At 48.9% G+C, this 244686-nt stretch overlaps 3 protein-coding genes, 2 long non-coding RNA genes and 2 other non-coding genes across 22 annotated transcripts; 5 read left to right on the plus strand and 2 right to left on the minus strand.

Annotated features, from left to right (window-relative positions):
- The first annotated feature begins 5791 nt into the window (after positions 1-5791).
- Positions 5792-125416, plus strand: INPP5D (inositol polyphosphate-5-phosphatase D). The gene is made up of 27 exons (XM_025463479.3): positions 5792-6004; positions 20878-20941; positions 55790-55940; positions 58434-58605; positions 61581-61721; positions 71155-71242; positions 75765-75845; positions 76010-76081; positions 77106-77229; positions 84860-84966; positions 87121-87223; positions 89294-89490; positions 89950-90067; positions 93482-93578; positions 94314-94452; positions 95722-95830; positions 96001-96089; positions 99864-99945; positions 104539-104628; positions 106854-106967; positions 108285-108367; positions 111004-111091; positions 113546-113695; positions 115549-115645; positions 117626-117892; positions 122321-122924; positions 124267-125416. Exons 1-27 carry the CDS (start codon positions 5871-5873, stop codon positions 124267-124269), a joined length of 3564 nt encoding a protein of 1187 aa, XP_025319264.1. The 5' UTR covers positions 5792-5870; the 3' UTR covers positions 124270-125416.
- Positions 91726-96234, minus strand: LOC118355314 (uncharacterized). The gene is made up of 4 exons (XR_007405857.1): positions 96147-96234; positions 95583-95927; positions 92829-95422; positions 91726-92313 (listed from the first exon to the last, which is right to left on the minus strand). It is a non-coding gene; the product is annotated as an uncharacterized LOC118355314 (long non-coding RNA).
- Positions 125417-142559: 17143 nt separating the features above from the next.
- LOC112669922 (uncharacterized) lies at positions 142560-154899 on the minus strand. Of its 8 annotated transcripts, none has more exons than XR_007405770.1 (5): positions 151161-154899; positions 149684-149838; positions 149053-149164; positions 146031-146115; positions 142560-145815 (listed from the first exon to the last, which is right to left on the minus strand). It is a non-coding gene; the product is annotated as an uncharacterized LOC112669922 (long non-coding RNA). The 8 variants fall into 8 exon arrangements; XR_007405769.1 differs by having other exon boundaries at positions 149053-149556; XR_007405772.1 differs by lacking the exon at positions 146031-146115.
- Positions 154900-154912: 13 nt separating this feature from the next.
- Positions 154913-194346, plus strand: ATG16L1 (autophagy related 16 like 1). Of its 6 annotated transcripts, XM_025463480.3 has the most exons (19): positions 154913-155198; positions 158935-159028; positions 163521-163626; positions 164418-164491; positions 165594-165845; positions 170380-170445; positions 172953-173039; positions 173680-173736; positions 173957-174004; positions 174647-174749; positions 177657-177762; positions 182123-182193; positions 182883-182954; positions 188500-188620; positions 188893-188998; positions 191288-191437; positions 191593-191640; positions 191954-192055; positions 192817-194346. In XM_025463480.3, exons 1-19 carry the CDS (start codon positions 155084-155086, stop codon positions 192908-192910), a joined length of 1872 nt encoding a protein of 623 aa, XP_025319265.2. In that variant the 5' UTR covers positions 154913-155083; the 3' UTR covers positions 192911-194346. The 6 variants fall into 6 exon arrangements, with proteins under 6 accessions (XP_025319265.2, XP_025319266.2, XP_035575050.2 ...); XM_025463481.3 differs by lacking the exon at positions 173957-174004; XM_035719157.2 differs by lacking the exon at positions 170380-170445.
- Positions 175495-175768, plus strand: LOC112670211 (small Cajal body-specific RNA 6). Its single transcript, XR_003142811.1, has one exon. It is a non-coding gene; the product is annotated as a small Cajal body-specific RNA 6 (non-coding RNA).
- On the plus strand, positions 187724-187948 carry LOC112670210 (small Cajal body-specific RNA 6). The gene has a single exon (XR_003142810.1). It is a non-coding gene; the product is annotated as a small Cajal body-specific RNA 6 (non-coding RNA).
- Positions 194347-194846: 500 nt separating the features above from the next.
- SAG (S-antigen visual arrestin) lies at positions 194847-237510 on the plus strand. 4 transcript variants are annotated; one of them, XM_049100966.1, is made up of 17 exons: positions 194847-194974; positions 198731-198880; positions 207416-207547; positions 212374-212434; positions 215345-215389; positions 217106-217299; positions 218933-218992; positions 220867-220943; positions 221903-222038; positions 222934-223018; positions 225685-225757; positions 227760-227897; positions 230897-230974; positions 231882-231905; positions 233352-233407; positions 236832-236847; positions 237273-237510. In XM_049100966.1, the coding sequence occupies exons 3-17, from the start codon at positions 207473-207475 to the stop codon at positions 237370-237372; spliced, it is 1218 nt and encodes a 405-aa protein (XP_048956923.1). In that variant the 5' UTR covers positions 194847-194974; positions 198731-198880; positions 207416-207472; the 3' UTR covers positions 237373-237510. The 4 variants fall into 4 exon arrangements, with proteins under 4 accessions (XP_048956923.1, XP_048956924.1, XP_048956925.1 ...); XM_049100967.1 differs by lacking the exon at positions 236832-236847; XM_049100968.1 differs by lacking the exons at positions 231882-231905; positions 236832-236847.
- Positions 237511-244686: the final 7176 nt, after the last annotated feature.

Here is a 244686-nt window from a genome sequence, read left to right on the forward strand (position 1 = left end):
CTGGCAGAAACGCTGACTCTGGTCTGTAAGAGCAAACGTTGGAAACAATCTCAGTGTCCACCAGTAGGAGATTGGCGCAATGCGTGATGCTATGGCACGTAATAGCAGGCTGACTTTTAAAAGAATGTGGTAGATAGACACAAGCTCCCCGAAAAGGTCAGAAATATTGTGAAGTGAAAAAAGTAAGCTGTACAGCAAGGTTTTAAAAAAAAATGAGGCCTTGCAAAATTATGCTTGCACAAGCATAGAAAGTTTTGCAAGAATATAAAGATGCTGGCCCTGGGGCAATGGGTCTGGGGGTCTGGCAGGAACACTTACTTTCGTTGAATTTTTTGACTACATGTAATATTATTTTTTCCCTGAAAAAAAGAAAAGATTAAAGAAAAAATCCATCTCTTCCTTATGAATCCAGAGGGCTGGGTGCCAGAGGAGGGATCTCCTGGGATGTAACCAGCCCTCCAAATAGAGCCAGGCTGTCCTGAAAGATTTCACCCGCATCTTCTGGGACTCCAGTTGTCTTTTTGCTTATTTAATTTTTATTCCATAAAAGTAGTGTGTGGCCATAAAGGAAATCCGGGAAAGTAGAAGGAGGAAAAAGATTGCTCGTGGACATGCTATCTAACTCAGCACTCTCCGTTATTTGGTGATTTCCCAGGATAACTTTTTTTTTTCCATAGTTGGATTCATACTGTAGCCTCAAATTGGTTTCCTGATGTTAGTCTTTCTTTTTTTTTCTAATTTACCACTGTATTTTGAATATGTTCCAGCGTCCTTCACAATCTTAGCAAAAGACCCAAGTCATTTTTGTGGATGTGATTTTCTTCTTTACCCAATTCTTCCCCCAGTCGAGCCCCATGCTCCTGGTTGCAGTTCGGGTCTATTTGATTTCCTGGCAAGGGGAGGGCTGCGCGCTGCCAGGCCTCGGTGTTGGAGGGAAATCCTCGAGCGCAGTGATGGACCCGGGAGCCCTCCGGCCCTTGGGAAATCGCCTCCATCCCTGATGGCACCGTTGCCATGGGAACGGGAAAGTGACAGCCTCTGCACAGAGTCACACGGGAACCCAAGGATAGAGGCAAGAGTTGGAGGCTCCCCCTGGTGGTGGGGAGTCACAAGGCTCCCAATCTGACCCATTTTAGGTTATTTTTAGTTGTAGGTGAGGAGCACTTTTATAGAATCCTGTCCTCTTTCAGACCAGGCCTGTTAAACCAAAGGCCAGTGTCACTGACGTTTGGCCGCTGCCTGGAGCCCACGGAGGCTCTGTGGTCCGGGCGCAGGTCAGGAGGGCCACCTCGGGGACCCGCCTCATCAGAGAGCACCCACCCCACACCAGAGAGTTCAGTAACTTCACAAACACTCTTTGGCCCCGTTCGCAGAGATGCAAACTGAACATCGGACGCTAGCTCTTGGGGCAGAGCTGGGCCTCAGGCCCGGTCTGGCTCCCGTGCGTGTGACTCGGGGTGTGCCCCCAAGCTCTGCAACCAGAGATTGGAGGGCTAAGGGTGTGTGTGTGCGTGTGCTGCGAACCCTGCCTCCCCACCCTCTGCGGTGCTCCAGGCTCCAGGAGGCTCAGGCCCACTCGGAGGACTGCTGAGCCGAATCTGTGTCTGCAGAGGTCTGGGGAGACGGTCTCGAAAGGGAGCCTGAAGATGCCAGAGCAGAAGTGGAGCTGGGCCTCCCTGTGTGAAGGCAGGTGGGGGGGGGGGGGGTTGCAGGCATCCTGACAGCACTCGAAAATCCACAGGGGTGAGGCTGGGCAGGAGGGGCTGAAGCAGGAGGGAGCCGACCCTCCCTTCCCGGTGGAGGGCTGGGGGTGTGATGCTCCTCACTATGTGTGGAGGTGTCCCAGCTCTCAGGAGATCTCCGCTGGGTGGTCTGCTTTCCTCCTGGTCACAGAGTGGGCCCCTTCCCCACCTCAATAATAAGTGTTCTTGACCTTAGATTTGGGAAGGGCCACTGGGGGGGCAGGTGAGTTCTCAGGACAGAAGAGATGGGGGCCGACCCACCTGCCCTGGGCTCGGGCCTCCTGGTCCCTCCCCGGTTCTCTGTGAGCCGCCCCTCCATCCCCTTCTTCAGGCCAAGATGCCCTTTTATCAGCTCTGGGGGCAGGGGACGTTCTCTCCTGATGACACCAGCCAGCGAGCGGCTTTCGAACATTTCCTTCTGTGTTAGTCGGGGTCCTCCAGAGGAACAGTGCCGACAGGATGTGTGTACGTGTGTGTATGTGTGAGAGGTTTATTTTGTACGGAATTGTCTCATGTGATCGTGGAAACTGACAAGTCCAAAACCGGCAGGGTGGGCTGGTGGCAGGCTGGAGACCCAGGGAGGCGCTGAGGCTGCAGTCCAAGCTGAAGGCAGTCCGATGACAAAATTCCCTCTTCTGGGGGCACCTATGTCTTTCCTTTTCTTTTTTTTTTTTTTTTTAAGATCTTATTTGTTTATTCATGAGAGACAGAGCGAGGCAGAGACACAGGCAGAGGGAGAAGCAGGCTCCCCCAGGGGAGCCCAACCAATGTGGGACTTGCTCCCAGAACCCCAGGATCACGACCTAAGCAGAAGGCAGATGCTCAACCACTGAGCCACCCAGGTGCCCGCACCTCCGTCTTTTCTATCATGGCCTTCAACTAATTGTATGAGGCCCACCTGCAATATGGATAATAATCTGCTTTACTCAGAGTTTACTGATTTAAATACTAATCTCATCTAAAAATAGGGGCAACCTGGGTGGCTCAGTGGTTTAGTGCCACCTTCAGCCCAGGGTGTGATCCTGGAGACCTGGGATCGAGTCCCATGTCAGGCTCCCTGCATGGAGCCTGCTTTCCCCCTCTGCCTGTATCTGTGCCTCTCTCTCTCTCTGTCTCTCATGAATAAATAAATAAAATCTTTAAAAAATAAAAATGTCTCCACAGGGACATCTAGAATAATGTTTAACCAAATATCTATGTACTGTGGCCTAGCCAAGTTGCACAGAAAACTATCACAGCCCCCTTTCCTTTGGTAACTCAGTGAGTAAACACTTGCCCTCCCTCATCCTCCAATAGGAATCAGTGAGTGAGGGACGCCTGGGTGGCTCAGCGGTTGAGGGTCTGCCTTTGGCTAAGGGTATGATCCTGGGGTACCGGGACCGAGTCCCACATTGGGCTCCCTGTGAGGAGCCCGCTTTTCCCTCTGCCTGTGTCTCTGCCTCTCTTTCTCTTTGTCTCTCTCTCTGTCTCTCTGTCTCTCATGAATGAATAAATAAAATCTTAAAAAAAAAAAAAAAGGAATCAGTGGGTGACACCTATCTATCTGCCCAGGCTGGTGGGCCATGGGAAGCCCTGGGGTACAGCAGCAAGGGCTTCCATGAACATAAGACAATAAAAAACGGGATCTGAACCAGAAGCAAGAGCCTGGACATCACGAAGACTCTTCCAGTGCACTGATTGGACACTGAACATATTCATAATTACTCTTGTCTATCCATTATTCTAATCTTCACTGATAGATCCCCATACCTCACACGGGTCCGTGAATTTTATAATATAAATTTTAGTACATTGTGCATGTAGACAGGGGCCCTACAAAAAATGTTTACCCAGGTCCCACCCATCCACCATAAGGACAGTCCTGATCTAAATGTTGCAATTTTCCAGGGTTCCCTGGGGGGCTCAGTTGTTTAACCTTCTTGATCTCAGCCTGGGTCTTGATCTTAGGGTGGTGAGAATGAACACTGCATAGGGCTCTGTGCTCAGCATGGAGTCTGCCTAGGACTCTCTCTCTCTCTCAAATAAATTAATAAATCTGAAAAAAATTGCCATTTTCCAAACATGGGGAGAAGAAGAGTGGGGGACCAGGAAGCTGACCATGTCAGATGGCTCAGGCAACCAGGTTAGATGGAAGTAGAGATGGGATGGGCCCTAACAGTTAGGGAAATGTGTGTGTCATATATGTGTCGTGTGTGTCCAAGGGAAGTCACGGTGGAGTCAAAGGGCGAGGGCAGTCCCACTGGCCACCCAACTCTGCTGAGAAGCAGGACTTGGTGGGGATAGAGGCCTGAAAGAGGGAGGGTGGGAAGCAGGAGAGTGTGGCAGGAAGGCAGTTATAAGAGCAAGAGTCTTGGACGTGGTGGAGGGTCTCTAGGGATGAGCTGGTCAAGGTACTAAGGGGCCAGAGTTGCAGATGGATCCTCCTGACGGGCCCCAGAGAGACCAGGGTCTTGGACGCTGAGACCAATGAGGAGGTTAGCGGAGGTCAGCAGGGAGGCGAGAAGGGTACTAAGTGGGTGACGGGAGCATCCAGCTGGCTTCCGGAAGGCTGGAGTGTGGAGGCCAGCTCTTGTCCCCATCATTTCCCCATGTCTAGCTCAGGGCCGGCCCAGAGGACCCTCACTTCCTACACTTCCTATGTTCTGAGGGTTTGGGAGTTGAGTCACTGGTCCAGTAGGAGGAGTGGGGGAGGGGCAGTGGTCAGGGGAGAGGAAGCACAGGGTGGCTTGGGGAGGTGGGAGTGAGGACTGCGGGGGAGTTCACTGTTTCTGAAACGTCCAGAAGGAACTTCACTTGGAGCCCAGGGGCCACACTCTGGGCCTCAGAATCAGGATGTGCTTGTTCAGAATCACCTGCTGCGTGTGTGTGTGTGTGTGTGTGTGTGTGTCCCAGCAGGTGGGAGGTGCTGCGGGCTCCTCAGCACACGTGAGCTCCCTTAAGGTCTACGTTCTTCAAGGTAGAGAAGAGGAACCCGGGGCTCAGAGAGAGAAGCCTGGTCAGCTCCTGCAGCTCAGATGTAGATGAAGAGCTGTGGGATTCAGATGGAGGCTCACCGAGCTGGGCCTCTGGAGGGAGGTCTCTTGTCAGGTCTTGGGGCGCGAGGCCTGGGTGTGGGATTGGGGGCCACCACCCCTTGTGCAGTAGGTCAGCAGTGCTCCCGTCACCCTGGTGGGCCTGACCCAAGAACTGGGTGCACTCCAAGAGTGGGTATCCTCTTCGGAGCCCTCAGAACCTGCCGGTCCGGGATGGTGGCCCCATGGAGGCAGCTGTCCTTTGAGCCACTGACAAGTGCAGCCACGCCGGGCCTGGTAAGGGCTGCAGCCCTGCTGGCCGCCCCAAACCCGTTGAGACAGAGGACACTGAAGACAACGCTCTTTATCCTCGACCGGGTGGCCAGCCTGTGTCTGGGAAAGACCCAGAGGTGAAAACCCAGCCTGCATTCCCCCTGTGCCATGTCCCTGTCCCCAGCCCTCCACACCCTTCCGGTGTCACGCAGCTGGGCTGCCATGGAGAGCAGGGCTCCTTCACCCACAGGCCCCGGGGTGCAGGGAGGGGGGAGGATGAGTGTAAAGGTGTCATGCCACAGAGGTGTCACCTGGGTCCTCGTCACCCTGAGCCCTCAGGCGGTGTCACGCAAGGTCTCCCAGCACCCAGGGCTGTGTGGTGCCCCGGAGCCTCTCACATGGGGAGGGGACTGGACTGGACGGTGCCCCCCGCCCCCAATTTTGCAGGGCTCCGTGGCGGGCGGGCCGTGGCCCAGCGAGAAGCCCAGGGCGAGGGTAGGCCCGACGGAGCGGGGACCAGGGTGGGGGGACCGTGTCGCCGGGCCTCCTGCGCCCCTGTCACCTGCGGGCGTCCTGGGCCCGCCCCCCCGCCCCCCCGCGCGGCGACGCCCCCGGGAGGCCCGGGGCGGGGTGGGAAGGTGGAGCAGCCTCCCCGCGCTCTCGCAAGGAGGAAGTTCTCGGGGCCGCCGGCTTCCTCTCCCTCGCCGAGCTCCCGAGCAGGAAGTGGCCGGGCGGGCCGGGCTGCAGCGGGCGGCGGGGGGCGCGGCGCGGGGTGCGGCGCGGGGGCCTCGGCTCCCCTCGGAGGCGCGGGCGCGGGGCGCGGGGAGGCCCCCCGAGGCCCGCCATGGTCCCCTGCTGGAACCACGGCAACATCACCCGCTCCAAGGCCGAGGAGCTGCTGTCCAGGACGGGCAAGGACGGGAGCTTCCTCGTGCGCGCCAGCGAGTCCATCTCCAGGGCCTACGCGCTGTGTGTGCTGTAAGTGCCGGGCCCTGGGGGGGGGGGGGGGCAGCCTGTCCTGTGTCCTGGGAGGCGTGGACCCCTCTGGCGTGTCCCCCAGATTTGCCCGGGGGTCCGGCCGAGCCCCGCGATGGGCCTGCTGGGCCTCGGAGCTCTCCTGTTCCAGCCCCGGGAGCTCCCCCAGGGCCGCCGAGGCCTGCTCCCCGGTTGGGGCTGCCCCCCGGGATCGGTGGGGCCAGGGGCCAGGAGGAGGCGGCCCTCCAGGGCAGAAGCTCGGGGCTCCCATTGGTCAGCTCAGGTGCGGGACAAGGATGCCCAGCTTGGAAACCCTCCTGGGAGAACAGATGTGGCAAGAGCGGACACTTCCAGAGCCGTAGGCGAGGGCTTTTTGGAAGCCCTCATTCAGGGAGCCAGGATATGGGGTGTGTTCGCTCAAGAAAGAGCTCTCTGTTCACCCAGAAGTTGCACTGCGGGCCCTGAGAGCAGAGAAAGTGACCATCACCTACAGGGACAGCTTCTTCTCTCCCCACCTCAGCACTGCGTGGCGTCCCCCACCCATGGTGGCCTCTCTGCCACCATCAACCCTCCACCGCCCTCCCAGCTCTGGGATATTGCTCAATGCCCCAGTTGTCTTAACAACCGGGGAACCAGCCACTTGCTGAAGGCTCTTTTTTAAAACAGACTTCTTGACCTTGTCTGAAGAAGGCCGTCACCCTGCAGGCCTGCTGTCTAACAGGGCAGTGCCAGGGCACAGCGGGGGACAGGTTGTCCCCCTGCATCTCCCAGGTAGCATCCGTAGATGCTTGCAGAAAGTTCCCTCGGACCAGGCAAGAGGGGAAGTAGGTCACGGAACACGGACCTGTCTTGAGCATTGAGTGTAGGCGTTGGTCTTGGTGTTATCCCATTTCATCCTCGCGGCAACCTGAACTACAGGTCCCGTATTACTCCCCATTGCAGATGAGGAAACTGAGGCTCAGATAGGTTACAAGACCAACGGTGGTTGAAGCCAGGGCCACTGCCCAGAGGCTGCACCCAGACAACCAGACTCTTGCCACCCGCTCCTAACCATGGCAAGCCAAGTGTGAGCATAGGTTCCAGGGGGACAGCAAGAGAAGACAGGGTGCTAACAAGGACACAGCTGGCCAACGGGCCCGAGCACTGACTGCACCAGAGACCCCCCTCCCGAGGCCAGCTTCCCTCACTCCCCCATTCTCACACTCCAGGGAAGGGACCCAGGACTTCCCCACAAGCGCTGCCCCCATGGGCACCCGCCAACTGGGTCTTAAAAGGATGGGAAGACTCTAAACTGACTCCACTGGGCCTACACGGATGTCTCTCCTGCCTCCCTGGACCCGAGTGGAAGGCCGATGCTGTTGGGTGTTGGCTGTGTGCTAGGCCTCTGCGGAGAGCTTCCAGGGCCATAGTTCACTAACCCCTACAGTGGCCCTTTGGTCAGGGAGTGCGGGTTGTGTGCAGGTTACGGACGCAGTCTCTGACTCCACACTGGCAGCACACTGGCAAGCCAGAGCCCGGACAGGGCCTGGAGGCCCTTGGGAACCTGTGCTCCCACGACCCCTGCCTGCGGGTGGGGGAAAGCGCCTGGAGAGGGCCAGGCCTCTGGCTGGTGGCAGGCTGGGGTCCAGGCCTGGTTTCCCGTATCCCTTCCTCCACCTCTCTTGCCCTCCCCTTGTCTGCACCGAATTACTGTCAGAGCTGCAGCAGGTGTACAGGGTCCGCCTCTCAGGACAGGTGCCTGTGATGCCCACAGGTGTCCTCTCTCCTCTTAGCCGAGGCCTGGATGCCTTATCAGTCTCCTGTCCTCAAAGCCCTTTTAGGTCTAGGCCCCAGGGCTTGGATTCCTCCCTGGGGGCCCTGCTCTCTGGCCATGCCCAGGGCTCTCTTTTCCGCTCTGTTCTTTGAGGGAAGCCACCCTTCTTCCTGCAGGGTCAGAAGCCACCAAACTTTCCCCAAACCAGGGACACATCATCCCTTCACCATCTTGAATTTTGCCAATTAAGGAGATTTAAGAAGGAAAACCTGAATAACATCTAACTGCCACCTTCCAAAGGCTTATTTTGTGGGAGAAAGCATCCTTGAACATCAAAAAAGCAGAAAAAGTGTCCTTTTTAAAAAGAAAGAGCGAGAGAGAAAGAAGGAAAAAAAGAGGGAGCCAGTCCTTTCAATCAAATTAGAGTTAACTTTCGGGCAGCCCCGGTGGCACAGTGGTTTAGCGCTGCCTGCAGCCCAGGGTGTGATCCTGGAGACCCGGGATCGAGTCCCACATCAGGCTTCCTGTAAGGAGCCCGCTTCTCCCTCTGCCTGTGTCTGCCCCTCTCTCTCTCTCTGTCTCTATGAATAAATAAAATCTTAAAAAAAAACAAAAAAACAAATTAGCGTTAACTTTCCCTGTGGCCTGGTACAGACCTGGCCCCACACCGTCTGGGTCCACAGCCTAGTGCTGGGAACCCCGACGGGGCGAAAAGCAACTGGGCTTTCCTCAGTTTCATAAGTGACAGGCTTCGCCCCATCTGCTGTCTCTCTGGAAGTCGGCTGTGAGTGCCGGGCCCCGGGGGGTGCGGCTGTGGGGTCAGGGCTCTCACAGTGAGCCAGGGCTGCAGAAGGAAGCCACCGTGGAGGAGGACCTCCTGCCCTGGCCCAGTGGCCAGAGCTTCTCCCCTGTGCCCTCTGGTGAGTGAGGAGACAGCAGGGAACCTCCCAACTGCTGCTTTAGGGGCAGCTGTGTGTGGAGCACCAGGAACTGAGGACAGCTTCCCCCCCAGTGGCCTTGTTGCCCAGATTTGACTATTTAAATGAAACGAGGGAGGGGGTGAGGGAGACACCCAAAGACAAGGCTGCAATTCAGGGCCGCCCACGTGATGAGAGCGTACATTCACCCCAGGCCTCGCGAACCCACATTTCCTCTCGAGAGGTCAGCCCTACCACTGCTGCTGGGCAGGAAAGCTCAGCCCTCTCCTCAGCAGCTCAGAGAGCCCCGCTTCAGGGAGACTCTGGAGGCCCATCTTGGGCCCAGAGAGGTGGAAGGGGACGACCCCAGGCAGCTGGCCATATGGTTTGAGTCCGTCTTGTGGCAAGGGGCCCTCAAAAGCCCGAGCGACAGGGGGCTCTTCCAGATAGGAACTGTGTCATCCTCACCTGACCTGACTCAAACCACCACGGGTACCTGGAGGGGGCGTCCGGCCCATCTTGGATGGGATGCTGAGAGGCAGTCAAGGTCGTGCCCTCCTCTCCTGCTGGGATGGCACCTCCACGTGGGGCCAGGGTGCCCATCGGGTGCATCTCCTTGGGGGATGGGGGTCCCTCAGTGGAAGGGGCCAGGGCTCAGCGGGGCTGGCCTCTCTTTGCTCAGGCTGCACAGCCACACCTGGAACGATGGTCCAGCACTGTTGGGAATAGAAGCTGCCCGGTTGGGTGGCCTTCCCACCAAAGCATGCCGGGGACAGTTGGCTTCCCTCCTGGGGGAGGGGCAGGCCTTCGGTTCAGGAACCAGTGCCTCGTCCAGCTGGCCAGGCAGGGAAGTAGTCTTGGTTTCCTCAGCGCGCAGCCTCCCGCAAGCTGCCCAGGCGCACCACAGTCGCCTTCCCAGGGACAGCGTACCAGGCAGCCGGGACTCTGGCCGCAGCACAGCCCCAAAGATGAAGAGGCCCAAGAAGGACATTGAGCCACCCAAAGTTCTCTCAAGAAGGCATCCTTCTTGTTGGGAAGCTCGAGTGTGATAGGGCCACTTGCGGTAGAGCAAGCCCGAAGCCTCCCTCCCCTAACAAAGGGTGGTTACTAACCAGTTCTGTCCAAACTGCAAAAGGCTTGCGGAGGCCTCTGGTGTGCCGGGCTCCGTTCTAGGCTCTCTGCATGTATTCAGTCACTGTCCTCAATGGCCTTTGGAGGAAGGACTGTCATTATCCCTGCTTTACAGATGAGGAAGCTGAGGCCCAGAGAGGTTAGCTGACATGCCACATTTACAGGACTGATAAACGGCAGGGCCTGGACTTGAACTTGGGCTGTTCTTGGGAAGCAGAGAGACGGGAGCCAGCAAGCCTGGGTGTGTGTGGGGTCAGGGAGGCCTGGAAAGGGGAGCCACAGAGAAGGGACTTGGGAGGGCAGCAATGTCCAGGAGAGGTGTAAAGCCATTGCCCATGGTGTGAACGTGTGGCTATAACCCCACTTCCTCCAACCCCCTTCCAGGGTCTGAGTCAGGTTTGCACGCTCATTGATTATTCTTGTGGCAATGCAAAGAAATACTGGTTTTCGTATCTGGCATTGACAGAAAGCAGGGATAAACTCTGGCAGAGGCAGTAGCCAGCAGCCAGAGCTGGAGGACCATGGGCTCTTGAAATCCAGTTGACATGAGTTTGTCCAAGGGCGGCTCTTCTGTGTTTTCTGTCTGCGTGCAAGACAGGAGGGAGTGGCGTGCCCTGAAGGCCTGTGTGTTTAACAGATCACTGGCATCTTCTATGTGAAGTGAATCTGAACAACCTGAGTGTCTCCAGCCTTCGGTGCCCATGCCCAGCACTCCAGGGCAACCCTTCGAGAACCAGCGCAGGCTCTGGCTCTGGCATGTTTTGCAAGCTTACCATCTCTGGGTTAAATTCCCCTGTGTGCAGATGTAGTAGCTTCTCCGTTGAATGGTCCCCTTTCCTGGAGCGTGAGCCCAAGCATGGTGAAGAAATGGCAGTGGTGCTCCTAGCTAGGCCTTCCTTCCCCACCCCAGCGATGGAGGGAGAGGAGGCCTGCCTTTCCTGCCCTAATCCATGCTGTGCCACACAGTCCTTGGGGGTGAGCCCTCTGTGGTTAGCTACATCTGATATGGGTTCCAACACTGGCCAGACACCAACCTCCCTGTGCCCTCCCAGCATCCTCACTGGTGAGATGCCCAGTTCTTGGGTTAATTTTTTATAAATTTATATATTTTATATAATTTGTATAAGGTTTTTTTTGTATAAGTTTTTTAATATAATTTGTATAATTTATATAATTTGTATATTATATAATTTGTATAAGTCACATCCCATAAAATCACCCGTTGTACAGTATACAATTCAGTGGTGTTTGGGACATTCATCATGTTGTATTTCATATTAGCAGAATCATAGAATATGTGGCTTTTTTCACCTAGTGTGATGTTTTTGAGGATCATCTATGCTGTAGCCTGGGGGTTCCTTTTTGGCTAAATAATTGTCTGTTGTGTGGATAGACCACATTTTATGTATCCATTCATCAGTTAATGGACATGTGGGTTGTTTCCACTTTCTGGCTATTATGAATAATGCTGGTGTGAATGTTCATGGGCAAGTTTTTGTGTGAACGTGTGTTTTCCAGTGGTCTTGGGTGGAATTGCTGAGCCCTACAGTAATTCTAGCTTTCTGTGGGATTTGTTACACTGTTTTCCACAGAAGCTGCACCATTTAAATCCCCATCAGCCACATGTGAGGGCTCTGATTTTCCCACAGCTTCACCAAGCCTTGCTGTTATCTTTCTGGTAATTATCCCAGTGGGTGCAAAGTGGCATCTTATTGTCACCTTGAGTTGTGTTTCCATAATGAATAATGGTGCTGAGTTTCTTTTCTTTTCATGTGTTTATTGGCTGTTTCTCTATCTTATTTGGAGAAATGTGTATTCAGATCCTCTGCCCACTTAAAAAATTGGGTTATTTGTCTACCTCTTGCTGTCATTGGATTATTGAGAGGATAAAATGGGAGAATGTGGGCAACTTGTGTGACCCAAGGCCAGGCACACAGTAAGCACCCACTGAACACTGGCTATTATTTTGAACAAGTCATAGAGTGAGTAGTGACATCTCAGATGCAGGGGAGTATGGGCCCATCTGTGAAGCAAATTCCACAGCAGAAGGAAAGAGGAGAGCGCAGGCAGAGTGTCACTTCTAGAACTTCCTGGAGGCCTGTAAAAGCCTCCAGGAGACAGTGAGCTGTCATGTGGGGCCTCCTCAGAGGAAGTGCTCAAAGAGATAAGACAGGAAGAGCACTTGAATGGTGCATGAGTGTCCAGTGGCCGCTGGGGCCGGGGTCGAGTGCCCGGAAGCCTGAGGGAGAGAGGGGTCTGAGCTGTGGATGCCAGGAAAAACTACCAGGTAGATTGAAGATAAAGTCAAGAAGGAATGGTGGCCATCTTAAGATTGATTAACTATCTCCCATTTAGGAGGGAGATGCTGAAGAGACAAAAGTCCTAGGGCTCTGAAGAGGGAGCCCAGCATGTGGACAGGATGAGGATCAGTGCTGGTAGCTGCAGCATGGAAGAAAGGAAAGATCTGGCCCCCAGAATGGCAGGCTTGTTCTCCCCATTTCCTTTCTCCCATGCTCACTTCACACCCTCTTTGTCCATTAATTAGAAAAACATCGTGTTGACAAGGACCAGCACCCAAACAATTTGGATTCAGTGACTTTTCTAAAATAACCCCAGACAGGGCTGGCTCCCGAAGGGTCAGCTGGTCCAGCCCTCTCACTTGCCAACCAGGAACCTGGCCTCCAGAGAGGAAAGGCTTGTGAGGCCATCACAGGCGTTGGTGGCAATGTAGAACTAGATCTTCTGATAAACACCGCAGTGTTCTTTCAAGTAACTTAAAAAAAAAAAAATACAGTATTAAGTATAATGTACAAAGAGTACCAAATGTAAAGAAGGAAAATAATCACCCAATTGCCGAGAGATTAACATAAATACTGTTAATTTGTAGGTGTATCTTCTCACCCTCTCTTTGTTCCTCTTTCTCCATAGATATATAAATCTCTGTAATATATATATAGCTATAACCATGTATTTTGGTCTGTGTTTTCTAGCAACATTAACATTTCCCTGTTAGTTAAAATTTTTTTTCCTAAATACCATATTTAACGAGTGCCAAGATTCTGTTACATAATGTGCTGCAATTTATGAAGCGACTCTGGTATTGTCAGACGTTTAAGTTACCAGTAGTGTTTTGTTGTTATAAACATGATGATGATGAAGGTCTTTTTGCAGAAATGTGACATTTCTGGTTATAGATTCCCAGGGGCGGAATTACTGGATCAAAGGATAGAAATGTTTTTAGGCTCTTGATACAGAATGACAAATTGCTTTCCAGAAATTTTGTTCCATTTTATGCTCTGGTTGGCTGTACAAGAGACTGCCCACTTGATTCCAGTCTCCCTATTCTGAATATTTGCACTTAAAAAAAAAAATTAAGTTTCAAAGTGAAAGGTGTTTAATTTCCGTTCATTTTTCTTTGCATTTCTTGATTGCAATCATAGTAAACTTGTTTGATAGGACTGTTGACCTTCATAATTCCTCTTTGGTGAATGATCTGTCCATTCTCTTTGCCATTTTTCTTTTGAAGCTGTGGTTTTTCTGTTATGTTTTTGCATGAAGTCTTTATATCACTTTTGTTGCAAATATTTTCCCTGTGGTTTTTGCCTTTAAACTTTGTGATTTCTTTGACGTTCAAAGATTGTAAATTTTCATGAAGCCTATCAGTCTTTTTCCTTTGTGATTTTTTTTCTCCTTTGCTTTTCAATGTAAAGAGTCCCTCTGCATATGGATATTCTGGGGGTTTTTTCCAGTGGGAGGCGGGAGGGTTAGGACAGGACCCATGGGACTTGATAGACTCGGGCTAAGGATGATTTTCCCTGCCCAATCTCCAGCGATTCTGTGGGGCTTTGGTTTCCTCATCTGAAAATCAAGGCTAAGAATACTTATGTAGTAGTGTCAGTGGGTGGATTGAACAAATGTGTAATCATGTGGAAGGCATTTGGCAAAAACAGATAGAGAAATGATAAGTTTTTTCGGTTTTATTCTGTTTTGCTTTTTCACATTGAACAATTTGATCCCTCCGGAATTAATTCATTGAAGGCTGTAAGACAAAGGTGTATGTGTATTTTTTTGAGTAACCAGTCATCTTTCTCAAAAAGTTTTCTGGAATGATTTACTCCTTTTCCTTTTCTGATTCTTCTTTCACTGTATATTAAGTCTTATATATCTCTTTCTTGCCTGCTTACCCTGTTCCACGTATGTCTGGTGTTCTTACACTGATATCATACCAAATGCATCACCATGATATTATAAACGATTTTGCAGCTGCTGAGGAGTGCGGTTGGTGATTTGCATATCTATTATTTTCTAGTATTTTTCCAAGTGAACCAGCTAATAATTTTGTCAAGTTGAAAAATAAGTATAGCTTCCCCTCTTTAAAATTTTGTAATTTGGGGGGGCATAGATCCTTCCTATTTCTTGTTATAATTACTTCTGATTACTTTATAATTGTGTTACTTTTGTAAATGATACCTTTTCCCTCCAGTCACCCTTTTGTGGTAACTGATAACATAAAGGGAAGTTCTAGGTTTTATAAATTCATCTTTTATTCTGTCACTTTACTTACTCCTCATTATTTCAAATTGTTTTTCATTTGCTTCTCTTGGATTTTCTTGATAGATAATCATGTTATGTATAAATTATGATCATTTTGTGGTCTCCTTTCCAGACACTTATAACTCTGATTTAGATTTCATAGTTTGTTACATTGGCCAGTATTTCTAAAACTCTGAAGTGGAGAATATTGGGAAGAGAACATATCCACCTCAAAGTTCTGTGAGAGTCAAACATGACAGTGCCTGGGAAGGACTTGATACAATATCCCAAGGATGTTAGCACTTGATAAAAGTTAGTTGTTGCTCTTTGTCATGTCAAACAAGGACCCATCTTTTCGTAGTTTTATAAAGTTTTGAATGATTAAATAGTGAATTTTATCAAATGCCTTTTAAATATCTATTGAGATGATTATGTTGTTTCCCTTATTTCATTTATGGGTATAAATAGCTTTATTTTATAAATTCCCTAACATTAACCACTTTTGCATGATTTAAATGAGCTGTTCTTGATTATGTAAATTTTTTACTGTACTCTGAATTTTATTTAGGATTTTTGTATATATGCTCATAGGTGAGATTGATTTATATGATATTGGTCAAGTTACAGTTAAGAGTCATGTAAATTTTATAAAATATGTAGACATTTATGTGGAATCATCATCATCTGATTTTTTTAAAATATTAAGAAAAATTCAGCAGAGGTGCTTTTCCTCAGGGCTACTTAAAGATAATTTTTATTTATTTTATTTATTTTTTTAAACTTTATTTTTAAGTAATCTCCACACCCAACGTGGGGCCCTAACTCATAACCCCAAGATCAAGAGTTGCACGCTTCACCGACTGAACCAGCCAGGCATCCCAGGGATCATTTTTATATATTTGCTTCAGTTTCTTCTTTGGTGTTGATTTATTCTTGCTTTCTATCTCTTGTTTCACTTTTGATAAGTTATCTATATTTTTCAGAAAACAGTCCATTTGTTGAGCTTTTCAAATTTGCTAGCACACAATTATGTATCGTTTTCTGTAATTTTGAGGTTTCTCTTTTATTAGTGTTCTTTCTTCTTTTCCCCTTTTTGATTTTGTTTCCTCCTTGTGCTGGCCAGGCTCCCAGCAGGGAATAGATGGCATAATTCAAAAGGGTGACAGGCATAGGGAAGGCCACACAGCCTGGAGCCAGCAACCAAGGGAAGCCATTCCCACTCCTGAAGAGCCAGGGGACAGGCTGTCCCCAAGCCTTCCGACTGGAGCTGTGGCCTCTGCCAGAGGCAGGATGGGGTCAGGGGACCGAATGCCTCCCCCCCATGCTCCTCTCTGTCTGTGCCAGATCTGGATGAGGCAGCCTGCACAGGTCTGTCTCTCAGACACAGGGCAGGTGAAGGATGGAGCCCCTCTAGATGCTGGCTAGGAGGAGGGTGAAGCATTTTTTCTTTCCTTTATTCAATTTACCAAAGGGTTGGACATTTAATTTTCTGCTCTTAGATTTATTACCTGTTCTTGTTCTGCTTTTTCTTTTTATTTAAAAAAATTATCTGTGCTTTCAGAAACCCCTACTTATGTATGTATGAGGACAGAGACCTGTCTTCTCTATTTATCCTGTTCCCTTCCGGTCTTTTCTTTCTGTTTTTTCTTGAGTTTTTCATCCTCTTTAGCATTCTCCAGGACACGAGCTGCTGTGTATTGTCCCTCTCGCGGGGTTTAGTTCTGAGTTGTGAATTCCTGGGTTTTCCCATCTGATCATTTTTCCTTGTCTCACCCTGCTCACTCTTTACAATTGACCTTTCTCATGCCAGAGATGCAATGGTGTACTGAGTTCACAAGTCAGACCTCGCTAGAATGTCTTTTATTCTCTTTTGCAGTGATTCTATGAAACATGGAAGTAACATCTTTGAGTCCTTAGGAAAATGATGCCCTTCTTTCAAGTGGTGATATATTTTCATGGGTCTGGTGATTTTTTTTTTTCTGACAAAGACCTGTCAGGAAAAGTTGGAACAGATTCTTTTGGAGATCAGAGTGGGTTTCTTTTTTTTTTTTTTTTTTTTTTTTTTTTTTCAGAGTGGGTTTCTGCCCAGATCCTCTTCCCAGACAAAAAAGGACCAGCAGGGGTGGGGGTGGGAGCCCCGATCTGAGACCCAGCCGATGGGGGTAAGTGATGAGGGGTGACATAGCTCATGGAAAGGTGGGCTTCCTCCCAGGGGTCTCATACAAGGAACAATGTGCTGGGCCCCTGGGCTACAGGGGCAGGGCACTCAGCAGACCCCCACCAGTACTCTGGCTGCCTCCCCACCACCTTTCACTTGGCCACCTGGCTTCTTCTCACCTTCTTTCTTCTGAACTAATGGCCTCTTGTAATTTCTCCATTTTCTTAGTCTCTCCGCCTGGATTCTTTGAGGTTTTGGTTGTGAACAATGAATACCCTTGGTCCCTGGGGCTAATATACATTTTACCCTTGTTTCTATATTGGTCCAAGTGGCTTTTCTGAATGCAGGGCTTTCACCTGAATTCTCCCACTCCATCTTCTTGAGAAATCTACAATATTTGAGCAAGAAAAAAAAATGTACAAACGACATTAGAAATTAGAACTGATCTATAATAAGAATGACAAAGGAGCTTAAAAACAATTATAGAGCACACTCAATCAATTGGCAGAGGGAGACAGAGATGCTAATAAGGTTCTTGGATTTTAGTTTGATGTTTTTTTCCTCCCCCACTACGCCCCCCCCCCCCCCCCACTGCCGCCATGGGGCTCACCATGGTAAAGGATGTTTCTGGGCATGCTTGTCAGTGTTCATTTGGCTAAGAGTAGTCATACAGAAATAGCAATATTTATCCAAGAGACTAAAAATGCCATAGCATTTTCTTTTTACTTCCATTTGCTTGTCCTCTTGCATTCATGTAAAACTTCCCAAGCCATATTAGGATTGATCTGGAAAAGCCCTTCCCAGAGGAAGCATCTTCCCACTCAGAACAGGGTGGGTACCTGCTGTCACCTGGCAACTGTTCAGGGTCACGTGGGAAGTTTACTCTAAGTCCCAGTTCATTTGAGAATGAGACAACCTCCCACATACCCAGCCCAGCACCATCTAACCTGGGCCTCCAGTGGGACTATTCCTAACACGATTGTCCTGAAATGCAACCCAGTCCCTGGAAGGAGTAGCAGCTGAGGACCAGTGTCAGCACCCTAAATTGTTACTAAATCCCCACAAGGGGCCGGGAAGGGCTGGACGAGACGTTGTCTGGATTATGTTCTGGTGCAGTTGCTCTCAAAGAGGATTTAGTGGTGGGATCTTCACTAAACATTTCATGTGTAAGATGGTGTGTGCAAATATGTGTATATGTGTAGGTTATGCGTCTGTATGTAGGCACGTGTGTGTATGTATACACATGTGTGTTCTCTGTGTGTTTGTACACATTTATGCATCTGGGACCAGAGTGGGGTGCAGCCACTGAGGAGTGGGGTTGGCCCAAGAGCGCCCCCTTCCATCTGCCTGCAGAGCCCCCAGTGCCCCGTGGCATGCAGTCTGGAACCACTGGTCTCCTGTGGCTGGGTGTGACAGCGGTGGCAGTGGTGGTGACATTGTAGTTTTCCCTCAAAGACATGAAGGGACCCAGCTCCAGGGACAGCGTTGTGGCTGCTGGGTGTCACTGTCTAAGGGGAAGTGTCCTGTCTTCCTATTGTACTAGCTTTTGAATTGTGATCTGAGTAACGTGGAACCGCTTCTGTGTTTCAGTGTTCCTAGAACATCTTTGAAAAAGCCAGAAAGGCTTGTCTGCCACCCTAGATTAATTAAAAGGGCTTCCTGTTCTGCGCAGCTGCTCTGCCCCTCTCCCTGTGACCCTGTTCTTTACAGGCTGATGTTTTGAGCCTGCACAACTTCTTCCACAAATTAGCTGCCCTCAGCCAAATAAGACAGGTCTGGCCCTGGTCTCATTTGCATATCTCCGGGAGGAAGTGTCATGAGAACAAGCAGTGAAAGATAAGAGCACAGCAGGGGTGGAGCTACCCTCTGGCATTGGTGGCAGGCCCTGCAGAGGGGCCCCAGGCTGGTGGGGTTAGGGATGGGGGAGTGGGGTACGGGGCCTGGGGCGGTTCTCCGTTTCTGGGACATCTCCGGGAGGTGAGGTGACAGTGGCCTAGAGAGTCCTCCGTGCCATCTCTGAAATAAGCCAGTTGTGCTGTCAGCCCTTGCTCTGGAGAGACGGACCCGGTGCAGGGAAATGAGCACTCAGAGATGACAGAAAGACAGGAAAAGAAACTTCCCTGTGACAAACGAAGAGCCAGGGCCCAGTGGAAGTGAAATTACCTAAACCTGCTCTCCAAAACTTTCTTGAAACATCCATTGGTTCAAAAGCCAAAAAAAGATTGTAAAATTGACCACATAAAATCATAAAACCTCTACACAGCTAAAAAAATAAGATAATAATAATCTAAAATTTTTCCATAAGCACTGTCAACCATAAGTAACTCCCAAGATATATTGTGGCATGTATCAAAGTCTTACAAATGCATAAGCAAAAGATGATTTAAAAGAAAAAAAAAAAAGTAAGCCAAACACATGAAAAGAAATTCGCAGAAAAAGAAAGACAAATAGTGAAACATGGGAACGTGTTCAACCTTTCTCATAAAGAAAGGCAGATTAAAGTGAGTACTCATTTTTCTTTAACCTCTCAGATTTGCAAAGATGAAAATGTCTGATAGCAGCCTGTTGGCAGGGTGTGGGGAAATAGACACATCCGGTTAGTGGGAGGCTCATCAATCTCTCAAAGTATAAAGCCCGAGGTGCGGCTCTTCTCCTGGTGGTGATCTCCCCGCAGCCACTCCCCAGGTCAGCACATGAGCGTGCTCCGGGCACTATTCTAAATGCTCTTCCTACATTAACTCACTCAGTTGACACAGCAACAGGTGGCTGGTGTTATGGTCCCCATCGTGCTAGTGGGGAGGCTGACCCTGTGACTTCGCGGGTTACAAGGGGTAGGCACAGAGATGCTCCCTGCAGCACCGTTAGGAAAGTACAGAGCTAAAAATAACTACCCCTCCGGCCTCGGCCTCGAGGGTCTGTCAGACAACTGATCGCACTACCACGTGGTGGAACATGAGCAGGGAAGACCTCTAAGATCTGTTTTTTTTTGGTGAGAAGAGCAAATTTCAGAACAACATATATATTGTGATGCTATTTGCATTTAAAAAGATAGGTACTGGGGGATCCCTGGGTGGCGCAGCGGTTTGGCGCCTGCCTTTGGCCCAGGGCGCGATCCTGGAGACCCGGGATCGAATCCCACATCGGGCTCCCGGTGCATGGAGCCTGCTTCTCCCTCTGCCTGTGTCTCTGCCTCTCTCTCTCTCTCTGTGACTCTCATAAATAAATAAAAATTAAAAAAAATTAAAAAAAAAAAGATAGGTACTGTCTGTTTCTGTGTGCACTTGAGAGTTCTGGAATGATTGACAAAAAGGAGAAGTCAATCTAAGAAGCAGGGCTCAAGAGGAGGGGAAGGAGGAGAAATTTCTTTTTCATCTTTTATCTTTCTTTATGGTTTTAAATTGTTTAAACTAGTATATAATTTTTTAATTTTTAAAAAGATTTTATTTATTTATTTGAGTGAGAGAGAGAGCAAGAGCAAGAGCAAGCATGAGTTGGGGGAGAAGCAGAGGGAGAGGGAGAAGCAGATTCCCCACTGAGCAGGGAGCCGGATGCAGGACTCCATCCCAGGACCCTGGGATCAGGACCTGAGCCAAAGGCAAACACTTAACCAACTGAGCCACCCAGGCATCCCCTAAACTAGTGTATCATTTTGGTTTTGTTTGTTTGTTTTGTTTTATTTATTCGTGAGAGACACAGAGAGAGAGGCAGAGATACAGGCAGAGGGAGAAGCAGGCTCCATGCAGGGAGCCTGATGTGGGACTCGATCTCGGGACTCCAGGATCACACCCTGGGCCAAAGGCAGGCACTAAACTGCTGAGCCACCCAGGGTTCCCCACTAGTGTATAATTTTGAAATCTAGTTAAACAGGAGTGCCTGGGTGGCTCTATTCATTAAACATCAGACTCGCCCTCGGCTCAGGTCTTGATCTCAAGGTTATGAGTTCAAGCCCCTTGTTAGGCTCCATGCTGGGCGTGGAGTCTACTTTAAAAAGTAATAATACTAAAATAAAATCTAGCTAAACAATACATACAAAAGTTGAGTGAAGTGCCAGGCACCTGGGAGGAGCTAAATTCTCTTATGATGAAGCTGTGTCTTGAGGGTGAATGCCTTTAAATCAGACCACATAGCTGTCAATGTAAATCATGCCCAGAAGATACCACGTGCCTTTTCCTGGAGCTCCTTGAGTGTGGAGGGGGCAGGGGAGGGGGCTCAGTCCTGGACTGCTTGATGTCAAGGCGGATCTCCACCTCGGAATGGTCAGCCCCAAAGTTCAGAGACGTCATGCCCAGGTCCCTCGAGCCATGTCAGGAATTCCTGTCTTTTCAGTTCCCAGAGACATGAATTCTCTTGCATGGGTTCTAATGGAGTCTTTGGTCTGTTTCAGGTACCGGAATTGTGTTTACACATACAGGATTTTGCCCAATGAAGACGATAAATTCACTGTCCAGGTAAGCCCTCTATCAACCCGGCCATCTGGCCTTGAGTAGAGCGGGTGAGAGAAAATGACAAAGACAAGGCAGAGAGGAAAGTATGTGCCCCAAACAGCCTGGACATGAGGGCCTGGCTGAGCCTCTTTCTCCCCAGAAGTCCATGGGTGGGGGTGGCTTGGTCGGTAAGCTGAGACCCTGCTCTGGTGAGGAAGGATGCCCAGAGACAACGGGAAGGGATTGTAGCTTGTTGATTATTTGCTTCAGTGAGCCCAGCTGAGTGAGGCTCAGTGGGCTAGGAAGGAGACAAGGGGAACTCACAGGAGAACAGAGTATTTTTTCTGAGGGACTAGATGATCACCCAACAGGTTAGCACAAAACAGTACCTTCCAGTTTGTAGACACCTGTTCTGCCAGAGGCTGATGCTCATGGCACCTGGTTGCACCATGGAGAGGCCAAGTATGTAAACTTGCCATTAAATGTTAACAAAGAACCAACTGCAGCAAGTCTTTCCAAGTCCAAGTCTGGAAAGACCACCCCTCCCACACACGGAGTTTGCATGACGAGCACACAGGCTGTGTGTGACCACAAGGCATGACAACCCAGTGATGTGGAAGCCAGGGGAGCTATTTTTATCTGGCTGCATTAAGAGAGCATAGGGGTGGCCAGAACAAAGGAGGTGACGTTCTCAGTGTCCTTGGTGGGGCCAGAGGAGTCATGCTCAGTTCTCGGGGGGACCATAGTAAGAGGCACTAACATGGGATACCTGGATGGCTCATTTGGTTAAGTGCCACCTTTGGCTCAGGTCATGACCTTAGGATCCTGGGATCGAGTCCTGCATTGGGCTCCCTGCTGCAGCAGGAAGTCTGCTTCTCCCTCTCCTTCTACCACTCCTCACTATTGTTCTCTCTCTCTCTCTCTCTCTCTCTCTCTCTGTCAAGTAAATAAATAAAATCTTAAAAAACAACAAAAAAAAAAGAGGCACCAACAAATGGAGCACACCCAGGTGCGGGGCAGAGAGGAGGGATAGACCGGGGTTGGGACTCCATGTCAGTGTAGGAGCAGCAACAGGGTCTGTGGGGTTTAGTTGAAAAGAAAGTAAGGGTGGAGGAGAGGTGGAGCATGATCACTGATTCCAGAACATGAAGGGAACGGTGCCTTTCATCCACAGCTAGGATGCGGTTGAGGGCAGGACACCAGGCAGGTTCAGGGGGCGGGGGGAGGGCATTGGTCACCAGAAATGTGTCCAGTGGGAGAAGCCGTGCGGAGTGGAACACCTCTGGAAAGATGATGGGGTCAAAGGAGTCACTTCAAGGAGCCCTTTGGGTCAGAGAGTGAGGGTGAGGAGGTGCTTGGCCCAGCCCAGGGGGTCTCAAAGCCGCCTTCCCAGGCAGCTGGGGCTCTTTGATGCAGGGGCTTCTGGGAGATCCAAGTTTGGGCTCCTTTGGAATCGCTCCACCCGACTGAGGTCAGGCTGAGCTGCCTCGGGCTTCTTCATCCTTCCATATGTGCATCTGCACCAGTATCTAAAGAATATTCTTTCGAATGACTGCAGCTGGTCTAGGGTGCCCAAGCATCGCGGCCTGGTCACCAGGGATGTGTTGTGGCACCCCGCATATCACACTGGCCTTTCAAGTGCTTGGCAGCTGCTCATCATCGGTACGACGGTCCCTCCCAAGGGGAGGCTGTGTGGGGCAGGCAGGGGGCCTCGGCGGCCCCCACCGTGTTTTGTCAGTCTATGACGGTGTGAACTCTCCTGGCCGGGTTGGCATCCCTGATGGGTGGTTTGCTGAAAGGAGTCTACACTCTCTTAAGTTAAAAGTTGGTCAATGCTTTTGATCTTTTTTCTCCTTGTGGTTTCTTCTATTCCTTCAAAGTGAAGAAGACTTCAAGTATGACTAGGCCTTACGCTGGAAAAGACGCCTCTGTGGCTTCTTGTACACAGCTGTACCCACGGCCCGCAAACACGCGGAGACTGTGGTCTAGCACGCCCCCCTCCCCTCTGCGGCCTCGCTGCCCTGGCCCCGCGTGGTCCTGTGAACTGCGGCCTGTCCTGGGGCAGTTTCAGGGTCCGGGGGCCTCATCAGGCTTTGGGGGTGGCAAAGAATAGAGAGTCGCTCTGGCTAACTCGTGTGAGGAGTGGGCGGCCTGTGTGGCCGTGCACAGGGCGCCGGGGGAGGAGGCCTGCGCTGGGCACAGCCTGCCACGCCTCAGCCCTTCTCTGCCTGTCTGCTCTTCTTCCCGTGACAGGTGCACTTTTCAGTTTCCAGTCCCCAGAGGGACCCAGGGTGGCTCAACCACCAACAGCTTTCTCTGCACGGGCCATCAGGGGCCACAGGCCAGGGTGTCAACCAGCTGTCTGAGCAACGGCCTGCCCCACAGTCAGAAGTGTGAGGACAGAGCTGGTCACTTGAGGCCACACGCTGCCAGGGTGACAGGTGGGCGGGCTTCGTAGAAAAGCTGGTGCCCTGCTGGACATGTGGGCTCCAGACCCCAGGGCCTGTGACCCCTTCAGTGGCCCACAGCAGGTAGCCAGGGTGCAGGGATCTGTGCGGCCCGGGTGGTCTGCAGAAGTTTCCACTCCGAAGGCTACACCTTCCTGTAAAAACACAACACCTTACTGAGATAACAAGAGTCGATGGCTCCTGCCCAGCAGGTTGAAGCACGTGTGCAAGGAGGTGAAATCAGAGATCCGACTGGGTCTCAGTCCTTGCCAATTGCTGCTTATTTTAGCTCTGGTTCCTCTTTTCATGTCGAGGCAAAACCTCATACTCTTTTCTGAGCTGAGCCACAGTTTCTAAATAACTCACTCCTTACACCTGAGCCTGCTTAGTGCCACCAGAATGTGAGGCTCCTAAAATAAGAATCTGGCGTGAAAATCTTGGCCAAGTGAACCACCAAAGGCTTTACTCACTTTCTTATTTTAGTTCCCCCCACTCTTCTGTCTTTTTGGACAAAACCAAAGGGCCACTCTGCCCCCGTTCTTTGCAGAGGGACCTCATGCGGTGGGTATGGGCATCACGGCCCACAACCACCCCCTTTGGGTCAGGAAGAGGAGCGATCCTGACACTCTGTGACCTTGGCCTCTCTCCACCTTTCTCAGCCTCCCAGAAAATCAGAGAGAGAAAGGAAGGATGTAAACTGTAACTTCATTCAACCCCCTCCCCTGTGTATGAATGTAGCTGAGGCCTGCAGAAGGTGGAGCTTATACCCGCATCTCCAGAAAGTGTGGTCCAGACCAGCTGGATGTTGGACCCCTGGGAAGGGTAGACTTTGGCCCTAGGAGGATGCAGAGGCAAGGCGGATAACCTCTCAGAGAAAGAGAGAGAGAGACCTGTTATCCTTCCAACAGTTGTCAATGGCATTTGATCATAAATGGTATCTGGCCCTTATGCTAAGTCAACGAGGTACCCGGAATGAAGGCAGGAAAGCATACAACGTGTAAATCTCCCACCCCAGTGAGTGGCTGGCATGGGGGAGCCAACACCTCCACCACCGCCATCTTTCTTTGCTGGGAGGGAACAGACATCAAACAGAACAACTGCATCTGCTAACCCACAGAAGGCAGCCTACCTCATACTCAAGTGAGAGAGAGAAGGAGAAATGGAGGACAGTGAGGTGGCGAGAAGGGGAGGAAGACAATGGGGAGAATGGCGAGCAGGAAAGAGAAATGAACAAGAAGAGAAAGAGGAAGGAGAGAGGAGTAGAGCTGGGTAAGGGTGTGGGGGCAGTATTCTAGAAGGTTCTAGGCAGTGCCTAGGTGTGGCAGGAAGGGGGCAGGTGTCATGATCAGTCTCTCTCAGCTTTGCCTCTTGGGCTGTGGATTTCTGTGCCTCGGTTACCTCAGGAGCCCGTAGAATTGTTGTGGGGTGGTTCAGCAGCCTCTCTGCCCACCCCCATCCTGAGAACCTTCTGGTCCTGGGGGAGGGGGGCGGGAGGCAGGGCTCCGAGCCCTGTGTGAGGCCAGAGGAAGGCAGGTCAGCTCCACCCCCTCAGGCCTGATTTCCCATGTCCAGAGCCGGGTTTCTTGTAAAGCCCCAAACTCCCTTTCTGACTTGGAAAGGGAAGTGACCCTCCTCTGAGGAGGCCTGACTCCCGAAAGAGCTGTTGGGCTTCTGTGCCTTTCGAAATGCGCCCCCTTCCCCCCCCGGGGAGACCGAGGACCCGTTTGAGGCAGCAGGAGCAGCCTGATGGGCCAGTCGGGGAGCGAGAAGGGGAGGCAGGAGGCCCCTGAGCCGGGCCGCGGCCTTCAGGCCTTCAGACGCGGTGCATAACTGGCTGCCCCGGAGCCAGCGCCACAGCCCACGTCACCAGCGCCACGGCCCACGTCACCAGGGCCCTTGGGCTCTAGTCCTACAACCCCTCCACCCTTGCTCCCTTTCTGACATCCTTCCTACCTAGAAAAACAAAGCAGAAAATACACACTGTCCCTGGTCCCCGTCACGTCCTGTCCTTCCTCGCGGCTCAGATCACATCCAAGATACTGGCCGTGGAAGAGGGCGCAGGGGACACGCACACATTCTAGGGCCAAACGGGGCGCCCTTGGCCTCGGCGACCCCCGGTGTTCTTTCCGCGTTTAGAAGAGAAGCCCCGGGGATCCCTGGGTGGCGCAGCGGTTCGGCGCCTGCCTTTGGCCCAGGGCACAATCCTGGAGACCCGGGATCGAATCCCACGTCGGGCTCCCGGGGCATGGAGCCTGCTTCTCCCTCTGCCTGTGTCTCTGCCTCTCTCCCTCTCTCTGTGACTATCATAAATAAATAAAAATTTTAAAAAAACTTAAAAAAAAAATAGAAGAGAAGGCTCGGGGCTCCAGGGGCTCGAGACTCAGTTCCCTCCCCACGGTGGCCGTCCTGTCGCCCGGGCCGGGGTGGACGGTGGGGCTCTCGGGAAGCAGAAAACAAAACAACTTTCTAAAAGCCGCTGTCACCAGCAGCCCGGAGGGTAAACGGTTGAGCCGTTGTCGTTACGCGCAGGAAGAGGGCGGCCGCGGGCATTGTTCCGAGAGGTCGGCGGAGAAGTGAGGATCCCGTCGCGCCGCGGCCAAGGATGTGGCTCTCGCACGCGCTTCCTGACGTTGCACAAGGGCCGGCCGAGGGGGCGCAGGCCCAGGGGGCCCCCCGCGACCCGCAGACCCTTCAGGCCTCCACGGCCACGTTCCAGAAGCCTGCATTGTGAAGAATTATTTTATTTTTATTTTATCTTATTTTTATTTTTATTTTTTTGAATTTTGTCTGCTGTCTGCTGTTGAGCACAGGCCGCTCAGAGCATCCCCCAGTTGCTTTAGGTTCCAAAAGGGAATTTGAGGGCGCCTGGGTGGCTCAGGGGTTGAGTGTCTGCCTTCAGCTCAGCCCTGGGGTCCGGGATCGATCTCGATCTCGCATCGGGCTCCCCGCAGGGAGCCTGCCTCTCCCTCTGCCTCTCTCTCTGTGTCTCTCATGAATAAATAAGTAAAAGCTTTTTTTTTCTTAAGGTGGGGGAGGAGAATTGGATGGAGAAAAAAAAAACTTTTGAGGACCAGGTTTTTTTCTCAAGATTCCGTAGACGCTTTGTTCCAAGCCTTCAGAAACGTGGAATTGCAAACAGCCCCAGATACAAGATCCAAGGCCAACCTGTGCTGGTTCCAGTACAGGGAACCAGGTTTTTTCTCTTTCTGCCTTGAAGCTGGTGGGAGGTTTTTTTTCTACCCTTATCATTTTCCTTTTGTCAGTAGTTCCTAAAATGTGTTCAGCCTGTTTTATCTGCAATTTTGGGTTCTTCTTCGGCTCAGACTTGTCTTCTGCTCGGTCTTTGAATGCAGTTTTCATTCCAGCTCTTCCGACTTACATTTGTCATGTCTACCTTCAGATGACTGTCCTTGCTTCCTCCGGCCTTCCCTCCCCACCCCGTCCACTCGCATCTTGTCCCTGCCTCTCGGTCTTCTGGTCCATCTTGCCCCCACCGCTTCCCGACACGGATCATTTCCTCTTAGCTGCCCAAAGCAGAGCTCACAGGGGGCCCACCCCGACACCCGCTGCAGTTGGTGGGCTTGGGCTCAGGAATAAGATGCAATTGTAACGAAGAGGATGTGAGGGGAAGCATTGTGCAGGGCTTCTGGGCAAGGTTTATTTGTCTTAGAAAGAGATACAGGGACGAAGTGGTCCCTTTTCTACCTTTGGAAGGTGTCATAATGTGTAATCGCTGGGGCTGCTGCTCCCGCCTTACAAGCAAGAGGGGATATGAGGCCAATAAGCAGAGGGCGGGGCCTGAACCCAGGCCCCCCATGATGCCATTGAGTTAACTGAAGAGAATTAACCAGCCTGGTGGCCACCCTACCTCTAGTCTGAGGCTCTGTTCAAGTAACTGAATTAGGGGGACACCTGGGTGGCTCAGTGGTTGAGCGTCTGCCTTCTACTCAGGGTGTGATTCTGGAGTCCCGGGATCAAGTCCCGCATCAGGCTTCTTGCGAGGAGCCTGCTTCTCCCTCTGCCTGTGTCTCTGCCTCTCTTTCTCTCTGTCTCTCATGAATAAATAAATAAAATCTTTAAAAAAAAAAAAAGAAAGAAAGAAAGAGAAAGAGAAAGAAAGAGAGAGAGAGAGAGAGAGAGGCAGAGACACAGGCAGAGGGAGAAGCAGGCTCCTCGCAAGGAGCCTGACATGGGACTCGATCCCAAGACTCCAGAATCACACCCTGGGCCAAGGGCAGGCACCAAACCGCTGAGCCACCCAGAGATCCCCTCTCTGTGTGTCTCTCATGAGTAAATAAGTAAAATCTTTAAAAGAAAAAAAAAGTAACTGAATTAGGTTTTCTGTCACCTGCAGCTGAAAATATCCTAACCTGCAAAGGTTTCAGCTGTCCTAGGGGAATTTCAAGGCAGAAAATGAAAAAATTTTAATTGAACATTAGGTTTCACTGCCCCCAAAGCTCTCAAGCCAAGATCTGACCCCTGCGGTCTCTGACTCTCCCCCTCTGGGTGGCATCGGGCTGCACCATATTGTTGGACCCACTCTTGCCCCCAGCCCGCCCCCAACATTCCCTGTGCCTCGCGTCTCTGTGCCAAACATCCTGGGGTTCAGTATCCCTTTCTTGAACTGTAACCACAAGAAAGCACAAAAACCAATCTGTATCTTAGCAATTTCTGTCCTGGGAAGGCACGTCGATCACTTGCTTACTATAGATGGTTTAGCCTCTCCTGTTGGCTTTGCCTTTCAACATGAGGTCTGGGTCCAGCTTTCACATTTGCAAGAGGCCACTTAAAGCCACCCAAAAGAAGGGAGTCTTTCCTCTAAGAAAATATGCACCCCGAGAAGCCTTCCCTGATTATGCCATAAAAATGTCTCTTGGCCCCCACCTGTCACCCGCACCCCCACATCCTGCTTTATCTTGCCTGTGGCACCTGTCACTAGCTGACTTCACTGCATTTATTGTCTATCCTGGAACCGTGCCTGGCATATAGAGGCCACTTAGTAAATATTTATCGAACAACTGATTTCTGCTGCCACCCTTACATGTATAGAGCGAGCTGCGTGTTCCCGTTACAATGGTGACTGGTTTAGGGCTTGCCACACTTAGCAGCCCCAAACTGGGTGTCCACGGGCCCCACCTGATTGTTTTTCATGCCCTGGCCAGTTTCCTCTGCATTCTGGGCAGTGTCCTCTGCTCCACAGTCTCGGTTCTGCTCTCACCCCGCTCTGATGTGGATTTGAATTTCACCACTGAGGTTTTCATTCAGCTGCAAGCTTGCCTTACTGGCTGGTCTCCCTCCTTAACTGGCCCTGCTGTCTGTTCGCCTTTCCCGTTCCCTTTTCTTGCAGGTTTTCACTAACCAGCTCTTCAAGGCCTTGCCTTCTACACGCGTGTGCGGACATCAGATGCTTCCCACAGTGTTTTCCTACTTCCTGCAGCAGCAGCTCCCACCGGGTCTTATTCCGTCTACCCTCTGTTTCCTCTTCTGAAATATTGGGATCAAGGCAGTCCTTCCCTCATAGACATGTTTCCAGGACGGAAGGCGATGGTTTATGTGAAGCACACAGCGCAGGGCCGGACATATGTGTGACTCAGAGAACAATTGTTTTTTGCAACAACAAGTAGCAGGGGAGAGAAGCACGGAGGCCAGTTAGCTTTGCAACACCCAGACAGAAGCCCAGGCCTGCCAACGGTTGGGGATGCCAGGTGCAGGGGAGGCAGAAAGTCCTGAAATAGGGACGCCAAAGACTCAGGAGTCCTGGGATTGGTACCAGACAGTCTGAGGGGCTGGGAAAGAAGGATGAACAACCAGATTACTGCCCAGGAGCAAAGAGGAAAAGGAGGTGCCAAGTCTGGGCTTCTCTGTCCTTTCTGGATGGGGACCCTTCATGGTCCAGTGCCTGCTCATTGGGCGTATGTCACCCCAGCTTTGGAGAAATGGGAAGACAGACAGAGGGGGTCAGGGGAGGGGCGGGTGGCTGGGATCCCACTAGGCAGCAGTAGAAGAGCCTTGGGGATACCGGAGGGGTCAGAGGGAGGGTCCTCTAACTCCCCGGGGGCCCTACCTCCTTGTCCCTTCTCATCATTGTCTGCATTTATTGAGCTCTTCCTGGAGCCAGCCACCTGATCTATGTTTTTAATTGAATCCTGGAAGGGAGTGTCATTATCTTTATTCCCATTTGAAATGCAAGGAAACTAAGGAGCTGACACTTTTTGCTTGGTTCATACAACTAGTCAGGGACAGGATAGGGGTGTTATTTGATCTGCCATGCTCTGGCTTAAGGGCCATGCCACCCTCCCTCTCCTCGGCTTGGCTCTTGCTCACCAAGGCGCCCTGCAGCCTGGGCCTCTGGCTGGAAGGCCAGATTGAGTCTGACGCTGTCACCATGTTTGGCTACTGACCTTTGCTTGGCTGGACACCAAAGGTTGGCCTTGGCAATGGAACCAGTGGTGAGTTGTATGGCATTTAAACCTTTAACCTTCTTCAACGAGGCTCAAGATGACCCCATTCCTAGGTTGAATCTAGTCAGCACTATAGCTGTATCTCCTGGCCATATTCCTTAATGACTTGTCATTCCAGAATGTCTTAGCTCAGAGATTCCCCATTCGTTCATCTGCTTCTTCATTCTGCAGATTTTGTTTGGGCCCTGGGGGTATAGTAGTTAGTCAACCTTGTAGACATAGTCCTTGTTCTTATGGGATGGATGTTCAGTTCAGAGACTGTTGGCGGGCATTTATCAAGATTATCTCCTGGGTCCAGATTTGTGTATCTTGAAGTAGAGGTGTTTCAGGTGTTTCCATGGCAAAAGGAGCTCTCCTCCAGTGGGAGGATATGAATGACCCAACCAATCCTTCTAAAAAAAATCATCGCTCCCTCTTCTGTACTCCCATGGCATTCCCCCTCTTCCCACTACAGTGCCCTTCCCATGTGGGTGGTCCTCCACTCTCCCGCTCCACCCCTGTGAGCTGTAGGTGCCGCAGGAACACCAGGGAGAGCTCATTTGCTTCTGGGTCTGCCCTAGAGCCTGACACAGGACAGAGAAGTCATAACCATTCACTGAACGAAAGGCCCAATTGGACTTGGCTTGGAGATGGTACTTCTGTTTATGACTTGGTGCTCGCAGAACCTTTTGAGGTTAGCCTTAATCTCCCTGTTCTTGGCAGAAGTGTGCCCCACTTTGAACCCCAAGATGGAAAAATCCAAATTTCTTCCCAAGTATTGAATGAATTAGTAGGTACTCTATTAGTCATTTGTACAAAGAGATTCACCATAAGAGAATAGGAAGTTCTCAGAGTCCCTTTGTTTCAGCTCCTCCTGACTGTCCAAGTCAAGAGACCCTGGGAGGCTGCTGGCCGTCCATCTGAGTGCCCACCTGTCTCTCCACCACGTTTATGCTCCTTCATGACTTAGAGGAAAAGGTTCTGAAGTTTGGAAATGAAGAAATGTGTTTTCCAAAATCCAATATCTCTGGCAAATAAACACTCTTAAGACCCTGAGAAGAGGCCATAGCAGCTCATACTGGGACAAGGAAAAAACACAAGGACATAGTCCTGGGCTTTAAAGAGGGAAGCCAGACATTCGCAACAAGTAGATTTTAATGTAACTCAGAAGTCTGCAAGAAAAACTGTTGACGGCTCAGGGAAGCCATCGAGGAGGTTGCTACTCCTGCCAACACCAAGCTCCTCCCTGCCCCAGGATCTTTGCACTTGCCCTGCCCTCTGCCTGGGACTCTCTTCCCTTAGATTACCATGTAGCTAACTGCCCCAAAGTTACTCCCAGGTCTCCCCATCTAACGTCATGCCCTGCCCTGACAGTCATTCTGTTACGTCCCTGTTTTATTTTTCTTCTTAGTTCTTATCACTGTCAGCAGCCATGTTAGTTTTCTTTTGCTGCTGTAACAAGTTACTGCAAATATAGTGATTTAAAAACAACACAGATGTGGGGCGCCTGACTGGCCCAGTTGGTAGAGCATGTGACTCTTGATCTCAGGGTTGTAAATTCGAGCCCCATGTTGGGTATAGAGATTACTTAAAAATAAGTCTTTTTAAGAAAACCCCCACAAATGTATTATCTTATAGTTTGGGGGATTAGTAGTCTGAAATGGGTCTCACTTGGCTAAAATCCAGGTGTTTGGGCAGCCTGGGAGGCTCAGCGGTTTAGCGCCGCCTTCAGCCCAGGATGTGATCCTGGAGTCCTGGGATAGAATCCCACGTCGTCGGGCTCCCTGCATGGAGCCTGCTTCTCCCTCTGCCTGTGTCTCTGCCTCTCTCTCTCTCTCTCTCTCTCTCTCTGTCTCTCATGGATAAATAAATAAAATCTTTAAAAATAAATAATTAGAATAAAATCCAGGTGTTGGCAGAACTGTAGTCCTTTCTGGAGACTTGAGGAGGGACATCTGTCTTCTTGCTTTTTCCAGTTTCTAAGGGCAACCTGCATTTCCCACCTTCAGAGGCAGCGACGGCCAGTCAAGGCTTTCTCCCCATGTCATGTCTCTGGTCCCGACTCTCCTACTTCTCTCTTTCCCTTACGAGGACCCTCAGGATTTGACTGGGCTCACCTGAATAATTCAGAACAATCCCTATCTCAAGCTGAGCATGTTAGCAACCTTAATTCCTTCTACATCTTAATCCCCGCCACACCATGCAACAAAACACATCCGTGGGATTCAGAGATCAGGCCATAGACTTCTTTGAAGGGGCTCTACCCTCCACAGTGACTCTCTGTTATTTATTGACTCACTTGTTTGTCATCTGTCTCCACTATGAGGATGTGAAACCCAGGGGAGCAAAGACCTCCTCCTTCTTGCTCCCCACTTTGTCTGCAGCTCTTAGAAGAGCACGTTGCACATAGGACCTTCTCAATAAATATTTGCTAACCGGGTGAACGAAGGGGTACATTTGTAATATGAGTGAGAGGGGAAAGGCCTCCCATGTCTTTACCTCTACAAGGAGGGGGATGTGGAGTAGAGACCTCCAGAGACCTCTCTGCTCTAAAATTCTAAGATTCTTTCCATAGCAATGGCATCAACAAACGTTTGGGAGAGGGGGGTGCTCAGAGCAGCTCTTCTGGAATCTGCTCCACGCGTGGCAGCGGAGGGGCGCAGCTAGAGCAGTAAGACCTGGGCCTGGGATGAAGGAAAGGCAACAGGGGAGTTTGGGGGCGAGCTGCAGAGTTAATCAGGGAGCTGCCCCAGGCTGCATCTCCCTGAGGTAGCTCTGCTCCAGGCTGAGGACACAGAGCCTGTCTGCCAGCTGTCATTCCTGGCTCCCACTGAGTACCTCGAGAGTTGTTCACAAAGAGAAATGAAGCAAGCTGGAAAGAAAAGCATCTCAGGGAATGTAATTAAGGATAAAAATATCCTCCCAGGCTCCTGGCCATGGGGACCTAGAGGATGCCCCTGATCTGGGGACCAGGGGAACCATGATGGGTTTTGAAAGATAATGACTGGTACAGGTTTTTAGTATGGGTAAGTTTGCACAATTAGAAACACCCTCTATATGCAAGCAGGGCCGAAAGACAGGGAGGAGTTCAAAGCATGCAGTGTGTTAAATACAGAACCTTTGCAGGGGGTGGGGGGAGAAAAGGGGAAACAGACACAGAGAAGGAGAAGATGGGCTTCCTTCTTTGCATGTATCAGGAGGAAATGACAATTCTGGAGGCAAATTGTTGAATACTGGAAGTGGAGGAGGACTTAGAGGCTCCTCACAGCACCCCCCTGCCCCCCATCTCCCCTCCCTCCAGTCCTGAGCCGGACTGAGCCAGGACACAGAGCCCCACACCTGTCTCACCCTCCTACCCACCCCCCCGTACGCCCTCTCCTGCCCCCCATCCCAGCCTTCTGCACCCCTCAGCCCCACCCCATGCATCCCACCTAAACGATGTACTCCGGCTGTTAGGTGTGAACGCATTTCGACCCCGTGGTGAAGATGGTTACACAGGAAACAACAGAAAGATAAGTCACAAGCACAGCCTGAGGAGGAGGGTAAATAACCAGCCCAGCCTCTCCACCTGAGTGCAGCCTGAGGCTTACAAAGCTGCTTACACAGCCTGGCTTGGACCCCTCAACTCACTCTTGACCAACTTCTCTTCTCTTCTTTCTCTTCTCTTCTCTTCTCTTCTTTCTCTTCTCTTCTCTTCTCTTCTCTTCTTCTTTCTCCTTTCTTTTTTCTTTTTTGCGTGTGTGCATTAAGAAGGATTACTGCAGGGGCACCTGGGTGGCTCAGTTGGTTAAGTGACTGCCTTCAGCTCAGGTCATGATCCCAGGAGCCTGGGATGGAGCCCCACATCCAGGCTCTCTGCTCAGTGGAGACTCTGCTTCTCCCTCTCCCTCTGCCTCTCCCCCTGCTCATGCTCATTCTCTCTCTCAAATAAAACTTTATTTCAAAAAATAAAGTGAAATATCCAGAATAGGGAAATGTATAGAGACAAAAATTAGAAGGTAAGGATTGCCTAGAGTTAAAATGTATTAAAAAAAAAAAAAAAAAGATGGGCACCTGGGGGGCTCAGTGGTTGAGTGCCTGCCTTCGGCCCAGGGTGTGATCCTGGGGTCCTGGGATCGAGTCCCATATCAGGCTCCTCACAGGGAGCCTGCTTCTCCCTCTGCTCGTGTCTCTGCCTCTCTCACCCTCTTATGAATAAATAAAATCTTTAAAAAAAAAAGGATTACTGCAGATCAGTATTTGTTATCTCTACTTTTCCTCTTAGCAAGGTAGTAAGTGAGGGTGAGGAAGTTTAAATTGAAAATATTGAGCAGAGATAAAAATCCCCTGCAACCGAGACATGCCTTGCTTCTTGGGAAACTGTCCATGTAAATATGTTTCTCTAAAATTTAACTTTAGAACCCATAAAATATTTGCCATCTCAAAAATAGCCTTAAAGACTTCATGGGAAGTACTTTGAGTACTCATTAAGGCATTCTTGAAATGTTGACTCTGATATTTGGGGGAGAGATTTGCAGAAATTCTGCAACAGTAGTACCATGCCTGGTCTGCTAGAGCAAACTGCACGATCTTCAGTGTGCTGTGGTTCGCTTTAAAAGTGAAAGTGGTCAAAAGCTACACACTTCTACTTATAAAATAAATAAGTCCTGGGGACATAATGTCCAGCACAGTAGCTGTAGTTAATGATATGATATTGTACGTTTGAAAGTTGCTAAAAGAGTAAGTAGATTGCAAAAGCTCTGAGTACCAGAAAAAATAATTTGTAACTGCCTGGTGATGGACGTTAACTAGACACCTTGCCGTGATCATTTTGTGGTATATATATGCCTATATCAAATCATTATATTGTACACTGGAAGCTAATATAATGTTATGTGTCAGTTATATCTCAATTATTTTTAAAAAATTTATTTCAAAGACTCAGTCCAAAAGAAGAAAAGAAAAGAATGTAATACTTTCTTTTTCTCATAATAATTTTCATTGCACATTGAACTCCTACTATTTTGGCTGTTTTAGGTTAAATAAAATATATACATCAATTTAATCTTACCTGATTTTTTAAAACTTTTTTTTTTTTTAAGTAATCTCTCTGCCCAGCATGAGGCTTGAACTCACGACCCTGATATTAAGAGTCGCATGCACCACCAGCCAGGTGCCCCTCAACGCTCTTTTTAATGTGACTACTAGGAAATTTAAAATCATGTATGAGGCTCACGTTATATTTTTGCGGGAGAACCTTGCTACACAAAGTGTGGGCCCCAAAACAGCAGCACGAGCGTCACCTAGGAGCTTGTGAGAAATGCAGAGAACCAGGCAGGCCCAGAGCTACTGATTTAGAGTTAGCATTTACACAAGATCCTCAAGTGATTGGTGTGCACAGTCAAGTTTGAAGAGTGTGGAGGTCGAGGGAGCGTGACAATAGATCCCACACATGACAAGAGGGAGGAGAAACCAAGGCAAAGGCTCTGTCCAGAGGGCTAATCTCCAGTATCCAAGATGTTCCAATACCCAAGAACATCAGGAGTGCCAGGGCCTGTGAGGATGGCCCTGCCACCAAGAATGTGTCTGACAGGTCACCTGGGCAAAGATGTGTACAAGGAGGTTCACAGCAGCAGTACTTGAAATAGGAGACTGAGGAGAGCCAACAAGCAACCTAGCTGGTGATTTTTTTTTTAAGATTTTATTTATTTATTCATGAGAGACACAGAGAGGCAGAGACACAGGCAGAGGGAGAAGCAGGCTCCCTGGGAGGAGCCTGATGTGGCACCTGATCCCAGGATCCTGGGATCAGGATCTGAGCCAAAGGCAGATGCTCAACCACTGAGCCACCCAGGTGCCCCCCCAACTGTGGTTAATAGGGAGTGTTCATAAATTGTGGCCTGGCCCGTGGAAGATGATGCTGTTGTTGGACGAATTAAGGCAGAGCAATGTGTAAGAAGTCGGAAATCACTCCAAAATGTGAAAGAAGTTACAGGATGATGCTGTATGTAGGAGAGCTTTGTTCGGGGATAGACTATATGCACCAGGTTGTACATTGATCACAGCAACAGGAAGAAGATCTGAGAGACTGTTCGCAGCGGGGCAGGAATGAGGGTTTTCAGGCCATTGGGGCAGGGGGTGGTTACCAACAAGAGACAGGGGCTCCTTTCTACTTTACACACTTTGGTCCTGTTTTAGTTGTTTTCACCGTGGCCAAGGTGTCACTTTGATAAGAATTATTTTCCTTTGAAATACTTCACTTCTTGCCTTTGTTTAAAAATGATTGCTACAGGAAATGGGATGGCCTCTGAAAATCTGGGGCTCAGAAATACTGTAGCGTCGGGTACCACGCGGGAGGCCCTGCAGAGACTGGGGAAAGGAAGCCTCAGACCTGACTGAGGAAGGGCTAGACGCTGGGCCGGGGTGTTCGGAGACTGTTCTGCAGGCAGCAGGGAGCCATGGAGGGTTGTTTGTGTGGAACACAAAATGAACTGTTTTTAGATAAACGATTCTGTGGCATCTCGTATGTTCACAATGTTACGTGACCACCACCTCTGTGTAGTTCCCAGACATTGTGATCATTCCAACTTCAAACCTCAGATGCATATATTATTATTATTATATTTTATATAAATTTATAAAATATTAATTATAATTGCTGGTTTGTTTTTTTTAAGATTTTATTTATTTATTTGACAGAGAGAGAGAGAGAGAGCATGTGATTGGGGGGCAGGGAGAGAGAGAGAGAGAGGGAGAAGCAGACTCCGTGATGAGCAGGGAGCCCAATCCCAGGACCCTGGGATCATGACCTGAGCTGAAGGTAGATACTTAACCAACTGAGCCACCAAGCCCTTGCCCCTTTTAAAATTACCTTTTATTCCTTATGGCCCTTTCCCGGGGCATTGAGACCTGTGTAGAGAGTTGCTCTCCTCTTCTCTCCTCTTCCCTTTCTTTCTTGTTTTCCTGTCTTTTTCTTTCCTTTTTTTCTTTTTCAACCCAAGTGAAATATGAGTATGCCTCTCAAAAGTGCTCCAACACAACAGAAGCACAGAGAGTAGAAAGCAAAAGTCTGCCCTCAGCACTCCCCTCACCCCTCTCTCCTTGGTGGGAGCAGCCACTGCCAGCAGTGTGGCCTTTGCCCTTTGGGTGTGCATTTATACAGAGATGTGAGCTTGTGCGGAGATAGAGGGTTTTTTATTTTTATTTTTTATTTTTTTTTATTTCATTTTTTTTGATAGAGGGTTTTTTTAAAATAAATGGGATTATGGGCACCAGGGTGGCTCAGTCCGTTAAGTGACTGCCTTTGGCTCTGGTCGTGATCCTGAAGTCCCAGGATTGAGTCCTGAGATCGAGTCCAGGGATCAAGTCCCACATCCAGCTCCCTGCTCAGTGGGAAGTCTGCTTCTCCCTCCCCCTACTCCTTCTCTCTCTCTCTTGCTCTCTCTCTCTCTCTCCCCTAAATAAATAAATAAAATCTTTTTTTTTAAATGGGATTGTGCTGGATGTATGTTCCACATTTTGGTTTCTTCTCTTAGCAGTTTGTCTTTGAGATCTATCCACGTCAGTTCACATACCTCTGTACTTCTCAACTCTTTTACCATACAGTCCCTCCTCCTGTGGCTAGTTGTTTAGACCGAGTCCTTGCCGTTATTAATACCAAAAGCAACCACCGCAATCAGCAGGCTTGTGCAGGCCTCTGTGCACACGTGCAAGCTTTCTTCCAGATGGTACCAGTAGGGTGAAGGCATGCACGTTCCTGTAGACATGGCCTCTTCATCCTGCCAAAAACCCCTTCCAAGTGGCCTCCCACCCAATGTCACTCGGTGCCAGCCAACCATGTCCCCACATCCTCTCAATACTAGACATCAAAAAAAAAAAAAATACTAGACATCATCGGGGTCTATAATTTCCACCAAGCAGAGGAGAGAAACATGCAATCTTAATGTTTTACTTTGCATTTCCTTCATTATAAACATTTTTTCCTATGTTCCCTGGCCCTTTGTTTTTCTTTTCCTGTGAATTGCCATGTAGAGTCTTTGTCGGTTTTTTTCCCTTTTGAAAAAAACCTTTCTGATTAAAAAAAAAAAAAAAAAAAAAAAAAACCTCTTTATATGTTTTGTGTATTAATTTTGGGGGGTTAGCTAGTTATGATGTAAATATTTTCTCCCAACCTGTCATGGTTTAAAAACTTTGTTTATGGTTCGTTTGTCATGTGAAATTTTTTTTTACAGATTTTATTTATTTATTTGACAGAGAGAAAGAGTGTGTGCAAGCAGGGGGAGCAGCAGACAGAGAGGGAGAAACAGGCTGCCCGCTGAGCAGGGAGCCCAACTCAGGGCTTGATCCCAGGACCCCAGGATCATGACCTGAGCTGAAGGCAGATGCTCAACTGAGCCACCCAGGCGCCCCCACATTTGTGTCTGTTTTATGCTGTCTTTTATATTTTCTCAGTGTAGTTCTTATATCTTACATTCTTATATGTGATGGAGTTTAGTTACCTTGGCAGACAGAATGTCTTTTCCATGACATTTTCTGATTGGGCTTTGTTGACGTCCAGGCAAGTAGTGGTGTTTGTAGGCTGCTCTGACCTATGTTTCTGAATTATCTCGTGAGTTTTCATTGTTCCTTTGATGACTCCCTTGGCCTCTAGAAAGGAACACAATTGGAGTGCAGGATCTTCTTGTCTGCAAATAGTGATAGAGCCTCTCTTTTCAACAGGACTAATTGCAGGGAGGGGAGTCGTTTCGACGGTTTTCGGCTGGCAGAGCAGGGTCATGATGCCCATCGCGGCAATGACGCTTGTTGTCTTGCTTCTGATTTCCAATGATGTTTCCGCTCTGGATGGAGGATGCAAATCAAAGACAAGGAATAAAATGGGAATGCCAAGAGGAGGGTATCTGCCAAGCAGTGCCCAAACTGAAACAGCAGAGCAGATGCTCAGCTGAGTAAAGCCAGGTGGTCAGTGCCCAGTGGGCCTTCCATCTGACCCACTCTGCCCCAGATCATTGAGCTCTGCTTGCACCCGCTTGTGTCCGGCACCCAGCATAACTGAGATGCCTGCTAGCTTGGAGGGAGCCACACACACGCTGGTGAGCTCACTGCCTGGATCCTAATCTGAATCCCTGGTGTAAATGAGGGGGAGAGCCCAGCAGCACCAGAGGCCACATCCAGGTTGACTCACAGCGGTATACTCTCCTCCTAAGCCATAGTCCTCCATGTAGTTCTTGACAAAAAATTATCACAAATGCTTTATTGAAAGTATATATATGATATCAAAGATCACAGACTGGCATCACCGCCCCCACCCCAAATCCCCCCCCACCGCCGCCACTGTGTTGGATATAGTGTTTCTTTGCCTGACATATGTTTTTAAAAATTATGAACCAGCTGAAATCATTTTTAGAAATTCTGAGATTTTAAAAAACATTCTGAATTTTTGGTGTTCCTTGAAGAATTTGAAGACCTGATAAGCTTAGACCTGCAGTACCAGGGTAGGCTTCCCCCTTTCAGTGTGGCATTTCTCTTTAATGGGACACAGTCCCCACCTCTCCCTATTGCCTCACCCCCAACCTGCTCCTCTTATTTACACCATCTGCCTGGCCTCCATAGGCGGCTGAGCTATAATCTCTATTGGATACGACAAATGATATAACTCATCAGACTAGCAACCGTATATTGGTCTTCTAGGTAAATAAAATAAGGAAAGCAGGTTCACCTGACTTGGTCTGCTCCGCATAAACTGCTGGTTCCCAGGATCTCTGCTTGCTTTGGCACATCTTACAAACCCTGCTGCTAACAATCTGATGTAGAATCTTTCTCAAAATTGACACAAAGCTCACTAAGCTGTAAACTAAGGAAGAAGACGCCCGACCCATTGTGAAAATCACAGCTTGCCTGGCAGGCCCACAGGCATCTGGGCTTCCCCTCTGCTCTTCCCTCCAGCCAGTCAGCATGGTTGAGTTCCCACCCAGAGTGCTCTTCCTCCTCTGGAGGAGGCTTGGATTCTGTACAAAAAGGTATGGCTGGATTCCCCCTTTCTGTCTGGGGCTTTGGACCCATAATGTAGGGGGCTTCTGTCGGTTCCTCAGAGCAGAAGGAATCTGCAAACGGCGACTTTCAGTTCCCCTGCAGAGTGTGGCGTTTACCCCGAGCTGTCTACCTAAGCTGTCTTTATTAGGGACGCCTGTGGCTTGTTAGGGGTTGGCCAGATTGACAATCACGTCTGCTTTACCTAGAGCCCCTTTAATCCCCAAACCCTTATTTATAAGTTTTACCCATTCCTTTTTTATCACATCTGGGGAAGATATTTTTTTTCTATCTTATTTTTCTACTTAATGCTCCATTCTTCTGACCTTCATTCAGTTTACTCAGCTGACACATAGGAGTTGATAATATATCTACATATTCAACACATGGCGGGTGCACCATGATGATAAGAGCTCTATGGGCAGAGCTGTGCCCTGGACTTGTATTAACTCATTTCAATGCCTAGCTGAGGAGATCTCAGAATCTTCATCTATGGACAAGGAAATTGGCCTAGATTGGAAAGTTAAATGCCATATCCCAGGTCATGCAACTATTTGGTGGAGGAGCTGAGGTTTGAATTGGGGGCTGACATGCTGTTTTAAAAAATTAGTTGCAAGCATTTAAAAAAAAAAAATAACTGAGGCTTCATCCAAGAGTCTGGATTTTTAATCTTCCCTTGAATGTTCTGAAGTTATGGCAACTTTAGGGCTATGCTACCCCATGGGGATATAATTGGATGCAAGTGAAGCGGATCCTTTCAAAGGGACATTCTTCCAATATGCCACAGTCCCCACCTCTCCCTCGGGTCTCCCACCCTGCCTGCTTCACTCACATTAGGCTTCAAGATTTTGTGCTTTTACTTAGAGGCCACATTGCTTTCTAACTGTTACTTCCCCTTGCCACTTCTTCCTCTCTGTTTGACCAAGAGAAAAACTGAGACACAGATGATTGGGGGTAATTAATTCAGGTCAAATCAGAGAGGCCACACCACACAGCGAAGAGCCCACCTTTCGAGGTCAGGCTACATGATCAAAACCACAGTGCATTCTCACTATAAAGTAACAAGTACCAAACTGTTTTCGTCCCTAGTAGCCCTTTATGCACTTGCATACCCTTCCTTTTAATAGGCAACCACTTGAGTGGGTGTCTTTCTATTTGGATATGTTCTTACAAAATGCATATTGTTGCTCATGTGCAATTTTAATTTGCTGAAATGATATCATAGCTCTCAATCTATTTTCTACTTTCTTCACCAAAGGATCTTTTTAAGATCCTTCCGTGTTGCTTCTTCCTCTTCTAGTCTTTGCTTCTGGGTGCTGCATGCCACACTGTCTGCACTTCAACTGCACGTCACCTGTCCACTCCCCCAGATCTCTATCACCTTGAAGTTTGAAGGCCATCCAAAGAGGTGGCCAGATGTGAGCCTTAGGGCATATGCCCAGGGGTGAAAATGCTGAGTCACAGATGCCACACATGTCTACTCTGTCTAAATTGTGTCTGATGCTTCTCCACAAGGGCTCCACGGTCTACTTAGATCCTTTATATAACACAGATGTTGAAGGAGGATTGGAGGGAGAGAGGGCTTTTATTTTTTATTATTTTTTTATTTTTTTAAAAGATTTTATTTATTTATTTATTCATAGACACAGAGAGAGAGGCAGAGACACAGGAGAGAGGGCTTTTAGATATACACTATTCATTAGTGATTAAGGTCTTTTGTTTTTGTTGTTGTTTTAGATTTTATTTATTTATTCATGAGAGACACACAGAGAGACAGAGGCAGAGGCAGGCTCCATGTGGGGATCCCAATGAGGGACTCGATCCCAGAACCCCGGGGTCAAACCCTGAGCCAAAGGCAGGCACCCAACTGCTGTGCCACCCAGGCATTCCTAATTAAGGTCTTTTCGATGGAGTTCAACACAGACTTGCCTCCTGCCAAAGGTTGCAGAACAAACAGGCAGAAAAATTGGAGGACAGCCCCTTCTCAGAGTCCAAGAGTACAGAACCAGGGTAAGGGACCCGACACCTGGTTCAAGTCCCGTGCTGTGCCACTTATGGGGCAAGTCATTTGGCGCCTTTGAGTCTTGTTCTTTTCCTCTGTAAAATGGGAAGACCAACAGAAACTCCAGGAAGGTTGTTTGGGCACTAGAAACGTATGTCCTTCTTTCCTTCCTTCCTTCTCAGCACTGAGGTATACATGATGTGTTTTGTCACCTAAAGTCTGCTCAGTCTCATTAAGACATTTAGTCTAGCTGGCGCAGGGACTCACAGGACCAGAGGCCCAGCTACCCGAGTGGGTTTTGAACTAGCCTGAGCAGAAGGTGAGGCAGGTTGTGCACCAAGAGTGTGCTGAGCCCGGAGGAGACGAGGGAGGGAGCAGAGAGGGTGGTAGTGGTCCTCATGGGCAGCCGTCGGGGGGGGGGGGGGGGGGGGGTGCGGAGAGGAAGCTAAGAGCTTCAAGTCTGATCAGCTCCTCCATAAAGTGAGGGGTGTATGTGCCAGATTCTTTGCTGTTTGTGAAGGGCATGGGTAGAGAGCCTGAGGGAGAGTCCTTGGATCAGCTGTTGAGGGGAGGCTCAAGATGAACAAAGACCAGTTTGGGGGGAGTTGAACATCCTAGGTCTAGATCTTCCAGAAGCTGACCCTGAGCTTAATACCAGCAGTTACTCAAGAAAAGCTCCCAGGAGAAGCTTGTAAGGGGACAGGAGATGCAGGCCTGGGAAGGGTGAAGCCAAGCAAGAGTGCAGCACAGGTCAACTCTCAGATCCAGCCTGATCCTAAGAGGAGCTCTGGAGCCTGAATTACACCTCAGGGTTTGTCCCACATGGAAGCAAAGAGCTAGGCTTTTGCACACACACACTCCAGGCACACGTTGGCACCTTTGGTGGGGTGGGCACAGGGAACCTAGAGCTCCGCAGTCTCTCCTGAATCTCTGTATGAGTGAGGCGGCTCCAGTGCCCGAGGAGAATCAGGTGAGGTTGCAAGCAAAGCACAGGGCCCCCAGAAGAGCAGGGATGGGAGCCATAGAGTGGTGAAGGGATCCTAGGAGAACTGGGCAGGACACCAGCAGTATCCCACGTAAGGACCTAGCTGTGATTTGAAACTATAATTTATATGAATGCTGGTACTTTGTGTAAGCAGCTCCTCCTGCATGCCGTGATGCTTCCCTCTCCTCGCCTGATCAACTGCTGTCCATCCTTGGCACCTCAGCTGAAAATGTTGCTTCTTTGACAAAGAATTCCTGGCCCGCTGAAGTCTCTTTATAAGACCCTCCCAGGGCACTGTCTTCCCCTTACTGCCTCTGTACCTTGGAATTATCTACTTAATTGTTTACTGTATCTCACTTCTTTGCTAGACTGGCCAGGCCCTGGATGGGGCGCATGGGAAGAGACCAGTAAATTTGTGTGGGCTGCCTGCTGGCTCGATGAGCTTCCTGGCTTCCTGGTCTGCTCCAGCCCTGCTCAGATGCAGAAGGTGGTTGGGAGCTGGGCCTGGACAGTGGCTTGCCTGGGCAGGGCCTGCAGCAGTGCACGGCAGGGGTGGGGTGGGGTGGTCCCATGGAGGTAGGAGCTCTGGGGGCCATGGAGGGGTTTAGGCTTGTTGGAAAGATGGTGGGACCCAGAGGGACCCGAAGGCCTCACACAGAGGACAAGCTGGGAGGCCAGAGAGGAGACATAGTGGGAACGAGAGCACAAACTGAAGGCATTTGTTCCCTGTAGCAGATCCTCGTGTTAAAACAAGTTGTGTTTTCTCAGCTTCCTCATGGATAAGTGGAGATAATTCTTGTCATGAAATTGCAGTAAGAGGAAGGCTCTCAGAAAAAGTTCATACTTCCCTTCAAACTTGTATCTGTCAGTGTTTGCTGCATAACAAGCTCAAAAATCTAAGTGGTTCACAACAACAAACATTTCATTTCCTATAGGTCGGCTAGTTGGCTGATGTAGGCTGGGTTCTTCCGGACTCTGCTAGGCTGGGCTGGAATCCACATTTCTGGTCAGGGCCGGGTCTGCTCCTCATGCCTATATTCTTGGCCCACTTTGAAGGGCCACAGGCTCCCTGGAGCATCTCTTCTCATGGCAGATGGCAGGGGTCCAGGAGGGGCAAGCAGACCCCCACATTGTCCATTAAGCCCTGAGCTTAGAACTGGCACATTTGCCCACATTGCGTTGGTCGAAGCAAGTCATGTGGCCAAACCCAACATCATTGGGCAAAGAAGTAAACTCTTCACACTCTAGTGCAAGATGTTGTAAGGTGCCACGATGAGGGGCGTCGCTGTGGAACTCCATAGCAGCGAAGGGCCACTCAGCCACAGCCCTCCTTCCCCGTAGTCTGAAGTCTGGGCTGCTCTTGGTGTGAGGTGTTGGAGAAAGCGTGCAACCTTTCCCGTAGTACCTGCCAATCTCACTGGGATGCTGGGTGCGATGCATAGTTTCTAGCTGTCATCTGTGACCATTGACAAAGGACCCATCCTGCCCCAGGGTCTTCACTGTGGGCATGCGGTCGCCAGATGGGGACTCCACCATCCAAACACCCAAACCGCATGCTGGCAGATAGAGCACTGTCTCGGCCTGACCCCCGGCTCCGACTGTGGTGGCACCAATAGAGACCTCAGACGATGCCTCCAGAGCTGTCATTTCAGTACCAACCAGAGGTGTCAATGTCTCCCTCCTCTAGCCGGCAGCTCCTTTGATGTGAGAGGTTCAAAGCCCTCTCTAAGCTGTTCAAGTCTGTGAGGAGAGCGCGGGGCACCCTCCCACTGCACAGATACCAGAGAGCGAAAGGTAGCGATTTGGGACCTCGTGATCTCAAATCCCAGTGGGGCTCCCAGCTCACAAGTGATAAAGCCAAACAAGCTGTGGAATGCCCCCGGGGTTGACCTGGCATCTGAGGCTTCCCCCGCAGGAGAGTGCGGGAGGCACGGCTGCTGGTTCTGGGGTCGAGGCTGCAGGGCAGCCTGGGAGGAGTTGCCACAGGAGCAGGAACTGGAAGCTGGACAGGGGGAGGTTTGCAAGCCTGGGGAAGGGGCATGGGTTGAGAAATGGAGACGTTGCCTCTGAGCATCGGGGAGGGATGTGGATTTAGAAGTTAAGTGCAGACTGGCAGTGAGCAGAACCCATGCCAAGTCGTTCTGGGAAGTCTGCCCAAAACAAGGCAAGAGAAAAAGCCAAAGAACCCAGCTTCAGGAAGCAGGGACTGGTTAGAACAAGGTAGATGGGAGATCCCAGCCTGCTGGCTGGGAGTAAGATAGAGCACCGCCCCTCCCCCCAACCGGGTCCAGGCCCACCTGACCCGCTGGGCAGCCTGGTGCTCACCAGGGAGCTGGGGGTGAGCGTGGCGGAGCGTGCTGTGAGCGGGGGGCACTGATGGCCTGCTGGCTACAGCTGGTGGGTGGGGCTGGGACGGCTTGGCAGGCCCCACTTTTCTTCCTTTGAGCCTCATGCCTCCTCCCATAGCTGCCACATCATCCCCTTCTGCACATGTGAGACTCTGAACGAGCCTCGTGTCGGCTTTCATGGCTTCTGCGCCCTCAAACATGTGATTTGGGGGACCCTGCCATGGGGCAGGCCAGAGGAGACAGGACGGTGCCCACAGATAACACATGCCAGCCTCCCCACGCCCCCGTCACCGCCCACCGCAGCTCGGAGGGCAGGCCCGCTGCCACCCAGGATACGAGCTTCTCCCGCAAGCCGGGTTTCACACCACCCAACCCACCCACTGAGCCGCTGGAGGCTGAAGTCTGCCGGAGAATCTCCAACCACCTGGTTCCACCCCGAGTTGGCAGCTCCCCGCGTCTGGTATCCTCCCTCCTGTCTAGCTAGAAAGTCCGTGGGTCCCCACCCACCGCCTCCCATCCTCTCTTATCTGGAAGGCTTGGGCGCTGCTCTTCTGACAGTGTCGCTGACCACCCATGCAAGTTGCTTAACCACTCCGAGACGCCGTTTTCTCAACTGTGAAATGGGGCACTGGCACCCACCTGTGACATTACATACACCATAAATTAGATCGCATACCCAGCATACCTGGCCCAGCTCAATTTCTTCCATTTGGGGAGTGGAGTCATCACCTAGGAAGAGCCAGAGAGGTTCTGGGCGACCCCTCCTCAGAGGGACCCTGCCCCTGTCCTGGCTCAGGACGCACAGCGGGGAGCCGTGTTCTTGCCACTTCAAACCTATCTTCTGTCCCTGGGAGTTCTGTGGGGGACTGTTCACTGCTGGAAAACAAGGAGCAGTCCCAGGACCTGGAGAGCCCATGGTCCCCGTCTGCTCCCTCCCCACCATTCACAGCTCATGGCTCTCCAGCCCCTAGAACCCACAACACCAGGCTGTTTACAGCACATGGCAGCTCCAGCTTCCTGCAGCCTGATTGCCAGAAAGTGGCCCCTCCAAAAGCTCCCACAAATAGTCTGGGACATCTTGGAAGACCCCTCAGTGTGCCTCCGCCAGCACTGAGCCTTTTTCTCCTTTGTCACCTCCCACTTGTGAGGCGCTGTGTCAGGGGAGACCCTTGAAGAAGGTTTGTGCTGCCCTCTGAGCACCCCGAGGTCACCAGGGTCCCTGCCCCTGCCTCCGTCCACTTGTGCCATGTCACCCTCTGGTTATCTTGCTATTCTCGGTACGTCAGGATCATCACAGTCATCTGAGCATCAAAGATGTTTCCAAGATGTAGTTTTTGTGCAGAAACCGACAGAAGCCTAGAGACCAGGAATGTTTTTATACCCATTTTTTAAATATCTGGCTCGCTCAGACAAGTTGCCTCGTAAGCCCATCTCCTGTGTGTGTGTGTGTGTGTGTGTGTGTGTGTGTGTGTGCTGGTGTGTACGTGTGCATGTTAAGTAGATGGGTTAGGTTGCATAAACTCATTTTTTAAAAGGATTTTATTTATTTATTCATGAGAGACAGAGAGAGAGGCAGCGACACAGGCAGAGGGAGAAGCAGGCTCCCTGCGGGGAGGCCGATGCAGGACTCGATCCCGGGACTCCAGGATCACTCCCTGGGCTGCAGGCAGGTGCTCAAGCACTAAGCCACCCAGACGCCCTCATAAACTCATTTTTAAAACTTTTTCATTGCTGTGTAGAGCTCAAAAAAAGTGTTTACATGTAGCCACCATGCAGATTAAGGTAAATTAACCTTAAACTGTAAAGTTACCATCTTGCCCTTTAAAATTACTATTTTGTGGGGAGACATTTTGAGACACGTGGACACCCCCCTCCTCCTTGTCCTCCCCTCCCTCCTCCCCCTCCTCCTCCACCCAGCTGGTGTCCACACCTGAAGCCTCTGTCCGTGCTCACCTGGATCCGTCATCGCCCTGGCGGTTGGCAAACAGTGACAATTGCTGTCATTCCTTCGACGGGTTTCTTTGGCGTTCTCCCGTGAGGAAGAGCATTCTCTTCTCATTTGTTTTCATCAGAGTAGACTCATCAGTTGCTCGTTTATTCCGTGAATTATAATTATTGTTGTCATTCCCTTTGATGCTCAAATGGTGCTCACATAAAGCGCATCATCTTCTGGACATTTCCTTACTTTCTGGGGCAACGGATGATCCAGGCCTACCGGCTGCCTTTCCCAACGGGCCCTAGAACCAGCCTCCTCTCCCAGAAACCTGGATTTTTCAGCGCTCAGTGGTATTAAGCAACTGAGACCTGAGCTCTACCTGTACTTTGGCAACCGGGGCATCTGTGGCTGCTCCCAGGCCGTGCCTGCAGACAGCTAGGACACCGTGGGCACATGCATGCACACACGCACGTGCATCAGGATTCACCTGTATACAGGTGAACGTACCTTGAGTTCACCCTAATATCCCCCTCCAATATGACACTGCAGAAAGTTCACTGTAGCCTGACTGCTCTCACCGTGAGAAGCCCGGCTCCCGTTTTTCCTAATTTCTCAGTATTTGCATGTTTCCCTGTATGTAGCCAAGTCTCCCCCTCTGCTGCCCCTTGGCCCCACCCAGGCCTCCTCGGAAGGTCCTGGCCGCTTCCTTGCCCCACCTGTGTCCCCTGCCTGCTGATCACCTCCTTGGCCCCAACCCCCAAAGCCCTGGCCCACTCAGAGGAAGAGCAGGGAAAGGAAGCAAACCGGTAAATATGTTTTAAAGAGAAAAGGAGAAGGGGAAGGAAGGACTGATTGGTTTTGAGGAGACACATCCTGGGGTCCCTCCCAGGCCATATAGCTGAAGAGGGACTTCTAGATCTCAAGCGGGTCTCCAAAACTCTTCCCAAACCTGCCTGTCCCCTGCTGTTCCCTTCATTAACTGAGTTACTAAACCCAGAGATTTAAAGTGTCCTTCCTGGCCTTTTGTCCTTGCCCCCCCACCCCGTACTGTTCCGGTTGCGGCTCTGGCCCCATCCTGGCCCCTCTCCCTCCACTGCACCTCCCCAGCTCAAGCACCAGGAGCACCAGAGTGAGGGTGGCTTTATGCCTTTAGTGGCTCCAAGTCACTCTTAGAACAAAATCCAAACTCTACAAGCCCTCAAAGGCCCAAGAGACCCATGATCTGGCCTCTCCTCTTCTCCTTTCTTCACCCAAGTTGGAGTCTGCAATTCTTAGGAAGAGGTTTTGGAGGGAGAAGGTGGTAAAGGATTGAGAACAACGCCGAGAGCAGAAGGGAAGCCAAGAAAAGCTGGCAGGGGCTGGCAGGGAGAGGGGAGGGCTGATGCAGGAGGGAAGGAAGTGGGTCCCAGCAGACAAGAGGGGGTGGCATCCAGCCCCTGCTGAGCTGGTGTCTGAGTGGAGGGAGCAGTGCTAGACCTCAGGAGCTTCAGAGCCTCTGGGGGCAGGAGGGGAGGTTCCAGAACAGAGGGCCTGGGCCTGGACATCACCCCTCATGCTGCTCCATCAACACCATGCCTCGGTGCCTGTGTGGGAGCCCCAGGCCTGGGGGCCTCCGAGGCCTGAGCTGACTCCAGCTCTGCCTCCACCACCACCTCTGAGGCCTTGGACGCCTCTCCGCCCTCCACGGGAAGATGGAAAAAGTGACAGCAGCCACCCCGCTGCCCTCCCGGCCATTTCTTCACAGCAGCCAAATGCTATCGTCACCGGCTCACCCCGCTGAAGACCTTCGGGTGATTTTCTCATTGAACTTACATGAAATGCTTTGCCCTAGTGGGTTAGGAGCACCATTTGCATTTGTTTTGTTTCCACTTCTTAATACTTTTTCACCATTCCTAAAATTTCCACAATGATTGTATCCGCTTGTTCATTTAAAACAAAGGTGGGGGACACCTGGGTGGCTCAGCGGTTGAGCGTCTGCCTTCGGCTCAGGGAGTGATTCCGGGATCCGGGATCGAGTCCCACAACGGGCTCCTTGCATGGAGCCTGCTTCTCCCTCTGCCTGTGTCTCTCTCTCATTGTCTCTCATGAATAAATAAATCTTTAAAAAATAATTAAAAAATAATAAAACAAGGGTGGGCAGAAGCTTGGGGGCGGCGGGGGGGTGTGCCTTGCAGCAGGGCTTCCTGGCACCCCGCCCCCAGCTCCCACTCGGGCTCCCCCTCTGCTCCCCGGGTCGGCTTCCTCCTGGGTGCTAGACCTCTTTCAGTTCCCCATTTAGAGATCCCAGACGGGGCCGACGTTAGAGTTACCCCCTGGGAAAGTTGAGCCTGTCCAGCGCTCTGGCCTCCCTGCCCTGCTCGCCCTTCCTCTGGACGGTGTCTGAGAGTCACAGCTATTTCTGGAAACACCGCGTTTCTCAACGTGCATCGCCCTGAGCCTCCAATACACTGGACATCCAGCGGCCCCTTTGTCGTAAAGACTGTGGTGGTGGTGCCTTCCTGAACCCTGGGGCGGGGCTGGCTCTCCCCCCTTGCGCTCACCCCCCCCCCAGGAGTCCTGTGCCTGGGTAAGCTCGGGGGCCAGCCATCCGGGGAAGGGGCCTTCCCTGCAGGGCCCGGCTGCATAATCTATAATTCCGTTCCCCCAACCCTTCTAACGTGAGGCCTGTCGTGTGCAGTGTGCACGTCTCCGGGAGCGGTGGCGGGGCCGGTCACGACCCTTGAAGGGGCCCCACGGACGGTGGAGGCTGAGCCACGCAGCGTCCCTTTCCTTCTGGGACTTGGAAACCTGCGCAAGGCCAGCACCGCTGGGAGAGGCGGGCAGGGCTTCGTGGAAATGGTAGTGCTGGAAAGCGCCTGGAACTTTCCATAGACCCGGAGATTTTAATGGAGACCTGGAAGAGAGCAGTTTTTGCTTCACCACCTGACCTACCCCCTATCATGTATTTTTTTTCTTCTGCGCGACTTTTGGATGGCACAAACCCCAAAAGGCCGTGTGCTCTGTGCCCACCTGTGAGTGACAGGCTGACTGCACAGAGGGGACGCTGCTCTTTTCCAAAATCACGCTGTCTGTGGGGTGCTCCGGGTGTCTGCTAAGGGAGAAGGACCCCCTCCATCAGGGTAGGCCAGGGGCCACAGAGCAGAAATGCCTCCTTCCGCAGGCCCTGCCCTGGGGGGGTCTCTGATCGCGGGGGGCTCACGTTCGCGGCACCAGCCTAATGTGGGGCTGCAGGGTTTCTCTGTTTCAAAATGACTTGATAAATCTCTTCAGGAAGGCAGTGGCTGCGGAATGAGGAACAAAGTCTGGAGGCCCCAACCGTCAAGGATGGAGGGCAGCCCCCCCTTCCCCGGAAGCTTGGCCTCAGGGCGCAGAGCACACAGGCCTGCTCCCTCTGCTCCTGTGGGTCCCTCGTCGCCACCGCCCCGATGCCCTGAGGGTCTCCCGTTAGGGTCCACCTTCCCTCACCCCCTGCCCTCGTCTCCAGCCGGGTTTGGCAGATGCGAGGCACAGCGGGGATGAGAGTGGGGAGGAGGTGAGGGTGCAGGACCTCCCGCCCTGACCACAGGAGGCCACGGCTCCTGCCAGACAGTGCTCCTGGGTTCTTGTGCCTGCTCCTCCCCCGTGGGTGCTCCCAGGGTGGTGACTGGTCTCCTGTTTCGGCTCTGGAACCCTGCTCCCTTCTTACCGGTGTCCCTTCACCCTGTCCACTCAATTCTCCCCAAATCCCCTGGTTGAATGTGATATCTGGTTCCTGCCAGGACCTGGCTGTACAGGTAACAATCTTCTCGTCAACACTTTGCATTTGAACGTTGTTGAAAAGGCACCACTTTTGAGGGCTGTGGGTCCGGGGTGGTAGGAGGAGGAGTCCCCCTACTGCCAATGCCCCGCCACACCGTTTCTTTGCGTCTTCCGTCCCAGACCTACATAGGGTCCTCTCTGACCATCTCTCCTGGCTCCAAATATGTGACTCACATCCTGACCCCACAACAGTGGGTCCATCCAGCCATTAATTGCCGAGCACCTCCAGTTGTCAGGCCCTGCAGCAGCCCCATTTGGGGATATAGCAATAGCAGAGCTGGCCCCTGACCATAGGGTCCGTAGTAATGTGGATGTGGACTTGACCAGGCCCCTACCCCCAAGGGACCTCAGTGTTCCTGCTGGCCCATGGTCAATGCCCTGTTCACTTGACTCCCTACTCCTGGCATTGACTTGGCCCAGTTTGTTGGGTCACTGCCAAATCTGGCTGCCCTTTGAGCAGACTTACCCCCTTGTTGGCCACCCCATCTTGCCTTCTTGGCCACCCTACCTTAACCGAGAGACTCTCTAGGTCCAGCTTAGGAATGAGAACACCACAACTGGGCTATTCCTTTCTGTGCTGGCCAGGTGGGACCTCCTGCCACCTGTCTGAACATCCCTTGCCCCCTCCCCTGACCCCAAACCTGGGCCAGCTCAAGAGCTTATATAATCCTAGGCACTCCAACCTTTTTCTCTTCCTGTTTCTGTTCTAGAATGTACTTTAAACATTATTTTTTATTTTTTATTTTTTTAAACATAATTTTTTAAAGGAATCTCTGTGAACCCCTTCAAATCTCAGTGCCAAGAGCAGCAAATGCTTATGAGAACAGCTCCTCCAAAGAGACCCTAAGTTTGGGTCTCTAATTGGCACCCTGTCTCTCTCATTTCCTCTGTGTCTGTATGTCTGTGCTGCCTATTGAGACAGGCTGCTCCCTGTTGACCCATGTATGTACAGTGAGTCTTTGCTCCGAGTGGGATCTGCCAATGTAGACCTGCCTTCTGGAGAGCACCCCATGCTTTTACACGGTCCTTCCCTCTCCTGAGCTATTGGGGAGGTGCAGGCAGGCATCCCCCCCAAACAGTGCCTTTCAGTAGCTAGCCATTCGTTGGCTTGCCCGCCTGTCCCCCAAGACAGGCTACACCATCATCCTTGAGGTTTGGACACAGGAAGGTCCAGGAAGGGACCCTGGACCACCTGGGCTGCCAGAAGCCTTGGTTTGCCAGGCCCTCACTCCCTGGCCTCCATGAACAGTCCAAGCACAAGCAGAGTCCAGCAGGTTTGCCTTGCCAATAGCACCCAGCACCTGCTGCTGGCTCACAGGCCCTCCCTCCCACCTCCTACCTCAATGAATCTATAGGGATTAGATTAATATTCAAGTGTCCCGTTCCTCTGCATGCTTAAGACACTGCATATTTCATCAGTCCGAAGATGCTTATTTTTTCACACTTAATATCTCTGAAATAAAATGTGTCTACACCTAATGGCATATCATAGTTTATGCTTTAACTTTTCAGGACTGCATATTGGTAACATGTGTCTTAGCATCTTAAATCCCCACATCCAGTAAGCCCTCTCCAACACACATTCCCGGCTGAGAACCCCCTTCCAGATTCACACATGAGCTGGTTCACTTTGACTTTCTTTGATGGTTTTATATCCTTTTCCCATATGCCTAATGGCTTGTCATCCTTAGGCGTAAATTCTTTGACAAGCTGACACTTCTATCACGGCTGCTTTAACAGAGTTGAGTTCATCGATCTTGCGTCACGTCAAATCATTTTTGTTGTTCTGCTCACTTTTGGTTTTGAACCTATTCTGGTTACTTTTTAGAAGGCCTAGCTGCTGTTGCTCAGATATTTCTGGTTCAATAATGCTTGGAAGGGATTGCTTAACCTGGGGCTTTGTGACAACAGGGAACTTATTGGAAAGAATTAAAAAAAAACCAACCTGTACATTTATTAAATAGCTTAAACCACACAAACACAAATACATAGCCTCATGTACAGATTTATAAGTGTGCAGTGCACAGGTGTACGCAGACATGCTGGGAGAGATGAGAGGCCCAGTGGAGAGCCCTGAGTCAAGGTAAAAGTCAGGTGGATTCTTGTTGAGGGCAAATGCATCCTCACTAAACAACTGGGGGTTAACCTCCAGGAACAGGGGCTCAGGGGCAGGTCTGAGTCCTGGTCTGCTCCCAGATGTCCGGGTCTGTCCCAGTCTGGGTCCTCTTGCCTCATTTGCTGTCCCGATCTCACTTACCCGTAGCCCTGAAGACCCCTGGACCAAGGCACCACCCCAGCCTCCTCCGTTGGTCCTAACTATGCTGGAGCAATAGGTGCCTGACTTGAAGGTGGGCAAGTCAGGATGGTCCAGCCACCCTAAGCCGGACCCAATGAATTCACCAACCTGGTAGACTTTCCAAACCCCATACTCCTTGCCTATTGGCCATCTCTCCCACAAATGATCAGTTCCAGCGCCTTCAGCAAGAAGGCAGCTGGCAGCCCCCGGGTGAGCAGTTGGACCTCTGATTTACAACTCTGACGATGGCACCTTCTCAACTCATTGTAAAATTACATGACTCCCAGGGTGCCCAGCTGGCTCAGTTGGTGGAGCATGCGGCTCTTGATCTTGAGGTTGTGAGTTCCAGCCCTGTGATGGAGGTAGAGATCACTTTTAAAAACGAAGAAAATAAAAAATAAAATTACAGGGACGCCTGGGTGGTTCAGCAGTTGAGCATCTGCCTTTGGCTCAGGTCCTGATCACGGGGTCTCGCATAGGGCTCCCTGCATGGAGCCTGCTTCTCCCTCTGTCTATATCTCTGCCTCTCTCTCTGTGTGTGTCTCTCATGAATAAATAAAATCTTTAAAAATCTTTAAAAATGAATAAATAAATAAATAAAATTATAAGACCGCCATTGACGAGATGGTTGTTATGATAATGCAGGTGAATCACAGGCACTTAGTGTGAGGACTAGGATTGCTGCACTCTGAGGTCAGGGAAGCCCCCTCCAAAAGGGGGGAGTCGTTTTGTATCATCCCTGTACCCACCAGCAGCCTGGTCCCTTTCTCCTGTCTAGCTGCTCCTCGCCGGAGCCCAGCTACATCTTCCTCCTCCACCCAGGGCTGCACCCCCACTCAGCCTCTTCTTGGCTGGATCCAGAGCACCCTGCCTCCCACTGTCCATCTTTGCCTTCTGTGCCAGAGGGAGGGAGGAGTCCAAGATGCCTCTGGGTTTCTGCCTAGGCCAGTGAGGATATGATGGTGCCATTCCTTGAGACAGGGAACATGAGGAGACGCAGGCAAGGAACTAGACAGGGAGGATGGACAGGACTTTGAGGCATGTTGGGTTCGAAGCTGTAGGGTACAGAATTAATGAGGTCAGTCTCCTCCTTGCAGTTCTCCCATCCAGCCCTAGGGGTTGGTACCTCCCAGGTGTGGGCAGGGCCTCCGTGGGTGGGACCTCCATGGGCAGGCCTGACTGCCAGGGCCCACCTTGAATTTCTTGCTGGAGCCAATGCACAGGGTGAAGGAGACCTGGTCCCAGGGCAGTTGAACAGCACTGCACGATTACCTGCAGGCTCCTCTGTCATCAGCAACAGAGATACATATCAGGGAAAAATATTGTGCTGCCTCACCATTTTCTGAGTTTTGATGAAACAGAATTTTAAGAAATGGAAAAAAAAAAAAGCAAAACAATTGCTAGAATAGATTTCCTTGTGTTTAAAAATAAATTATCTTGGGGAGTGAGGAGAAATAAAAATAATTACCTCATGACACACACACTGATTTTAGAAAAACTGATTCTTTTATATTAAAAAAGGTTTTTGGGGTTTGGGACTTCAGGTACATTTTTTTTAATTCTTTATTTTTAAATTTTGCCATGATGAAAACGTGTAACTTGTAAAACAAAATGCTTTTTAAAATAAAAGTTTAGGGGCACCTGGGTGGCTCAGTCAATTAAGCATCTTAAGACTTTGGCTCAGGTCATGATCTCAGGGTTCTGGGATGGAGCCCCACATCAACCTCTCTGCTCACTGGGGAGTCTGCTTCTCCCTCTCCCCTTGCCCCTCCCCTTGCTTGTGTGCTCGCACTCTGTCTCTGTGTCAAATAAATAAATAAAATCTTTAGAAAATAAGTAAGCAAATAAACAAATTAAATTAAATTAAAATTAAAAATGGGTTGCATGGGTGGTTCAGTTGGTTTAGCATCTGATTCTTGGTTTCAGCTTAGGTCATAATCAAGCCCTGAGTCAAGCTCTGTGCTCAGCAGGGAGTCTCCCTCACCCTCTCCTCCTGCCCCTCCCCTTGTTTGTGTGCTCGCATTCACGCTCTCTCTCTCTCTCAAATAAATAAAATCTTTAAAAAATAAATAAGTAAGCAAATAAATAAAATAAAATAAAATAAAAGTTAAAATGGGGCACCTGGTGCTCATTTGGTTAAGCATCTAACTCTTGGTTTCAGCTCAGGTCTTGATCTCAGTCAGGGTGTTGGGATTAAGCCCCAGGTTGGGCTCCACACTCCTTAAGGAGTTTGCTTGAGATTCTCTCTCCCTGTGTGCCACCCCCCACCTTTTTTATGCATGCTTTCTCTCTCCCTCTGCCCCTCCACCCACTCCCATACTCTTTCTCTCTAAAATAAATAAATCTTTAAAAAATAAAAATAAAAGTAAAAAAAAACAAAGAAAAAGAATTGTTAAAACTGTCCTATTTGTATATTTTGCAGACTGGCCCTTGGGGGCTGCTGGCTACAGAATGTGAGGGTGTGGGTGTGGTGGACAGACACTGCATAGGAGCCCAGGGCTTTCTGGATCAAGGTCACTCCCTCAGCCTTGTTGGTCTCCACTGCAGATGGCCCTTGTAGTTAGGTGGTGTCCTAGCCAGTTCAAATGCACTTCTGTTTGGGATTTTGTCCTCAGGCGTCCGAAGGTGTCCCCATGAGGTTCTTCACCAAGCTGGACCAGCTCATCGAGTTTTACAAGAAAGAAAACATGGGTCTGGTGACCCACCTGCAATATCCAGTGCCCCTGGAGGAGGAGGATGCAGGTGATGAGCCAGAGGAGGAGACAGGTAGGAAGGGATGGAAGGGAAGGGTGGGGGGGATGTGTAATGGGGAAGTCCAGGGGTATTTCTTTCACCACAAATGCTCGTAGATTAGGTGGGTCTGGTTATCAGAGGGAGAGAGGGTGACATGGTAACCAAGGACGAGTTAGGAAAGCAGGCTCCAGGGTCAGACAGACCTAAGTCAGACTTCCTGCCTGCCAGCTTCTTAGCTGTGTGACCTGAGTAAATTGCTTCCCCTCTCTGAATCACAGACTTCTCTTAAACAGTAAAAATAATATCTACCTGTCAGGGTGTCATCACATGAATCAGTGAATGTGGGGCCTAGAGCCTAGCACACCATAAGCACTCAATAAACGCAGCTGCCGACCTCATCAAAACAATCAGCTGCATTTCGCTATAAAGAGAATGAAGAAGGGGCAGCCCGGGTGGCTCAGCGGTTTAGCCCCACCTTTGGCCCAGGGCATGATCCTGGAGACCCAAGATCGAGTCCCACGTCGGGTCGGGTTCCCTGCATGGAGCCTGCTTCTCCCTCTGCCTGTGTCTCTGCTTCTCTCTGTGTCTCTCATGAATAAATAAATAAAATCTTTAAAAAAAAAAAAAAGAGAGAGAGAGAGAGAATGAAGGAGGAAATACTTGTATCTAACTGGAAAGAGAGAGGTGTTTCTTTATATCATCTTTAAAAGTCAAAGAAAGTTATAGCCCCTGGGAAGTATGTGAGAGGCAGGCCTCCCCCTAAAACAGCAGAGGGCCACAGAGCAATCAAACAGGAGTCCCGCAGAGAGGACACTGCGGCTTGGAAGCGCACCTGGATGGCGCACTCTTTTCCCCTGAGAGTTCACTGCCTAACAGAAAACATGACATATGTCATTGAGCCCATCACCCGATCCAGGCTCCCCCTAAATCCCAAGGCCTGGAAACAATCAGGTCCCTCCCAGGTCACCCCCAGAGCCGCTGAGGTCCCTGGGCTGGCTCCTGCTTGTCCCTGCGGGCTGCTGCCAGCCAGGTGCTGGGCACCCTTCACCCCACGCCCGCGGGCTGCCTTGGGGACCCCTCGCCCACCTTCCTCCCACCTCCCTGGGGACCCGCTCTGAGTGGCTGCACAGCTCATTGGCTGCCTGGGCAGAGGATGGACTCCGAGGCCAGGGTTCTCCGTGGAGGAGGTGGGGGCCAGGCAGAGTGTTTCCAAAGGACCGCAGCTCCGAGGACCGAGGCAGCCCGTGCCCCCTTCTCACCTCCCTCGACTAAGTTACAGGTGCCCTCATCAGAAAGAGCTGGAGCTGCCGCATGCCCGTGTGAGTCCGGGTCACTCCCCTGCTCTGCGCCATGGCCGCATGTCCCCAGCTGCCCCCAGGTGCCCAAGCCTCGGCCTCGATGCCGAGGACCCGTCCTACAGAGATGCCCGTCACACACTGGGGGCCTCAGCTCCCTCAGGCCCGCGGGCCTGGCCACTGCCTTTCTGGGTGGCCATCTGGAGGAGGACCCCGACACCTTCTGTCACGGCTGGGAAGAGAAACCCAGTCTTGTGACTGCTGGCTTCGCTTCCCCAAAGGAGGCACAGTGGCAGGCTTGAACCCGAGCAGTGTGACAGTCACCCCCACGCCCCCTGGATCCAGGGGGCCCGATCTGGCTCAGGTCTTCTCAAGGTGCTGCCGGGCACCACAGGGCTCAAAACACACTTGTACCATGGAAAGAACCTCAGGCCAGGGGCGGATGTGAAGAGCTTGTCCTCTAAAGGGAGCATCCCCGGGCAGCCCTTGGCGGGGGCCCTGGCATAGCCATTTGGTGCGGGAAGAGGCTCGGGTAGGAGGCTCAGCCCCTTTGCCCATTGGTGGTGTGCGCGGGAAGGAAGTTCCCCCGAAGGCCAATAGGCAGGAGCCCCTTCTCCCAGGCCGAAGTCAAGTTGTTTTACTTTTCAGTTCCCTGCATGAAGGGGGCCCTTCGCTTCCTTATATTTGCCTCCTAGGGTCTGGCAGGGAGAGAAGAAGAGCAGAGGCTGGAGGGAAAGCAGAGGAAAGGCAGGCCGAGGTGGGAGACAGAGGAAGAGTGTGGTTGGGCCCACCTGCTCCCACCCTGGCTCCCCTGCCCTGGGAACTGGGCCTCTGCCCCCTCCAGGGCCCCTGCCTCAGCCCCACAAGTTGGCCATCCTTCCAGGGCTGCTGGCTCCACCTGTCCAAGGCCAACAGCCTGCCCAGCCCGGCCATTTGACCCCAGCTGGCAGGTGTTTGCTGAGCACCTCCATGGGACAAAACAAACCCCAGGACCAGAGACCACAAAGACCAGATTCCTGCCATTGGCAGGCTCCCCATCTAGTCAGAGAGCCAAGACGGGAGGGACAGTGCATGCACAGATGGGGTCTATACCCGGGCACAGTGGCCGGGATGCGGGATGCGCCTCGCGTGTGGGGAGGGCCCACTACACAAGAGAGCCCTCTGTAGGTGGGTGACTCTGGGAGAAGCTAGTGCTCGGACCAGATGGTGTTACTGCTCTTCTCTTGTGTAGAAGGTGTCCTGTCTCCCCCTGAGCTGCCACCGAGAAACATCCCTTTATCTGCCGGGCTGTGTGAGGCCAAGGAGGTCCCTCTTTTGAGCGAGAATCTGAGAGCCACCGAGGTCAGCAGGCCGAGCTTTTCCGAAACATTGTTTCAGCGACTGCAGAGCATGGACACTAGTGGGTGAGTTCCCGGCTGGCAGGCCTCTCAGAGGGCCAGGCTTGGGTGCCACTACACCCAGGCAGCTCACCCTGTGCTCACTCCCGAGAGTGCCACTTCCACTCTAGGACAGCTTGCTGTGGAGCACCCCGCCCTCCCCACCTCCCAGCGGCAGGTGTGAGGAAGCCCAGGTCACCCCTCTGCTGCCTGGACACCCCCTCCCCACCTCCCAGCAGCAGGTGGGAGGGAGCCCAGGTCACCCCTCTGCTGCCTGGCTCCTGCTCTTCCATGGCCATGGGGTCCTGCAGCCTCTTTGCCACGTACTCCTGTTTCTCTCCCCGCGGGCCCAACACTTCCCTGGCTGGATGCTGCAGGTGGGAGGATCACCCGGGAGGGCTGTCAGTTGTCCTGCCAAACCACAGGCCCTGACTGCGAGACTGGCCAGGGGGTGGCCGCAACCGGAAGGAAGCTCCGGGAGCAGAACTGCATCCCAGTGCCCAGCTGGGCCTAAAGTAGGCACCCCCAGATGTGTGTTGAATGAATTGCAAAGTTAGTACACAGTGAATTCCATGCATTAAACATTTAAAAAGAATTTTTTGTTTCTTTGTGAGAAAAAGGGCCCCCAACAAAGAAAATGCTAATGGCAGGGCTCAAGCCATCTCCCCAGCTTTAAGGATCAGTTTGAGGGCTTCCTTCCTACCATCCTACTTGGCAAAATACAAAGGAAATCCCTGAAGGTGCACACAAGCCCCCCCCCCCGGTTGCTAAGATACCTGGTGTTTTTTTTTAGTTCCACTTTGAATCTCCTTTGATTCTGCTCTAGGCCCACCAGGTTATATTCTCTGCACACTCCTTGCATTACTTGTGTTATTTATCAAATAGCTAAGTATCCAGTGTTTTGAATACAGGTATGTTATCAGGATTACCCCACACACATGTGTAAATAACAAATATACTTGCTCAGCTATTCTGCGTAGAGTTTGTTGTTCAGTTTCCTTGAGTTTCTACCTCTCTCCAGGGTAGATGCTGGATAGAGAGAGCTCCTTGGGGAAATAAGTAAGGATGCCCAAATGGTGCCACCATCTGCCCCCTGCCCCCAACTCCCTGGCATCTCCTCGTCAGCCCCTCCTCTCTAGGGACAGGTGTTCTCTTGGGCCTCCAGTGGCCCAGTGGGGCAGGGACGAGGCGTGCAGCCAAGGCTCTGTGCAGCCTCCTGAGAGGGGCAGGGCGGGGGGCGGCTGGGGGCTCGTGGGCTCTCTCTGGTTTTGCTCTTCAGCTAACACATGGCAGTGGAGCCCTCCTAAACCCTCTGCTTGGAGCTGGGGATGAGTGAATAGAGCATGGTGATGGGACAGTGCTCGTCCTCAGGGCTCTTCTGGGTCACGACAAACCGAGATCCGGCCTTGTACTTGAAAGTCAGTCTATTTTGTACACAACATAGCTTTCCACACGGAGGACTGCCTTTAGATTTTTCTTAATTATAAGACAACCTGCACAGTCTTTTGTGCAAGTTGATTAGATCTAATCAGTTAGGCTGTCGTTAGGACGTTGGAGTGAAATCAGGCTTCTCTGATGAGGAGCGTTCACATCTTTATGTTCACACTCTCCTACAAGGAACATCTTAACAAAGACCACTTCCTATGACGAGCGCTCGTGGTCTCAGAGTTATGAGTCAATAATCATTAGAACCGTTAAAATATGTATATTAAAACCATGGGAGTGGTTTTATCTTTTTTAGAAACAGACTTGGGCAGAAACTGGATTTTTATGACATCAAGACCCAGAATGAGCGTAGATTAACCTTCAGTGTTAGGGTGACAGGCATGTGAATAGTTTTCAATCTCAGTAAGTCAAAATGGCCAATGGCCCTTCTAGCCTCAAGAGCAAGAGCTTTGCATTCTTTCAAAGATCTTGCAGGAAAAAAACCTGTGCCCTCTCGTGCCAACTTGATTGTATGTCAAGGTTGGAACAAAGCTTTTTAAAGCTTGTAACAATTTTTTCACCCAGGTAAATCCAATAACCTTTCCTCTCAGTTTGCTCCTTTGTAAAATAGGAATAATTATAACAAGTACCTCCTCACGTTGATTAGAGGACTAAAGGGGAAATGGGCATTGAGTGCTTGGCACAGCGAGTGCAGTGTTATGCCCAGGAAATATTGGCTGTGGTTCTGATTTTAATCATGATAGGAACTAAAGACTCACAGCTTACCCAGGAAAAAACAAACAAACAAACAAACAAAAATGGTGCTGGACAAAAGAATGTAAAGGGAAAAAAAAAAAAAAAAAAGAATGTAGAGGGACTCTCAGACCTCCAAGACAGCTCTGGTGCCATGCAGCCTGGGCTCTGCCCCTGCAGGGCCACTGGGCACAGTGCGCTTGCCGGGCCTGCGTGTGCCTCACCCACCCGGTTACTGAAGGGAATGAGCCAGACCCGAGAGGGTGGGAGGGAGAGGGCAGGGCACCTGGGCCACTGCCTTATTCCCAGCCCATCACTCAACACACAGACTTCCCCGTGGAGCCCAGGACAGCTCAGAACGTCCTCAGCACAGAGCTCCAGGTAGCCTTCAGCTGTGAACTTGGAGTTGATATGTGAGGTAGGGCCGTTTGCCATCTCTCCCCTATGCATCCCTCGGCCCTCAAATGCCATCTTTAGAAGCAGATGAGATAGGGAAATAAATCTGCTGTACGTTTTCCAAGTTGTTTTGTCTTCTTTATAAAGGATAAGCATTTCCAGCCAGTATCCCTTCCAAATATGGGCTTGGGAAATACCTTTATGGGTGGGTTAAGAGGCATTCCCCCCTCCCCAGATCCTTCAGTCTTGCTCAGACCTACTTCTCTGCCCCTTCAGTAAGACCAAGGGAACCATCCAGGAGCGTGCACATATTCTCCTAAAGGACAGTGTCCAGCCAGAGACTCCAAGAATCAAGATTTCTTCTTTTACCATTGGCGTTTGTGGCCAAAGGAACAGAAGAAGCATGTTTCTCTTTCTATTATTTTCAGGCTTCCAGAAGAGCATCTTAAAGCCATCCAAGATTATTTAAGCACTCAGCTCGCCCTGGATTCTGACTTTGTGAAGACGGGCTCCAGCAGCCTCCCTCATCTGAAGAAACTGACTATGGTCCTCTGCAAGGATCTCTATGGGTAATGGCTGTGTGGGGAAGGCACATCCCCCCCCCCTCCAACCAGGGGCCGAGGGGACAGTCCTCTGAGAGAATCAGCTCATTAGAGTGACCCCTACCCTCCGTCTGGCTGTCCAGATACCTCTGCTGTACTCAGAATAATTGGGCAGTTGGCAGGGTTTAGAAATCCTTGTGGTTGTTTCAAGGTTTTGTTTTCATGGTATTTGAAATGTGGCTTTTTTTTTTTTTTAAACTAAAGTTAATTTGAGGCCAGTTGCTGTGGGAAGGGGTGAGTGGGAGGGACACTGCTGGCCCTTTCACACTTGCTCAGGATCCAGCAGTAAGACTTTTGCTGTTAATCTTCCTTCTTGCTGCAGCCGACACAATGCACAGGCACAGAAGGGCTCCAAGAGGAAATAAATTAAAGTCAGCCTGTTTTCTGCATGGGTGCTGATGGCCGAGGGTGGGCCAGTGATGGCAGTTTGTTAAAAGCGGGCCAGTTCACCAAAACTTTCGTTTTCCGATATTTTTCCGATACTGAATTCATTGAATGACCAATTGGTAAAAATTCCTATTTCTTTTAGATTTTTGGAATTTTGCATTTTTAACTTAATTAGTGCTAAAATGAATTTCAAGTTTAATTACATCTTAATTGATAGAAGTGCAAACTTAAGGCTGCAGTGTGATCTGAACAAATGACTACTTTAAAATGCTTGAAAAAATAGAAAGCACCATTCAGAAGCGTCTGAGAGAAATCATAAGGAGCCAAAACAATCCCATCAGAGATGAAAGGTCAACATTTTGGTTGGAAAAACAGCATTTTATGCGGGTGAGGCGTTCTTGGACTATACCGTGTCGTATTTTATTATAAACATACAGCAGCTTCAGAGCTCTCTTGTCTATTTTCCTGGTGCCGTATCCATCTTGGCTTAGTTAATATGCAAAAAAGAATCTTTCCTCATCAGTAATAAAATTGAACTTTCCTCTTAAAGGCTCTTAAGAGCACAATCAGTACATTTGGTAAATTTAACAAGTACTTTCCTTGACAAATGGAGCACGCATCAAATTGGCCAGTCAGGTCTCATTTCAGTGAATTGGCTTTCAACTAATGTAGTTTCAGCCAATTGGACCTAGAGCCATCATTTTTATATATTTCCTTGGAGAGCTATTTTTCCATTTGATGCTGTTGTTATAAATCATTTATCACTAGGGAAAACACACACACACACACACACACACACACACACACGGCACTTTCTTTTTAAGAGACACAGTTGCATGATGACTGGTAATAAGCTATTTCTGTTCCAGTGGAGGTCCTGTTGTTTGCCGCTTCCTTGTCCAGGAGGAAACACCCCTCTCAGTTTCTCCCCTGGCCTCCCCCAGGCACTGGGTGCTTTTTCAGCCCTGGCCCTGCCTGCACTTTCCTGGATCTGGGTCACCTCACTTTATGGACACAGCTGCTTCCCCAGCATGCTTACTTCTCTGTGTTCCTGGGAAGAGCTTCCTTTGGCTTGCAGCTCTTCCGCATCTTTATTTACTGAATAGTTAACTGCTAGTAGAATTAGGGACACTGTAATGTCCCCTACACACCTGTCTTCACCCTCATAGGCAAAAGCATAGCCGGGCTTGGAGACTTGGTTAATTGGAGGCTGAAATTTTAGAAGATCTTACATAGATGCAGTTATGTTTCCCAATCCTTAACTATGAACTTGCAGTTTTCAAACCATTCTGTTTGGAACAGGTATTCAGTTCATTTATTTGTTGGGTGTGCCATTCATTTCCTTGACAAATATGTATGGAGGGCCTCCTCTGTACTCTGTTCTGGGTATAGGATACAGAATGCACAAGATTTCTGCTCTTTTAGACCTTGTTGGAGCTGATGTCTTAGTGAAGAGCACAATAATAGATTGTCTGTAAATAAAGATAATTTTAATAAGCATTATGACAAAATAAAACAGGCAAAAATGACAGAGACGTTGGGTGGGAGGATACTAGCATCCCTTGTGGGTTAAGAAGGCCTATCTGAGGTGGTAATGGAGCTAGGACAGTGGTGGTAAGGGGGAGCTAGCCATCCAGCAATTTAGCAGACAGATGTCAAGAAGAAAGGTCCTGAAGCAGGAATGAGGCCAGCCTACAAGGAATAGAAAGTCTATGTAGCTAGAGTGTAATGAGGGAAGGAAAATGTTAGGAACAGAGGTCAGGGAGAGGCAGGAATATAGGGTGGACCAGGCACAAGATGAATTTTAGTTCAATCTGAATTTTAGACAAATCACAAATACTTTTTATTTTATTTTATTTTATTTATTTATTTTTTTACAAATACTTTTTTAGTATAAGTATATACTATGCAATGGTGGAATATACTTATACTAGTAGATTACCCATCATTTATCTGAAATTCAAATTCAACTGGCTGTCCTGTGTTTTATCTGGCAATGTTAGGCAGGAGCCATGGCATGTATACATCCCAAGACTCTGTAGAGATTTTAGAGGATCGTGCCATGATCCAACTTCTGTGGAGAATGGATCTCAGGAGATTGACCCAAAGCAGAAGAGGAGTTCAGAGCTCAGGGGTTGTAATGTGTGGGCGGCTCTAGAGAAGGGAAGGCAGGGATCTGTGTGTGTTCTGCTCCCTGCTGAGTCCCAGGTTTGGGGACAATGCCTGGTGCAGGGGAATGGCTCTGTAGGTATTAGTTAAAGATGATGACCCAAGGGCATGGAGGCATGAGAGTGGTGTGACCTAGGACAAGTGTGGATGGAAGAGCTCACACATTTTGCTGCCTGTTTGGATGCAGGATCAGGGAAAGAGGAATGGAGGGTGACCCCTAGGTCCATTTGGTGTGAGCAGCTGAGTGGATGATGATGCCAGTTACTGCAAAAGTAGAAGCCAGGAAGAGGGTATGGAGCTGTGGGGAGATCTTTCTCTGAGCTCTTAGGCAACCCACAGCTGAACCGCCAATCATGACATTATGCTAGAAGTCTGAGCCCTGGAGACCTCAGAGCTAGGTCTGCATTTGGGACTCAGCAGCATGCAATTGGTACTTAAAGATGAGAGACAAGTGGGGTGAGGTCACCGCAGTGGGGAGTGAAAGGAGAAGGAGGCCCAGGCTGGATGTGTAGGTGTGGGGTGCAGGAGAAGCTGGAAGAAGGGCTGAGGATGGCACCAAAGGTGACTGGATCCATCCACTCAGACCCCCTGGCCCAGTAAGAATGTTCCTTAGTGTGAAGGTCACAGAGAACTAAGGAGTGAGACACAATGCAAGAGCCTCCCCTACAAAATGTCATGCCAGGTGTATCTGAATGTCAGCAGCACAAAGGCTCAAGGAGGATTTGGAAACCCAAGTTAGATTCTCTAGAACCAGACAGAAACTTTTGCAGAGAAAAAAGAATAGAGAACAAAGTCACTAGAGTCTGGAAATATTTGGTAACCTTTGAAATGGAGAAATGAGAAGAACTTCAAGTGGAATTTTAAAGTAAAATGTCCAAGTATAGAAGAGGGTACTTTATTAATGAGAGTGGGGTTATGATTTTTTTTTTCTTAGAAATAGAGAACACTTGCATGCGAGGGGTGGGGGTAGGCAAGGGGAGAGAGAGAGAATCCCAAGCAGGTTCCCCACCCAGCATGGGGCCAATGCAGGACTTGATCTCATGAGATCAGAACCTGAGCTAAAACTAAGAGTTGGACACTTAACCAACTTAGTCACCCAGGTGCCCCATGCTTAAAGTTTTAATCAACAAACCCAAAACAAAAATACTTTACCAGCATTATAACTGTTTCATGAGAACATAGCTTTCAAATCAAATCTGAAAATTAAATCACAAAACAGAGCAGAATGTCAGGGATGTATATATAGAAAACACAGGAAACCTAACTAAGGATAGGTGAAGAGCATGTGTTTAAAAAAATTGTTATTTTTTGGAAAGAGGACATAGAGATTCAACCCAGATCTGATAGTGTGGGCTCTTGAAGAAGCAGGAAAAAAATGACATAATTAATGGTAAATATATATAAAAGAAAATATTTTTCCCACACTTATAAAGGACCTAAATCCAGGTATTGAGAAGCCTCAGAAGGATCCAATTAGCAGAATAACCAAATAGCACCATCTAAGTCTCTTCTTACAAAGTTCTTAAATCACAAGGGAAGGTGAATTCAGAAAGTGAGTAATTATGAACAGCACCACTTCTCTGAAAAATTGCAATATTTAATATTATTCACATTGCCTGATATAAATTCTGAAGCAGGAATCTCCAAGGAGAAGACTACTGATCTAGGATTAACTGACCCTAGACGTCACTCAAGAGCACAGGGAGTCTTTGCAGATTTTTAAACAATTGTGAAAATGTCCTAATTGTGTGGGTTTACTTGAATAAGGATCCAAGAATTTTTTTGCCTGAAATCTTAGAGCACTGGTGATCTTAAAAATAAGAACCCAGCAGCTTACTGAGCAGCTGGATATGAATACACCCAAAGCGAAAGTGTTCATTCTATGCTCCCAGAACACAATGTGATGAAAATAGAAATAAAGAAGACAACTCGCCACAACCACGCAACCACCTGGACACTTTTAGACCGCCTCCTAAATCACAGCTGAATTAAAGAAACTGACACAAGGAAAACCTACATGGGGTAGGTGTGGGCGCCACGGAGAAATCAAACTGCCTCAGTAAGAACTCTGTGTGACGCAGCCAAAGCACAAGTTGGAGGAAAAGCCATAGCCTTAAATGCTCTGTTATGGAAAAGGGAGTACGAGAATGAGTCAGACAAACTGAATCCAGACCATGAGACTCTTGAAGGCATCATAGGTCAAGTCCTAATCGCCTTGATATTTCCCACTTCTAGCAAAGTATCTGAAACATTTGCTTACTCAGTATCCATGCACAGAGATTGAATGTGTGCAGGATTCGTGCCCGCACTATTTTAGGGGCCGGAGATATTGCAGTGAACAAAACGGAGTCTTTAAGAAATCTCTGTTGAGTAAATAAACAATCACAAGAACTGGCAAGGAAGAGAGCAGGGTAGGGGTGGGAAGGTAGGGAGAATGGTAAAAATAAAACCAGAAATAAATTAGCAAAAAAGGCAATTACAATTTTATTGGTATTTATTAGGTATTAATTTTATTTTATTTTATTTTAAAGATTTATTGATTTATTTTAGAAAGAGGAAGAGTGTGTGCAAGCAGGAGGAGGGGCAGAGGGAGAGAGGGAAGCAAACTCCACTCTGTGCAGGGAGCCTGAGGTGGGGCTCAATCTCACAACCTTAGATCACAACCTGATTCAAAACCGAGAATCAGATGCTTAACTAACTGAGCCACCCAAGCACCCATACAATTTAAAATATTAGAACATAAGAGATTTAATAGTCTGCATTAAAGATTTGCAAAACAAAGACAGTGCACAGGGCTACAAATCTTCAAATTATAGTTGAACAGATATTTTACATACAACATAAAAATTACCATGAGTGCCCTCCTTTGAAGTTTCAAGAAACAAATAATGACCATACTCTGTAAATTATTCCTGAATGACAAAAATCACCTAATTCAGTCTTCAAGAAAAATACAGTTCAAATCCAAAAGCCTAATCAAGATAATAGCCTGAAATAAAACTGTATCCACTTTCATTTGTTAATATCAGTGTTTAATATTTTAATAATGTTTTAATAAATATAATTTAGTAATATGAAAAATGGAGGCTTAGGGCACCTGGGTAGCTTGATCAAGCGTCTGACTTTTTGATCTCAGGGCAGGTCTTGATCACAGGGTCCTGAGTTCAAGTTCCACACTGGGCTCCATCCTGGGTGTGAAACCTACTTGAAAGAAAGAAAGAAAGAAAGAAAGAAAGAAAGAAAGAAAGAAAGAAAGAAAGAAAGAAAGAAAGAAGAAGAAAGAAAGAAAGAAAGAAAGAAAGAAAGAAAGAAAGAAAGAAGAAAGAAAGAAAGAAAGAAAGAAAGAGAAAGGAAGGAAGGAAGGAAGGAAGGAAGAAAGAAAGAAAGAAAGAAAGAAAGAAAGAAAGAAAGAAAGAAAGAAAGAAAAATGGAGGCTTTATCTAAGAAGTCACTTCAAAGAAGAGTCAATGTAAAGAAAACACGATTACAACATGAAAGAGTCATTTGCATAGGTGTCCTAACAGACCTGTGAATTAAAAAGGAAAGTGATTTAATTTTTTTAGTGGGGGAGAGACAGTCTGAAGGCCAATGTGGGGCTCTGTCTTACAATCCTGAGATCATGACAGGAGCTGAAATCAAGAATCGGATGCTTAACTGACTGAACCACCCAGAGGCACCCCCCAAAAGAGTCATTTCTAATTTTTAAAAAAGCGTTTTTTTAAAAAAAGGATAGATTGTTACTAATGCAGTCAGTGTCAGTGTAAAACCAGTTCCACCTGACAGAGAAACAATACAATTATTCCTTTAAACATTTTAACAAAAGAAAAAGAGATGCCCTTTATCACCTGCTTTCTCACTGTATGGGAATTAATTTTTTTTTATTTTTTATTTTATTTTTATTTTTTTTGCCAAAGGAAGCAAAGAATAGAGACAGCAAAAGTTAAGAAAACAGCAAGGCATCAGAGCGTCCCTTCCGAGCCTGGAGTTCTGGGTTGGACCACACTGGATGTGCTGGCTGGATACCTGATGGGAACCTTGGGGCAATGAACCAGCTTGCTGAGAACAAGGCAGAGGTCGTGCTCCCTCTGGGAGGGCTCAGGCAGGGGGTCTGAGCCCCTAATTAGCTGTCTCTAAGGGTCTGACTTACCCCAGGACTGCAGCCCACTCTGGCTTTGTCCCCTGACTTCCCTTGAGCTGGTGACCTGACGCTGGACAAGCTTTCCAGAGACCCTGCCAGTGGTTGTGATGCCCCCCCGACAAATCCCTTCTGTATGATGATGCCAGTTTTTTTTTTTTTTTAAGATTTTATTTATTTATTCATGAGAGAGAGAGAGAGGCAGAGACACAGGCAGAGGGAGAAGCAGGCTCCGTGCAGGAGCCTGATGTGGAACTCGATCCGGATCCCGGGACTCCAGGATCACGCCCTGCCCCGAAGGCAGGCGCTAAACCGCTGAGCCACCCAGGGATCCCCTGAGCCACCCAGGGATCCCCGATGATGTCAGTTTTTAAGGCTTCCAGCTGAAGTCTCAATGTGTCATTTGTCATTCGGACCCTAACCAACACTTCCAGACACACCCGGGAGCCAGTCAGGTGCCTCAAAATTTTAAATTTTTTACAAAGTTTAAAAATACAAGGAAAAGCAGTGTCATTCTTAGAAAGACCTACAGATTCAGCTTGTGTCTGTGTATTTGTGTTTTTAGGATATCATTTTGAAAAAGGACAATGAGAGAGTTCTATTTGATGTTAAAGCATGTTCATAATTAGTGCCTTGGAATTTTTTTTTTTAACCCAGAATTCTTTTCTGACAATGACCATTTAAATGAATATCACTGCATGAACAGATGCAGGAGCTCTGGCAGAGGGGGTGGGGAAACCCAGAACCCAGTCTGCCCAGCACTCCCCCTACCCTGCAAATCAGCTTTTTCCACTCCACCCTTGGTCCCCTGAAGGTAGTCACAAGTGACCCCTAGGGCTGTAACACCATCCCCCTCCCCAAACCGTGACTTTGTAAATCTGAGATCCCAGCTATACTGGGAGCTCTCTGGATTTTTTATCCGGTTGAATGAATGGTATGGAGACTGCAAACAAATCCTACCATATTTAAAAAGAGCTCGTGCAATGGACTAGCTCAAGGGAAAGATGGAAGAGAGAGCACGTGCTGTTGAGACTGAATAGCAATACGGAGAAAGATGAACTTAATTCCACCACTCATTAAAAAAAAAATTCTAGATGAGGAATTAAGAATGTGTAATATCAACAAGAAAAACCTATATATAACTCTTAAAACAGTGAGAAACCAATTTTAAATGAGCAAATAATTGCGTACTAGTAAAGACTGATTGATAAATTTTTAACTAAGGCAAGCAAAGAATTACCAAGGAAAAGATGAAAAATAGAACAATTAGAATGTATACAGTGCCTTACAATGAAATCCAACCTACCTAGGATGACAATAACAGAATGGAAAAAAAAAAATCCTTACAACACCTGGACTGAATAAAAAGCAAAGCGATGTGTGAAGAGTTTATACCAATGTCTAAAAAGTCTAACAAAATCCCCAGCAGGTTATTTGGGAATAATTGTGCGGTATAGATAACAGAAAGGTCTGGGATTGGACATCCATGTACTTTACAGAATATCTTAATAAAAGAACTTTTATTCAAAAAAAAAATCCCCATCAGGAAACTGACAAAGGACACTAACAGTTTATACAAAGAGAAATACAGTAGAAACCAACCTTGCAGGAAAATATTTAATGACATTGAATTAAAGACACGCAAGCAGTGCATCAATAGTGAAATGCAACCCAAAAAAAAAAAAAATAGTGAAATGCAGTGTTATACCCACTAAAGGAGAGAGGAAAAGAAGATCGTACAACAAATGCAGAAAGCACCTCCAAGGAGCGGGCTCGAACAGTGCCTGTGGCCCGTGAGGGGCACCATCACTCAAAGGCTGGGCAATATTGATCAAGAGCCACAATCTCTGCTTACCATAAAATTGTCATTGAAAATAAGAAAAGCTATAGGAACAAAGTTGTTCGGAGCAGCCTGTATTTGTAATGGCCATGATCTCAGAATAACCCAAATAAAAAAAATAATAACCCAAATATCCAGCAATTCATTTTGGCACATTTACCCGATAGACTATTTTGAAACTATCCGAATGTTAAACATATAAAAACATGAAGTTTGGGGTGAAGTAATGAGTGAAAAAGAGAACTCAAAACCGTCTGCCGCTGTGATTGAAACAATGTGAAAACAATAAAGACAGAAGGGAGCAAAGAATGGGTGAAGCTCCGCTGTAGGAGTTGTCAATGGGTCAGACAAAGCAAAATCTCTCCAGGCGTCAACCTCAGCAGTGAGGAGGGGATTTGAACCAGAATGCTCAGGCCTTCAGCCCCGGAAGCCCCTGGGGCACACATTTAAAATGCAGATTCCAGACCAAATCAGGTTGGGGCCCAGAAATTTGCATTTTTAACACTCCGGTGTGTTTGCGATTCTTATAAACACGAGGTTGGGAACCGTGGATCCCTGAGTGATTTCAAAGTAGTTTTGTAATTCTGTGTCCCAGTTATCTACAGGCTCCGAGTCTGGCTGACCAGAGGGAACTCAGGTCTGCGCATCACGACTCCAGTTTGGGTGGGGGAACGAGAAGACGTGGGGGTCCGGGGGGGGGGTGGCGGTGAGCCAGCCCTGGCAGGCCTGGATCTTCGCCCGGGCTTGTTCTTCTGGGAAGGATCCCTGCCTTTGCCAGACCGGGTGTGACCGTCCCTCCAGCTGAAGCCTGCCGTGCCTCATCCGGCTCCTCACTAATCCTTGACCTTCACCTTGTCCCCTGCTCCTAGCGAAGTCATTCGGACCCTCCCCTCTCTGGAGTCTCTGCAAAGGTTGTTTGACCAGCAGCTCTCCCCTGGCCTCCGTCCACGGCCTCAGGTAAAGCCTTTGGGGTTGGAAAGACGAGATTGATAAACCAGGGTTTATCAATGGGGGTGAGGGGTGGTGAGGGGTGAGGGGGCGAGGGGTGGAGGATAAGGTTGCAGAGTTTCAAGGGCTCAGAAGGGAGCCCTCCCCGCAACACTCCTGCCCTAAGTTGGCTAGACCACCAGAGCTTGGGATGGGGGGGGGGGGGGCCTCCGGACTCTGTTCTCCCAGTTAGGCATTTCCCCACTGCCTGATTTTGATTTAAGGAATAAAGATGTCAAATTACGCACCCATCAGCAGAACTACTTGTTAGTGCTGAATAGGGAAACAAGGCAGGGCCTTTTTTTTTTTTTTAATCGTTGCTCACTGGAAACTATTAGAAGAATGTGAAGTGCCTAAATGCTTGATCCTGCAGTCTTGCCCCAAAAAAGCAAAGCGAAGGTGGTCCCCATCCCCCCACACGCTGGCTCCCAGTTTGGCAGGAGCCAAGGCCAAGTCATCCACTGAGCAAAGATCTATGTATTGAAAGGTGTCAGCAGCAAAGGTCAAAAGCAGAACCAGCCTCTCCAGAGAAAGTACTTGCAACAAATATAAGGGACAAAGGATTAATATGTTAACAAAAAACCTCCTCCAAATAATTAAGGAAAAACAAACCCAATTTTTAAAATAGGGAGACGTTATAAAGAAAGGCTGTCTTCAACCTTATCTCATGAGTAACTGGAAAATGAGATTCGTAACAGGGAAATCTCTTTGCCTATCAGATGGGCAAAAAGTTGGTTGATGGAATCAGGGCTTGGTTTGGGTTTTTGGGGTCAGGGACTCACATGGGGTTCACTGCTCTGCTGTGCGGTTGGGAGTGGAAATGACTTTTCTGAAGGGCAGTTTATCCACCTGCAACATCAATGTTAAATGCACACATCCTTCAAGCAAGCAGTTTGATACGTAGGCAGCCGTCTTAGGGACAGAGATGTTTATTGCTTATTGTGGCTTTATCTCTAAAAACAAAAACAGTGGAAACCACCCAAACGTAGAGCTGCAGAATTCTAGTCTAAGGGGGGGTGCACTGTTGTGGACATACTACCCACAGCATATTGTTGGGCGGAAAAAGGCAACGGCATGTGAACTCTGAGGTCCATGTGGAAATCCGACCAGAAGGATTCCTATCCCGAAGTCTACCTCTGGTCACCGCGCGTGGGGATGGGACGAGGGAGAAGGGGCTAGGCCATCGGGGACTTGGGGCTCGACCAGACTGTTTGCTGGAGGGTGTTTTTTACTGAGAAGATGTATATGTGCTATTTGTACCACTTAAGAAATTTCACCCAAAATTTAAAAGGCAATGAAAGCAAATGATGAGACATTAATCTCTGGGAGAGTAAAAGCAAATCTAGGCAAAACAGGGGCCCTGCCAGACTCTTAACATTTAAATAATTAGAACAGAAGACCACACACCCACATCTTTGAAATAGAGAAGAGGGCGAGGCCCCCAGAGAGTCAGGCCGCCACCGTCAAGCTGGGGCTACTGCCTGGCCGGCCAGCTGGTGTTCCCTTTCTGGATGGAGGGTGGCATCAGACGTGGATGGGGAGAAAGGGTCCTCGGTCCCACTCTCCCTTATTAGAACTGACTCATAATGAAAACGCAGGGAGGATGTCCTAGATGCCTTCAGAAATTCACAGATCCAGGAGGAAGTTCCAGGGCTGCTGCCTGAGGTAGAGGAAAGAACACTCCCCGCTAGATCGGAAACCTCCGAGCCCAGTCTCTGACCCGCCCCCACTGGTCCTTGTTTTCCTCAGCTGTGAAATGGGCAGAGCACGTCTGACACTGCAGGGTTCTGTGAAGGACTAAGTGAAATTGCATGTGTGAGACACTGACTGCCGTACCCTGCTGACACAGGGCCCTTCCCCTCGGGTCAGTGAGCCAGGCTGGGGCCCCTCACCCCGGGGACCCCCCACATGTGGAATTTATTCATTCGAGATGGGAGGTGCAAAATGCAACGTAATCACAATGAGTGCGGAGCTCAGGACTAGGAGAGACCTGGCTCTGCCCCATGTGAGAAAGAGTCGTTAACCTTGGAACCCACATCCTCCCTTTAAAGGGCAACTAAAAAGCAAAGTAAAATAACTGGGCCAGTTTATGGGAACTCACAGTGTCACTCAGGCCAATTTGCTCACTTCTAGGCTAAGCTGTGAATTAGGTCCTCAGCCTTGACGTTAGTGACCTTTGGGGCCAGATTATTCTCGGTCGTGGGGGACTGTCCTGTGCATTGTGGGATGTCAACACCTCCCTGTCTCTTCTGGCTAGATGCCACTAGCATCCCCCAGTTGTGGCAACCCACAATGTCTCCAGATGTTGGCAAATGCCTTTTGGTGGGTAAAATCGCCATCAGCCGAGAATCACTGGGCTAGACCTACATGCAAGTCTCAGGTCTACACTAGCTGTGTGTGACGTTGGACACGCTGACTCACCATTCTGACTCAATTTCCCATCCGCAAAACAAGGGTTAGAAGAATCCGTTCATGCGGGGATTTGATGAATGGACGCGTTTATTTTTTATTTTTTTAAAGATTTTATTTATTTATTCTTGAGAGACCCAGAGAAAGAGAGAGAGAGAGAGAGGCAGAGACACAGGCAGAGGGAGAAGCAGGCCCCATGCAGGGAGCCCAATGCAGGACTCGATCCTGGATCTCCAGGATCAGGCCCCGGGCCTAGGGCAGTGCTAAACCGCTGAGCCACCTAGGCTGCCTTTTTTTTTTTTTTTTTTTTTTTTTAATGGATGCGTTTAAAATGTGCTTGGCCTCATGGACGAATTCATGCCCTTCTCCTCTGTGTTCCGCCTGCTGGGAGGCCTAAGTGGAGGCCGAGCTCCCGCATTATGCTAACACCTTTTGTTCCAAGAACCAACTCCAGGTTTGTCAATAACTTGGTTTACACTTGGTAAGTTTTTGCCAAACCTGCCTCCTCAGACACAGATTCAAAGGAAAAGGGGGAGACACCAACCTAAAACTGCTAGGTGACTGCCCCAGGTAGCAAGCAGGTCTTCGTTCCAAGTCCCTGAGAGAGAAAAGGAAGAAGGTTGAATCTGTTATCTTTTCAATTCTTTATGAGATAAACAACCCAAAACAAATTACTCCACCACTGACCTGCTGGTCTGCTCCACCCCCTCCACCCCCCACCCCCGCCCCCAGAGTCTTCCCTCCATCTCCTCATCTCCAGGCTTTCCGCTCCTCGATGATAAGCATGGGCTTAATTGGGAGCTTTGTTAAGGAACAGGGCAAAAATAAACCAGAGAAAGTATTGACAAAGCTAAGATGGTTGTGGGGGGTGATGGGGTGATGGGTGGGGGGGTGTCGCCGTGGCGATGCTGCTGGCAGGCAAGGGGGCAGAAATTTGAGGTCAAAAGCGAGTGTAGCCTGGCTGACTTACTAAGCAAGGGGTGGGGTAAAGGGACTTCACCTGGTTGGCGATAACCCTCATTCCATTCCATACACGCGTCTGATTTTATCATCCAACTTCTGGAAGGCAGGCATGGTACCATTAATTCCACGTGTGTGACCGCACGTCTAGCACAGAGCAGGTGCCTTGTAAATACTGGTTCTGGGAATAAACACTTGAGACAGTGGCCTGGGTCTCAGGACGGTCGTGGATGCGAGTCCTGCCCTGCCATCCACTGGCTGTGTGACTTCAATCAAGTAACTTGAGCTCCCTGGGCCTCCCGTGGGCGTTGAACAACTTTACTGAGCGTCGTCTGTGGCCAGACACTAGTCCAAGCTCCAAGGTCACGGCGCCCAACCGTACTCACAGTCCCAGTTCTCACAGAGCTCGCGTTCTAGCAGGGAAGACACAATGAACGAATAAGTGACCAAGGTGATTGACAAGCAGCAAAGCAGGGTGATTTGATAGAGATGTCCTGGTGCTTTAGCTGGCATGGCCCGGGAACACCTCTTTGTGGATCTGAGACCCGAGTAGCAAGCTGGTGGCCTCCCCTGGTGACCTCCATGTCTCTGGGAATTCCTCAGGGAAAGTAGCTCAAAGGCCACGGGCAGGTCGGAGGTGAGCATGGGTTGGCTGGGGGTGAGGGGTCAGCATACAGAGTCTCAGAGGGCTGGGTAAAGAATAGGATAGTTTTCTCCTAGCAATGGGATCTCCGTAGTGAGATGGCTGCATTTTGGAAGTAGAAGAGCACCACTGGCGTAGACGTAGGGGGAAGCAAAGGTAATAATCAAGGCTGATCCTAGAATTCTGTTTAAGCGACTGGGTGGATAAGGTAGGAAGCAGTTGGAGAAACAGTTTAAGAGGGGAGAGGAAATGAAGGTTTGTATTTTGGAAAAAAAAAAAAAAAAAAAAAAAAAAAAAAAAGGTTTGTATTTTGGCCATGATAATTTTGGGGTGACTACAGATAGCTCTGATTTTCTGCCTGCAAAGGGGAATGAATAATCATAGTACTTCGAGGGGCCATCGGGGGGTGAAATGAGGAAGAAAGGGTCCAGTGGAATTCCTCTGACACTCTGACTACTGTCCTTCCTTGCTCTTTGTCAGGTGCCTGGTGAGGCCAATCCGATCAACATGGTGGCCAAGCTCAGCCAACTGACAAGTCTGCTGTCCTCCATTGAAGATAAGGTATTGGGGGATCCTGCAGCTTCCCCGGGCTCCTCTTTGGTCCTCTCTTTGCTTAGGGAATGCTGGGGTATGCAGGCTTTGTGCTCCCTTTGACCCCGTCCCCGAAGGAGGCTGTCTTCCCTGCACCTCCCAGCCTAAAGGCCCCTGTGCTCATACGCCCACAGGTCAAGGCCTTGCTGCACGAAGGCCCCGAGTCACCCCACCGGCGTTCCCTCATCCCTCCGGTCACCTTTGAGGTAAGTGGCTGTGCCCTCAGATGCCACTGATGGAGGCTGGAGGCCCTAATGGTCTCTGTGGGGGGGCAGTGTTTGGCTCAGCCGAACAAGGGCAAGGATCCCTACGAACAAGGGCAAGGATCCCTATGCGAGAGTGGTGGTTGGCAGAGCCACCCATGGAGATGATAAGGAGGTCAGAATGGGCACCAGACAGGTCTGTGGAGCCTCCTTCTGGAGAGACTCCCCAGGGAAGAGTGCCCCAGGCCAAGATGCCATAAACTGTGTCCTTCTCCAAATGAGTGCAGTGAGTGACAATCATACAGGGACACCACTACCACCCCTTGCCCCCAAACTAGCTGCAAAGTAGTGCCTCGAGGGAGGAGTAGGAAAAAAATATAATTCCCATGACTTCCCGGAGAGTGACGGAGATAGAACCTCCATGCTCAGGCCCAGAAATCTCTTTTTCTACATGATCCACAGAAATCCTGCTGCAGCCAGCCCAGTCCAGCCCCTGGTCCCACATTCAGAAACACAGGACAAGACGCCCCTGCCTCCCACATAAAGGCTGCTCGGGCCCTGATGATAGCGTTGTGTGTAGATCTCCAGCCTCTGAGCATGCCTAGGCAATTGTCTCCTTCCTAAGTATCATCAGTAAATGTTCAGTTGCTGGTTGTGACCAGGCCCAGGAGTCTCAGTCTGTTTTCAGCATCCTTTCTGGGAGTGGTGGCACAGCAGATTGAGGAGTGTCTCCCCGTGAAGCCGTGAATGAATCCTTCTCTGGTGGTTCACCTGCTGCCTCCACCAAACCTGTTGGCAGAACCGCTGACGTGCACAGGACACACAGCCGGGTTCTTTCTCACATTTTAGCAGTTCTCAGGGGCTGCCCGAGGAAGCGTGGACTTGGGGCTCTGGGGCGAGGGAAGCACGGAGTTAGAAGCCCGATGGCACCACATGGGACACCAGGGCTGGATGGCCAGGGCTGGCAGCCAAAGCCTCTGCAGAGAGAGGATGATCACGTCTCCCCTCCTCCCTCCCCTCCTCACAGGTAAAGTCAGAGTCTCTGGGGATTCCTCAGAAATTGCAGCTCAAAGTCGATGTTGAGTCTGGGAAACTGATAATTAAGAAGTCCAAGGATGGTTCTGAGGACAAGTTCTACACTCACAATAAAAGTAAGCCCCCCTCCCACCCACGACGCTCTCATTCTGCAGGTGCCCGGTTTTGCATGACGTGACCGGTCTGTAGCAGGCGGCCGGAAAAGGAGTCCTGCCAGGCACGTCTGCCCCTGTGCCAGGATCCGCGTGGCCCCCTCCCCCTGCCCGTGGGACCCCCTGCCGGCTCCAAGGCTCACCTCACAGGTCCCTCCTTTACCAGGCCTTCCCTGTACGGTCCGCCTCCTTCCAGCAAACCCTGGGGAGGTGAGGTAAACGCTCGACCCCGGGGGGGCAGTTCTTTGTGAATGTGTCCTTCCCCACTAGGAGCCAGATTGACCAAATGGTCACCTCGCGTCCCCGTACAGAGCCCTGCGCACCTAAGGCCTGCTGGCCCAGTCAGGGAGTGTCTTGAGCGTAGCGGGGACTGAGCCAGTTTAGCATGGTGCTCAAGTATGTGGGTTCAGGAACTAAACTGTCTAAATTCATATCCTAGCTCTGCCACTTAGTGGCTGTGTGACCCTGGACACGTTGCTTAACCGCTCTGGGCCTCAGAGTAGGCACCAGCAGGGATGGCAGATGGCAGCGCCTCACGGCATGTCTCCCGTGGGCCCGAGGCACGAGCTGCAGCCTTAACCCCATCAAGAACACTCCCCTGAGCTGTCTTTTCTGATGGCAGATATTTGGCTTGACAGCCAAGACCTACAAATAACATCTACTACCCATGGAATCCCTACGGTTGGACCTCCAGAGGGGCGGGAGGGGAGATTATATATATTCAGAGCCGGCTTGGTGCCAGACACTGTGCTGGGCACGGTGGGGTGGGGATGAGCGTGCAGCCAGACCATGGGGCTAACCTGCCCCAGTTCAGATGGAGGCTGTGCCACTCGCTGGCAGTATCCTGTGGGCCTGCTTACTTAAGCTCTCTGTGCCTCATTTTCCTCATCTCTGAAATGGGCATCATCATCATCATCATCATGGATTCCTAGGCTTGTCATGAAAGAGGAGGAGCTAGTATATACAAGAGCAGCCCATCTGTGCCCAGCAGCAGCACCGGGCCCTGGCCGAGTGCCCAGGCAGAGGCCAGGGAAGAGAGCTACCCCACGTGGGCCTGCCCCGTCCTGCAAGCTCCTGCTCCCAAATCCCATCTGTGCTGTGGCACCAAGGTCCAAGGGATGGTCTCAAGGCAGGGGGGGAGGGAGTCTGGGGACCAGCCCCATGCAGGAGGTGGGGCACAGTGAGGGAAAGGGCATAGTTAGCACAGGGAAAGGCGGTCAGAGCCCAACCTTGAATCCCAGCTTGGTCACTTGTGACCCTGGGCTAGAGTCCTCTCTCCAATCCTCTGTACTTCTCTAAAAGGGTGTACATCCCGTAGGGCTGCCACGGGTCTTAAATCCACCACAGTAGGTAGTAAGTGCTCAACAAAACCCCCTCACCATTGTGATTATCCTTCCAAAGTGAGGCAGAAGATGAGGAAGGCAAAATAGAGCAGTGAGGAAAGACCAGGAAATGAAGGCCCTAGATGCTGAAGTGTGACAGGCTGTCCCATTCTTGCAGAGTTGAGGTCACAGTGTTGAGGCAGGCTGCTCTGTCTCCTGCCAAGTTGGGCCGGAGACGTAGGCTGTATGAGGGCTTGAGCAGGATTGGGCTGTGTCAAAAGTGATCCACTTAGAGCCATGCTTTCCTCTCACCTGTCAGAACGATTTACAGCTGAAAGGCGTGGACCCAGCTGAAGAGGAAACCAAAGCTTGTAAGACAAGGGGAGAGAGTGTCAGAGTGCCTGACTGCTCTAAAAAACTCCAGGCTCCTGGACTGCAAGAAATACCTCCCAGGGTTCTGGGAAACACTGTGAACACTTGTCAGTTTATTAATTCAATGGACATTTTTCTTTGGAATGTTTTCCATGCATCAACCCCAGGTTGTAGCCCTCCTTCAAAGATGTAGCAGCGTAGAAGGGAAAGTCGACCTGTGAGCAAGTGTTAGAATGTGTGTCAGATGCAAGGTTAGCCCAGGAGGGTTGATTAGCTTTGTTGTGGGGTGTGCAGGGAGGGGTCACACCACAAATGGCTCTGTCTAGGGCTTTGAAGGATGACTAGGAGTTCGCCAAGCATAAGGTAGGGGAGGGCACTAGAACTGAGAATGGCATGTGTTAGGGAAATCCCATGTTACTTGTGGCCCTAAAGGGAGGAGCAGCAGGGCATGGGGCCCCGGATGTGGACAGGGCCCTGAATGCCCAAGTAAAAGCTGGAAATGGACTGTGAAATGGAGATCACTGATGGGTTGGTCACCTAAAGGGGTGAATATACTCCTTTGTGGCATTCTGGACGGTGTAAATGTTGCCATCAGATCAGGGACGTGTAGAAGAGCAGCCCTGAGAAAACCCAGCTCGAGTCAAGATACACCATTACAGTGGGGATTCACAAGCCTTTAAAAAGAGAAGTGAGGACGCCCGGAGCCTGCCAGCCCAGACTCTGTGGGCCATACCCACCTGCTTCCTGTCCTCCCTCCAGGCCATGGAGCCCAGCTCACCCTCTGTCGTAGTATCTGTCACGTCAGGACACGATTACTTGTTAACAAGTTCCCTCCCCCACGTGGGCCAGGTCTGGATCTTCCACCTCTGAAATCTGTAGGCCCAGCTCAGGACCTGGTATTCAGCAGGTGCATACTCAGGGATTGCGGATTGACTAAGGTGCTTGCAGTGTTGCTCATAAATCCCCAACTCCCCTCCACCCCCACCCAAAAAAATGTGGCCTCCACAGAGGCCAGGAAATAAGTTTTTTTTGTTCACAGCCAAATCCCCAGAGTCGAGAACAGCACTTGGGCAGAGTAAGTGATCTCAGTACATACTGAGTGAATCCATGAATGAATGAATGAACAAATGAATTCGAGGCCAGTGCAGTATCACAGTTCATGTGGCAACATGTCTAGGTGACCTCTTTATAATTGGCACTGGAAGCAGTGTGCTTGAGAGATGAGGGGCTCTGGGTAAACTGGACTCCTACTGGCTTCACATCCTCGCTTCACAGCTTCATAATGGTGTGACCTTAGGTCAGTAACTTGGCCTACTCAAAGCGTCCATGTCCACATCCCTAAAACAGATTCCTATAGGGTCATCGTGAGCACTGGTGACACAAGGCAGGTCTTTAGGTACTCCTGGCACAATAGGTTTCCAATCATGGTTATTGTAAAGTGCTGATCATTTAGGGGAAATCTTTTTTTTCTTTCTTTTTAAGGTTTCATTTATTTATTCACGAGAGAGAAAGAGAGGCAGAGAGGAAAACAGGCTCCCCGTGGGGTGCCTGCTGTGGGACTTGATCCCAGAACTCCAGGATCATGCCAAAGGCAGACGCTCAATCACTGAGCCAACCAGGTGCCTTGGAGGAAATCTTTGATTGCGGGTGTGGGCATTCCCTTGCCCTGCTCCGGTCCCCGTGTTCATGAGTAGCTTTGGCATTGAGGTCTTCTACGCATAGGAAAAGCCAGTTGCTGTATGAGGAAATCGTAACGTATTCACTCAGTGAGCAGTTATGATGAACCAGGCTCTGGGGATGCAAAGAGTGAACAAGCCAGAAGTCTTAGTTCTAAGGGAGATTCCATGCAAGTAAGAGTCCAGGAGAAAATAACCAAGTATACAAATATGTAAACCAGGAAAATGTCAGGGAGTGATAAACTCTAGGCTGGGAATGCAAATCAGATGCTATGACAATAATGGAAGAGTGCCATTTGAGCTGGCACTTGAGTGTCCGGAAGATGCTGGCCATGCAAAAACCACAGAAAGAAAAACCCTTGGGCAGAGGTTCCAAGATGGGAGCAGACTTGTCGTGTGAGAAGCATGGAATGGCTGGAGCACCGGTGGTGCAGAGATTGGGCACCTGTCCTGGGCTTGGTGAGCCAGATGGTGTATGTTTTAAGGGCATTGAGCCACTAGGAGATTTTAAGCAAGGGAGTGGTAATGAACTCTGGCTATCATGCTGAGAATAAATGATGGCAGGAGACAGACCAATTAGGAGCCTTGACAGTCACCAGGCAAGAGATGGTGATGGCTTGAGATGGGGAAAGAGAGACACTGGGGATGTTTTGAAGGTAGAACTGCTCATACCTGTTCATGAATGAGATGTAGAGTATCAAGGAAAAGAACCACTAAGAGCTTCTAGTTTATTTAACTAGGTGTGGGGACAAGTGGGCCACTTACCAGCTCGGGTAAAATACTAATCCTGATCAAGCAAGATATCACATCCTGGAAGCAGCCACACAGTCCTGCAAATGGGTGTCAAGGAAAAACCAGAAGTTCAGAAGGAAGGAGACATGGACTCAGTAGCAGATTAGGAAAAGTGTCAGGGTGTCCCAGCTGGCAGCAGGAGGAATTACACATGGGATCTCTACGGCTGCTGGCAAGGGTGATGGGATTTCTGAGCACACAGGACATCCACAATTTCCCTTGGGTAAGATTTCCGGTCAAGATGGAGGTCAAACATACGCATTTGCCAGTTCCCTTCCTAAAAGCAAAAGTCACAGGGACAAAGAGACTGAGATGATAACAAAATTCTAAGTGCTGAAAAGCAGATGGATAATGATAACCAGCTTGAACCAGAAAGACTCAATTTTCAGCATGCAGTAGGAAAAACTGAGACACCTAACTCCTACCACAGAACCCACAAAGGGTACAGGAATTGATACTGTCAGGGGCCCCTAGAAGTGATGAAGGTGAGGTTATAAACATCAGGATTGGATGAAAATCTCTTAAAAGAGACCCACCATCTCTTGCTCCTCACACCCTCCCCTCTGCTTCCCCTCACTTATTAGACACAAGACTGGATGTTCTCTGGAGAAGGTAAAGGGCTAGAGGGACACCAGGCCTGGTAAGGACTGAGGAACCCACTGGGAACAGGACTAATGGTTACTTCTGAATGTTCCCCTTCATCACTGCCCGTAAGGCCCACACCCTGCAGGCAGGAGTTTGGAAGAGTCTCTGGAGCATGTGACCAGCCCAGGGGCAAAAACCAGCCCTTGGTTTTCCCCCATGAGACCACTCAGTGCAGAAGCCTTGCTTGACAGACCCCCACCACACACACACATACACACACACACACACACACACACACACACACACACGGTCACTGTTGGAACACAGCCAAAGATCACCAGAAATTAAAAGGAAACCTGGGAGGCAAGGCAAAAATAAGCAAAAAGACCAAACATTTGGAGGGAGGGAGCAATTTATCAAGGTGAAAAGAAATTGGACCATGAAACAAGAACAGGATGCTATTTTAAAGGGAGCATTCAGAGAACAAAATGAGGAGGAAGGAAGGGGAAGATAGGGAAGGGGAAATTAAAACATTACAGCAGAAATTTTTAGAAGTCAAAACAGAATGGAAGGGTGATAAGATAAAGTTGAGGAAGGTGCTCCCAGAAGGTTGAACAAAAGGATAAAGTGAGGGAAAATAGAAGAGATTATTTAAAATTCGAAGACCAGTCTAAGACACCCAATACCAAAATAAGGCAGTAAGAGAAAATGGAAACAATGAGAGAAACTGTCAGAACAAAACCATACCAGTTTTCCAAATCGCAAATGGCCCACACAGTGCCCAGCAGGACAAGAAAATTGTTGCACCCTGAGGCACTCAAACACTGGAAAGTCTTAAAACACTGGTGTCAAAGAAAAGATCCTAAAATCTTCAAAAGATAGATTACAGACGGAGTCAGGGCTCCCCAAGACTATCAGCGATTCACCAGGACTCGGCATAAAGTCCTACAGCTTTGATGTATTACAGTGAAAGAATACAAAGCAAAATCCAAAAAAGGAAAAGTCACATGGGAAGAATTCCATGGGGGAAATGAAGCACAGGCTTCCAGAAGTCCTCTTCCAATGCAGTCACAGGGGGCATGCTTAATTGCTGCTCCAATGAGTTGTGACAGCACATGTGAAGTGTTCACCAGGGAAGCTCATTAGAGAGCAGCACCCAGGGGTTTTACTGGGGCCTGGCACACGGGCACTCTCTGCCTGGCGCATACCCAAATTTTAGACTTCCAGGAGGAAAGCAGGTGATCAGCATAAACCATACTATTTGAACAGTTTAGGGGTAATGAGTTCCCCTTACCAGTTCAGGAGATGGTAGGGACCCTCCCCACAGCCAAGTTCCCAGATGCCAACCAACGGCCACCTAGCAAGCATCCTTTCCAGGGATGGCAGTCAGACTTCCCAGGTTAACTCTTCTGCAGGCAGGTGAATCAAAATGACATTGAGTTTCTCAGCAGCACTGCCAAAGACTAGAGATGATGGGGCAAGTTTTCCTAAGGGAGAGAGCATTATTCCAAACTGTCAGTGAAATATGAGGGTAGGATTTTCAGATATGCAAGGCCTCCCAAAGTTTGTTATCCCTTCCTTTTTCTTGGAAAACTCCTAGAGATATTGCACTACCAAAATTTGGGCATAAAAGAAGAAAGAAGAGGTGATAACAGAAATTGGCTCCAGTCTGATCGATGATTCCTAAATGACGGAGAGGGAAGGCCTTAGGGTGATGGCTGTACAGGAGACCTAGAGGTCACCAGTCCAGAGAAGAGAGGGCCCAGAGGATGGTAAAAATGATGAATGTGCTCCATTACAGGGGAAAGAACATTATAAACTAAGAGTTGGGCTGATGAAAAAACATGGCAATTATTAATTCCAGGAAAAATCAAAAAGTTGTATAGGAAAAGGGACACAATTGAGGCTTTTCTGTCAGTAGCATTTCTATGGTCATAATAACACAATGAATACTCACTTGACAAAAATGATATTACTGGAAGATGATGGGACTGAAATACATTGGTAAGGGAAAGGAGTGATGAGAGGGGGGAAGAAGTTGTACATGTGTGAAAGAAGTCTAAACCTTCACCTTACGTAATAGGAAACCAAAATGTAATAGGAAATACCTAACACTGGAACACCGGGAAGACGTAATGAAGCATGCTTTTTGGAGACACAGTAAAATTCCCAAAGAATCCATTAAAGGAGTTGAATGTAGTTGCCTGTAGGTAGAAGGGACGTTGGAGAGAGGTGGGTTTGGGGAGATACTGTTGTTTGTTAAAAGTCTTGTAGAACAGTTTGCATCTTTGTTGATAGAAGTAAAAACTTTTGGGGCGCCTGGGTAGCTCAGTTGGTTAAGCTTCTGCCTTCTGTTCAGTTCATGATCCCAGGGTCCTGGGATCCAGCCCCATGTCAGGCTCCCTGCTCAGCGGGGGAATCGGCTCCTCCCTGACCCTCTACCTCTCCCCCTCCAACTTGTGCATGTGTGCGCATACTCTCAAATAAATAAAACTTTTTTTAAAAAAAAATCAAAATTTTTGATTTAGATAAAATTAAAAGCAAAGCAAAAGAAGGAAGAGAAAGAAATGGAGGTAGGGAGAGGGAGGAAGATGAAAAGGTGACAGTTCACACTGTCTCTGGCCAGGTCACCTCTTGTTCCAGACACCACCCTTCCCGAGCATGAACCCCTCTCTGGAAGTACAGCCGGAACAAAGGGATCTAGGAGACGAGGCACAAATTGGGTGCTCACCTGGGGATGGGAAGTTAGGATTGTTAATGACCAGGTGTCAGAATGTAGCATAGATTCCACATATTGGGTGATAGGTGGATGAATGAATGAATAAATGAACTTGCATTTCTTTTAAGTCTTACAGCTCATCAAGTCTCAAAAGTTTCTGAACAAGTTGGTGATTTTGGTGGAAACCGAAAAGGAGAAGACCCTGCGGAAGGAATATGTTTTTGCTGACTCCAAAGTAAGTGAGGACAAACTACCTAGATGAGTCAGGAGGGGAGTGAGAGGAACATATGTGTTTTGAAGCTTGCTTGTGCCTGGAAATTTGCTCACTCGGTTCTCACGATGCATTTCTCACCTGGGAAAACCAGCCCCAGGGAAGTTAGGGGACATGGGTTCCAGGTCAGTGGGGGTTTGAACAGCTACAGGTCCATCCTTCCCTCTGCCACATTGCCTGTCCCCGAGAGGGTGCATTATTTATCACTTGTGTCTTATCCAGCCCTGGTCCCCACTGGGAGACTTTTCAGCTTGTCTGGGCTGGACTCAGAAGACCTCTGGGGCACTTCAGATTTGAATCTGAGTACCAACCAGTGCTCTGTGTCTACATTTTGGCCCGCTCTGCAGAAGTGAGATGCCCCACCAGGACTGGCTCCTGGACCAGGAGGTGGTGTGGGCTGATGGAAATACTCGAGGTCTTTGGGCAAGGCAGTGGGTCTCCTTATAGCCAGAGGCAGTGTTCTCTGTGACCTGATCACTCCCCTCTGATGTGCCAACCAGGGCCTGAAGCCCTCCATCTTGGCCTTACTGTTTATCCTTTAGTACATGGCTCACATAAGCAGGGCACAAAAGGCTCTATCACGCCAGTTATTGGGTGACCAGGTGCTAGCACCCTGCCAAGGCTGAGGGACAGGGGCTCCCAGCTCAGGCTTACAAGGACAACCCCTACTGAGTGCCAGAACCTTCCTTCTTTGACCCACCCTTTGGATGGCTTGGTGGTGGCAGGGAGGGGTGGCTGGTGGGAGGCCAGCAGCAGACCAAGGGGTGCTGGAACCAGCTGAGAGGGTGGGAAGAACTCAGAGGGATGACAGAGAAGGGGCCGGGAGAAACAAAGATGCGGGGGCCAGACAGGAGGGGGAGGTAGAGACAAGGAACGTCTGGCTGGACATCATTCTGGGAACACGGGCACCAATTCTGCCCATTGCTGCAAGCTCAGAAGGGTTGAGACGCAGCGGTAAACTGAGGCACCCAAATCTGAGCCATCCCTGACCAAAGGCAGGTCTCTATAAGGACAGTCATTTTAACCCCTGAGAGCAAGTTTCTTCAGAGGGGATTAACTGAGATGTATGCTTTTTTAGGTTGAATCGTATGAAATTGCCATCTCTTGTAGGTGCGAAACTTTGGTAATTTCATATGGTACAACCGAAAATGTGCGCACATGCTTGCGCCGTCAGCCTGCCCTCGGCTGTGCGCTCCGCCGGTCTGCTCGGCCTCGTGCCCCACTGTATGCCCGGGTCCCCGGGTCCCCCGTGGAGACTACTGGGGAGACTCTGACAGCCTTCATGTATTCTCTTCCCTTTAGTTTCTTGGATCTAAATTTTCTTTCACTAAATAAGCAGTCTGTTCTCATTGGTGAAAACGTAACAGCTACAAATATGCAAAAAGTCTAAAATGGAAACACCCATATGCCACCAGGAAACTTTGGACTCTCTTTCAGGATGTCTTTTTTGCATTGTTTTGTTTTGTTTAAAGATTTTATTTATTTGAGAGTGAGACAGAGAGAGCACGAGCCGGGCGGGAGGGACAGAGGGAGAGGGAGAAGCAGACTCCCCGCTGAGCAGGGAGCCCCAACACGGGACTTGATCCCAGGACCCCGAGATCATGACCTGAGCTGAAGTCAGATGCTTAACCAACTGAGCCACCCAGGCGCCCCTTGGTTGTGTTTTTAATGAAAATGCAATGATGTTACGGATACTGTTTTGTCAATTGGCTTTTTGTACCCCACGAGATAGTTTGGGCATCTAGCCTTATAAACCCTATGATATTCTAGCCTGTGGATGACCCATAATACAAGGATTAATTTGCTCCCTAGGGTTGGACTTTAAGGTTGTTTCTAGTTTTTTCTGTATCGAAATGCAGGCTACAGTCCCCGTGGTATGATTGGGTCTTTATACGGTTCGTGGGGATTCTTAAGAGTCCGGTCCTTGCAAGAGGCATGGCAGGGGCAAAGCGAAGCCACTTCCTTAAGACTTCGGACCCGTATTTCCAGATTGCTCTCCTGCCAGTTCGTACTGATTTGCGCTCCTCTCAGTTTTCCTGAAGCTGACCGAGCCCTTTGAAAGTGTAATGTGCAGGGAGACAGAGGCCATTCTGAGTCTGTCTGCCCTTCAATCCCTAGAAGAGAGAAGGCTTTTGCCAGCTTCTCCAGCAGATGAAGAATAAGCACTCGGAGCAGCCGGAGCCAGACATGATCACCATCTTCATCGGTACCTGGAATATGGGTAGGTCCACGTGCCCCCATCCCCCCACCACTCCCCCGTCCCCACTCCCTCCCACCACCTCCGCTTGGGTTCAGCTTTGCTGCCTCAGACATCGACACATGGGTAGGAGGGCACCTGTCTTCCTCCCAGTCCCCTCCCCAGCCTATCTGCACAGCCTCCTTCCTAAGGAATTCCACACTTTTCCTGAGACAGTGGATACGACAAATGAGCTCTGGGATTCTCCTATCCCAGTAGCAGCTGGGCTGGGTTACTTTACATGTCTAAACTGGAGTGTTTTAGGTACAGTGTGAATATGTAGGTGAAGGGGCTCATGGGCACCTGCCAGCCTTAAGCAGCTCTCCAGGGGGCCTCAGGCCTGGAAGAAACCCCCCCACCCCACCCTGCCAAGCGGGGTTGCTCAATTTATTGAGAGAGAGAAAGAAATGATGCCCAATAACATTTGAATTTCATGTAAACAGCAAAGTTTTTTAGTATTGATATCTAGCTAGAAATGATTATGCTAAATATATAGTACATATATTTACATACTAATATCTATCATATGCTAATATGCATTGTACTGAATATAAGTCGTACCAAATAGTGTAACTATTCAGCTAGAAATAAGCACTAAATATACATCAAATACCATGTCCTATATACTTACATACTAATATACAGGTAGATACTAGATAAATGTAGAATATAAGTTAAACTAAATAATGATTGAGTGGAAGTATTCAGCTAGAAAAAAACTAAGTAGATACAGGATGTCTAGTTAATTTGAATTTTAGTTAAACGGATATACTTTTTCTAACAGTTCTCTGTCATTTATCTGAAACTTGAATTTAACTGGGTGTCCCTCTTGCTCACATTATCCAGAGCAGAGGCAGGCTCACCCACCTCCTGACAAGCAGATAGTCACCCGGCAGGGAAGAAGCGGGTGAGCAGGAGCCTTTCAAGGAGGGGCAGGGAATGACCTGGAAATGAGAACATAATTTGCTACTTCTGGCCTGTTAGCTGAGTGGAGGGCAGGCCAAGCTTCTGGGAGAGAGGTTAGGAGAGCACCTGAGCCTGATCCACACTCCACCAGCCCTCCCCAGGCATTCATGCCCAGATATTCCAAGGGCCACTGCAGCTCTGAGCTCTGGCCCATGCCTGGGGTCCTGTGTCCTCTTCTGTCCTCTCTAGTGGACACCTGATTTCATCAAGTCTCACTCTCAGAGGTTCATGCACGTGGGTACACTGTCCCTTTCCGTTTTTCCCTGTGTGAGCATGGCAGTCTCAGATTTGGCTGGAAATGACTGAGTCCATCCTGGAGGGGGATGTCTTCATGGAGAAGACAGTGTGGAAGGAGGTGGCTGGGTGGGTGGGAGGGTCTCCCCAAGCAGAGACCACTGGCCCCCAGGGCTTACGCTCCCACTGTGAACAATAGCAAGGAGCAGAACAGCTACTGTCAAGTTACTTGGGTTCTTGGCCTCTTGGCCTCTTGGCACTTGTGAGCCAAGAAGGTTATCACTCTGGGAGGAAAGTTTACTCAACCTTGAAAGGATGTTTCGAGGCAAAATAAATCTTTCATCGTGTCTTCATTAAGCTACTTTGACTCATTTTTTGAAATGAGAATGGAGGAGGTGGTCTCCACACTCTTCCTGTCTCTTCGGCTCTCAGTTGGTAGCTGAGATCTGTCTGTTTTGCAAGGAAGTCCCTATTGGCTCCCAAACCTCTCATCCTGCTGGATGTTCTTGCCAATGGAACATAAATTGCTCAAGGACTGTCTCAGTTACTAAATCAGCCCCTAAGGCTAGGAGAGTGACCTCTCATGCAACTAGTTTTAAGTCACCATATGGAATCTTTGGATATTTCTGGTCTCCAAAACTTCATGTTCTCTTGACAAAGAAACTGAACTGTGCTCTGACCCTACCTGCCATCCTAGGGGAAATAATTAATTGTCCATCTACGGCATTTCATTGGGTGGCCTGAATGGTTTTCAGTGACTGTGTGAACCTCCTGCCCCGCATACTTCCCCCACCTGTGTTTTGCATTCTCCTGATGAACCTTTGACTCACTTGGTGTTGGGTTTTGCTGTTGAAGGTAACGCCCCCCCTCCCAAGAAGATCACGTCCTGGTTTCTCTCCAAGGGGCAGGGAAAGACGCGGGATGATTCTGCTGATTACATCCCCCATGACATCTACGTGATCGGCACCCAGGAGGACCCCCTGGGAGAGAAGGAGTGGCTGGAGATACTCAAACACTCCCTGCAAGAAATCACCAGCATGACTTTTAAAACAGTGAGCAGCTGGCCAGGGCTCTGGGTGGGCCTCCAGGGCAGTGGGCTTTGTCAGGCTGGCCAGGAGTGTCTCAGAGGCCAGGGTGGGCTCAGCCTGTGAGATCTCAACTTCAAAAGATGCCTGGGTGCTCAGTGGTCATTGCCCACCACCACCACTATCTTCCAGGCCCAGACTGGAGCTCATGTATTTTGAAATTGGTGGGGTCCAGGGGCATTGCTGAAGATCATGGGGGCCCTCCCTCTTCCCTGCCCCTTCTCCCTCACTGAAATTTTGCCAGTCCTGGCTCTCATCTTTAAGATTCTTGGTTTCATCTGCAGAGCATCCTTAGGCGCTCCCCTGAAGTTTAGGGGTTATAGACAGGGTCCCCCACCTCAGGGATCAGGGCTGAGTGGGAATCTCTTGCCCTGTGGTCAAGCACCATGCCCTGGCCAAGGGTCACCATGTTGTCCTCCCCACCAGATTGCCATCCACACCCTCTGGAACATCCGAATTGTGGTGCTGGCCAAGCCGGAGCATGAGAACCGCATTAGTCACATCTGTACTGATAACGTGAAGACCGGCATCGCCAACACGCTGGGTGAGCAGGGAAGGGGCTGCGCTCACATGTCCATCCCGTCCAAGCCGACTGGGACATCCCTGAGCCAAAAAACTGTGTCTCGCTTCTTGGGGTCCCCTCAGGCCTGGGTGACCAGACTGGTTGGTTTCCCCAGCCCAGACCCAGCCCGGGTCTACACCAGTGCTACTGGGATCTGGCTAGAGTGAGGGTTCTGACTCCGCAGGTTTCCAGCTAGCTCGCAGCTGGTGTCATGCTGCTGGCCCGCAGACCCCACCTTGAGAATCAAGGACCAAGAACAAAAGTTAACAGACTCTCTGGAAAGTGCCAGTCAATTTTTCAGGCTCTGTGGGCCACGGGCAGCTCCTCATCCTGGCTACCACAACACAAAAGAAATAGCAGATGGCGTGAACGTGAGGGGAGTAGCTGTGTTCCAGAAAGCTTAGCTTCCACATACAGGTGGGGGCTCGATTTGGCCCGCGGGCTATGTGTTGTCAACCCCTGGTGTAGATCTAGAAGGACTCTGGTTGGATGTGGAAACGTTGGTATTAGCGGTGAGCTGGGGGGACCAGTCAGGGCCCCTCAGAGGATGAATTAAGAGCAGAGGATTGCAGGAGCGCATCTGTGAGTGTGAGTCTGTGGATGTGTGTGTGTGTCTGCACGTGCAAATCCAAGTACATCTGTGTCTGAGTGTCCCTGCAGGTCTCTAGGCGTGAGCCTGTCTGGGCGTGAGTGAGCATGTGAGCCTGTGTGCAGGCTGTCTGTAAGTGCACGTGTGGGTCTGTGGGTGAGTGTGCGTGGGCAGGTGCACGCACATGGGCCGTGGGCGAGGTTGGGGGCGAGGCCAGTGGTTTCTGGTGGTTGGAGTCGGGGACAGGACAGAGTCCCAGAGACAACAGGAAACAGAAGAGTTGCTGCAATCGAATGTGAACTCTCTCAGCTTTTCTGCTGACAAACCGCAAACTGCCCGTGTCCACACCCACTTGCCCCCTTCCTTCCTGTCTCGGTAGCTGCCCTGTCAAAGCCCCCGCCTTTCTGCTGCCCAGGAACCTCTGGTTGTCCTCGCTGCAGCCTGCCTGGGCTGCCCACCCCTCTCCCACCAGCCCCTTCCCTGTAGCATGTGAGGTACCCAGACCTCGCCCCCCGCTGCTGCGCCGGCTCTCATTCATCGGGACAGAGCCAGCTGTGTCCCCCCGGCACGGTGCTAGGTGCTGGGCACGTGACTCTGCAGATAGCAGCCTGCTCGCGTGGGGAGACGGTTTCCAGGAGTGAGCACGCTCGCAAAGCGGCGCACGGTGCACAGGGCAGTGAGGCCCCGGTACTACTTGAGATGGGGGTGGGCCCCAGGGTCTCTGAAAAGGAGCACTGGGACCCAGGTCCCAGGGGTGAGGAAGGGTCAGTGTGGGAAGAGTGTTCCAGGCGGCAGGAACAGTGAAGCCAAGGCCCTCAGGGCTGCAGCTCTAGTGGGTGTTGGGGGCAAGGCCAGAAAGGGAGACAGGAGTTCTGGGCAGAGTCTGAGCTTTATGGCCAAGAGGCCCCTCTGCACCTGTTCCTTTCTGCCTCCCAACCCCACCTTGGGGCTGGCCTCTTCCAGGCCCTCTCCTCTTCCCAAATGGCTCCTAGCCGTGGTTAACATGGCACAGGGCTCTGTGAATGCTGGTGGACATCATCCCTAGAAGAGCAAACACCTTTCTGAGAACCTACATGTGCACAGCCGAGAGCTAAATGCTTCATGAGGATTATCCCATTTACTATAAACGCCCCGTGGAGGCAAGGACTGTTATTGGCCCCATTCACAGACATGAGACTGGAGGCTACCATGATGTTCCTTTTTCTTTTTTCTTTTTTTTAAGGTTTTATTTATTCATTCATGAGAGACAGAGACAGAGAGAGAGAGAGGCAGAGACACAGGCAGAGGGAGACGCAGGCTCCATGCAGGGAGCCTGATGCGGGACTCGATCCCAGGTCTCCAGGATCACACCCTGGACTGAAGGCGGCGCTAAGCCGCTGAGCCACCCAGGCTGCCCCAACCATGATGTTCCTTAACCTGTCCCAAGCGCAGTGGCAGGAAACTGGAAGGCAGGGATTTAAACTCAGGTCACACTGCAGGATGGGGAGAAAGCTGGAAAGGAGAGGCCTCCTGGGCGCAGCGGAGCAGGGCCACCCATTGGGGAGGCAGGTGGATGATCCTTGAGGTCCTTCCACTTAGGCTCCATGCAGTGCTGTCCAGCCCAGACAGATTGAGAGCTGCATCGGTGGTTACGAATTTTCTAGGAGCCACATTCAGGAAAGAGGAAACCGAGAAGTCGGTTTTCATAAGATTTAATCGAACATCGTTCACTCAAAATATTACCATTTCAATAGGTATTCGATATAAAAATGATTCAATATTTCACATTCTGTTTTTCTTGCTGAGACTCACAATGCTGATGCATCTGTACACTCACAGCCGTCCTTCGGTGGGACCTGCCACTTTTCAAGCACCCGATACGTACGGCTCAAGCTAATGTGTTGACCAGAGCGGGTTCTCAGACTTCTGCATGTGTCAGAATGCCCGAGAGCAGGAGTTGGCAAATCTTGTCTCTAAAAGGCCAGCCAGGATATATTTCGGCTCTGCAGGTCATGCAGCCTCTCTTGCAACTACTCAACCGTGTGGGCGTAGCTGTGTTCCAATAAAATCTTATTTATGGACTCCTATTTGAATTTCATATCACTTTAATGTGCCACAAAACCTTATTTTGATTTTTTTCCCCCAACTATTTAAAAACATAAAAATCATTTTCACCTGGCATGGGGCCGGCGTTTGCCTACCCCTGACTCCGAGGGCTTGTTTCACCCAGATTCCTGGGCCCCGCCTCTAGAATTCCTGATTCGCAGCTCCAGGGTGGGGCCTGAGAATTTGCACTTCCAACAACTCCCAGGAGATGCTGCTGCTGTTTGGGGAACATGTTTTGAGAACCCCGAGTCTAGGATAGATTGAAAGTCAGAAGAAAAAAAGGGGTCTCAGTGAGGCATTTGGTCCCACCAGGAACCTGGTTAGCTGGGGTGGGGGAGGATGGCAGCGCGCCCAGCCCCGGGCTCCTTTGTCTAAATCTTCCCCAGACTTCTGGCTGCTTCTGATGGTGTTGTCTGCCAGGCCCGCGGGGTGACCGATGAGTCCCCAGGGGTGGGGGTGGGGGTCATCCTAGCAGGATGGCCAACCAGCAGCCTCCTCCCTCCACCCCTCTGAGGATCCCAAGGCTGCAGGCCATTCGGCTGGAACCCAGCTTTCCTCTGGTGGTGGAGGGGTGCCCCCCTCGGCCCCGGTCCTGCCACTGCCGAGTCTCCCACTCCAGACGAAGCCGTTCTGCTTTTCTCCATCTCCGCTTTATGGATCACATTGCGCCACCTGCCAAGGGTGCCCGTTGTGCTCATGTCTTCCTTCTCCTCTCCCTTTAGGGAACAAAGGAGCCGTCGGGGTGTCATTTATGTTCAATGGAACCTCCTTGGGATTTGTTAACAGCCACCTGACGTCGGGAAGTGAAAAGAAACTCAGGTAATGGAGCTCGCTTCCCGAGAGCTCTGTCACGGGGTGACCTCCCCAGGCCGACCCCACGTCCCCGAACACCGAACACCGCAGCTACTGTGCAGCCCTCGGCTTTCCCCATGGCCGTGGCGCAAGAGTGACCGGTCGTGTGGGTGGATCTCCTGGGGCGGGGGTACAGGACACGCGTTTCCTTACGTCGGCAATCTCATAGACGCCTAAATACCACTCTGCTTCCAAGGGAAAGGACCTGCGCTGGGCACCCTTAGAGATCAAAGCCCTTTGGGCCCAAGTCATGAAGTCCTCTACCTAGAATAATCACAATTCTGGTTCCCTGCAGAAAGGAAGGCTTGGGGACCCCTGCCCTGTGCTCCCATTTCTGCCTGAAAGGCCCTTTGCATTGTGGCTGTGCCTACCTGCGTGGAGGTGGTTTGCTGCAGCCGGGGCCCCCGAGTCAAGTCTCTGTCCCCCCTGAGCTCCCTCTGCCTTCCTGCCATGGTGGTGACATAGGGAACCAGTGACCCTATGCAAGATGGCTACTTTTTCTTTTTTTTTTCTAAAGATTTTATTTATTTATTCATGAGCAACACAGAGAGAGAGGCAGAGACACAGGCAGAGGGAGAAGCAGGCTCCATGCAGGGACCCCGATGTGGGACTCGATCCCAGGTCCCCAGGATCACGCCCTGGGCTGAAGGCAGCACTAAACCGCTGAGCCACCCGGGCTGCCCTACTTTTTCTTTTATATAGGCGAAACCAGAACTACATGAGCATTCTCCGATTTCTGGCCCTCGGGGACAAGAAACTGAGCCCTTTTAACATCACTCACCGCTTCACCCACCTCTTCTGGCTTGGGGACCTGAACTACCGCGTGGAGCTGCCCACCTGGGTAAGGGGCTGCCCACCCGGGGTGGGGGGCTGCGTGGCACAGGGGCTCCCTTGAGTTAGCTCGGGGAACAGGGCTGTGGAGGCTCAGACCCAGCTGGGCCAAGGCAGCAACCCGCTCCGGGACCCGCTGTGGTTCTCTTGTGCAACCCCTGCCTTCACAGTTCACCTCTGCTCACGCTCAGTTCCCACATAACTGTCCTGGCTGTGCCCAGGTCCCCAGGAAAGGCTAGTGTCCGAGGAGACTGGCATGATTTTCTGCCTAGATCGCAGGTCACTGGCCAGCTAAGGAAGATGTTGCTTGCGTTGGACGCCCAGGCATGGTCCACTGAGAGCAGGTGGCACAGACATGGCCTTGCTCACTCAGGGGGAGCCAAGTGTTCCGGGAAGGGGGTGGGGAGGCCTGGAGCAGAGCCATGTGGTCTGTGTAGAGACCTGGGTTACAGCTTGAACGTCCCTAACTGAGGGGTGTAGAACCTTCACATTATATCATGTGAGGGGAGAGTGGAGGACGGCAGAAACTAAGGGCTGAGAACCCTGGGGTGCAGAAAGGCCCAGAAGTAGCCTGGGGTCGCTTGCAGGTCACTGACCATTGGGCTTGAACCCAGACCTTCTCACTCTCCTTCCCACCTGTTTCCCCAAGTACCCTGCCCCTCCCCTTGCTGCCCCAGCCACTCTGCGGAGACTGAGGAATTGCTTAGGGCTCGTGTGTGCCACCTCACCTGCCTCCCTAGAGGCTCCCCGCAGCGGCTGGGAGAGGGCTGGGCAGGGACCCCACAAATCCTGACCCTTCACCATCAGAGGGGCTGTTGTGGCCGATCCCTCACCAGGAGGTTGGCCAAGGGCATTTGCCGGAGCAGAGGTAACAGTCTCAGGAGGGAGGACCGCTGGATTCCAGGCGGCTGGTGCTCCTGCCGATGCCCACAGAGTCAGGGAGCTGGGATTTCGGCTCCTTCCATGGCCCCAAAACAAACCTGCCCATAAAAATAATATTAGAAGTCAGAGTGAGAGAGTAAAATGTTAAAACATCCCTCTGCAAATCTGAAACTGCCAAAACCTGTGTTATCAGGTTGACATTTCACTACTTTTGCACAGTTTTCCTTGTAAAACAGTTAAGTGCCAAGAAGCTCCAACCTGGCAGCCCTGGGACCAGGCTCTGGTGTGGCCTCGGGGGTTCCAGGTCCTGGGTGGTGTGGGCAGGCAGGTGGTAACGGGCCTCATGTTGGCAAAGCGGGGATGTCTCACTGGAGGCCTGGCTGTGTCCCTGCTCCAGGAGGCAGAAACCATTGTCCAGAAAATCAAGCAGCAGCAGTATGCAGACCTCCTGTCCCACGACCAGCTGCTCATGGAGAGGAAGGAGCAGAAGGTCTTTCTACACTTTGGTAAGAACCATGGCCCTTGGCTCCTAGGCCCTCTCAAGCCATCGCTGTCTTCTCTTTTCCCGGAATATCCTCAGGAATTGGGGGGCAAGGACTGTACCTGCGGAAGAAGGAAATGGACCTGTGTAATGTGGGGAATCAAGGCAGAAACCACGGTTTTGTTTGGTTTTCAGAGGAGGAAGAAATCACGTTCGCACCCACCTACCGTTTTGAAAGACTGACTCGGGACAAGTACGCCTACACTAAGCAGAAAGCCACGGGGGTAAGTTCTCTGCGTAGCCATCACCCTGCCCCCGCCCCCGTCTCCACCCCCCTGCACCTCTCAGCTCTCTTGTGTCCATCCCCACAGAGGCAAGCAGGAAGTGAAAGAGTGTCTTCATCCACTAGGCAACAGGAAGAAAAGAAGCAAAATTAGAGATCACGTGTTGATTTGCGTCACTGAGCAAAAACCTCTTCTAAGGAGAGGCTGGGCAACCACACTGTCACATTAATTGCAAGAAACTAGATTCATGACACAGGATTTACCCTGTCCAGAGAGTCTAAGAGTCTGAAAGGATTTAAAATATTTCTTTAATTTAGTTCTCAAGTTCTTCTTTTTTTTTTATGTCCTACGATGCAATCTATTTCCTAATCTGCCAAGTGAGTCATCATTAAATAAGCTGCTTTTTTTTTTGTTTTTGGCTGCAGGATTTATCAGAGCCTTTATAGGTTTCTGAACATTATGGTTTTCCATAAGGAAATTTCTGTGCCAAATTCATTTGGTCATGGAATACCAATTATTATTTTATGAGGTCCCTTGTGTTCCAAGGAACAGTGTTTAGGGAAGGCTATAATAAAGCTTTCATTCATTCTTGTTCAACAGGTATTTACTGATGACCTGTGATGGGCTAAACATTCTTCTAGGTAGTAGGAAATCAAAGATGAGCCCAGTGTTTGCCCCCAAGGAGTTTATGGAAGGAAAGATGAGACAAACACATTTGCCAAATATACCAAAGAGCCGTCAGAGAAGGACATGACCTTTCAGGCAAGGAAAGATCAGGAGAGGCTTCTCAAAGAGGGCCCATTTGTGGTACTCTGAGGGACAGCTTGGCTGTCAGCAAGAGGATGGGACAAGGGATGAGGGAGGCTGATCCATTTCCAGTTGGAAGACTTGCTGGAACAGATAAGGAGATAGGAAGTTCTGGCATAGTCACCTCCTGGGCCCCAGCCTGGAGAAGCCAGGCCCTGAGGCTTAGAGGTGTGGCATGGCGCTGCTGGAGGCCTCCGGTTTGGAGTGGAGAACCGTTCAGAATGTTTCCTGAGGGCTCAGGGCAAGCAGAGAAGTGCAAAAGGAAAGGCCAGGCCACACCTGGGTAGATGCTAGAAGAAAGCAGGAGTTAATAGGAAGAAAACAGGCAGAGAAGGAGAGAAGATCCAGGTCTGCTGTGAAGGAATGAGGCTGAGACAAGAAACCTGCCTGGGAGGTGTCCACTGGTGGCTGTGTAGCGCTGGTCCTCTGGCACCGTCGGGGCAGGCCGTTGGGGACATGTGGGGACAGTGAGGGCATGTCCAGGTTGACTCGAGTGTCAGGAGAAATTAGCAGGGGCTGAGAGCTGAGGGGAGAGAGGTCCTAGATACTAGGTTAAGGTTTTAACCTGTTGGACGGGCATCGGGAAGCCCCTGGAAGTTCTGCTGGGGGCTGGCAGCATGGCAGAGATACACAGAGAAGGCCGGTCTAGGTCTGTGTAGAGGATGAGGAAGATGTAGAGGACCGCAGAGGCCGTGTGGTGGGTCCAGCTGAGAAACTGGGGCCCGAGTCAGACGTGGGAATAAACGATGAAAGCAGAAGCCAAGAAGAGCAGGACATGTTGGTAGACATGATGGCCATTGATAAAAACGAAAATCAGAAGGCAGAGGTGGCTTGGGGGAGAGAATAGAGCTTGTCTTCAGACTTGCTGTATAATATTGATGGAAGATAGTGGAAACATCCAAAAGGCAATTGAAGATCCTAGGTGATGCTAGAGAGAGAGAGACATCAGGGCTGGGTCATGTGTTTGGGAGTTGTGCAGGCAGACAGAGAACACAGGCACACCCATGAGGTAGGTGAAGTTGTCAGGGGAAGAGGCAAAACGAGCTGCGGGCAGATTTGGGGGCCATCCACATTCAGAGGCCAGAGGAGGATGAGCAGATACAATGGAGGAGACGGGAAATGAGTGCTCACGTAGGTGGTGGGTGGACCAACCAGGTGCTGTGCATCACAGAAGCCGGGGGTGAGAGACTGTCAGGATGAGTAGTCTCCGGTGTGGAATGTGAGTCTAGGAGAACATGCACCTGGCATGTGAATCCTGCACAAGGAGCTGGGTTTGGGGTCCAGAAGGTTTGGTGGACTTTGAAAGAGCAGTTCACGTAGTCTTGGGGGTGAAATCCAGCCAGCAGGAGGATGAGAATGGCTTTTTACCAACATGTGCAGATGAGTCTGGTGAAACTTTCCAGAAACACAGATGTCTGGGCCTCATCCCCAGAGGCACTAATGAAGGAGACCTGGGGTAGGCCCCACTTTCTGTATCTTTGTAAAGTTCTGATGGTAATTCTTGGGGGCAGCTGGTGCTGAGAACTAGAGTGGTAAGAGTAACAGTTTGGCAGCATCTATGCAACTAAATGTTCACCTACCCTATGATCCAGTAACTCCACTGTGGGGTAGCCCCAGAGAAATGAGCACATTTGTTCACCCAAAAGGGAGATACAAGAGTGTTTATTGCAGCTTTGCGCACAACGTCCAAAAACTGGGAAGAGCCCTACTTCTGTCAACAGTAGAATAGATTAATGCGGTTTATACATGCAGTGGAATACAACCACAGCAGTAGAGTAAAAGGACACTTCTGCAGGCAACAACATGGGTGAAAGAAGCCAGACCTCAGACAATATATACCGAGGGAGTCCATTCATAAGCTCAAGGTTGGGCAAAATGAATTAGTAGAGGCTTTGGTCATGATCATGTTCACCTCTACAAGGCGGTAGTATGGACACAGGAACAGGAGGGAACCTTTGGAGATGAGGGAGATTTTCTATATCTTGATCTGGGTTAAATGAGTGTGTACAAATCTAAAAATTCCTCAAGCTGTTTACATACTTACACTGTATGTAAGTTGCATCTCAAGTTTAAAAAATGAAATGGGTGGTCCAAAAGTAGAGGCAATGAAAATAGAACATTCTTGAAAGAAAATGGGTAAAAAGAGAAAAGTAATTGAAGGAGATGATAGGGGTAGGCTATTTTAGGGTGAGTACCTTTACATTTATAGGGAGGAGAGAAAGAGCTAGAACTTAAAGGGATAGAAGATGTTGCCTGTTTGCCTTCTCTATCACACCCTGTGGGCATCTTGCTCGCCAGTATAGCCTGGAGAGGGCTTGTTTTAACATATATTGTTGGAGTGATTGGATGGGCAGATGGATGTGCAAACAGGTGGATGGATATGTGGATGGATGGATGGGTGGATGGGGGATGGATGGATGGATGGATGGATGGGTGTATGGATGATGAATGGTGGGCAGGTAGGTGGGTGAATAAGTAGATGGCTGCCCGGCTGGATCAGAAGATAGGTAGACGGCTGTGTAAATGGGAGTGAGTGGCTGGAGTGTTGTTATTAAGCAAGTAGCTGGAAAAGAGAAGCAGAGACTGGGTTGAAAGTACAAGTTGTGGGGTTCATTTGAGTCAGAAAAAAAAGTATGAGAATGGAAGAACAAGAAATTCAGAAATAGTGAGGAGGATAGGTATGGGCCCATAGCCAGGTGAGTCGATCTTCCAAAGCGGAAGAAAAGGGGGTGCACGTGGCAGTGGACTCGGGATTTAAGGCAAATGAAAAGGGTTGAAGGCCACCTGTGGAGCAAATCTATAAAGACCGCACGGCACATGAATTCAAGGATTAGAGTTCACGAGTTAATCTTTTCTTTTACTGATATATATATATAATAATAATAATATATATTATTATTATATATATATAATATGTATATATTACATTAGCAGGCATTTTACAAAGCTCATGACTTTGATTCACAGATGAAGTACAACCTGCCTTCCTGGTGTGACCGAGTCCTCTGGAAATCCTACCCGCTCGTGCATGTGGTGTGTCAGTCCTACGGTGAGTGGCAGCTTGTGAGGTTCACGCGCCCGGGACTGATAGGCTCCAGTCTGTCTATCTGTAAAATGGGAGAAGTCCCAGCAGCCCTGGTCAGGTGACCTGGAGGCATTGATGCATCATCCTCTCCTGTCTGAGGCTGCAGCATGATAAGTGTCTCTGCATTGGGAAACAATGGAACTATAGAGCCCTTTTAAAAAGAAATCCAGACTTGGTTTTGTTTGTTTGTTTGGTTTTTGTTTGTTTGGTTTTTTTTTTTGTAAGATTTTATTTATTTGACAGAGAGAGCACAAGCAGGGGGAGCTGCAGGCAGAGGGAGAAGCAGGCAGGCAGACACTGAGCAAGGAGCCCGACATGGGCTAAATGTAGATGCTCAACCAACTAAGCCACCCAGGCATCCTTAAGAGTTATTTCTTTCAAAAACAGGTTTGAACCACATAAAAGTAGTATTTTCACAGGTCAAATATAGCCCGATATTGGAAATTCATATGGGTAAACATTACCCATATGATGAGTACACACACACGTATTTATGAAGATTTAAAGATAAATTGAAGATGTAAAGATAGAGATTAACTAAGCATCGGTCTCTTGATTTCGGCTCAGGTCATGATATTGGGGTCCCAAGATTGAGCCCCATGTTGGGCTTCGTGCTCAGTGCAATCTGCTTGTCTCTCTCCTTCTGCTCTTGTCTTTCTCTCTCTCAAATGAATAAATAAAGTCTTTTTTAAAAAATAAAAATAATAAATTGAATTAAGTTGCTGAAAAAGCCATAATATGCATTATTAAAATAAATAATTATGGAAAAATTTGTCAAACAACTAAATAATGATTGACCCTAGAAGTTTTAAAATCTCTTGAAGGAATTCTTAATTGCTTGAGTGCTTTTTTTTTTTTAAGATTTCATTTATTTATTCATGAGCAATACAGAGAGAGAGAGAGAACCAGAGGCACAGTCAGAGGGAGAAGCAGGCTCCATGCAGGGAGCCTGACGTGGGACTCGATCCCGGGTCTCTGAAGGTGGCGCTAAACTGCTGAGCCACCTGGGCTGCCCTTGAATGCATATTCTTAAAAGCTACTTCTTATTTTCCCATATTTTTGGAACTATTCTGTACTGTGTAGTTAAAAGTTCAGAGCAAAATTACCTTGAACACACTTTACTGACCGAGAATTGTGATATTATTTTGAAAACATTGCAAACACCCAGACAATGACACCTGAAGGAGGCCCATCCTTGTTCCCATCGTATCCCTCATGTGACCCAAGTCACAGGCCCAGAACCCCTGCTGGACTGTCCTTGACCTCAGCCCTGCCCCACCCACTCAAAGGGGGGACTTGCTGCTGCCCAGTGACCACCTTTGTGGCTCCCATCCTCTCTCTGGGGACTGACAAATCTCCATATTTAACTCAGGTCCCATCAGGGTGAACTGATATACATTCCTTTCTTTTTTTTCTTTAATGATTTTATTTATTTTATTTCAGACAGAGAGAGAACATGAGTGGGGAGGAGGGGCAGAGGGAGAAGCAGACTCCTTGCTGAGCAGGGAGCCTGATGTGGGGCTCCATCCCAGGACCCTGGGACCATGACTCTGAGCCAAAGGCAGATAGATGCTCAACTGACTGAGCCACCCAGGTGCCCCTATGCATGCCTCCTGCTTCCCAGAAGGGACCAGAACAAGTGCTCTGGGAAGGCGTGCACCCTGCACTCCCCTAGCACCTGAGCTCTGTCTCCCAGAAGTAATTTCACAAGACAAACTTTGCACCTTTAGATGTGTGGAAAGGCATCCCACCCCCGTAGCCACAGCCCAGGAATCGTCCCGCCTTCCAGACCTCAGAAGGCCCATCTTTCCTGTTAATCATCCCATTTCTCAGCGCTGCCTCTCTTCCCACATCTGCAACTCCATGAGTCCTGCCAATTCTCATCTCTAGGAAGATGCCACCGTCTGTTTCTGCAACAGAGATTCAGGGGAATGTGCTGGCTGGTAGCATTTCTGCTTTTTTTTTTTTTTAAGATTTTATTTATTTATTCATAAGAGACACAGGCAGAGGAAGAAGCAGGCTCCCTGTGAGGAGCCAGATGTGGGACTCAACCACTGAGCCCCCCAGGTGTCCCACATTTCTGCTCTTTGAACCTGAACTTGGCATTCAGAACAGCTCCATAGTGGAGGTTTTTAGGGAAACAAAGGGAGATTGCCCTGGAAGTGGCATGGCCCTGGGGCAGGGAGGACACACCTTCCCACTCTCCCCACGTATGAGGGAGGGAGCAGAGAATCAGCCCTCCCTTAAGAGGCTGCAATATCTTCCAGAAAGGACCAGGTATAGAACATGAAAGGAAAGTTGAAAATGTAGGGAATTTTACTGTTATTTCACTGAATTCTGGAGGGTGCAGCGTGGAAGGGTTTAATGAGTTGAAGGTGAGCAAGAAATTGGGAAAGAAAAAATGAATGTCTCGAGCTCAGGAAATGGGGTCAGCTGGAAGCTTGAGTCTAATGGTGGTTGATTGGCACAAATAGGATGTATCAGTTACCTAATGCTGTGTAACAAAGCACCTTGAAAATTTGCAAGCTTGATTTGCTGGGCCAAACTTGGGTCTGTTCATCTCTGCTCTGTTTGGTGTTGGCTGGGCACGCTCAGGCCAGGAGCTCCCCCACACCCTGGATTGGGGGTTGGCCGGCTGGTTGGCTGGCTGTCAGCAGGGGCAATGCTGGTAACTCAGCCTTGTTGTTAATCATCCCACAGACCAGTCCAGGCTTCTTCCGGGTCCCAGGGACCCCATATCTGCAAGTCCCAGATGTGGAAGAGCTTTTTAGGTCTCTGCTTGCCTCACTTTAGCTCATGTCCTGCTGGTCAAAAGAAGTCACATAGCTAAGCCCAGACTCAGTTGTGGGAGGAGGACAGTACAGAGTGTGGTTACAGAGAGGCCACTGAGGTCACTGTCACCTTCCCAGTTTCTAGGGCACAGGCACCGTAGTGCTAATGACGTGCATTCAATACATACACAAAATAGGGTTAAGAACATTTTGAGGGGCACCTGGGTGGCTCAGTCAGTTAAGAGTCTGCCTTTGGCTCAGGTCATGATCCCAGGTCCCAGGATCGAGCCCTGCTTCGGGCTCCCTGCTCTGCCTCTCCCTCTCCCTTGTCCCTTCCTCCGCCTTGTGCTCTCTCTCAAATAAATCAATAAAATCTTTTTTTAAAAAAAGAAAATTTTTATTTTAAAGATTGATTTATTTATTCATGAGAGACACAGAGAGAGAGAGAAGCAGAGACACAGACATAGGGAAAAGCAGACTCCCTCCAGGGAGCCCAATACGGGACTCGATCCCAGATCCTGGGATCACGACCCAAGCTGAAGGCAGCCGCCTAACTGCTGAGCCACCCAGGTGTCCAAAAATAGAATATTTTTAAAACCCTGCTTGTCTTCCCATTAACTTCTCGCTGGAACACCCCCTCTTCTGCTGCTCCCCACGCTCAGCCTGACTCCCCACCCCAGCCCAGTCTCCCGCTTCACACAGCACTGGACCCTCCCTGACCTCTACCCACATCCAAGCGTGACTTAGGCTGGCGCCCCTCCTACCTATGCCTTCCTGTCTCAGAGGAGGGGTGTCCTCCTCCTCCCCTGGCTAACCTCACCTGGGCCCCCTAGTCCAGCCCTCCAGTACCAGTGCCCCCACTTTGCTCCGTCTGACTGTTCTTCCTTCTGTCTTGTTGTTTCAATCATCTTTCCCTTGGTCTGGAGCACGTGAGCATTTTTGTCCATGTTTCTTAGCCATCTGTTTTTTGTTTGGAATTTTCTGCCTATACCCTCTGGTTAGTTGAAGGGTAGGATGTTTACCTTTTGCTGATCTGTAAGAACTTTCTGGAAGATGATGTTAATTGTCTTAATGCCTTCTTGGTCTCCTGTGCTGCTTCTTTTTGCACATTACTGGCCAGTGTGGCCTGGACTTGCATCTTGTTGCCTCCCCTGAGGAGCCCAGAAATCCTCATGGCTTCTGCTTCCACCTAACATCGCTCCAAACCTAAAGATAAATCTCCAGCCCTGAGGACCCAGCCAGACATCTTCATGTGGCTCTATTATAAGCACTTAGACCTCAGTATCTCTAGAACTGTGTTCTTTCCCTTACGTCCTCCAAACATGCCCTGCTCCCTGAGCCCCTGTTCCTTAAAAGAGGTGTATACACTTCATCACCTACTACTCTCTCCCAGTACTATGAGGCACTGTGGGATGGGGGAAGGTGCCATCTCTGTCACCAGGAGACCCTGACCTAAACCCCCCTCCCACTCTGGGCCATGAGCTCAGTAATGTGACAAAGTACTGAGACCAGATAAGTCTCCACAGTTCACACCCCATGATGTATTTAAAAACTCATGTGTCTCTAGCACAGGCACATTTTTGCCATGGAGGACAGAGTGTCACACACTTCCACTGAGACTTTCGAGCATGGTGGTGGAAGTTCATTGGAAACAACAGGTGCAAGAGCGTGAAACTTCTGGAGGCTTCCATAAATATAAGTTGATTTCTGCTGTGGGTTTGCCATCCTTGATTTGACTGGAAGGGTTTTTCCTTCCCTGCTTAGAAATGCCATCCCTCCCCTGCAGGCAGCACCAGTGACATCATGACCAGTGACCACAGCCCTGTTTTTGCCACATTTGAGGCAGGAGTCACCTCGCAGTTTGTCTCCAAGAACGGTAAGTGGCAGGCGATGTCCATCCCTCTGTCCTCCACAAAGACAGGAGGCCTTGGGCCCTCATCTTTTGGTTGTAGCAATCCATTGTCTGCAGTAGATGAGGCTCATCCTTCCAGGCAAGTCGACGCTCCATCCAAGGGGACTCCTCACATCTAAGCCGGATCGCGATTTCAGGGCAGAGCATATTCTTGCTCTCTTTGGCAAATATGTCAGCTTGTTAAGCCTCGGGTTTTTTTCAGTCTTTACATTTGAGTAAATGAATGTTTGTCCAAGGTGTGTCCAAAAACAATCCTGGGTGTGACATGGATGAACAATGATCAGTAACACACTTGTTGTAAGATGTTTTACTTTTGTCTCCTCTGTGTAAGGCAAACATCACTGGGTTTCCATTTAGTCATGTGGTATACTTGTTTAAATACATTTACTTAAGTTTAAAAAGTGAGTCTATTTAAAGAAAATATTAAGACAGTATTCACAGGGGGTGGGGTGCCTGGTAGGTGGAGATGGTAAACATTGTAAGGATGCGATGTGATGACTGGGCTTGGGAAACGCAAGAGTAAATAATACTTAGATTTGTAGCTAAGTTTTCAAATCATGTAGCTCAGCCGTGCTCACTAGGCCACCCTCGTCCCAGCCTGGGCCTGAGTGACTGGGGAGCTATGCTCACCCCCAGCTCCTGTGGTCAGCAGACAGTCCAGGCTAATTTAGGAATTAGCCTGTGGCGGGCGGGGGTGGGGGGAGGGGGCTCACTTGAGGCAGGAGGAGCCTGTATGGCTCTGTGTCCTTCATGCCTGAGGATTATAAGGGAGGCTGGGATACTGTCTTCTGGGCCACTCTTCTCCACGCTGTTGGGTCTAACATCTGCTCTAGCAGGATGACCTCCCATCTCCACACAACTCTTACTCTACCATCCTGTCTCTCTCCTAGCTCTAGAACCTTCCATCCAGCCTCCCTGGGCTCCCACCCATCTATGCTGTCTCTGAGTTCCTACAGCGTTGACGGGGTGGCTCATGCCATCACACCCTCAGTGAGGACCCTCAGCACATCCTCGGTGTCAGGCTTGCCTTCCCTCCACCGGGACTCAGCGCACAGTTGATGCTCACATATACCCATTACCTGGATTGAGTGTTGGTTGAATGTCTCCCTCAGCAGAGCCCGGCCTTGCTGTGGGGTTTAAGGAAATGAAGGAAAGCTGAGTGAAGCAAGCCAGACAAAAAAATACCATAGGTGTGTGGTATCACACCTACATGTGGGGTCTTGGAAAAAATTGCCAATTTCGTAGAAACAGAATAGAGTGGCAGTTGCCAGGGGCTGGGGGAGGGGGTAGCGGGAAATGGGGTAGGTCAAAGGGTACAAACTTTCAGTTATCAGATGAATCAGTTCTGGGGATCTAACAGTCTGTATGATGACCACAGCTAATAATAGAGTATCGTACGCTTGAGATTCGCTAGAAGCAGATCTTACGTGTTCTCACCACACGAAAGAAAGAAAGAAAGAAAGAAAGAAAGAAAGAAAGAAAGAAAGAAAGAAAGAAAGAAAGAAGCCAGTTAATTATGTGGGTGATGGATGTGTTAATTATCTTGATCTTGGTAAGCATTTCACAGTGTACGTGTGTATCAAGTCCTCACGTTGTACACTTTAAATATGCACAATTACATTTGCCAGTTATTCCTCAATAAAGCCGGGATGAGAGGGGGGAGAAAGGAAAGAAGGAAGGCTGGGTGGGCTAGAGGACGGGAATGTCTGCCCTTGCTCTCAGGTGGCCCAGAATTTACAGGGAAGGACGGAACGTGTCCTCAACCAGCCTGAGGATGCTCGCAAACGCTTCACGTCGGTGAATACCGCGGCGGGCCAGCCCCTAGGGTGGGAACGGGGGTAAATAAGGAGCGGAGGGAAGTCAACCTGTGGAAGGATGAGCAAGTAGCCCTCGTTACCTGAACTTCGAAACGAGACAGATTTGGGTATCGAGCCACTGAGCCTTTATACAAGCTCTCTCTGCCAGAACAAACGGGGACACTGAGGCACAGAAGTGAAAGGCGTTGCCAGGGCCACAGTTTCAGTGGCAAAGCTGAGAGTCGGCGGGCTCTGGGATTCAGGGGGAACCTCGCCATCACCTGGACCTCACCTTCCCTGGACACTGAGAAGGAGCCCGGTGGTGGGGGCTGATTCAAAACGCTCCATCTCTGGCCACGTCGTGGAGCCAAATCTCTTTCTCCCCTGTTCCAGGCCCCGGGACTGTCGACAGCCAAGGGCAGATCGAGTTCCTCAGGTGCTTCGCCACCCTGAAGACCAAGTCCCAGACCAAGTTCTACCTGGAGTTCCACTCGAGCTGCCTGGAGAGTAAGTGGGTGTTGAGCCACCTTCGGCCGGGCAGGCAGGACTCTTTCTCATAAGTGCCTTTTCATCGACGGCGCTCTGCCCCGCTTCTCTCTCTGGGAAGGATTCACAGGTGGACTTCAAGGGGACCGCGGGAGGAGCGGTCAGGGGCAGTGGCTGTGGGGGCGTCCCCCAGTGGCCCGTGATGCTGCCGTCCCAGCCTCAGAGACCGGAGCAGCCACTGAGGCAGAGACCTGTCAGTCCCTGTAGGTGACGGGGCCACTGGCTCCTCTCCGGGCCCCTCAGGGCAATGCATAAGCCACTCAGGGGTCCCCCGCCACAGGCTGGGGCTCGTACTCAACCAGGGGGTCCTGGGCAAAGGCCCAGGGCTCGCGGAGGCCAGCGCGGGCCTGGGCAGCGGCCGGTGGCTGCCACTCCTCCCCCCGGGCCTCCGCTCTTTGCTACAGGCCGGCCGGCTTCTCGGGTGGTCCGGAGCAATTGCCGAACAAGCCAGGGACGGACAGCCTCCTCCCAGCCAGCAGCCGTTAGCACAAACTGTGTTTAGCAAACACCCTTTCTGGGTGACATTTCTAGGCATATTGTCTAAAGCTGTTCCATGGCGAGATCTGTGTGGTTTCCAGCTCCTTCGCTGAGATGGTCTAGAGGTGGGGGTGCAGGGCAGAAACGACTCCACCCAGGGAGGCGTTCTGCGATGAGATGACGGCTCCTTCCAGAAATCCAGATGTGTCACCCCCGCTATCCCCCTTCCTTCTCCCACTTGGCCCCGGGCTCAGGCTTGGTAACAGACCCACCTTCTCCATGAAGTTTCCAGAGCCCGGGTCACCAAGCCAGGGGAAAGGCACTTCTAAAAATGATGAGGATTTTCGTGCGGCTGTTTTTAATAAACTATCGAGACATTTGCATACATTTCTATGGAAACAGCATATTAGGAAGCTCAAATTAGCATTTCAAAAGGCTGCTATCTTGAGTGGCGTGGGATGAGCTGTCATGTTTCCTAATCTCCTTGCCTGTGATGTGATGATTTCTTTGTTGCTTGGTTTGTTCCAAAAAAAAAAAAAAAAAGCTGGAAAGGAGGGGAATCTCTTTGATTTTCCTAAAAATAATTCAACCATATTGGCAAATGACCATCCCCTGCACCAAAACAGAATCCCCCACAAGCCTGACTCCTGAATGGCGCTGTGGCCCCTACATAGAGAAGATGGAGAATATTTTCATTGGTCCGGGTGGGGTGACCCTGGGAGTCTTTTTTTTTTTTTTTTTTTTTTTTTCTGTCTGGCTCTTGTTCTGTTTTCTGAAAACCAGCCTCTTGTCCTCTGACAGGTTTCGTCAAGAGTCAGGAAGGAGAAAACGAAGAAGGAAGCGAAGGGGAGTTGGTGGTGAAGTTTGGCGAGACCCTTCCGAAGGTAAATTAGGAATAGGACGTACCAGGGACAACTTGGCATTTGCCAGCCCCAGTGGCTCCAATGTTCCTAAATGGATTTCGGTTCCTATAATGGATCATGGAAGAGATCCAGAGATGGGCTTGTCTGACCACGTGACTTTACAAAGAAGGAGACTGAGGCAGGTCTCAGAGAGGTTGGCTCACAGTCCCACAGCTGCAGTGACAGCCCCAGGCCCCAGGCCCCAGGCCCTGATCCCTCTGCACTGCCCTTTCACCTGCTCGGGCCCAGCTCAGAGGATCAAATGAAGGGGCAGAGGGGGGAATCCTGTGGCTCTCACTTGAACACTGGATCTGAGAATATGACGTGTCCATAACCTCACGAGAGCAGAGGGTGAAATTGAAAACACATAGGCAGACCTTAGTGAGAACACGTTTGTCTTTCTCATAGAGTAAAAAAAAAAAAAAAATGGTTTTCTACCTGGGACCCAGAACAGCTTTTGTGATAGTGAACTGATGGTGGGCACATCGGATTGTTCATGCTGAAAGCACAACGCAGTAGGACCTATGTCTGTCACGTAAGGAGAGAAGGGCACGCAGCGGCAAGTCCAGGGCCAGGCAGATCTGTCACACACGGCGGGGGTCCCCGGGGCTCTCTTGGGAGGGAGGTTCCCTCAGAGGGGACCCCCAAGGTGAACTTTAAAAGATGGCCTTAAACAGGTAGAAGAACCCCTCCTCTCCTCAGGCTGGGGTGGGACATAGGCAGGCTGGGGGGGCCATGCTACCCACACCGGCACCTACCGTTGATTGGAACCCACTCTTGGGCCACACACAAGAAAGCCACATCACCTCTAGAGCAGAGGTGGGTACCCACATCACAGCGTCTCCTAATTTGGGAACACTTCTGGCTGGGGTGCTCCACAAGGCCAGTGTAGCTGTCAGAAGTCCCCAACCTGGGGCTCTTTTCAGATACCTGAATCCTGGTGGCTTTGGGCTCCGAGGTGACATCCCGCCTCACCAGCCCACCCTACCCTTCTGTTCCTTCTCTCCCGCTGCCCACACAGCAACCAAACAGCTTGTTTCCTCCTCAGGTCAAGTTGGGAAACATGCCAGCATCCTAGTGCACATAGCACATGTACTCTAGTCTGGTCCAGGAGACCCTAGGGTTCCCCTGACCCACGTCCTCACTGCTGCCAAGCCCTGCTATTCCCTCCTGCCACTGTCCCTCCTCTCTGCCCCCCGCTAACCTCCAGGGGTCTCCATCCCACCTGCCTTCTTGCTGAGGCATCCTGAAGCCTGATGGATCTTCCTAGAATACCCATCTGATCCTGGCATCCCCCTCTTTATCTGGTCGACACCATGGTAACCCTGGTGTTCCCATGAAACAAGCCCAAGCTCCCCAGCGTGGCTCCCAGGCCCCCTCCTCACTCTCCCGCTGCATGTGCTGCCCCCACCCCCAGTACCTGAGGGACCTTCACTCCTGCTCCCAATCTTCCATGCAACTCTGTCACCTGATGGCACCCTCTCTGTACCCTCTATAGTCCCACCAAGGCACCCTGACATAGGCTCCCATCCCTCTACCCTTACTCCCACCATGGTGATCGTGTCCCTCACAGACATTTTCTGTTCAGATCACCACCCCACTCCCACTGCTGCCCGAGAAGGCAGGGTGTTCCTGCATCTGCAGCGCCCTGCCCGGGTCTAACTTTGAGTCAGTCATCACTACAAGTCAGTGAACTGAGTATTTGGTGCTGCTCTGGACCCCAAGAGCACCCTTGAGCACCTGCTGTGATTTCCAGTCATTTGTTCTGGAACTTTTGTTGTTGTTGTTCTAGAACTTTCTGAATGGAGATAGGGTCGGTCAACATGGCACCAGAGGCTTGCACAAGGGGTCTTTCAGCATCTGGATGGGCAGGAAGGGGGCACCCTGGAGCAGCATATGGTGTCTTTCTTAGGCCCCCTCTGGGTTGGTGTCAGTGTGAGGAACAGCCTTAGGAGCTACTGCACACACAAAGCTCCTCCCTGCACTTGCACGGATGCAGCCCTACAGTGGTGAGGTTCAGGGTCTCCCAACGTGCAAAGCCTGACACAAACGTGCCCTGAGCCAGACCAGCAGGGCTGCTGGAGGCCAGCAGCAGGAAGAGGGGGACAGGGCTGCTAGCAGGATCTGAGCCGCCCTCCAACAGCCTGCAGGACACTCCAGGGGGCTCCTCCGCAGGTAGATCCTGTCCAGATGGAGGGCAGGCCTTGTGTGCCACCTGCAATGCCACCTGCTGGGAGAGGCCTGGCATGGCGAGTGAGGTGCATTTTGACCTGGTTCTTGGTCCCGTTAGACTTTTCTATCACCTTCTCCCACCCCCATGATACTGGGATCTGCAAGGGAGGGGTAGGGAGGTAGGCAATGGGGAGCACACTTGGGGTCAAGCTCTCTCCTGGGGGCTGGGATGCAGTGTGACGGGGGGATACAGGGAAAGAAGTTAGCTCTGCGTGCCAGGTAGGGTGTATGTGTGGCTCCCTCCTACTGACAGGAAAAGCAGATGTTCAGATTTGGTTACTAAGAACACCTACAGTCCTGTTTTCTCAGGGGTGCCCCACGTCTAGGCTGACAAGCCACCTCACCTGCCCCAGCGGGCAGCTCTGACCCCGTGCCCTTCTCTGCAGCTGAAGCCCATCATCTCTGACCCCGAGTACCTGCTGGACCAGCACATCCTGATCAGCATCAAGTCTTCCGACAGTGACGAATCCTATGGTAAGGGTCCCAGGACAGGTGCCATGTGTGCTGTGCCTGTTCTTAGCGGGTGGCCTATGATGTAAGGCAGGCGATGGCATCGCCATCGTGGGAAGTCCACCCTCCTGCTCTCGTGCCACTCCTTTCTCGCTCTCAGGGCTGCCAGGGGGATAGATGCTGGTAAATCATCCATCCCGCCCTGGTGGGCTTCTGGGAGGAAGAGCCAGCAGCCACACCACCTCATTTATTGAGTCTTTCTCGTGTCAGATTCTATGTCAGGTGCTTTGCAAGAATTATTTGATCCTGACAAGATCTTATAAAGCACATACTATTCTCCCAATCAGCAGGTGAGTAAACTGAGGATCAGAGAGGATAAGGGACTTGTCCAAGTCACCGGGAGTAACTAGCTGAGCCCTAATTTGAACCCAGGTCTGCCTGGCATTGCTCGGGGCTCATACTGGGCAGTCAGACACTAACTGTCCTACTAGAGAGAACGTCATTTTCTGTGACACTGCCTTCAGCCAGTCAGTGGCTTCAGCCCAGTGTCGGGTTCATCCTAGAACTTGATACGTACAATGTGGCTAGAACACCGGGGTGAGAGGGGCTGGAGGCAGGAGCCAGATCGAGCAGCTCCTTGTGTGAGACAGGCAAGAATGTGAATCTGCATCCGGGGAGGGTGTTTGTTTTCAGTGGAAAGATTCTGAATGTGCTTGATGCTGATCCAGGGAAGCCAGGTCAGGGAGAGAGGCCGTGGACACAAGAGGTGGCCGTGTATGTCGGTTGCCCACTGTTTAGGCTCCGCCAAAAGCCCTGGGATATAGGTACAACTGCTACACTCTTCGCAGAGATGAGGAAATGAGGTGACTTGTCTAAGGTCACATGGCAGCGGAGTGACCAGCTACTATGTGACCTTGGACCAGAACCCAGGCCACCCAGCTCCAGAATAGAACACGGTCTTCTATGAGCCTGAGCCCGGGCACAGGATTATACTGGCCCTGGGAGTGGCGGGGAGATCCTGTCCCTCGTGATGGGGCAAAGAGATGGGATGCATGTGGAGTCACAATGTTTAAAGCTTTGATGGTAGGACACAGACACATAGGAAGGATGGTTCCATTTTCTTGTTCAAATACTGTCTTCCTCCTCTGTTTCTTTGTCTTGGTATCCATACAAACAGCCTATCATCATAATAATAGGGAAAAAAAGCCAACCCACAGTCTCATTCCCAGCTACTGTAACCATTTTTATTTTGGTTTCATGCTTCCTTTCTAATACATAGGCAGAAAAAATAATAATAATACATAGGCAGACATAGATTTCTATATTTATAATCGTCACAGGGATACCATTTTCTTTTTTCTTTTTTTTTTATTTTTTTATTTATTTTTTTTGGGGGGGATACCATTTTCTATTCTGCTTTCTTCACCTGGTGAGAGACATGTTAGGTGATACAAATTTTCCAGGATCCTCCTCCTACACCACCTTCATGATTGCTGCCTTTGATGGCTTCCTCATAGTCCATGGATTGGCCTCCAGTTACTTATATTAGTGTTACCGTCATGCTGAGACGGGTCTCTTTGTGAACACTTTTTATTTTCCTTCAGCTACGTTTTTACTCCTTGAGATCATCTGTTTAGGATAAGTTCCCATGTGTGCTGGGTCACAGGGTAGAAGTAGGTTGGTGACTCTCTTTTGACACTTGTTATCAAGCTGGTTGCTGTAAAGGCTCTGTCCTACCATGTTGACCTTGTCACGTCCAAGTGAACAGGTTTCCCCAGATGCTTGGCTGGCACTGGGTGTTCTTTTACTTCCTTCCATTTTGTGCTAATTCCCTGTGAGAGAGTCCCTGAGTGCTGCCTTAATTTGCATTTTTGATGGCTCTGAAGGCTGAACTACTTTCCATTTATTGAAATCAACCAGTTAAACTTCTTTTTTGTGTGAAATATCTGCTTGGGTTACATGCCCAGTTATCTGCCGGGATTTGATTCCGAGGGGTTCCTCGTGGGGTTTAGATAAAATACCCCCTTTGTGAAGCTGTCAATCTCTCACGTTTTCCTTTCTTCCTCTGTGCAGAAGTTTTAAGCTTTCACATCCTCTTAGCTGTCGGTGTGTTTTGTCATTTCTTACATTGCTTCGAACCCTGGGAAGTTGTCATTCCCGCCCGCAATCAGATTAGTAGTTAAGTCTGCTTTTCTGCTGGATTTTCTATGATTTAATTTCTTTCTTTTTTTCTTTTCTTTTCTTTTCTTTCTTTCTTTCTTTTTTTTTTTACATCAACTAATCCAATGTAGTTCATTTCACTGTACGGTTTGAAATGTTTCCCCCGAGTTGTTCCAAAAGGTTTATTCAATGATCCCTGCCTTGGACCTTGTTTCCAAGGATAGTCTCCGGGTGGGGGAGCTAAACCTCACAGGAGCAGCGTCTCTCCTGTGAAATGGCAGGCTCTTGACGTGACCGTTGTTCCCCTCACCTCCGCAGGCGAGGGCTGTATTGCTCTACGGTTAGAGGCCACAGAAACCCAGCTCCCCATCTATACGCCCCTCACCCACCACGGAGAGATGACAGGCCACTTCCGGGGGGAGATTAAACTGCAGACTTCCCAAGGCAAGATGAGGGAGAAACTCTACGGTAAGTGGGCACGACCACCCCCACCCCCGGCTCCCTCCTCAGTGCTGCTGGGTAAGGAACAGGGATGAGGTTTCTCTCAGCCCGGCCATGGAATATTCTCCATGCTGTGGCCTCAGAACAGAAATCTTCCATGGGAAGGGAGATGAGAGACAATCTGACCCAATTCTGGGTTGATTCAGGAACTTCCCTATGGAACCACAAGACATCCACGGTTACACATCACCATTCCCTGACCCCAGTCACCTTCCATCTGTTAGGATGTGAAGCTTGTGAATTTTCCAGGTACTCTGCTCTTGTCTTGTATTAGGCCCTTAGGCCTTGTCACTCCCTGTTAGCACTTCCACCAAAGGGACCAAGACACAAGAAACCTGCCTCATCCTGAACAGCTCTTTCCAAAGGATAGGCGAAGGCACTGAAGCCATGGCTGCAGTAGAGATTTAGAATTTCCAGAACTTCCTGTGTGATCCCAGTTCTACCTCGTGGCCACATGGTGTGCAGCTCACACATACATACATACATACGTATCCACACCCTGCCCTCATGGTACCTTCTGGACTGCTTCCACACACCGTATACACCAACAGGCCGCCCATCCTCATTCTTAGCACATGTCTTTGGCTTTTCACTACCTAGCCCCAGCCACCATCCAAAAGAGCAGCATCTTGTGGTCTTCTCTTCCCTGGCACAGTGCCCCAGCATCTCTCCCAACCTGACCTCAGATCTTTGTATCCTGCAAAATAACACTTGCTTGCTTCTGCTAGCCATTGGGAGGACACGTTTGTCGTGGTTCTCAGAAATGACATCAGGGCAGCCACGCTTGGGGACCAATGCTTATTAGAGGTGTTTCCTAACCCCGAGTGAAACCTCAGCCTTGGGGAGTCATCTCCAATCTGTCCCCAAAGCAGACCCTGCTGATTCCCAGTAGGCAGTTGCAGACACCTTATCTCTTAGATCAGGACTGTCACTACTCCTCTGGGGAATATTGAAACACGGCCAGGAGACTCTGCAAGTCTGGAACGTGAAGAAGTATTTAGACTCCCATCTTTAATTTTCTCAGAATCCTGCCCTAATTGTAAAACTTGGAAGTGAACATGTAGTCTTTCCTACATGTAGTCCAGGTTTTGCAGACCCTGGACCCAGAAGAGGCTGAGTGGAGTGCAGAGAATCCAAGGGCTGGGAGGGAATGAAAGCTCTGGCCCAGGAGAGGCGCTGTCCCGCTGCCCATTCTGGGAAGGTGGGTGTGCCTGTGTGAGGCCTGGGAGACGGGTCCATGTCGGAAAGCAGTTCAAGGGGCCCCAAGGAGCTCAGCTGATTGAGCATCTGACTCTTGATTTCGATTCAGGTCATAATCTCAGGGTCATGAGATCGAAATGAACATGTAGTCTTCAGTCCTGTTAATCACATTAAAACCTTTCTGCTCCAGGGGTGCCTGGGTGGCTCAGTCGGTTAAGCATCCATCTGACTCTTGGTTTCAGGTCAGGTCATGATCTCATGGTTGTCATGAGATCAAGCCCCATGTCAGGCTCCATGCTCTGTGAGGAATCTGCTCAAGATTCTTTCCCCTCCCTTTAAATTAGGTTGACTTTGTTGTCAAATGCTCTTGTGGAGCCTCGTTATACTGGTTTTATTCGGATCTGCCAAGAAATACTTGCCTGTCCCTTGTGACACCAACAAGTTGGAAATGTCACATGAAATAATCACTCTGGATCACACATGCCAACTGTCCTCCCTCTGGAGCCATGGCAGGCACAAGAAGTCAATCACTGAACTCGTGTGAGGCCTCAGAATCTACGCCATCCTGACCCACACTGGACACCGGGCCTCACATGCTCCTTCCTGCTCTTTCCTTGCAGACTTTGTGAAGACTGAGCGAGATGAGTCCAGCGGGACCAAGTCCCTGAAGAGCCTCACCAGCCACGACCCCATGAAGCAGTGGGAACCTGCCAACAGGTAGAGCAGGGGGGTTGCCAGGGCTTCCCCACAAACTAGCATGGTTTTGCAGACCCTGGACCCAGAAGAGGCTGAGTGAAGTGCAGAGAATCCAAGGGCTGGGAGGGAATGAAAGCTCTGGCCCAGGAGAGGCACTGTCCCGCTGCCCATTCCAGGGAGGTGGGTATGCCTGTGTGAGGCCTGGGAGACGCGTCCATGTCGAAAAGCAGTTCAAGGGGCCCCAAGGAGCTCAGTTGATTGAGCGCCCAACTCTTGATTTTGGCTCAGGTCATAACCTCAAGGTCATGAGATGGAGCTCCTTGTCAGGCTCTGTGCTGGGCATGGAGTCTACTTGAGATTCTCTTTTTCCGCTCGTTCCCTGCTCTCTCTCTCTCTCTCTCCCTTTTAAAAAAAAAAAGAAAAGAAAAGAAAGCAGTTCAGTTCACTGACATTGGCTGCTCACTTGGTATGTGTCAGATTCTAGAGAAACCAAAGCAAAGTAGGTGCAGCCCCTGACGTAGGAACTCTCAGCCCAGGGGGAAGGCGCTGCAGAGAATGGCTCCTGTGTCTCCTGGGGAGTGGACACAGCAGCAGGCATGGCTCTGTGATCATCAAACCCCGTCCTATTACTTAAGGGAAAAATCGTTAAGGAAAATGCGCACACAGGTTGCTCTTGGCAAAGCCTGGACTGGGAATGATGCAGACATTACAGTCTCTGACTAGGCAACAGCAGTCCCCAACCACAGGTCACCTCGGCTCACCAATGTGGTCCCAAAGTTCCAGAATCAAGCCAGGTGGCTTACCTGCCTGCTGGGGCGGGGGGAGCAGAGCGGTGCCAGTTGACCAAAGCGAAATCCCACACACTGTCGCAGAGCCCAGCCTCCTCGCCTTCTCTGGGTACCCCCAGACCACCTGTCCGGCTAGCCCCCACCCTCATGCCTGCCTACCTCTTGCACCCGAACCCCCATCTCCAGCCAATCTCTGGCCCACTTCCAACTTCTGACTCTCATCGCCATAAAATGTTCTTCCATTCTCACCCCGTCACTGAGTGCATCCTAACTCAAATGTTTGCTTGGTTCTGGAATCAGGATTAGTGAATTTGGCTAGTATTAGAACTAATGCTTCTTAAACCGGCAGGGACAGGTGGGGGCAAGATATGCTCAGGTTGGCGGAGCAAATGGGAGCCAGGGAGGGCTGGTCAGAACCCCTGTGCTCAGAACTCCACCAGTTGGGTCCCATCAGAGCACTCGCTCACAAAGGATGGCACTTCTCTCAGAGGGATAGCACAGTGTATGGGTCTCCTAGGGTCCCCTCAGCCGGAGCCGGGCCATCCCCTCCACAGCTGACTCTCCCACATTTGAGGCTCCAGCCTTGACTTCTGTGGCCTCCCACTCAAGCTTTCCAAATGCCTGCATGGCCGTCTCCATTGTGATGCCTCACACAGATGTGCAAGCCAACGCATCCCACATGGAGCCCTTCATTGACCGCCCAGCCCTGCCCTCCCCGCACCCACTCACCCTGGCCACGCCAGCCTCTCATCCATCCTCCCCACTTGGCACAGGCCTTCAGATGGTCCTGAAGCAGCTCAAGCCCTTCCACAGGGCCTTTGCACAGCCTCACCCGTCTCCCTTCCCTTCCTTATCTGCCTCCTCGGATAGGCCTTCTCTGGCCACCCCGTGCCCCGTTGGTCCCACCCCTCCTGCTGGCCCGTCTCTGCCTCCTTTGCTACTCGCAGACTTCGGCACGGTGCGAGCACTGTGTTTCTTAGTTGCTGTTTTGCTTTCTCTCCTATCAGATGTAGGTTCCATGAAAACGGGGACCAGGACTGTTTTGTTTATGCCCATGTTCCCTTCTGACATCAATCAATTGTCCAAAACAAGACAGAGTAGCAGAGGGCCTAGGGGCCCCAAGAGATCTCAGAGGACACTGTCCTCATGGGGCGCTGTCCTAGAGGAGGGAAGGGAGCCCTGGGATGTGACTTCAGGTGTCTCTCCCCTCCAGGGTCCCTCCATGCAGTGGCACCAACATCACTGAAATCATCAACCCCAACTACATGGGGGTGGTGCCCTTCGGGCACATGAAGCAGTCCCTGTCCCCCGACCAGCAGCCCACAGCCTGGAGCTATGACCAGCCGCTCAAGGACTCCTCCCTGGGGCCCGGAAGGGGAGAGAGCCCCCCGACACCACCCTCCCAGCCACCCGTATCCCCAAAGAAGTTTTCATCCTCGACAGCCACGCGGGGCCCCTGCCCCAGGACACAGGAGTCAAGGTGAGCGTCCTCCTCATCAGGTTCTCTCCCTTCCCTGGGTTTTCACCACCAGGAAAACCGAGCCTGGAACCGAGCCTCCATGAGCATGGGGTTGTGTGCCCACTTTGGTCATTGGCTCATCCTCAGGGCCAGGAACACAGAAGGCACTAGAGGAAATACCTATGGAATCTCCCTGTCCTGCCCTATTGGTATACATTTGAAAGACTTTTTTAAAAAAATAGAAAATGTTAAAGATACTGCCTCCCAAAACAGCTTCCTGTAACAACTACATTCATTGGAACATAGGTTTCTAGAACTAGTGGACCTTCAGGTAATCTCTCAAGGAACAGGTGGGGATTTCCTCCTTCCCCAGCTCTGAGTTCCCCTGCCTTTTCAGCCATGAGGTTCCCCTTCCCATCCACAACCTTCTGTCCCTCCTTTGGAGGCCAGTCAGAAAGTGCAGCAGCTATGGGGGAGTGGGAAGGGGGGGCAGCTGGTCTGCAGGAGGAGGCCTTTGGCCCAGAAACTTTGGGAAAGGCAAGGCAAGGAGCCCAGAGAAAGCTGACTCGCTTCTAGACCTGGCCCAGGCAGCACGGGCCAAGAGGATGGAGCTGGGGTGGGGGGTCCGGCCGGGCAGCCAAAGCCACAGCCACCTCTCCCGTGTGCCACTTCACAAGTGAACCCATTCCTGTTCGCCCCGTGGAAATGCCAGACGGGGAGCCCTGTGAGTTTTCCAGCAAGCATAGCGTGACAGGGAAATTGGAAGTGCAGGTGCCAATTTGCAGGGATTGGAGAGGTGCAAAATACCATGAGCATCGACTTTCCTTGGTGGCTGTTTTTCGAGTGACTGCAGGGGGCTGCTCTGGACTCCTCCCTTCCGTGGGGTCAGTGTGTCCCCGGGGGGTGGTGTCCATCCCATACAAGGAGCCAGGGGAGGGAGCGTCGTCACACATCATGCGTACCTCCTTCCACCCCCGACCTTTGCACGCCTGGCCTGGCTGGAGTCTCCTCCAGATTGAGGAGTTGGTGTCTAAGACAAGCGGATAGATGGACGGAGGGGAGGAGGACGTGGTAGGGCGGGGTGGATGACGAGGCCTGCCCGCGAGCTCCATCCTGTCCTCTCTGCCACTAGCCTTCCAGAGTTTGTTGATAGTACTTTTGTGCTCCAGTCACTCCATAAGAAGCTCGGGAGAGGAGGAAACACCTCAGTTTCCTCCCTCTGGGGAAATGAGGACAAAAGCCACCATATGGCGGGTGCCGAGGTGCCTCTTTGGCAGCCCCGGGAGATGGAGCCATAATCAAGCACAGGCTGCAAGGAGGTTCTTTAAGTGAAATGTTTTCAGCCTCCTAGAGTCAGAGTATCTTTGTGCTGAACGACTTGCACACGGCATGCAGCGTGGCACTGGGTGGGGACGTGTCCCCTCTGGTTCCTCAGGTGACAGCTTCGGAGCAGGGACATCCGCCGGCCAGCGGCCCCCCAGGATCGGGTCCTAAGCTCACTTCTCATGCATTAGGGGATTAGAGACGAGGAGCCAGCACCTCCCACTCATGTGGGCGGCCCTCCCTGCTGCTCGGACCCCCGGCTCAGTTGGAGCGGACCCAGCACCTGCCACCGCTGCCCTGCACCTTGGCCCGTGATCAGCCACTTCACTTTGCCCACAACTGTCCCCATTTCAGTGCCAGAGCCCCATGTCCCAGAGACTCTGGAATCCCAGGCAAGCGGGGACAGGTCTCTAGGCTGAAGTCATGTGGGGAAGAAGGGGGCTCTTCTCAGACCCTGCTCGGTGGTGCTGCACTTCTTGAGAAAAAGGAAGGCTCTGGAATCTGAGCAGTGGGTTATTTTCCCAGAGGAATTAGTGAACTCTGTGCCCTGGATACTGGTGCACTTGTTTCACAGGCATGGCCCCTCCTGTGGGACTTGGTTTCTTGTTACCTGCGGTCAGGGACTTTTTTGACTGTGGTTTTCCCCAGTCTCTCCCTCTGCCCCAAGACTTCCCCTCTCTAGGAGCAACAGAAGTCCCCTCTCAGAAGAGGTAACTTGCCTCCATCTCCCCATGCTTCTCCCAGGGAAGGAGTTCTGGAATCCCCAAAATGCGTGCACCAGGGGCCTCTTTCTGGTGCTGCCCCAATCCTCCTGTCTCAGTCAGTGGGCTGCCAGGAATCAGGCCATGCATTTTTCTTTTCTACTATTTGACTCTTCCTCAGAAACTCAGTGTTGCTTGGACCTTCTTGCACCTTCTTCCCTGCACTAATTCATAGCAAAGATCTTTTTGAGGATCCAGGCGGGCGTGTAGAGGGTGGCCTAAGGTGGAGGGGCAGCTTTCCAAAGTCTTTGTTCAAGGCCTTAACATTTCTGGTTAGACAGCTGCTTCTAGATCTTTCTAAAGAGTGATGAGCAGAAAAGCGAGTCCACAGTCAGGCCCCCTTTGGCAAGTCCCAGAGGCTCACCTCCCCATACCCTCATGTCCTCTCGCCCTGCTGGCACCTGTGCGACAATGACATCTCGCCTGTGTCCCCTGAGCGCACACCTGTCCCCTAAGGAGTCCCTCGGCCTTGGCTGGCCAGCACCTCGCAGCAGTGGGCCAGCGCCCCTTCCCGCAGTAAGCGGCGGCCCGGCCCAACACTTCAGTGGGTTCCAAGGAGCCCGCTTCCCTTTTTTTACCTAAAGCAGAACCCAGAACATTCCCCGAGGAGACTGTGCTGTCAGCCAGAAAGTAAAACATGTTCCCATTCCTGGTTATAATTCGCTCAGCAGGAAACCCCCTCACGTCAGAGTAATTCAGGAGCCACAAAGGCCGCTCTTCCTCCTCCCCCACGCCTCTGCCCTGGTGCGGGCGCAGGCCTCCAGCTCCCTCGGGTTCTCCAACCCGCGTGGCCGCGTTTTCTCTCCCGCTGTGAGTGAGGACACGTAGGAAAGCACACTCACCAGGAGGACTGTGGTTGCGGAGAACACCTGTGAATCGGGAGCGCAGACACCGGCTGGTTTGAGGCCCCCACCTGTCCCTGGGGCAGCGTCACACACTGCGGGGCCCCCACGTGTCCTCCTTGAGCTGAAGCCCTCACACAGCCCAGGCGGTCACTGAGGGGGGGTCTGGTCCCCTGCAGGCTTCTGTTCTCCCGAGGGTCAGGATAGAATTTGCTAGAGACACAGAGAGGCTGTGAGGGACAGGGGCCGTGGAGGGCGGCCTTCTCTGCCAAGGACGGAACAGGTGGTTTTGATACCGGGCGTGCCGTGTAAGTGAGCTCCTTCTTGCCCTCCTACGAAACCTTCTGTGAAGTCCACCTTGCTCACTAGCGCTCCAGTGTGAACACTTTTACGGTGGACATGGTGTGGGGCAAGAAGGGAGCTCACCTGTGAGGTCACCAACCTATGAGCAACACACTACCGGCTCCTCTAATAGTGTGTGTGTGTGTGTAATTGAAGTGTAAGTCCCATAACAAAGGTGAAGAAATATTTTCTTTTTTTTTTAAATATCTACTTTTTTTTTAAGGATTTTATTTATTTATTCATGAGAGAACACAGAGGGGAGAGAGAGAGAGGCAGAGACACCGGCAGAGGGAGAAGCAGGCTCCATGCAGGGAGCGCAACGTGGGACTCGATCCCGGGTCTCCAGAATCAGGCCCTGGGCTGAAGGCGGCGCTAAACCGCTGAGCCACCCAGGCTGCCCGAAGGAAATATTTTCTATGAAACTCCAGGAAAATCACTGTTAGATGTTTCTTTTTCTTTTTTTCAAATTTTTATTTCAATTCTGGTTAGTTACTAATGTATCATGTAATATTGGTTTCAGGAGTAGAATTTTTTTTAAGATTTTTATTTATTCATAAGAGAACACAGAGAGAGAGAGAGGCAGAGACATAGGCAGAGGGAGAAGCAGGCTCCATGCAGGGAGCCCGACGTGGGACTCGATCCCAGGCCTCCAGGATCATGCCCTGGGCCAAAGGCAGGTGTTAAACCGCTGAGCCATCCAGGCTGCCCACAGGAGTAGAATTTAGTGATTCATCACTTACCTATAACACCCAGGGCTCCTCACAAGGGCCCTCCTTCATACCCATCACCCATCTAGCCCATTCCCCAAATAAACCATTTTAGATTTTTTTTTTTTAAGATTTTATTTATTCATGAGTGACACAGAGAGAGAGAGGGGGGCAGAGGGAGAAGCAGGCTCCACGCAGGGAACCCGATGTGGGACTCAATCCCGGGTCTCCAGGATCACACCCTGGGCTGAAGTCAGGTGCCAAACCACTGAGCCATCCAGGGATCCCCAAATGAACTTTTTTTTTTTTTTTTTCAAATGAACTATTTTAAAGGGAACAGTTGGATGGTGCTCAGTACAGTCACAAAGATGGGCAGTCACCACCTGTCTGGCACCTTTTGATCACCTCATCAGGAGGAAGCAACCACTTGTCAAATGCAATTTTTCTCTGTCTCCCCTCTCTGCCACCCTCCAGGCCCTGCGACCTGGGCAAGAGCACCCCAGAATCTTCCCCCCAGGAGGACGTGCAGCTCACCAAGCCCGAGATGTTTGAGAACCCGCTGTATGGCTCTGTGAGCTCTTTCCCTAAGCTGCTGCCCAGGAAAGAGCAGGAATCGCCCAAAATGCTGAGGAAGGATCCCCCGCCCTGCCCGGACCCAGGAATCTTGTCGCCCGGCATCCTGCTCCCCAAAGCCCAGGAGGCCGAGGGCACCAAGGGGACAGGCAAGGCGGCGGCGGCCGCGCCCTTCCTGAGCCCCACGCCCCGGCTGCGCTCCTACACCTGCTCGTCCTCCGCCGAGGGCCGGCCGGCGGCCGCGGACAAGAGCCAGGGGAAGGCCAAGGCCGCCGCGGGCCTCCAGGCCCAGGTGCCCGCCAAGAGGCCCATCAAGCCCTCCAGGTCGGAACTGAGCCAGCAGCCCCCGCCCCCGCCGGCGCAGCGGCCGCCGCTCCCGGTCAAGAGCCCGGCCGTCCTGCACCTGCAGCACTCCAAGGGCCGCGACTACCGGGAGAACGCCGAGCTGCCCCACCACGGCAAGCTGCGGGCTGAGGACGCGCCGCTCGGCCGCGCGTCCATGCAGGTGCGCTGGGGCCCGGCGTGTGCAGGGGAGCCCCCGCCCCAGGGCCTGAGACCCCCGCTGGCTCTGGGGGCAAGTGCGTGTGTGCGCGGGAGACCCCCCCGCTGGCTGAGGGTGCCCCGGGTGCAAGTGAGTGTGTGCACAGTAGACCCCTGCTGGCTCAGGGGTGCCCCAGGGGCAAGTGCGTGTGTGCGGGAGAGGACCCCCGCCTCCGCTAGCTCGGGGGTGCCCTGGGGGCAAGTGCGTGTGTGCATGGGAGACCCCTGCTGGCTCTGGAGTCCACTGGGGGCAAGTGCGTGTGTGTGCGAGTGAGCAGGAGACCCCCACTGGCCCGGGGGTCCGCTGGGGGCAAGTGTGTGTGTGCGGGTGAGACCCCCGTTGGCTCAGGGGTGCACTAGGGGCAAGTGCGTGTGATACAACACCCAGGCCCCCATTCAGATCGCAGGATTTGAACCCAGTCCTGTCTGTCCCGGAAGGCTCTGTTCCTACACCGAAAGCATTAAATGAGGTTCTGGGGATAAATTCTCTGAGCCTTCCTGGGTCAGCCCTATAGGAACTCAGGTGCCGTAACTAAAAAAAAAAAAAAAAAACCTAGATCATTTACATTTCTTTATCACCATCCTTAGTGTTAGTACTTAAAATCTTCCCAATATTTTATTTAGTTATTTATTTTTAAGATTTTATTTATTCACTCATGAGAGACACAGAGAGAGAGAGAGGCAGAGACTTAGGCAGACGGAGAAGCAGGCTCCACATAGGGAGCCCGATGTGGGACTCGATCCTGGGTCTCCAGGATCACACCCCGATCTGAAGGCAGGCGCCCAGCCTCTGAGCCATCCAGGCGTCCCTCTTCCCAATGTTTTAGAGACTTCAGACACACTGCCGTCCCCTTCCTTCCTATAAAATGGATTTCTTTTCGAGCAAAACTAGTAGTAGTAAAGAACTTCCTGGGGAGCCACACTGTCTTGGGTCTGAATCCTAGCTCTCGCACTTCCTGGCTCTGTGCCTTGAGCCTCAGTTTACTCATCTGTAAAGAGGGAGCTACTGATGGAATCTGCCTCATAGGTTTATAGGGAGGATTAAATTTTATTATATATCATTACTGTTATAATTTATACTGCATACTGTTTCTTCCATATCCTGTAATTGCCACATATGCATATAATGTACGTGCACATATATTGCTTAGATATCTAAGTACGTGCTTAAGCAGTGCGTTGGCTCTCCTGCACCGTGTTAAAGGAAGCTTGCCCTAGCCCACTGTGTGTAGGGACGAGGGCACCTTTAGTTTAATCTGGCCTGCTAGAGACTTTAGCACTGACGCTGTTCTGTTCTTGTCCCACAGTAAAGCCCCTGGCGAGCTGGCAGCAAGACAGGAGCCCCGAGGAACAGCGTGAAGCCACTCGGACCTTCTCCCAGGACCCCCTGTTGGCTCCTCCTACCTAGCTTCCTATGCAGGGCTTCCTACTTTTCAGGAGAGGGCCTAGCTTCTGTGTGGTCAGCAGAGTGCTCTGGCTGCCAAACTTGGCACCAAGTGCTAAGGGTAGAAGGGAAAGTGTACCTGGGACCCCAGCATGATCTTGGTACTTGGAACCCATGAGCCTTGTTCCGGTCATCATTTTGAAGAAAGGAACTAAAGCGCTGATTTGTAGGTGGAGATATAAAATAATAATAATAATATTATTAATAATAATAATTGCTACATGTATAGAGCACTCACCACATGCCAGGTACTGTGCTAAGTGCTCCACAAACATGAGTTGAGTCTTTTTCAGCCAAACACAACCACATTCCAGACGCCCGGTTCAGGACAGTGTGTTCTGAGCAGTTTGGACAAAGCATTAAAAATTAAGGCCGGTGCCTTCCTGGAGTGAGACAGGGCTTGAGCTTTAGGGAGATGAAGAGTAAGTGGTTAATTTAGGGTACAACAAACCTGGCCTCGCCTGGCTTCAGGGATGCCACTGCTTTAGCTAAAGCCCGGGGGCTCCAGCAGAGCTGCTGCAGAGAGAGGGGATCTCTCCACATCTCAGTTCTTGAGTCGAAAGGAGAGGGAAAATCAATACCTAGTCCAGTAGAGAGATCCGGCTTCAGCTTGTGCTAGAGAAGCCCAGGCCGTCCTCGAGCTGGGCAGCCAGCACCAGGCCATGGTTTGAGCCGAAGCCCCCCAACACTTATCTCATCGTGCTCATAGAAGGGTCTCTGCTGTCGCTCCTGAAAGCCAAGCTGTGCTGCCTGGCTGCCAGGGAGGTGAGCCTCTCGGTTCCGGCTGTCAGAACAATGCAGTCATTTCTTTCCAAACTCTGTGGCTCTTGGCCCTGCTTCCTTGGTTACTACGAGAGTAGATTGGTGAGTCTTTTCTTTTGTGTTGCTTTTTGACATACAGAATTAGTGTAGGAAACCAAATCCAGAGGTGTGAGTGCAGGAGAATGGGTACGCACCCCACGTCCCCGTGTGTGTCTGTCCGCATGACCAATAAATTGTGCCTTTCTCACTCAGCTCCCATCCGTGTGGCTTTTTTTTTTCCTGACATTCAGCCGCAGACGTGCTTCTAGGCTGTTGGGGCCGCCGAGCCGCAGGCAAGGCAGGAGAGGTCGTTGAGGTTCAAGGGAGGAGAGGTCTTTGAGGTTCGTGGTGGTGATGGGCTGACTAGTCCCCTGACTGGAGGGGACTTCGTAGAAACAGTTTGAAGTTGGGCGTAGACCAGGAACAGCAGTAGATGTTCCGCAGCTTCATGGACTCCAGGCACCGTGTGGCCAGCCAGTGTCGTCACCCTCTGCGCGCACATACCACCGCCACCACCTGCCATCCTGCAGCCACAGGTTCCTCCTCCTTCTATTAAGTGTTCATTGCTAAGCTCCAGAGACAATAAACACATGTAAACAATAGCCAGGTTGTGGGCCTCCAGCTCCTTGCATTCAGGAGCAACTCGTAGGCCCTGTGGGTGCCGGAGCAGCCCCCACCCAGAGGCCCATTGTCAGGGCCTGGCCCTGGGCCAGGGCACAGCTGCTTGGCCCCGACTGCTGCTCCCACCACCTCAGGCTACTCAGGCTCTGCTCTGGGTCACACGCCAGACCCGGACTCTACGCAGAGCGTGAGGGACTGGTGTTCTTAGCATCCTCGGAGCGCACCATTCCCTGCCCTGCAGCAGTGGCCTGTGGACACGCAGGGTCAAGGCTGAAAGCCTGCTGTGACTGCAGCTCCTCACCACACTCAGGTGGGACCCCCTCACCCTGCAGGCTCACTTGCTGCTCCTCACACAGAAATCCCTGAGTCCCCAGATCCGAGCCTTTTGACTCAGTAGGCCACGGGCCAGCGTGGAAGGATGGCTAGAGACTCCCAGACAGCCTTTTGGTCCACCCTGCTATAGCCATCACCCCATGACTAAAGACCTGGGCATGATCCCCAGGGCTCCTGGGGAACCCACTGCCTGCCAGGAGGGGGTGGCCTTCTGGGAGCTGCCTGTAGCAGACTACACACAGGAAGAGTATAGAGCTGGAGCTTCCACCCCCACCTAGAATGGACTTCCAGGCCCTCCCCGCCATTTCTGAGAGTTCCCAGGAGAAGTGAGTTGAGGACCAGCACCGTGAGGTGCACCTTGGACTCCCCATCATCTTTTGCTGTGAGTTCTAGTGGGCCTGAGCAAGTGCCCCTCATGGTGGCCTTTCCCCCAGGCACCACCCCAGGCTGTGTGTGTGCCAAACAGGCTCTGTCCCTTGATGGGTAACAGCCTAGAATGTACCTGGAATGTACGACCATCCTCTCGGCCGCTCCCCCCTCCCCAGAGGTCCCTGACTACCTTCTCCCTGGGCTCTGGGCTGCCACCACTCGGGGCCGCTCCAGACACACACACACACACACACACACACACAATCCAATGGCAGGATGACCTGGGGACCTCGAAATCCCCACCTCTTTATCACTTCGGTAATTTACCTCTTTTGTTTCAGCCAGTCTTCCCCAGGCTCCCTAATGAGACGGATGGATTAACCACGCTTTCCTGCTAAAGTGCCCCCTGCCCTGAAGATCAATTCCGTTACCCTCTAAGATGACAGAAACTGCCACAGCCATTTTTTTCTTTAGTAAATGTTTCCTTCTTTGCATGATTACATGGAAGCTGGTTGAAAGAGCAGATGTTACGCGGATGGGAAGGTACAATCGTGGTGGATGTTCCCTAAGGGGAGGTTCACCCCCAGCAGCTCCACCCCCAGCGCGGCCCCCTGGGGGGCACCTGCTGCTGCCACCTGCCACCCTGCCACCCCGCCACCCCCGTGCCATTCCCCCAGGGAGGGGGTTGGCCATTCCCCCAGGGAGGGAGTCGGCCTTGCCGCTACTCCTTTTTCCTGGGTTTCCGGTTTTTTTTGCCATGCCATTTTTTTCCCACCTCAATAGGAGGGAAGTTAGTGAGTCATTCAGAAAAGCTCTCTCCCACAGCTACCTTCCCTAACCCCAACCTACAGGTTCTCATCTCTGCTTGTCCTTAAAATAGCTCCTTTCTCTCTGCAAACCAATTTCCATGGAGATCCAGCCATCTGAAGGCCTAGAAGCTTTCTGCAAGGCAGCTCCCAGCCTGCACTCCAGTGGAAAGAGACCTTTATAATGCAAATGCCTGGTCTCACCCCCACAGACGCCCCCACCCACAGTCCCAAGAAGGACATCTCCCACCCAGAAAGGTCCCATTTTGGGAAATCCACCCTGCTCCGGAACAGTGCTGGCAGGTTGCTTCCTGTTCTTTGCTGATTAGGTGGCTGGTTTCCACCAACCCCTTGTCTCAGGTCACTGCAGACCAGTCCCGTGGGCTCGGCTGTGTTTTCATACCAAGGGTGCACAGCTCCAGTGCTTCCCCCCACCACATAGGTGCTGATGGCATGTGCTGGGCCTTGGGGGTCAGCACACCTAGTATGGGGGACCTCGATGGGGAGAGGTGGCATATTCTGGGCCATGGGGTTCAGACGGAATGGTATTTAAATGTGTCTCTCATTTCCTAAAACTATAATTTCATACTGGGCACTTAGTTTTTCTGAACCTCCATCTTGTCTCTAAAATGTGGAGAAGGATGCCCTCTGCGTGCCATTGGTTGAGCAGATTTGTGAGCTCATCTTACAGAGAGTCAGCGCCTGGCCAGGTGTAGGCTTCCCTGAACATTAACATTCACCTCCCTCTCTCTGGGAGACCAGATGGGGTGGGAGGGCCCTGGGGATCACCCTGAGGAAGCAGGAGGAGAAAGGTCCAGGCTGGGATAAGTGAGTTGCTGACTTGGGCCTTCTGTAGAACGTCCTAGAAGGTGCAGGTAAAGACTCCCAGGTGCAGGCAAGAGAATGAGCAAACAAAGCTGGAAACCCAGGGCCAGGTGGAAGATGGGAAACCCCTCCAAAGGGGGGGTCTGGCTGAGGCCAGCTGGGCTAGAGGAAGCTAAGGAAGGGCTAGTTGAGACCAAGAGGACTAGTGGAGTCTGGGGGGAGAGGGGATTAGTTGAGGCAGAGGAACTAGATGAGGCTGCGGGGAATTCGTTGAGGCCAGGGATCTAGTGGGACTGCTTCAGCTGCACAGACCAGAGCCACTCCGACTGCCTAAGCCCGTGGAGCCGGCCTCAAGGACACGAGGAAGCCCTGTGCGGGCACCCAGCTGGCCAGCCTTCCTTTCCATCTGGGACACGTTGGCACTAGCAGTCACCACAGAGCAGCCGGGGCCCCACGGCAGCTCCGGATCACCCTGTCCAATGTAAGACTCAGCAACAGCACTTCTGTTTCATCCCCCCATTGGTTTCTTTCTCCTTCCCTAACCAAGTAAAATGACTCACAGCCTATGTTTCCTTCTGCAGGCACGGGGCTGGAGGAGGTGGCCACAGGGACTCAAGCAGACAGTGACATGTGCTCGCCTGTCTAGGCGGGTCAAGAATACAGTAGGGCGAGTGAGGCACCTGGGAGCAAATGGTAAAGGCCATTCGCTCTCAGGAGCCCAACTGACCTTACCCCAACGGAATGGAGGACCCGGTGCCTCCTTTGCCTCTCCGTGGGCCCAGCCTGCAGAGCAAGGGTAGCATGCGGAGGTGTGAGCCCTACCACTAGATGCCAGGAGGAATGACAGTCGGCAGTGCTCGCAACTGCAGCCCTGGCGGGGTCCCTGGAAAAAAAGGAAGGGGTGGAGGGGGGCGTCCCTGGAATTAGGTGGAGTCATGTTTTAGCACATGGGATGTTAGTAGAATTTTCATGTCTAATTTTGAGCATATCCTCAGAAATGCTTTGTCTTGCTTCGGTTATTTTAAAATAGTTTCAGAAAAAAATAAATTAAATTAAATTAAATTATAAAATAAAATATATAAAATAAAATAAAATAGCTTCAGTATGGGCAGTAGCGAAGAGCACAGACTCTGCGGCCACAGTGCCTGAGCGGGCCAAACACAGGCCAAGCTCCACACCAGCCTGTGAGGCCCCCTGAAGAGTAAGGCAACGCTCCCAGCTCCCAGAGAAGAGTCAGCCCTGGCTAACGGCTCTATTGCCCGGGGTGGGGGGTGGGGGGTGAGCAGTGTGTGGCCCACAAACCTGTGCGATGAATCTCCTTCAGGAGTCAGCTGGGGAAACATTTTATGACAGCATTTTGAAAGGCCATTACATGCTGGTGAGGATCTCGGGCTCTGGGGTCAGACTGCTTGGGTTTAGCCCCCGTCCCCCTGCTGACCCACCGTAAGACCTTGAGTAAGCAAGACAAAGCGTCAAGGGACAAAGAGGTGGGGGTCACCTCAGGGGATGGGGTCTGTCACCAAGGTGTCTGGGAAGTGAGGAAATCTCACGGCTGTGCAGTGGGGAAAGGGGAACAGCAGCCCCTCGGCAGTCAGGGTCCACCCCCACCTGAGCCCAGGTCCAGCCCTGGGACCCCCATCTGAAGACGCAGTCAGATGCCAGCCACCGTGCTCACCTCCGCTGCTTCCTGTCTCTGCTCAGCCCACAGCCCGAGCTCTTGCTCAGTATGTTCTACATTTAAAACTTCCAGGGGAAATAAATAAATAAATAAATAAATAAATAATAAATAAATAAATAAATAAATAAAAATAAAACTTCCAGGGGTCAGTTCAAGTTGGGGCCAGCTGATCTCCACCTGTCTTAGTAGCTTGGGTTTCCCAAAAGCAAGCTCTGTGACACAGTAGAGAATTGAGACAAGAGGAGAAGGAAGCCAATAAAGGGTGCTCCAGGGGCAGGTAGCCACTGTGTCAACTGTCTCCAAAGAGGAGAGAGCTGGGCGCTTGCACACTGGCTCCCATGAGCCACAGCGAAGGGCTGCCTCTGGGGGGTGTTCGTTCCACAGCTCTGGGGCGCCTGGGTGGCTTAGTGGTTGGGCGCCTGCCTTCGGCTCAGGTCATGATCCTGGAACCCCGGGATCCAGTCCCACATCAGGATCCCTGTGCCTCTGCACAGGCACATCCCTCTGCCTGTGCCTCTGCCTCTCTCTGTGTCTCCCATGAATAAATAAATAAAATCTTAAAAAAATAATAATTCCCCAGTTCTTCTTGCCTATCGGCAAAGACAACTCTGACGGCCAGAGAAAGCATGACAAGGGTGGGGCACCGATGTGTCATTCCAGCAGCTGGTAGGGACAGCACCGCCGGGCAAAGGGGCGGAACTCAGCCCACCTGGCGGCCAATGGCCCCTCCAGTTTTCTACCTGTGCTTTCGGGCTGACTTTCCTGGGTGCTCAGAGACCTCCAAAAAGGTACTCCTTGTAAGTATGCCCCAAATAATACAATGAGAGATTGAATATACAAACAGATGGTGGTCAGACCACATACAGAAATAGAACTCTGACCCACAACCTGCCAGGAAACCAAGCCCTCATCCCCAGTAACCGGCCCAGGAAGGCAGCCTGCTGTCTATTGCGACCATCCAGGCAGCCAAACAACCACCTCTGTTCCAACCGGCCCCAAACATCCAGGATTTGATTAATAACTGATAGCTTCCCCAATTTTTGTCCCTGCTTCTAACTTAGGACCGACCAGAGAGCACCAAATATGTCCCCCCAACCAGTCACATAGACACCCCACTTCTGGTTAGCCTGTCTCCAGCTTCCCCCAGCCGCAGGCTCCCATCAGGGCTTGCCTGAAACCTCCCCATTTTCACCATAAGCTCCCCCACTCCTCTGCCTGCCTCTGAGGCTCTGCTTAAACATGAGTGACAGCTGGCTCAAGCTGACCAGATAGCCCTGGCTTTTATCATTCGCTCTGTCGTCACTTAGATCTATAGTAAGTCTGTCTCAAATAATTTACGCTAAAAATTTGTGGGTTTTCAAAATCTGATCTTAAAATTTAACAGGGTGTCCTGAATATTATCTGGCAATCGTAAGGCTGCTCTATCTATCCAAGGACCCAAATTGAGACTCCATGCCCTGGAGCAGGAGAACTGCCACGCTGCCACAGCTGGAAGGAGCCACTTCAAATCTCTAAGGTACAAGCCTGTAGCAAGCAAAGAGCAGTGCTAGCAAATAATGCCCACTGCAGACTGGACTGTAGGTTCTGGTTTCCCATCAAAGAGAACCAAGTCGAAACTAAGGGAGTCCTTGTTTTAGGGTAGAAGTCTTGAGCACAGATGAAAATTTAGAGAAGTAAAATATCTCTTGTCAAAGCTATATTTTGCTCTCTCTCTCTCTCTTTTAAATATTTTGCTCTTAAGGTATCTAAAGGTAGCTACCTGTTAGCTGCATTACCTTGGCCAAGCTAATCAACACCTCTGGAGGGACAGAATTTGCAGTTTGACTTACCCACACCACCTGCCCTCAAAACAAACTAACCCAAACAGCCCTACTCCTTGGAGGAACAGAATAGAACTCTGAGAATCCACAGTTTCTCACTCACTATCTCCAGGGTACATCATTCACAGTGTTCAGGATGCTTTCCAAAATTGCTTTATATAAAAAGAATCTGCAAAATGTGACCCATCTCAAAAAGAAAAGATAAGTGGCAGAGATCTATCCCATTCCATATGTTAGAATTAGCAGAGATGTTAAAGCAGCTAGGAAACTCTACCCCAGGACTTTAGGGAAAAAATTCCTGAAGTAGATATAAATATAGATGTAGATATAGATATAAATATAGATGTAGATATATAATACTCCTAATGCATCTGTCATCTATCATCTCAGAAGATAAATAGACATTTTAAAAGGTCAATCCCAGAATTCTAGTTCTGATGCAAAGATCTTTCAAAAATTAAGGTGAAATAAAAACATTTTCAGATAAAAGAAAACTTTGCTTTAAGATCTCCTACAAAAAAAAAAAAATTCTAAGAGAATTTCTTGAACCTGATGGGTTATGACAATAGGTAGAAACTCAGATCTTTAGGAGGGAATGAAAAGCACTGGAAGTGATAAATGTGTGGATAAATAGAAAAGACCCTTCTTTTCTCTTAATTTCTTTAAAATGTGTCTGTATAAAGCAATGATTATAACATCCTATTGTAGTGGTTGTAATGAATGTAAATAGAGGAAGGACTTACAACCACGTGTCATAAGGGATAGAAGAGGGTGGGAAACAGCTCTGTAATTGCCAATTTTAGACATTTTACTTGAAGTGGGACATTATATCTTTTAAATATTTTACTTATTTATTCATGAGAGACAGAGAGAGGCAGAGGGAGAAGCAGGCTCCCTGCGGGGAGCCGATGTGGGACTTGATCCCAGGACCCTGGGATCACAACCTGAGCTGGAGGCAGATACTCAACCCCTGAGCTACCCAGGTGCCCCAGAAGTGGGGACATTATTAACTCTAAATAGACTGTGAGGTGTTAAAGATGTATCTTTTCATCTCTACAGTAACCACCAAAGAAGCAGATTCTTGGGGAGCTTCCTCCAGTGGGCTCTGGTCCCACCTCCATATTTCCTCCATATGTCTGGTTCTTTGACCCTCTTCTGTCCCATGCTGGACTCTGCCCTGATTCCTCCTCTCTACAAAACAGCACCAAGGAAAGTCCACATGTAAGACAGACTTCAGGGAAAACGGGGCAATGGGTGCTTGTTCCAAAACCGAACACCACGGCCAACAACTTACAAATAACCACTAAGCATGTTTGTTCTTAAAATTCTTCAGTCACCTAGCCAGCTTCACCCTGATGTACTCTCTCCGGGATCCCCTGCCCCCCACACTTGTCCTCCCTCTCCACGATCTTCTCACTTTGTTCTCTCGGGGCAAATGTGGTTCTGCAATCGTTCAAAGCCCATCTTGGCCTGGGGGGGTCAGCTCCTCACAATAGCCATGATCCTCTAAGATGTCCTGCTACAAAAAGATAGTTTTCCCTCTGAAAAATTCCACTACTAGCTTTTAAACTGATTTTCCCTCCTTCCTACATATAGATAACACCGTGGAGACGTCTCCTGGCTCCCCCCTCTAGTAAACTGAGCAAATGAGCTCCAACGCAAATTTGCATCATCCACTCATCCAGGTTCTGAGCCAAACAAGTGCCTTAGAAGCATCAAAAACCCACCCTTAATGGCTATTGTTACTGAAGTATCCCCCCTGGGATCCCACTCCCCATCTGGCTTATTTGCTCATCCAAAATATAAATTTCTGAAGCACCTCCTACGAGCTAGGCACCCAGTGCTTGTCACAATGTTACATATACAACTCTCCCTTAGAAGGGTTTTTCAGAAGGCTCCTTAGAGGATAAAAAAAAATATTCTAGTATCTGGTATTTCTCCACACCATCTCCATGTAACTGCTAAACAGAAGGCCACCTGAAGGCCAGCTCAAAACCCCCAAGTCCAACTGTAAAGGCTTTGTGTCCGTAAGCGGCCGACTCTTGGTTTCAGCTCAGGTCCTGATCTCAGGACCACAGTGGGCTTCACGCCCGGTGTGGTGTCTGCTTAAAACTGTCTCTCCCTCTGCCCCTGACCACCCCCCTCAAATGAATAAATAAACCTTCTTTTTAAAAACCCAAAAACAAAACAAAACAAAACCTTTGTGCCAGCCATCTATTGCTGTGTAACAAACCACCCCAAAACTTTGTGGCTCTAAACAACAGTACTCATTTTGCTCACAGATCTGCTCACAGTTGTTGGAAACAGCCTGTCCCAGCTCCCATCACCATTACTGGGAGCCCTTGAAGGCCGGGCTGGGGGCTGGGACCATTGCAGGATCATTCATTCACGGGCCTGGTGGCCGATGCTGGCTGTCGGCTGGGACCTCGGTGGTGGCAGGAACACCTATGGCCCAGCTGCTGGAGTCCAGCAGAATCACTGTGCTGTGCTCCATTCAAAGGAAGCCCACATTCCCCTGAGAAAAAAATTAGATTCCACCTTTTGATGGGGACATGTCAAAGAACTCCGGACGTGTTTGAAAGCCCCATGGCCTTGGAGAGAAATGTTGCTCATAACTGGGCCGCATAATCCACAGGAAGCTTCTCCAACATCCAATTTTCCCCAAAGATCATGGCATCCTGCAGCTTGTAGCTGTCTCCCCTCCCTCCTCCTTGTGTCTCCCCCTTCCCACCTCCTCCTCCTGCCTCCCAACCCCCTCCCCTACTCTCTCCCTTTCCCCTCCTCATCCTCCCTCTCCCTCCTCCCTCCCCTTCTGCCTCCCTCTCTTCCCTCCCCTCCTCCCTCCCCTTCTGCTTCCCCTCCTCCCTCCTCCTTCCCCTCCTCCCTCCTCCTTCCCCTCCCCTACTCTCTCCCCTTCCCCTACTCCTCCTCCCTTCCCTCCTCCCTCCTCCTCCTGCCTCTCCCTCCTCCCTCCTCCTCCTCCCTCCCTCTCCTCCTCCCCTTCTGCTTCCTCTCCTCCCTCCTCCTCCCCTACTCTCTTCCCTTCCCCTCCTCCTCCTCCCTCCCCTCCTCCGTCTTCCTCCTCCCACCTCCTCCCTCCCCTTCTACCTCCCCCTCCTCCCTCCTTCTGCTGCCTCTCCCTCCTCTCACTTTCTCCTGCCTCCTCATCCTCCCGCCACCTCCTCCCTCCCCTCCTCTCTACTCGGATGGACAGATATCTGATCTTCCTCACTCTGCTCCCTTGGTTCTGGCTGCCACAGCCCCTTTTGCAGCAAGTTACACTTAGAAGCCCATGTTTTCCTCTTCCCTGTGCCCTTCACTGTCAGTTCCCTGGAGGTAACCAACAAAGGCTTCCCACCTAGGGGAGGTGGGAGGGAGTGGGTTGTCGCTCTTTAATATTTTTCATGCTGACCCCTGAACAACATGGATTTGAACTGCGTGGGTCCACGTATACGTGGATTTTCTTTTTATAAATACAGTAGAGCACCGTGAATGTATTTTCTCTTTCTTATGATTTTTAATAGCATTTTCTTTTCTCTGACTTTATTGTAAGAAGACCGTATGTAATACATATAACATACAAAATAGGTGTTAATCGATTGTTTATGTTGTCAGTAACCTTCCACTCAACAGTAGGCTATTCACAGTTGAGTCAGTGGGGAGCCAAGAGCTACCTGTGGATTTTTTACTGCGTGAGGGGGTTAGGCACCTCCAAAGCCTGTGTTGTTCAAGGGTCAGCTGTATATACCTATGCATGTGTGTGTATGTATAAAACAAATTTAAATATTTGAAAATAGGGCAGCCCCGGTGGCCCAGCGGTTTGGCACTGCCTTCAGCCTGGGGTGTGATCCTGGAGACCTGGGATTGAATCCCGCATTGGGCTCCCTGCATGGAGCCTGCTTCTCCCTCTCCCTCTGTCTCTGCCTCTCTCTCTCTCTGTGTCTGTCATGAGTAAATAAAAATAAAATCTTTAGAAAAATTATTTGAAAATAAACCCAAAAGTTCACACAATAATTATGTTTGCAAGTTAAGCCAGTATTTTGGATAGACTAGACATCTTTTTTTTTTTTTTAAGATTTTATTTAATTTGAGAGAGAGTGAGCACAAGCAGGGGGAGGGGCAGGTCCCTGCTGCAGGCTCCCCACTGAGCAGGGAGCCCGACACAGGGTGCGATCCCAGGACTGCAAGACCATGACCCGAGTCAAAGGCAGACGCCTCACCGCCTGAGCCACCCGGGTGCCCCAACTAGACATCGTTGTATGCACATAACCCATGAATATAAATAACTGCACCTGCACAGATAGGGAGAGGGCACACCAAGGGAGACTTTAATGAAGATCCTGTTTGCAGAGGTACAGGCAGCATGGAGAGAACCAGAAAAGGATGTTGAGACACCCAGGGGCCAGCCATAGCAAGAAGCCACTACGTCCCCTCAATCACTTGTTCTCCAAGGCAGTGCGAGTGGGAGCCAGGAAGAGGGGCCCCTGCTAGACGCTGTGGCCATAAAAGGAACAAGAAGAGCAGAGAAGCGCATGGCTTGAGAGGCCCCTCTACCTCCCTTGTAGCCTCTTTTATCTCCCACTGGTTCTCGCATTGCCCAAACCAAGCAGAGGCCAGAGGGCAAGGAAGCCCAGGCAGCGACAGTGTCCAGACACGGAACACGCTGAGAAGGTCAGAGACGGAAGAGCGGGAAAGTGGGCAAAGCCAGTGCAATCCATACAACGTGTCACAAAAATGAATAAGATCATCTTCTGACGGCAGCTCTTTCAAACTGTACATATATTGGGAGTAAAAGATGGGGGGCATATATGCAAACAATCAAGAAAAATAGACATTGACAGTCATCAGCATGACAGCCGCTCTTAATTACATGAGCTAATGGAGTGGGATTCCTGGCGTGGCTGACTTACTCCAAAGTAATTTATATTTGGCTTGGAACGCAGAATGGTTTTTATAACAGATTTTTCTAATTATGTTTTGCTTGTGTTAATATGAGGATTTGATTCCTCAAGTAAATACCACCTGATCACAAAGCGGGATGGCTCGGAAGCACACTGAGCGCCAGGTGGAAGACAGGCTGGGATTTCACATTTTGCTGCAAACGATGCAAAAGTAAGTGGAAGGCTTCACTTTGGTTTCCCGGGGGCTGCTCTCTCCAGCTGGTTTGTAGACGCACAAAGGGCAGCTAGTGTACCTCATGCTTCTCCTGGGTTCACCAAAAATAATAGCACTCAAACTGCTGTGGACAAGCATCTCCTGTAGAAGCTGCAAGAATGCATATCCCTGGGCCTGCCAGAGCGCTGGGTTCCCTTGATCTGGATGGTGCCTAGGAATCTGAACTTCACCGAGCATTCCAGATCAATGTGATGCTGGTGGTCAAGGCATCACTTCTGGGGAAACACCATTCAAAGCGCTGGACACACTTCTGCATAAAGGAAGCAAAGTGGAGTAATAAGGGGCAGGGGGGAATGGTTTGGGGTCAGAGCTGGGTTCAAATCCCAACATTGCCATTGGTTAGTTGAGGCCAGTTTCCTTCTCCGTCATTTTCAAGAAGGGTAATAGGGATCCCTGGGTGGTGCAGCGGTTTGGTGCCTGCCTTTGGCCCAGGGCGCGATCCTGGAGACCCGGGATCGAATCCCACGTTGGGCTCCTGGTGCATGGAGCCTGCTTCTCCCTCTGCCTGTGTCTCTGCCTCTCTCTCTCTCTCTCTCTCTCTATGTGACTATCATAAATAAATAAAAATTAAAAAAAAAGAAGGGTAATAAATACACGTAAGGGTACGTTTGGAAATGATAAATGAGAAGTCAAGATCATGGCTAATACATAGTGGTGCTCACTATTTGTACCCAGAAGCATCTTGATTGAGTCTTTCTCAAGATAATTGGGTTCTGGGAGTCTTACCTTGGAGGACCTGAGAGGACAGCACCCATGAGGTCGGATGCCCAGCTCTGTGTCCTTGCGCTCACTGAGCACCACCCTGAGATAGTAGATTTCATACATCTCATGGTTTTCGAGGCTCGCTCTCTCCTTGTTTCCACTCAGGAAATTATTATTCATCCTACAGCATATGGACAACAGGTTTTTCCCCATTTTCTCTTGCCACTGGCATTATACCATCCAACAATATGGTGTTAACAAAAAATATTAAAACTAGCCATCTTAAATTTTTGGTTCTGGTTCATAATGTAACACAACGAAAGGGAAAATCTTTCGCACGGTCCCAGTGGTGCAGAAACATTTAGAAATGATTCTAAATATAGACTCCAGATGACAGACTGGTTGTTTTATGTCATTCTGTGATTTCTTTTTCACAGCATGTTCTATGTGCCGGCATAAAAAATTTTAATGAAGTCAGAATGCTAAATTTAAGTGAACCTTTGCTCTCGTTCATTGCAAAATACAGCTCATTGCCATTTAATTGGCTGTGCATCTTGGCATCAGACTGGCAAGCAGCAAAACAAAAACCAGACCTCATAATGCAACAATCTTGATGATACCCAGATTTTAACTATCACTCTGGGTCTTTCCTAATCGTTTATGTAATTGACCTTCAGTGAATACACGCAAAAAGTGTTTTCAATTGTTCCTTTCAGATCACCCTAATTGGATGTGAGTCTGTGATAATATATGACTTGAGGAATAGTTTACATAATCTAATTACTAATCCTTGATGATATATGATAAACTCCAATTTTTTTTTTTTTGGTCAAGAAATAGCCTATGAACACTGCTTATTACAGGGAGTAAATTTGTACTGCAAGCTGTTCAACTAAGCCATTCAAAACGTTCACTTATAACTTGGGTACAAAATCTACAGTAACCTGTCAGTGACGATAAAATCTGAAGTAGCTCTACGAGAACTATGCTTCTCAAACTTAGTGGTACATAAAAAACCACCCAAGGAGACCACTTCAAAATGCAGGGTCACCCAGGGCCACCCACGGAAAATCTGATTCAATAGCCTCTAGGGCGAGGGAGAGATGAAAACAGGAACATGGATTTCGAACAACTTCCCAGGATACTGATGTAGCTAGCTGAGGACCAGTTAGTCCATTTCTCCTGGAGGACCTGCCCATTCCCTCACCTCTGGGCAGACTCCCAACCTTGGCATCCTTCTCTGGCTGGAGGCAGGTGTGTGACTAGGATTAAGGAAAGTTCTTTCAGCTCCTGAACTTCTCTTGGCCTGACCACGCAACAGTCTAATAACACACAGGGTCAATTTATGAAAATCCAGCAGGCTACCTATGTCAAGGATTGCTCAGAGAGGTTAATACCAGATGCCTTGGGACGCCTGGATGGCTCAGCAGTTGAGCTTCTGCTTTTGGCTCAGGGCGGGGTCCCAGTCCCAGAATCGAGTCCTGCATCGGGCTTCCTGCGGAGAGCCTGCTTCTGTCTGTGTCTCTACCTTTCTCTCTGTGTGTGTCTCTCATGAATAAATAAATAAAAATTAAAAAAAAAACAGATGCATTTAGGGCCAAATAAAGATGTACCATCGTATGTGTTCTTTGCTTGATCCTCACTACCCTACAGAGGGAGTCTTAACCATATTTTATAGAGAAGGAAACTGAGGTGCAAGGAAGTCAGGGTACTTGGCAAAATTCACACAAGAAAGGTGGAAAATAGGTCTCTAAGCCACGTCTTCAATCTTCAAATGCGTTCTCTCCAGCTCCTTGTCAAGAGTTTGGTTGTATTGGCAGGATATGTGGAGGTGGGTTAAGCATTTTACATAAAAAATAAACTAATTACCTCTCGGAATTAATTTTCTATGCCAGAGGAGATTACTCTGCATTCACAGAATAGCAGCTACACAGGAAATGATTAAAATTCTCAGAAAACTTTCCCTCAGTGTCTATCTTCAGACCTTTTACAATGCTTCCACCTTTTGGTAGGCGTGAAAAATAGAAAAGTGAGTTGAATCCCAGTTTGCCTCGGATTTTCAAACCCTCTTTGGATGTCCCAGGGTCCTGGGGCTTGGTCCCCTGGAGCTGGGTGGAGTCACTGCTGGAATTATTTCCTAAGGGATCAGAAGAGGGATCCTCACCAAGCCTCACTCTAGAATCTCCTTTTGACTTTTGTAGTTTGGATGGTTTTGTAGTTTTGATGGTCTGCTCTATCATAACAAAATACCATACCATTCAGTTTCCGGTGAGAGCACACTTCCTGGTTCCCAGACAGCAGTTTTCTGGGTGTCTTCAAATGCATGGCAGAGAGAGAGAGAAAGAGGTCTCTCTCCTCTTCCTCTTTTTATAAGGCCACCATTCCTGTCAGATTAGGGCCCCACACTTAGTACCTCATCTCAGTTTAGTGGTCTCCTGACAGCTCTCCTCCACTTACAGTCACTCAATCCCTTCGGAGTTAGGGATTCAACACATGAATTCTGAAGGGAATGCAATTCAGTTGGTAGGAGATGGAGTCAGTAATTTTCTAGGAAAGCAACCATGGAAAGAGGCAGGTGGGCAGTTTTCCTAACTCAAGACAGTTCTGTGTGAGAAGGTACTCTCCCAACCCCTTTGTGGAGAAAGGGATGGTGCATCAAGAAGTCAACATGTGGGGTTAGCAGCCCTCAGGCAGGGCATGAGAAATACTAGAATTTGGTTTCATAGTGTTTCAGGCAGAGCTGTGTGCAAATGCGTACCTATCTGCACATTTCCTGGGGAGGTTTGATTGTCACAATGGCCTCCCTGCTGGTTTTTGGACATACCTGGCCGGTTCGGGCCTTAGGGCTGCCTTAGTCTGGGTTCCCTAGGAGCAGAGCCTGAGACTGGGACTCTTGCACAAGGGATTTATTGAGGAGATGCTCCAAGCCTCAGAAGTGTGGAGGGAATCAGGAGAGGGCAGAGGAAGAAGTTAGGCAGACTGCAGTTTTAGGAGAAGTCTAGCCTGAGCCCACCCCATGGGGAGCTTGGGAAGGAACATACATCGCATCATGGAGATTGTCCAGCCCAGAGATTAAGGGCACTGGCACCTATCAGTCCTATCAGTTATCGGCCTATCAGTTATTGGCCACCTTGAAGGCCTCTCTGGGAAGGGAGGTCAGCCCAGGGTGATTCTCCAGAGAAGGGGACATCTGTGAACCTTTAGCAGCCAACACCCACCACAACAGGGGGCTGGGTGCACTGGCTGCTACAGAGCATTGAGTGGGCCCCTGCTGTCCCTGCTACAGAGCCTGCTCTAGCTGAGCCCCCTGCCCGAACGCTCTCCCCCCAGATAACCTCTTAGCTAACTCCCTCACCTCCCTCAGGGCTTTGCTAAAATCTCACCTTCCCAGTAAGGTCCATCCCAGCCACCCTATCGACCTGCAAACTGCACCCACACCCTCTCACTATCACCCTTACTCTGATCTACTTCTTTGTTTTGTCCTTAGCTCTCGTCACCCGCACATGTACATAATTTGCTTCTTTAGCATGCTCAGGGTTTGGGGCTTGTTTCTCCTTGTTAGAATGGAAACTCTTTAAGGATAGAAATACTGGTCTAGCCTTAGCACCTGGAATAGTGCCTGGCATATCTCTTGGCATTTAACAAATGCTTGCTGAATTAATTTGTTAAGTCTCAAAGGGGTCCTGACCCAAAGAAGAGAGAAGGTCAAGAGCCTTAAGAAACAGGTGATATATTGGGATGCCTGGGTGGCTCAGTAGTTGAGCATCTGCCTTCGGCTCAGGGCATGATCCTGGGGTCCCAGGATCAAGTCTCACATCGGGCTTCTCGTGGGGAGCCTGCTTCTCCCTCTGCCTATGTCTCTGTCTCTCTGTGTGTCTCTCATGAATAAATAAATAAAATCTCTTTAAAAAAAAAAAGAAACAGGTGATACACAAGGGCTCTAGCCAATCCTTAGATGTAAGGCTCTATACATCTACATCCCTACACCCCTGGGGCCCACAGGAGGGGTATTCCTACCTCCAGGAATACATGGGTGATAGCATTTTGGGCTATTTTAGATTTTGGGATCTAAATGAATGTAAAGTCGCCATGACAATGGGCCCTGTGTCCTGCCCAACACAGCTGCTGTCCTGGAGGACTTAAACTTCTACTTGCCCTTCTCAAATAACTTGATCACGAGTCTCAACTTGGGAAAACCATGCCCCCCACTGCACCCTCCCCCCATGATAACACCTTATTTAGCAAAACTTCTCATTCAAAGATACATAATGTAACTCGCAGTAAACAGGAAGTGAGGCATTTTCACAACATCCTGGGCGGATGCTTCCCAAGGCAGGCACTCAGAAGTCCATGCGACCAGGTGGATACCCACATTCTATCTGCCTGACAAAAAAGAGTATCTTGGACAAATCCTGAAAAACATATTTTTAAAAAATCAAGTCTTCCTGGCCTTCCCCCCACAAGCAACACATAGGAAATTGTTTACTTGCCGCCTGGACAAGATGGGCAAAGAATGTAGACAGGTATTACCCCAAAGAGAATGGATGAGGAATACATATAGATGAGAAAATGTTCAATTTTAGCAAAGAAATGCAAAGCAAAACAACAGTCGGATACAATTATCATCTATCAAACTAGCAAACCTTTTTTCCTATGGCACTACCAAAATTGGTGAAGATGTGGTCACAACGAACGTTCTACAGCACAGATGGAAGGTACAGTGGTGGCAGCTGATGGAAAGTGCGTGGCCAGCTGTTTTCAGATTTAGCTATCTTCATAACCTCTAATCTGCTAGAGTTAGAATTCTACTGGAACCCTGTCTCACCAAAGTAATCTGAAATTCAGGGAGGGGAGGTCTTTTGAAACCAGCCGGAACTAAAATGGCAGGAAGAGAGAGGGAGAGAAGTAGATTCCTTGGGTGAGCTGGCAATTCCCTTAAACATTTTCTCTGGCTTAACTTTCTATAACAATGACGATTTTCTTTTCTTTTCTTTTTTTAAGATTTTATTTATTTATTCATGAGAAACACACAGAGAGAGAGAGGCAGAGACACAGGCAGAGGGAGAAGCAGGCTCCATGCAGGGAGCCCCACGTGGGACTTGATCCCCGGGTCTCCAGGATCAGGCCCTGGGCTGCAGGCGGCGCTAAACCGCTGAGTCCCCCGGGCTGCCCTTCTTCTTCTTCTTCTTTTTTTTTTTTTTTGAAAACAATTCTATCAAGAAATTGTACTTCTGGTAACAAATGTGTTTTTGGGTCTCTAAGGCATTTTAGAAATCCTCAGATAATTCTGTAACAAAAGGTCATTTGCTCTGTCAAAAACATTCTATTGACTCAGGCTGAAACGCCATTTGTTTGCATTTTTTTCATAAAACTTGACTTTGCCCCTGAGTCAGATAATGGATCTGAATCCAGCATCAAAATAAATAAGCCATTCCTCCTGGAATGCAGTCACCAACCATGGCAGAAACAGGCTTCAGAAAACATGGTGTGCGTGTCAGTTTGAATGAGTGTGAGTGTGTGTGTATGTGTGTACATGTGCAAGGACAAGTCTTGTCACATTTTCCCTGTGGCCCAACAAATAGAATGCTGGCATTTAGTCTTATAATTGGAATCGCTGATTTTGTGTACTTTTGACAGTTGAATCATGTTCTGGAAACTTTCCCTCCCCCAACATGGCTCTTCTTAACCTGGAGTCATGTTAATCACCATTTTATTCTCTAAGTTCAAAAATTCAAAATTCAAAATTCTCCCCCCAAAAAATAAACAATCCTCTGAATTCTCTTGATACTCTTTGTCTTTGAACTTCACTCACTAAAAATCAACCAAAATTAAAGGTTTTTTTCTACCATAGACTCATCAACAATGATTATTTTATTTTTCAGAGGAAACAATCACTAATTAAAAGAAAGAAAGAAAAAAAGCTTTGGCCCGTGAAACAAGCGGTCAGTCGAATTGGGATTTGAAGATTTCGTGTTTTGAGTTTTAGCAGGAACACTGCTTGTAGGGTTATCAGCAGTTCTCAGGTTTTGGAGGTGGTGCTTCTGTAGCAGAGACCTTCCCTTACCACCCCATAAAAATATCCACCCAGACTTCATTTACTTTGGAAAAATGAACAGAAATGTGCTATTCAGTCACTGGAAGGTAAAGCCAATCTGTACTCATGGATCTCAGGGATGCTGTGAAATCACCACAAATGGGAATGCAGGGTTGCTGGGGGAGGGGCAGAGAAGGTTCCACAGACTCCCCCCACCCCTGTAGGAGACCTGCCTTCTAGGCCTTGCCCAGAGGTCACCTGGGGTGTGGCAGGGAAGGCAGGCAGCCACCCACCGCCACGCTGTCGGTGAGGGGCCGTCACCTCCAGGGTCATGAGTCAGGGCCCGAGGAAGGGCACAGAGAGCCCCTTTCGCTCTGCCAGGAGCCCCCCGCCCCCTCCATTTAGGACCAGGAGGAGCATCCCAGGGGCTCATTTCCTCACATCCTGGCAAAGGCAAGCAGGTCAGGGCAGGCATTTTCTGCTTTCAATCTCTTTGATGGAATTACGTCTAAGGGGTTTTCCTGCTCGAAAGTTCTAAATTTCCATTTTAGTCAAGGCTCTCTGCTTACAAGAAGGGAAACCAGCTGGTGAAGAGCAGGCCCCGGCGCTGCGAACAGGGCGTGGGTGGTGGGCAGCTCTGCCCCGGCCCTGCTCTCTCTGGACGCTTCCTCTGCTCACCTCTTCCTCGCTCCTGTCCACAATCGGCTCTTCTGCCCATGCCTGGCCTCTCTGGCTTTGCCTTGTCTTGGCACGGCTGCACCTGAGACGCTGAGGTCCAGCTCCCCACACTCAAGCCCCCGGAAGAGGAACGTGGGCCCGCGTGGGTCAAGTGTCCATTGCTGGTTCAAAGAGAGAATTGGTAGAAGGGTCCAGTGGTGTGGTAGGAGCTCAGCCACCAGGCCCGTGATGGGTCAGAGGGAAAGGGAAGTGGACTCGGGGAAGGGCAGGACCCCTCAAAGGTCTCCAGCAGTTGGCAGCTCCTTCCTCCCTCCCCAGCCTTCTCCTGGCCCCTGGGTTTTATCACCACCTCCTCTGGTACCCTGAGCATCCCATGACAAGGAGGACTAGACATGAGAACCTTGTTGACGGAGATGCCTGTAGGGGAGGGTGGGGGGACGCTGGCTGAGGCTAGTCCTCTCAGGGCCGACAGAGAGTCTATCTTCACCAGCTCAGGCTCTAATAACAGGATACCATAGATTGGGGGTGGTGAGGAGGGCTTAAACAGCAGACATTTATTTCTCATAGTTTTGGAGTCTGGGAAGTCCAAGATCAAGGTTCCAGAGATTCTAGGTCTGGCAAGAGCCTTCTTCCTGGGTTGCTGACAGCCATGGGGAGAGAGAGAGATCACCTTTCAGGTGTCCCTTCTCTTTAATATATTTTTTTAGTTTTATTTACTTTTAAATATTTATTTGAGAGGGGAGAGAGAGGGAGCAAAAGTGCACAAGTGAGGGGATATGGTAGAGGAAGAAGCGACTCCCAGCTGAGTGGGGAGCCCGATGTGGGGCTCAATCCAAGGACCCTGGGATCATGACCTGAGCCGAAGGTAGACGCTTAACCAACTGAGCCACTCAGGTGCCTCTTTTAAGTTTTATTGAAGTAATCTCTATACCCCACATAGGGCTCACACTACAACCCTCAGATCAAGAGTCTCATGCTCTTCTGGCTGAGCAGCCAGGTGTCCCTCTCAGGTGTCCCTTCTTCTTTTTTTTTTTTTAAACATTTTATTTTATTTTATTCATAAGAGAGAGAGAGAGAGAGAGAGAGAGAGGCAGAGACACAGGCAGAGGGAGAAGCAGGCTCCATGAAGGGAGCCCGACGTGGGACTTGATCTGGGGCCTCCAGGATCATGCTCCAGGCTGAAGGCAGCGTTAAACTGCTGAGCCACGGGGGCTGCCCTCAGGTGTCCCTTCTTAAAGGGCACTAATCCCACTCAGGAGAGCTCCACCCTCGTGAACTTCCAAAGGCCCCGCCTCCAAACACCATCACACTGGGGGTTAGGGCTTTAACACAGGGATTTCAGGAGGACACATTCAGTCCCTGACAGCACCCTGGAGGCAGAAGAGGAGTCTCCCCCTGTCTCAGGAGTGTCTCCGTGGGGCTCGGTCACTGGCTGGGGCATCCGAGGGAGCTTGGACACAGCTTAGGTGTGGTGGTGGATCCAGAGCACAGAGGCTGGAGGCACACGTTCAAAGGTCAACACACAGGCCCTTTTTTCATTTAAAAATGCCAAAACTCCTTAGTCTGAAGGCTGTAAGAAAACAGAAGGCAAACTAGATTTGGTGCATGGGCCATATTTTGCCGATCCCTGGTTTAAATTGCAGGTTAAGGTTTCTGTGGCTTGCGGCTGACATCCTCCTAGTATGGTTGCCACCACGATGCTGACTTACGACTGCCTATCATTCTAATTCCCAGTGTAAATTCATCCTTGACGCTCAGGCTTGCTTACAAATCTGCAGACCGTACCTTACTCTCTTTCTTGCATGTATAAGCTGGTAACTTGAGGGTAAAGTAGCAGGTGTAGAGGGGGAGTAGGGCTCCTATAACAGACCTGCAAGGACAAAGATACACTTACCGTTTAACAGGTCACAGGAGAGACCCTAGCAAGAATCAAAGACCTGTCTGTGAGATACTTCTCCCCATGCCCTTGTCCCGAGCACAGCGGGAGGTCCCCTGATTCTTGCCTCCAACCCACACACACACTCCTAAGAGAGGAAATGGAGCTGGAAATGGTTGAAAAACAACCTTCACAGGGGTGGAGATCAAGTTGGACCCCCAAGGAGACAGGGCATTGGGAGAAGAGAGGTAAAGAGAATTAAAGAAACTGGAAGGAGGGAGGGAGAGAGACAGAGGCAGAGGGAGAAAGTGACACACAGAGAGATTGGGGACCAGAGGGCGTGGGCCACTTTGCACACGAGGGTGTGATCAAGTGGTGCACCACTAATGTCTAGACCCTTGGGAGACTTCAGAGGCAGGTTGGAAAGACCAGAGGAGCCCTTTCCAAATCTCTAGTTCATTGAGATTCTGCAAGGGCTGGACTGGATCACTGGTAGCTGCAGCGGAGGGCGATGAAAGGTTTTCGAAGATCCTGCATCATTCTGGCTCCATCGTTCTGCCCTGGACTGGACAGCCCCACACTCCCCGGGAAGCAAGGGAAGTCCTGGGGTTACCCAGGGAGTTGGAGAAGCCTTTTGTCCGCATGCAGTCTTTGACAGGATTAGGGAGCTCTGCAGTTTAACTGTGGGAAAGCTTAAGAGACCAAGACCCAGGGCATTAGATGGGATAGAACATTTTCCTTATCGAAAGAAGAGCTGCAGGGATGAAATGTTGGAATGCCTGTGAGTCACACACCACAAAGGGGTCAGCCCTGTGCCCCATCTCTGTGGGGCACTGCGTCCCTGGCTGGTCCTCCTTATTTGGGGATCTGCCTCCCGGAGGCAGTGCTTGGGCACTGGGATTTGCAGAACAGACTGCTATTTCAATTTTAGGTCTTTTTATTTTTTTAAGGGTTTTATTTATTTATTTGACACAGAGCACAGGCAGGGGAAGCGAGAGCAGGAGCGGGAGAAGGAGAGGCAGGCTTCCCGCTGAGCAGACAGCCTGACGGAGGGGCTTGAAAACCAGGACCCCAAGATCATGACCTGAGCTGAAGGCAGACACTTCACCAACTGAGCCACCCAGGGCCCCCCCCCAACATTAGGTCTTTTTTTTTTAAGATTTTATTTATTTATTCATGAGAGACACACAGAGAGAGAGAGGGAGAGACACAGGCAGAGGGAGAAGTAGGCTCCATGCCGGGAGCCCGGTGGGGACTCAATCCTGGGTCCCCAGGGTCAGGCCCTGGGCGGAAGGCGGCGCTAAACCCCTGAGCCGCCCGGACTGCCCACTTTAGGTCTTTTTTTTTTTTTTTTTTAGGTCTTTTTAAAGACAAAAGGTTCACTTGATATCTCAGCAAAGATCCATATCTCATGACAAGCAATATTTACTTATTTACTTAGTCCGAATCCTACTCCCCTGCTGTCTGCTCTCCCTGCAGCAGCATTGCTAGGCCTGCACAGCTATTAATACCCCGTGAGTCACTCCCAACAGCGCCGGTTGAAATGGTGTCCCTTCACTTTCCGTTGAGGGGGAAGAGAAAATAGTTCTAACATATGGCAACAGTATTTTCCCATATTCCGGGTCTATCCTAATATTTCTAATTGTAACTTTTGGGTTATGAAAATTTCCTTTCACTGACAAATACTATTATTTAGAACAGAGATGAACTCACTTGGAAGTTCAGGAGATTTCAGATCCAGACACTTTTCCCCCCAAAGTCTGGAAGTGGGGTGCTGATTAACACCAAAAGTGCATGGTGAGAAGAGTGGTGTGTTTGTCAGGATTGTACAGGGGAAAGCCTGACTCACTGTCCACCTGTGGGAGCCCTACCATTTTGCCTGCCCAGCTGTAGTCCTTTCTTGGGTTTGTCTGATGTATTTTTTAAATTTTATTTATTTATTCATGAGAGAGAGAGAGGCAGAGAAACAGGTAGAGGTAGAAGCAGGCTTCCCACAAGGAGCCCGATGTGGGACTTGATCCCAGATCCTGGGATCACGCTCTGAGCTGAAGGCAGACGCTCAGCTGCTGAGCCACCCAGGCGTCCCTTGTCTGATGTATTAATCAGGATTTTTGGATGGCAAGCAAAAATAAAAACCCAACTTTTGGGGTGCCTGAGGGGCTCAATTGGTTAAGTGTCCAACTCTTGATTTGGGCTCAGGCCATGATCTGAGGGTTGTGAGATTGAGCCCTGAATTGGGCTCTGTGCTAGGCATGGAGCCTGCTTAGGATTCTCTCTCCCTCTCCCTCTCCCTCGGGCTCCCTGCTAGCATGCTCCTTCCTCCTGAAAAGTAAAAAAATCTAAGAAACTCTATACAATGTAAGCCAGTTTTAGTGAAATGCAAAAATATATGGGTTCAATTAACCGGACTGGGATAGAATTGGGCCGGGCTAGTTTCAGGAGTGGCTGGAACCAGGGGCTCCAATGCCATCAAGATTCTTGGCTTCTTGTCTCCTCTTCTCCTTGTGTTATTGCCCCATTTTCTTTCCAGACTAAACTTTTCATGAGACATTGGGTGGGGGGGCATGGTAGCCAGTGTAAGCTGATGCATATCCTCAGACTTCCCCTGTCTCCCAGATCCAGTTTAAAAATTCCTGTGGAGAAGAGTGATTAAATGCAAGGGTTTCTATGACCTCTCCTGGGACTCATCTGTGGCACGAGGGACGGGGAAATGCTGTGAATGTAGTCAGGAGGACAGAATCTGTTCACACAAGAATAGGGGGCTGGGCTGTCTACACAGAAGCTGTGTCTTCTATCTCCCTTCTTCTGAGAAGTCTCCTTCCCTTCCACCCAGGGGAGCCGTCCTAGAAGGCTGGTGCTGCCCCTCTGCCCCACTGATCGGTAGACATGGGCATCTGCTGGCCCACCACACCCACTAGCAGGAGTTTAGACCTGGGGCTGGGAGATATCAGCAAAGTCCGCGGCTTGCTTGTCCTGACAGGCTGTTGGAGGTGCCACGTCTTCACCACCCGGGTGGGAGGACTGCAAAACAAAAGGAGCCCACCTGCCAGACAAGAGGAAAAGGAAGTGGCAACTTACAGAGGGAAGCAGGTGCAAAGGGCTGAGCATTCTGATAGGATCTGCATCCTGGGTCCACTGATTCCTGGTGTCCAGCTGCCTCCCCGCTACCAGGTCCCTGCAACGCCCTAGATCCACAGCTCCCTTCCCTCTCCCTCAAGGAAGCTCAAATGGCACTTCTTAGCTTGTAATCAAAAGCATTCTGAGGGCGCCTGGGTGGCTCAGTGGGTGGAGTGGCCGACTCTTGGTTTCAGCTCAGGTCCTGAGCTCAGAGTCTTGGGATCAAGCCCCACGTTGGACTTCACGCTCAGTGGAGAGTTCGCTTGAGATTTTCCCTCTTCCTCTGCTCCTCCTCCCCGCAAAAATACATACATAAATCTTAAATAAAAAAAAAAAAAGCATTCTGATACTCTATCTCATGCTAGAAAAAAAACAAAACAAAACAAAAACCCAAAAAACAGCCACAACCCTAATGTGCTGACACATAGCCCAGCAGCATGGTTACCTGGGGGAGGTGTGTGTTCCTCCTGGCTGGCATCAGGGTGTCCGTTTGCCTCGAATGAATCCGAGCTCTGCCTCTTACTAACTTGATGACATGGCACAAGTGACTTGACCTCTGTGTGTCAGTTTTGCACTTGTAAAAGGAAATATTAACAGCACCTGCAATATGTAAGGTGAGAAAGAAAGAAGTTCAATCATGTAGAGCACAGTGCCTGGCATGTAAAAATCACTCAATAAAATATGGCTGTTAATCACAGTAGGAGACGGCGGGAGTGTCTGGGAGAAATTTAATCATCTCCTTAAAGATCAAAGAGGTAAACCAAGGGAGCTGACTTCCCAGAAACGTCCTCTCTAGGCAGGGGCCACATTCCCAACTTGTGAGATGTGCCATGTCAAACCCTCCAGCCACCGTTCCAGGACTTGGCTGCCAATATAGAGGAGGGATAACACAGACTTCCTCTAAGAAAATCCAGCTTTGCTATAAAGCTTGTGTTGGGGCGTAAGGAAAATACCCAGCTCAGACACTGCCACTGTTAAGATATAAAATCTAAAAAAAAAAAAAAAAAGATATGAAATCTAAGTGTCAACATATAAAGAGAGGACTGGGAACTGTGTGTGGTTTAATCTGGGTGCAGAGTCTAGGGATTCTTTATAATGAAATTTTCCTGTAGAATCTATATATATACAAACACAATGACACTAAAGAGAATAAAGAAAAGCCAAGGGATAAAAGTGTTAAGCAACACCCCCACATGCCTATAAGGGGCCATGGTTACTGCCATAAAAAAAGCAATATTTGGAGGGATCATTAGGATGTCTGAAAACCTATGTTGGTTGGCTTCTTGACCATCCTTTGGTTTACTCTAGCAGCTTCTATGTTTATACAGTAGACAGTTAACACAGTAACATGGTTAACTCCGCTTACTTTCACTTCTAGTGATCTAATTTTGGAAAGAGTTGAAAAGGAGTGAAAATAAAGAATTAAAGATCACCAGCAGTTTAAAACAAACAAGAAAGTATCTTTGAAAAAAGAATAAAAGCAAGAGAAAAAAAGAACAGGGAAGAGTCAAACCCTGGCACTGCCTCTTGGCCAGCCCATTTTTACTCTTTTTAAAAAAATATTTTATTTATTTATTTGAGAGAGAGCACAAGTGGGGGTGGGGGAAGGGGCAGAGGGAGAGGGAGAAGCAGGCTCCCTGCTTAGCAGGGAGCCTGATGTGGAGCTGGATCTCAGGACCCCGAGATCATGACCTGAGCCAAAGGTGGACGCTTAATCAACTGAGTCACCCAGGCAGCCCTCATTGTTACTTTATATCCCTTACAACCTTAAATAATGCACATTCAGATCTCCCTTCCTGAAAAGTGAGCTCTGTGATCAGGATCCAAGCCTGGGCCCTCTGTCTTCCACCCCTGTACCACGCCCACACTAGGACCCAACTGTTTGCACTTGCTGATTGAAAGATAAAGGAAATCAGAAAGACCTGAAGGGGAAGGACCAAAGCAAACAGGACAGTTGTCTGAAAGTTGGACTTGCAATCCATTGAATTGGAGCCATTGAATTGGATCTCGCAGATGAGGTGTGTAGGCATTGATGGTTAGGGTGAAAGTCTCTGGGAAGTTTTTGACAGTGGAGATGCTGTTACGTTAAATCTCATTATATTTAGCTTCAGTGATACTAGACTTCGCACAAAGAAGGTTCTTTGGTGAGTGATGCTTCTTCCTCTCTTCTGTGAGCAAAATTGTGCTACTACAAGAATCTTGGGCTATTTTGCTTCATCTTACTTCCATAACAGGCAGTCAAAAACCATTTCATAGATGTTGCTTTCCAGCAAAGCATGCTGAATCCTTTCAACACTCCTTACTAAATGGAGCAAAACCAAAAGCTTTTCTCCTCAGACTCATTATCTGTCTTCAGAATATTCAGACAACCTCATCCCCATCCAGGCATTCTCGAGTCCTGGGAATACACCTGGGGCCTCCACATCAAACATTGCTCTTCACCAGATTGCCTTCCTTTTTGTCTAATTTAGGGATTAACTATACATCACTTTATTCTTTTTTACATATTCTAGTCAAGTCAAACTGCGATATCAGCTGTAAGACACCTGACAATGGGGTACAGATGCTCGAGTCAGGAGCCTGTGTTTGAACCCAGGTCTTGCCACAGACTAGCCAGGTGTCCTCAGTGAAGTTATTTGGCCTTTCCATGCTTCAGATTCCTCATCTGGAAATAAGGATGAAGATGGTAACAGTATCTCACAATAACCTTACCAAGTAGGGGTGTTAGGAGGATTAAAAGAATTATAGTGCGTGAAGTAGTCAGAAGAGTTCATGGCTTCTAACACTGTAGAAGCGTTCATGCTTACTAGTTATCTCCCACAGAGCTCAGCACCCTGATGAATAAATGGTTTTATAAATACACATTCATTTTTATAACTTTTTCTTGCATATGTAAAGCAGGTGCAATGGGTAATCATTAGAAAACATATAAGATATAGAAAAAACCACAGTAAAATAAAAATGTGTCAATTACACACAAAAACGAAAACAAAACACACCAGCGATACCACCACCAAGAGTTTAAAACTATTGGTGTTTTCATATATTGCATTCATTGATTAAACAGCATTTACTGGGGCACTTGGGTGGCTCAGTCGGTTGAGCGTCCAACTCGTTTCAGCTCAGGTCATGATCTCGGGGTCATGGGATCAAGCCCTGCATCAGCCTCTGTGCTCAGTGCACCTGCTTCAGATTCTCTCTTCCTCTCCCTTTCACTCATTCTGTCTCATAAATAAATAAATAAATAAATAAATAAATAAATAAATAAATAAATAAATAAATATTAAAAAAATAAATAGCATTTACTGAGAGCCTAATATATAACAAGCTTCATGCTCTTGCTGGCTATGGCTATGTTGAGCAAAAAGGATACACAGCTCCTGCTGGGTTTACCATCTTGTAACTCTTGCAGAGTTTACCATCTGCTGGGGGGAGACACACCGTCATCAAGTAATGATATAACTACATGAAGCTGCAGCTGTGATTGTTGCTCCATAGGAGGTACACATGTAGAGACCTGACCTAGTTGTGAAGGTCTTTTATCGAAGGCTATGAGGCAGTGATTACTGAGCTGAGAATTAATGCATAGGAATTAACTTGAAGTCATAAGGTGCATACGACAGAAGCACAATAAATCCAGAGGCCCTGCTGTGGGAGAGAGTAGGGTGTGTGGAAAGGAGTAAAAGGGCCCACTGTGGCTGCAGTGTACTAGATAAAGCTGGTGGGTTAGGGAGAGGGCACCCCAAGCAGAGCTTAGTATCCTTAGTTTAGAGATTATCTTCTCTATTCATTTGACAAGGTTTGCCCATAAGGGGCCAAGGATGCATTCATTTCACATAAATTAGATTTACACCATACCCTGTTTTTATTAGAAACATTTTTTGAGGACAGCCCAGGTGGCTCAGTGGCTTAGCGCCGCCTTCAGCCCAGGGTGTGATCCTGGAGACCCAGGATCGAGTCCCAAGTTGGGCTCCCTGCGTGGAGCCTGCTTCTCCCTCTGTCTTTCATGAATAAATAAATAAAATCTTTTAAAAAAAGAAACATTTTTTGAGCAATAAATACACAATATTTAACCTCTTATTGTTTAAAATACAGGCTGTTTCCAATTTTCTATTACGAACAATACTATGACAGATGCTTCTGGATATGGACATTAGTCCAAATATTTAACACAAGTTTCTCCAAGTGGAATCACTGGTTCTGCAGACCTGTTAGCATGTTTTAATCATAATCTTGTCTGGAAAATCAGCACATTCAACCGTCAAGATCTGGTGCTATATGGTCTTTTGAGGTTGATGCCACTGTTATATTTGGAGGCATTTTCGGTGACTTTCAGAACATTGCTCTCTCATTTTCTTCAGTATATGAATAAGTTCCTTCGATATTTTTTTCTTTTTTTTTTTTTTTTTTTTAGATTTTATTTGAGAGAGCACAGAAGGAGAGGCACGGGCAGAGGGAGAAGCAGACTCCCTGTTGAGCAGGGAGCCTGAAGCCGGGCTCCATCCCAGGACCCCAAGATCATGACCTGAGCTGCAGGCAGGCCACCCAGGTGCTCCGAGTCTCTTGTATTTGACTTTTCCTTGTCCTTCCTACAAATTCAGATCACTCAGTACTGACTGCCAACGAAGTGTCTCAGGCTCCACAGAAGAGGAAAGGCTTTTTTTTTTTTTTTTTTTTAAATCTGTCCCTAAAGGAGACCCTGGACTTGAGCCACAGTGGATGAGAAGCCAGGCTCTGATACTCCTTTCATCATCCTCTGGCCTCCTACTTCGGGGGTGTTCCATTTTCACGCAGATTCACCAACTTGTTAAAGGTAAACGGAGTTCGGATGATTTGATCACACACCATTCCCGTTCTACTGAGTTGACAGCTGCTATCTTCTCAAGAGCCTGTCGTCCACGGACCATCTGCAAGATTTCCTGGCAAACCGTCCCCACCCTTCGATTACCTTCGAAGAACCCGTTTACCGTTAGGTCATATGGATCATTCCCAGGCTTCTAACCAGTAATAGAGTCGACCTAATGGTATTTTTCTTTTCTTTCTTTCTTTTCTTTTTTTTTTTTTTTTTTTTTTGGTATTTTTCTTTTAACGGTTCTTTGCATTCCATTTCTTCGTTGTAAAACACCTGTTCCCGAGGGCAATGGGGGCACTTTGCAAAAGTCTAAAGCAGCCCGACTTTTGCGGGCAGGAAGATACCGGGGGGGGGGGGGGGGGGGGCCAGGTGAAGTCAGGCTTGCGGTGACCCAGGCGTCGTGCTCGCTGCCTTCCACAGGTTATTCCTTTTAATCCTGACGCCAACCCTGAGGTCGGTACCATCAGGGCCCCCACTTCACGGGCTAGGAAACTGAGGCTCAGCGAGGCTGCTCATCTCCGGTGTGGGGAGCGGCTCCCCCTCCTGCTGGTCAACGGAAGCGATGAAGGAAAGGAAGTCCGACCAAGAAAAATATAAATCGGGGGAAGGCAGCGAAGGGAACGAAGCGTAAACCGACAGGCGGCGGCGGCGGAGACTCCAGCGCAGCCCGCACGCCTCCCAGCGGCCGCCTCTCCGCACCCCGCGCTTCCGGCCTCGGGCGCGCGTCATTAGCCAGCGCCCGGCGTCGCCCCTGGTCACGTGCGCGCGCGCGGCGTCAGACGTCGGGTGAGGAGGCGGGCTTTCCGGCCCTGACCCCAGCCCTTTCCGGCAAGAGCCGGAAGACGGTCCCGGACGGCTCTTGGCGGGGCGGTGTGTGGCAGCGAGGTGTGGGCCGCCGGCCCTTCCGGCGTGCGCTGGTCGCTCATGCTGCGGCCCGCGGCTGCCGGCCCCCGCTCGGATTAGCGGCGCTCAGGCGCCGGGGCAGCGCGCGAGATGTCGTCGGGCCTCCGCGCCGCCGACTTCCCCCGCTGGAAGCGCCACATTTCGGAGGAGCTGAGGCGGCGGGACCGGCTGCAGAGGCAGGCGTTCGAAGAGATCATCCTGCAGTGTGAGCGGCGCGGGGGGCGGGGGACGGGGAGCGAGAGGGCGGGGCCCGCGAGGCGCCGGCGGGAAGCAGAGGCCGAGCCCCCGCGGCGCCCGCGAGGCCGACGCCCCTCGTCTTTTTTTCCAAGAACCGTGTGTTCTTCGTGAGCAGGCGTCGTTCGTGCTGGTGAACCCCGGCGGCGGTGCTAATGTTGTACTTGAACAGGCTCCAGAAACGTCCCGTTTTGGGGCGGGGGGGGAGGCTCGCGTTCCTGAGGCGGTCGCCGTCCTGAGGCGGTCGCGGTCCTGAGGCGATCACCGTCCTGAGGCGATCACCGTCCTGAGGCGGTCGCGGTCCTGAGGCGATCACCGTCCTGAGGCGTTAACTCGCGTCACTAACGTTGTCTGTCCCCCTGAGCGTGAGGAGACGTGCGGCCTCGGATTCCTCCAACCTCTCCTCGAGGCGCCGCCTCGGTGCTCTTGGGCAGCTGCCCGTTTTGAGCTGCCCGTTTTGGCCGGGACGACGTCCAGACTAGCCCTAATGAGCATTTCCGGGTCCCCTCCCCGACTCGTCGTAACTAACTAATGAATGACACACTTGGGGAGGGACGGGGCGGGGGGACACTCGGGTCCCATCTACCCCGTTGGAGTAAGCCTGGAGCTCTGTTGTCTATGAGGTTCAAAGGGAGAGGAGTCGCCCGTTACTGAATTCTGTTTGTGCTGAATCGGTGGTTCCCAAGCTGATGTGCACATTAGCATCACTTGGATCTTAAAAAAAAAAAAAACATTTTTTTAAAAGATTTTATTTGTTTATTCATGAGAGGCACACACAGAGAGGCAGAGACACAGGTAGAGAGAGAAGCAGGCTCCCTACAGAGAGCCCGATGTGGGATTTGATTCCGGGACCCCAGGATCACGCCCTGAGCCCAAGGGAGACGCTCAGCCACGGAGCCACCTGAGCCACCCAGGTGCCCCTCCCCGAGTTGTTTTTTTTTTTTTTTTAAGATTTATTTATGACACACGCAGAGAGAGAGAGGCAGAGACACAGGCAGAGGGAGAACAGGCTCCATGCAGGCAGCCTGACACAGGACCCATCCCAGGTCTCCAGGATCACACGCTGGGCCACCGGAGCTGCCCCTCCCCAAGTATTTCTAACGTGCAAACTAGTTTGAGTGCTTGGGTAAATACGTGGCGTGTGTTATTTCACTTCATCTTCCTAAAAATTCTGGGAAGCAGGTCCTGTTGCTGCCCTTTCTTTACACGTGAGGAAACTAACGCTGAAGAGAGATTAAGAAGCTCCTTTTGGGGAGGCACAGCAGATTGGGATGGGAGCCTGGATTTGAACATCGACTCGATGACTCCTAGAACTTCTGCGTTTTGTTCCCAAGAAATGACCCTTCCTTGCTTTCACTGAACCCACCCTCTTAACAAAGATGGGAAGAAAAGGGGGATGATGAGCCGCTCTCTCGTGCTAATTCCTTGTACTCGCAGAGATCCTAGCATCCAGCAGCACAGAAGGTTCCTTCCACTCAAACATGATTCCCATATGGGTTACGTAAATGGTTAGATGTTTATTGAATGCTTCATCTTAAAAGCTACAACACAAAGTCCCATTGGGCTGGAAGTCTGACTCCACACCTTACTGGTCTTGTCACTTAGCTTTCTGAGTCTGGTTCACCGCATCTATAAAATGGAGGTGAAGCTTGCCCTACCTGCTTCATAAAAACTGTGCATAAGTGCTTTGAAAGCCGTCTGTGTAATAAACAGAAGTTGCTCTAATTGCATTGATGGAGATTGAATGGTTTTTCTGCATTGAAAATGGTCATTTTGGGCAGCTCGGGTAGCTCAGCGGTTTGGCGCTGCCTTCGGTCTCCTGGAGACCCGGGATCGAGTCCTGAATCGGGCTCCCTGCATGGAGCCTGCTTCTCCCTCTGCCTGTGTCTCTGCCTCTCTGCCTCTCTGTCTCTGTCTCTCCCTCTCCCTCTCTCTCTCTCTCTCTCTGTCTCATGAGTAAATTTAAAAATCTTAAAAAAAAAAAAGAAAAGAAAATGGTCATTTTGATGGGGCAGCAGGCGGGTGGGGGATGTAGGAGAAATGTCAGAAGATCATCCTGGAGAAGGAAAAATCTCATTAAATAGCTGTACTGAGTAGTGTGTGCCCCAGGGGCTAGGACTCCAGACTGACCTGAGAGGTAGTCCGGGCTGGAGAGCAAGACAGCCTTTGCCTGTTTTAAGTTTTTTTCAGCGATTGACACCTGGGGGGTCACTTCCAGTAAGCCTGTAGAACACCGGCACTCCTCTCCTTGCCTTCCCAGGCCAGTCAAGTGCAACCCATATCTGAGCCTAAACAGAGAGATGAAAAGAGACTCTAAGGATGAGTGACAGTGTCCCTTCAGCCAGATCCTTCTCTTTAGTGAAAGGAACCTTTAGGCAGGATCTCTCTTGGATACCTCCTGTCCTTTGAAAGACCCAATGTCACAGGGCACCCAAGTCTGGTGTGACGTACTGAAGGTCTTTTTAGAGTCCTTTGACGTGAATAAACATCAGGGTTGGAACCACTTTCCTTATCCTGATTGATTAAATTAACCTAAAGAGTATTTCTGTTTCTGTCCACGAGTTCCATTTCTGTATATAAAGGAGAAGTGGAACTCAAGACCCTTGAAGAAGAATGATAAGCCCTTTCAACAGGAATATTCACTAGCATAAACCCTATCAAAATTTTGTTCTAGAGCAGTTCTAATCTCAGACTTGAAGGCTTTGTGACAACTCCCATCAAATGTATCTGTTCTACAGGTTTCCCGTGATCAATCTTTTGTGCTGTTTAGTGCCCCTCCCACCTTGCCAGTCCCTGTGTGACTGTCACTCCTAGCTTCTCGTCCTTTGAAGTCCTGTGCCACCTTTTCTGTCACATTTGTTACTTTCAGAAAGAAAATTCATTTTCTTCCTTTGGTTCTCTGCTCTTGTGTTCTCTGACACATTAGCATCTTCTAGCCCATTGCTTGGGCAGGGAACTTCAGATTAATCTTTGACTTCTTACTTACTGGTAAACATCTTTTCATATCACTGCATGCTTTTAAAATCTATTTTTTCACCACTGCCATTAAGAAAAGGCCTGAATTTTTCATTCTGCTTTCATGTGTTGGCTCCAACTTTCATTTCTAGCCACTTAACCAGATCACTCTGCAAGCCGTCCTGCCTGGATTCTGTCATCTTCACCTGTACAACCATCCATGCAAATGAGTAAAGCTCACTCTTCTAATCCTTGTTATACCTGACCCTCTGCTATATTTGAGCTTCTCGAGGTCAGGGACTTTCCTATTTGTACCTCTAGTGCCCTGATCTAAAAATGAAATTTTCCAAATGTAAAAAGGTAAGACTCCCATATTACCTTGAGGTGCATGACATTTCGTTTTTCCGCTGTGTTTGGTTTTCTGTTTTGTTTTCTTCCTCCTGAGATAAATATAGGTAAGCAGGAGACACTCTTGCAGGAGCGTTTCCACAGGTTCCTTCGGCTGGGCCACTCGAGCTTAGGCCAAGAAGCATTGAAGGAGCGTATGTTTCTGAGTTTTGTACGGTTGCTACAATTGCTGTTGTGCAGCACCTAGTACTTTGACACCTAATGAAAGTGAAACTGACTTGGTTGTCTTCGGTTATTTTTTTGGTCCAAATATTTATAGGATATTAAGTAGTAATAAGGTGTATGTTGGTTATAATAAATAACCTATTAAATAATCTATTTCTTTTTCTTTTCCTTTTTAATAGATAACAAGTTGCTAGAAAAGTCAGATCTTCATTCAGTGCTGGCCCATAAGCTCCAAGCTGAAAAGCATGACATCCCCAACAGGCATGAGATAAGGTATTTTGAAACTGTCCTGTGTTGCTTGTGTCTCTTCAGTTGAAACGGGTCTCAGATCACCTGTCACTTCTTTAATTGAGAGGCAAGCCAAGTACTGTTTTCTGTGCTCCAGTTTTTGTCAGTTCCTCTCAAATAAGAACTTGTGAGGCCAAGTCACCAAAATTCTTTCTTTGAGGGTATGTATGCACCCAGCAGTCTTATCAGTAGGTGCTGTAAGCCTGAGAAGTGACTCACGGAGGGTAACTGGGCCAATTCCTCCTTCAGCCTACTGGGTTCATTTTTTTCTAAATAATCACACAGTGAGCATTCTTAAGAAGATTTACGTAGATCTTGTTAATAAAGGATTGACTGGTGCATAAACATAAAGTACTTTTTATACAACCCAGGTCTGTTTGAGCCTTTTTATTTTAGTTTAGTGGTTTTCAACATATTTTAATAGAATATGAAATTAAGCTAGCAGGTTGTAGCAAGCTTTCTTTTTTTTTTTTTTTAAGGAAGATTAGGAAAAACTTGCATTTTATTTTATTTTTTTAAAGATTTTATTCATTCATGAGAGACACAGAGCGGGGGGGGCGGGGGTGCAGGTGCACAGACACAGGCAGAGGGAGAAGCAGGCTCCATGCAGGGAGCCCTATGGACTTGATCCCAGGTCTCCAGGATCATGCCCTGGGCTGAAGGCAGCGCTAAACCATTGAGCCACCCAGGCTGCCCAAATCCACATTTTAATAGAAAGAATATTGTTTCACTAAATATGACATAGATGTTCATGGTAGGGAGTTTGATGTGTTTACATGGGTTATTCGTGTAAACTATTTTTTGAGGGTCATGGTCCAGAAAAATCCAAAAGCTAGACTTCATCAAAAGCAGCTTAAATGGGGATCCCTGGGTGGCGCAGCGGTTTGGCGCCTGCCTTTGGCCCAGGGCGCGATCCTGGAGACCCGGGATCGAATCCCACGTCGGGCTCCTGGTGCATGGAGCCTGCTTCTCCCTCTGCCTGTGTCTCTGCCTCTCTCTCTCTCTCTCTCTGTGACTATCATAAATAAATAAAAAAATTTAAAAAAAAAAAAAAAAAAAAAAAAGCAGCTTAAATGGAATCATTCGGAATCCCTGGGTGGCGCAGCGGTTTGGCGCCTGCCTTTGGCCCAGGGCGTAATCCTGGAGACCCAGGATCGAATCCCACGTCGGGCTCCCGGTGCATAGAGCCTGCTTCTCCCTCTGCCTGTGTCCCTGCCTCTCTCTCTCTCTCTCTGTGTGACTATCATAAATAAATAAATAAATAAATTCAAAAAAAAATAAATAAATGGAATCATTCTATAATCTTACTGTCTTTTCCAGATGTTTATCATGTTTGTACATTAAATTTGAGGGTCCATATGGGAACAGGACCCATTACTGCTCTAGAATCTACATACTTTTTTGCATATTCAGACAACATTTAGCAACTGTAAAAACAGGTTGGTAGTAATTTCAGGGTTTTTTTAAACTCAGAAATTTGAGGTAGCCGAATTTATTTATCCCCATAGCTAAATCTGCTATATAAGTGCCTGTCATCCGTGTTTCCTCATCTGGAGAGATGCTCTCATGGCAGACCAGAGTGGGCAAGAGGAACAGATGGCTCAGCCCAGGTTCTCTTCTTGCCTAATAATAAACTCAAGAGATCCTTCCTGGTTGTGGCCCTGGGAGGCCTACTGTAGTATTTAAAATATCAGTTGCAGTGTTTTGGTGAATTTTAGGTAGAGAAAAAGCCATTTTACCTTTTTCATCTAAGTTCAATCAGCTGAAAACTTGAAACATTTTGTTTCTATCTAGTTAGACTCTTCGTGACTATATTTCTCTGTCCTTTGTTGGTCAGCCAAGCTCATTTGCTTGGTAAGGTGCTATAAGCAAATTTACAATTCTTTTGACTAAATATCACTGGAATGATAATTTAATTAGAGATCCTTCCTTTCCTAAAAGCTTGAGTCTCTAATCAGGCCTCTCCTTCTGACCGCCTTGTTTCTATTAATGGTGTCCTTATTTTCCACAAGTCATCTATGATTTCTTTTTCCCACAGTGTCCTGCCCTTCCTCATTGGTAGTCACTCAGGCACATTCATTCTTTACTCACAGTCTCTTTTGCATCTGTCCCTTAGTCCATTGAGGGAGACCAGCTCAGGGCAGTATTTGGTGGTGCCATAAGAGTGTTTACGGAAGACGGGCCTGGTTGTTTCCTTCTCCCTTCTGTTTCCTTAAGTTCTGCCCATCTCATCCCAGTTATTCTTAAAACACACTACAGCCCGTGCTTAAAAAGCTTTATCTGGATCAATTATCTGAGTCCCTTCAGAAGTGTTTTTAATCCCTTTGCTTTCAGCACAGAAATAGTTGACTTCAGTCATTTTCTATGTGTGGCTCCTAGGTGGCAGCATCTGGCAAGTTGTTAGAAATGTAGAATCTTGGGCCCACACCAGACCTACTGTTTCAGAAACTGGGGGGTAAGACCCATAACCTGTACTTAGGTGATCCTGCAAACCACTGCTTTAGACCATGGCTGCTCAGGAGTTTTTGTCATCTATCTCCACCACCAGGCATGTAGTGAGTGACCTGATGATGGCTCTTTAGAGGAAGGGACTAGTTTTACATTTGCATATTTCACTGTGCTTTGCATTAATATAAGAGGATTTCATGAAAGTAATTTCTAGTTCTTCTGCCTAATTTAGGATGGCTTCTTGTACAGTGTGTTCCATTTTCTAATCTCTTGGCTTCTGTTTCATGCGTGAAGATTGGGTAAGTATTAGGTTGCCTCAAAGGATGAGGTATTAGGATGTGCTTAGAACATATCATAAAAATACCTTGAGATCTCAAGGGTGAAGTAAGGAGGGAGTGTCACACTGCTCCCTTTCCCCTCTTGTTTTTTATAGGGCACGTGGAAAAGGCTGTTCTTCCCTCTCCCTATGGGTGCTGGTGTCCTACTTTTCCAGCATCTTCCTCATCTCTGCCTTGTGCTTCCCCTGGGTAGTGGTTTAAATGTCTTTCATCTGATGGTTCTCATCCAGTCCTGAACTGAAAAACCACAGTTCAGTCACCTGCTGTTTCTGACCTAGGATGCAAACCCCTCGGAAATCTCCCAAACTATATTGAATCTTGAGGGTGTCTGAACTCACTCTGGTGGCTTCACATCCGTTTGCTGACAGCTTCTGCTTGTCCACCTCTGGCTTAGACTCCATACTTGACGTGTAGATTGACACCTGGTTTCCTCTCCACACACCCCCTCTGGTGTCCACACTGCACTCTTCAGGCCTCTTCCCAAACCTGCTCCTCCCCCTAGTCCTTCCCATCTCTAGGTGGCACCTGCATTTTATCAGTTGTTCAGGCCCAAAGCTTTGGAGTCCACGTTCTTATCTTTGTCTCAGATTCCACAGCAACTCAAAGACAAATCCTGTGGGCTCTCTCTTCAGGATGGATCTGACCACATCTCATTGCCTCTACTGCTAGCACCTTCATCTAAGCTGGACTGTAACTGGGCTCCCTGTCTCAACCCCCTGCACCCCCCACCCCACCCCAATGCAGTCTGCTCTCCACCCAGCAACCATAGCAATCCTTTTAAAACTTAACTTATTCCTCTGCTCACAACACTATGGTGGCTTCTAGTCATGCCTCGTAAAAGCCACAGTCCCTAGAGGAGCCTGGGAGGCTCTGCATGGTCTCCCCACCTCTTCCTGACCATCTTCTCTACCCTCCTGCACGTGGAGCTCCACTCATACTTTCTCCCGAGGGTATCAGCTGTGCTGCCCTCTCCAGGCCTTTCTGACACTTGATGTTCCCTCTGTGCACGAGGGCCCAGCTCCCAGGTACCACGTGGCTTCCTGCAGTGATGTCCTTCTCTCAGAGAAGCCTTGTTTGAATGCTCTGCACAGACCAGGACCCCTCTTGCTCCGTCCCCTTCCTCACCCTGCTTAGTTTCTCTTCATGGCATGTCTGTCCACTGGACCTCATCTATTTACTTAGTCATCATCTATCTGCTGTTAACTGTTTATCAGCTACATGAGAGCAAAGCTTTGTGTTCACTGTAGTCATCATCTGTCTGCTGTTAACTGTCTATCAGCCACATGAGAGCAAAGCTTTGTGTTCACTGTCTTCTCCCCAGGTCCAAGGTCAGCGCCTGGCTCATAGTTGGCTGTCAAACATTTGTTGAATGACTGGACCTTGTCTCCTCCACGTTTACCTAAACTTCATCTAGATCCCATGCTTTGTTCCTTATATAACCTGCGCTTTGAGTTGTGGTTGGTCTGTTCTACCATGTTTCTCACATTTCCTGCTTTCTACTTAAGGTTTGTAGTGGCATAGAACGCATCAGCCTGGAGAAACTGCTCTGTTGGCTGTGTTGTCACATACAGGTTCCAAATCTGAAGTTACTGTTTCCCTGCCCAACTGAAGAGGTTTGGGGTCTGATTTTTTTTCCCCCTTTCCTTTCTTTTTTTGCATATTCTCTTCCTCTGCCTGGTCTGGGGACTTAGTCCTGGACACGATGGCGCATGGAACGACGGTCAGCTACAGGAAATGGCCCAGCTGAGGATCAGACACCAGGAAGAACTGACTGAACTACACAAGAAGCGCGGGGAGGTACTGAGAGCTACCACCACCGCCACTCCCCCGCCCCCACCTGCCTTCTGCTACCTGCCCTTTGCTCTGCACAGGTCCCATGGGGTAGGGTAGGGGGTGGGTAGGAGGGACACAGGTGGGCAGGTGCTTACACTAGAATGTGCAGCCATCCTGGCTACATGTGACACCGCCTTCTCCCTGGGAATGCACCATTGGGAGAGCTGAGGGCTTTCCCATCAGCAGGAGGGCAAGCTGCTAAGGTACCTGTTGGTTGTCACCCTCCCAGGTGGCATGAAAGGTGCAAGTGAAGAAGCTTCGAAGGAAAGGAGCCTGCTGCTTGTTCCAGGCTGGTGTCACTGATACCTTCCTAAAGCATTTGAAAATGAACCCTGCAATTTCTGAAAAATTCATTAGGAAGAATGAAAAAGTCCTGGGCTGTGATCATCCTGGGTGGCGATTTGATGGCAAATTATGAAAAAAATGCAGTTTATCATCAGTGCAGCTGAATTGGTCACTTTATCAGCTAGAGAATGTGAAAGGTGGCTAGGGTAAGGGTTCGGACGGGTCCTCAGCAGGAACCTGGCAGTGACCTGTAGCACTTCTCCTCCTTGCCTGAGCAGGGAAGAGCACACGTTCCCATGAGCATCCCCATCGGTCCTCCTTGCTGCCACTGAGCTCGTTTCTTCCTGGTGTCTTGGCCCTATCCTATAGGGCACCCTTTTTCCCCTTAAAAATAAAAGAGCCCCCTGTTGTTTAGTTTCCAACTGAGGTCCTGAAATGTCTCTGACAGAAGTACTCTTTCCTTCCCTCAGTTAGCTCAATTGGTGATTGACCTGAATAACCAAATGCAGCAGAAAGACAGGGAGATGCAGATGAATGAAGCAAAGTGAGTAGAGACGATACCTGCGATACCTCCCTGGGGGCTGGTCATGGGGTTGCACTTTTTGTTAACTCTACTCTTGTGGGCGGGGCCCGTGGTGATTGCCGGCAAATGGTTACCACATGGGACTCCTCAAGAGTGCCATTTCTGTGCACATGCAGCCTAGGATTTTTTTTTTTTTTTTTTTTTTTTTTTTTTTTTTTTTTTTGCTTTAAGGATGGCAAAGGCAAGGAGGGGGCCCTCAGTCTTCCAGGTTCACAGCATGCCCCTGGGAAATACCCTTGACCCCTGTGAGGATCTGCAAAGCATTCATGGCTCTCCCTGTGGCCACTGCATAGGAGAGCTGGCATCTTCTATGATGATGGGGCCAGGGCATGTGAGTGTGGCCCCTAGGAACAGGGATGAGTCTGTGGGCAGGATAATTCTTGATCGGGGGAGAAGCCTGGAATTCCAAATCCTAGGACCTTTGAGCTGGAGGGGAGTCTGGGTTTCATCTATGCCTTTTTCCCTCACTTTGTAGACAGGGATCTTTAGAGGCTTAGAAAGACATCGTTGTTCATGGAGTGATAGAACCGATGGAATGTGCAGATTTTCTAGCCTCCTTTTAAGCCCCTCTTACTACTCTTTAGGCATCAAAAGTTCCCTCTTCAAATCCTACTTTTCTAGTCATTGATCACCTAGGTGAATTTCACCCTAAGTAGTTCCTCTTCTTTTTTTTTTTTTTAAAGATTTCATTTACTTATTCATGATGGGGGGCTGTGCAGAGACAGGCAGAGGGAGAAGCAGGCTCCATGCCGGGAGCCCGATGTGGGACTTGATCCCGGGACTCCAGGATCACGCCCCGGGCCAAAGGCAGGCGTTAAACTGCTGAGCCACCCAGGGATCCCCAGTAGTTCCTCTTCTGATGGGCTTGTCCTATAAACCACCAGAGCTGGTCTTGGCTAAGTGAGATCTTTGTAAACGTAAAGAGTCCTACGTGGCATCTGGTGTCATGGCTGAGGTTATTGTTGGGGGCCCACACTCACAGAGCTTCACCTGGCCAGGTACTCCAGCTCCCTCACGGGACTCTGGAGCGGCCCCATTCCTGTTCTCCACATCCTACTTTCAGAATTGCAGAATGCTTGCAGACGATCTCTGACCTGGAGACGGAGTGCCAAGAACTACGCAGTAAGCTTCAAGACCTCGAAAGGGCCAACCAGACCCTGAAGGACGAATATGATGCTCTGCAGATCACGTTTACTGCTTTGGAGGAGAAATTGAGGAAAACTACTGAAGAGAATCAGGAGCTGGTCACCCGGTGGATGGCTGAGAAAGCCCAGGAAGCCAATCGCTTAAATGCAGAGAATGAAAAGGATTCAAGGTGAGACATCAGTCCACAGTTAGCGATTTCCATTTTTGGTAAAGTAGAGCCTGGTTCTCTGTAAAGGTAAAAACAAGCTGGCAGCTCTGATGAGGGGGGATGGGATGAGCCAGCCAGAACACGCTAATAAAATAAAAAATCACAGTGGTGCATGTAGAAGAGATTTGCGTTTATAAGAACACTTATAGCTGAGAGTGGAGGATTACCTTCCAAAAGGGCTTTGGCCCGTACAATTTTTGCCAGTGAATTCTTTCAGTGTTTCAAGGAGAAAAGCTATTTCTTGAGCAATATAAGATAAATCAGAATTAGAAAAAGATTGGTCTTTTTTTTTTTTTTTTTTTTTTTTGAGAGCATATGCATGTATTAGGGGCAGATGGCAGATGGCAGGAGCAGGTGAGGGGAGAGAAAAATCTCAGGTTCTGCACCCAGTGAGGCTCCATCTCACAACTCTTGAGATCATGACCTGAGCCGAAATCAAAAGTTGGGTGCTTAACCAACTGAGCCTCTCAGGCATTCTGGAGCCTTTTTTTTTTTTTTTTTTAAATTCACTGCAGACCTACTAGAATTTATCCCAGGAATTAAAAGATGGTGTATCTGGAAATCAATTAAATCTATCACCTTAGATGATAAACTATAGAAACACTTGAGTATACCACAAAAATGCCATTTGCTCAGACTCAGTTCCCAATCCTGATAAAAACCCTTAAACTTGGAACAAAAGCTTTTAATAAAAATATCTGTCTGCAACCAACGGCTGATAGTGTGCTTAACACAGATACCTTCCACCTCACACACCTGGAGTCAGTCCTGGTGGAGGGAAACGTGTTTTGAACACTCCCACAAAGAGTCTAACACACATATCAAAACCACGAATGGGAAAAGGAGGGGCTCACTGTCTCGAACTCAGACTGATGTTTTGGCCATCCAACCAAAGAGGACACAGAATGCAAGGCCACTAGAAGGGGCAGGGATTCATGCTCATCCACCTAGAAAGCCTAAGAAAATCTACTGAGAGAACTAATAGTAAGTGGTCAGCAGAGTAGGATTTTAAAGCCCTGTGTCCGTAGTCTAGAATTTGAAAAGATTATTGCAGTTAATCTAAAAGAATGAAAGTAGGGGATCCCTGGGTGGCGCAGCGGTTTAGCGCCTGCATTTAGCCCAGGGCGCGATCCTGGAGACCCGGGATCGAATCCCACATCGGGCTCCCAGTGCATGGAGCCTGTTTCTCTCTCAGCCTGTGTCTCTGCCCCTCTCTCTCTCTCTGTATCTCTCATGAATAAATAAATAAAATCTTTAAAAAAAAAATAAAATAAAATAAAAGAATGAAAGTAGGAAAGAGTCTTAGGTAACAATGAGTGCTAATCCTACCAAATGATATATTCAAGTAGACTTCATTCAGAATCTGTATAAAAACCGAAAACATAAAGTAGAAGTAAAAAACGTGATTATCTGCTTTTTATTTTATGAAAAATTTCTAAATAGTGTGAGGACTTTCTAAACCCTAAAACCAATAGAAATAAAAAGAGGACTGTATACAGTTTTCAGATTTCTTAACACAAACAGCCAACGAGCATGTACATTGTCCTCAAATATCCTAAGGTCCTCAGGCGGGTGTGAAGCACAGTTGGCTCGTGTGAGCAAGAGTGTACGTCGTCAGTACATCTGGGCCAGGGGGAAAGCACCGTCATGTTGTTTGTGGGAAGCCTGTCCCACCACCTCCTGCAGGGCCCCTGGACAGGACCTGAAACATGTTACCACTTGTTGGACTTCATCCTAATCAAATACTAAGAATTGGTCCTTACTCACTGTAGTATAAAATAAGCAGCAGTATCTCCCTCATGGGAGAAATAAGTTATGGTATTTTCATATGGTGCAGTTTTACAAAATCCTCTGAAAGTACACAGTTTAGGAATACTAGTGACGTGAGAAAATGCATAAAATTAATGTAACTCAAAATAGGATAGGAAGTCTTTTCATAGGACACAATTCAAAATTTAAATGAATTTAAAAGATTAAAAGGAATTGTCAGTAATAGTGCGTGGTGAGACTGGCTTTTGTTTTCTCATACTTCCCTGTTTTTTCTAACTTTCTTAAGTTTCTTTTATTTATTTATTTTAATTTTTTATTTATTATTTATGATAGTCACACACAGAGAGAGAGAGAGAGAGAGAGAGAGAGAGGCAGAGACATAGGCAGAGGGAGAAGCAGGCTCCATGCACCGGGAGCCCGATGTGGGATTCGATCCCGGGTCTCCAGGATCGCTCCCTGGGCCAAAGGCAGGCGCCAAACCGCTGCGCCACCCAGGGATCCCAAGTTTCTTTTATATTAAAAGAATGAGCTGTCCTTTCTTACTCTGTCTTGTTTCTTTTTTTTCTTTCTTTTTTTTTTTTTAAGATTTTGTTTTTAAGCAATCTCTACACCCAATATCGGGCTCAGACTCACAACCCCAAGATCGAGAGTCACACAGTCTACCGACTGAGCCAGCCAGGCGCCCCTCATGTTTAAGTAAAACAACTTGGCCTGTGCCCTGGAGTGAACTCAGCAGGGACACTGGAAGTCATAGTGCAGCGTGTTAAACACCTGCCAAGGGAGAAGCTGCAGGCATGTGGTTAAGCTAAGGAAGGGTCCTTGGTCCTCACGGTAGACAGGAGAATGATGCACACTTCCTACTGAAAATGGCATGGGAGGCATATTCCATGTCTGCTCTCATTCCTTACTTTGGAATGTTTTCCTAGGTATTTACCTTGGGTGTATTATCTGGTTGCACAGGTGGGACCCCAGGTTTCTTTACTCAGTCCTTTAGAAGCGTTCCCTCCTTGTGCCAATCCCTAGGTTAGGTGGTCTAGCAGTCTTTGTTTACCTGAATGATAGCATGATACGTGTCATGTTTTGAAGTAGCTGTTTGTGGTCTGCCTCCCTCACTAGGCTCTGATCTGTTCTCATGGTCACAGTGGCTGCTGTGTAGACACACTCAGGGAATATTTGAGGTTTCTTTTCTGCTATTGTGATGAAGGAGGGGCTGCAGGTGCTTGTTGCAGGTCTGTCCTTCATCCCTTGTTTGCAGCAGGTGCCTTTCCAATAGAGGGGTGTAACAAGCCGCACGTTCTGGTTTTCCCTCACAGGTAGTTAGTTCATAGGTCATTTATTCCAGCTAAAAAAAAAATCATTAAATTTTGTCATTTGTCCTGTAGAACTTAGTTTTCATCTTCCAGATAGAAAATTAACAGTATAGTGGAACCTGGGTGGCTCAGTCGGTTAAGCGTCCAACTCTTGATTTCAGCTCAGGTCGTGATCTCAGGGTTGTGAGATGGAGCCCTGCGTCAGGTTTCGTGCTCAGCAGGGAGTCTGCTTGAGATTCCCCCTCTCCCTCTGCCCCTCCTCCCACTTGTGTCCTCCTTCTCTTCTCTTCTCTTCTCTAATAAATAATTAAAATCTTAAAAAATAATAATAAAGCTAAAAGTATAAGCTACAACTTCATCCCTTCCCATGACTCAGATATGCCACCTAGAGGACTCCCCCCCTGTTTTGAAAATTAACACCGTGGTAGAAGCTTAACCAAAAATTCCAGCAGAATTCTTGACTGGAGCTTAATAGCAGAATTCCAGATTGGGGTTCTCCACATACAGGATGAAACCACAGAGATGAAATTGCCATGGAAAAGAAAATGAGGCCAAGGTTAGAAATTAGGGAGATCCAGAATTTAGAACTTGAAGAGAGACAAAATTTGTTCTGAGAAGGGGAAATAGTGGACTTGACTGTTTGGCCACATTAAAATTTGTCCAGAGCCATCGACTCTTGATTTTGGCTCAGGTCATGATCTCTGGATCCTGGTATGGAGCCCCATGTGAGGCTCTGTACTCAATAGGGAGTCTGCTTGAGGATTCTTTCACTCCCTCTCCATTTGCTCTTTCCTCCACTCTCTCTAAAATAAATACATAAATCTTAAAAAGAAATTTTATTCACAGCCAAGAGACGTGTCTTTCCAGCCCTGGTAGGTGAAGCCATGTGTATTTTGACAGTTTCAAGAATGTCAGACTTCAGTTTCCTTATTTGTAAAATGGTACTTAAAGCATCATAACAAGGATTAAATGAGCTAAAACCTAGAAATAATACCAAGTTAGGCACAACTAAATTCCAGGTAAATCTTAACTGTTACTATTTGTGCTCTTGATATGTTGGTATTAGACTATTTGCTGCAGAAAGCCAACTCTTGACCGTGACTAACCCTGGATAAACCTGACGTGCCTTTCTGTCCTGAGAGGCCCAGGGTCACACAATGAGCAGGCTTCTCCCTTGCTAGTTCACTGCTTTCTCTAATGACATAATCCCTCTTCTGGGCTTTGCTCCGAAATCCTTTATAACAGGGTTCCTTACTGATGTTACTGGTGTGGGTTTGGGACTTTGGTATCTTTGCCCAGGGCAGTTATTTTAAATGCACTGAATATTCAGATGTGTTAGAGAACTAGTAGCTTACTGAGGGCCGAAACGCCATGCTTTCTTTAAGCAGACGTAACTAGTGGGCTTTTCTCAATAGGAGACGGCAAGCCCGGCTGCAGAAAGAGCTTGCAGAAGCAGCAAAGGAACCTCTACCCGTTGAACAGTAAGTAGAGCTATTCCGATCAGAACTGCTCTTAGTAATTTGATTTGCTCTTTTAAAATGGCTTTATAACATTTTTATTTCTGTAAAACCATTTTATAGATTGTAGAAAGGAAGCTAAAAGATTTAAGGGAGCCACTAAACACACTGGTTCCCTCCCAGAAGTTTGTTCCCATTTATGCTCCTCATCGGCTGTGAGTGTGAGTTCTGCACCCTGAGTGAATGGCTTTCTTGCTGCTTTCCTCTTGACACTTTGATCTGCTTTCTACCCCTTGTTGGGCCTCCTGCAGTGTATCGCTGGGCTGGGATTCTTTCTCTTGCTCTCAGTTCTTATGTGTAACTTTGATTGGAGGTATGGGCAAACCTTTGAAGCCTAAGTGAAAATGACAGTCTCTTGGAGCAAAAGGGATTGAATCTGTTAGGAATGTTCCATGATCTGGAACTGGGGTGGAGGGCCTTCCCCAAGATCTGAGGTTTTGTGTTAAGAGTGGTGGATGTTTTAATGGCTGAATTCCCTTTGCTTCTAGTTCATGACGTGTTCCTTTTCCACTGAAAAATATTACAGAATATAGTATTAGAATTGTGAGTTACTGGGTTTTAAAATGTTTCCTTCCTTATAAACAGAGGTGGCTGGTTTTAGTTCAGTTAGGAGTCATCCACCAGACAAAGTTTTAATTTATAAGAAAAGAAAGGTTTTCATACTAAGGCTATGCTTTGATTTAGAATATGTACATTTCTTCTGTACTCCAAGATGTGAAAAATAAATCCCAGATGTATTTTCCTGACACTACAAAGTAAATAAATGATTGACCTGGAAATGATAGTTTACAAAAGCTTCATTTGTCTGCCTCCCAATCGCAGCATAAACAGGTGACTGGGTGCTGCCCAAGATCTCATAGAAAGGGGCCGAGTGAACCTAACCTAGGAGTGTCTGGCTGTAAAGGCCTGTTCTGAATCTCTGTGCTTCCACAAGAGTGGAGTTTCTGGGGGCAAAGGACACTTCTATCTTTGAAGGGCTGTGATAACCAGTTGCCACGTTCTGGTATTTTCCTGTGGCCCTGGGCTTTTGCACAGTTCTGAGTGTCTTCATGCCTGTAGCGTTCTGAAAATATTTACATAGGCTGAACTCGTGTTGGCTACTCTTGCTATCTCTGCTGCTCTGTTGTCGCCCTTGTGCGAACATAAGTGCTCCCTCAAACCAAAACCACGAAGAAAAGAAAGGCCAGCCTTGTTCTCTTTCTTCAAGCCTGCCTTTGTTCTTCCCTGCATCCTGACTTAGACTGGGCTCAGTTGCATGGAATCCTAAAATCAGTAGCCAGGGAAAACAGATTTACTTGGACTTGGTTTAACTTGCTTGATAAGTTAAGTATATATTTACATAATCCAGATAATCACGGAAAAATATTACTTTCAGGTTCTAAGTCCAAACATTAGTCTTGGGTTGGTTATGTTTTATTATTTTACTTATCTGTGAAGATTGCAACTTGGTAGGAGGTCATTAAGGCCAAAATAATTCCTTGCCTTCCCCTCAACCAGGAAAAGGCAGAGAGGAGAATTCCAGAGGTACTTTGTATCTGGGACGGAGTAAGGCGGGTAAACAACAGGGCATTTCTGTGGCCTGATTATTTCACATGAAGCATGATGGATTCCCCAAATGTCAGAAGCACCAAGTGTTTAAACCTAAACAAAAAACCCAGAGTCAGAAATGAATAGCATTTAGATTTTGCTTTCCTGTTTTTATTATTAAAATGGTGTTTAGGGCAGCCCCGGTGGCGCAGCGGTTTAGCGCCGCCTGCAGCCCGGAGCGTGATCCTGGAGACCCGGGATCGAGTCCCACATCGGGCTCCCTGCATGGTGCCTGCTTCTCCCTCTGCCTGTGTCTCTGCCTCTCTCTCTAGCTGTGTCTCTATGAATAAAAATAAATTAAAATAAAATAAAATAAAATAAAGTGGTGTTTAAAGCCAATGTTAATGCAACCATTGACTTCATTGCTCTTCCAGCAATCCCTTCTCTTACTCACCTGGATCCCCTCCCTGCCCTGTTGTTTTCTTGACTGCGTAGCTGTCCAGCGGTCTTCTGCCGCTCAGCCTTTCTCGTGGGAACCGTTTCTGTAGTCTGCTTGTTTGTGTGCAGGAGCCTTTCAGCTATGAACCAGACCTCTGAAGGAAAGAAATCTGCCTTGGCGCTGGATATGTAGTTATAGACTTAACAAATCATTATTTCCTTGCTTTCCAAGTGAGAGCTGTGTTCACACTTCAGAGGATCAAAAGATCGCTTTTAAAGTTATTTTCAGCTGGCATTCTGGATTTGATGTCAACAGGTTAAATATTTCTTTTAGTATTGTTCAGAGCACAGCCTGTTTCTCCAGAGAACCCTTGACCATCTCTGTCACAGCCAAGTTGCAGAGGCTCTTTGTGATTAGGAGATGGTGCTGACATTTGTGGAACAGACTCACCACACAGCTACTGGTTAGCAGAATCAAAGACTCGGCCTCTTGCCCTTCTTTCCAGGGATGATGACATTGAAGTCATTGTGGACGAAACCTCTGATCACGCTGAGGAGACGTCTCCTGTGCGAGCCATCAGCAGAGCAGCCACGTAAGTGGACGGGGTGGGCCAGGAAAGGAGAGCTCAAGCCATGGTCTGATAGCACATTGGTGGCCATGGCTAGAGCAGCCCGATGCAGCCAGGCCCCTCACTGGAGCACCCGGCCCCTCCTGCACAACCATGGAGATTGTGGGCTCCTGAATGTCCCTGTCTTCCTCTGGTCACCTCTCAGTGGGAGGCAAGCTGTCCCTTAGTGCTGCCACCAACTGTGAGGTGAGGCGGAAGAAAGTGTAGTGGCTTCCCACAAGATGGACAGTTACACCTTGTTGGGATGATTATTTAGATCATGCTGTTTATTTTGTACTCGAGTTCCAGGATGTTTTTCCTCTTCGCTAAAATAGAACTGACAGGTTGGGGATTGGGTATTAACAACCAGACTCTGTTAGGTCAGGTTGACCGAATGGACAGTTAATGTAACGTGAGGAAACCTCATGTCTTTGAAGCTGGGTCCTCCCTCCTGCCTTCCCCCTGTTTTCTGGTAGTTTGCTCCTCTCAGGGGTTTCTCGGCTGGGGTTTGGGGACTCATTGGGAAACATACTCCCAGGTACCTATTTTTGTGAACTGTATTTATTGATGAATTATTTGGGCAAAATGTTTCTAAGGTTTAAACCTATCCTCCCCTCCTCTTTAGTAAGCGACTCTCGCAGCCTGCTGGAGGCCTTCTGGATTCTATCACTAATATCTTTGGGTAGGTTAGAAAACCTTCACCTTTCCTTGTTAATATGTGTGTGAATATTCATAAGTATTATATATGATTTATCACCGTTTTTTTAAACGTACACCAAAATTCCCGTAGCGCCGAGTATACAGATGCTTTGACTTCAGCTTTCTCACTTAGCTTCTTCCTTTTTTCCTCCATTTTCTTTCTCTTAATCTTGCTGCGTGCTGATCTGGCCTTACCTTTTAAGTCTGTCCGAGTCTCCCCTTTTGGGACATCACTCTTCTGATGCTGCCAGGTGAAAATATTACCTTCTCTTGGCTCGGCATGTGAGCGTGGCTCCTTGATAATTGTGCTGATCATCGCTTCACACCACCCTCCCTCTCTTCACCCCATCATTGGATGTGCATGTACCACCCAAGCCGCTGTGCATGTTTTTCAGAGTGCTGTCAGCCTCTTGAGCGGGCAGTTAGGTTGAACTCTGCACAGCAGTCACGCTCTCCTTTCTCTCTTCTGGCATGTGTTCGACGCCGCCTTGACCACACTGTATGCTGAGGATGATCGTAACTAGGCATAAAAGGCACCTTGACGTAGTCTTATCAAAATACAAACATGCTCCCTTGGAGCAGGTAGTTATATTATGTTGAGAACGTTTTGCAGCATTTTATTGACTGGGGAAGCAGTTGTGTGGGATTGTTTTTTCAGTGTTGGGTTTTGGAGTCTATAGGTTAACAAGCAGGAAAGTACAGGTATGTGCTGGATACGTCTATGGGTGTCGTTTGAGTTGAGGATGCTTCTGATCGGGTGATTTGTTCTGTGGTTTGAAGAGTCTAAGAGGGAGAAGAAGCTACTGTCAGAAGTCATCTTTGAATCCCTCTGGGTATGTGGCAGACAGGAAGCCTTGTGCAATCCTAATATTTTCCTTTATGTTACTTCTTAGGAGGCGCTCTGTCTCTTCCTTTCCAGTTCCCCAGGATAATGTGGATACTCATCCTGGTTCTAGTAAAGAAGTGAGAGTGCCTACAACAGCGATGTGTATCTTTGTAAGTATGGTTGAACCCCACATCCCACCAAGCTTTGTATGGTAGCGGAGCCGGATGGTTCAAGGAGCCATTCTCTATGGCAGCTAGCTTTCTACTATTTTATTTAGAGCAAAGCAAGTTTTATACCTGTTGACTGTGTCTGATAGAAGGGATTTCGCTCAGCTTGAGGGGACAGAATCTGTTATAACCATTTTCTGTAATATAAGACTGACTGGAAGAGAATCAGTAGCATGAGAGGCAGGACAAGAGAGAAGTAACTAGGGTTGGTGAGAAGTTACAGTAATTCCTGTCCATATCTGTGTGACTTCCTGTCATTAGGAGTGCAAGGTTGGAAGTAGGAGATAGTCCTGGGCAGAAGTCACTGTGATGCCAGAGCTGTCGGCTGGTGTTCAGAGCTGGGTGCTTGTAGAAGAGAATAAGCAGGTCTCAGCTGGGGTGAGTGAGCAGAAATGGAACCAGCCTGGGGAAATGTGGGCTACCTGACTTGAGGCTGGCAGGTGGGTGTCTAGGGGAGATGGAGCAGCAGAGCAGAGCCGAGCTAGCTGGGCTGCCTCGTGGATTACATGGGGTGAGTTAGAATAGTCAGCTTTCAGGGGAGAGGAGGACTCCTTATGGGGGAAACCAGGCCTAAGGAGGAATCAAATAGAGATTTCCACACAGTGAACTGGCTGAGTGATTCAGCCACCTTGTATGTCATAAAGAGAGTCTCCCTCCGGATGAGGAGTTGGACTGGGCACCTTATGGAGGTCAGTGATGATTGGTAAAAGGTCTGATTGCACTTAATGTCACAGCCCCCTTCTGCCCTCAGCTCCCAGCAGCCCATTGTTTTCTCCCGGCACATTTAAGTCCTGTGCATGGGGTAATGGAGCAGCTGATAACCTGGATCCTGTGTCAGCCTGTGTTCCTGTGAGTGTGCGGTTCATGGCTGACAAATATCCGACAGAACCAGCTCTGCAGGAGGTCAAAGAGTGGCAGCAGGGGTGTGATGGTGCATGATCTCAAGTTTTCAATCTGAGACCTCCTAAGTAGAAAGATAGCATGGAGAAAAAAGAAAAAGAAGGGAATCACACGGGGGCAAAAAGGTTGGCCACTTGTCAGACAGCTTTGCAGCAGTGGGACCTGAGGGCTGCGGCAGGATCACACCACCAAGCAAAATAAAGTGATGTTTATATCCCTGTCCATTAATAAGTGTGATTTTGATGGTATTTCTTTTTATTTATTTATTTATATTTTATTTAAATTCAATTTGCCAGCATATTTCAAGTGTCTTTTTCAGGCCCAAGCGAATGTGATAGGTTTTGTCTTCTCAAAATGATGTTTTAGGCAAGTGGTTGATGACCTGTTTAATGATCTGATATTTGTAATCCACATTTCACAGTCTTTTTTCTTTTTTATTATGGAAAGTTTTTTCGCTTTTTTAATAAAGATTTTATTTATTCATGAGAGACACAGAGATAGGCAGAAACACAGGCAGAGGGAGAAGGAGGCTCCCTGCGAGGAGCCCGATGTGGAACTCGATCCCGGGACTCCAAAGGCAGACGCCCAAACACTGAGCCACCCAGGCATCCCATATTATGGAAATTTTCAAACATCGTTATGAGTAGGGAGAACTTCCAGGTCCCATCATCCTGTCAGGTAGTTCCAGTTAGCCACAGGTGCCAGTTCTATTCTCTCTGCCCCACAGACTTTTGCTAGAACAATTTAGAGCAAATCCCAGACGTTGTAGTTCACCCATAAAGATTTCAGCATCTGTAATCTTTTTCTTTTTCTTTTTTTAAAGATTTTATTTATTTATTCATGAGAGATACAGAGAGAGAGGCAGAGACACAGGCAGAGGGAGAAGCAGGCTCCATGCAGGGAGCCCGATGTGGGACTCAATCCTGGGACTCTGGGATCTTGTCCTGAGCCAAAGGCAGATACTCAACCATTGAGCCACTCAGGCGTCCCTCTTTTTTTTCTTTTGCTTTTTCTTTTTCTTTTTCTTTTTCTTTTTTTTTTTTAAGATTTATTTATTTTGGAGAGGGTGGGGGGGCAAAGGAAGAGGGAGAAGCAGGCTCCTCACTGAGCAGAAAGCCTGATAGGGGGCTGGATCCCAGGACCCTGGGATCAGGACCTGAGCAGAAGGCAGATGCTTAACTGACTAAGTCAGCAAGTCACTCCTCCCTGTGAAGAATTAAATTCTCCCAGAGTGACCCTTACTTTATCGAAGACCTACTCCCCACGATCAGGGAGTTAGTCCTAGGCCACACAACTTGGTGGAAGACCTTTCCTGTAGATGAGCAAGCTGAGGCTTCAGAAAGTTAATAAGAAACTTGGCAGAAGTCACCCTGCCTAGAATACACTGGTGCCCTGTTATTTCCAGAACAGAATAGAATCCCACTGTGACACTGATATGTAGCAGAAGGACTAGCAGCTGCTCATATTAGGATTCCATATGAGGATATGCTCACCTTTAGGAAAGCTGTAAAGCCTTTCTCTATCATTAGAAGCCATGCTGTACTTTGACTAGGTAGTTTAGCATGTAGCATTAACATAATCTGAACCAAAAGAAAGATGGTTAATCAGAGGCTTACTTTTAAGCTATAAGATCATAGTAGACGATAGATTGAAACTTCATTTTTATTAAGAAAATTAATGCAAAGACAGACTATAGGCAGTCTACACAGATTTTGACTACTTTCTAAGAAGGTTGCACTAAAATAGATGGAACTGTAACTATATGAATAAAACGGTAACAATCTTAGGAGACCCTGGGCTAGGAATCCAAGTTAGTTTATGAGCAGATCCCCTTTATTTATGGATGACTGTCCAGCACCTTTGGTTAGGCATCCATAGTGTTCATTTGTATTGGGCTCTTTCCCCTTGGAATGACAGGGATTGGGTTGAAGCAGGATACTTGTCTTGCAGGATGCTCATGATGGGGAAGTCAACGCTGTGCAGTTCAGCCCTGGCTCCCGGCTGCTGGCCACAGGAGGCATGGATCGGAGAGTTAAGCTTTGGGAAGTGTTTGGAGGTAAGACCCCTGAGTGCAAAGAAGGAGGCTGTTTTGGTGACATCTGGGTGACCTTGCCTTCTGGCACCTTCTCAAAATATCCAATATTTTGTGTCAGTAATTATCTGACCAAAGCATTATCACCATCTCAGTTGCCACAGCTGAGTGGATATTTGCTCTGAGTTTTTAAGTAGTGACTAGAAAATACTGTTAAGTTATGGATTCGTTAGTGTTCATGTTTTCTCAGATATAATCAGAACATCATCCAAGATAATATAGGTTTTAAGGAAAATTAAAAAATCTTAAAGTCGGGGACTTTAGAATTAAACTAAACATTGAGCTGAGGTGTGCACATTTAATAATACCAGTGGCCTTGGCCTGGGGAAAAAGATTGAGGTCATATCTAAGCTTGAGAATAAAAAGAGGTATATCTCCCAGGAAGAATGTATTTATTAACAAGCAGCTTATCATCAAGACCTTGTCTCTTTGACTATACCTTATTTCAGAAGTGGCTTCAGAGTACTCAAATGGGATGGCATTAAAACAGGAAATGGGACTTAATCATGTCTTAGAATTCTGAGGCTGGGGATAGCTCAATTTCAGCATTTTGAGATTTAGTTGAGTCTCATATTTTTTTAATAAAGGAAGGTTGAGGAATAAGACTGAAAATTTTAATAAGAACCGCTTTGTCAACACTCTAGTTATAGCACATACATACTCCCCGTAGCACATACATGCTCCCTGTCCAACAAGAAGATCCAATAGGCCCTTGTCTGTGTTATTTCCCGTGATCTTGCCCCAACCCTGTGCAGTTTGAAGGTAGGTATCTCACCACTTGACAAGACGAAAACATGAAAACTCAGAGACACTACTTGATTTGTATAGTTGATTTACATGGCCAGTAACTGATTAGCTAGGCCCTGAGCTGGATCTTCTGACTGGAGAGCCTGCTCTTCCCACTGTGGCCTCCGCTGGGCTATAGAGCAGCTGAAGAAGTATGTGGGTGGCCACTTTTGGTGTGTTTAGAGCAAGAACAGTCTATTGATCCGTTTGGTTATATATAATAGATTATCAATAAAGCACCAAATTTGTCTGCCCTAGCCTTTTTCTTTCTTTTTTTTTGTCTGGAAAGTGACTCCATAATTAAATCCCTGGCGGTTACAGCTAGTTGAAGCCCGTGAAAATTTGTGCCATCTTACCCAAAAAAGTTTCATGAATGCTAATTTTGAAAACTGTGATAATAATAAAGCTATATTGTAATAAGTTTTATGAGATCTGTTTTTGTGAGGTTTTTTTTTTTTTTTTTTTTTGAGATCTGGTTTTTTTAAATCTAAGCAGGTCATCTGTTTCGATTAGGTCTTATGATTAAATAAAAATAACCCTAGAAATACTTTTTACTTCCTTGTCAGTAAAAGCATCTGTAAGAAAACTAGAACCAACCTTTAGTAATAGTTATGTTTTTGCTGTTGTCAAAGGAAGTAAATGGAAATTAATATTGGCGTAATTTGTGCCAGAGTGTATTTTGTATCAATAAAATGAAAAGTTTCAGGACGCCTGGGAGGCTCAGCAGTTGATCGCCTGCCTTCAGCTCAGGGCGAGACCCTGGAGTTCTGGGATCGAGTCCCACGTCGGGCTTCCTTCATGGAGCCTGCTTCTCTCTCTGCCTCTGTCTCTGCTTCTCTCTCTCTCTCTCTCTGTGTCTCTCATGAATAAATAAATAAATAATATTTTAAAAATAAAATAGGGATCCCTGGATGGCACAGCGGTTTGGTGCCTGCCTTTGGCCCAGGGCGCGATCCTGGAGACCCGGGATCGAATCCCACGTCGGGCTCCCGGTGCATGGAGCCTGCTTCTCCCTCTGCCTGTGTCTCTGCCTCTCTCTCTCTCTGTCTCTGTGTGACTATCATAAATAAATAAAAATAAAAATAAATAAATAAATAAAAAATAAAATGAAAAGTTTTTACTGGGTCTACAGAAATAACATAAAATGTTTGGCAGCACTCTTTATGGTTTTGGGGAGCAAATCTCAGTTATGGCATAATTATAGGGCATTTCTTCTGCAAATCGCTTATTCAGTCAGCAGGCTTTTTTCTCCTTGGCTAATATTTACTGAATCTTGGAAAAGACTAAGTCCAAAAGGCCTTTTATGAAATAGTTTGAGGATCCCATTTTTTACCCTTTTAAAGTATCAGAAGAATGGCACTTTCTGCCCAGTAGACATGCTTATCCTTGGTTATTCTATCAAAATTTTGCAGAAGCTCCATTGAGATGTTGACTTACATTTTGCCACTGTGTTAACTGCCAGAGAAATAGACCAATATCTTGGGCATAAGCCAAAGTGATATTTCTTAGCATTTACAGTAATATTTTTGTAAAGATCTTACTTAAAGACCTTAAGTAGTGTATATTGGCGTTTTCCTACTTTTGAAAAATCTCATGAAAATTAGTATCCAAGAAGAGACTTTAAATGTGCTATATAGATATCTTGCAAATAAATTCAGAAAGTAGGCTTCATCAACCAGTTTAATAATCCTGATGATAAATATATTTGACATTTCCAAACCAGTGTTCCTATTATTTATTACCAGAGAAGTATTAAGAGTAAAGAGTGTTCTTTTTTTTTTTTTTTCTGTTTAAGATTTTATTTATTTATTTATGAAAGACACACAGAGAGGCAGAGACATAGGCAGAGGGAGAAGCAGGCTCCATGCTGGGAGCCCGATGTGGGACTCCATCCCGGAACTCCAGGATCAGCCCTGGACCAAAGGCAGGTGCTAAACCGCTGACCCACTCAGGCATCTCTAAAGACTTTTCTTTGAAATGTCTTCTATTTTGTGCTCCCCTTTTATATAAGTTTCTTTTATAAGATTTATTTATTTTAGAGAAAGAGGGAGAAAGAAAATCTCCAGCAGACTCTGCTCTGAGCACAGAGACTGACATGAGGCTTGATCTCAAGACCCTGAGATCATGACCTGAAAGAAATCAAGAGTCGGATTCTCATCCTACTGAGACATCCAGGCACTCCATCCCCTTTTATGATTTTGATTTAAATGATTAATTGTTGGGATCCCTGGGTGGCGCAGCAGTTTGGCGCCTGCCTTTGGCCCGGGGCACGATCCTGGAGACCCGGGATCGAGTCCCATGTCGGGCTCCCGGTGCATGGAGCCTGCTTCTCCCTCTGCCTGTGTCTCTCTCTCTCTCTCTCTGTATGACTATCATTAAAAAAATAAAATAAAAATAAAAAAATAAATGATATGTTTTCCAAGTTTGTCATTCTTAAGCTACCCTTTAATTGGGGGGGGGGCTTGATCACATCATCTTGAGACTTGTACTCTTGTCACTTTGTGCCTGCATCATTAAAGTTCCCACGTGGGTGGCCAGAGCTGTCTGAGAATAGGACCAGGAGCCCGTGGCTGGGTCTGTTGGTGAGGGAGGCTAGGGAGAGGGAAGCACTGGCATCCAGTTAGATTGCCAGAAGCTTAGGTTCCCAGAGACAGATTAAGTGTACAGGCAAATTCCAGAAACTCCAAACTAGCTTTACTGGCATTCTAAGAACTAGCCAATTGCACTTTTTTTTTTTTTTTTTTAATTTTATTTATTCGTGAAAGGCAGAGACATAGGCAGAGGGAGAAGCAGGCTTCCTGCAGGGAGCCTGATGCAGAACTCAATCTCAGACCCCAAGATCACACCACCCATGCTTCCCTACACATAATTTTTTAAAATTTCTTTTCAGGGATCCCTGGGTGGCGCAGCGGTTTAGCGCCTGCCTTTGGCCCAGGGCGCAATCCTGGAGACCCGGGATCGAATCCCACATCGGGCTCCCGCTGCATGGAGCCTGCTTCTCCCTCTGCCTATGTCTCTGCCTCTCTCTCTCTCCCTCTCTCTTTCTCTCTCTCTCTCTCTCTGTGACTATCATAAATAATAAATAAAAATTTAAAAAAATATTTCTTTTCAGACCCTAATGAGAATTACCACATGGATTCTGAAAAATTGAGTGGTCAGGTTCTATAGAAGTGATTGTTAAATTAACATAAATATTGATCAAACCCAAAGATGTATTTATCTGAATTAGACATTTTTACTGAAAAAGAGCAGAACTAAAATTCAGTCTCTAAATGGATTGACTGACATGTCTTTCTTTGTAAAGGGAATTGACTACATTTCTAGGAAAGAACAGCGTAGCACATGCAAAGCGCTGGGCCCTGTATCCACAGACACACTGGTGGCTCTTACAGCTGGCCAGCTGTGTATTCTTGCCTCACCACTGCATTTGTCCCCCTGCTCTTAGATGCTGTCTCTGATTGACTTCTGGGTTTCAGGTGCCCCGTTGTAACATAGGTGTTGGCTTTACTTTCCTTTCCTCTGTCTTCTTTTCATCCAGATAAATGTGAGTTCAAGGGTTCCCTGTCTGGCAGTAATGCGGGAATTACGAGCATCGAATTTGACAGTGCTGTAAGTATCCCGTGTCCTCAGAAATGGTTGTGCTCAGAGGTGTTTAGAAACCATTTAAGACATCCGGTTTTTGAAATTTAAAGTTACTCAGTTTCCCTGCTGTTTTCTATCTTAAGTTAAATCAGTGTTAGATCAGGATGCAGATAGATTATAAGTTCTGTGCTGGCTGTGACTATTGAAGACTGGGTGGGGGAGGCAGGTCTGGGGTGCCCTGGCCAGTCAGTGCCTCTGCAGACTTCCCGAAGTCCACAGCTAAAGCCCCGGCAGTGCAGGTAGAGGGGAAGGGGTCTAGCTGGGTGCATCAGAGACGGGGGGGTCTCAGGGAGAGTAGTTTTGGGAGGTTGAGGGAGGGGACAGTCGGTACCTCTGGGTTCTGCAGCTTGGAGAGTGTAGAGAATTGATATCTGATGTTACCGAACGGGGTTAAGGCATGGCTAGTGAACTCGAGAGGACCAGTTTGAGCTGGAGGGTGTGCAGCATTCTAGCGGGATGGCAGGATAGAGCAAGTGTGGATTTACCACAGCTGGTGGGTTCACAGAATATTGGGGTAACAGTTGGTATTCACATCAGATGTGTAGCTTTCGAGCATCTAATAAACCTGTTTCTGGACTTGATTCTTGGGGAATTTGTATCGTGTGGACTGAAATCCTCTACTTTGTCTAAAATTTTCTTCCCCCTTATTCCCATAGGGATCTTACCTCTTAGCAGCTTCAAATGATTTTGCAAGTCGAATCTGGACTGTGGATGATTATCGGTTACGGGTAAGACCCACTTAAGAAAATTAGTATAATCTCCAAACTTCCTTAGGTTCTCAAGGCACAAAATGTAGGAAATGGCGGATTGATTCATTAGGATGGCTGTGTTTTCCTGAAAATCATACTTGATTCCCACCTGCCCTTCTCTTTCTCCCTTGGGAAAATTTTCTTCCTTTGTCCAAGATTCAGTTGCAGAATATTTGCATTAGGAAGCCATCAAATTTTGCATGAAAGCCTCAGGGTATTCCTGTTCCTAAGAACTAGATACTTGAGGCAGGTATCCGTTTTGGCAGAGCTTCAGTGATCCCAGCACTGCTGTAGAAGTTGTGTTTGTTACAGGCTCCAGAGCTAGTGATGAGCTCCCAGAGTAGAGCTGAAAGTAGGACATAGGAGTACATGTAGGTGCACTTAGGATAGTGATAAACACAGCTCAGATACAAGCTGGGAGCAGGTGGGAGGGGAAGGTCAGGGTCATGTGGAGGAATTTGCCTGTGAACCCAGAGTTGGCGAAGAAGTCACTCGGCTTCCACAACAAAGACCAAAACTTCATGGTTATTGCACTTTTGTTCTAATGAAAAACAAATAGCTTAATTTGGAGACAATGTTTTCTCCTAAGCCCGAAGCAATTTTCATGTGAGCTCATAAAGGAAAGGCCTGTTGAAAGGTAAGAGGGAGGCTGAGCTTTTTGAGAAGAAAAAAGTTTGATGCAAGGTTATGAACTTCACATGAACTTCAAGGTAAAACTACAGAGAGGTGGGGAGCTGCAGCAGAATGGTGAATGGTCCATTAAGTAGTTGCCAGAGGTCTGATTGGATGATACTGGGATGCAGCTAGAAGAATCTTTAGAAATGCGTGGTTAACCTATCATTTAGGCTCTCCATTTTCTTGAAGGAGCTGTAGGGAAAATCACCAGTATTAGATGCTAGAATTAGAGGATTCGATACCTCACAGGTGATGGTGACCCTTAATTCTGAGTTGAAAGAGGATCCAGGACTACACATGCAAAGTCTGGGACTTGAAGCTGACAAAAAGTACATTCCTGTGTGAAAGCCAAAGAGCCTCTCTGTGTTCTTGTCTGAATGGAGGAACAGAGATGGAGCACTGGCCCCAGGTGGGCAGAGCTGCCCCTCTGCTGAAGCAGTAGTCACGTCTATTCTGACGCTTGAACAGGTTTTCAGTTGCAGCCCTTTACTTCTGCATCGCCAACATGGCCTAGCCCATTGTCATGGCAGCATTATAAGCCATTGTAGGCTGTGCTGTACTCTGTTAACCATCGATCACTTACTGGACACCTAGGACAGGGTTAAACATTTGTGCAGTCATTAGTTTGCCTAAAGGAAGAAGGACTCTTCCTGAGTGACTATCATGTGTCAAACCTAGTACTGAGGTATTGTTTGCACCCTCCTGCGTTTTCATCCCCAGGGGAACAAGATGAGATAGGTATATGGGGAAACTGAGGCTCAGATAAGCCCACAGAATTGCCTAAGGTCCCAGAGCTACCAGATGAGATGAGAATGGGAACTGAGCCCCTTGCTTTTCTCTGTTTGACCCGGATTATTCTAGTGCCTCTAGAGACAGGTACAGCAGAACTGCCTGCTCTGAAGAGGGACATATAGCCCTCCTTACATCGTAGGCCCTTGGAGGAGAAAAGCAGTTGGGTCAGCCAGTTGTGCTGGATGATATTTTTCGTTGGTGGAACAGTTCTGTTCAGGTGGGCATCAGCCCTTGGATTGGAAATAGGGGGTTGGGAGTTGGACCTAGAAGACAGAGATCATAATGTTGGGAAACTTTTTTTTTTTTTTTTTTTTTAAAGATTTTATTTATTTATTCATGAGAGACAGAGAGAGAGAGAGGCAGAGACACAGGCAGAGGGAGAAGCAGGCTCCATGCGGGGAGCCCGACGTGGGACTTGATCCCAGGTCTCCAGGGTCAGGCCCTGAGCTGAAAGCGGCACTAAACCGCTGAGCCACCCGGGCTGCCCTGGGAAACTTTTTTCAAGAGAGTTGAAAAGGAGCACCAAGGTGGAGCATGAGTCTTCAGCTAGGGTTACTGACAGGTTGGGGGTTGATGCTAGGACAGTAGCCTCCCTAGGTAGGCCAGCTGGCTTTGAGGGCATGCTGTCCGTGTATGTGTGATGAAGATCCGGAGGCCTTTTTAAGCAGCTTCTCTGTGCCCAGAGAATCCACGTGAAACTCTCACTGGGGTTCAGGAAAGTAAATAAGACTCCCTGTTGTAGGAGACTCTGGCTTCCACTTAGACCCTAGTTAACAGAAGATGTTGGAAGACACAGAAGTCCATGTTCTGAAATTCAGGATTTAAGTCCTTAGTTTTTATAATAAGGGAACAGTGTTGGGAGAGACTGTTTGCTTTAAAATCCTTATAGTAGGGGCACCTGAGTAGCTCAGTTAGTTAAGCATCTGCCTTCAGCTCAGGTCGTGATCTCAAGGTCCTGGGATCAAACCCCTTGTCTGACTCCCTATTCAACAGGGAGTCTGCCTCTCCTTGACATTTATGCGTGCATGCGTGCACGCTCCCTCTGTCTCTCTCAAAGGAATACATAAATTTAAAAAACTCTTGTAGTAAAAGTGTTCTAGGAACAGCCTATTACTGAAAGGGGTCCTTTATAGAGCACTCCTTTGAATAGCGGGTGTTTCACACTCCTTTAAAAATCCAGAAGGTCCTTGCAAAACTGCCTAGTTGCTGTCTGAGATGTGACTTGAGGAACGGGGTTGAACAGCCCACCTGTTCACTTCTCTAATGTTGACATGAAAAGTAACCACAGTAATGAGACTGGCTTTCAGATGGTGGTTTTTACCTCAGAAATATCCTCATCGAGTTTTACATTTTTCTGGGGTCAGTCACCTGGGTGGTGGTGCTAGTGGTAGCTGCTTGCATGGTAGGTGGCCCTTGAAGAAGACAGAGTGAGGCTGCTCTGACACATGAACCCACTTGCCCCATCTCTTAAGGGCCACCGTTTGAAAAAAGAAGATAAAACCTGAAAAATAAGTTGAATTAAATATTGAAAAGAAATGTCAACAACACTGAGTGGATAAAAATTTGACATAAATCTGATGCACTCTGAGCAAGGACTTGTAAATGATGAGAAGTAACCTGGAGGAGGCTGCATTCCATACCTCTCAGGGTGTGGAGAAGGAGCCCATCAGCTGGATCTCCTCCAAAGATGAGATTTGCAGAAGCCCAGACTTTTTTTTTTAAGATTCTATTCATGAGAGACAGAGAAGCAGGCTACCCATGGGGAGACCGATGTGGGACTCAATCCCAGGACCACACCCTGATCATTGTGGGAGACACAACCACTGAGCCACCCAGGTGTCCCCAGAAGCCCGGACTTTTTAAAAAGCAAGCTGACACACACATGAAGAGCCATGAAATAACAGTATTCTTGTTGTTTTGTCAGTCCAGCGGTTTTACTCTGAGATGTCCAGAGAAAGTGGTGTGCCCATAGCTGTTCCCTACACCACTATTTGTGCTCATGAAATGTAAAGTGACCTAGGTGTTTGCTGGGCACAGAAATTTCCATTTAATTATAATCGCCACTTGAAGATTATTTAACTCTCAGAATAACTGTGAAGGTTCTTAGGTACAGAAAGGAAGAGCATTAATGCCCCCAGCAGCGGGCTTTATGCACAGGTCACCTTGTTTGGTCCTTTTACCAAATCAGTGGGAGGAAGAGGTTAGTCCCACAGATGTTCAAGCCCCAGGTGTCCAAAGCCAGAGCATTTTGACTCCGGAACCCATGCGTCTTCAGCTGTCACATGAAAACCGACTTCCACTATAATGTTAAAAGAGCAGTAGATAAATTTTTAGGAGTGTTTTCACATGAGATGGATGAAAGTATTAACATGCATTTGGAGTTCACAAAAAGTAGCTTCTCCCTCCAGTGTTTGCTAGCTGTGGTTTTACTTCTGTAAGAAGAAAGTAAACAGTGAACGTACCCAAAACGTTGATGATGGAGTTTTCATTTATTTATTTATTTTTAGATATTTATTTATTCATGAGAGACACAAAGAGATAGGCACAGGGAAAAAGGAAAAACAGGTTCCTGTGGGGAGTGTGATATGGGACTCGGTCCCAGGACCCTGGGATCGTGACCGGAGCTGAAGACAGCTGTTCAACTGCTGAGCCACCCAGGTGTCCCAACGGAGTTCTTTTCTCCACATGTAATTTACATAGCATGAGGTGTACCTTTGCAAGATTGTATGTCTCCCCATGATCCATACAGTTTGGATGATCTATGGTAAGTAGAATCCTTACTCCCAGAATATAGTGAATGTAAACCTCATTGCTGGAGTTTTCTTGATCTTACGAGAAGGATCCGTGGGAGGTTTTTACACAGCCACAGCACAGCTGCCCCTTGTTGGCAGCAATTATATGATGCCGTTCCAGTTTCAGAGAGGTTTAAATGTGGGAGAGTCTTCAAGTCTGTGCCAGCTTCTCCCTTTGAAAGGGAGAAGTACGTGTGGGCCTGAGTCTTCTGCTCCTGTGCTGAAAGGAGAGAGGGAAGCACTAAACATTTAACACGGAACTGCTCCCCTCAGCAGAGAGGGAAGCACTAAACATTTAACACAGAACTGTGAGTTCTCATCTTCGGAAGTCAATGTTGAAACCCGATAAATAAGTTAGCAGTTGCAGTAACTATATTAAAGCTTTTACAGACTTTATTTATTTATTAGTTGGTTAGAAAGAAAACCTCAGTGAATACTTTCTGAGCCTTTGCGATTTTGTACATAGAAACATGTTGACCTGCAGTGAAAAGTCAGTGATGAATACTGAAAGGTCTGATTCCCAGGGTCTCCTCCTTGCACCTTTAGCATCCCACTGGGCTCCAGTAGTGCTGTGGTGGGCAGAAGGGCTGCTGGTGCTGGGAGATGCCCCAGTTCTGTGTTCCTTGGCTAGCACCCCGCAGCTAGCCACGAAAAGGTTTGATTGTTGGGAGTGCTGGTATCTGTGGTTATGGTCTGACATTTCAAGCTGAGACCTCTGATTGAAAAAAACCCCCAGGGGTTTTAATTGTTTATTTAAAGAGTCCTGATGTTTCCTTTTGTAAATTATGCCTGCAGGGAACCTGTCTGTTGTGACTTTAAATAGGGTCTGGACTGGGCACTGGGTAAAATCCACGCTTTTAAAAATTCTGTAATTTGATACAATCCAGATTTACAAAAAAAAAAAAAACTTTTTTTTTTTTTTGCAAGAATAGAATACTACAGACTGGTGGTATCTATAACAGAGCTTATTTCAAAAAGGTCCTCCATCTGCCCATCCCTTTTTTGAGGATAGAGACACATGAAGTTGGCTCTAGTGGTGTTAGATTTTTTTTTTTTTTAATGTTTTTTTTGTCCTGGGAAATTGATGTTCTTCCTCTTGATACCTCACCTCTGGGCGACACCACAAGATAGGCTTTTTGAATGTTTTGCCGAGCTACATATCCTTCTGTCTGAATATTCCTGACCAGATCTCTGGGTGTTTGGAGAAGCTAGCTCTTTCAGCATGGGGGGCCCCCAAGGCTTACCCTGGCTGTGTTCTCTCCTAGCACACGCTCACAGGACACAGCGGCAAAGTGCTGTCTGCCAAATTCCTGCTGGACAATGCCCGTATTGTTTCTGGAAGTCATGACCGGACCCTCAAGCTCTGGGATCTACGCAGCAAAGTCTGTGAGGAAATTCAGTCTCTCTGTCTATATGTACAATTAGACGTTAACCAGGAGGTGTTTGTTTCCACTTGAAAGTCTACATTTAGCGTGATACAGTTTGAATTGCAAGAATAGTGTCATATTCAGAGTGGCGTTGAGGTAGTGACAGCTTTTCTTGTTTGATATTGTGTCCAAATAAGAAGCTCTGGTTACTTAGAGCAAGAGGGAAGCCATGCTGCCTGCACAGCCATGGAGGGGCTTGTGCTTGATGACTAACGTTCGGTTTTCTTTCAGGCATAAAGACGGTGTTTGCAGGATCCAGCTGCAACGATATCGTCTGCACAGAGCAGTGTGTCATGAGTGGCCATTTTGACAAGAAAATTCGTTTCTGGGACATCCGGTATAATACCCCAGAGCTTGGTGGGGGAGGCAGATGAGTGGGTCTTCCCACTCGTGAGGTTTTATTTATGCGGTGTGTTTTTTAAAATCCCTGGAGGTGGCAGAAAGGAGCTCCAGTCCACATTTATCTCAGTAGTTTGGTATTCTTGACCATGAAGTAGGCTGTTGCGTTCAGTGATCACTTACAAGCACACCCGCTACACTTCTTAGGCACTTTGCCAGCTGCTAGGTAAGCAAAAATGAACAGCTAGGTAGTTGGAAATGTCATAGGGAAGGTAGACACATATAGGTCTGCACGGTTCTCAAGTAGAGCCAGGCATCTTTGTTCAAGGACATGAGAGAACACCTGGCAGGATAAGTCTGGAGGAAGTGAGTGGGTGTCCCACGGCAGAAAAGTTACTGATGGGGCAGCCCGGGTGGCTCAGCGGTTTAGCGCCGCCTTCGACCCAGGGCCTAATCCTGGAGACCCAGGATTGAGTTCCACGTCAGGCTCCCTGCATGGAGCCTGCTTCTCCCTCTGCCTGTATCTCTGCCTCTCTCTCTGTGTCTCTCATGAATAAATAAATAAAATCTTTAAAAAAAAAAAAAGAAAGAAAGAAAGAAAAAAAAAGTTACAGACTTTCCAGCCAGGACAGCAGGACAGCCTGGTAGGTTGGGCCATGGGCAGACAGGACTAGCAGCTGCTGGGTAGGGATCAGATGGCCATTTGTAAGTGACTTCCTCCTATAAGCCATCGGGTATTTAACAAAGGACTGTTCTCATGAGTCAGTAGATGGTGCTGGTGGTGGTCAGACGGTGTCCTGGGAGCAGGTTCCTCAAGCAGTAAAGGAGAGATGGAAGGGAACAGATTTGAGGGAACATTTGGCATATGGGGGGTGAGGAAAGGGAGAACTGAAGCCAGGTGGGGAATAATCAATAGATACTGTATTCTGATTAGCATGCAAATTTGTGGTTTCTAAGAGACATTTGGATTAACAATTTTTGAGAGGGGTTGGATGGGGAAAAAAACAAGTCGTCGCAGGGGGACTCTGAAAACATGAGAATGACTCAGATACCCCGTGAAACAGACCACATTTTAGGGAGCCGCCAAGGAAGGTGGCCATAGATGGAAAACTGGAGGGTCCTGTTGATGGGCCACTGTTGGGGAGCAGAGAGTTTGGATGGTGGGCGGAGTCTGGTGGGATAAGGCCCTGGGACAAGGCTGGTGGGTTAGGAGGGAGGTTGCTGCTGGTCAGGGGAATGCGGGGTGGTTGTGGAAGGGTGGGGGCAAGGAGCCTATGCTTACTGATGATACATAGAAAGCCCTGTTGGGAAGCTAGTAGCTCCTGGACAGCACTTCCAAGTTTTATTCATAACCTTTGGTTAGCCTTTTTGAACCAGAAACATGGCATTTTAGTGTTAAACCAGATATTGAAAGTGTCCTGGTCCACCCCCTAATTGGCCAGAAGACGACCCAGGGAAGTGCATTGGCTGGTCTCTAGCCACACGTTCAGCACCGATACGTTCAGCACCAATAAGATAAGCACTCTCAGTTTTGGTTTCATTGAAACCTTACAACAAAATAACTATAGAAGGGTCCACACCTCCTTTGGCTGTACCAACAGGGCCCTGTAAGCTTGCTGTTCATGGGCCTGGGTAGGGATGAGCCTGGAGGACAGTTGGGCAACTGAAAGGAAGAAGGACTTGTTTGGGGCAAGGACTCTGCTCTGGAGTCCAGCTCCACACCTGGAATCACTCAGCTGGATTGGGGGACCCTGGAGCTGAACTTTTAAGGCAGGGAGTCTGTGAGAAGCCACGTTTGTCAGTATACAGTACAGTGTCCCACACCCACCAGAGCAAGCTCATGAGCCCTTGGTCACGTTGACATATTATCATCAGAAGAGTACTAAATGGTTATGAGCCCTGCTTAGTTTGTGCTGATCTGAAGCTCTGATTGGCAGTTACTGTAGCATTCCCCAAACAGGTGAGGAAATTCTTCTCGAATTCAGAATTCTAGTACTTAAACTATTACTATGGAATGTATTGACAAAAATAATAAATTCTTCCCTAATTCAGAGTTCTAGTGCTTAAACTATTACTGTAGAAATGTATCAGCAGAAAAATAGTAAAAGCAGTCCCTAAAGTGATTTTTACAAGGTCGGGAGACAGTCACTGTCCTTGAAAAGTACTGCATTCTAGTCAAATTACCTTTATTTCCCTCTTTTCCCCATGGAGCATGGCAACTGGTCAAAATGGGGAAGTTCTGGCACCTCTGCATTACATCTTCTCAGACTTCACATCGCTTTCACAGATCGGAGAGCATCGTCCGGGAGATGGAGCTGCTGGGGAAGATTACGGCCCTGGACTTAAACCCGGAAAGAACAGAACTCCTCAGCTGCTCCCGTGATGACTTGCTAAAGATCATCGATCTGCGAATAAATGCTGTCAGACAGACGTTTAGGTAACTGAAGACATGCTGGTTTGGGTTTTACTTGAATCTTGCCATTTTTCTGGAGGTTGCATGAACACCAGAGGCCCTGAAAAGCCCTGACCCTGCTCTCTTAAATCCTGTGTGGTGTGAGCTCTTGGGGTAAACAGTGCTGTTGTTTATTTCAGCACACCTGGGTTCAAGTGCGGCTCCGATTGGACCAGAGTTGTGTTTAGGTGAGTTGTGAGCGATGTTCCTCCTGCCCCCTTCCCACCTCCCAACCTGGTGCATCCCAGAGGGCATCTGTACACTGTCTCACCCTAGGGGAGTGTCCAGGAGTGACCTGGAAGCCCATCACCAGGGGTCACTATCACGGTTTCCTACCTGTCTGGTGTCCCTAAGAACTGTTTGAGAGCTGCTAGGGAAGGTGGACTCTCTGGAGAAGGGCACCCCGTTTCCCAGTTCTTGCTTTGCACGGCACTTCTCTCACAGGACACTGAATTGAGGATGGGCAGTTGACACTTTTTCTGGTCTTACTGTGTTCTGCAGCCCTGATGGTGGTTATGTGGCAGCGGGCTCGGCTGAGGGCTCTCTCTACATCTGGAGCGTGCTCTCAGGGAAAGTGGAGAAAGTCCTTTCCAAGCAGCATGGGTAAGGTGAACCCTGTTACCCCCTGAGGTGGTGTGCATGTACTGTGATTTCATCCCAGGGGTCTTGCCCCTTGGGGCACGGACCAGATCAGCCCAATGAGGGCAGCGTGTGTTTGCGTGCTATGCTGTGAGCAGGGTTAGTGGGGAGAGGCTGGGGCTGTTCGTGGGGTACGGCTAGCAGCCACGTTCTGCTTAGTGGGATCACAGGCTACCCCAGTTAGAGCCCTTCGAGTAGTGGCTGCTGGAGAAAGGGAAGCATCCTGTCTCTCTGCTCTCCCTCTTTCCCTCTGCTTCTCCCCTCTGAACTTCTTTTCTTGGGAGACTGATTGTAAACACTGATTTTCATAGACTATTTTTCAGTCCTTCTCTAGGCTCCTTTTTTTTTTTTAGGTTTGTTCTCTCCACCCAAGCTCAAGTGCTAGTTGGGATAGACATGAGCTTTCCTCCAGAACCACCTCTCCCTACTCCCAAGGGCAGTAGCCACTGTCTACTCCTTATTCAGTCCCCTGAGGCTCTTGTTTGAGGATGCCAGCTACCCCCTTAGGGTAGACTTGACACACCTGACTCCTCTCATTCCTAGACTGTTTCCTAAAACACAGTGCAGGGTTCACATCCTGGTGCTCATTAACAGAGGCCTGTCAGTGAGTGGCTGTGATCCTGGCCAGTAAACCAGGTTGGCAAAAGCCTTGCTCCCTGAATTCGAGGGAGCCTGGCATTCAGGTTACTAAGATCTCACAGATGTTTCAACCTCTCTCTTTGAAGCTCGTCCATCAATGCTGTGGCGTGGTCCCCCTCCGGCTCGCACGTTGTCAGTGTGGACAAAGGAAGCAAAGCTGTGCTCTGGTCGGAATATTGATGGCACTTCCTCGAGAGTAGAGCTGAAGCCGGAGAAGCACACCAACTCCCGCAACTCTGTCCTGGCAGGTGGTGTGTTGGGTGTTAGCTTTGACCTCCGGAGAAGAGCTGGAGCCATGTGAGGCAATGGCCTTCCTTTGAACAGGATTTCTGAGGATTTTAGCTGAGGTCTCGAATGGCCTGAAAGAATAACACTGAAAAAAGTCTGGCCCTGCAGTCCCTTAGCAGAGGTTCAGGTTCTTGCCTTGATTTGGGTGGGAAACACTACTGGCTCTGATCTTCCATACCTCAGTGGGGGGAGCACAGGCACCTGCCGGGTTCCTCGCTCGCTGGCAGTGCCAACAACACCCCACGCGTCTGGGTGTCGGTTCTCCCTCCGTGCTTTCTCCCGTCCTTCCAGAGTCAGTCCTGGCCGAATGCATGTCCTATCACTTCGGGGTGGTTTTCCCGGTGAACTCGCTCGAATCATTGGATTAACAGAAACCCAAACAGGATTACCCCTGCCCTCAGTACACAGGGACTGCCCTGATTTCTGAGGAGACGACAGGACTGTGGTCCTCCCTGCTGGTCTGTGTCATTATTACAAAGCTCTTACTCTGATCTCATCTGATTACTGTTGGAATTTCCTTAGATCTCCTAAACCGTTCTTAGAAAGCAGTTGTTCTTCAAAGGTTCGGGCTTCCTTTCTCCCTAACAATGCTTACATACCTATTTCTTGGTCAAGAAATAAGTCTGTGGCTGAAAGAACTTTTCGGATGTAGGAGAGGAAGTGCTGAAACCTTCGGGGGAAGTGCACGTGCTGCAGGAGTGGAGGGTCTTTTGTGGACTTCCAGAAAGTGGGCGGGGTGTGCACCACCTTCTTCCCAGGTGCGCCTCAGTTACAGTCACTGGTAACGAGGGATTGGAGGCCTCGAATGTATTAGCCTGGAGCCAGCAGTTCCGGGTCACTGCCCCTTTGCCAAGCCTATGTGCAATACCCCCTCGGTGCTTTAGTGCGAGAAGCCCATTCCAAGAAGCATGGGGATGTCCTCTTTAGGTTTCAGGAGTTAGGATCAAGGCCAGGGAAAAACTGGCCTGTGGCTTTTTTTTTTTTTTTTTTTACATTTATCTTTGCCATTTTACCTGTGTATATCATTTTAGTTCCTGAGTGACTGAAACACCAATACTTTCATCACTTTTTAATTTGCACTTTATTTTTTTCCTTCCACACTTGTTCTCTGGACAGCTGTGGGCATGAGTGCTGGAGCTGGGTGAGGAGGGGCGCCGTGTCCGTCCTCCCTCTACCCCCAGCCCTCCTCCCCCACTTTCCAGCATGCTGCTCCAAGAGCTCAAGGGGAGGTGGAATTCACAGGCCAGGGCGCATCTTTTATTTATTTAATTATGTTGCCCAACAGAACTTGATTGTAAATAAAAAAGAAATCTGTTATATACTTTTCACACTCTGTCTCTTGGTAGTTATTTTATGCTCTTCTGTCCTTCAGAGAAAAAGCTGTTTCTCTCATTTGTTTTCCTGATACTCATTTTTAAAAACAGCTGCTCTTTTCCTGGGTCTCTCGTCATCATCATTTAAGCCCCCACTCCCACTGCCTGTAAACCTGCATTCCTGTTTCACACCACATGTAAGTCTTAAGCTGGAAAAGGGTCTCGTGCATGTCCGCGTCTGTCCTGTGAGCACCCAGCGAGCACACTGATGAGACTCCTGAGGTTGTTCCATGCTGCAGCCAGGGCAAGCGCCCGCTTCCTCACTGGAGACTCTGTCTGTAGGGTTGATGATGAGCCTACTGGTCTCCTGCTGGTCTCCGGCCTCTAGGCTGAAGGGGCATGAATGACCTCGCAGGCAAGTAATTTGTTCACGAGGACTCCGGTCTCTAGCAAGCAGCCTCCTGCTAGGACGAATCCTGGTCTCTGGGAGTCCACCTGCAGGGCCACTGTCCTGTCCCCAGCCACTGCTGTACCGAAGGGTCCAGCCAACATCGGAGTCCAGATTCTGTGATGATCTGAAGTCTCCAAGGCATCCCACAGTCTCAGGAAGCCAAAGGAGCCCTTTGCAGTCACTTGCAAGGAGGTAAGTTAACAGAGATGTAAGTGTTGCAGTAACCTCCAGTCGGCCCGTTTTCTTTGAACTTGGCAGGAAGCTTGGCTGTTCTCTACTTTGAGCCAAGAGGTTTCAGGCTTGAGATCCATCCACACTGTGAAGCTTTCTTCAGGTCACCTGACCTCCAAGGCTGAGCGGTTTGATGTGTGCACCGCAGTGGAATAGGGCTTCATCCGACTGCCTGTCAGATCATCTGGGACCCTGTCCTCCCCTCCTGCTGCCAAGTTCTGCTGGTGGGGCTGGGCACAGGTGGGCGTAAGACTTCCCCATTTCCCAGCTGAATCCCAGCAGTTGGAGCTGGTATGCTACTTAAGACGTGTTGGCTTTGACCCAGACATTAACCTATCTCAGAAGTTGAGAATTTTAAAATGACTTTAAATGAACTTATATTCCCTAGTTCATTTCCCAAAATAGATAAATCAAGCTCAGTGCCTTATTAAAGCACATAACCCTAGCCTTTGTCCTATAAATCTTGCAAAGCCCCTCTACATCTTTCACATTGTGGCACACAGGAGATTCAGTATGGACACTGGGGTAAGTGGATGAAGATGCTCTCAGCTGGGAGGGACCAGCCCAGATCTGAGTGTACCAAAGTGTGCAGAGCTACCCATGTCTTCACATGGCCTAGCACAACCATGCTCCTAACTGGACATTTTGAAATGTGCACTTGAGACTCCTTACCCGTGTTGGCACCAGGAAAGAGTGTAGCCGTGATGAAACTCCCCGCACAAGACTGCTGGCTGCGAAACCATGAATGGGTTCCTGCAGGGCCTTGGATTGTAATCAGGAGCCTGTGGCTCTCAAATTCTGTGATCTGTGAACTGTATCCCATGTCACAAGTGGTGGGGGGGGTTGATAACCTAGCAAGAAGCTGTTCTAGTGTCCTGACCCCTAGTGGGCGCCACTGCCTCCAATTGGACTGCTTCCCCAGCCACACACCCCCCCCACACACCACACACCACACACACACACCCACCCCCCGCCATGTGAGGCTGACACCAGATGGCCCCAGGCTGGTCACTGATGCCTGATTCCACTACATCTCTCTCATGCCCAAGATAGTGCCCACTCACTAGAAATTGCCAGTTTTCAAACCAATAATAAATTTTGGAAATCTTGAGTAAAGTGAAATATACCCATTTGTATAGATTTTGTAAGAAAATTGAGGAAAAGTGTTACAATCCAGTAAGACTGGTCTCTGATCAGGAAAGTTACTCCTGGGCAGCCCAGGTGGCTCAGCGGTTTGGCGCCACCTTCAGCCCAGGGCCTGATCCTGGAGACCCAGGATCGAGTCCCACATCTGGCTTCCCACGTGGAGCCTGCTTCTCCCTCTGCCTGTGTCTCTGCCTCTCTCTCTCTCTCTCTCTCTCTCTCTCTCATGAATAAATAAAATCTTTAAAAAAAAAAAAAAAAAAAAGGAAAGTTACTCCTTGCTCTCTTTCCCAAAATCTCCAAAGGGGGGCAGGAAGGATGAGGCGGGGGGGGGGGGGGTGCCTGGGTGGCTCAGATGTTCAAGCATCTGCCTTTGGCTCAGGTTATGATCCCAGAATCCTGGATCGAGCCCCTCATTGGACTCCCTGCTCATTGGGGGTGGGGGGAGTGTCTGCTTCTCACTCTCTGCCCCTCCCCTCACTGATGCTCTCTCACTCTCAAAATCTTTTAAAAAGGAAAAATTAACTGCTTCACCTCCACAAAATTTGATTTTCAGTACCTCAGGGAGCTCTGGCTTTCATAGCACAGCCCTACTGGTTTCCATCTGTACCTCCCAACCCGTCCCTGCCTGCCTCCCAGATACTTTTTCCATCCTCTTTGTGCTCCCTCCAAGCTGTGCTCCTCAGACACTCCCACTCTCCGTGAGTTTTCCATGGGGCTACACAGTCCTTGTCTAACCCTAACTGACAGGCATAGTGAACTACATCCACATCAGTGGATCCAGAATCTGAGGAGGCAGAGGGAACACTGGTGTGTAAGGAGCCCTGGTGCCTGTACCCACCACTTAACAACTCTGTATTTGGGAGTTTTTTGTTTTGTTTTTTCTTGTAAATATTTTATTTATTCATGAGAGAGGCAGAGACAGAGGGAGAAGAAGGCTCCCTGTAGGGAGCTGGGTGTGGGACTCGATCCCAGGACCCTAGGATCACAACCTGAGCCAAAGACACCCTCAACCACTGAGCCACCCAGGTGCCCCAGCTGGAGTATTTGACAACAAACTTGAAGCATGTCATTTTCCACAGAAATCAGCATGCTGCCCAAACAAGGACACCTTGCCAGAGTTACACCTCATAGAATTGACAAGAACTTTGTCATCAACTATCCAGTCCATATTCAAATTGTCCTGATTGTTTCAATAATGGGTTTTTTATGATGAGCTTGTTTGGATCAGGATCCAGTTAGCTTTTGCTGCATAATGAACTACCTTAAAATGTAATGGCTTGAATCAACCATTATTTCTCACAAGTCTGAGTGGGCTGGGCTGGCCCGGTTGGGGATGAATGGTAGAGGGTGGCCTCATGCATGCCTGGCAGGCAGCTAGGAGAACAAGGATGATGCAGCAAGAATGCACGCGTCAATGTGCCAGTACTTGTCACTCTGCCTGGGTCGCCTTTGTCACATCCTATTGGCTAGAGCAGATGGCACAGGCAACCTTGCCTGAGTGTGGGGCGCCACCCAGCAGCATGGGGGCAGGAAAAGGAACCAATTGGAGCTGTTGTGGCAATTGTCCACAGTAAGAGGCTACTATGTTCTGTTCTCAGGTCTTTTTTATTCTAGAGCAATATCTATTGCTGACTTCGTTTTATGCCCCACTTTGGATTTGGTTGACTTTCCCCATAGAAGCAGTGTGTGTGTGTGTGTCCTGTGTGGGAGCAGTAGCCCTGCACGATGCCAAGTGCCAGCCTCCTGTGGAGTGGAGAGCAGGTGAATTGGGGCTCTGGGCTTCATTTTCCTGGAGAAATATACTTTAAGAAACAGTATAGGCAGTTATGCTTGTGAGCCAGGCCGGGCAGCATACAGGCTGGATGTGCCCTGGTTTCTTTTTAGGAAGTCCGCAGTGCTGCTGCTCCCTCAAGTACGCGCCCAGATGGTTCTGAGGACCTGTAAGTCAAGTCTCAAGACCCCCTCTGTGGTGCTCTGCAGAATGGGCACTCAGTCAAGTCTTTATTTAGTAGGATTGAATCAGCAAAAAGCAAACCAGACAGCTCCAAAATGTTGCTTCATAACCAGCCCAAGAGGCAAATGAAGGGGAGAGAGGAAGAGTAGTTAAAACCTAAGAAGAAACCACAGAGGAAGCAGAAGTGTTGTTGCGTAGAAACTGTCCTGTGTGCGTATGTGTAGCTTTCGGGTCACAGTATAAAAAGTGTATTTCTTTTTTACCGTTTTCAAGTGTGTTGAAAATCACATAAAACTAACCATTTTATTTATTTATTTATTTATTTATTTATTTATTTATTTATTTAGAGATTTTATTCATGAGAGAGAGAGAGACAGGCAGAGAGAGAAGCAGGCTCCATGCAAGGAACCCGATGCGGGACTCAATCCTGGGACTCCAGGATCATGCCCAGGGCCAAAGGCAGGTGATAAACCTCTAAGCCACCCAGGGATCCCAAAACTAAACCATTTTAAAGTTCTATTCACAGTGTTAAGCCACTACCGCTGTCTAATTCCAACAAAAAAAGGCATTTTTGCACCTGCATCAGTGTCCATTTTTTCAAACTTTTTTATCTATAGCAAGCAATTGATCTACCTGAAGAAAAGCAGAGGCCCTTGTCTTAGCTCAGGCTGCTATAACAGAACAGCACAGACCCAGCAGCTCAGACAACAGATAATTCTTTCTCCCTCTTCTGGAGGCTGGAAGTCTGAGGTCAAGGCGCCAACAAGGTAGGTTCCATCCCAGGGCCTTGAGGCCTTACCTCGAGGTCACTGCTGTGTACTGCATGCTTCACCTGACTTGCTGCTTGTGCACCTGCAGAGTAGAGAGTGTCTCTCACAGGGACACTAATCCTAGCAGATCAAGGCCCCGCCCTCGTGGCCTCATCCAACCCTGATCACCTCCCAGCACCCCATCACACTGGGGGCTTAGGGCTTCTGTGTGTAGCTTGGCATGGGGGAGGATGAGGGGGGTGCACAAACATCCAATCCATAACAGTACCCCCTCTGAGAGGCCTCTCCCTAAGCGTGCACAGCTTCAGGAGTATGCTGCTCAGTTTGTGGTCGGCCACAAAATCTTGTGTCAAAGCAGTTTCATGACCACTGGAAGGCCCCTCAGGGTTGGGACCCATGTGGCATGACGAAGCATCCACAGCACATGTCAGCCTCCGGTCGGAGGGGATGAGGGGAAGTGTTGCTCAGGATCTTCCTGCCCCCACTCTACAGGGCTCTCCTTTTAAAGGACTCAGCTGCACATATGATGCCTCTCCGCAGCCCTGCAAGACAACACAGGTCGCAGGCTCCCCTTGTACGGAGGAGGAAGAGGAAATAGCAGTGAGGCCTGCTATTTCCCCCAAGGCCATCAGTGGGACAAAACCCCGGACTCCAGCCTGGGGCTGTTTGTACAACATGCCCCCTTTACACAGAAACCTGGAGCACCAAGTGCCCTTCTCAGCACAATGCCTCAAGATAGACAATCGAAATCTGCCTAGGGGTGGGACCCCAGGGTGGCAAGAGGGTGGCGATGTCTGTGAGGAATGAGCACCTGTGTCCTAATCACGGATGAGTCACCTGTGGAAGAGACAAGATTAAGTTGCAGCAATAGAGGGAAACAGAAGGGAAGCTGAATCCTTCCTAACAAAGAATTTTCTCACATGTCACACTATTTCAAAGAAAAGGTAGTAATGATTTCCCCATCCCTGGAAGCATTCAACAACTTGTGGTAGATGTAGAGGAGAGCCAAGCAAAAGATGGAATGTGGACTACATTCTTTTTATTTTTTATTTACTTTTTTTTTTTTTCTTAAGTAGGCTCCACGCACAGCATGGAGTCCAATACAGCAGGTTGAACTCACAACCCTGAGATCAGGACCCGAGCTGAGATCAGGAGTCAGTCTCTTAACCGATGGAGCCACCCAGGCACCCCTGGACTGCATTCTTTTTCAAGGTGTCTGCCCAACTTGGGAACCCACAGGATTCCATTTAGGATTTCAGATACTACATGCCAGCCCAACCTATAGCAGCCCTCTCTATTCTGTAGGCCAATTGACCAAGAGGTCCATGTTGGAATTAAGGTGGCCTTTAAAAAGCTCTGATTCCCTGGCACCTTCATAAATAGAGTTGCCCTAGTGTTCTCGGGCACTCTCAGCTTCAGTGAAACCAAAGCAATGGGGGGACACAAAGTTTTCATTTTATAGTTGATGTTAGCAGGGTAAACCAGTTTTCCTCATGCATGTGCTCTACGTAATAAACCCCTAAGACGATAACCTAACTCTGAAGCCCATAAGCTTCTTTAACTGAACATCCCCACCCCTGCCACCCCCGCGAGCTGGCTGGCACTGCATTTGTTACCAGAAGGGGAAACACAGGGCTTGTAGCTTCATCTCACTGGACACCGACTCCAGAGAAGCAAACATTGCTGTCGCCAATGGTTCCCAGATTTAACATTCATAGAGCAGTCAGTTTCTAAAATAACTGTAGAGGAAGACTGACAACTTTATTTTGGCCAAGTAAGGATTTTTTTTTTTTCCTAAACTACCATCTACTCTCATCTTTATTTTATAAAAGAAAGGACATTTTGTCCTTACGCTTAGCAGCTGCTTTCTGAAATATTTATGAGTGAAGTGTCATGATGTCTGCAGTTTACTTTCAAGTGACTCAAAAGGAAAAAGCAATAATAGGTGAGCACACACACTGAAACCTTCATCATCAAATCTCAGGGTTGACTGTGTGGGTGTTTATTGTATTATTCCAACTTTTCTCTATGCTCTAAACTTCATAATAAATTTCAGAAAATGCAGAACTTGTGGCAAGAAGCAGAGCAGTGGTTGCCGGAGACTGGGGGGGTTGGTGGAGGAGTTGACTTGAAATAGTAGGGCCAGGGAACTTTTTCGGGGATGGAAATGTGTGTCTTGGCCATCGTGGCACTTAAAGTCCTCAAATTGCACTTTAAAATGGGCATATTTGCTCGTATGTAAAATATACCTCAATAAAGATAGGGAAAATAAAGAAGAACATTTTAATACCAAAAAAATGAGGACTTCATAACCTTAGAATAAAGGACAGCACTTTACAATGAAGACATTTGGCTCCATGACAAAACTTACAACAGTGCCCTTATTTTTCTCATTTTTCTGCCAAATAGAGAAAAATCCATTACAGACAGGCTGAGAATGACTACCAGAGGCTACATTTCCAAAAAGAATGAGGTCCTATATCCAGCCCACCCCCAGTTTTCCCCACCTGCCAGGAATTGGTGGGTCAATGGCTGAAACCTGCCCATCTGTACCCTCCCAGTGATGTGGTGCTAACAAAGCTGCATGGAAATGGGTGTCCCAAGAGCACCCACAGCTGCAAGCCAGTCCTGGATGTTGCAGCCACTGCTCAGGGTAGCCCCTCTGATGATGATGCTAAAAGGAGCATCCTGGTCATGTGTCTTCCTCTTAATTGTGTGTTTTTAAGGAGAATATCAGATGTCTTTTAAATTTATAGCAATGTTATATTTTAACCTTTCTGCTATAGGAGAAATAAATAACTATTGGAGAAGAATCTTTAATTACAGACAAAAAAAATTTTTAAGGGGAATCCCTGGGTGACTCAGTGCTTTAACACCTGCCTTCAGCCCAGGGCATGATCCTGGGGACCCGGGATCGGGTCCCACATCGGGCTCCCTGCATAGAGCCTGCTTCTTCCTCTGCCTATGTCTCTGCCTCGGTCTCTCTCCTGTGTCCTTCATGAATAAATAAATAAAATTATTTAAAAAAAAAATTTTTAAGCAAGTAAAACCTGACATACCCACCACACAGAGACCACTGTTAGCTTCTAAGTACATGTCCTTGCAGATTATGTATTTGATGGGAATGAAAACATGCATATGTGTGTATATTCATAGAGATGTAAATATGCACATGTGTGTGTGTGCATATATACAACACACAGTGTATGTGTTTGCAAGGTGTGGTCATGTTACACATGCCCTCCTATCACCTTCGTGTGGTTACAATCTCTACCTTCCCATTCCAGATATTTCCATCTTACATGTCAACTAGACCATATCTAGATTTTCCCAATGAACCCAAAATGTCCTGTAGATCCTCTTTTTCAAATTGGAGGTCCAATCTGGAACCACACATTACATCTGGAGGTTGAGCCCCTTAAGTGTCTTTTTTTTTTTTTTAATTTTACTTATTTATTCATGAGAGACACAGAGAGAGAGAGAGAGAGAGGCAGAGACACAGGCAGAGGGAGAAGCAGGCTCCGTGCAGGGAGCTGGACGTGGGACTCGATCCCGGGTCTCTAGGATCAGGCCCTGGGCTGAAGGCGGCACTAAACCGCTGAGCCACCTGGGCTGCCCTCTTGAGTGTCTTTTAATCTAGTACCTCCCTTTTCTGTGACGTTGGTTTATGAAAGACACCAGCCACTTTTCCATTCACCTCGTAGCTCTCTTGTGGTGTCATCTCACTTGTTCCTCAATCCCTTGCATTTCCCATAAGCTAGAAGTGATGTCAAAATGCTTAATGGATTCCAGTTCACCCACCGTGATACATCACATCTGGTTGGCACCATTGTTGATTCTAAGGTTGACCATGGACCATGCCTGGTCCCCGATTTGTGCAGCCAGACATGCGCCTTGTGATGAACCCAGGATCCATTTGCCATCGTTATGGTACTATAGGGACAGCCATTTCTCCATCAGCTCTTCATCTGATGGTCTTGACCCCAATGAACAATCTTTGAGTCAGTCAAATGATCAGTATTTTAAGACAGAACTTTTGCTATCATTCAGCTATGATAAGACCAACAGATCAAGAGACAATGGCCCCTGAAAAGAGAATTGGTTACTCACAGTTCTGGAAAGGAGGGAGCGGCCCATGCTACACAGGGCCACATGGAGAAGTACCAGGCTTGGTCAGGAAGCAGAGGGATCAAGGGGAAAACATAGGCAAGAGTCTTCTTGTGGTTTCCATAGGAAAGAACTGGTGAGGCCAGATAAGCGGGTTTAAGATTGAAGAGTTTGAATAACTTCATCTGGCTCTGTGGTGACAGGCTGTCTCCGGTGGTCTGAATCCTGGTCTGGGGATGTAATATTAGGTCAGGGCAGTCATGGCTCCATGTAAGAGCCTGTCCCAGGAGGAACCCAGGCCATCGAAGTGTCTGGGCTCCAATGGGCTAGTTTGCATATGAAAGGCAGTCGTTTGCTGTCTCTAGGAAAGGGTTAGCCCTGGGAGGGGATGTCTCTCCAAGGTCAGCTGAACCCCAGATGTTAAAGCATTAGAAATACCATTAGGGGCCGTGGTTGGCTCAGTTGGAAGACCATGTGACTCTTAATCTTGGGGTTGTGAGTTTGAGCCCCATGCTGAATGTAGAGATTACTTAAATACACTTAAAATACAGAAAATCAAAAGTCATTAATGCAGAGTTTGTTAAATGATGTTTTTCTACTTTGTCTTTCCTTTTGCATTTAGTAGCTGGCATTCCTCCATTAAAAAAAAATGTTTTCTCCCTTAGAAATTACAAAAATTGATAAGACACCCATGTGAGAGGTTGCTCTCTTCATACCAAAAAAAAAAAAAAAGAAATTACAAAAATTGTTTCTCAATTTTAGCTGTTGCCAGCTATCCCAGTGACTCCTCCATGTGCTTTAAGTATAATGAGACCCCTCTTCTAGATGCTGGAGATGGGATAGGTACAAAGAGTCAGGAATCCCTTTGCCTGGATCTTTCATGCTAGTAAAGTTGGGATGGGGGACAGACAGGAAAGAAGATAACGCAGGTTCTTCTGAATGCGAGACGGTGACAAGTGCTGTGGAGAAAAATAATGCAGAGGAGGCCAGAAGTTTTGGGTGAAGTGGTGCACGGTGCACGATAGGTTGCGAGGTGAATGGGGTCCCATTGAATTAAAGACCCAAAGGAATTAAGCAAACCAAGTGACTCTCTGTGGGAAGAGTGTTCCAGAAGGGGAAACAGTTCAGTGCAAAGGAGTTGAGGCAGGTTTGAAGAAAAGCAGAGACCAGTGGGCTGGAGCAAAGTGGGTGAGGTAGTGAGAACTGAGGTTGGGCATGCCTGGGTGGCTTAGTCGGTTAAGTGTCTGACTCTTGATTTCAGCTCAGGTCTTGATCTCAGGGACGTGGGTTCAAGCCCTGCATTAAGCCCCATGCTAGGCATGAAGCCTACTTTAAAAAAAAAAAAAAAGAAAGAAAAGAAAGAGAAAGAAGGAAGGAAGGAAAGAAGAAAGAAAGAGAAAAGAAAGAAAGAAAGAAAGAAAGAAAGAAAGAAAGAAAGAAAGAAAGAAAGAAAGAAGAAAGAAAGAAAGAAAGAAAGAAAGAAAGAAAGAAAGAAAGAAAGAAGAAAGAAAGAAAGAGAAAGAAAGAAAGAAAGAAAGAAAGAAAGAAAGAAAGAAAGAAAGAAAGAAAAGAAAAAGGAAGGAAGCAAAGAAGGAAGAAAAAAGACGAAAAAGAAAGGAGGTCAGAGTTAACAGGGGAGCAAATCTTGGAGGGCCTTGAAGACATTGTCAGGCAGGAAGGAAGTTACTGGAATGTTTCCACGGATGCTAACATCTCAAATGTTAGAACAAGCTTTTTTTTTTTTTTTTTTTAGATTTTTATTTATTTATTCATGATAGACATAGAGAGAGAGGCAGAGACATAGGCAGAGGGAGAAGCAGGCTCCATTCTGGGAGCCCGACGCGGGACTCGATCCCGGGTCTCCAGGATCATGCCCCGGGCCAAAGGCAGGCACTAAACCGCTGAGCCACCGAGGGATCCCCAGAATAAGCTTTTTGCTTAGACTTGCCACATTCCCAGACATCATGTCAAGTCCAGTATGTAGATGTGTTAATGGCCACAGTGTCCCATCCGTTTTTTCTGAGGTTCTTGGAAGAAGCTGTTAAATGCAATGGTGACAGAAACAACAGGAGGGGCCCCTGCCCTCCTGGGACCTGGAGTCATGGAGTCAAGTAAGGGAAGAAAGACCATGATAACCTCCCACACAAGTGTCAAATGCAACTGTGCCTCCACCCCAGCCCAGGAGGTTGGGGAAGGATCCCCCTGAGGATGGGACTCCTGTCTTCCAGCATCTGGAGCCTGAAAACACATTGAGGAGAGAAGAGGATTGTTCTAGGCTAAAAGAACAGTGTGGGGAGCTGGGGATGGGATATGATGGAGGACAATGTGAAAGCAGATGCCCATGTCCTTCCTGAGAGCAGTGGGAGACACTAAGCAGAGAGGACAGATCAGGGCTTGGAAGGCCCCTCTTCCCCTGTGGAGAAGGGCCTGGAGGCTGGAGGTGGATAGACTGCAGGAGACATTATGGTCCAGGAAAGCAAAGGGGGTGCTTTGGACCCAGGAGGAAGCTCTGCAGATGAGAAGTTGTGGACACTGGGGAGGCGAGAGACCGGTCACCACAATCAACAGGGCATGGAGTGGAGGAGAGGACCCCATCTAGTTGTGATGTGATTGTGGAGTAGTGTTGTTGGGGTCCAGAGCCCACGGTCAAGAAAGAACTGAGACATTCTTTTGGTGCAAAAAAAAGTGGTTTTGCTAAAGCACGGGGACAGGACCTGTGGGCAGAAAGAGCTGTTGCCCCAGGATTGTGAGGAACAACTGATTATGTACTTTTGGGGTTGGGGGAAGTAAAGACAGAGGATTCTCCTATGCTGAAGAAGACTCCCAGGATCCTGGAGGCCTGGCTGCTGTCAAGCTAAGGTAGCTTTTCTCTCTAGCAAGGCAGTAACATTAAGACAGGAGCATCCTGGAGGAACATTATAGACTCTGCCTGCCTCGAGTATTTGTCAATGGGCTGCAGGTCACAAGGACAGTTAATTTTATCTACATTTCCTTCTGCCTTTGCTTCCCACCTCAGTTGGGCTTGTATAACACCAGGGTTCTTGAGGTTGGCATTTCTCCTTGACCTTTTTGTTTCCAGCCCCACCCCCAAGGTTGCATTAGCTGCCTGCTGAGTTTAATCAAGTTTGTTGAGCACTTGAAAATCCCCTGTCCTGGTGATACTGGGAGCCAAGGGATAATCAGTCTATTTCCAGAACCCAAAGAGGGTTAGGATAAACAGCAGCTTTTCTTTAGCCCTCGTCCGTCCCACCACGTCGTCCCCACTGGAGCTCCCGCATCTGCGAGCGCCTCTAGAAGGAGACCAGAGGCCTTTGCCTAATGCCTAGAACTGCTGAAACCACCAGTTCACCCATCTCAACACTAATCCCATTTCCACTCTGCTCCTTAAATGGGATTTGGCTTCTAGACATTGAGACGTGGGTGTGGGCACCCTGTCCAGGTCCCCTACAAATTCCCCCACACACGCACGCCAGCCAGTGCCCTCGGTGGGGTCATCTGGGCACACAGAGCAGGGGCCGGCCGCTCACCCCGGAGGGACGGAGCCCCTCGCCTCACCTCCTGGGCCTGTCTGGCTGGCTGCACAAGGTACATGACCTCCCCCGAGCACAAGGCTTCTCAGAACCCGGGCCAGGATGACGGGTGTTTTACTGTGGTCTGTCCCAGTTATGCCTTTTCTGTGTGGTTTCATGGACCTTGCTTGTTAGCAAGACTCAGGGTGTGCTGAGGTCCAGACACCCAAGACAGCCCTCCCACTGTGTGTGATGCTGGGGAGTGGTGGGAGAGCAGGACAGGAAGGCACAGCTGAGTATGGGCCGCTGGACAGAACTTCTAGGGATTTAACATATTTTGAAAATGATATTTGCAAAGCAGTTATGGTTTTCAGGAGCGTTTTCTATTCCAATTACTGTAGGACATTGTCATGATAGAATTTTATTTATTTATTTACTTTTAAGATTTTATTTATTCATAAGAGACACACAGAGAGAGACAGAGACAGAGAGAGACATAGGCGGAGAAGTAGGCTCCCTGCAAGGAGCCAATGTGGGACTCGATTCCGGACCCCAGGATCATGCCCTGAGCTGAAGGCAGACACTCAACCACTGAGCCACCCAGGCGTCCCGTCATGATAGAATTTTAAATCTAACCCGGCTCAGTGTGATGAAGCCAAAGGCCAGTGAGGGAGTAAAACCTTCCAGGTGAGGTTTACTAAGAAGTATTTGAGCCTTATCGAGAAAAAGAAAACACATGTTCTAAAAAAAGCCCACCTCGGTGTCATACAAACTAGACCATGGCCTTATTTCGTCAAACATCGATATTCAAGCAGATGCAAGGAAATGTCTAATGGGCACACAGCATCTCATGAGTAGGTTTTATACAAAGAACATTCTTGCCTGCACATTCAGCATCATTTTTACCTTTCCCCAGCTTGCTAACAGCTGACACAGACCCCAGGGTTGAAAGAAGCTACCAGGGACACATAACATGGCAGCCAGCGGGAAGACCAGCAAGTCTGCATCAAACCATGTGATCTTCAAGAAGATTTCCCGGGACAAGTCGGTAAGTGGTACAGAAGTGAGTGGCTTAACAGAAAAAAAAATTTTTTTTAAAGGAGCTTTTTCAAGAATAGACATGGGGTGCCTGGCTGAGCATGCAACTCTTGGTCTCATGGGTTCAAGCCTCATGTTGGGTGTAGAGAAGAAAAGAAAAGAAAAGAAAAGAAAAGAAAAGAAAAGAAAAGAAAAGAAAAGAAAAGAAAAGAAAAGAAAAGAAAAGAAAGAAGGAAAGAGAAGGAGAAGGAAGGAAGGAAGTAAGGAAGGAAGGAGAGAAGGAAGGAAGATAAAGAAAGAAAGAAAGAAGAGAAGAGAAAGAAGAATAGAAAGAAAGAAAGAAAGAAAGAAAGAAAGAAAAAGAAAGAAGAAGAAATAAAAGAAAAGAAAAGAAAGAAAAAAAGAAAAGAAAAGGGAAAAACAGGGAAGGGAAGGGAAGAACAGGGAAGGGAAGTGAAGGGAAGGGAAGAAAGAAAGAAATAGCCATGATCAACACCAAAATCCTGTGAGGTTGAGGGGAGAAGCTCTGTGTCTGTTTTCCCTATTTGAAATGAATGATAAATGAGAAAGGAATGAATGAATTGCACAAAATGAATTTTTCAGTCTCCTAAAGAACTCAACCCTGAGACCCTTAATGTCCTCCTTATCTCTCAGTCCTCACCCCCTTACTTCCAATTTTACTTCTTTTCCTAGCTGGCCTTGAACTGTTTTGTCGATACTAACTCACCTGGCCCTTTGTCATCTCGCTGCCTGCCTGGGGAAAGCCCCATTGCTGGACCAAGGCAGCTCTGTCTTCCGTGTGCCTACCCCAGCCACCATGCCCTCAATCCTCATTTGGCCTCAGGGCCACTGGGTAAGGGAACACGTCCCAGCTTCTCTGCACTATGGCTGCATGCCCACCAATATCTTGGCAACTCACGTACTCAGCAGAGATGATGCCACTGTTGGCTCCACTGGGTGCACATTAGACAGTCTAGATGTGCCCGTGAACTTCTGACAGGGGAGGCCTGACAGAAGGTCCACCCCATAGCCTGCATGGATGGGGTCTTCTTACTCCACTCAATGGCTTCTTAGGGGCCGACAGGCTAGTTACAAATGTTTTTTTTTTTTTTTTAAGATTTTATTTATTTATTCATGAGAGACACAGAGAGAGAGAAGCAGAGACATAGGCAGAGCCACCCAGACGTCCCAGCAAATGTTATTTTAAAGCGTGTAGCAGCCACATCAAAAAGGAAACAGGTGGAATTTATTTGAACATATATTTTATTTAACCCAATATATCAAAAAAACTATCATTTCAATATACAAATGATATAAAAATTATTGTTGATCTTTTATGTTTATCTTCTAAGTCTTTGAAGTCTGGTGTGTAGTCTACATTTATAGCACATGTCAGTTCAGAATGGCCATATTTCAAGTGTCCAGAAACCACCTGTAACTACTTGGTACTGTACTGGACAGTGTGGACCTAGATCATTCTTCTAGTTGACTTCTGAGACCTTCCTGCAGCAGCGGTTGAGAATTTTGCTTTCAAAGGCTCTTTATACAGTTGGATTAGCCCACTCTCTACTCAAGCAGTTTAGACCTGGGGACTGTTTCTGACACTGAGTCAAGGTGCAGGACACAGAGAACTGTCATCATCACCCCAATCAGACACTTACCCAGCACATCCAGTTCTGAAAGCTGGTAATCAGGGACTTCTCAGAATTCTATTTTCTGTGCTTTGTAAAACTGAACTTTGGATTTTTCCTTTAGGGTTTCTCAAATTTTAAGCTGATAATTGGGCCCAAAGGAAACTCTGATGCTCACAGTGCAACACAAGAGAATCAGGTTTACACTGGGCACTCTCTGCCCTTTCTGCTCCCAGCTGAGGAACTCTACTTTCCGGTGATAATTTAGGAACCCTTCAACCAACCGTTCATTCCCCAAACTCTTTCCCAACTGTGTCTTCCCAGCATGCTTTGTCTTGACTTCTGGCAGAAGAAGAGAGAAACCTACTCCTGCTGGCCTATATCATTTTCCCACTTTTTTCTTCCTCATGTCTAGATAGACATCATTTGAACCAAGAAATTTAGAATTTTCATATATGGGGAAAATCCATCAATTAATGTCTTGCATATCAGGATTATTCTAGTTGCAACCTCTGTATGGCTCCAGGCATCGTGTACCAGGAGCCCATTTCTCCATGATTCTCCCCACTCTACCCTCATCTGTGATCTTTATCCTTCAGCTGGTGGCAGGATGGCTGCCCTAGCTCCAGGTGTCTTACCCTCTCTTCCTTCCCAAAGAAGGAAGAGGCTCTTGCTTCCTAGTATTTCCTCTTCTTAAGAGTGGGAAAATATTTTCCCAGCAGCCCTCCAGCAGCCTTCCCTCATATCTCATTGGTCAAAATTAGGTCACATACCCACCCTAAACCGGTCCTGAGCCAAAGGAATTGGAAAATCATAATTGGATCAGGCCAATCAAAAATCGTCCTTTGGGGCTGGCCTCCTCTTAGCAAGGGACCCCATGGTGGATGGTGAACCCTGAACATAATTGGCAACTTGTATCCAAGAAGGGTGCGCATGGCTCGTTGGTTGAGCAAGCAGCAGGTGGGCCACAGTCCCACATTGTTCAGCCTTCCTTCACCTCTCTTCCTGCTCCTGCCACTTCTAATTGCAGCAGAAGACATGCCTTTGCTCCCATCTTGAGGTTCATGCTATTTATGCCTGGATCTCAGGGTCCACTTCCCCAGGGACTACCAGCCTCTACTATCAGCCTCCCTCCTGGGCTTATGAGCAGCCTCTCCCTCCCTACCAGTACTTTGAGCATAAAAAGAAGTACGGACCTCATGCATCTTAGAGACAACAACCAACAAGCTCCCCTTGACCCTATTGCCTTTCCAGTTCCTCTTCCACTGCAGCTAAAGCTTTAAAAAGAAGAAAACACACTCTCCACCTACCTTCGGTCTTCCTTACTCCCCATGTCAATTAGCTACCTAACTGGCTTTCCCCTTGTCTGTCCATTCTCCCCTTTGCTGTCAATGTCATCTCCTCTATAAAATGAGGTCGATTCCTATCTCACAGAGTAGTTGTGGGGATTTGGTGAAATAAAGTAGTCAAGGCTGAGCTTAGTGCCCAGGATATGGTAAGCACTCTAAATGCTATTCAGCTGCAAGTCTTTTCATCCTGCTTAAAATGCTTCAACATCTTCCTAGAGTCTTTAAGGTTGGGTCCTCTAAACTCTTTTTGGCATTCACCTACATCCCCATTTAGTGGCCATTTGCCAGAAGATGAAGCCATTGGTTCCAGAAGTATTCTCTTCTCTTAGTTCTGGGCTTTGTATTCACTGATATATATATATATTTTGGTCCAGAAAAGATTCTCAAACCATCCAACACCCACCTCCTTCCCAGCCACCTGACTATGCAGTCTTTCAGATGCTTCAACATCAAAACTACAAATAACCTTGAAGGCATAGGGATTTACTCCAGGATATCTGATACCAGGGGGTAGAAATAGGAGATGATTGAATGCCAACAGAATGATTCTGGGAGTTCATGGACATAAGAATATGAATTTAAGAGGCTTAGGGAAGAAGGGGACTAGGGAGGGTGTACTCACTCGTTGATGCACTTAGCAAATGTGGATTAAAGTCCTGTTGTGCACCAGGTACTGTGGTAGCAACTTGATGGCCAAAAGATGAAAGAATTCTTAGCATCAAGGCACTCACAGTCCTGTGGCTTAGAGCAGTGAGTGATGGTGAATGAGACCCATGCTCTTCCACAAAGGGGGCTGGCGGAGACCTTCAGTGCCAGGGGCATGGAAATAGACTGGAGGAGGACCGAAACAGGTCATTGCCCCCCCAATTCTCCTGCCCTTCTTCTTTAGAGCATGAATTCAGGTATAACTGTACAGAAGCTCATCTGGTAGGATTTCAGGGACTCCAGAACTCCTGCCTCTTTGCTCAGTTCAGAAATTCTTCTTTTTTTTTAATTTTATTTATTTATTCATGAGAGACACAGACAGAGGGAGAAGCAGGCTCCCCACAGGGAGCCCGATGCAAGACTCCATTCCTGGACCCTGGGATTACACCTTGAGCTGAAGGCGGATGCTCAACCACTGAGCCACCCAGGTGTCCCCAGAAATTCTTCTAATGAAGCGGGGAAACCTTTCATTCACAGCCAGAAATAAGAGGCTTAAATGTTGAGAGGATCCTTATTTGCATAAGTATAACTTTCCACTGAAGTATTATCAGTGAATTCAGCAAGATTACAGAGTTAATGTCAGACCTGGGCTTGATGGGAAAGGTGGGAGAACAGGGCCATCCGAAGAGGTGAGAATTTCTTGGAGCAGATTTATGGAGCTGAGCAGAGAGGACAATTTGTAATCCATGGTCTCTGCCTACAGCCAAACAGGAAGAGAGGAGGTGATGGGCAAGCTACAGAGCTGAGTGGCAAGGCTTCTCAAGACTAATCAAGAGGTGCTGGGTGGCCAGTTGGTTAAGCATCTGCCTTTGGCACAAGTCATGATCTCGGGGTCCAGAGACCGTGCCCACAACAGGTTCCCTACTCAGCTTCTCTTTCTCCCTCTGCCCCTCCCCCTGGCTTGTGTGCTCTCCTTTCTCTCTTTCAAATAAATACAATATATTTTTTTTAAAGAAAAGCAACAAAAAAAGACTAATCAAAATGTGTCAGTTGTCGCTAGGTATGAGGATTTGTGTGTGTGTGTGTGTGTGTGTGTGTGTGTGTGTGTGGTGTTTTTTTCTAACATGAATGTTTTTATCTAACACTGACTTCTAACGTGAATATTCTAGTGTTCTTTGGCCACTTAGCATCTACATCTGTTCTTCCTATAGGTGACCATCTACTTGGGGAAGAGAGACTATATAGACCATGTTGAACAAGTAGAGCCTGTGGGTAAGTTGAATTTGGAGTAAGATTTTCATTTTAATGCTGGTTTTCCTTAAGGTCATCAGACAGCTGCTACTTTGTTATTTTTTTAAAATCAGCTTTGCTGATAGTCTAATCAAAAATGCAAATTAAAACATCAGTGAGGCAGCCACTGGCTGATTGAAAACAATTTCAGAGCATGGGGGAGACAAGGGACTCGTTTCTGGAATATATAAAGAAACTCCGCAGTAATTAAGACAAAATCCAATTAGAAAACACACAAAAAATATCAAAAGCAGTTCATTAGGGGCGCCTGGGGGGCTCAGTAGTTTAGTGTCTGCCTTTGGCTTAGGGCGTGATCCTGGGGTCCTGGTATCAAGTCCTTCATCAGACTCCCTATAGGGAGCCTGCTTCTCCTCTGCCTGTGTCTCTGCCTATCTCTGTGTGTCTCTCATGGATAAATAAATAAAATCTAAAAAATAAAAACAAAAATAAAAGCAATTCAAAGAAAATATATGGATGTCAAAGAAAGCCATGTTAAAATGGTATCATTAGCCATTAGGGAAATGCAGATTAAACCACAATGGATTGAAATATCATTATACACCTGCCAGAATGGCTAAAATTAAAAATGATGACAATACCAAAAGGTGGTGAGGGTGTTGAGAAACTGGATCACTCATACATTGCTGGTGGGAATGTAAAATGGAACACCTACTCTGGAAAATAGTTTCTTTCAAAAATGGGTACGTGATTGTTTATGGCAGCTTTATTTGTGACAGCTCCACATTAGAGAGAACCCAAATGTCTCTCAATAGGTGGATCAGTTTATTTATTTATTTTTAAGATTTTTATTTATTTGGGATCCCTGGGTGGCGCAGCGGTTTGGCGCCTGCCTTTTGGCCCAGGGCGCGATCCTGGAGACCCGGGATCAAATCCCACGTCGGGCTCCCGGTGCATGGAGCCTGCTTCTCCCTCTGCCTGTGTCTCTGCCTCATTCTCTCTCTCTCTCTCTGTGACTATCACAAATAAATAAATAAAAAAAATTTAAAAAAAATTAAAAAAAAAAGATTTTTATTTGTTTATTTATTTATTCATGAGAGACACAGAGAGAGGGAGGGAGAGGCAGAGACAGAGGTAGAGGGAGAAGCAGGCTCCACGCAGGGAGCCCGAGTGGGACTTGATTCCGAGTCTCCAGGATCACGCCCTGGACTGAAGGCGGTGCTAAACCGCTGAGCCATCCAGGCTGCCCCAGTGGATCAGTTTAAATATACTGTGTGGCACATCCATCCCATGAAATTCTACTCAGCAATAAAAAAGAACACGTCACTGATACACACAATGGCATGTGTCTCTCAAGGGCATGATGCTGAGTGGAAAGAGCCGATTTCAAAAGGCCATTTACTGTATGATTTCACTTATACAACAGTCTAAGGTTGATAAAATTATAGAAATGGTAAACTGACCAGTAGCTGCTCAGGGAGCTAAGGATGGAGCTGTGGGGAGGGGATGACTTGAGAGATGACTCTTCAGTGAGGAAACCGTCAAGCTCCACAGGAGATAAAGTGGCTTAGAACTGTACACACACTGTACCATGTCCGCCTCCTGGTTTGGATACTGTACTACAGTTATCTAAGATGTAACCACTGTAAGAAACTGAATGAAAGACACACAGGGACTTCTCTGTACTATCTTTGCAACTTCCTGTGAATCTATAATTATTTCAACTAAGATAGCTATTTTAAAAAAGAGAGAGTGTAAAAAAAAAAAAAAAACGTGGCATTTCTAGGCACTTGATGATGAGAATGTCCCTCAGCAGAACAGTTTCTGGAAGGTCATTTGGCAGTATGTCCTCAAATGTCATCAAAACCCAAATCCTGGGCAGCCCGGGTGGCTCAGTGGTTTAGCGCCCCCAGGGCGTGATCCTGGAGACCCGGGAACGAGTCCGGCGTCGGGCTCCCTACATGGAGCCTGCTTCTCCCTCTGCCTGTGTCTGTGCCCCTCTTTCTGTGTCTCTCATGAGTAAATAAATAAAATCTTAAAAAAAAAAACAAAAAACAAATCCTGTTCTACATTTGAGGAACACAAAGATGTATCTGTAAGGATGTTCATCACAATATTCATGATAAGGGGGAAATTGGAAATAACTTAAATGTCCTGACTAAAGGGAGTTGATTAAATAATTCATGGTACATCCATTCAAAGATGCCGTGTGTGGCCATTAAAATGATGAGTACAGGGATCCCTGGGTGGCGCAGCGGTTTGGCGCCTGCCTTTGGCCCAGGGCGCGATCCTGGAGACCCGGGATCAAATCCCACATCGGGCTCCCAGTGCATGGAGCCTGCTTTTCCCTCTGCCTGTGTCTCTGCCTCTCTCTCTCTCTCTGTGTGACTATCATAAATTTAAAAAAAAAAAAAAATATTGAGTACATATTATGTGTGTGTGTGGGGGGGAGTGTGTGTGTATAAAAATAGACACTTGGAATATATAGTTGTGTGAGAAAAGCCATTAACTGAACAATATGTATTGTGGGATCTCATTTTTTTAGTAAAAACATCCATATAAATATATATGCATCTAGAAAAAAAATTCTGTGCCAGTGTCTTGACACTGGGTATCTCTGAGTGGTGGGTATTTGAGTGACTTTGTCTTCTCTTTGCTTAACTTCCCTTTCTAATTTTCCTATAATGAACATGGATTACTTGTGTAATTATAAACTACAGGGAGGGGCGCTGGGGTGGCTCAGTTGGTTAAGCATCTGACTCTTGATCTCAGCTTAGGTCCTGATCTCAGGGTCATGAGTTCAAGTCCTGCTTCAGGCATGCTGAACGTGGAACCTCCTTAAAAACAAAACAAAAAACTGCAGATAAATATATGAAGAAGGCCTGTGGTCTCTTTCGTCTTCCCCACCTCATTGCTCTCTCCATTTTGGTTTAGATGGTATCGTGTTGGTGGATCCCGAGCTTGTGAAGGGAAAGAAAGGTAAGACAGGCTTCTTGTCTTCCCAGGACCTGGTCTGGTCTGGTCTTAGTGCTAGGAAAGAACTTTCTAGGAAACAGCTGGTGCTGTCTTGCACACCCTACCCCTACCAGGCCCTGTCCCCCACATTCCCTCGTATAATCTTTGGGACATTGTCCTGTTCACATCAGAGCTCATTGTCCCCGTTTCTCAGATGAAGGTAAAGACCCAAGGGAGCTACTTACTTGTCCAGGGTGGAGCGCATGTCTGTGGGCTCTATCAGGTGTGCGCTTGCCCTGTGTCATGTAGTTCCACACCAGCGGCAGAACTCAGGAGGGCTCCTTGGTGTATTTATCCCAAAACGGGGCAATCAAGCATGCTGGAAGTCTCACTTTTTTTTTTTTTTTTTTAAATCCTGACCGTGGTGGTTCTGAACCACAGCATCAGAGCATCCTTGAAGATCTCTGGCAGCTGTGATATCTGGCGAGTAATTTGGTGCTAATAACAGTCGTGTAAACTACATTAGGGCAGACCCGAGCTATCCTTATGAAGATGTCACTGACTCAGTTCCATTCCAAGTATGCCTTTCGGAGTGGTTGCTACTGGCAACAACAAGGAGTTTTTTTCACCCCGGGATGTGTCCTTGGGAGCACATCAGATGTGGGCCTCAGCACTGAGGGGGGCATGGCAGAAATGGGGCTGAAAACCACCTCTTCTGTTGTCTCTGATCTTCTCCTGGGTGTCCCGCTTCTCTGTGGCACTTGGAGGCACCTGGTTTGAGCCCTGAAAGCCTATGCCCTTGGCTGGAGGAGGGCACCTGCTCTGAGGGAAAGCACTGGCCAGCAAGGGAGGCATAAGGCCAGGTCATCTCTGGGCACCAGTCCTCTTAACAAACATTGGGTGAGGGACAGGCAATTGGTCAGTGGCTCTTCTGAGCTTTGTGGTGAAGACACAGACAAGATCCACCACCAATGACTTCTAAGGACATCTTAGATGACTTCTGAGATGCTTTCTGTTCAAGGATAATGCACTTTATGTGCTTTTATTTACCCCATAAAAGACTGTTGTAAATTGTCTGCCCTCAAAACGTATAGTTTCATGCAATCCTTTTGGTCCACTAGAGGCATAGATTGTTTCTGTTTAATCAAATTGAGTTTTCAGAGTTTCAGAGAATGCCTGATAAGTTTCTGAGCAATGTGAAGGAAGCGTTTCTGGGGTTTGGTTTCATCTCCCCTCCTGGTCCGTGAGCCCCTGTCCAGCTCCTCTGGCAGACCCCTGTCTGGTGCAGGTCCATCTTGCTCCCTAGCACTGTGTCCCTCTGCTTATCACCTTCATTCTCTGTTAAAAGCCTCCTGAGGTCCCCGAGCAGGTGGGTGGAGAGAAGGGGGTGGTAGGATGGAGGACACAGGAGAATCTGTGGGCAAAATATGTGGTTCATGTGACTATCTTCTTGTCCCCTGTCCCCTGACTCACAAACCCATTTAGAGTAATTAACACAAGCCCTGGGGAAGGTGCTGGATCTCCAGAAGGGTGTGGGCTGCCTCGGTGCTGTGGTTCTCTTTTTTTTTTTTTTTTTTTTTTGGTGCTATGGTTCTCAAACCCCATCCCCTTTGGACGTTGATGGTTGGATGGGGGGCGGGGCAGGGGGGGGCAGTGTCAGCGGTTACCCCATGTTCACTTGGCCAGACGGGGGTGCCATGCCAATGGGACAAACCTGCCCCCTTCTTGTCACCCCTCCAGTGTATGTCTCTCTGACCTGCGCCTTCCGCTACGGCCAGGAAGACATCGACGTGATTGGCCTGAGCTTCCGCAGGGACCTATACTTCTCTCAGGTCCAGGTGTTCCCACCCGTAGAGGCTGCAGGCGCCCCCACGAAGCTGCAGGAGAGCCTGATGAAGAAGCTGGGGGGCAACACGTACCCCTTCCTGCTCACGGTGGGTGACTCCCCCCATGTCCCTGCCCTGGTTCCTTCACCCTCAGCACCTTGCAGTGTGACCAGGAGCGAAGGAGAGGGGACAGAGCAATGACTTCACATTTGTGGGCCTTCAAATTGCATCCTTGGAGGAAATTCTACATTGCACGGGCTGTGATTGTCTTTTTTTAAGTCCTTGAAAATAGCCTCTCAGCCTTTGAAGGCACCACTTCAACCTACGGTTTAAATATTTCCCTTCATCCGACCACCTAATTATACGGGCATGTTATTCCTTCACTCGCTCATCTATAAAAAGAAAGAAGTGCCCCTCGGTTGGCCCGGACGAGCTCGGCCCATGAAAGAGCTCCCTGCAGGACAGGAGATCGTGCCGCAGTCAGAAGTCGTCTGTAGCCTCGACGGCAGGGCCGGCAGGGCCGTGGGTCATAAACGGCTGCATCTCTCCAGAGGCCCTCTCCTGCTGGGGGGATCCTGGCCACCCACGGTGCCAGCGTCTGTGCCTCCCAAAGACTTGGGCGACACGAACTCAGGCTGGGGAATGCTGCTACCAATCCTTGTTACCAGTGTGGCTATGTGTCTTAAGATGATATATTTCTCCAAAGTTACATGGTTCAGCCTTAAGAGAAGGAAATTTTGCCATCTACTCCGCAACACGAATGAGGAGAACACTAGACTGAGTCACAGGAGCAGACACAAAAGGACAGTGTGTGATTCCACTTATGTGGGGACCCGGAGCCACCAGGCTTGTAGACACAGAGTATAGAGCAGTGGTCGGAGAGTCAGTGTTGACTGGGGACAGAGCTTCAGTGTGGGACGCGTGGTGGGGATCATTGCAGAACTACGTGAACATCCTTCAGGTCACTAAATTGTATGCTGAAAATGTCAGTTTTTGTGATGCATACTTTATAACATTTTTTTTAGTGATTAAAAAAATTGTAAACTTTTTTTTTTTAATCACACACACAAAAAAACCATTTCAGTGGTCCTGCATGTTCTCATGACCTGGCATTGGGAGTTTGAAGTGATATAACCCTTTTAGAGCTAACATGCCAGGACAGTATCAAAAACCTTAAGAATGTGGTTTTGATCTACAGTTCCCTTTCCAGAAGCATAGCCTGTGGACTTGTTTGGATAAAACTGCGCTAAGGTGGATGAAGAAGGTCAATCGCAGCATTGTTGATCATGGCAAAAAAAGCAAAGTACCATTTAATGAAGGGTCAGCCAACACAGGGCACTGGCTAAATTAAATGCGGGGTTAACGAAGGCCAAAGAACAGTGATGGAGAACTCATGGTGTAGAAAAATGGTCCTGATGCATTCTGAGTAGGGTTGGGGCGGTAATGTGAGCCAAGCAGACGACAGGACATATGCATCGTGGAGTCTCATTTCTGTAAAACACATACATCTACGTACATATTCACGTGTGAGGGAGCCCCTAGGACACTTGGAAGCCCATGTTCATAATGTTATTCTAGATGTTGGCAACATGGGTGAATGTGGTGGGTTTTTTGTTGTTTCATTTTGTTTTGTTTTGCTTGCTCGCTCACTTCTCATCTTCCTTTTCCAAGTTTTACACACTGAGTGCATATTGCATGTGGAATAGTGCCTCTGAAAGAAATGACTTGTTTCTTCCCACAGTTCCCTGATTACTTACCCTGCTCGGTGATGCTGCAGCCAGCTCCGCAAGACATGGGGAAGGTTAGTGCAAAAAGAAAGGCCAGGGACTAATTCATGCCTTCAAATGACTTTTCAAAATAGCCTTTTCTCTGGGGAAAATTTCAAATGTGCACAAAAGTAGAGAGGCATTATAATGAACCCGTCACTTGCCTTCAGCAGCTGTTAGCCAGGACGGAGCCCATGGACAGAGTAGTAGGCCTACCCTTGGTGGGTCCCACAGAAATCAGGCAAAAACCAAATAACAAGTGTCTACGGGGCCCATCCAAGGATGGCAGGCACTCTGGAGAACACGAGGCTAGCAAGAGGAAAAGGGAGAGTCTGGTGGGGTGGTTGTTCAGGAGGTTTAAAGAAGGCCTCCCCAGGAGGGTAAAGGAGGAGCCACTATCCCAAGGGAGAGCCCCCCCAGGCAGAGGGGACATGGTGCATGGTGTGCCAGGGCTGGAGGAGCAGAGGGAAATGGCAAGAGTGGGTCAGAGGCATGGGGAGGTGCAGGCCGTGTAGACTTTCAGTGAGATGGGAGCCTACAGGGCTCTGAACGATAGGTGCTGACCTAGGCTTCCCAGGGGCACCCTGACCACTGCACTGAGAAGGGTTGGGTGGGCCAAGCATGAGCTCCCAAGGCGGGGAAAAGCGAAGGGGCTGAGTGTGCACAAGGAGGAGTGGCCATGGTGGGCAGGGGACTCTAAGCCATGAAGAAGGGCGGTGAGGAACAGGGGGAGAGGGTAAAGGTGCCAGGACCCAGGATTGATCACAGGCCCCCAAAAGGGGAGGGCAGAGAGTGGCGGGGCTGCCTCAGAAGTACCAAGGGGTGTAGGCCAGAAGCCACAGTCTGGGCAGTGACTTCCAGTGTGGGGGTCTTGTCCCGTTGGTGGTTTGTGAAGTCAGTGTGGTGGATCAGGAGTGGTATCGGAGAAACATGGCATAGAATGAAATAGAATAAGATGGGAAATCTCAGAATGTGTCGCCCATAGCAAGACTCAGTGTTGCTTCACGAGAGCTGTTGCACACACGTGTGTCTGCTTACGGGGCCGCATGATAAACCTGGCTCCTTCCTGTGGTTGATGGCCTGGTCCAGGAAAATGCAGGTGAGCTGAGGGTGGCCGAGCCGGAGGAGGACAAGGCCATGTTGGGCCAGCCCGGGTGCTCTCTTTCCTCCGTCCCAAGAGAGGAGTAGCTGCAGGAAAGGGGGCCTGACCTGGGCCCTCAGGGGCCTAGGAGGGGACTGGCCAGAAGCCCGGAGGCCTCAGACCCTTACAAGCTGAGTAGACCCTGGAGCTGGGGCAGAGAGGACACGAAGGAGTTTGTCAAATACAAAATAGAGGGAGACAGAGAAACATGAAGCCCTCAGGCAGAAGGAACAGTGTTATTTTTTATCCCAGGACCCTGAGATCATGATCTGAGCTGAAGGGAGACACTTAACCAACTGAGCCACCCAGGTACCCCCCACTTCCAGCTTCTTTGAAAAAGTTGGAATTGCTGCCAGTGCAGTGGACCCCATTCCAGCCTCGCCACCCCAGGGCCCGGCGCTGGCAGCCAGTGTGCTCGGTCGTGGACCCCCTGCTAGCCCTGTGAGCACCTGCGTCTATCCCCTGCTGTAGGCAGTGCAACGTCAGAGATACATACAGATGGGGTCACATCTAGAGGGACAACTAAATGGAGGCAGAGCTAGACACCATACATGATCTCCCTGGGAGCTTGGGGCCACAGTGCACTCCTCGTCTGGATGTCATTCTTTCCTCACTCAGCAAACCTAGCCTTAATGGGGTGGCCCTAAAAAGGACAGGGCTAAGACAAAAAGACAAGGTGCCACGTAACATGGGAGGTGTGACCCCATTCCAGCTCCCGGGAAGGGAGGTGCTGACTGAAGCCTTGTCTCTTCTCTTGCTCCACTGCAGTGCTGTGGGGTCGACTTTGAGGTCAAGGCATTCGCCAGAGACAGCACAGAGGATGAAGAGGACAAAGTGCCCAAGAAGTAAGAGTACAGCTGCAGGAAAAGGGGTGGCCCCCGGGGTGGGGGTGGGGGGTCAGGAGCTGGGGTGGGAGGCTGCCCCTCACTTCTCCTCTGTGGCCTGCGAGGCCAGGGGGATGGGGCCTGCCCCGCCCAGGCAGCCAGGACGGAAGGATGTCTACACACGGGCAGGGGCAGTGGCTCACCATTTGGGGGAGGCAAAATGGCAGAGGAGCTAGCAAGCTCAAGGTTCACGTAAGCCTCTAGCAGCCCCCGGATTCTCTCCCTCTCCAGTTTGCTTCTTCTTCGGTAACTCCTCTGCTGTGATAAAATACACACAACATGAGGTTTACCATTTTAACCATTTCTGAGTGTGAACTTCGGAGGCATTAGTACATGCACTGTGTTGCACAGCCGTAGTTACAGCATAGCCACTCTCTGCACCCCACACTGTCTACACCCAGCATGTTTCATCACCCTGGACAGAGGCTCTCTCCCCAGCAGGCAGTGACTCCTGGCTCTTCTGCCTTCCCAGGCCCCGCTGTTCAGTTGTCTTCTTGTACCTGAACAAGGCCCTCGATCGTGCCCTCCACACTTTTTCCTCACACTCAACACGCACACACCCGTGGAGGCTTGCTGTTGCAGTAAGTCACAGTGACGGAGAGCTGGAGGCATGTCACGTAGGGCACTCAACCCCCTACCCCCACCCCGGGCTGTGCCCTGAGAGCTGAAGCCGAGAGTGACCCGGAGCAGGCCCACCAGCCCCATGCCACCCAGCTGGTGAAACCTCAGAGAAGGGACCAGAAAACAGGTCCTTGGGGCCCTCTCCCACCCCAACATGGGGTCCTTCCTCTTCTGGCTCACCCATTATCCCTTGGGAGCATTCCTGAAGCATCACAGCGTGAGTACGGGGAGAGAGATCTAGAAGCCCCCCGAGGAGGCCTGGCGGTAACCCCAGAACTGTCTGCACTTTTCATCTGCAGGAGCTCCGTGCGTTTACTGATCCGGAAAGTACAGCATGCGCCATCGAAGATGGGTCCCCAGCCCCGAGCTGAGGCCGCCTGGCAGTTCTTCATGTCCGACAAGCCCTTGCACCTGGCTGTCTCCCTCAGCAAAGAGGTGAGCCACTGGCTGGTGCTGTGCCCCTATTGCGAGCAGGCCCGGGGCAATCTGCTGTGGGTGCTGCAAGCCATGTTGTGTCTGGGCATAGTTAAAGCACCAACGCTTGTGAACAATTGGCTTTTCTCATAACTTGGACTGAGTAAAGATGACCCTCAGACTAGGTCACTGCACTGCCAGTCCTGAGCAACTAGGGAGGAGCGTGGTGGTTTCCTCGTACCTCTGACACAGGCGGTTCCCCCCCGCCCCCCACCCGGCCCCTTGGGTCTCATGTACTGATGGGTGTGGTCTTGCGAATTGTTTACTTCCCTAGAAAATGTCAGTTTCAATGTAGTGGTGAAGGGGTGGCTGAGTCACCCGTGGATGTCATTTCTTCATATGTCATTTCTTCATATGAAGAACCACTGGCCGAGGCTGTCTTGGTCACCGAGAGTTGTGCACATGTGTTGGCAAAGTCTCAACATACCGACCGTGTGTGTATGCATGCCTGTGTGTGCACACATGCCCGCCTGGGCCTAGGTCACATGCCCTCCTGGGGCAGAGCTCCCCACTCATTCCCCCTCACTGCACTCACTCTGCCCCACACGGCCTTGTGGTTCCACCCAGGACCCCCATGGCTACCTCTGTCATGACCGTCAGGACTGGGTGTTCCAGGTGGGAGCACTCTTGCTCCCCTCTGCGCTGGTCACCGCTGTCCTCCTCGGCATGCCACAGACGAGGTGGACCATGTTCCGGACCCCTCGCTAAAGGAAGCCTGTTGCTATCGCTTTATCTTCCTTTGAGGTGTGGGAATTCAGCCACACTTGGAGGGTGGGGGTAAACCTAGAAAGCCATGAGATTAAAGATACCACCACACTCTGTTCCTCTTTTCTGACTTCCCTGCTAACTTTTTCAGATCTATTTCCATGGGGAGCCCATTACTGTGACTGTGACTGTGACCAATAACACAGAGAAGACTGTGAAGAAGATTAAAGCATTAGGTAGGAACTTCTCAAAAGAGGAAGGCAGAGTCTTCTAGAATTTCTCAGTCTGGTCGTATTTCCCCAGGGTCTCTCCTCTGGGCATATAAGGCCCTCCTGGGTCTTTGGAACTGCCTGTTTATCTGTGTTGTCATGGAGAGCAGGAACTTACAGGAGGAAAGTGTTTCAAGTGTCACCTCATGCAACCTCCTGGCCAGCTTAGGGGAGCTGTCTGTTGTCTTGAAACGACATCTCTGACAGGCGATCCTCCATTATTCCATGCCGTGCCTTCCTGGAGGAGCCCCTTGCCGGATCCCGGGGGGAGCCACATGAGGAGTTTTCATTCTTAGACCAGAATTAATTTTTGTTGACAGAGGCAGCACAGTGTAGTGGGAAAAGCGCTAGAATGAGCACAGTGGGCCTAATTGTGGGCTCATGCTGTGTGAATCCCAGTTGACATCCACAGCACTGGTTCCTGGTCTACCTTCCTGGATTTTTGTGAAGCTCCAGGGATTAGAGTGCTTTTATAAATGATTAAGCCCTCCTGTCTCTGGTGCTGTTGCGTTAGTACGGTGTGATGGCCAAGCCTTGCCTGATACTACACTCAACGCATGTCCTGCCTGCTGTTCTACACATATTTCCATTTCTTCGGCTCAGAGGGCATCGAGGTACAGGGGATGGTCAGATGTCATGGTCTTATAGGGGCTACATGAAAAAGACACAACCAGGGAGGGTGACCTCTACGTTCACCACTAACTCACTCAATGACTAAGACAAAGTCAGACTCATAGTTTGTGATGGTGACCAACTATCCTGGCTGGACTAGGATTTTCTTTTTCTTTTTCCTTTTTTTTTTTTTCTTTTTAAGTTTTTGTTTGTTTGTTTTAAGTAATCTCTACGTCCAACGTGGAACTTGAACTCATGATCCCTGAGATCAAGAGTTGCATGCTCTTCTGACTGAGCCAGCCAGGTGACCCTTGACCAGGATTTTCAGTGCTAAAATGGGCTAGTTCCAGGCAAATCAAGATGGTTGGTCACTTGTTTCACACACCACTTTCCTCTTCCTTGTGTGTGTGCATCATAAATAAGGTTCAGGAGGGATCCCTGGGTGGCGCAGTGGTTTGGCACCTGCCTTTGGCCCAGGGCGCGATCCTGGAGACCCGGGATCGAGTCCCACATCAGGCTCCCGGTGCGTGGAGCCTGCTTCTCCCTCTGCCTGTGTCTCTGCCTCTCTCTCTCTCTCTCTGTGACTATCATAAATAAATAAAATAAAAAAATAAAAATTAATTAAAAAAATTTAAAAAAAGATAAGGTTCAGGAGTTTTGATGCATGCATACCTAAGAATTATTAGAGGGTTTTCCTGATGCTGATATGAATGCTTATAGCTTTGTTTTATGTTGGTGTAGTTCATCTGCTTTCGATCTTTGTAGGACCTGGTATTATTTAGCATGTTAAATGTAGTATCCAATACAGTGTTCCACAAAGTAACAGGATTGAGGAAGTATCATTTGATACTTTGATTTTTAAATTATTTCTCAAAGTTTTATGAGTTCTCACATCAAAGCCATTAAAATGTGAAAGAATTTGTCAAACTTTCAGAAGCAAGATGTTAGTAGCTTTTTATAGGCTGAGCACTGTGCTGAGTGCTTCACATAAGTTGTTTCTTTTAACCTTCAAATTTGATTTTAAGAGAGATTAAAAATTAGTCTTTTGGGACGCCTGGGTGGCTCAGTGGTTGGGCGGCTGCCCTTGGCTCAGGGTGTGATCCTGGAGACCCGAGATGAGTCCCACATCGGGCTCCCTGCATGGAGCCTGCTTCTCCCTCTGCCTGTCTGTCTGCCTCTCTCTGTGTATGTCTCTCATGAATAAATAAATAAAATCTTTTAAAAAATTAGTTTTTTGATCATCACAACAACCATTAAGTTAGCTGAATTGTCATTCATTTTGCTGATGGGGAAATTGAGGCATAGAAGAGCTGTGCGATTCACCCCACGGCTGGCAGCTAAGCTGGTATTTGAGCCCAGGGAGTCCACCTTTTTTTTTTTTAAGTTTCATTCATTCATTCATTCATTCATTCATTCATTCATTCATAAGAGACAGAGAGAGAGAGAAGGAGAAACACAGGCAGAGAGAGAAGCCGACTCCATGCAGGGAGCCCGATGTGAGGCTCGATCCCAGAACTCCAGGATCATGCCCTCGACAGAAGGTGGACACTCAACCACTGAGCCACCCAGGTGTCCCATGGGAGTCCACCTTCCTATCCACATGCACAAGTCAGGTCTATGCTGCCAGCAGGTGGTTTCTTGCTTGGATAATTGGAAGGAGGTGCTCATAAAATAATATAGTGGTATAAGGGGGCAGGTTTGGAGAAAGCACAAATGGTGAGTTCAAGTACACTTGGAAGGATATGCAAGGGTAGGTATGGTGTGGACTCAGCAGAGAGGAGTCTCCTAGGTGGTGCAGTTTTAGGGAGGCTGGCTCATAGGTGTGAGCTGCCCAGAGCAGGTTATTGGTGAACAGGAGTGGCGTGAGGACAAGACTCAGAAACCCCAGCCTTAAAGCCAAGCCTGAGAAGTACACTCCAACAGCCATTAGACAGGGAAGACCAACCATGTCCCTGGCAGGCACCATGCACATGCGTGGAGGACCCCACATTGGATCACTCACCCCTGTCTTCCCTCTGCAGTGGAACAAGTGGCCAACGTGGTTCTCTACTCGAGTGATTATTATACCAAGCCAGTGGCCCAGGAGGAAACACAGTGAGTAGCTGGTTGGGTTTGTATTTCCTGGGTGGCTCAGGCTTCCTTGTCAAGTTCCCCTTTCGTTCACCCTGAAGGGGGAAGTAGGATGCTTGGCTTCCTTCCCCTTTTCTCACTTCAAGGGCTGCAAAGAAAGTTAGCATCTCAGTTGTGTTCTCACTCACAAGAGTTCTGAGAGCTCTCACTCACAGGGAATGATGGAAAGGAGAGAAACAAAGATTGAAATGGCACAGTGGGAACAGCTGGAACTTTCTGTTGCTCCTTGGAATAAGTCGGTAGGAATTTGATACTATTTCTGCCCCTAGAGCAGACAAGCAAATGATCTGTCATCCCAGGCGAGTGTTCTCGGTCTTTTGATCTGCAACTCAATTTGCAAATGTGGTACCAACGACAGCCAGATTCCAATGATATGTCAATTCTGAGCCTGGCATCATGAATCATTTCTCTCCCTTCATTAGAATCAAAAGCAGATGAGTATCCTGTGATGGTGTCTTCGTGCTGGAGCCAGACACCTGCTGAGTCTTGCTCCACGCTATTCATTCACACACAGGTTACTGGGGTGACGCCTCCTCCAGAGAGGGTCACTTGGGCAGGTCCTTTTCTCTTTGTCTCACGGATGTGTCGCAGCACTGTTGTATACAAAAAATATTACCAGAGCAACAGGAAGGGGACTGGTGATGAAAGACAAACTGATTCAGCAGGAGAACATGACGTAAACCTTAAAAGACAAATTTGGAATAAACTTACTCAATGCAGAGCTGGACCCAAGTTTAAATATAGGTCCAGAGGGGAGGGAGACAGGAAAGAGCCGCAGCTCACTGGCTGCTCCCTTGGTGCTGGCCCGGGTCTGTTCTCCCCTGCAGGTGCATCCTCACACGTCCTCGTGTCCCGGGGTCTCCTTGGCTCGCTTTTTGGCATAGGCTCAATGATGAAAGGAGAAAATTGCTCCCTGGCTGAGTTTTTCCCTCTTAAAGCCCATTATCTGGCCTTCTTTTCAGCAATTCAGTGCATTTTGGACCAAATGATTCCCAGGAAACTGGCGACTGTTGTAGGGTCCCCGCAAGGGAGCCTGAAAGCTGAGCTAGATCGTGCTCACAGGTCTCAGACCAGAAGCCACTCAGAAGGCTGCAGAGCCTGAGTCATTGTCCTTGAACCCTGGGGCTGACTCCTGGGTGGTGTTTTCAGGGCCACTCCCTGCCTTCTCCTGGCTGGGCACCAGGAAGGAGGATGTGTCAGGAGGGGTGACATGGGCTGTCGGCTGGCTGCATGGATGCTTCTGGGCACAGGTGTGGTACGAGCACACCAGTGAATGGCAGAGCCACCTCTACAGCCTCAGATGCCATTCCATGAGCCAGGGATGCTCTAGTCCTGGAGAAACCCTCACTGTTGTGTCCCCAGCTCTATCCCCGATCTGCAGACCCATGGTTTGGCATGGATTCCCTGTGTCTGTCAGAGGCTGAGACACCCACCACCTGACCAGTGACCCAGTGATCCAGTGACAGGGAAGAGCTAGGAGAGACAGAGCACATGTGCTTGAACCAAACCAATCCAGTCCTCCTGGCTCACAGAGGGCCCCACCACACCCTCCTCAACAGCCCACTCCCTTGGGCACATGCCCATCCTCCTGATTGCAACAGCTCTGGGTGACAGGCGACTTCCAGCCTAGGCTTATTGCAGGCACTGGCCACATGGCCTGCAGCCCACCATATGGTCCTGAAGTCTCAGGAGGAGACTGACCTTTATGCTAGTCAGTCTCAGTTAACCCCACAGAATACTCTAGAAATTCAGTGACTCAGAGGAGCAGGGACTTGAGGGAATGTCTTAATGTTGCCGCCAGCCTGTTTTGAGATGTCACTAATGTTTCTTGTAAGGCAAGTGCACAGATAACCTAAACTATCTTCCCCCTGGAAAATGCTTGATGGCAGATAGGGTCTCGTGGGACTGATGGTGGCTTTATGGCCATAAGAATCGTTAGCGAAATAGCCTGTTCCTCTTCCTACAGAGAAAAAGTGCCACCGAACAGCACTCTGACCACGACGCTGACGCTGGTGCCCTTGCTGGCCAACAACCGTGAAAGAAGGGGCATCGCCCTGGATGGGAAGATTAAGCATGAGGACACGAACCTTGCTTCGAGCACCATGTGAGTCCTTGTAACTCAGGAGATGGGCACCCAAGACTCAGTGCAGAGGAGGTGCTGGTCTGCTCCCCTTCTCGTCTCACCCCCTGCCCCCCAGGCTCACAGGCTCCCATGTAGCATGATGGCTGTCACTCCAGGCACAGAGTGCTGATTCAGTGATCCAAGGAGGCCCCACACTCCCACCCCTGATGTGACGTGGTGGTTACAGGAATGGGCTCTGGGGGCAGCCTCATGCCAAACCCCTGCTCCACTGCTTACAGGTGGGCTACTCTGGGCAAATTACTTGGGCTGTTTGAGAACCTCAGTTTTCCTGTCTGTACAGTGGGGGTGCTGCTTTTTCTCATGGAGAGGGTTATAAGGATTATGGGCAATGACAATCCATGTAAAATGTGGTGCTTGGTACACAGTGAGCACTCCAGCAATGTCAGCCATGACCTTCTAATAATATCATTAGCAAGTATAGGTACCCTAAGCATATAAACTGAGTAATGCAGGGGCACCTAGCTGGCCCAGTCAGTAGATCACACAGCTCTTGATCTCAGGGTCAGGGGTTCGAGCCCCATGGTTAGGCATGGAGCCTACTTAAAAAATAAGAATAAAAAAATAAACCAAGTAATGCAGGTAGCTGCATGAATAATGGAAATACCATTTATTCATTTCCACCAGCAAAGGTAAAGAACAGGAGGTTCTGAGAGCTGCTGGTGTCAATTAAATATCAATGAAGCTAAGCCCTGATCTGCTGGCCCCAACTCAAAGAACCGCTGGCTGAATTTAGCCAGCAGATTCAGCACAAACTAGAGTGAGGCGTCAAGGTCAACTATCCACTGCCACTTCTCGCCATCCTTTGAGGCTTCCATTCCAGAGCATGTCTGTTGGTGAGTGCTGAGTGTTTGGGGGAGAGCCATACCCCAGGCCCAAAGCCCACTGCCAGCCATCCCCTGTGTGATGCTCGGGGGCTCCCTCAGTGGTCCGGTAGCCTCCTCCAAGGTGATGCCATCTGGAAGAGGCTCTCCTATTTGACCTCCGTGACCCCATAGCTCAGTAGCACGTCTTCTCAGATACAATAGTGGGGGTCCCAAACATTTGGCAGAAGGCAGAATCATGGGAGTCCAAGGATTTTTTGAGGATAATTTGCCAAGTTTATATGTTCGATTCTAAGGCACTTTGGTGGAGGTCTGGAGAGTGATTGAGGGACACCAGACCAGGTTCATGGCAATCACGACATCAACAGTATGTTTGTAAAAACGTTGTACGATCTGTGGACTATTTTGCAAACATGTAAGCCTTTTGTGAGGAAGGTGAATTTATACTCATTTTATGAATAAGGGAATTGAAGTTCAGCCAGGAGAGGCTTGACTAAGGTCACCTGATCAGTTAATGACAGAGCAAAGTCCGCTCCTCATTACCTGAGTCCCTCATTTACCCCCAGCTTCAGGGCTGCCTTCCAGGGTTCTAGAAAGTGACCATCACAGCAGAACCTAGATTAACCAATCTGTGTGTGTGTGTGTGTGTGTGTGAGAGAGAGAGAGAGAGAGAGAGAGAGAGAGAGATTGAGAGAGAGTGAGTGGGGACTACAGAGAGACTCTCGCATTCAAGGAAGATGGCAGAGGAGAAAGCTTGCAGGGCATACTCAGGCATGGGATGAAGCACCTCCTTTCCTTCAGCTGTTAAGTCAGACAGACAGTCCAGCAACGGGGTGGGGTCTCAGACTTGCAACCCCCTCTTTGTCCCCTTTGGTGGCAATCTCTCTTGATGGACTGTCTACATTCCATGATTCCAGATACAGGTATTTGCCCTCCACAAGAGCTCCAGGCACTGATGAGCCAGTGGAGTTTTTGGAGGGCGTCACAGCCCTGGGGGCAAGGTCCAATGGGCCTCTCATGGCGGGGGGGTCCCTGGGCTGGAGTCTGTGGGCCTGCAACCTGCCCTGCATTCTCAGCCCCTCCTCAGACCTGTCATGGCCTGCCTTCCTTAAGCCTTCAGCTTTCTTGGCCATGTGGTCTGTTGTCATTCACATTGTTCTAGCTAGCATGTCACGACGTTTTTCAGACCTTAACTCCTGTGACTGGGCATCCTGAAATACTTCATGTCCTTGCAACGGACCACCACGAATGAGATAATAATCTGTGTTACAATGCCCAGCATGGTGCCTGTCAGACAGTAGAACCTGGAATGGAGTCACTATTGGGGAAAGTTAGCACTCTCTTTGGGGGCACAGGCGATGGCCTCATGCACCACGTTCATTCACTTCAACATGATGCTGGTTGCTGGGGACGCAGGGCCAGAGCGCAAAGGAGGGAGACGCATGCTGATGGCAGGTGTCCAGGAAGGCTTCACAAAGGAAGGTCAGCTTCAGCTTGAGGTCTTAAGAGAACCAAGGAGGGAGGCATTCCAGGGAAGGCTTGTGTTTGGCAAGCCTGGCACACGGGAGATGCTGGGGCATAGTGGGGCATGAGATGGCAAAGGCAGGCAAAGGTCAGTTCATAGATTGCCTGCCAGGCCATGCTGAGGCTTGACCCTAGGAAAGCTCTCTGGCTGCAGTGTCTGAGAGCTCCGGGAAGGGGCCAGGCCTGTGGGAGATAAGTTACTGAGATAATATAGGCAGGAAAAGCCTATGGAGGACTCAGTGGTTGGCCAGGGATGGCAGGTGGGGCAGAGGAAGGAGCCAAGGAAGATGGCGGGGTGGGGGGGCAGGGGTTGGTTTCTGGAACCACCATCTGGCAGGTGGATGAACATCAGTGGAGGCAGAGCAAGAAGAACCAGGAAGCACCCTCTGCCTTCTGAACTTGCAGGGGGGGAAATCCCAAGCTACAATGCAGGAAAGGAATCCCCCTTCCTGACTATGGAAACTTCTAGGACTTTGACAGTGTGGTTGAATTTACGAGTTCCTTAAGAAGATGCCCACATTGTGATAGGCTTGTCTGGAGGTGAGGGATGTGTTCATCTAGTCTGCTCACTGCTGCTCCTCTGAATTCTTCTGCTTTTCTTTTCTTTTTGAGCAGAATAAAGGAGGGCATAGACCGGACTGTCCTGGGCATCCTGGTGTCTTACCATATCAAGGTGAAGCTCACGGTGTCAGGGTGAGTGTCCAAGAGCCAACACCATGGGCTCTGTCTTGGCCTCTCCCCTTCCTTTCCTGAATGATTGGGAGCCAGAAAGAAGAAAGATCTACAAATTCTATGGATGACCAACTAGAGTTTTGGCGAGATCCTATTTATCTCATCAGTTCTGTTTGATATGACTTCACATGGGGAAAACAGTCAAAGAGCAAACTACAAAATAAGTTAGTACTACTTGGGAAAAGTGAGTGTGTGTTTGCTCATGCACTGTAAGTTGATACACAAAGAAGGGAAGTCAGTTTATTGCTACATCTCACTTCAGGAAAGAATGGCTGCCGCCTAACGAATTCTCAGTAGATCTTCATTTTTTGCATCCTAGGGGAAAAAAAACTTGAATTCTCATTTTCCTTTCAAATCCCACTGCCAAAGTTTCTGGCCTTTTACTTCGACGAGCCATCAAAGGCAAGTCCACGCACATATTCCGTGAGCCACGCACAATCAAGAGCTCCCCTAGTTTTGGTTGGGACAACAAAGTAGAGCACGGGTAGATTTTACAAATTGTGTTACCATAGTGTTTGTAGTTGTAGGGTCTTCCAAAGTGCGTAGATTACCTTTGAGTTTCTCTGAGAGGATCTAGGACAGTAGGGGTCAAGGTAAGTGAATAGCAGGTATTCCACAATGACCTTTATTGTTCATTCTTGAACATCAGGGCTCAGACCTAAGTGATTCCTCCTTTTAGCTAATCCACTTGAGAAAGAGATGAAATCACAAATGGAGAGGAATAGTCCAGTTGAATGAGATGGGATGCAAAGATCCCGTGAGCCGTGAGTGCAGAGCATGCTTGGGACATGTCCACCTCTGAATAATGGGAAATAGAGTTGTGTAACCATTGGGACAGTCACCAGCACTGTTTGCTTTTGTTTCCTAGCTTTCTGGGAGAGCTCACCTCCAGGTAAGCCTTGTCACCTTCCTTCTCTGCTTGATTCCCAAGGTATCACAGGGAACCAGTCCGGGGTTCAAAATAGTAGCTCAGAGGTGTTATGAAACGATGCCCACTGCCTTCTGGATGCATCATGCAAATGTTGTGTGAGGCTGGGGATGTTTCTTCGAGACCAAAGCTGAGCCTCCCCTGGGGAGGACACACGCACACACGCACACTCAGAAAACTGGCATGCTCCAGGCAGCAGCCTTTGTGTCCATGTCTAACATGAAGCTCACATTCTGAACCATTTAAAAATGTACAATATAGTGGCATCAAGGAGACATTTAAAATGTTGCATAACGATCACCACTGTCTGGTTCCTTTGTGTTTTTACCACCCCAAAAGGAAACCCTATACCTATTAAGTGGTCTCTGCCATTCTCCCCTTTTCCTAGTCCCTGGCCACCATTAATCTTTCTATCTCTACGGATTTGCCTATTCTGGATATTTCATAAAGGGAATCACAGGATGTGTCCCTGGGTAACCAGCTTTTTCCCCTGAGTGTCGTGTTTTCCAGGTTCATCTGTGTTATAGCATGTGTCAGTTTTTCATTCCTTTTTATGGCTGAGGAATACTCCATGGTACACAGAGTGACCACATTTGGGTCCTCCATTCATCCACTGGTGGACGTTTGGGCTACTATGAATGGTAACAGCTACGTTTCTCAAATCATGCCCAAAGCGGCAGGCCCAAATTAGTGTTTGAGGCAGGCCCTGACCTCACATACTCCTTCACTCTGCCTCTTACCATCTCCTTCCCTCACATGGAAGCCAGGCCCCACCTGCACTGGGGTTTGACCAAAGCTGTAACCGTGTAGGAGGCGGTGGGTCCTGGGTGAAGTGAGGAGAGACCCTTGCTTTTTTACAACTTCTTTTCATTCTTCCTTGGTCCAGATTTGCCTTCTGTTCTCCTTCCCGACTCCTTCCCTTCCTCCTTTTTCTAGAAATTGCAAGGCACCCTGACGCCCTTCTGCTTCTGGAATTTGGCGGGTGCTGCTCATTCCTCTTCTGCTCCCTAGCAAGCGACCATGTGACTGTTAACATAGAGTTCACATATAAAAAGTCGTGTACATTTTTGCAAGTTTTATTTTTTTTTCTCCGAAACTATCCTCTCTCCAGGATTTCACCCCTCCTTGACCCACAATAGCATGTCTCTGGACCTAATAACCAGGAGAAGGGGAACCTACCAAACCTAGCTGCCTCCGCCATGCTGAAGTGAAGTTTCTGGACCACATTTCAGGGAATACATTTAAAATTCCTCCTTGACCACTTCCTGATTTCTGGTTTGTTTTGTTTTGAATCTCGCTGAATCCTCTTGAGCAGCGTTGAGTCTCTGCAGCCACAGCCCTTCTCTGTGTGCTTTATACAATCTTGAACGTGTTCTCATCCATGTGCATTCTTTTTTTTTTTTTTTCCAGTGAAGTGGCAACTGAGGTGCCTTTCCGCCTCATGCACCCCCAGCCCGAGGACCCAGGTCAGTCGCACATTGTCTCAGCTTTCTCTAGTCATTTCCTCCATGCAGATTTCTTATTTATTCATTGCTAGTGGTCCCTGAGCACGGCCCTGGGTCTGGACACCACCAGGTGATTGCTTGTCATCCTCAAATGCTGCCCTGGACCAGCCCCCAGAGGCATGATCATCTCCTTTGCCATGAGCCATGGCTTGTCCACTCATTTAGCATGTTGGGGACAGAGCATCCCCAACCTTGAACATGGAGTTTCTTGATTAGTCTTATCAGGGTTGATGACTTAGAAGCAGAAGCTCTTGGTGTTGAATTGGATTGAAATTTAAAGAGAATTTAAGTGAAATATATATTTGAGAGGCTGAGGCTTTTGCCTTTCATTTGGAATCATTAACAGGCATTCAGAAGATGAGTATTTTTTGACAGTGATGATTGTGATGAGAGTACAGAAAATACTAGAAAGAAGTGTCAGGTCGTGGGCAGCCCAGGTGGCTCAGTGGTTTAGCGCCGCCTTCAGCCCAGGTCAGGATCCTGTGGTCAGGATCCTGGAGACCTGAAATCGAGTCCCATGTCGGGCTCCCTGCTTCTCCCTCTGCCTGTGTCTCTGCCTCTCTCTCTCTCTGTCTCATTAATAAATAAAATCTTTTAAAAAATTAAAAAAAAAAAAGAAGTGTCAGGTCAGGTTCCTTGGCTCCTTTGAATTGCAAATCCATTGGCTCTTGTATGGATGTCCGAAGTAAATGAAGGGAAGGTTGTTTGACTGTAAATAAAGAGTAAACCACTGGACTGTGTATGTCAGTAGTAAGTAGTGTGGTATATGAATTAGATCTCGATATGGCTTTTTTAAATATGTATTTTTTTAAGATTTTATTTATTGAGACAGAATGTGAAAGCATGAGCAGAGGGAGAGGGAGAAGCAGACCCCTCGCTGAGCAGGGAACCCAATGCAGGGCTTGATTCCAGGACCCTGGGATCATGACCTGAGCTGAAGGCAGATGCTTAACTGACTGAGCCACCCAAGCACCCCTTAAATATGTGTTTTTAAAGATTCTTATTTATTTATTTGGGAGAGAGAGTGAGAGCAGAGGGAAGAGCAGAGGGAGGTGGACAAGCAGACTCTGTGCTGAGCGAGGAGCCCCATGTGAGGCTTAATCTCATGACCTCGAGACCAGGACCAGAGCTGAAATGAAGAGTCATATACTCCACTGACTGAGCCACCCAGGCACCCAGCCATATGGCTCTTTTAAAGAAAGTAAATGGAGCAGCAAAGTAATGTAGTGCAATCCCAGAAATTCTGGGGGGAAATTCACTGTGTTCACGTTAAAGTGGCTTTGTTGACAGGAAAGGAAATTGGACTTGTGTGAATGAGAACCCTCCATAGTTATAGTAACAAAGAATATTTCTAGTAAAAGTGCTAAAATGGGGCACCTGGCTGGTTCAGTTGGAAGAGCATGTGTCTTGATCTCAAGACTGAATTTCAGCCCCACATTGGGCATAGAGATTGTTATTATTTTTTTAAGGTGGTATAAATAAGCAAGATTTATTTTTCTTATACTTTATAGCTTTTTGTATCTTGATTATGAAATAATCTTTAAACACTAGAATGATCCCCCCTATTCGTTTTGGATTTGTCTCGAAAATAGTTTGTCTCAAAGTATTTTTCCAAATATTTTGGATTCAAATAGTCCATGTACTTTGGGGAAAAAGTAGTCTGGCCACATTTTTTTAAATTCATATCTGCTGGTACCATTCAGATACTTTTTTTTTTTTTTAACTATGTGAGATTGAAAGGCATTCTGGTCCCTTTCAAGGACATTTTAAAAGAATATTTTAAAACTATGACCTGAGGGGATGCCATCGTTTATGCCAGATTGTTTTCTGGAGCTGTGAACAGACTTTTCGACTTCACTTGGAGGGGGAAGTGGGGCTCTTCCTTTTCTGGGTATGATGACATTTTCATGTTCCAGTCATTATGGCCCTTACATTGAACATACCACCATGTCAAGACTAAACAATAATCTTTTGTACTGTGAGATTTCAGGGAGAAAGGACAGATTACCCCGTGGCCTCAAAATTCTGACTTCTAGAGCTTCGAGTTGCAGGACTTCCATCCACAGGAGTGCTCACGTCTTACATGCCTCGTTGCTGGTTCTGAGTCTACACAGGTAGACAAAGCAGAACAAGCATTAAGTTGTGGCTCAGAAGCTCTGCCAGGACCAGGGACCGAGCAATTTATACCTACTAGGGACGAAGGAAATGCTACCAAGTTTTCATTATCCCTGCAAAAGCGTCCACAATGGAAGGCAGGTGTTGATGTGATTCTCTTTCAGGCTGATGGTCCCAGTTAGCATAATTATGCTAGCACATGGGGGCCCAGGACGGTTCCTGCCCAGGGGCCTCCCTCCGTCTCCTGTGGTTAGCAGCCCACATAGACACTTCCCTCCCAGCGCCTGAGAGACAAGAGCAGTGGCTCCACTGTGGTGCTCCCGAAAAGTCCTCTGGCGTTGATCACCTAGCTCTTGCGGGCTCTCCACTGAGGGTTACCGTACTTTACCAGGCGGACAGAAAACTAAACGAACACACGAACAGCAAAGAACCGTTCAAATGAATAGCAGTTAATCAGGGACTGCAAAACACATCTGAAAATATAATCCAACCACAAAGTGATCAATGTGTTCGCAGAGAAACCAGACCCTGAGGGGCCCAGGAGTGGTTCCCAAGCTCCAGCGCACACCCCCAACCACGGGTGGGGCTGTTTAGACATCCGGTCCCAGAACTCACCCTTTGTGAGCCGGACAAGCCGACGTGCTGGTGTCAGATGGGTCCGGAGGGTGGGTTGTAACAGCACCAGGACTGTGCTCTCTCCACGGAGTCCAAAGGACACGAAGGGAGAAAAGCTTTGAAAAAAGAAAGCATCCCAGAGGTGAGGGTGGGGCTTCTCCTGGTTAAGGAGGTGAAGGCAAGACACTCTGACACAGAGGCCATGGTTCAGATGTGCAGGGAGAGAGGCTCTGGCAGCTGGCAAAGGCAAAGGGCAGGGGTGACACGTGGTTGTTGTGAAATGCATGTATCTAGGCTTCTTTTCCCTCCAACTATATAGTCACCAAAATAAGGGAGAAATTTTCAAGGTGCAGCTATTATGCAGAATTTATGCTGATAGGGGCGCCTGGGTGGCTCAGTCAGTTCAGCCTCTGACTCCTGATTTCGGCTCAGGTCATGATCTCAGGGTCCTGAGTTGGAGCCCCACTTTGGGCTCTGTGCTCAGCAGGAAGGCAGCTTGAGATTCTCTCTCTCAAAAAAAAAAAAAAAAAGATTCTCTCTCTCTCTCTTCCTTTCCCTCTGCCCCTCCCCCTGCTCACGATTCTCTTTCACTCTCTAAAAAGAAAAAAAAAAGAATTTATGCTGATAATTCTTTCTCTTTATTTCACGCTTACAGCTACGGCAAAGGAAAGGTGAGCCCCTGCCCCGAGCTTCCCTGTGTCCTGTGACTTCCTCCGCACACACAAACCCCCTTTGGGGCCTTTTTGTACACACCGCATGCTCTGAACACCGCCTCAGGCTCTCGTTTTCCTTGTGCTCCCAGTACTTCGGCTTGCACGTGCACACACATGCCCGCGTACACACACCTGCACCCTCGGTTATGCCGGTATGCATGTCTGCTCTGTGGGTTCCTTCATTTTCTCTCCCTTGTGTTTGTTAAAGAGACTTTACATGGAAAGCTGTGAGGAGAGCGGCTTGGTCCATGCTCCATCATGTAGGAGAATCCTGATCAGTCCCTCTGTTGCAAAAGGAAGACCAAGGATCTTGCTTTGCTTGAGATTTCACTGCAAGCTTCAAAGAGCGTGCCATGACCAAAATGTTCCTTGTTCTCTTTTAGTTTTCAGGATGAAAATTTGGTTTTCGAGGAGTTTGCTCGCCAAAATCTGAAAGACTTTGCTGAGGAGGGGAAGAAAGACCGGGAGGCCATGGATGAGTGAAGAGGTCGGTCGACCTGGACGCTGGGAAACAGTAGTTCACGCAGGATAAGCCAAACGCTACAGTTAGCCCTTTAGTTAGGCTAAATACCAAAGTGTGAGTCTTCTTCATAGAAATAAAGTTTGTCTGTTCAGCTGTGATCTGATTCCGGCTGGCTTGTTGCTGCGGCTGAGTGATGTCACTGACTCCTGGGAGCTGCAGCCCTCCGGGTCTTTGTGTCTCAGGTGGGGGAGGGAAGGATCTAGAAAGGAAGCGCTGGCTCATTGAGGCGAGAACACGTCCCAGGTTTGGTGTGCTCACCCAGTGGAGCCTGGTACTTTCTCCAGGAGTCCTGGGGATAAACTGCTTCCCTGGAAACATATGGGGGCAGGGGGGAGCAGTGTTTCAAGTGACCTGGCCAAGCTCCATGCCTCCCCCCACAAGAGCCTCCTGAGATAAACAAGGCAAAGGACAAGTGTGGCCAAAACACTCTTCATCACTAATTTGACGTTCGGTCCAAGTCCCTGTTTGAGTCCCTGTTGGTTGGTTAAGTCTCTCTTGAGAGCAAGCAACAGAGTCAGATTTGGCTAGTTTAAGGGGAAACAGGAAATGCACTGGGAGGGCCTTGGAGGGGTTCGGGGAACGGGACTAAAGGAAGAATCTGAGTACCCACGCCAGGTGCGCAGGAATCAGAAGCTCCCCGGGCTGCCCAGGGCCTCAGGGTCCTGCCCTCCAGGCAGATTTGTCACAGAATGGCGCCCTCAGTCTCTGGGGCTCAGGTTTCAGTGTGCAGGTCCTGGGCAGGAGAATCTGGCCCACCCAGCTTTGGTCAGGTAGATCAAGGCCCTGTGGCCAGTGATGGCAGCACCAGCCCTAGGGACCCTTTGTCCTGGAGGAGGGGGCTTGTTAGAGTGTCTTCATGGAGGCTGGGGGAGGGGAAAGGCTGCTCTGTGTCTGGGAGGGAGGTGGAGTTATGTGGAGATGGGATGGTGGAGGAGGTGCCAGGGCTCTGTCCTTGAGTCCCCTTCCTGGCTCGGGGCACACACCACTCTGAGGGGCTGCTGCCAAGGGCCAGGGAGGGGCTGGGGGAAGTGCAGGCTCTGGTCTATGCTTCAGGGGAGTAGGATCAAAGGGGTTTGCAGAGTTCTGCACAGGTCAGAGCCCTCACAGAAGGTAGGAGGGTGAATGGGAAGGGACACATGGGTGGGGTCAGGTCCCCAGGACCAGGAGCCGTGGCAGAGGGCAGGACCTTAGCATGGGCTCCATGCACACAAAGGCTCCCACATCTGGGGTTGTTCAGCAGGACAGGCTGGCTTGTGTCCTGAGGACTGGGATCCAGTCTGGAGGCTCCACTTGGGAACCTTGGACAGGATCCCACATACACAAAGCAAGGTGTGGACTCAGGTGTTGAGTTTTAGGTATCCTGATATTGACAGGGATGAGGATTCATTTCTAGAGATGGATTAATCATAAAATCATCATAATAATAATACAAAAGGCAGAAGACTGGGCCTTTGGCCTGTGGGTTTGCAGGGTCAGACACAATTTCTCCTTCGTGTTTTCTCCGATTCCAAGGAACAGCACCCTCCAGCCCACGCCCCCTCTCAGGATACTCAGGAAGGATCAGGGGCGGCCTGCCGCTCTGGGGATCTGAGCCCTTCCTCTGTTTCCGCCCAAGCTCACAGGCCAGCTGTGGTTGGCTCCCGCCGGAGATCCTAAGCAAGCTGGGCACCCGGGAGTCCGCCCAGCAGTGCCTGGTGAGAGGACCAGCCCGACAGTTCCTGCATTGCTTGACCCCAGGACATCCTAAGTCAGTGTGGATATTAGCGGGCCTGACCTTTGGCACTGTGTGGGTTAGAGCTGGAAGGCCAATCCAGCACACCAGAGACCCGAAAGGCCCTCGCCCTCTAGGTTATTTTGGTACCAAATGGTCCAACTCACAGACTTCCAGGTGCTGGCTAGAATATAGCCTGCAGCTGGCCACCCTGGGGAGGGTGTGGGGGTGGAGCAGGAAGCCAGCAGCCAGCTGCTCCGAATGGGATGGATGCAGAGCCTTGCCTGAGCTGGGCCTGCGCTCGCTCCAGTGTCCGCTGGCATGTTGTCAGGAGGCAGGACGTTCACGTGCAGGTTTGATGTGTGGCCCAGGGTTTCCCAGGTAGGTGCATCGGAAGAAACAGAGCGCAACGGAGGTGTGGCCCAGGGTTTCCCAGGTAGGTGCATCGGAAGAAACAGGGCACAACAGAATTGAGAGAGCTACGCGGAGAGAGTGGTGGCTGGGAACGTGGGACAGAGCTCTGCAAGCCAGCAAAGGGCTGGAGAGCTGGAATCCCTGCTACTTATCGAGCACCTGCCTTGTGCTAAAACACCTTGCATCTCCTCATTCCAGCCATGCTTGTTAAGTGGGCCCCATCATTCCCACTTGTTAGATGAGGAAAGCACGGTTCAGAGACGTGATGCACCTTACCCAAGGTCACACAGCTGGTGAGAGTCAGAATCAAGACTTGGGACTCTGGTTTCCCTGAGTCTGTTACTCAGCCCCTCTGCTCGCTGTCTGATGCTGAGACTTTGGGAGGCTCAGAGAGGGAGGGTTAGCTCTCCTGATTCAGCAATGTCTGCCCTTAAGTTCTTTTTTTAAAATCGAAACATTAAGGAGATAATTGTAGATTCACATACAGTTGTAAGAGACAATACAAAGAGATCCTGTATTTTCCCCAAGGCTAACAACATCTTGCAAAACCGTGGCATGCTATCACAACCGGGACGTTGACACTGGTACAGTCCACCCATCTGCTTCTCATTTTTCCAGTTGCACTCTTGTGTGTATTTAGTGAACTACAGTTTTATCACGTGCGTTGCTAGTTAACTTCCTTTCAGAGAGTCTGTTTTCCTCTCCCTGTAACACTTCCCATTGCTCCCGACCCAGGTCCCAGTGTAAGACCACTGTCTCCGTGGGTTAACCTCACTAATCCCTGGGGGGATGCGGCACATGGGTCCCCCCCACCCTTGGCTTGGTTGGAGATGTGTGGGGGTGGTTTTGGGTTGTCACGATGCATGGGAGCCAGGGAAATCATATGTCAAACGCGGTGAAGAAACGTCCTGCTCCAAATGTCAATCATAACCCTGGTTCAGGGTAAAATAAGATCATTCCCATGTTTTTTGAAGTGCAGCGTGCATTCTAATATGAAGTGGCTTTTTGTTTTGTTTTGTTTTTTGACAGGAGGTGCGTGCACTTTTACATTGACAAATGGAGAAGGATTAGGTTGGATGTGAAGTGTGTTATTACTGCCACCTTGATGTGCCCTGAAGGTGGGGTGAATTCGGGGAGGCGCACATTGTTAGAGATGATTCACAGCGTGACTCATTCTGTAAAGAGGGAATGTGCTCTCACAGGCAAGCGGCTTCGGGGGAGATCGCCAAGGGAACAGCGCTCGGCGGGCACACCACCACACAAAGGCTTCTGCGCTCATCAGAGAAAATGTGCTAGAGTTGTGTTGCTCTGATTGAGGAACATAACGAGTCTTAATGAGCCTAATGCTCTTTTCAAAAACGCACTTTTTATTTTCAAGTACTTTGAGATCTACAGGAAAGCTGCACCGTTAGGACAGTGAACTCCCCCACACCCGGCTTCTCTTGTTAGGAACCTCGTACACTAACTAGGATGGCACATGCACCGCATATAATGAATCTATACTGGCATGTTATTATTAAACTAAAGCCCATTCTTTACTTTTTTAAAGATTTTATTTATTTATTCATGAAAGACACCGAAAGAGAGGCAGCGACACAGGCAGAGGGAAGAGAAGCAGGCTTCATGCAACGAGCCCGATGTGGGACTCAATCCTGGGAATCCGGGATCAGGCCCCGAGCCAAAGGCAGATGCTCAACCGCTGAGCCACCCAGGTGTCCCCCATTCTTTATTTTTAAAAAATATTTGATTTATTTGAGAGAGAGATAGCAGGGGGAGAGGGAGCAGGAGAGGGAGAAGCAGGCTCCCCACTGAGCAGGGAGCCCAATGTGGGGCTCTATCCCAGGACCCCGGGATCATGACGTAAGCCGAAGGAAGACGCTTAACCTGCTGAGCTATCCAGGTGCCCCTGAAGCCCATTCTTTATTCAGAGTTCCTTAGTTTTTACCTAATGTCCTTTTTATGTTCCAGGATCCCCATGACATTTAGTCATCACGTCTCCTTGGGCTCCTCTTGGCTGGGACAATTTATAGTTCTTTTTCATAATTGCTATATGCTCCTTTCCAGCCGCAGCTGCTGCCTTTCAACTCACGTTCATGTCTGTGGCTTTTTGCCTCTAAAATGAGGGATTCTAGAGCCCGGACGTCCCCTGAGCTTCGGTTGGGTGTAGTCGACAGCTCCCTCAAGCACCTTAAACTCAGTTTGTTCAAAACCAAGTTCATCTCCATCTCCATTAGGTCTACTTGTGGTCACTGGGGCGGCATCCTTCTTGAAACCCATATTCCCCAGAGGCATCCAGATTTATCCTGTTCCTTAATCTCCCAACAGGAGCAGCTGGTCCCTTTTCTTCCCACCTCTGCTGAGTCTCCCACCGGTCACCTCCTCTCTCTAACTGCCGTGACCACTGCCTTGGTTCTGCCCCAAATCAAGCATTGACTGGATTGGTGAATTACTTTGTAATGCCCTATTTCTAGTCTTTTTTTTCCCCTCTGATCATTCTCTGCCCAGATACATGGGTTCCTCTGCTTTAAACACCCTTCAACGCCTGGGTGGTTCAGTGTTTGAGTGTCTGCCTTCGGCTCAGAGTGTGATCCCAGGGTCCTGGGATCCAGTCCTGTATTGGGTTCCCCGCAGGGAGCCTGCTTCTCCCTCTGCCAATGTCTCTGCCTCTCTCTTTGTGTCTCTCATGAATAAATGAAATCTTAAACAAACAAACACCCTTCAGTGGCCCCTGTGCCAGAGGGGTGCAGCCCTTGCTCCTGAGTGCAGCACAGGAGGTGCTCAGGCCTTCTCCCCTCGTCCTTGGCTCAACAACAAACTTGCCCCGGAGCCTCTTGCCTTGTTGTGTTTTCCTGGAAAACTCCTCCATCCTCTTACCTTTCTACTCAAATCTCCAGGTTTAGAGTCACCCCTCCTCTGTAGAGCCTCCCAACATCCTTGACAGAATTAACTTAGTTCCCCTACATTTCGCACTTACATATCACACCATTTGTAATTAATTGATGCAATATGACCAACCTCCGCAGGGATGCAGGACACCACATTAGTGAGCTCTGGCTGTCATAGCAAAAGACCACAGACTGGGGCGTGGGGTGGGGGTTGGGTTTCAACAGAAATGTTGCTCACAGATCTGGAGGCCTGAAGTCTGAAATCAAGGTTGGCAGTCCTTTTATGCTGAGGTCTCTCTCCTTGGCTTGGAGATGGCATCTCTGTATATATCTTCACGTGGTTTTCCCTCTGAGCCCGTGTGTGACCAATTTCCTACCTCTTATCAGGACACCAATCATACCGGATGAAGGCCCATCCTCATGGCCTCCTTTTAACTTGATTACTTCTCTAAAGGCCCCACCTTCAACACAGTCACATTAAGATGTTAGGAATAACATCTGAGGGTTTGTTAGGACTTCAATGTGTGAATGTTGGGGTGGGGGGGGCGCATGTACGGGTCGGGGCACAGTTCAGCCCATAACAGGCCCTCCTCTGCTCTTGCTTCCTACAAGCTACTCCAGGGCCAGCTTCCTGGGAGAGTTAGCCTAGAAGCATCAAGAACGGTGGAGTCACATGGTCCCGGTCCAAACTCTGTCTCTTTTCCCCTCCTTGGGAGACGTATCAGAACCAGGCTGCAGTCTTTTTTTTTTTTTTTTTTTTTTTAATTTATTTATGATAGTCACAGAGAGAGAGAGAGGTAGAGACATAGGCAGAGGGAGAAGCAGGCTCCATGCACCGGGAGCCCGATGTGGGATTCGATCCTGGGTCTCCAGGATCGCGCCCTGGGCCAAAGGCAGGCACCAAACCGCTGCGCTACACAGGGATCCCCTGCAGTCTTTATCTCCAGAGTGAGCCCAGTGAGCTTGCTCTGTGGGGCTGGTGTGAGGATTAGAATCACTGGTCAAGTGTTCGGCGTGCGTGCCAGGTGGTCGGCTTGAGAGCCGTCACTACCTTCGTGCATTGCAGAACTTACTGTGATGATGGAAATGTGCTGTATCTGTCCTGTCTCCTGTAGTAATTGCTAAGCCACACATGGCTATTGTGCACCTGGAATGTGGCTGGTGTGAGGAACTGAACATTTATTTTTAATTAATTGGAATTAAAATGGAAGAAGCCCCATGTGCCTAGTGGCTATAGCACTGGGCAATGTCCCAGGGGCTCTGGGGCTGTCAGAGTGTTCCTGCATTAGGCCCTGACGCGCTGTGTCCTGGCAGTGAGTCCATTCCCCTGGCCATGTCCCCGTGCTAGATGCTATTCTGTGTCCCCTCGGGGAGGGTTCACTTGTTTTGCCTTTGGAAAGTATCACCCAGCGTGGTGGGGGCACCAAAACATGCTGACTGGCAGGCAGGCCAGGGGCCACTAAGTCTCTAGCAGCAGCCTTCCGAAAGGGCAAGGGGAAGTCATGCAACCTTCTAAGGAGGTGCCCTTCTCAGCTGTATGGCAGCAAAACAAACAAGTGCACTCTCTTGTGCCCTCAGGTGAATGGTCCCACCTACCCATCTGCCATCCCACAGTCCTGGCCAGCACCCTGGGCCTCATCCCAGTTACCTGTGCCTCCTGCCTCCACCTACAAATCCCTCCCATCTTGAGTCCACTTCTCTATCTCTGCAGCCCCTCCCAATGACCCAGGGCAGCCACTTGGCCTGATTACTTCAAAGCCTAATTCACGGGCCCCAGCTTTGTGACTCAGCCCCGCCCAGGGTTAAAATCCCTCAAGGGCTTCCTGTTGCACTCGGGACTAACCCCTTTATCAGGTTTACAAAGCCCTATCTGACCTGCCCACTCCCAGGCACAGCTCTTCCCATTATTTTCTTCCCTTTAGGCCACAACTCCCTGCTCCACTTGTTCTTTCTGGCCTCTGGGCCTTTGCACAATCGGGTGCCTCCTCCTAGAACACAATTCACCCCGTCCCCTGGAGTGGTAACTCCTGCTACCCGTTCCTTCTAACTCAGGGAGCTTTTCTCCAGGAACCCTTCTCAGATGGAATCACTTGTCCCTCTTCTGGCATCCCCAGAGGCCAGTACTTTCTTCTTTCTTTCTTGCATTCACGCATGCAGCCATCCACTCCCAGCTGCTTGTGGTGCAACTAACTACTAAATACCAGACGCTGCTATAGACGCGACACAATGCAGGGCCAGACGGGACACGGTCCCAAGCCTCCCGG

This window comes from Canis lupus, chromosome 25 (assembly GCF_003254725.2).
Source record: "Canis lupus dingo isolate Sandy chromosome 25, ASM325472v2, whole genome shotgun sequence".
Classification (NCBI taxonomy): Eukaryota; Metazoa; Chordata; class Mammalia; order Carnivora; family Canidae; genus Canis; species Canis lupus.

Excerpts from the sequence above, each read along its gene's own strand:
- ATG16L1 (XM_025463480.3), top strand. The coding sequence starts at position 155,084 with ATGTCGTCGGGCCTCCGCGCCGCCGACTTCCCCCGCTGGAAGCGCCAC. Across the intron at positions 163,627-164,417 it reads TACACAAGAAGCGCGGGGAG|TTAGCTCAATTGGTGATTGA; the intron begins GTACTGAGAGCT and ends TCCTTCCCTCAG. Across the intron at positions 170,446-172,952 it reads GAACCTCTACCCGTTGAACA|GGATGATGACATTGAAGTCA; the intron begins GTAAGTAGAGCT and ends CCTTCTTTCCAG.
- SAG (XM_049100966.1), top strand. The coding sequence starts at position 207,473 with ATGGCAGCCAGCGGGAAGACCAGCAAGTCTGCATCAAACCATGTGATC. Across the intron at positions 220,944-221,902 it reads GAGGACAAAGTGCCCAAGAA|GAGCTCCGTGCGTTTACTGA; the intron begins GTAAGAGTACAG and ends TTTCATCTGCAG. Across the intron at positions 225,758-227,759 it reads GTGGCCCAGGAGGAAACACA|AGAAAAAGTGCCACCGAACA; the intron begins GTGAGTAGCTGG and ends CTCTTCCTACAG.
- INPP5D (XM_025463479.3), top strand. The coding sequence starts at position 5,871 with ATGGTCCCCTGCTGGAACCACGGCAACATCACCCGCTCCAAGGCCGAG. Across the intron at positions 95,831-96,000 it reads GAAGGTCTTTCTACACTTTG|AGGAGGAAGAAATCACGTTC; the intron begins GTAAGAACCATG and ends TTTGGTTTTCAG. Across the intron at positions 99,946-104,538 it reads TGTGGTGTGTCAGTCCTACG|GCAGCACCAGTGACATCATG; the intron begins GTGAGTGGCAGC and ends CCTCCCCTGCAG.